The sequence below is a fragment of the Rhinolophus hipposideros genome (assembly GCF_964194185.1).
Source record: "Rhinolophus hipposideros genome assembly, chromosome: 18".
NCBI lineage: Eukaryota > Metazoa > Chordata > Mammalia > Chiroptera > Rhinolophidae > Rhinolophus > Rhinolophus hipposideros.
Window position 1 is genome coordinate 17,799,791 of NC_138064.1, and position 288,358 is coordinate 18,088,148.

Here is a 288,358-nt window from a genome sequence, read left to right on the forward strand (position 1 = left end):
TCCTCACCTGTCATCTCTGAGTCAGCCTGGATTTAATCACACCCTTCCTGGCTGATTGGGTCCCAGATCTCCTCTATCGGAAACATTATTTACATCTCCCAGCTCCTTTCTAGGTTACCCAAGATAAGCAAGGGGAGGAAGTAAAAATAGGGCATACGAGCCAAGAGACATCTGAATGGACTCTAATGGGTCGTCAGTTCTTTCTGGGCCAAAAGTCACATCTCTGATTCATGCTTGATGATGGGTCCCGTTTCCAAGTCAGCAGCCTGCAACCGGGTAAGGTGAAGAGTTGCAGCAGAAATTCTTCACAGTTGCTTCAGTTCTGTAAGGCTGCCTACAGATATTTCCAGCTACTTTTCCCCTCTTGCCTGGGGATCCTAGGAAGTGTGCAGGAAGTTGGAGGTGCTGCACAGAATCTCTCTGTGGCTTTCAGGTGAGAGGAAGAAGCCATTCTCACCACGCTAGATCCATTCTGTACAGCCCAGACAGGGCCTTAGAGGGGATGTCTGGTGTTAGATAGTCCTTTGTCCATTGTTAGACCCAAGAGAGGGAGGCCCAAATTCTAGAAAATGAACATCAGTTCCTTCTGTTGCTACTTCTCTGGGAAAGTGTCTTTATAGTCAGAGGCAGATCAATGAGGTTGAGCCCGAGTGGGCATGCAGGGAGGGGAATCCAGGTCCTCTCAGTGGGAGAACATTCCCCTGGGTCCAGGAACCCCTTGCTTCAAGACTTTGACTGCTGTGGCCATCAATGCCCAGTGGCTATTTGGAGAGTAGACAGCTATGGGGACCCAGATCCCTGTATCAGCTCCTCACAAGTAATCGATGTCCTTTGAAACAAAGAAGAGAAGAAAGCTGTAAGGGGAAGGAAACAGGGGACCTCGTCTAAATGGTGTGTCCTCTGCCTTTTTCTCAAGTTTTCTACCTTGCCAGGACAGTTCCCATACCTCTGCCATACAGACCTCCCACCCCAGCCCGTCTCTACATACACACTTTCTCCAAGTACAAAATAGGATAGGAAGTGGTCCTGAACTTCAGCTGAGGTCTCAGCAGAAACATGTGAGGTTGTCCTTACCTTCAGGTTCTGAGTCAGCAAAAGAGGAGGGAAGGCAGCTCCTTCCCACTCCATGTGAAGCTGTGCCCAGCTGCTGCTTCTCATCATACCCAAGTATAGGTATGGCAGGGCTGACCCATGGCAGCAAGAGGCTGGACTTCCTTGGAGAATCCCACCACCTTTGGGAAGCTCTACACAGTCACCATTTCCCTCGGCGAAGACCCTATCCTCAGGATGGGGAGGGGAAAAGGGATAGGTGGATATGGACAGTGCCTCAGTTCAGTTTAGCGTGTCTATTGTAAAAGCCAGTGTTATCTTACTGTGAACAAAGAACTGGTTAAAAATGAGAAGAAAAGGTAAATAAGGAAATAAATCCTGAATGTTTCTATTGATGTCTGGCTTTCCAGTGTATCTGGAACTGGGATTCTCAACCCTATCTTGTGCTGGATATTGGCCTGTGATTTGGTCTGGTTGACCTGGGTTGAAATTAATTCTTATAATGTCTTGTATAGTAGCGCTAGCAGAGACGTCCACCCATGGACATCATCGTAAGTTCTACATGCCTGCTCTGTCTGGGAAGTCGATAGAAGGAGGGCCAATCTAGGTTTTGCTGTCTTTTAATATTGTTGCCTTTCTGTGTATCATGATCATTTCTAAATATTTGTTGTGGCTCCTGTGACCAGTATAAGAAGCCCCAAATCAGTAGAAATCATAGTTGTATAAATACCTCTTTTTATTGTGGTTTCCCTGAACTGGTTTCAATTGTTGGCCAAGAAGCCTGTTAATTGTCATTTGCTATTTGTTTCCCATAGTGAGTAGTGTTTCTAAAGAATTGGCTTCTCTGTGAATAGTGTTCATCAATCTCACGTGTTTTGATAATACATCTAATAAAGTGGATTAAAATGGATGTTCACCCACTTCAGGTAAATAATATTCCTTCATAGCAAATATAAGTATATAGAAGCCAATTGCAAATGCAGACACCAACTAACCAGTATTTGTAGTATCTTTTCTGAAATGGCCAGCTATACTCCAGGGGGTTCCTTGCATAGCCTGAGAAGGATCCAGGAGAATAAGTCATGTTTTATTTACTTCCCCTTTGATGGATGCGCCATGGCCCGTGGTCCCTCAGACTGCTGTCTGGGAGAAGCAACACTGAAAGATGAATGAAATGCCAGTTAATTTCGTCATGTCATTTACTGACCTCCTGGCTAGGGTCAATCTATCCTCAGGAGACTCCACAGGCAAGCACATTTGATGGGAAATATAGATTTTTGTGATCCTAATAAACCAACCAAAGTAATCCCGGGTCCTGGGGTTGGCAGTGGAGGATGTTAATTGGAGAGCCAACAGAACTGGACAGGTTCTTATTCTTCCTCTACGTGCTGGGCTCTGTGAGCTTGGGAACATTTGCAAAGACTGGGTTAATGCTCTGTAATTGGAGCATTATCCACATACTGAAAATTATACTAGAAAGAGGATCTGAGTTGAGACTCTGTTCTACCAGTTATTAGTTTGTACGAGTATTTTTTGATGTGACATGTTATGTCTGAGGTCACCATTAGCCAAAGGACTTTTGTATGAGTTAGAAAAGAAGCCCTCTCTGTGCCATGCTTGGAGAGGGCACACCCAGCTCCCACTTGTCTCTTCACCTGTGCACCCTCCCAGGTAGTGAAACACCTGCTCAACTATATGGGAGAGTCCACCGAGCTCGGTAAGTGACACAAAGAGCAGACATCTCAGAAAGGCTTGGATAATCATCCATTTTGTTTAAAATTTAGAATGCTGTTGATTATCACTAATAATGGAAAGATTCTTCCTAGTTAAGATTAATCAGGCTCCTTAGCTTTCTAGCTCTTTGATCATAAAATGGTGATAACAAGAGCCACCTCCTGAAAACACTGATAACTTTGAGGTGACATGTAAGCCATCATGATCACCATAATAGTATGCCCCCATTATGCCCCCTTTCTTCTCTACTTTAAATAGTAGAACAGTGTCTTTAATGAGAACTTGTAGTTTTCCTGAGTTGTCTTCATGCTCCCCTTCACATTGCCTGTTAGAGATAGTCTTCTGACAAGCCATGGGAAACCACTCACCTCAGCCCCCAGTTTCAGAGATAAAAAGCCAAGATGGCAACTGATCTTGCTGAGGAGAGTTGAGGGTTTTTCAGTTGTAAGAATCTAGGTTTTGTTTGTTTGTTTTACCTGCCTAAGAACCCCCTCAAGCTGAAACCCAGCAGTGGTAATTAAGGTTAAATCATCAATAACATCCTTCACTGAACTTCCAGAACTATGTGGAATTTTGTGTGATTTTAAAAACATCTTACCCAAGGAGTGCATTAATTAATTAAATAATATTAACTAAATAATAAAATATTATGCTTTTTTGTTATTGCTTACGTTGAACAACTAACCATCCCATTCCAGCCTGAATGTCGGCACACTTCTGAAATCAAATCTTCCTCGCTTCATCCTGTTGGATTTGATAAGTGATAAGGAGTTTCACTGGCCTCTGCCCTAAAATACATAGGTGTTGCTGTAGGAGGTAGCTGATGTGGGTCAACAACCTTCATTTTGCAAGGCTTAGACAATCAGGAGGAAGCACAAGTTGGGTATTGCAGGAAGGTCTCCCAGATCTTGGTTATCACAGATCTTTAGGGCATTGAGATTATATTAAAAACCTGAAGTTCAAGGACTAGTAAGTCTAGACACAGACTCATAGATTTAGAGCTGGAAGGGACTTTAGAGACCATTTAAACTTCTGCTACTCAAGAGTGTGGTCCAAGGACCAGCATCCTCAGCATCACTGGGGAGCTGGTTAAAAATGTAGAACCTCAGGCCTCCCCCAGACCTACTGAATCATAGTCTACGTGTAACGAATTCCTCAGGGGACTGGAAGGCACATTAAAGTTTTAGATGCACCCATATAACCCCTTCCTTGACCTGTTCAAGAGCTAACAACAGGTCGCTGGCAGAGCAGGTGCCATCCCATCTCATAACCTGATTCTTAGACCTGTGAATGTGAATAGTAATGGGTCATGGGCCTGGTCTCAAAATCAAGGTTGGGTTCTCCCAATGAAATGTGCAGTAGTGACATCAAGCAACGCTGATTCAAGAAGTCAGTTCTCATGCTTGGTTAAATGAAAATTTCTGTGTTGTATAAATGGTTAGTTCTCTCCAAAGTAGCACAACTCTCCTGGTGACAGTTTATTCTAATTGCATGTTGAGTAGTTAGATGCTTCGAAAATGGAAACTGTTAACAGGACAGCAAAGAGGAATGTAGTTTCGCACCCATTGCATAAGGTAATGCAGTGCAGTGTTGAGATGGAGTCCACCTCAGGGCCCGTGCCCTTGCAGGCTCCAACTTATCATCCGTGTCTCATCCTTGGAAAAGCTTTTTCTTGGTCCCTTGATCTACAGTCCACTTCCCTCCTCATCCCATTCCCCTCAGTCACTCCCTATTCCATTAGCTTGTTTTATTTTATTCATGGCAACTATTAAATGAAATTATTTAGTTGAAGAATGTATTGTCTGTCTTCCCTCCCAAAGCATGTACATTTGATGAGAGCAGAGATCTGACCTGGCTTATCCACAGCTACATCCCAATTGCCCAACAATAGTTCCTGGCACATAGTAGGTGCTCAGTCATTTGGTAAATGAAAGAATAAGCAATTTAGAACAAAGTTTGCCATGTTTGTGGTGAGGCTAGTCATCAAAAGGAGCTAACAGTTATTGACTTTCACAATCTACTGGGCACCATGTTATGGGCATTACATGCATCGTCTCATTTCATTTGATTTTTAACTATTTAAGTTTCAAAAAGCCAGCACCAGTGCTGACTGCTTAGAGGTTGTGGCATTAAATGTCGCTTCCTAACATTGAGGAAACTGGCGGGAACCTGGAGTTGACTTCAGGACATTTCTCTAAAGGAAAGTACTGAATGGTCTTCTGCACAGTGGTCCACACTGGCTGAGGGTCTCATGGATCCAGGTTTAACTGGTTGAACCAAGGAGATCTGTACACCCAATACTGTATATTGGTCCCCTGGCCAGTCTTCCTTTGAGCATATGAATAGGGACAACCGGACTTCGAGGAATGGCTTGCAATGAAATGTCCTGACACTTTTCAAAGTGACAAAGGAAAAATTTACTGTGGCCCATTCCCCTTTGCATGACCTGCAAAACCATTTGTAGCAGAAAATAACCTATGCAGAGCGGAACATGATACCTACCAGAGGGCAATCCTTGATCTTCTCATTTTTCACCAAAGAAGCAAAGCAAATAGGCCAGGTTTAGCCTCCATCAGCAAGTACATTTCATGGAGCCTACAGAGAGATGAAGGGCAATAAACTTGCCTTCACGATGGCAGCTCAGTGCTCCTGTTCGATTTTTTTTTCCAATTAAAAATTTCTGAAAGTGTTCAGTCCCCATTCCACTCTCCATCTTGGTTCCCACGAGCTCCACGCATCCACACCAAACAGATGTAACCAGCCCCACTAGACCCACCAAGTGATCAGGAAGTTAGTTGGAAAGGCACCTCAGCATTAGAATCAGGAGGATGAGGGGAAAACAACTTCCAAAGAGCCTTGTAAAAAACTCTTTAACATTTAAAGTTCTATTATTATTTTTGGCAGCATATTGAGTCCATGTTTCTTTTTTGGCCACTTTTCTAGTACTTTATGTATCCGGAAGCAAATTTTGCAACCAATTTCAGTAAACTGGGAAAGATTTTGCAGTATAATTATAGGAGGTAAATGCTATCTAAATGCTATTTTGTATACTCACCAAATAAGAGGCACACTTAAAATGTGCATATGAAATGACCTATAATGTAATTTGTGTTTATGTATCATAGACATAGAAAATGCTTTAAGCATTTGTCATTACAAAATTAATTGTATTTAAACAATCCAATAACAATTATCCATAAATTCCAAATTGGTTGCTAGATGTGTATATAAGACTGTGGTTGGTCCCTTCTTTCACAGGGTCAGTGGTGGAGCCTGGCATCTTTATTTTAATAAACTTTTTATCAAGGAAAATTTCAAATATACGCAAAAGTAGACTGTGCCCATCATCCAGCTTCCACATTATCCATGTGTTGACACTGTACGTTGATGGTGAGAGGAGGGGATGAAGATGTGGCCCTTGTGACAACTGGAAAGGCAAAACAAGTGTTTATCATGGCAAGGTTGAGTCTACAACTGGTTATCCATACAAACTATTTGAAGCTGTGGATAAAATAGGGAGTTCACAAGCTTAATCCTAACTTCTGCTTTAAGACATCAGGCAAAAAAAAATGTTCAAGTTTGTAAGCATTTGTTATCTACCATGAGCCCGTCATTGTCCTAGCTATTATGATGGATAGAAAGTAGTCACTAAAATATTGGAATGGTGGGGTGGCTGGATGGCTCAGTTGGTTAGAACGTGAGCTCTCAATAACAAGGTTGCTGGTTCAATTCCCACACGGGATGGTGGGCTGTGCCCCCTGAAACTAAGATTGAAAACAGCAACTGGACTTGGCGCTGAGCTGCGCCCTCCACAACTAGACTGAAGGAGAATGACTTGGAGCTGATGGGCCCTGAAGAAACACACTGTTCTTCAATATTCCTCAATAAAAAAATAAAAAAAATAAAAGTAGTACATTAAAAACAACTTTTAAAAAAATATTGGAATGGTGGATAACTTCCATTTGCCCTTCCCCATCGGGTCTCCCCATTATTCCACCCTGCTCTGCTTCTGGGAGGCTGATCTGTACTGCCTCCAAAGTCCCCCTGCCCTCTGGCTTCTGCTGGGATGAGCCAAGGGGAGGCAGGGAGAGGGACACCAACAGGATGTTGGAGACTGTATGCTAAGGGGAGACGGTACAGACTCATATAGGGTTTGATGCAGTGCTACAGGGCCTTGACTATCCAGCCAAAAAATGTTAGCTGATTCCAAAAGCAATAGTACGCTCAACATCACTAATCCTTAGGGAAATGCAAATTAAGCCACCATGAGATACCATATCACACTCATTAGGGTGGCTATTATTAAAAAAGAGAAAATAACAATCGTTGGTGAAGATGTGGAGAAACTGGAAATTTTGTGCATTGCTGGTGGAAATGTAAAACGGTGCCACTGTGGGAAACTGAATGCCAGTTTCTCAAAAAAGCAGACATAGAATTACGATATGACCCAGCAATTCCACTACTGGGTATGTACTCCAAAGAACTGAGAGCAGAGATTTAAACAGATATTTGTATACCAGTGTTTGTAACAGCATTATTCACAAGCGCCAAAAGGTAGAAAGAACACAAATGTCAATTAATGATGAATAGGTGAACAGATAAACAAAATGTGGTAGATTCATAAAATGGAATATTATCCAGCCTTAAAAAGGAATGAAACTCTGCCATATGCTGCAACATGAGCCTTGAAGATGTTATGCTAAGTGAAATACGTGAGACACAAAAGTGCAAATATATGATTCCACGCGTCTGAGCTACCTGGAGTAGTCAAATTCATGGAGGCAGGAAGTATATTCACCAGGGGCCGGGAGGAGTGGGTAATGGGGAGTTGCTGTTTCATGGGTACAGTTTCAGTTTGAGAAGATGACAAAGTTCTGGATATACGGATGTTGGTGATGGTTGCATAACAATGTGAATGTACTCAATGCTACTGAACTGAATACCTGAAAATGGCTAAAATGGTAAATGTTATGTGTATGTTAAGCACAGTAAAAAAAAGTAATAGGCAGACTTTATATCTTTTACCCCAAGCAAATGTATGAAAATTTGTTTGGAGGAGTAATTTAGTATCAGTATACAGGATTAAAATATGCTCTCCCCCTCCTCCACCCAGGAAGCTAATCTGTTGCGAAAAACAATCTCCTCCTCCTTCTTTTTATTTATTTATTTATTCTTATTTTATTATTATTTTTAAATTAATTTCAGGTGTAAAAAACAACATAATAGACACACCCCTCAAAAAGTGACAAGCCCCCTCCCCCAATCTACTACCCCTCTCCCATCATATATAACTGTTATAATTCCATTGACTCTATTCTCTAAGCTGTGCTCCACATCCTGTGACTATATACATATTAAATTATAGTCGACATTCATTATTATCCAGCTTCAGGTGTACACTGCAGGGGTCAGGCATCTACACCGCCCATGCTTTTTCTTTTTTAATTAGAAGCTTCGTGTATATACACATGTTCTAAGGAGGAAGGTGAGAACCAGGAAGCTGGCAACATGGAGACTTTTTCTACAGACGTTAGGGCAGTCCACCAAGAGAGGCAGAGAAGGAAGTGCAGGTAACAGAAGTGCTGTGATGAGACTGTCGCCAGATCTTTCCAAGGGCATAGTCTAGTCCTTTTCATCATGGAGACCTGTGCATTTAATTAAGAACTACAGCTTCATATGTTACTTTTCGAAACCCGGACATCAGTATTGACCCAACACTGGTTGCTGTAAACAAAATTCGCACTGAGAAGTAGGCTTCATGACCCAAGTGTACAGAGAATTCTGTAAATTGTCTCTTCGGCTACAACTTGTTTCAAGGGTGAGTCTTAAGGATGACATTTTAATGAGGCATATGCCACTTATGCCAGAATATCAGATATTTTCTCCATACACGTGGGATAAACACTGAATTTATCTTAAGAACACGTCTAACTCTGGAATAAAGAAAAGGGGACTATCTCTGAAATTGGAAGACTTGAGTTTGAATCTCAGATCTTCAGAAAACTAATAAGCAAAAATATAATGTAATATACAATGTTATTATTTATTCCTGTTACAAATCACTTGCACATAGTTCTCATTTACTTTATAGCAGCTCTGTTCATTATTCTAATGTTACAGGTAGAGAAATTGAAGCTGAGAGAGATGAACTAACCTGGGGAGTAGTTACCAATCCCCAGGCTAATCAATATTGAACCAAAGGTTCCTTCTCGAACACCAGAGATATTTGGTTTCCATCAGAGCTGCGAAAGGCAAGCGATTATATACATGAATTTTCCAGAAGGCATAATCAGAACTTTCTAGTTCTCTCAGCTGTTTTTAGGGCATGAATGAGAGTAAAGTACTGTGGCAATATATAGAACCGTCCACACTATGCATTTCTGGTTTGTATTCTTTGTTTACCTTATAATTTTTAAAAGGTTTTCATATCATGATTATTTCAATTCATAGGTGGATGATGGATTTCAGCTCATTTTACAAATGATGAAATTGAGATGAGAGACCTTGACTTTTCAAAGATCACAGTTTGCTATTGGCTAAATGTAGGCTATATCACAGACCCCTCATCTCTGGGCTGCCACTGTCATCACAGTGCAGAGGTGGCTCTATAGTGGTTCTTAGATATATTCTGGTCGTGGGACCCGCGTGTCACACTGATGGAGGTTAAGAATTGGAGGTGGGGGGAGGGCAATGCATGCTCATTTCTAACATGCGCAAATTGTGGTTGATAACAATTTTTAAGAAAAAGTTTTTGAAAAAAACCTCAAAGTTGGAAATATAGTATTCACTCACACTATTTTCTGCAAATTGGACAAGGACCATCATTAATTGAACTGTAGAATTAGAAAAGTTTAGACATTCAGGTTAAAGTGTTTCTGCTTTTGCTCCTATAATCTCTGCTTTGCCAGCCAGCATTTCTGTGAGTCAGTTACACTTAAAAGGAAAATCTAACCCTTTTGAAAAGCAAACCCTTTCAAGAGATTGATATCTAGTAGGAGCCAATGGTATCTCTTTTCACAGTTGATTCTAACTGCCTAATTATTTTCACTTCCCAAACACAGACCTCTAATACACCCCACTGAACTTTACCTTCTGATTCGTTCATTAGAAAATGTGTTAAAGTGTAGATATAAATGAATCCAGTAAGCACATTATAAAAAGCAAATGTGAAAAATATTGAGCTTATATATTTATAGCTTTGACCTCATGAACATTCTGACTCGTAAATTAGGACTTTTTTAAATTAAAATTGTTGTTTTGAGATAATTACAGATTTTATAATGTATCTTTTAACTTTTAATTATTCGGCATGCTCTGTGTGTCATTTTTTTCATATAAGAAAATGCTCTGTGGTACTTCCCTTGTGCCCATCATCTAAGTTCCGAAAATTTTACTGTTCATTAGGCTTAGCTGACCTCAGAAGTTAAAATTTTCTTGGTTGTCTAAGAAAAAAAGAAACCAGTTGACATTCTGTGACTTTTGAATGTGGGTGGGAAGATGACAAATAGTGGAACACGTGTCATCAGGTACTAGTGAAGAATGTGTGTTGGGAATGGAGGCAGGAAAGAGGAGGGAGATTTCTTAGCAGAGCAACTGCTGCATAGCAAGGCCCATCTCTGAGTGCTGATGTGCTTAAAATGTGCTTGGATTCTGCAATGTCATGGAGCATTCTCTTATTCAACGTGTTGTGTTTTTTTTAAAGATAGCTAATGAGGATTAGTAAAATATTCTTCTCCTGTGTGAAGATCTTCCGTACTGTAATTATTTATCCTAACAAAATATTTTAAATTGTATTTTGTTATGCTTCATGCTTTCCTCAGGGATGCATTCTAGACTTTTCCTTTCATGGAACTTCTTGCTTTAATCCCATGGGCACTTCAATTTAATTAGTGTACAATCGCCTTAGCAATAAACTAGAAGTATATCTTCCAGTATTACATTTCAGAGAGGTTTTCTTAACCTTCGCTAATTGGAAATTGGAAAGATTGCTCGTCTGTCTGCAATGCTGAGATGTGTGTGGAGAGAAGTCATATTCATAAACAGATAGGCAGAGATTATCTTAATCTGACAAGCTTGATTGTGTGTGTGTGTGTGTGTGTGCCTGCGTGCATGCACGCATGCGTGCGCATGCTTTTTGGTAGAGGAACATTGTTCAGATAAAAAATTAGCCATGAGCTGAACTGCAGGTCCTCTATTTTATCTACAAGTTTAGGAAATTGAGTTGAAGGAGGTCTTCATTGCTTACAAAAGCTGTGAATCATGGACCATCAAGAGCCCTTCTTTAATTAGCAGAATTGGCATTTGTGTGAACCCCACAGGAGCGATTTAGTAGACAATTGTGTCCACACTGAAGCCCTGTGTGCAGTCTCTTGCCACTGTCCTCCACAGAGCAGCAACCCTCTGGGCCAGTAGAAAAGATCATTTCATCACATTCTGCAGCAGCAAATTAGCCCCCGTTTTAACCCCTCACTGCCCCTTCTCAATATACTGTCCTAAATATAAATTAGGATTGCCCCAAAATTTAGGGGAGCAAATAGTGGTAATTTGAATGGTACATTACATACTCCACAAAAGCTTTCTGGATCTCTCTTAGGAGTCTGATAATATCAACATCATTAGAATTCAAACACTGTATAAATATACTTGCAAATCCATAGTTTTTGTCTACAAATTGTTGCCTACTCTCATACTGAAAAAGGATCAAAAGTCAAAAGACATAGTTTTTTTTTTTTCTAACAATATAAAAAGCAACATGAAAAGTATGAATTCTCATGATAGGTGAGATTAAAAGCTTTGGCCAAAAAACTACTTACAATATTTTGTGGGAATAATGATTGGTCAAAGTGGAGTAATTTTCCTTTGAGTCTAACACAAACTCGTTGACCGAACACCATTTACCTGGTAAATGCCTGATATTCCCTGCTCACCCGTCCTCCAACCCCTGAAGGGATGGGGAGCCTAAGGATTGGAAAGACTTAAGAACCAAACATACCCTCCTGACAGAATGCATGATGCGGGAATGGAAGAGGGAAGTGAGGTCCTGTTAGGTTTTTCTTACAATTGGGCTGTAGTGAAGCTGACCCAGCAGCTGTCAGGGGACTGACACCATTCTGGCTCTTTCTTGCCTCTTCAGGGATAGGCCTTACCTGAGTTCCTATCTTCTGAGAATCCCCAAGGCTTGGCTGCTTTACACTCAGAACCCAATATAGACAATGTGTGGTTGGGAACGGCTGGCCACAAATTAGACTGTTAGGATATATTGGGGAGTTGTTAGTAAAGAATATGCTGAAAGCTTATCAGAAATATTGTCTCATAACTAAGTTTGACACTAGGGTTTATAAAGAATTCAGGGACCTCATTGATTGATGGAAACCCTGCCGTGTTTTATGTATGGCAAGATCTTTTTAAAGAATTGTATCTTCTCTGGGGAGCTACTATGTCACAAGTGTGATGAGGAAGTCATACACCAGAGGTTCCCCACTTTTGGAGAAAAGAATCTACTGGCCTTTTGCCCCTAAAAGCTTTGAGGAATAATTAGAAACAATGATGCAGATGGACAGGAGACTCATAGATGAATCTTAAAAACATGGTTGAATGACAATGGTTTCCAGGGGAAAAGAATGAAATGATATTTAGCACAGTATCATTTATGTACATGAAAAACACAAACATACAACCAACGACACTACACATTTTGTAAGGGTACATGCACCTCAGACATTCCAGAGTGATGTCTTTGGGAAGGAGGAACTGGAGATGAAGGGGTTAAGTGAATAAAGTCAAATAAGCAAGCAAGGAACTTGCATGGACAAAGGATGATGGATGTTGTGCTATGGGCTGAAGAGTATAATTCACCTCCGTGGACTTGAAGGTCAAAGATAAAAGAACAAAACTGTGATTCCTGTTGTAGGAGTGAGGAGAGATATAAGAAGGGAAGCCCCTGGAGGGGGAAAGGTCCTGCTTCCTCCTCCGTCCTCCTTCTACCAGGCATTCCAGTGATTTCTGGAGAAGGGGCCAGACCACAGGCCTGGAGTCAGCAACTTTTTCTATTGAGGACCATACAGAAAACATTCTAGGCTATGTAAGCCAGGGGTCTTTGCCACAATTACTCAGCTTTGTTGCTGTAGCTTGAAAGGCTTAAGAACCAAAGCCTTTGGTTCATTCTGACTGAAAGCAGCCATAATGAATCCATAATGAACATGCATGGCTGTGTTCCAGTAAATTTTTATTTAAAAAACAAGGGGCAAGTTGCATGTGGCCCATGGGCTGTAGTTAGCTGACCCCTGGCACAGGGAGCTGGACCTCATCATTTGGTCTGCCTTCCCCTTTTACAGAGGACCCGGAGCAGAGCCTCTAAGATGATTCTGTCATTCAAAAGTACGACTTGTAAGGGCAAATGCAAAGGTATGAGGCTGATTTAAATTCAGAGAGCCCGAGGTCCACAGGGGCTTTCATGATTATAGAATCTCAGACACTGAGCATTTGCTGCTGGGATAAATAAACCATGGGCAGAGTTCACATTGTTTTTCACTCGCTCAAGTCAAGCGCATGTTTCATAAGCAAATGCAAAATTGCTCAAGAGGCTTTCAGAGTTTGTAACAAGTGGAGTGAATTTACCTTCTGCATCTCCCGGAAGAACTGTGTCAAGTGCTCCCTGTCCATCTTTCTCAGACATCCTGGATTATGCCCTAGGAATATTCCCTCCAAGAACAGCCACACTGGGCAGGAGGCTGTCTAAGCAATAGCTGAACCCATGCCTGTAGCTCGTGTTAAGGGAACATAAGACAAAAGTATAAAGTCCTCAAAAATGATCATTTCTCAATGAATCGGCCAATCAAGCACCATATATTGAGGCCTGATGGTCATCAGTGCCCTGATTTTCAGACAGCAGCAGGAAAAGGCAAACCTGATCAAGTGCTCTGGACGCCTTTTACCTCCACCCCGGTCCACTCGCTTCTAGTTGCTAATTACTGTCTCTTGAGGCACCTGCCCTGTCTTGTCTGGCAAGCATCTCAGGCTCTCTCTCATTATGGAGTCCCCAGCTGTTTCCCCGCAGAGGGACAGCTTCCGCTGGCACTGGAAACACAGCCTGTACCCTGAATATGGCTGACATCTTAATTTAGTCCCGTAACAGTGTGCTTATCCACGACGATCCATTTGGTCCAAGTTAGATTTCCCCAGGCGCCCCTCCTTGGAATTTTACTCAAGTCTGTACTTTCTTGCTATAGCTCCTATGCTTTGCTCTCCTGAGAAGAGGCTGAAAGGCAGAAAAGGACCCTTTTAGAGCCTGTATAAATTAGTGTCAGTCATAAAATTCACCCCCAGAATTGCCCAGAAGTCCATGGGTCAAGATAGAGTTGAGCTAAGAGGCTCATCCATTGGGGCCCATCAGGATTTTACTCCAGGGTCTGTACATCCTGCCCATGGCAGGGAGGGAGTTCTCCGAGCAGACTTAGGGGGGAAAGATGAATAGTTCATCTCCATGGACCTATTATTCCCATGTCTGGTTATAAATCCAGAATATTGAAATATTGAAACGTGTTCACGAAGAAAGTACATCTCATTAATGTCTCCCTAAGTCATGGGAAATTGCCCTCAGCCTGGTTAACTGTACCTGATTTGAAAGTTTACTGTTAGGTGAGATGGGGAAATGTTAATCCAATTGCCTACTTTTCTGTAAATGTTATCTCAATAATTCAAAATGATGCTAAAAATGCTCATCTTAGCTCACCCCCATGAAACCTACGATGTCCAATAACGACTGCATTAACATTTTCGGTTTTGTTGGGATGACAGGAACAACTAACTTAAAATGGCTGAGGGTCCTCTGTTGTCCCCTCTCTGCAGTCACAGATCAACTGTGACCGTCATTTCCCCAACTCTGCCGTCTTTTTTTTCTTCCCCTGTATCTGGACCCTCCAGGCCAACTACCTGTGTAACCGCTTCACTTTCACTTTCACCAATATGCATTTCCTTGAAGGAGGTAAAACTAATGTGCCTTCTCCTTTCCAGGCACAAAGGTGACCGTGAACTTGAGAGAGAAACAGAAAGACACAGAATTCCTTCCACTTCTGTGAATATTCTGGGCATTTTGTTTAAAGGAGTGATAGACTGACCTTTAATTAGTGATAATATAAATGGCTAACATTATTGAGTGCTTGTTCTATGGCAGGCACTTGCTAAGCACTTTATGTATAGCCTGTCTTCACAACACCTCTCTTAGATAAGGAAACTGAACTATCGGTAAGTTAAGTGACTTGCTCAGGACGCGTAGCTAACAGCAGGGGTGGAATTTGAAACCAGGAGTCTGGCCTGTGCTTTCAGCATCTATGCTAGAAAGAAATACAGGAGGAGGTGCCATCCTAAGTCCGGCCACTCTATGGTTATACAACTTCTCAAGGGATGTGAATCTCCATCATCCCATGTGGAATTTACTCAGTGCAAAACCAAAATGCCTCGTGGATTAATCTGGCAGCCTGCACCTTATCACCCTCTCCTCTTATCATGGAACCAGTCCTTGTCTATTCAGGGAATGTGAATTCAGGTTATTACTAGCTGAAGAATAATTATGAATATATGTAATTTATGTATGTAAATGTTAGAAGTATTAACAACCTTTTGCTATCCTCAATCTTGTCTAACGTGTTATCATGAAGGGGCATTTTGATGTAGACAACCTGATTTCTTAGAACAGAGTTTTGTTTGGATTTAATGTACATGTGGTATAAATCCTTAGGGCAATAGAGGTTGGATATGAGTTTAGGTTTTTCTCTTCTTTTATTTTTTTAAGAGAAATTCTTGTACCTGGCCTACTAAAGAGATGACCCTTAACCCCTTTGTCAATGAAGCTTTTTTTCTAGATTCTTTTCCTTTTATGAACAATGACACATGTATACAATGGCCAGGCAGAGTCAGGGTTGCAGAACTGCTTTGGAACAATGCAAAAGTAACCTTTCTACCTAAACTCTCCAAACAGATCTTGGCTCTGTTAGCAATTTTCTCTAATGGAGGTAATTATACAAAGACAAACTCACATACTAACAAAAGCCCAGAACCACAAGAACAATAATAAAAGCCGACCTCTATTTAGAGCTTTTTATGTGTCAGGTGCTGTGCTAAGCAAATTACACATATTAAGTGGTTACCATACATCTGAGTACACTTTACCCCAATTTAACCGATGAGGAAACTGAGGTATAGAGAGGCAAATCACACAGCTAGTAGAGCCAAGATTTAAACACAGATCTCATTGAATTTTCCTTTTTTAAAATAATTTCCATTAGTTTTCAATTACAGTTGACATACAATATATTAGTTTCAGTGGTACAACATAGTTATTTAACATTTATATAACTTACGAGGTGATCACCCCAATAAATCTAGTACCCATCTGACACCACACATAGTTACTACAATATTATTGATTATATTCCCTGTTCTATACTTTGTATCCCCATGACTGTTTTTGTAACTACCAACTTGTACTTCTTAATCCTTTCCCCTTTTTTCATTCATTCTCTCACCCCCTTCTATCTGGCAACCCTCAAACTGCTCTCTGTATCTATGAGTTTGTTTCTGTTTTGTGTGTTTGTTTATCTTGTTCTTTAGATTCCACATATAGTGAAATCATATGCCATTTGTCTTTCTCTGTCTGACGTATTCCCCTCAGCGTTAATACCCTCTAGGTCCATCAATGTTGTTGCAGATTGCAAAATTTCACTTTTTTATCACTGAGCTACATTCTATTGTGTATATGTACACAATATCCATTGATGGATACCCAGGACATCTTGGCCATTGTAAACAATGCTGCAGTGACCACTCATATGGATGCCCACGTCCCCTCAAAGGAGCGTTTTGGGTTTCTTTGGATAAATACCCATAACCACGATAATTTTGATGTGGTCATGAGATGAGGCAAGCAGTGTTTACCTACTCTGCCATCTGGACCGGAAATCCCCCAATTCACCTTTTTAGTCCTCAGAATCACCATGATACTCAGCCAAGTGACACGAACCCAGCTGCTCCAGGGGCCTGTGATACTTTGTTAGGGTAGCACTATACACGCTTCTTCCGTTGGACCTTTGCCTCTTTTCAGTCAAGAAACTTCAGAAAATAGGCAACTGCCTGAAGGAAAGGGGAGAAAAATGTACGTTGGGAGAAAGAGCATGTTTGCCTAAAAACTCTGTCTTCTGGCCTAATACGTAGGGGACTTGCTGAGGGGACCGATGTGGCAGATTCTCTTTGTGCCATCTCCATTTCCGCTTGGATCTCATTCCTGGAGCACACACCATCCAGATTTTAAATGGCCAGCATCACATGACTGTGTGTGGAGGTTTTTTCCTGGTGCCTGAAACCTACTCTGTCAGTGCTCAGGGCAGACTGGAAGTGCCAGGTAATTGGTACCCAATGACTGATGGGAGTTGGAGTATAAGTACCTGGCTCTCTCACCCACCAATGGGATAACTGAGGACTTTATATTGGCTTCCAGAGCTCTCCAGAAGGATTACTCTTCCATAATCTTTCTTGATAATGCACCTTTTATTGGCTCCCTTCCTATCCCTGTTGAAGTTCTCCACTCTTGTACTGCCATTTCGGGAGCGACTCTCAAGTAAGCTACGTGTTCTAGAATTCTTATTTCACGATGTGATTCTGAATGAAGACAACCTGCTTTCTGGCTACCTGTGTGTGCATAAGAAACTTCCATGTTTAAAGATGCTTCTGTATTTCTAATTTCATGAGCTGACCCACTGCATCGAGTTCTTTCAGGGGCAAGTAGCCCATCCTCTGGTGAGCTCTTGGAACCTTTCCTTACAGAGAGGGGTGCTTTATAGTCCTGCCTTGTGTAAGTGCCTTTGCCTTGAATCAACCACTCTGCATTAGTTTTCTTCCATAAATATGAAAGCCCAATCGTTTTCCTGCTTATTGGCTTTTCTTAGTTGTGCTCTTACATCATATCTACATGTTGGGTAGATGTGTTTGCATCAGCATTGTGTGATTTTAATAGGCTGGCTTGTGGCTGAGCCCAGTATTTCCTTATGGGGCTGCCACAATAACTGTTGTGAAGTTTGGTTTGTCCGTGGCGTGGGGTGGTTGATTCTGAATAGGAGTCCAAGAGGCTGGAGGAAACAAATGTCTTAGGAACTATGCTAGCTGCCTCGAGGGTGCAGTAAAGCATCCGCCAAGGACCACAGACCCTAAGCCTATTGCCCTTTATTTACAGGTTGATGGGGTAGATGTCAGAAGGTTTAGGTCTCCTCAGGGACTACTCAGAACAATGCTAAGGACGCTTCTCATTAGGTAACTCTCAGCATCCTGGACTCCCTTAACCATCTGAAAATGATTTACACCCAAACTCTGTCCCTCTGGAGTGAGGACAGCTGTGGGATAAGGCTCTAGAGGAATGTATTAGCAAAGCCTCACCTGACTAGGCGTGTAACCTCCACAGGTGTTTTGCTGGCGAGATCACTTATTTTTTTTGGAAAGGTTTTTGTCACAGAAGCTGTTTCTTTGTTGTGTCTTTCGTAATTCTTCTATATGAATGCCTCAATCCTAAGGAGTCTTGTTGGCTTACGGGATTTATATGACGCATTCAGGGGCCCACTATTGTTGTGTTTATCCAGTACTCGGTGCTACCTGGTGTTCAGCACAGGGGTCAAGGCCAGATCCACAGCTTTAAAGGGCTGTGGCTCACTCCCTCCATGCATCTTAGCCAACTATTTACCTTCTCATTTACTGGTCAGAAGAAAATCATAAAAATACATGGCACGCTATTATTTTCCATCTAATTATGAAGAACAAGCCTCCCCTGTGAATTGATTAAAGTATTATATGGAGGGAAATTTTCAACTAGGCTCTGGGTAAATCTACTAACTTGTGTAAATCCACCCATTACCTTTAAATGGACTTCTTCACAGTGGTCCTTCTGTAAAAGAATGGGGGCTTTCATTCTCTCTTTAGTTTAAGCATGTTTTATAAGGTGATTTCTCCTGGCAATGTGTTGGCGTATTAATTTGGCCTAATGCAAATGGCGTTAACAATGAACTGAGAAGGACAAAATCCCTTGTTTGGTTTCCCAGAATTTGTTTCCTAAAATTTAAAAATATTTTTTGTTTTTGTTATGTTTTAATAATGGCAAATGAGTTTATGAGACTGGAGATTTGATGATTATCTTATTGTTCCAGACAAGGGTACTGAGCCCAGAACTGCATTGGGCAGCTCATGGAAAGCAGGTGCCATCTTTGCCTGCATCTTCTCTTTCATCTCCCATCTCCCATATCACCAGCATGTTGGGTTTGGCTTCAATATATCCAATTCTTCCTTTCCTCCCCATTCCCACTTAGACTACTTAGTTGCCTAAGTTGTCATCACCTCACTAGGTCACTGTGATACCTCCAAGCTGACCTACTTGATCTTAATTCTGGATGTTCCAGGCAACTCTGCCCCCTGTTTCTTGGTTAACCATCCCAAACATGTCCCTCTCCAACTCAGAAATATACTATGATCCCTGTGGCTTACCATGTACCTTCCAAGGTCCTCTGGCTGACTTTCAGTGCCCTCCATAATCTAGCCTGCCCCACACATCCCAGCATACTCTCATTTTTCACTACTCAACATGTTTTGCTTTTTCCACTCACTCTGAATAAGTCATGATCATTTCCAGGGCCAATGGGTACGGTTGTGAAGGTTGTGTACTTTCAAATGCCATAAGGCATTGTTCACATAAATTATTATCCAAATATGCAATTATCCAGTTACCCAATGCAAATATCCAATTATTATCCAAATAGTGACAGCCCTTGGCATTGAGACTCATGTAGTGCTGGTTACTTCTACTTCCATGATTTTCTTCCTTCCCATTGCTTATCTGTCTAAATCCTGCTCATCCTTCAAAATGTACCTTAGCTATGATCTCTTCCTTAACTATGGCAACTCTCATTTGTCTCCTACTCCTTTGAAGTTCTGGAAGTCTTATAAGCTCTTACCTCCAAAACAGTTCCTTGTAAGAACTGCCCTGCTACAGAGGCAATGAGCCCTTTCTCATTCATCTTTCCATCTCCACAGCAAAACACAGTGGGGCTTAGTGAATACTGAACAGTGTTCTATTTTTACAGATGTGATTTTTTAACTCTCCCAATTAGATTCTGAGCCCCTTGAGGAAATGGACACTGCCATTCACATATATAGCTAGCATGATGCTGAGCACAGGATTGGTGTCCTTAAATATTGATTGTTGTGATCTATGATTAAAACCAGAAAGAAAAAAACCCATCAAATGTCATTATGGTTCTTAAGGCAAAATCAGCATCATCTCCTTTGATTCCAGTGATATCTAATGTGAACCAAAAATGTGACCTTGAAGCAATAGGCCTTTTCCAGGAAGATGCCAAAACTGTCCAGAGAGAAGAAAGAATTAATAATTTTTTAACCAACAATAATAAAATAGATTTCAATTAAGGCAAATTTGGAATACCGAGTAGCTGTTGAAGGTCATTTATATGCAAACTGAAAGGCAGAAAAGCTAGAAAGGCAACATCTCTTCCCTCTTGTTAGAGATTGAAATTTGATGAGGATTACCTGTTGTCAAGGCAGAAAATTATTCTAAATACACATTCAACGGTAACTATCAGGGGTCATAAATTCTCTAGTAAATGCTCCAGAAAACACAGTCACAAAATTCTGTCATCCCATCTGTCTTTTTCTTCTCATGGAAAATCTGTGCTGCCTTAGAAAGACAAATGCAAAACTAAAACAGAAAATACAGTTTCCTTCCGCAGATGCCTTCTTTTGGCATTTTCTCCCATCGCATTTTACCTCTCATATGATTTACCTCCAGTGATGATTGTCACTTTTTCAGGGCATTTTTAGGATTTGGGCATAAACAGAGGTGTTGGATTTCCATTTGTTTGCCTTTCCCAAACCCTCCAAAAATCCAATCCCTCCAAAAATCTCTTTGCCAGCAGATATTGGTCTACCTCACAAACACCCGTGTGGAGTGTTAACCTTGGTTCATTTTCAGCTTGGTATCTTACGGTAGTGGTAGGGATGGTGGAGAGCCATTTGTACTAGTCAGGTGTCCACCCTTTAAATTAGTGGAATTCATACTTGGCACCTCAGTGTAATGGGGCAACTACCATCCATCTTTGTTTATGCTCTGTCTATCCAGGCTCCCCTTTAGGAAGTTAGGCTGTAACCCAAACACACCTATAGGTTTTAGAAGTCTCCGTTATTAGATTACCTACTTTGAAAATCTGATGAAGACTTTGTCTCTTTCATTAGAAAAGTACACAGACATTTTTCATATAATTTCAGGAGGTTCCCGGCCTTTGTATAGTGTATGGACCCCAGATTGAAAAGGATAATAAAGGTAATCTCTAACACCAGTATTCCTGACTGTGCCAGCGCCATCCTAGATACTTGACACATAATATCTCTTATTTCCCACAATACCCTAATGAGGCAGGTCCTATGATTACCCTCATTTTACAAATAAGGGAACTGAGGCCAAAGATACAGCCTGCTTCACTTCTCATGACTGATAACAAGCAGTGGGAGGATTTAAACCAAGCCAGTCTGGCCCCCGAGACCGCCATACTACCTAGAGTAGTGCTCAATTAGTATTCCTGGATTAGAAACCACAAGGAAAGTTGATAAGAAGTCAGCTATTAAGAGAAAACATACAATGTTTCCAAATCTCTCCTGTGATTTCATGGACTCTTGACTTCATTTCACCTCTTCTGATGTCTGCACCATAAACAAAGATCTAAAAATAACCTCATTCATAGACCTCGAGGAAACTATTAAACTTTATAAACATTAAGGCCTTTTGATCCTCTGAGTCTCCCTTGTAAAGAAATATGAAATTCTGTTGTTACTATTGTGAATGGTGTCTAAGAGAATGTTTCAAATCTACATATTTGAAAAATGAAAAACAATATCAGTTTTGATCTGGAATTATAAAATTACAGTTCCACGTAATGCCCACCATGCAGAGAACACTGTAAGTAGTGGGTAATTTACACTGTATTCAGAAGTCACATCAGCCCTCAGGCAGTTCACAGCCAAAGAGGAGTCAAAGATAAAAAATGTACAGATATCCAACAGACTATGACCAAAACTGGCTTGTTCTGAATCTACTGGAGAACAGAGTCAGATTTTCTCAGCCTTCACAGCACAGGCTGGGACATTTCACTGGGAATAAACAGAAGCATGATGACTAACACCTTTTTCTAAATCAAAAGACATAAACGAGATAGGTAGATAAAAGATTGAGTTAGGAGCTCTGTTAATAGCAGTTAGGAATTATTACCTCCTCAAGCATCTTTTTTTCTAGTCCTCCTTTCCTTTCCAAGGGATCGGATCACAGGGAGAGAATCAGATGAGTGTCATGTTTTAATTTTCTAGAAAAGGTCTTCATTGCTGCTTTTAGCAATATTATCTCTTTTAAGTAGGTTTTTTTTTTCTTAAGAAATAAAGATTGATATGTCTTAGTGTTTCTCTTCATGTGGGCTTGATATAAAGTTTTAGAATAGGAAAACAAATTTGGGGGATGGGCCAGAACACATTCACAAAGTGTGTTTGTAAAGCTATGTGCAGATTTCATGTTAACATCCAATAAATGTGTACTCGTGTGTATGTATACATGTGTGTTTTTGGAGAAAATTTTGATTAAATATTCACTGTGGAATTTTTTTAGGTTAGACCAATTTTGAACATAGAATAGATGAGATTTATTAATGACAGCTGACATATAGTTTTGCAGTTTGCAAGGTGTTCTCGTAAGTATTATTTACTTTAGCTTTTACAACTACTCTACAGATTGGGGTTTTATTATACCTGTTTTATAGATAAAGAAACAGGCTCAGAGAGGTGAAGTGCTTGGCTAAGGTCACAGAGTTAACAAATCAATAAATGTGGGAGTCAACCGGAGTATTTTGACTCCGTGTGCAATGTTTGTTCTACTGCCCCACAACTGTATTCAGGCTGTAAAGGATGAGGAAATTATATTTTGGTGGTTGGCAGCTACAAACATACTTCAGGAATTGCCTGTATACCCTTTATAAAGATTTGGCATTTGCCTGGAGAGGTGAATATGTGGGGAAAGCTGGGGAAAGCTGTATCTAAATCATCATTGGTTCATCAGGTCATGCAGCTTCCTAGAAGCATCTTGGGAATTGACCAATAGAAGCTCCAGCTGATTGGACAGCTACAAGTTAGGAGGTACCTCATTGGGTTAGATTCTTCACATCCATCTGGTCTAATCTCCTCAACAACCTGGTAGCATGAGTGTTACATAGAGCAGAACAGAGGCTCAGAGAGGCCAAGTCATCTAAGGCTACAAAACTAGAAGGTGGAAAAATCTGGACTTGAATTCAGGCCCCCTGATTCCAAAGCATGGGTCCTTCCATTTTACCACTCCAGGTCACCTTTGTGGAAATCACTAGTTCTGTATCAGGATAAACATGATATTAGCTCTATGAAGGTAGTTGGGAAGTAGGTAAGTAAGAAAGCTTTTTTAGCCTATTCATATCTTCCTTCATTCTTATGATTAGAGATACATCTTTTTCTGACCATGCCTTATAACAGCAGTTCTCAAGTTTTTTGGTATTTGGACCTCTTTACACTCTTAAATTTTGAGGAGCCCAAAGGCCTTTGGTTTATGTGGGTTATGTCTGTGGATATTTACTATATTAAAATTTAAAACGGCACAAATTTAAAAATATTTATCAATTTATGATACATTGATTATGTTACTATAAATAATGTTTTATGAAATATAACTGTTTTCAAAAACAAAACACAATTCAGTGAGGAGACTGGCATGGTTTACATTTCTATTAATTTCTTTAATGTCTGTTTTTATCGAGGCAGCTGGAGTCTCATATCTGTTCCTGCATCTGTCTGTGGCAATATCACATGTCTGTAGCCTCTAAAAAACAGCAATGTATACTCACGATAGAAGAGAAAAAAAAAAGGGCAGATAACAGTTTAGCATTATTAAGAAAATATTAATAGTTTTAGCCTTATGGAATTCCTGAAAGGGTCTTGAGGATGCTCAGTTCTCCAGACCATACTTTGGAAATTGCTGCCCTGTAAGCACTTCAGTATGGACTAGGGCCAGTGAAATAACTGAATCTTGTGTTGGAAGAAACATTACAGATCACTGAGTCCAATCATCCATCTGATGAAACAAAATACCATGAAGTCCAGTGTAAGCTCCCCATTTTGCAAGGATAAGGATTCGTCTATGTTCAAAAGGACTTTAAATAGATAAAAAAGCCTTTATTATGTTCAGAAGAAAAATGTTTTTCTCTATGGTTTCCCAATTTGGACGTAAAGCTGTATAGAATAAGTTCAGTCCTCTTCTACATATTCAAAATATTTGAAAACAACGACCTGGTCGTCCCTTGAGTGCCATCATCTTCCCCAAGTGAAAGACCTTCTTTATGTTTAAGAACTTTGGAAACTTTCCTGCTTCGAGTTTTCTCTAGCCTCAGTTCTATATTTTCTTTCCAAGATCTTCGAAAGCCTATTTGAGCTCATATGATATTGCCAGAACCCTCTAAGGCAGATTTTCTTATGGCTTATTCTGTGTTTGGCTTGGGTCAATGCTACAAATTGTTTAATATTCACAAACAGGAGGAAACTTCTTCCTAAAGGTCTCTCTTGGATGGGCATGATCTTTGGCACCCTTCTCCAAGGGGTCATTTCATCTCTCCCTTCCCTTTTACCCTTACAGAAAGACAGTGCTATATGTGCAGCACTTTAACATTTGCAAATCGCTTGAAAAACATCAGCTCATTTAATTAGCACAGAAACTGGGCACAGGCTGCACCAATGCAAATAAGTATAAGGAAAACACAGAAGAAGTTTCCATTAACCCGATTTTGTGGATTACTATTTTAATACTTCCTGCCTGGGATTCTATAAACTGCTTTGCTGGCTGCCCAGCTTTCAGCATCTCCCTATTCTAAACCTCTCTACATATTGAGGCTAAAAGCATCTTCCTTCCCTGATGATCTGAACATGCCACCATCTGGAGTCCATTTATAGCCTCCCATCACCCCTGGGGTAATGTATTTTCCCGCGACCTTTGGGACTCTACATCTGCTGCATCAGACTTCTGTCTCGCTTTCCTCAACAAGGACGGCAGTCTTGAGCTAATCTCGATTTTTGTTCATTTGTTTGTTCCTCCATCCAGCATTCTCTCACGCATGCATTTATTAACTTAGCATCTACTATTTGCTAGGCACTGCATTGGAAGGGCATACAAAGATGAATAATCTCTGCCCTGAAGGGGTTTATATCTTCAACTAGGTCTTACATGCAAATATTTAATTCAAATGTAAGATAGACTGTCATAATAGGGGAGGTAAAAGTAGGTTTGTAGTTGTAGGTAAGCCTGTCGGTTGACCAGAGGAAGAATGAATCACAAAGGGAAGAGCAGGGGTTTCTAGCAGGAGGTATTGTTTGATCTGTGTAAGGATGAGTAGATTTTCAGAGCAGAGCGGGGAGGATGGTACAAGATTTTCTTGGCTTTCTTGCCGTCTGCTTGTGAAGGCAGTTCTCTTATTGCCATCCTTCTCTGTCTGTTTGGGCATTTGACCACAGGGATATTTTTTTCAAAAGTGTCCTAAACACCAAAGGGCCTGGTAAACCTGCACACCTAACTTACAGAAAGAAGTTTCTAGGATAACAGTAAATAGCATGTGAAAAGGCATGAACAGACAGATTTTGTTTCAAGAGAGTAATGAATAGAAGATGAACTTACAAAGAATGGTACCCCTCTTTATCGACCAGTCTCTGGCTGGAGCCACCAATGCAAATAGTGTGAGGAAAATGTGTCATCCCTGAGGAGAATATTTGCATGACACATAGGAGGTAATGTACTACAAAAATAATAGCACAGTATCGCATAGATTTGTCATGAACAGTTTGATGGCAGATAGTTCTATTTATGATTCTCGAAAACTAAAATGAAACGAGTAAGGCTTAACATTTTTAGGTTTGAAACATGTTTCATTATTCTGCTATATTTCTCCCGATTGCATATTCATTCCACAAGAAACTGTAAAAATAATATGAGTCTCCGGTATACAAACAGTTATATCGGGCATTCTCTGTACAGGCAGTGTGAGGACAGAGCCCCAGAAAGCAGTTTCCAGGCTCTCGGCCTCATGTGGAGAGGTGCTGGCTCAGATAGTGGATGGCCGTCAGCTGTGGCTGGTTGGCCATCAGCTGTAGCCATTAAGCCATTGGCCACTGATATAACTGCCCCGGCTACGGAGGGGAGCCGAGGAGAGTGAAGGAGGAGACTGAAGGAGAGTAAGGAGAGTCGAGGACAGTTGGTCGGTTGGCAGCAAAGCGGACAGCAGGTCACACGTCGTGTAAACCCAGCCTCCAGTGAGACCGTAGTGGTATGACTTCCCTACCTATGGCTCCGTGGGTGTTCCTTTTTGGCCTAGCTACATCCTGCGTTCTTATGTGGGGAGCGGGAGCAGAGACCCCGCAGGCCGCCCCGCTGGACACGCCGCACGACAGGCAGCATGGGCAGTGTTAGGTTTCTCGGTAAGATCTGCCTTCTGATCTCCCACTGCTTTACCTAAGTCCTTGAGAAGGTCATGTTCAATGCACTCGATCATTACATACGGAAGTGTTGGCAGGCTTGAATAGGGAGACAAATATGTGTTTACGTTTTCTATTTTTGAGAGCCGGTAAGGCAATCCGAAACATCTTCAGTGGAGGAAAAATTAAAAACAGAAGATGTTGGGAAGCAATGGACTCCAAGGAGTAGGCATCAAAGTTCTAATAACTGTGCTGTTAGGAGACTCATTTGCGTGACATACCTTTTGTACATTTATCGGGAGACAAACAGGGACCCAGAAAATGGAAAAACACCACAGAAAGCCCAGAGAATAGTTGCTTTCCTTGATATTCATGATAATCACGAGACCACAAAAGTTAAAGGAGGAAAATCCACGAGAGTCACTATGCCAAATTCCATATAACTGGGACTGGAAAGTCATCTGCTGTGTGTTCTCCAAGAGTCGACACTAGGAAGGTGTAGACTGTCTCTGCTTCTCCTGTATCCTCTCAGCACCATAGTGGGCTCCAACCTTTATGGCTATATTCTTGGACACTGGTATATCTGTATCTCTAATCCATTCTCTTGAGCTCCAGCTGCTCTTACTGGTCAGATTTTCACTTGGGGGCTTCCTAGTTTGGTCAGTTTAACTGCTATGTAAAACTAAATCCCTCAAAATCAGCTCCCCTGACCTCCATGACTTCTCTAAATCTGGAACCATTTATAAAATATAATTTTTGATAGGTAATACATTCACATTTCAGGAAAAACAAAACAATGTATACATGAAAAATTTTCCCATCTTTCATTTCCCCATGTAGCCAATTCCAACTCCTTGCAACAAATTTCAAGTTTCTTCACCCACGTACAAATATGAATATAAATGTCCTTCCTTTCTATTCACAGGGGATTATATTCTTCACACTTTTCTGAACCATGTGTTCTATCGTTGTGTAACAAATACCTCTCACCTTAGGTGACTTAAAACAATTTATTATTCTCTCATAGTTTGGTGGGTTGATTCGGCTCTGCTGGGTTCTTGCTTTGTCCTCTCCCCCATGGTTGCAATCTGATATTGGTTAGTACAGGAGTCAAAGGAAGGCTCGGCTGGCCTGGGTGTTGGATGGGAGATCAGCTGCCAGAGCATCTCTGCATGAACTCCCCAGGTGTCTTGGGCTTCTCACAGCAAGGAGACTGGGTTCCGAGTAGGAGTATCCAAGAAGCAAGCAACTTCCAAGAGTACAGGAAGTTGAAGTTAGTATGAGGCCAATTAAGGGCTACTTACAGAATTGGCAGTATAACCTCTGCTGTATTATATTGACCAAGGTAGTCACAGGGCCTGTCCAGGTTCAAGGAGATGGAGAAATAAACCCTGTATCTTCATGGGGGTATCGCAAGTGCATATTGGAGAAGATATTGGGTGACAGGAAAATGGTGTTGTTGGTCATCTTTGTAAAATACAATCTGTCACACTGCCTGATGTACTTTTTTTACTCCTCCTAACATGTGTCCAAAGCCTAGGAGCTTTCTTTTATAATGTCTGACATCTAACTCCCCCCGCCCATTGTCACTGACCCCACTGATTCAGACCCTCCTGTCTTTGTAGCTAGTTAATTGTCAGTTACCTTCCCGGTCTCCAATTTCCCTTCACTACAAATAGCCAATAAAACTTATATTTTCTTACCATAGGTATTTCCATAAACTTTAGCTTTGATGATGTCATTCTCCTAAGCAAAAATCAGTTCCAATAGCACCGTCATTTTGTTTGACCTGTGTGATGTTGACATATATAGAACTCACAATTTTTTAAAAATTTTGCAACATTGTAAAATCCAGATTAGGCTCCTTTTGCAAAACTGGGTTCTCATAGGTGGACAAATTTGGTTACTCCGCTAATATGTTGGAAAAGGAAAAAAAAAATTCAGGCCCCTGTGGAGCTTACATTCTAGTGAGGAGAGGCAGACCACACAGACAAATGAATAAGTAAAATATACAGACTATTGCATGTCAGTGAGCTCTGTGGAAGGCCAGGAAGGGGACAGAGAAGAGAGTAGATGGGAAAGGCTACAATTTTAAGTTGTGTTGTCATAGAAGGCCTCACTGAAATGAAATATTTCAGTTAAAAAAATTTGCGGAGTAGAGAAAGGGAACATGGATTTCTAGAACTTTGTTTTCCAATAGAGTACCCTATAGCCACATATAGCTATCTAAATTTATATTAATTCAAATTAGATAAAGTTTAAAATTCAGTCTTTCAGGCACACTAGCGACATTTCAAGTGCTCAATGTGGCTAGAGGGTGAAAAACACATATAGAACATTTCCACCATTGTGAAAAGTCTTATTGGATAGCATTGCAGAGAAAGAGTATTCCAGGCAGTGGGTACAGCAAGTACAAAGGTCGTAGGGTAGGACATTGCTTGATTTGAGCTGAAGAGTGGCATGGCTCTTCTGCTTACACATTCCTACTATTCCCGGTTGTCTGCCTTATTCCATAGCTGAATGGCAATTGTCATTTATCACCTTAAGCTAAGCCAACTTTCCAAAGGTCCTTATTGATATTGAGTTTAGACCCTTGGTGAATGCCATTGAACCGATGAGATAAACTGCCTGGTCTTGCATTGAGAAGCTGTGTGAGAGACAGGAAGACCAAGATTCTGGACTAGGAGACAGAACACATGTATACAGTTTTGGAGCAGGGTAGGTTCATGCTGTGATTCAAAAGGTACCATCAAGAGTGAAATGGCACAAGTACCCACTCATTAATCAGAGTGAATGGTGACCAAAAGTGTCCTGGAGGACCTCTGCTGGACCAGGACTACCGGACCTTCAGTTGGTATTTCAGGAAGGAGTCTGAAGGAGTGTGGGTGGCATTCTGGGGCTCAAGGCAATGACTGATTACCAACGGGAGCTGAAGTATTTCAACATTATACAAACTGGTACAGTCTTAAATGGTATGTACAAGTGGGATTTCAGCCTTGGATTAATAAAGGTGACAGGTATTTGGAAATTGTAATGGACTATAGAGTTTATTGTAGAGTCTTTTCCAGTAAACACACACAGCTTAAGGTGCTAGGTTTTAAGGCTTTCTGCAATGTGGGACACACCTGTGTGCAGTGTGTGTCTGATATTTTTCTTTTGCTTCCCCATTACATTTCCCACCAGTATAATACATTCGGTCCCAGTGGTTTCTGTGTGATACCTCTTTCGCATTGTTCTCATGTTTTGCCTCTTTACTTGAAGGACCCTCACCCTCCTTTCTGCCTAGCTGATTCTTCTCCACTCGACATTAAGGCACATTCTAAACTCCCTTTGTTGACTTCTCTTCACCCACCGCACGCCAGAAGCATTTCTTGCTGCTGTGGTTCAGAATCCTGATGATCCACACTCACTTGGCAATTATCAAGAGTACAAGGTAATTCAGCTTTTCTATGTGTCTATTTTTTTCCAGGGCCAAATCTTAAGTTCTTTGCGGGCAAAGGTCACAGGTATCCTTCCTTTTTTCTTACACGGCCACATTTCCACATATATTTGCCAACCATCTACCCGGTGAGGGGCTGAGGATACAATGGTAAAACAACTCAGGGTCCTGACCTCCTGTAATCCTTATTTGTCCGTTTTGTTTTTTTAATGTGAGTAAGCTTATTCAGTTCTTACAAGTCTTAGGCAAAGATGGAGACCTCAGTGTCCTACTAATAAGGAGTAGAAGCCCTAGCTGGCCCTTTTCAAGGACAGACTGAGCTGGGCTGTGAAGATTCACAGCCACTTGGATTTTAAGCCTGCTGGAATAGTTCCACTCTCCCCCCTTCACTATTCCTGGCTTCTGGAATGGTGTAAACAATGATTCACACCATGGTTGGCCTTTACAGTTTACCGAGCACATTCATCACATGCATTAGGCTTTCAGGGAAGCTCAGGTTCCAACATGTTCACCGAGATACACCTTCAGGTCACCAGACTTGCATCTATTTTGCTAAACACTCGTCATAACCAACACAAGTTTTCTCCCCTTATCCTTTCAGGATGAGTGTGCCAAAGAGGGGACAGTGCGGTGGGGGCGATTGTGTCTCAATGGTGTTTGACTTGTAGCAGAATACAGAGCCTCTTTTGAAGTTCTTTGGCACCAACCATTTCCAGGAATGGGATTACGATTTGGGGCTAGGCTGTGCAAAAAGCAAAAAGGGGTTGAGGGGAGGGAGTGTCCCAGACTTCCCAGTTCATTGGTCAAAGTCCAAGTCAACTCTGGTTGTTAGGAAAAGGGAGTGAAGTGGGGGTTTTCAGCCTAAAGGGAATTGGGGGTGGGTGGTTAAGGGGGGTTGGGCATTAGAGTGGGTTTGGTGGAGGATTCTGGGAACCCCGCACCTATGGATGAGCCGCTGCCCTAGGTGTCCCACCGTCTCCCTCTCAGGTTCCGGGAGTGGCCGAGAGGGGGCCAGGGCGGCAGGCGGAGGTGAGCCACGGGAGGGGGCGGGGCCGGGCGCACCTGGGCGGGGAGGGTGAGGCGCGCGGGGCTGAGCCCGGCGGGGGCCCAGGCGCGCGCCAATGGGCAGCGGCTGGCAGCGCGCCCCGCGCCGGAGCCGCAGTCGCGCCCTCTCGCTGCCTGGTGCGCGGAGGCGAGCGCGGGGGAGAGGAGCCGCGGGCGCCGCAGCCGCCGCCAGGGTATGAGGATGGCCGTGGGCTCCGTCAAGATGCAGCCGCCCTGCGAGAGCCCGGCCCTGGCCGCCGCGGCGGCGGTGGCGGCGGCGGACAGCGCCCTTCGCCGCAGCCCCAGCGCCCGCGAGCCGGAGCTCGAGCAGCCGCCGGCTTCGCTGCGGCCGCGGCTAAGGGACCTGCCGGCGCTGCTGCGGAGCGGGCTCACGCTGCGGAGGAAGCGGAGCGCTGCCGGGGGCCGGGTGAGTGGCCCGGTCCTGTCCGGCCCGGCCCGAGTGGTCGTGGGCCGCGCGCACGTGGAGCTGGCGCCCACCCTCGGGGGCCGCTGAGGCAGGCATCTGGAAGTTGGGGAGGGGGCGGACTGGGCCCCCTTGTACGGGACTGGGCAGAAGAGGGGCCCGCGACGGCGGGGTCATGGGGTGCTCTCCGTGAGCATCGGTTTCCCTTTGCCCCCGATGCACCTGATTTAACCCAAGGGCACCTGGATTTTGGCAGCCGGACGGTGGGCATCGCCGGAAGAAGGGCCGTTTGCCTCTCTCCCCAGAGGGGAAGCTGCAGGTGTCCGGTGCCTAACAGTCAGCCAGCCGTGTCCAAACGGCAGCCACAGAATCCCAGTTTGCAGGAAGCATGAGACGTGTGGGCTTGTTTTGGATGCCCCCTTGCAAGCACTGGGCATCCGGACTATCTCTAGCTGCCGCCACCCCCGAGGGGGTGACCCAGGAGTTGGAAGTTCTTGGGCGAGCTTCTAGCTCCTGGGTTCGAGTCTCCAACACTTAGTACTCGGTGACGCCCCCTTGAGCAGAAGGGTGCTCGGTCTCCAGAATCTTAATACTTCCTGATATAATGTGTTTAGATATGATTTCCTGGTGAAGGAGTGCCCCTCATTGGGTTCTAAGTGCATCTGATGGCGTGAGCAGGTCAGACATGTTTTGTATGTTAGAGAAGCAGGACGGCCTGCTGATTTGACATCTTTCATTAGCCCCTCAGAAGTCCCTGCCCGGGCTCCCCGGCTGACTTACTCAAGAGTCCCTGCTCACCAGGGGGCTTCGGGGCACCTTTTGTGGGTTCTACTCAGGTTTTTTTTTTTTTTTTTTAATTTGCCATTTCTAAGCAGGCTTTACCGAAAAGCTGCGGCAAGGTAGATTTTGGGGGCTATAATTTAAAAGATAAAGTATTGGTTGTCTGCTTTGTAAAGAAGACCTTAAAGAGGAACTTCTGGTTCTTGCAAGGATAGGTTAGTGGAAGCTGGAGAGTTAGGGAAAAATACTTGTTTTGGTGTGGCTTCTTTTGGGCAGGAAAGGGTCTGAATTGATGTCCGTGGGTCTTCAGCCTCTTTAGGCTGCGCTCCTCTTTCTTCGGCATTTTCTTTCCCATGTTGGGATGATTGTATATGAGGTACCTCAGAAGGATGTCCTGAGGATTAGCTGGGCGTGATAGGATGTCTTTAAGTACATGACCACGGGAGTTGAGGAATCTGGATTGCCCACCAGTGACCTTAACGTGTGGCATACAGGATTGCCTGCAAAAAAAAAAAAAATGCGAGGAAATATGTCCCAAAGATGTGATAACTAAAGATATGCAAGAACCAGAGTTATAGACTTTGCAGGAATCTAGGGAAAAGTAGGTCAAATCGTGTTCCTATTATCCTTGACAGTTTTTCATGGCGCAGAATACTGAAGACAGGAGGGCAGTCAGGCAATCTGTGAGGAGAAATGCTGAGGGTCTCTGTGTAAATAGATCTGTAGCGTTCATCTGCACAGGAGGCTTGTGTTTCTCGCCGCCTGGGATGATGTTGTGTGCCTTGCCAATATACACATTTACCCTTATCTTCTTAATTTTTCTGAATGTGGTTACTTCAAATAATGTATACTTTATCAACCCTTCTTCGGTTCTAATACTGTATTGTTAGATTGGTGCAAAAGTCATTGCGGTTGTTGCAATTATTTTTAACCTTTTAAACCGCAATGACTTTTGCACCAACCTAATACTTCTCTCTGGAACATTCCGAACACATTTCATAAGTACATGGCCAGTTTCTTATTGGGGAATAGATTGTCAAATTTTCCAATGTTGGAAACCCATAATTTTCAACTATTTCCCCTTTCTTTGGCTTTGGAACCACATTTGTGATTTTGGAATCTTCCCTAAGAAAGAGGTAGAAACATGAAAGAAAGAAAAACGGTGAACTATGCACCTGTATTAGTCTGCTCAGGCTGCCATAACAAAATACCATAGACTGAGTGGCTTCAACAACAGAAATTTATTTTTTCACAGTACTGGATGCTGGGAAGTCCAAGATCAAGGTGCCAGCTGATTTGCTTTCTGGTGAGAGCTCTCTTCCTTGCAGAGAGCCACCTTCTCCCAGTGTCCTCACACGGCCATTTCTCAGTGCACATAGAAGGAGAGATCTCTCTCTCTCTCTCTCTCTTTTCCTTTTCTTCTGAGACCACTAATTACATCATGGAGGTCCCACCCTCACGACCTGGTCTAACCCTAAATTCTCTCCACATGCCCCATCTCTACATACCATCACACTGGGTCTAGGGCTTTCACTTGAGAGGAAGACACATTCACTCGATCCATAACAGAAGCGCTTTGAAGTGAAAAGAAAAACAGGTGAAATCTGTACCAAACCAGTTGGCAACTTGTGAGCATTTGGGGTCATCTGCTTAGCCCCTGGGTTTGTGATGCTAAATGCAAACAAGGCATGACTTAGATCCTTCCGTGGACCTTTAGTTTTCTATGTCACGGGCCACCCCTCCAGATTACAGCTGAGTGATTTATACAGGCAAGTTAACACAAATGCATTACTACTGTTTGTTTTGTGTTTTTTCTTTTTTTAAAGACCAGCTCTGTGCATTACACAAGTTGGTAAGAAAATTTGCAGTGTCTGTATTGACCAACATCTGGTTTAGGAATGCTTGTGGCTCTTGTCCATATGGCCTTGGGCTTCCAGGAATCTGCACAATCTGGTATCAACTGATATCAACTTGGTGAGTAAGCTCTTTGTGGGTTGTATTGCCCAACCCAGTACCTTGTAGGGGATCTCTTATTGGGAAGAATTAAGCTGATATTTGGTTATTACTGCAGAACTCCAAGGTGCCTTGGTTCAGTCGCTTCTAATCATACTCAACTCCAAATGCACCCTGATTAAGACTCTTGGCACCTCTTCAGGCTAAGTGGGGAATGACTAAATTTTGCTTTGTGGGAGGACCCTACCATGTTTCCCCGAAAAGAAGGACTGACCAGAAAATAAGCCCTCGCATGATTTTTCAGGATGACATCCCCTGAACATAAGCCCTAATACGTCTTTTGGAGCAAACATTAGTATAAAACCCGGTCTTATTTTCAGGGAAACACGGTAGTTATCTCCTAAAAATCAGTGATAAGATGAGGCACAGCTTAAATTTCCACCAAAACCTTTAATCATTTTTTGTTTTTTAGAACTTTGTGTTATGGAGGTTGTGAGAGAATAGTATAATAAGCACCCAAGCTTCAACAGTTATTAATATTTTAGCAGTCTTGTTTCATGTATTTTACCTCCCCTACTTTTTTGTGGGGACTGGTATATTTTAAAGCAAACTCCTAAACAACGTGGCATCTCACTCATAAATGTTTCAGTTTACATCTCTGGTAAGGACTTTATTTTTCTCTGAAAAAGAAACAACTTCTATGCCTTGTTATACCTAAAAATGTTAACAATAATTCCTTAATATAATTCCCATATTCAGATTTTCTCAAAGATGTCCTTTCACTTGTGATTTGGTGGAATCGAGAACTAAACAAGATCTACATATTGCATTTGGTTATTGGGTTTTTAAATCTATTTTATTAGTTCTCCCCACCCCCTGTGCCTCTTTATTTCATGCCATTGATTTGATGGAGCGAGTAGGTCATTTGTCCAGTAGCATGTCCCACTTCCTGGACTGATTTCTTACTTGTGGTGTTGTTTCTTTATTTTTCATGTTTCCTCTAATGTGGCAGTTAGACGTAGAGGCTTGATTAGATTGAAGTTCAAAGGCAAGCATCCTTCATAGGTGGTGCTGTAGAAAGTCTATTGCATCGTATCACAAGACACATGATGTCTGGATGTCTCTCTTTTTGAGATGTTAAGATTGATTAGTGGGTTCAGATAGAGTCAACTTACCTTTCAACTTTTCACCTAATGATTCGAGCTTCACAGATGATTGTAGCCTAGATACATTTCATTAGGGGCTGCAAAAAGGTGATGATCTAAATCTATGATTCCTCTTTTTTAAAAAAAATGTTTATAATTTCTTTCCTTTTCTTAAAATTGCAGTATAATTGACACACTACATTATATTAATTTCAGCTGTAAAACATAATGATTGGATATTTGTATATATTGTGAAATTATCACAGTAAGGCTAGTTAACATTAGTCACCATACATAGTTGCAGGATTTTTTTTTTCTTGTCATAACTTTTACGATTTACTGTCTTAGCAACTTTCAAATATGAGTCCAGTATTATTAATTACTATAGTTGCCATGCTGTACATTATGTCCCCATGACTTATTTAACCTTTAGTTAGAAGGTTTTACTTTTTGACTCTCCACCCATTTTGCCCACCTTGCACCTTCCTCCTTTGGTAAGCACCAATCTGTTTTCTGTATCTATGAGCTCATTTATTTATTTTTTGTTGTTATAAGACACGGTTATTTCCACGTCTGGGCTACTGTGAATAGGCCGCAATGAACAGGGAGGTACATGTGTCTGTTTGAGTTGTTTTTGTTTCCTTCAGATAAATACCCAGAAGTGGGACTGCTGGACCTATTGAAGTTCTAATTTTAATTGTTTGAGGAAATTCCCTACTGTTTTCCATAGTGGCTGCACCGATTTACATTCCCACCAGCAGTACACAAGGGTTCCTTTTTTTCCACATCCAAGCCAGCAGGTGCTACTTCTTGCCTTTTTGTATCATTCTTCTTGCATTTATTAATCGGAATTCTGTCTGTAAAGAATTTACCCTCATGGCTATTTGCAGCTCCTGAAATTTTGATTGTGTAGAAAGACAGGGAAAGCCTTAATTTTTTTCTTTTATCAATTTTCTGAGTAATGATTTTGTGCTCTAACAACCTCCCATGATAATCAATGAGTTTCTCTTTTTAAAGTATCATTAAGAACTGGTGGATCTCAATGTATTTGTTTTAGTCCATTGCAGTCAATATTTGTTTTGATGCTCAATTTGTCCTTATCTCCTCTATACTTTTTACAAGACCCCCGTAGTCTCTGATATTTTTCTTGCTTTCTGGCACAAGATATTCTAAGCTGATGTTGTCCATTCCTGGCTCCAGACCTGAAGTTAGCCATTTTCCCAAGAAGCACTGATACTTTTTACCAAAACGCATTTGTCTCCCCCTATTTTTGCCTTTCTTAGTGGGTGCGTTTTTACTTTGGTCGTAAGCCTTGTTTCTTTTTAAATCCTTCTCATCAGGCTATTTCTAAGGCTGTCATTTTCTCCCTCTAATAAAATAGCTGGTGACTACCATTCCCTCTTTCTATATATACTATCAGAGTGCTGGCACTGATTTATTTTGGGCTTTGGCTGCTGTGATCTTTTCGGCAGTGCTCTGCCCCTTTCTTCAGCTCCTGAAATCTGTCTCATTTCCAGCAGCCAGAATGATTCACCAATGTGCCAGACTGTTCACGAACACCCTCCGTTGATTCTCAGGCCTTGGGTCATCTTCTCTCCCCTGACCTCTTCTCTGTCGCCACCCTCAACTCAGGCAGGGTCCCCGTGGTGTGGCAGGTCCCCGAAAGAATAACTGCTGGCTCTGTGCATGACAGTCTTTCATTTTCATTTACTGTCACTACCCAGGTGATTCACTCTCAAAGGGGAACAAGGTAGCCCACTTCCTTTGTCCAAGCTGGAGTGCTTTAGGTGTGACTTACTACCCTCCTCTGCCGGAATTTAGGCTTTGTTGATTGGGACACATATATATTGCTCCGAGTTATACCAGTAGGCCCCATGTATAGTCGTTTTATACACATGTTGTACAGGCAAAGCATGTAATTTATTCTTTGTATTTAAATTAAAATCAGTGGTTAACACTTCATGACACGTAATTAGGTGCCGTGCATGTTCTGATAGAAATCAACTTTATTGAGCACTCACAATAGTGAGATGCTATTATTTGCATTCTACACACGAGGAAAGTGAAACACAGATGTATGTAACTAGCCCAAGATCACACAGTGGGTGGAGGGAGGAAGGTTTGAATCCAGCCAGTCTGTTTGCAGAGTCCATGCTCTGAATTGACTCTCCAGTTTTCCTCAAATGCACTGAGGGCAAAGGGTCTATTTCCTCTAAACTAGCATAGCCTTATAGTACCTGCTGATAGCACCTTACTACTCTGAGGGGGGTTAGTTCATGCTGTTGATAATGTCAGACATTAACTTTTCTCTCATTTGAGCATTTCAGACACTTGTGATAGACCTACTGGGTGTGAATATAGGGAGGGAGGGGGAGTATTGTGGTTATAGGTGAGGTAACTAATAGGTAACTAATATTTACTAAAATTAAAAGTAGCATTCAGTGTGTCATAAGCAAAAATCACCCAGGACCACTTTAATCAGAGCCAATCAAAAATGTTTGTGAGTTCACAGCTTACTCGTTTTTAATCTGCTATGGTAGCCTATCAGAAGATTAAAGCTGCGTCTTCCGGGGAAAGTGAGTCAGATCAGGTATGAGGGACACCCTGAAGATATTTTTTGATGATATTATTTGGTAAACATTGACTTCCTACCAGCTCAAACCTCAATAGTATTATAAAACTATGTTGACCATGGCTACAAATAAAGTAAAACTCCAAGGATGTCACCTCCAAAAATATTTATTTGGGGAGAAGAAAAAGAAATTATAGATCCATTTATTCTATTTTAATTTCATGTGAATTCTAGCAAAGGAACTCAATAGCAAGTTAATGCTGTGTTTACTTTCTTTTTTTCCCTCCCCTCTGACCCCTCACACAGGCTTTGGTCGCATAATTAGATCAGGAAAAGAGCCTGAGCTATGGCTTCAGAAACTGGGTTTGAATGCCAGTGCCATCAGGCTTCTCTGAGCTCTCTCTAAGCCTCAGTTTTTTCCTCTGTAATGAGATGCACTGAGAGTCAGGTTTTTCCAAGAATAGAGACAAGGTATAGAAAGTTTTGGGCACAGTGGATGCTTTTTCTAGGCAATTGGGCTTTCATAGACATGCTTATGGAAATCTAGGCTCAAAATTTTTTTTGCTTTTGTAATGCAATGTCAGATTCTATGTTTTTAAAATTCATGATATCCTAACAGTTAGTGACTATTTTAAGTGGTGTCTAACTGTTATAGAAGTCTCAGTTCTTCTTGCCAATGCAGTGAAGAATCAAAGGTCAGCAAGCTGATTAGTGTGCAGGCAGGGTTTATTAGTGATACGTTCTCTGAGAACGGGCCTAGCTGCGGTGGGAGAGAGCGAGCCAGAGGCTTCTGGTATCAGTGATGCATTCTCTGAATGGGCCTAGCCTAGGTGGGAGGGAGAGGGAGACAGAGACAGAGAGGCCTAGGTGAGGTGGGAGATGGAGAGAGGGAGAGAGACACAGAGACGACAGAGACCTAGGACCCTTGTCTGAGGACATATAGTTTGCTGGGTGCGGTGAGGGAGTTACATATTAATTTGGCGGGGAAAGGTGGTGCATGCTCGTCCATGGAAGGGCGTGGCCTCCTAAGATGGGTGGAGGTCTGTTGACTCAGGTCCTTATCTTGCTCCAGGCCACCTCTTGTCATCAGTTGTCAAAACAGGTACCTGGCTGGAGGCAGTTAATCAAAGCTAGTTATGAGCTTTTTCTGTAGTCACCATGGACCCCTCCCACCCTTTCTCCTTTTACATTTTCTCACTTCTACCTCACATAACTACTGGTGCCATTACAAAACAGTCTTGAGTTTCACACTTGCACTGTCTCTTAAATTGACTTGGCAGTAACTTGCATAGCTGAAAATAGATGGGAAGGTGGGAGATAAGTCATTGGTGATGACTTGGAGAACTTGTAATTTTTTTTTTTTTTCTTCAATATTGCTTAACAGCCCTCTTTAGGAATATGGTCATTTCAATAATGATATGTGATCAGGAAGTAGTCTGTGAGAAGTTGTACAGTCTTCTGTGACGGCAGAATGGTTAAAATCAATGACCTAACTTTTCGCTGTAAATTACTATTACGATAAATCATTCATAAATGGATATGGAAAAGGAAAAGTCCAGATTGAAACTTCAATAGTCCCCCAAAGGGAGGAGGTATTTTTATCTGTGAGGAAACTCCAGTGCAGAGAGGTTAAGTAACTTTTCCATGGTCACCCAGTCAGGGAGTAGAAGAAGTGGAACGAATCTCAGGACTGTCTGATTCCCAAATCTATGGCCTTTCTATAATACCATGATATCTAAGACTTTGACATCATTATAACACGTGGTGTATTGAAACAATGGATGCATCAGATATTTCAAGTTTGAGTGTAACGCAAGGCTCATTTTCTTTCCGATGTCTCTTCAGTAATGGCTTCCAGGATCAGTCTTTGTTAATTATAACACAAGTTTGGCAATGGCTTGAGCAGCAGTTGTCCATCATCTCCCAGCAATACCAGCCATTTACAAGACATGTGAAAGTTTGGGAGGCCGTTGTTTTCTCAGGAGGTTTGGGAGCTAACTAACTCCATATTACAAATGCACTGGGAGATTTATAAGGCCAACAAGTTCCTTTTCTGGGGTGTATAGGAGACTGGAAAGAAGAAGAGGGAAGCGTTTCTAGGAAGCCAGGATTTCCGTTTCTGATGGCAACTTGTTTGATATTTAAGAAACGTCAGATGAGGAAGTGGGAAGTGCACATACCTATTAAAGTAAATGGATTGTTTGCAATTGAATAAAATTGAAAATACGCAAATATCTTTTAATAAAATTAAACTTGGGTATATATCTCTTCTAATGTGGTGTGATTACCCTACTCAGCAAATGGCTCCTAACATTTTGGATCCCAGGGCTTTTTAAGAATCAGAGGATAGCACCCCAGTAAAATACACGTGCAGACATAATTTTGCATCTCATTTCAGATGGCTTGCGGATATTGTGACTTCCAGGTCACCATAAACCCGACATAGTTGAAAAGCCCTTCCCTACCTTGCTTTCGAGAGAACAGTACCAGGGTTCTATAATTATTTTACTTTTTATCTTTCTTTGCTCTAAAAACCTGGCATAGTATCAAGCACTGATTCAGTTATCAGTAAATATTTCCTTGAATTTAAGTATTTAAATTCAAGGTTTGTTGAATCAGAAATTGTGCCCCTGTAAAGCTGGTGAACAAATCAGTGAGCCTTGGCAGTTGGTGGGGATGGTTATCACTGGTATTATTTAACGAACCCTTATACAACACCAATGGGGTCCAGTTGTTTGAAGTACTTTAAGAATATTAACTCCTTTAATCCTCAGAACAAGCTTAGGTGGCAGATGTTCTCATTGTCTTATTTTTTTCCCAAAGAGGAAAATGAGGTACAGAAAGGCTACGTTGCCTGAGAACACCCATTAAGTGAAGGGCTACCTATTCTGCTGTATCCTGTCTCTAAATAAAATAAGTGATGTATTTTTCTTGATTATAGTCTCTTTCTCTCTTCGTTTTAACACTTTTGAAGTACGGATGTATGTTACCATTGATGTGAACATTTAATGGGATACTTTTTCCCCCTGTAAAGCTATTATTAAAGTGATAGTACGTCTTAAAATGTTGGTGTTTTAGAATGAAGGAACTATAGTTAGTCATGTTTTAGTTTTTAAAACTAGCGTATAATTTATCCATAGAAATACCAAAGTAAATCACCGCTTTAAAACTGTTCATACAAACAAAATCCATATCTACTTATGAAGTGTGAAACTTATGAATTAAGATACATTAACAATTTATATGAATACTCATATTAGGTAACGATTTAAATGTCAGAGGAGAATAAATTTAAATGTTTCTTACAAAAAGTATGAATAATGGCCTCAGAGTAATGTTGAAGATGGAAGAAACCAAAATTCTTCTAAGTGAAAGTATATATACATATAAAATTTATTGTTGGCTTCCTCACAGATTTTTTTTAAATGTAAAATTTAGAAGTTGAACTTTCCATATAAATTTCTTACTTTTTAAAACTAAGAATCATGAATATACCCAAATAACAATGGATTTAGACTGTCTTTGGGTCACTATACTTTGTGTGGTGAGTTGGCAGACCTTACCTCCTACTCAGTTCGTTTTCTTTTATTTTATCTGCTTTGTTCTGCTTCTCGTTTGTAAAATTCTTGTCTTTCATTTTTCACTATTTGTGTGATCTGTAGGAGAAAAAAACAACACTAATTCAGGATTTCTAATAAAGGCAAAACAAACCTTTACTATAGTTAAAGAGTCCGGAAAACCAGGGCTTCTTCAATCTCTCTTCCTGTATTTTTTTTTTCCCCCTAACTGGTCTAGCAGCTTAAACTCCAGCCCCATTGGTGGTTTTGTTGTTCAGTTGAATTTGACCTTGTCAAATAATTTACCTGCAGCTGTTATGAGATATATAGGCAAATACTTGTGATTGCTCCACATTGACGCCTTTGGTGCTGACGGTAAATTTGTTTTACTCTCTCCTGTTACTATTGAGGGAAGTGAACAGCTTATCACTTCTGCTTGGTCTAACACTCTAATGTTGACTGTAATGAACAAACACTACAAATGGTTTACTCCTTCACACTGTGCTATAAATGTATATAGAAGTATGAAATCTTTTGTAGAAAAAAAAAAGGAGGGAAGATGTGTGATAATACCTTTTAGAAATTAGGGTAAGTATAATGCCAATTTCGATCCAGGCAAATAGAATTTCGCTGTGGTATAGTAGAGAGAACATTTTTCTGTGTTTGTCACTTAATGGTTGTGTGACCTGGAGTGAGTCAACTAACCTTTCTGAGTCTCTGTCTCTAAAATGGATACCAGTATTCTATCATGGGAATCAATGGTGGGGGAGTAAGTCAGTTTTCGTTTCATGCTCCTTGTCTGGCCAAGGTCAGAGCAATAGTTTTTCTCCACTGAGATGTCAGCTCAACTCCTAGAACACTTTGGGACATATCTTAGACAAATGGGAAGGTGGATCTTTAATATTTACCAGGTCTCTTGAGTTGGGGAGAGGGAAGATAATGCATTGGTGCAAAGAGCATGTGCAGATGCGGGAAGAATCTGATTAAATCAAGAATCTGTCATATCTAAAGAGTATAAAGAACATATCTATAAATCTGTTTCTTGAAGATTAAATTGTTTATTTGGCCATAAACAGAATTCTGGGGAATGTGTCAGAAGAGAACTTATGATTGCCAACTCTTTGTGTCTGGGGGAGATCTTACCGGGTGGTTTTATCTTTTTTTTTTAAGATGAGAAGTTTGTTGCTATTTCTTGTCATCAATGAAAAGTCGTTTCTTAGCCTCAAATTAGCATCAATATTGGTTTTCCTCTACTATTTTAAATTTAGTGCAAATCTTCAAATAGCTCCCATTGAAGCATTCAAATTTCCCACTCCTGTTGGCACATAACTTCTTAAAAAAAAAAAAAGGCGCCTAGTCATATTCTAATTTACCTTGAATATTTCATGAATTAGAATTTTACATAAACTCAGCAAATTCAGTTCATCAGTAGTTGGCTCTTCACTCTGCTGTCATTTATATAATGCTTTACATTCTCAAAGTGCTTTCACACATATTCTTATTTTACTGTTTTCATACCTCTGGAATAGGTATTCCTTTCTTCCATAGACTCAAGGGCAGTTACTGAGCTTTTCTGCATGCCACAACCTCACCATCTGTGAAGCAAAGATAGTGCCCGCCTCACAGGGTGGGGAGACTAAGTGAATGAATATGTGCAGCACTGTTAAAACAGAGCTAGTTATGTAGAGAAGGCTGCCAAGTGTGAGCCACTGCTGTCGTCCTTTCCGCCATCATCATCATCATCATCATCATCATCATCATCATCATCGCCTGAAACGACGGATCTGAGGGATTCCGAGGTCAATCCCTTTGAAAAGCCGAAAGAGCTCTTGCTGGTGATATTGATAGCAATTCAGTAGAAAAACTGAGGCTCAAGCACTGGAGTCTTGCTGAAGGTCACAGTGAGAAAATGAAAAGAGAGGCTCCTTAGGCTGGACTCCATTTAGTCCAAGGGTCTCTGAAAGATTATCTGGGGACTGTTCTCCCTAAAGCTGTCAAAGACGAGGTCTAAAGGAGGACCTCTCAAACTTGAACTTACGTGAGACTCCCTAGCGGGCTTGTAAAAACACAGGTTCTAGGGCCCCAACCATAGAGACTTCAATTTAATAGTATGTGGACGGGCCCCAAGAATCTGCATTTTTCTCGAGTTCCATGGGATGCTGATACTGCGGGTCCATGGACCGTACTTAGCAGCATTGGTCTAACGGGCCTCAAAAGTCTGGTGGCCTTCATCATCAGAAAAGGACGGAGGCCAGGAGTCTGCCCGGGTTTCTCTTCGCCACCTTTGTGATGGAAGACCAAACCAAGGGGGAGGGCCATGACTCTAAGACCTTTGTTGAATTAATAATCTTGGAAACTCCCTTAGTGGTTCCTACAGAGTGACTGGTAGTTAAAAAAGAAGGGATGAGCATTTGGAACATAATGGGCCTATGATAGCTGTGCTGGTTATCCTCTGTTTGTCCATCCAGGCACTCTCTACCTTTCTCTCTTCTAATCTGTACCTGGGAGACTGCCCTCAGTGGATGTTCATCCCTAGGACTCTCTTGGCCACCTGGCTTTGGTTTGGGTGCAGCCATGGAAGGTGAAGAGAAGGGAGATGGCAGGGGTTTCTGTCCCTCCTGCTTTCTCTTTTCCAGTGTGGCACTGGCTGTGCTGTATACGCAGCTACCATGGGGCAGTTTCCTCAGTCACTTCAGCTCTCCCCAGCCTTTAGTCAAGCTGATCTTCCCCGAGTCCCTCCCACCCATGGACATTGAAGGCTTGTCATTACCCGCCCCTGTGGGCTACAGCATCTCCTGGGGGGCTCTGAACCTTGCCCACAAACCTTTGATAGCTCTTTTCTGAGAGGACCTTTGATGTAGGAGCCCAGGGAAGAGCAGAGCTGGGTTGAGTGACAGGAGACGGTGTAGCCTTGGTGAGAAGAACCTCATGAATGGAGCTGGCCGGCGTTGGCAGCAATTGAGGCAAACAAGCTTGCGTAGCCCCTGAAGTTCAGGTAGAGAGTAGAGGGTGAGGAGTGCAGGGGAGGGGCTCTCCTCTAAAGTGATGCTGGGCTTAATCACAGAAGGACCTGAGTGGTCCCCGGTAGAGGCTACACTGTGCTAGAATGCGACCCAAGTGCCTTTCCTGCATCATTCCTGTGCTTATGCTTGGATGGCTAGGGTTCAGAATCCGAGAAGCTTTTATATGAAGAATTTACATTCCTTCTCTACAATTGCCTGAGTTTTCCCTCCTACCCCTGATTTTTGCCCCAGACACCCTTAGCATTGTTAGTCTATACACAGGAGTTATAAGGCCTTTATGTGGTACTTTGATCTTGCTAAATTTTGTCACAATATATTGAACATGTTCTGAAATGCCTGCCAAACAAAGTAACAAATAGTTGAGGAGAATAATTATACCTTCGGTGCCTTTGCCCATGGGTTCTAGTTGATGGGTGTGTCAATAAGATGAGCAACGTTTCTCATGGTTTTGGTGCTCAGCCAAATCATCTTCTATAGGAATCTCACCATGAAGCACGACCACAATACAGATTCATACCAATTCTGTGTGTTGATCAGTTCTTTTATATTGAAATGTTATGCCCAGGTTGAAACCATTTCACAGCTTTTATAGATAATTTTGGGGTAGCAAAGTTTGAATGCCAATATCCAAATACCTTGTCTTAATAAATGAAATGTTTAAAGACAAAACAGGCCCTCGATCTCAAATTTTCTGGTGTTATGATTCTTTAGGAAGAAGGAAAAGTTCTCTGTGAGGAAAAAATAACTCTGAAATTCTTCTCTTTCTGGGTTTTCATATATGTGTCAATAAACATATATGTTTGAGGGAGTTGGGGAGTGTGACCTCATACATTTGAGGCAAATCATGATGAATCACCTCATGTTATTCACTGTGGCACAGAGTTAAGGCATATGAGCCCTTTTGTTTTTGCTCCATTTTCCTTTCTTTCTGATCATTTATCCAAGGTTTGGTGGCTGGGCACCCAGAGAGGACAAGCCACGGGGAGCACAGAGGAGAGAATCCAAATCTGCCGGGAAGAGGATGGAGGGTGCCCAGAAAGGGGGATGCAGGAGCATCACCTGTTAGTGGAAACTGACCAGAGGAAATAAGAGGGGCTCTAGTGCAGACAACTCTGGTGGGGAGTCCATATCCTGCTCAGGGAACTAAGGGGAACCCAGTGTGGAGCAGTGGGTATGGCTGGGTCCTCATGCAGACGTCTTTTCCAGGCTCAGGTCCTGGGGTGGGGATGGTTCTTGCCGATCCATCTTGTTTACACCTCCAGCCTGGACTGGACGTCCTCCCTATTCCCCTCGCTGGGGAAGGAGCCCTTTCTCACCATCTTCCTCTATGGTTTGATCCCATGAAATCTCAGTTAGCTTTTCTCCTGGTGTTTTGAAGACTCATCCCCTTACTCACTTCTCCTGGAATAAGCTGTCCATCTTCATTTTGGGTTTGATTTCCTTTGGCTTTACTTTTCTTGTTTTCTTCTCCTCCTCCCCCAAGCATCGTTCCCCTAAGGCTTTTCAGGTGGGCTGTTTGCCCAGCGTGTCTTCTCTGAATCAGCTCATCCTATTGTTTGCTCTTCTTGTTTCACTGTGCAGCCCTCCTATTGCTTCACACCTTTATCATGTACCTGGTGCCAGCTGGTGGCCCTATTTCATATGGAAGAGGATGCTAGATGCTCTTTTTAGGAGTTTGGGTGAGTCAAGGCTACTTTTGCATGTTAAAGATAATTATGTGAAGACGCTCAGAGAAGCCCTCATCCAACTTCCCTTTAAGTTTTTTTTTAGACTATTTAAACTCTTGCAGAATTTACATTATCCTTTTTTTCTTCCATCCCTTACCCTGCCCGCACTCCACAAGAGAAGAGGAACTTTTGTGAGTAACCATTCTCTAACTGGTCTGCATTAAGGGGACAGAGACTTTACAAATAAATGTATGGATTGTTGATTAGCATTACATTTTTAAATGTAATGTAATTCAACAGGGACTGTTGCTCTGATGAGAAGTAAGCTTGTGAAATTCAACATCAGTTTCATTTCTTCATGAGTATAATAAATGTAGAAGCTTCTATGTAAGCAATTAGCTTTGGGAGTAAAGGCTAAACAGAAGATGAAGTAAAGTGGATTGATGATTTTATTAATCATTCTTTCACCGCAGGCAGCTTCGTGTAATGTAGCACCTAACGCTCACATTTCAGACTGAACTTTAGTGTGCTCGCCCCCATTTTTGCATTTTTTGGTATCTTTCTTACAAAAATCTGTATTATGCACCTACTATCTGATTTGTCAGTCAGGATAGTCTAGGCTTTGCTGCAGTAACAAAAATACACCAAAATGTCATTTCTTGCTCACAAAACAAAACGTTTTTCATCTGGGTGCTCTCCAGAGTAGCCATCATTCATGTGGTGATTGTGCTTCTGTCTTATCACATTTCCACGTCATCATCTTCCACAATAAACTGCAGCATATGAAGACAGAATGGAGAATTTCACACAGGCGTATAATGCTTCTGCCATCTCATTGGCCAGAGCAAGTCACGTTACCTGATTTCAAGGCCCTTAGCAAGTGTGCTCTTCCCAGGAGCTTTGAAGGAGAAGAGAAGCACAAATATCAGTCGTGTCTACCTCAGGCATGAGAAGCTGAGAATACAGAAATGAATAAAGGCATGACCCCAGTGTCTACGCCCAGCAGGGAAGATAAACAGGTTACTAGTATCACAATACAGTTTTACAAAACTGTACAAATTACAAAATACCTAGCGTGATAACCACTAGGATAGAACAGAATGTATCTTGGGAGCACAAAGGGAGGCATGTATCTCCCTGCGCCGGGCGGTGAGAGGAAGCCTTGAGTGGAGGTCACCTAAGAGCTGGGGTTTGTCTGTTTCCCAGGTTTATATCTACATGACCTTGGTAAGTAAGGGTGGCATCTAATTTTATTTTATGTGCTGTATAACACCGAAACGAATAATTTGGGATACAGCTGAAAGAAATAGGGTTATCTGTTCCTTAAGACTTCAAGAAAGCAATGAAAGGCATCTGTCACAGTAGAACAGATGCACTAGTTCACATGAAGTGCAACGCACAAGGATCCCTTTAATGACGACTTGCAAAAGCTACTTTTAGTGAGTAATTATGCTACTGACAGTTCTTTGATCTCAAAACTTAAATTTGCTGTTACAGTAAGAAGAGAACAAAGCCAAGTGTAAAATAACAATCAAGGTTAGTTATTAGGCAACAAAGCTTGCATATACCGTACTTTGATTTGCCCAGAGATTTCTGACATACGTATTTTGCATTAGATATAAATGTGAGTGGTATGTTAACAGTGCAAAGGATTTTCCTTATAGACAGAAGACAATCTCATTCTCCAATCTACTCAAGCCATAGTCGTGTCCTTTTTCACGGTCGACCCACTGGTGGTCTTGCTGGTCCTCCATCACAATGGGTATGCTCCCGTCTCAGGGCCTTTGCACTTGTTGTTTTTTTCTTTCTGAAACCCTCTTTCTTCAGCCACCCATTCACCTGCGTCAAGTCTTCACTCCAAGGCCATTTTCTCAATGAGACCACGTGGCCTCCCTATTTAAAATTGCAACATCTATCTCCACCTGCCCTATTCCTGTACCACTTTCTAACATGAATAGTTGATAATTAACTTGTTTATTTTCTTTATGATTAGTCTTCTCCCACTAATAGTAAGCTATTCAAGGGTCAAGATTACTGTCTGTTTCATGCGTGCTAGTATCTGTAATCAGTTAGACCAGTGCCTGGAACATAGTGGGTTCTCAATAATATTTGTTGAACACATAGGGGCTATTTTTACCCCCATAAGAGTTCCTCTAAACGGTATACAAAGTCATATACATATATATGTTTCATCCATAAAGCTTCCCTAAGAATTCCGCCAAACTAAACATGCACCTTTTGTTCTCCCACTCAAAAAAAGTATATTGGAAATAGATGTTGCTTTAGAAAACCAATCTGATTTGATTAAACAAAATTATTCATAAACCTCAGTACTTACTACTAATAAAGCTCTCATGGCATATAGCAGCTAAGTGTGTCATGATGGTTCATGTAAGAAGAATTGGCTTGGACAGTGAGTACTGTAAGGAGGAGGAAGGAGCTTGAGCTTGATTAGCAGGATTTACAAGGGATTACTGGGCAGAGGTAGTATTTGAGGATAGGACTTCACTAGGTGGGAAGACTGATAGGTGGAGAAGACGTTACAATAGGTCAGGACATGTGGTAGGGACGTGGAGGGGTGGGCCTGCTAGGGCAGGAGAGAACAGGCTAGAAAGGTTGGATCTGTAAATGGAGAGAAGGTGATCAGTGATCTTGAGTTTGCAATGTGTTAACTTTGTTATTATCAGCAATGGAAAATGTCAGTGGAAAACCTGTATACCGTACTGTAGAGGTTACCAGACTTTATATTTCATTCCCTGGTAAAATTAGTTTTTCAAAAGTATGACTTCACACTTCTTTTATTTTGCCAAATAAGGGTCTAAAAAAAAAAAACCAACGGAAAAAAGCTAATAGCTCTTATATGTCATAAGAGAAAGACAGTTGAGCACAAAGGCAAAAAGAACACAACCCCAAAGAAAGGACTGCGGTTCGTAAATAAATACGTTTAGTTTTATAAAAAGTTTATTGCATTGTCCATATTCCTCCTGTGCCTCACATTGACGTTCGGAACCACTTCATGCAGTACATGTATGGGTTTGGGGACAGACCTAACAGATGTAAGGTGGCACTGACTATCAGCTGACAAAAGCATTTCTTTAGAAGGAATAGTCTGGGGTGGGGGTTGTGCAGATTGGAGGAAGGAGAGGTTGAGGGCAGGGAAGTCACTTAGGGGATTGCAGTCCAGGTGGCAGGGGTTGAGGGCCTGATGTAAAGTAGAGGCGTTGGGAGTGAGAAGTCTGAGAATTGGGGAATAACAGGATGCTAGGATTTAGTGATTTCCTTTCTGTTTTAATGAACAGCTAAAAATCAGCAAGGACTGAAAATAAGTTCCTGGTGTTGAGGGTAATATAACTCTGTTGGAAATATGACCAAAGGTTGTCTCTGTTCTACAGAGAAGGTCTCCTTGATTCCTGAGACTCTTATTTAAGAAATTATGAGAAAGTTGTGTGTGTGTGTGTGTTTAAATGAAAAGTTGTCTCTGTGTGTGTAAGTCAGCTTATGTAAAGGAAAAAGAGGAAAGAGGGATGCTTTTTAGATACTAAATGGTGGTATTTGTCTCTAGGATATTGTTTTGAAGTTTCAGTTCTTTGGTTTAGGGAAGGAGAAAGTCAATGGCAGTCTTGGACGATTCTGGTGTGTCCTGCTGAGCTGGTACTGCCTCATGGTCTCCGGGCAGATGGAAATGGACACCTCCCCTCTCCCGCTCCTTCCCCTCCCTGAAATTCTCCCTCCTCCCCCAGCACCTTGTCCTCAGGCTGCATCTGCTCTGTGCCAGGTCTCCACCTTCAGTGCCGGATAAGCATTGTGCCAGCTGCCCTCAAACCCAACCTTCAGTTAGGCCGAGGACGATAAGGTAGAAGATAGCTCATGTGGGAAGAGAGGCAGCTGACTGGATAGAAAGGAGAGTGTTTATTTCCTTTAATCACTCCTGATTTTTTCCAGTTCTAAAATTTTTCTGTGTGTGAAGTCCAGGGAATTGTGGCCTGAAGATACTCATAGCTGCTTTTCAAAGTAGACTCAGGTAGAAAATTGTGAACTTCTGTCGAAAGCCACCTGCCTTCTGCTTGAAATTGAGAATAAGGAATTCCACTATTTCTTGCTTTCACAAATTTCATGATAGGTGTTGCTTCTCACGCTGTAAGATGAGGATTTGACTCATTTATGTGACAAGTATGCCACCTCCCCCTTCCCAGTGTTTCTCAGGGAATTGTCTTGTTTTGGGGCCAGAGTACAGTGCAGCCTTTTGTGCTCACCTAAGCTTGTCTCTATAATAGGATTTGGGACTGAGTCAATCAGGGGGCTTGATTGCAAACAGAGAAACCACCTCTGAAATTACTAGAAAGATGTTGGAGTGCAGGTTGACCTGCAGAATTACTGGATGACTGGAGAGGTGGGCTTCCAAAGGGGCAGGAACCAAGAGCATTTACAGAGAAGAAGCCACAGGATGGAGGTAATAGGAGCACAAATGCTGAAACCGACCAGCTTGGGTTTCTCTGCCACTTACCACCTGAATGACCTTGGGCCGTTCTAATGTTCTTAGCTGTTCTGTGCCTCCAAGGATAATTATGAGTAATACGTGCATTAATATTTGTAAAAAGTACTTAAAACAGTGTCTGGCAAATAATAAGCAATATATTTCTAATTGAATGTGTGTGTGTGTGTATGTGTGTGTGTGTATAACTGAAATACTGAGTGTGCCAAAAAAATGTATGCACATGACTTGTATTCATCTTTGGTTATTGGTATATATTATTACAATTTTAATGCAGTTTTTTTCCTTTCTTAAAATGTGTATACATTTTTTGGGGACCTTCTGTATATGCCAGGTTGCTCTCTAGGCTACAGACTTTCCTTCCATGTCTGCAACCTCTTTGCTCGTACTGGTTTTTCCCTTTTTACAAACTGCCAACCTCGTTCAAGGGCTTTGCTTCAGTTCTTCATGAGAAACATCGGTTCTGGGATATTAACAACGGAAAGTACATAACGATCCCAGTCTTTACATTTGGGATTTTAGTTTCACTTTGCCACTGTAGAGGTTCAGAACAAGCTACCCTAAGATATGCCTCCATGGTATGTGGATTATTTTGAGCTAAAGGCAACTGAGAGCCTGTGGGTTCAAGAGAAACTTCTGTCCCTGACCCAACAGTCTGGAGGAATTTGAATTAAGGGCTTGGCCCATAAGAAGAGATTATCAAAGATACCCTGCCATGTGGCAGGGTAAACTATTGGTTACTGAACTTGTGCCCTCTCTGCAATTACCTTCTGAAGCCCCAAGGGGCCTCACTGCATCCTTAGCCCAGAATGTCATATGTACCTCCTTTTCCCTTTCTGCCTGGAACCTGTCATATATGTGGGATCTCTGACTCTCTCATATACACAGGGTTCCCATACATATGTACGTAATTAAATTTGGTCATTTATTCTTGCTGATCTTTCTCATGTGTATTTGATTATTAGACCAGCTGAGGAACCTTGGGGGTAGAGGAAAGTTTCTTCATCCTCCACACCACTCTTAATGATAGTATAGTCAATTTTTTTTTCTGCCACTTAGTCTCTTTCTTTTTGACACTATGTTTTTATAAACTTTAACATCTCTTTTACTCTTTCTTCCTATTATTTTGTTAAATGAGAAATGGCCCAAATGAAACACTTGTAGACGATTAAACCATCCTCTCTATGAAGATTTTTAGGAAGCCCCCTCTTTTTAAATGTAGCATGAATATTTAAAAAGAAAAAAGAACAAGAGATGTTTCCAATACATGTTCTTTTTCTTTCTTCAATTTGGTTCAAGGAAAATTATATCTATCCATTCTTTTGTGGAGATACTCTTTTCCTTAAGTAAGATTGTTAAGAGTGTTGGTTATTCTGTCAAACCAGAGCATAGACTATTTATAGAGAAGCTTTACTTTAAAAAGAAAAGAAAAAAGAAAATCAATGACTGAGTAAATTCCATGAGTTGAATAATGCTGTTTTGGGTCCCAAAGTTAGTTGCTATCTCTCCACATAAACACACATATAATATCTAGGTATATAGTCATGCAGTTTAGCCTGATTTTGAATATGTAAATATATAAGTACTTAAATATTAATTTATTGACTATTTTGAAGATTCAAGTAGCTAAAAAAAGTGGAAGTTATTTCATTGACAACATGAGAATGTAGAATCATTATAATGGAATATTAGCATTTAATGTGAATACATATAATAAAGGACTCAAAGTTTATCTTATTTGGCAGTCAGTATAAGGGGATGATTAAAAGTGTTTTATTTCAGTTATAAACATATATATATATACATATATACACATATATATAAGTATATATATATGTGTATATATAAAGGTTATGAGAACTGGGTCACATATAAAATGTGCTCCGTACTGGGGATTGCAGTCAGAAAAGTTTGAAAGGCAATGATTTAAGGGACAGCTACAGCTCCTTCCAGTTGTATCCCTGCTCACCTCCTGGTGGGTTGCTCCCTCAGGCGGAGGAGAGTGTGAGAAAGAGAGAAGATGGATGATGATTAAGTACATCACCTGATGGTTAATAGGACTGTGATTTTGTCGAAGCATTTGTTGTCCAGCTTGAGATACATAGGTGAAAGGAACTGCCTGCCATGAGTCATGGAATTAACTTATAATTGGAAAGTTTTCAAAACCAAGTTTCCCTATGTGTGTCAAATACAGTTGGTAATAAGAAATGGGGGTTGACTGTTGAAAACCTTTTGTTAGCATTGACTCCTGACTAAAGAAATGTGGGTGAGAGTGGAGGGAGAAAGTGCTTTGCCAGGAAAGAACAAAGTTCTGTTCTCTGCAGGTGGAACAGTCCTCATTTTTACCTTCATACATAAGGCTTTTTTATACTGATGACTTTTTTTGTGCTGAATTCAAATACATTTATACGAAGAAAACATGGGCACACAATTGTATTAATTAACTCCTGGAGCTTCATTTGCTCGTGGGTTCATTTCTAACGTTGTCATTTGAAAACCCCCTGAAAGGAAGAAGTAGGTTTGATGAGGCATTAAGCATGGAGCCACAGGCAATTCAGGGGCAGAGTCAGCAAGTACCCTAGAAGAGAACTTTCAACCTGGATAGTCTGGCTTTCATTTTGTGTGTATTTATTTAGTTGTGGAGATTATCCTTTGAAAGCAAATTTGGAATTTCAGAATCTATCAAATATGGTTCAAAATTTAAAAAACATTTAATTGTGGTAAAATACAAATAACACAAAATTTACCTTCTTAACCGTTTTTAAGTGCACAGTTCAATAGTGGTAAGCACACTCACGCTGCTGTGCAAGCAGTCTCTAGAATCATCATACGTGTGTTTAAAGTGAGGAGTGTATAAAAGCTGCATTATAAGTATGCTTTTACCCTAGGATTTTAACAACATTGTAGTATCCTAAGTTTTTCCATTACTTAACAAATGTCATCTAATTCTTTGCTTTGAAATATGTAATAGAAATGGAAGAATCTTTGGTTACGTGCTCTCTGCCCCCTTCTTTCTTGAAAGATCTTGGTCAGCTCAGTATCTCTTGTACCTGTCTTTAAAGGAATCTTGTCTTCTTATTCCAAGGGACACACATTATATCAAAGTAAATCAGTATAAAAATACCAAGCTTCTGTGGGCCTTATACCTCGGAGAGCAGCATATCTCTTAAAAAAAAAAAAGAAAAGGTCTTAATCTTGTGTTCTTTTGCAAAGACTTTGGTCTAATTCAGTTTTATATTCTATCTGTGTGTTTTAAAATAGTTTTCAGTTTAGTTTAGAAACTGCTTTAAAAACCACTACTGTGTTTCCCCGAAAATAAGACTTAGCCAGACAATCAGCTCTAATGCGTCTTTTGGAGCAAACATTAATGTAAGACCTGGTCTTATTTTATTGTACTATAAGACCGTGTATAATATAATATAATATAATATAATATAATATAATATAATATAATACCATGTCTTACGTTAATTTTTGCTCCAAAAGACACATTAGAGCTGATTGTCTGGCTAGGTCTTATTTTCAGGGAAACAGGGTATCTTGGTGATTTAATTTTGACTTCACTGAAAGATCTATGGTGGAAAAGTAGTTGATTGAATATGTACTTAAAGCCTCGTTAAACCCCCTTTCCTCCCATGGGTTGAGAACTATCCCCATCTGCATGTTGAACTCGGAAGACGGACGGACGTTCTCTTGCATGGAACTGGAGAGTTGTACCTTGGGATTCAGGAAGGAATGTGATGGACAATGAAGGCCATGAAGCTGCGATCAAAATGTAATTTCTTGCTATGGCTCTGATGAAGCCAGTGTCCTATATGTGAAGATCATGATCAATAATAAAAAAAGAACTGATGTGCAATTTGCATATCCAATAGTCATGAATGTAGTACCTGTACTCTGGGACAGAGGAGGGCGTTCAGATTTTGCTAGAAAGCATATCGGCCATGAGCCTTCATATTATGTATTAAATGTAGCTGTCATATGATCCATTGTGTATCTCTCATTCTTCACTTGGAACTGATATCTGACCTGGCCGTGTACAATTAAATTCAAACACTGGGAACCCCCAAATGATTGATATTTGACCTTAGGGTATTTAGTTCGTGAATTGTTTTCGTTAGATGTTGTTAGCTCTGAGTATTTAGACGTTGATGACAAGAGAAAGTTATCCTAAACACTTCAGCAAATGGACCACAAAACAGACACTCTGAGCACTGAGGTTACTAGACGAGGAACTTTGGGCAGGGCCCAATTTATGTCCTGTATAGAGGATCTGAAGGCCATTTAGAAATGGAAGGGCTGCCTCCGTCTCTTCTCGCTGTGCTGTTTGACATTCCCCCTCTGGAGTCTCTCATTGTCTTTGCTTTCCCTTTTTCTCTCACCGATGGCTCCTAGTACTTATTCCATTCCTCTCCTGCTTGTTCTTGTCTCTCTAGGGCAGGCAGAGAGACTGGCTAAATGGACTCCATTGAGCAGAAAGGAGGAAGGAGTAAAAACATCCTTCCCAGCAGAATCTTTACCCTGTCCTATCTTTGTGGCTCTTTACCTAGAGGTTTATCTCACTCTCCCCCACTCATAAATATGCTTATGCTAAAGCTAATTAAGTCTAGATTTCTTACTGTAGACATATTCTTAATCCTTTATGTATGGAATTACCACTTTTATCTGCATAACTTTGCCTTTTAGGGTTGGAGGTGGAGGGTAGTGGTGTGAGTGGAGGTTTTATCTTGCTTTTGAGGTAGATTTATTTTTCTGGTTATAAAAGTAGTATATTTAATATAGAAGAATTTAGAGTTTGTAAGGAAACAAAAATCTACCAGTAGCCGATCACACAGAGACCATTACTGTTAGCATTGTATGTATTCCTATTTCAGTTGACCTTATGCTGTCTCTTCAGTTTTACTTACGTCCCCTCACCCCCCACTTTTCACCAAAATACTTACGTGTGTTACAAGTTCTTTGAAATATTTGCAATGGCTTCTTGATATTTCATCATGTACTTGGAATAGGATGTGGGAGGGGAAGAGTGTGGGTGGAACAGGAGTCGGAGTGGGGACAATAGAGATAGGGTAGTGCTTTTAGATAACCAAGGATTGTAAAATCCTTTTAAGCAGTAAAAATACTGTAGCAAAAAGTCTCCTCCTCTATAATTCACACACGTTGTGTCAGCTAATGCCTCAGTCACCTACTTTTGGAATGTAGGGCACTTTATTAACTTTAGATCTTTCGTCTAGAAATTGATTATCAATCAATCAATGTTAATATACTTTGAAAGGGGCATCTTAAAAGATGAGAGTTGTGATTTATCCTAGCCGAGCTGCGTGAAGTTAGGGAAGATACTGTTTGTTACCTCATTACCTACAGAGAGAAAGCAGAATAAAGTTTAAAATGAAGTTTGATTAAAAGTAAAAATTGAGGGAGTTCTAAAAATGGAACGTCTTATGAAATACCTCTTACAGTGATTATGCTTAACGAGGAGGGGTGAATGCAAGAAACTTGGAGCTGCTTTCGGATCTGATACAGCAGAATACATGTACATCGGACTCTGAATCTGACTTTCCTCTTAGACTATGGTAAGAAATAGTAAAGAGAGGAGGCAAAATATGTCCAGAACATGTGGGGCGATCACAGGCTGCTTTCACCAGAGGATTGGTAGCTCTGGTGCTGGCTTCTGTCCCTTCAGCTCATCTTGGCTGCATAAGGTCCTGCCTTTGAGACCAAGGCTGGTGTCTGCTTGACCCCCCCCCCCCCACCGAGAAGGTAGAAGGCAACATCACATCTAAACTTGATTAACGTGTATTAAAAATCATGGGTAAACCGGCCAGAAGGAGAGGTTTGGGGTGAGTGCCATACTTCGTCATTGTCAAATGGAGGTGCTTATGTTCTGGGAAAGGCTTTTTAATTTACATTTCCTGTTAACGCCAATAAATGTGCTTTGAGATGGTAACAGATGTTTATAAAACTAGATAAATAGCTTGTAAAACTTCCTTGGTCACATGTGTTTGAGAAACGTTGGATTAAACGTTGGTTTACTGCAGGAATTCTTCAGCACCTTTGATATGCTTTGGTGCATTTTTCATCTTTAAGGAGGGAGGATAGAATAAGCAACATCCTCAAAACTCATTTATCCTTTTTTAGGAGGATCTCTTTGAGGGCTTTATATGATTTAGAAACGTTTGTGGTAGAAGCAGGATTTCTTATCTAGATAGTCTAGACCAGGGGTGTCCAAACTTTTTTCAACGGTTTTCACCAAGGGCCATATGCAGTAAAATACACAAACAGCCAGGGCCACTCACTCGAGGTGAAGTATGTATTGCCTCACCTGGTTTATTTAAGTAAACTAAATATATTTTTGGAATTTGCTGCGGGCCAATTAAAAATGGATTGCGGGCCACAGTTGGCCCGTGGGCCGCAGGTTGGACACCCCTGGTCTAGAGGAATGCTTTTCAAACTTGACTGGGGCATGATTCAGCTGGGGATCTCCGTAAGCTTCCTCTGGTAAATGTATAGGTCAGAGGTGGAACCTGAAAAGTCTGCATTTTTGGGAAGTGCTCTGGTGATGCCAAGGCTGGAATGCCCACACTTGGAGGAAGGGTGTAAATAACTGATGGTTACTGGCTTCTAAGATTAGCTGGGATGGGGCCCGAGGAAGCCAATGTTTGCCAGGTAGTTTTAGCAGCATTGCAGAAGCCTCTACTGGGAGGCCCCCGATGAGCTGGGAGAACTGATTGCCAATTGGTGATGCCTGCTGTGGTGAAAGGGGAATTTTCAGAGAGAAACCAGAGATTCCCCTTGAATTCCATAACATTGGAATGCTGCTATAGTGACCTGCGAGGTATGTGCTTTGTTCTGGCGGAAGGGGTCACTGGTTATGTCTGTGGGCCTTCGTACCAGAGTAAAAAGTTGGGGGGAAGAGGGAAACAGTTTGAAGAAGGCCTCTCTGTGTTGGCTTATGAGAGAAAAGAAATGCTGTCTCGACAAGTTAGAAGAGGTAATTTGGTGGAAGGATCAGAAAGAAAGGGATTCGGGGGAGGGAGAAGGAACTCTAAGTCATTGGCAGGCGCTGGAAAGTGTAAGCATACAGCACAGGGCATCCCGATACTGGTTAGGCTCTGCCATGCCAGAGAGGGAGTCAGGGAGGAAGTGACCCTGGTTTGAACCCTGCCCTTCGTGGAATCTGATTTCAACAAATTAAGAGAAGTGATAGTTAGGGTGTCGTAGCTGGAAACAGTAAAAGGAAATTTACACAAGATGTGAATGGAATTCTGATTCTGCAGTATTCCTGTTAGCATGTATTAGAAAAGTAGAAGGAAGTGAAAGAAACGAGTGCAGCTATCCAATGAGCTTTCAATGGGCCTCAGATTTTAAAGAGACAAGTACAGAAGAGTAAGGAGGACATGGGACCCAGGATAAAGTTTCACAAGCTTGTAGGACTCAAGTGCTAGCTAACTGAGGGCTTGTGAAATAAGTGAAGGCCAGTCAGTACAGCTGACAATTTTAGGTGTCATCAGAGCAAGAAAACAAGGAAGGCCTACACCGATGAGATGACAGGATTCTTATCTCCATCAAGAGAAGGATTTTTCCAACTGGAATCACGCAAGATAGTCAGCAATAGAGTTCCTGTCTGCTTTAACTGACTTCAGGGGAGCTAGGAAATCGACCTTCCACAAGACCGAAAGTCTGCACGTGGGATCACAGCACCGTGGTTAGGGTTATTTGCAGAATTGTGGAGGATCTCTGTCAGACCCCGAATATTGCAAGTGTCATGAATTTGAACAGTTGTGTATATGATATTGTAGACTGCTGAGGTTCATATTGATCCTCTCCAATCCTAAAATGAATTATTAACTAAAAGCTCTGGGAGCACTAAGGAAGGTAAGCAGTAATAACCAGAAGACACTATAAATTTAGAATGAGTGGCAGGATTTACATTTGGAAGTCTCCAGGTCAAGCTTTTGTTAGGTAAGAATTGACAATACCTAGAATGTTAAACAGCAATGGCGACAGGTGGTTACCATTGACAGAAGCCCACAGAAATTCGAGCCATTTGGGAGTGGACCATGGTCCCAAGAACCTTATAAAAGCTGACAGATTCTGAGTTAGCTCTTCCAGACTCCTGAGTGTAGGAAATGGGACCTAACCCTCATGGGGTCAAGTACACGAAGGAAAGAGTCTATGTCCAAAAGACACTTGGTGTGAAACCCCTGGGAATGTTGCCAGTAGGACAGTTTTCCTTCACAAACATCCTGTTTTCCAACCAGGAGGAACCTTGGGTGAGACAGAGAATTCTGTCTCCCTGGCCTTGCTCCCCTGGCCTCGCTTTGTCACAGGCACTCTGCTATGTCCCAGGGATGTGGGTGAAACAGACACAATGCTGTCCCTTTGAGAAGCTTACAGTGTAGGAAGGGAGACCCACACTCATGTCCGTAGTAACAGTCAAGTTTGCTGAGTGCTGGACAGTAGATAGTGCCCGCCGAGCAGTACGCTGCAGCCCGCGCTGCTCTTAGCTCCATTGTACCATCTTAAGTCAGTGCTTCTCCAAATGTAGCCCCTCAGCCTTCGCATGCTCTGAGAACTTGTAAGTAATGAAGTTTTGCAGGCCGCGCCCCAGGCCTACTGAACCCCAAACCTCTGGGGACGGGGCCCAGGGATCCGTTGTAATCAGCCTCCAGCTGGGGGGGGTGTGAGCTGAAGTTTGAGAACCACTGTTTGAAGTCATTGAATCCTTACAACAACCCCTGTGAGTAGATTTTATTTCTCCCAGTTAAAGAGGGGGAAACAGAGGCACAGAGAAGTTAAGTAACTTGTCTAAGGACACATAACTTCCGGGTGGTATGGTTGGGTACTTTGAATCTAACCGTGCAGATTCCGAGTTCAGCTCTTAATGACCAGAGGGCAGGTCTGTCTCCCCGGAGAAGGTGCAGCGCCCAGAGCGAGGACCGATAAGCTCCAGAGGTGAAAAGAGTTCAGGAAGGCATTGAAAGAGCTGGAATTTAGAATCAAAAAAAAAAAAAAAAAAGAAAAAAGAAAGAGCTGGATTGTTTTCCTTTTCCGAACGTTGAATGTGAATTAACTATGCAATGGACCGTGTTAAATGCTGTGGACATTTATAAATATGAGCAGAATATAGACCCTATCTTTTAAGATTCTTGTAATGAATGAGGGACATCCAAATGAAACAAATATCTGGAATCTAAAGTGCCTTGGTAGTTGTCATGCGGGGCAGCCTGTGGAGTCTCTGGTTCTGCTCCCCTCATAAGAACGCAGGACATGGTGAGGCCAAAAAGGAACACCCACGGAGCCATAGGTAGGGGAGTCATACTACTATATTCTTACTGGCGGCTGGGTTGGAGACACAGGAAGCAGGAACCACACTGTTCGCAACCCTCACTGCACTGCTTGTAGGCTCAGCCACCATCTTCTTGCTATGCCCCATTTTTTACTGCTAGCGTAGCCACAGCAGTTATATTAGTGCCCAGTGGCTCACTGGTTACAGCTGATGGCCAGCCAATCACAGTTGATGGCCATTTACTACCTGAGCCAGCACTTTTCTATGCTAGGCCGACAGCCTGGAAACTGCACTCCTGGCTCTGTCCCCACACTCCACCCCTACAGAGTCTCGCCTCACAATCTACGTGACAAGCGTCTTACACGAGGGTCACGGTGCAAGGAGCCTGGAGGTGTATGCAGTATCCTGGACACAGCCAGGGCTCTCTGGGCACAGCCAGGGTTTCTCAGGGCACCACCAGTCCTTCTGGACACAGCCAGACTTCCTGGGCTTCTTAGGGTACCACCAGTCTCCCCGGACACAGCCAGGGTTTCTCAGGGCACCACCAGTACTTCTGGGCACAGCCAGACTTACTGGGCTTCTCAGGGTACCACCAGTCTCCCCTGGCACAGCCAGGGCTCTCAGGGCACTGCCACTCTCTCTCTGGACACAGCCAGACTTCCTGGACTCAGCCAGGGTCTCAGGGCACTGCCACTCTCTCTGGGCCTCTCGGGGTACCGTGCTGGAACAACAGCGACTCACAGTCAAGGTGCTTACATATTCTTGATGGCAGCCGGTCAAAACACAAAAGCAAACATCCGCCAGTTCCAATACATGGTGGTTTGTTCCCAAGCAAACAGTCAAGCTGTCCATTAAATTAGGGATGGAAGGCAATTCCCCGTAGTCCATAGTCATTCACCAGGGCTGTCCTGGGGGTGAGGGATGACCTTGACCTCACCCTTATCTCCCACCGAGGACTAAGCAAGCATTTCCTCCTGGGACTATAAGTCCTGCATATGGGCTGCCCCAGCAAGCACTTCCCAGCCCACAGGGCAGCAACAACCTTCGCTTTCTCTGGCCTCTGCTGGTTAGGGAACCATTCAGGTCTTCCCACCCCTCCATGGGGGTCCAGCTCTTTGGCAGCTGCTCCTCCTGGTCTTCCTGAGGCTGAGTGTTCATACGCACAAACTGCTCCACCGCCCTTCGGGGAGCTTTGGCCGGCACCGTACCCTGCTCACTGCGCTATTTGTTGTGCGGGCGACCCTGCTCAAAAAAGATATATATTTGTTAAGGGCAGTTTATTAAAGAATGTCATTTCCAGATTACTCTCTTGTGCAGAGTAATAAAAATGATTTTTAAAATTAAACAGAAGCCTTGCAGACAAATATAAGACTTTTCTGTGAAGGCAGACTATCAAGAGCTAGGGTTCACTTTTAGTCAAGGATGTGAGCTAGAGGAAAATAAAAGCTATAGAGGAGTAAGGCACATCAAAGCCTGTCGTGTGGGGCGGCAGGTGGGGTCTCTGGTCCCGCTCCCCACGTAAGAACGCAGGACATTGGGAGGCCAAAAAGGAACACCCACGGAGCCATAGGTAGGGGAGTCATACTACTATATTCTCGCTGGAGGCTGGGTTGGAGAAACAGGAAGCAGGAGCCACACTGTTCGCAACCCTCACTGCACTGCTTGCAGGCTCAGCCACCATCTTCTTGCTAGTCCCCATTTTCTGCTAGCGTAGCCACGACAGTTATATTAGTTGCCAGTGGCTCACTGGTTAAAGCTGACGGCCAGTTAGCCACAGCTGATGGCCATCCAATCACAGTTGATGGCCATTTACTACCCAAGCCAGCACCTTTCTATGTGAGGCCGAGAGCCTGGAAACTGCACTCCTGGCTCTGTTCCGACATAAGAAAATACGAGAGAAATTCTAACGGGAGATTTGAGCATTTGAATGCATTTTAACATGAACTATACGAAAACTTAAACGTTTGAGGAGAAAGTCGTTCTAGGCAGGGAGAATACCATGTAGGATTCAGAAGTCTGACCTAACAACATGTTCTTGGGTTTACCAGTACTTTTGTACATTTGGGCCTTGGCATCTGTTTTCTGTAGTCTAGACTTGTCTACATTATGGCACAGATTGGAAGTTCCGCGTTTAAAAGGAGGAGTTGGTGAAACTCATTGCTCCTTTTCTGTTTGTTTTCATCTTGGGAGCCAACAGTTGTTTTGACCTATTTCTTGCTTTCATGTAACATGTAAATGAAGATGGAAATGTGCCTTAAACAGCTTTGGAGGAAATCATCTTAAATTGTAGCGGGAGATAATTTGGCTCAAAAAGAAAAAGAAAAATTCGTATCAGCAACTGGTTAAGCACTGGAATATATTGCTAGGGAGATTATAAAGCACCCCTTGCTCTGTAAAATTTGAAAATCTATAGTAGGATTGGTAAACTTTTTCTGTAAAGGGAGAGATAGTGAATAATTTTAGCAGGAAAACAGAGACCGTATGTAAACAAATGGGCACAGCTGTGTTCCAACAAAACTTTATGAAAAACAGGTGGCAGCTGGGTTTGGCCTGTGGGCGGTAGTTTTCAAACCCCTGAAGTAGATTCCCATAGGACTCACATATTTAAATGAAGGCTGTGGAATGGGCCAGGTGATCTCAGAATGTCCGTTGTGGTGCTTACATTTCTGAGGTTCTTTGTGTGTTTTAGATGAGTAACTGAGAAATAAAAGTTAGAAATAGTTTTCTACATCTGCCTTCTGCTAGAGAACTGTATATTATCACCTTTATTGTTTTGCAGCTTTCAAAAATTTATGTACAAATTGAAAAGCAACATCTAGGAGGCTAATTTATTTCCAGAGCCAAAGAAAGGAAGAAAGGTGTGTTTCTTTCACTCATCCTGACTTGCCAGTAATGTAGGTAAGGAAAAGTCAACATTTTGCCCTCTTGAAGACCCAACACAAAGTGACGTAATTGAAGTGTTTTTCACTATGTAGACATAATTGGCATTCAAGTAGATCTTTAATTTTTAAAACAAGCACATCAATTAATTCAGTGTATAAAAATATACAGCAGGTCCTCGAATACCGCTGTTTCGTTATAACATTGATGAGAAAAGAAAAAAAAGAAAACACATCAGTTCCTGGCTGGGGACGCCACTGTCTGTGTGCAGTTTGCACGTTCTCCCCTTGTCTGTGTGGGTTTCTCTGGGTCCTCCGGTTTCCTCCCACATCCCAAAGCTGTGCACGTCGGGTGAACTGGTGGGTCTCCACTGTCCCAGTGTGAGTGAGTGTGGGTGTGAGTGACCCTACGACAGATGAGTGTCCTGTCCAGGGTGGGTCCCACCTTGCATCCTGAGCAGCTGGTGGAGGCTCCGACCACCTGGGAGCCGGAACTGGAATAAGCGGGTTGGAAAAGAATTCTCTTATTTGTTTTTATTAATCTTTCTTAAATGTATGTATAGCTCACATGTATTTCAATGTTTAACATTAGAAGTGTTTGGGGCCTTTATTGAAGCGTTTGGTGACGTGTTTGTGACCAGAAATATACCATAAGAACTTAACTCTTGTTTATTACATCAATTAGCTCATGGTAAAATTGGTTTTGTTATTTCACTTACAGTCACAGTTTCTAAGAACCTATCGACCATGTTAAGTGAGGACTTTGTGTACTCTATAGCCGCCACACGTGAACACTTAAGACAGTTGATAGACGAAAGGAAGGGTGGTGGCGAGGCCCTGTCAAGGGTGGCGATGGGTTTCATAGATTTGGAGGTGGTCACATCATGCTTTCCCACTTGGCCTGCGAGCCTGGATCATCAGGCAGCGTGACTGGGAAGGTTAACCCTGCTACACACAGTAGGAGGTCGTGTGTACAGAAGATGTACAGAAGGTATACCTCCCGCCAGGGGTTTACCAGGCTGGCTGAGAGGATGGCATACACATACAAATGGAGCCTGGGGGCATTATATTTTAGTGGCAAATATAGACAAGTAGAGGGCTTGGAGAAGAAAGAAATTATGGCAGGTTCAGGGCTTGGGTGGGCTGCATGCATCTTTTACATGGATTGAAGGAAGGGAAGGAAATGGAAGTGTAGAGAACCACAGGGAGCAGAGGTCATGGCAGGGGCTCAGGAAGAGGTGAGAATGCACTCGGTTTGCATAGAAAAATCGGACAGCCTGCTTGGCCAGAACGGAGAGTTTGTAGGAGAGAAGGGCCGTGGGGATTCTGTGGAAGGGAGGCCACTGACTGCTCCGGTGAAGACTTGGAACATTGTGAGCACTCAGGAAAAGTGAACTGTTTGTTTTTAAGCAGCTCTTTTCTTTCTTAGCACAAGGTGATAGGTAAGGAGATGTTCCAAGAAGATGAATCGGATTTGTGTGGAGGTACTAGAGGCCAGAATGGGCAGGGAGCAAGTAGGGTCACTCGGTTGTGCAGCCAAAGACGATAACGTGCTGGGGAGACAGCAGCTGTCAGCAAGGAAATAGAGGCTGTCTTTTGAAAGAAGATTTGAATGTGTTTTTTTTGAGATTTTGTGGGGAGGAAGGAGGCCATTACTTTTTTGTTTAGCTTTTCATTGGGAAATAATTTCAGACTTAAAAGTTGTACAAATAGTACCGAGGGAGTTCCCTGATAACCATCACCCAGCTTCCCAAATGTTAACATTTTCTGTAACCACAGCACACTGGTGAAAAGCAGCATGAACACTCAATTAACCCAAATACAGACCTCATTCAAATTTTGCCAGTTGTCCTACCATGGCCCCTCTCCTAGTCCAGAAGTACACTGTGCCTTTCCGCGTTCGTTTCCTTTGGTCTCCTCCAATCTGAGGTAGTTTTTCTTGGTCTCTCATACTCTGGACAATTTTTGCAGAGTAAGGCTTGTTACATTGAAGAATGTCCCTGAATTTGAAGTTGTCTGATGTTTTCTCATTAAATTCAGGTATGCATTTTGACAAAAGTGAGACACCTTGCTCAGTGTCTCTTCTCAGCAGGCACATGATATCAACATGCTTTGTGATTGCCTTTTATCACTTTGTTGAGGTGGTATCTGCTAATTTCCACAGACAAGTTACTATTTTTTTTCTCTGTACTCAGTCATATTTTGCGGGGAGACACTTTGACACTATCGAAATATCCTGTATCTCATTACACTTTCATCCATTAATTTTGGTATCCGTTGATGTTTCTTGTCTGCAGCATTCAGTCCTGCCTCATGGTGGTTTTCTGTTTTGCTCTTTTTATTGCATTTAGTCATTAGAATTATTCTTTAAGGAAGAGCTGCCCCAAAGTTTATTTATTATTTATATCTGTATATACTCATGGATCTAGTGTAATACTTGAATTATTTTGCTCAAGTTGTCCCAAGTTTGGCCAGTGGGAGTTGCTTCATATTGGCTGCTGTGGAGTCCTCTTGGAGTCTGAGTGTTACTGGTGGGTTGATGTTAATACAAGTCAGGAATTCATTGACAAGGGGAGACAAGTAAGCTTGTTAATTTGCCTGTTGTTCCGAATCTTCAGCAACTCGATTCCTAAAATGTAAAGGCTTTTCTGTGATTGCATTATCAAAGGAAGCCCACCCTGCTAGGCAAAACTATTTTGTTTGTAAACACAGTGGAAGAAAGATATTTTCTGAAGGATTGAATAAAATCAAGTTGATGATGCTTCGGGGTTTGTTTCTGTTGTTCCTATTGTGTATATATTTCCCAGAAGCTGCTAGTTCTTGCTGAGTTATGTCCCTAGGCAGGCAAGATTGTGAAATATTTATAAGTATTCCTAGAACCCACTTTGATTTTCTACTTGAGCTTTTAAGTGGGGCAAACATGTTTATACCAGAAGAGAGTCCTTTAATAATGAGAAGTAAAAATTAAGTTTAACGCTGTGGATCCCATTAAAAGGGTATGCCCTTTCAGAAGGTATGTAGGTGCTGTGCTGCTCTGCAGACATGAAGGTACGTTGGCTTAGGGCTATGTCTGGGCGGGGGTAAATAGAAAACACATACCACATGAACAGGTGCAAGGTGGGATTTACTGAAACACTGGCTCTTTGTTCTGTACCAGCCAGACTTAGAAGCTCCGCCAGAGCCCAGAGCTATTGGTCAAATGACTTATTCCTCAGCCAGGAGTGTGAGGGAGGTGATGTCTGAGCAGTGCTCCCAGCCTTAGAGCTGAAGTGCATGATGAAATGTTCAAATTGCCAATATCAACCACTGATTTTTACAGTTTTTTTCAAACCTGGGTGCACATGAGAACTCCCTGGCGAGCTTGCCAAAAACCACTGAGACCCTACTTCTACCGGTTCTAATTCTGTGGATCTGGAGTGAGACCGGAACACCTGTTTGTTTTTATCATCAGTTTCCCAGATGGCTCTAATTTACATCCAGGGTTAAGAACCACTGGAACTAGCAGATGTGATTTCTTCATACATTGAGTTATGTGCCTCGTTTTTCATGTGCCTCTTAAGTCACCAAGTTCTATGTTATCAGATACATGTACAGGGCGGTAACTAAAGACAGGTTTAGGTCGTAAACTCGGGTGAATTTCTTAACCTCTTTACGTCTAGTTTTGTCATCTGCAAAAAGGGATTAATAATAGTACCTAATAGGTTTTCAAGGATTAAGTGATATGTTGCATGTAAAATAGTATAATCTCTAACACATACTAGTAACTCAATTATTTATTATTTAGCAGCATGTTACAGTGGAGTGGGGGCTTTGGAATCAGACACTTTTGTTTCAGTCCTCACTCTGTTACTTTCCAGTTCTGGTACCATAAGTGGATTTCTTAATTTCTCTGACCCTCAGGCCTCCTGTCCGTAAAAATACGAATAGGTGGGTGCAGTAGTAGGGAAAGTGCCGAAGACAAAGTAAGTGCTCAGTAAGCATTTCTGCCACCTTCCCTTTCATTCCATTTCCTTAACACCTCATAGAGCCATAGAAAAATGTAATTTCAAGAACATCATGGACTTTGGTGCGGCCGGGCTATGTTGAAAAGTTAATGTTACAAATGGCCTTCGTGGTTGTGACTGACCATTGGGGCCCTGAGGAAGCAGTGTGGGCCTCAACTGTGACCAGCGCTTGCAGAAAGAGAGTCATGGCGACCTGCCCTGCTCTGCTGTTTCAGTCACTGGCTCACTCTCCGGTTTGCATTATGCCTAACTTGTGATGACCATGTAATTCTCAAGCCAACGTACTGGCTGGGATTCTGTACTTTTAATCTTGATGAAGCTTTGATTGAGATGTAAGTGTATCCTGGGGCTTAAAAAGGACCTGCAGTGTTAGAACTCTACTGGACAGCCTACTAGATCACAACCTTTATTGTTTTAGTTGATAATCTCTTAACCCATCTGCTCTCCAGTTGCTTATGAAGCTTCTTGGCTTCTGAAACTGTAAGGAATCTAAATATACTTATTTCACTTTAACATCTTCATCTTCTACTTGATTACCCAGAATGGGAAAAGGACAATGGCTGAAGGTGACAGAAAGTTGTATCATGAACTGAATTCTCAAGTTATCGTTAAATTTGGTGGTTTTTGTTGGTTCCTGTTTGTAATAAAGCAAGTCATACTTCTGTAGTGATTGAAGTAAAACAGCTTTCCTCCTTTCATTTCTCTCTCCCTTGGTAGCCTCGGTACTTGAACACAATTCAAGAGTATTAAGGCATGTCCTTTAAGAGCTGATAAAAATTATGCCTAAGTCTATCATATAGTTTAGTAAGATACTTTCAGTGACTCTGGAATGAGTTCCATGCTGGTTCAGACCCAACCTCATACACTATTATAGTTTAATTTTAGTGGACAGCTAACAACAAAAAAATGAAGATAGTATATGATTGCTAACCAGTTATCCTTTTGAGTTATGCATTATTTTTTCTGGAAGTTCATTTGTGAATATTAAAGGGTTGCAGTTTCCTAAATACATGTTTAAAATATGAGGTTTGCCTGGAATCACTTAGGGGATCATTTTCCTTGGTTTATTAAAATGGAAAGGAAAAATAAATTGGAATTAAAATCTAATTGTGTTTGTGTTGTTACCAGTCTTCTCTCTATGGTGTGTGTGTATATATATATATATATCTTTCATGACAGAGTCACTGTATCTAGTTTAAATAATTCTAGGAAATTGGAAATAAAGGGGAAAAAAGGATCATCATCTCATCTGGGCATTGTATTTATGAGGTATGATAGTGAGAGCCATTTAAAAGAGGACATCCTGTATCAACTGGACCAGTCATCCAAGATTATAGAATGAATTGATAAGAAATCGGGATCAAGAAAGAGAATTCATGGGTTTAAAATGTTCTTTAGATCCTATGTCTTCTGGTGTATTGATTTCTAAATTAGGAATGGTATCTTGTTCATATGTATGTTTCTGGAAGCTCCCACAGTGCTTGGCCAGGAGCTCAGTAGGTGCTTCATAAATGTGAAATGAATGGAAGGTAGTTGCCACAGTTATGATTAAATGAAGCTCTGGAATGCTGAGAGGAGAAATAAAACCGAGGGATTCAAAGACGGGATGAAAACAGCTGAATAGTTGTATATTAGGAAAAGAATATCGAAATGGAGAGGGATGCATTTTCAAGGGTGCTCTTGTGATAGTCCTTCAGGTAAATTCTGGGAGAGCAAGTTGTGAGGTGACTTAGAGCAGTGATTCTCAGATTCCTGTAAGCTGGTCCATGGGATGTATTCTCTTGATAAAATTATGCAACAATCCTTTCCCAACATCTATCAAAAATGAGGTAATGGATGGACTATTCCTCCATGTTCTTTTTTTCTTTCAGTCTTTGACAATTGCTATTTTTGTAACAACTAACATAGAGCGGTCTCCAAAAAAACTACAAAGTTATGGTCGTTATTTTAAGTTGAACAAATCCGTCCTTTACGGAATTCTACAGAAGGCTCTGTGGCTTCCCCAAGCTCAGCTGAGTTTGAGTGCTGCTGTCCTAGAGTGTTAGTGAAACAAAGCTCCCCTGGGTCCAGTTAAGCTAGGGCTTCACAGGAGTTTCTTACAACAGATCTAGGTATTGTATCCTGTACAAGGCAGTTCTTGTTATGTTGCTCTTGTCGATTCCCTGTGGGCTAATAGCTTATCTAACACTGTTATCTAGTCAGCATAGAAGAATCCCATTCTTTATTGACTCACCTTACCAATCTTTTCAAACAAGCCATCCACAGGGGAAGTTTCTGTGAAGTGGAATTGTGTGAGTGTAAGAGCACTGTTGAGACAGCCAGATTTAGGTTGGCAGCAGAGAGAAAGGAAGTAGTTGGCTTTCTTTTGTGAAAGTACCCCTGCCTAGTTCTTTAGAACTTGTTTCTACCCTAAATGCTTTCTTTTAAACTAGATCATGTGAAGTATTTGCTTTTCTGAGCTGATTCGGGCCATTAGATGAGTCATAAAGATTGTCAGTTCTAGCCTGCCATATTGATTTTTAAAAGTCTCTCTGTTTTGGGGGGAAAAAAATCTCTTATCATGATGATTCATCTTGAAATTGTAAATCTGGTGCATATACAAATTTTAAATTGTTTAGTATTTCAAGAAATGAATACATTACCTCAGTTCGGATGACAGAAGGCCTAGGAAGAGCCAATTGGAAGTGTGTATAGACTAGACTAGAAGGGGTAGACAAATGTTTTATTTTAACACATGGGAATTTTAAATGGCCTGTCTACCTTATAAATTCCATTTACTTTGAAGTCATTGCAAATCTTTAGCAGAGTGTACCAACTGGCATTTTTGGATAAAGAGTCTATAGATTTATTTTAGTTTAATTAGGAGACAAGTAGTGTGGGAGGCATGTGTAGTGGGGAAGAAGCAGAACAGGAATTTCGTCTTAGATTACATTTTAGTAGAAGGTTCAGATTCTGGACAGCGATGATTGGCAGGGTATGTTTCATAAATTTAGCAAATTCTGAGTGGTGGCGGCAGACTAAAAACTATGGGATCTATAATGCCAGCAAGTCTTGGAATAGAGGTGTAAAGAGCTTTGGAAACATAGGTTGGAAGCGCAGTAAATGTTAGTTCCTCTGTTCTTTTTCCTATACTACACTGGGAAATGATAATAACGTTCTGGGGTGCACAAGCTTATGTGGGAGACGTGCTGCTGACTGGACTGTTACGTAGGAGAAATTAACTCCTACCTTACTGAGCTGATGTAGAGCTATAGATATCTACAAATAACTACATAGAAAAATAAACATTTGGGGGCGAGGTTGTATGCTAGATCCTATGAAGGCAAAGCTGCATAAGCTGCCAGCACTCCCTGCAGGAACTTATGGATTAGTTGAGGCAAATACACTCACAGCAGGACGGCTGGCCATGCGGAGCACCCAGGAGCTGCCACATGAATAGTCAAAAAAAGGAAGCGCTCCAAAGATGGACGAACCCTAGTGGACTGGGGTGGGTTGGAGAAGCTTCACCCAGGAGATGACTACACACACCTGGACTTCAGAGTGTGGTGGGATTCGGGAAAGTTTCGGGGAAGATGGAGGGCTTTCTGATGTGCAGAATGGTGTGAGCAGAGGCAGGGTATGAGTGGTACGTTCTTCTGATGAGTATACCTTGAGAAATCAAAGAAGCCAGGTAGGGAGGTAGAAAGAATACTAGAAACCTGTTGGTGGCAGACTGTGGTGGGCCCAGAAGGGCAGGCTCGGTAAGGGTTGAATTGAGGCATATAAGCAATAAGAGACCCAGTGTGAATCCAGAGGATGATTTAGAGACATTTGTTAAGCTGAGGTTTGCAGGATGGCTTGAGTGGGCTTGACTAGAGGGCAGGGAAATCCATTGAGAAGCTGAAGCAGCAGTTCAAGTGCGAGATGTTCAAGAGATGAAAACCTGAGTTAGACTGGAAAGTGGAAATGGAAAGCAAAAGAGAAATGGAACCCAAATCACATTAAGAATAAAGTGACAAGTACAAAACCATCCCAGTCTTTCTATCGTACTTTTTGAAGTTGTACTGTCTGGATTGGGGACCATTCAAATAGCGTATCCTGTCCCTGTGGAATGAATATTGACCAGATACACTGAATGAGACTAAATAAGGATGTTAATCCTCTCTGGTCTATGACTTCAGATTTAAGCTCACTTTTTGGCATGGACTCCTACTGGGCCTGCCACTGTTAACAGCATATGTTATGCCCTTATGATACAAAGATTTCTATGTGGTTCTAATTTTTTCCCTTTTCTTTTAAAATAGACTCTATCGAGAAGAATCTCCAATCCATACCTTGAACATACTTCTTCCCAGGTATGATTCTTTTTTCTTTCACTGTATTTTCTGAAACAATGATTCACAAATCCTGATGTAGAATCCTCTAGTTATAGCTGTCCCCTTCGCTCCTAATCATGCCATCTCCTTCACCCGGGATGACACAGCCAAAGGTGTTTGAGATGTCCCCATAATTGTGTCATGGTTCAAGATGTTCACTAAATAGCAAAAAATAAACTTTTCCACCTTCCAAGTCCTTTACATGAATGTGTTACCAATACAGTAGAAGTAATTTATAACAAACATTTTCAATTTGCTATATTGATGGAAACACTATTTTAAAAATCGTGGATATTTTTCACGGAAAACTGAGGTGGGGATTATTTCTAGTTATTCAGTAGTAGAATATCACTGTATGCTAACTGGTAAAAAAAGATGAGAATGCCTTTGTGCTAAAGAATCAGTCAACAAAGAGTTGCATTTTTAAAAATAACAGGAGATGGTGAGCTTTGTGAGGGCAAGGACCTTTTCGGCCTTTTCCATTATTGTATCTTCAGCATCTAGAATGAGGCCTGATAGCTGCTCATTAAATGTTGTTTTGAATGATCGAGTGACTGAACACTGGTACCATATCCGGACTAGTCAAATGTCAGTTGACTTGTACCTCTCTTACGGTAATAGCTTCTATCACCTGATTTGTCCAAGTTATTTTTTTTTTTAGAGTTTTAATGTATCAAAAATGAATCATTTTCTGCCCTTCTCACTTTCTCATCGGGTTGTGTTTAGGAGGTGCGAATAGGAAAATTAAAGAAATAAAAAGATGGAGTTGAATTGTTCCCTGTCAAACCATAGTCAATATGTCATCAGTTTGTTTGCTTCAAGAGAAGACATATATTTTGTAGGGGCAAAAAGGGTTCTCTAAGAAACAAGTAAACAGATGTAAGCACATACCTCCAATATATATTAATTTGCATGAGCCTGTACTTACGAAGATGTTTCATTTTCCTTTAGCTTCCATCGTTTGTGAAGCAGCATGGTACTATGGAGGAAGGTGCCAATTATAGAGAAAGGAGGCAGCATAATAGGAGGGCGTAGACCTCTCTGGATCGAAGGAATACCCTCCTTCATCCTCCAAGAGTCAGAGACTCATATGGGCAAATTAGAAGCATTAAACAAAGAAGTTAAATGAAATTTTTATCTGCTAGATGGAATTGCGAAGTAGATGAAAACAGATTCTTGGAATTAACTATGAATTCTGCAAATTCTGAGTGAAACTTAAAAGCAAAGCAGACAGCAGCCTGCTATCAGGATGTGACATGGTCCAAAATGTTCACTAGATAGGAAGAAATTATTTTCCCATCTTCTAAGACCTTTACGTGAATGCATTATCAGTATGGCAGAGTTAATGTATAATAAAAATATTCTTCAATTTGCTATATTGATGGAAACACTGTATTTTAAAAAACAGTGGATATTTTGTGCTAAAAATTTTGTGTAAAGGGAGGTTCTAATTATAATTAAAGAAGTTTAACATATGGAAAATAGTTTTTATGGCTTTATAGTATAAATGAACCAATAGCAAAAGTACAATGAAATAGGTAGTTTTAGGTTTGTAGTTACATAACTGTCTTAAGCTTAAGAATTTGGTCAAATATTTTACATGTAGTATGCTCACACATCGTCTCATTATTCTAAATTTACAGTGATTGTTTGCTTTTCCACTTAGATTTATGGGGAGAATTCTTCTTGTGCTGGAAGAGCATTAAGGAATATCATTATCGTTCAGGCAGCTGACTTGATAAAGGACAGAGTAAACCTCAAGGGATTTTACAGGTAACATAGTTTTCTAACACCTTGTCCAAAATTCTCCTTTTGAAAAAAAAAGTGTTAAAATCGTAACCTTGATCACTGAGAGATGGGCTGTATCAGCAGTAGGAGGGGTTCGTCAGTTTGTTTGAAGTGTATATTCTGGATACTGGTGGTGACTTACTTGTTCCTTAAACTTAGCTGAGTGTTGGTTAGTAGTTGGACTCCTGGCTCTGAAATTAGGGCCTGAAAACCCCAGCCCCACACGTGGATGGGTTCCTGAGAGTCTCTGCTTTCTCTGCGATGGGATATTTTATGGTAATTTTATTGGGCATGTGCTGCACTGGGACTTTAATAAATATAGATCCCCTCTTCAGAGACGTAATCAAGGCTCTCAGAGGACGCTCTGTAGGTCCCTGGGCTGAAAGAACTCCTGAGCAACTCACTGGGTGAGAGTGAGCGTCCTCAGTGCTGCGAATAGTGGGAGGGGAGGGTTGCCATAGGGATGGCGTTTTCCCCTGCCCTGTCTAGAAATAAGGGCAGAGGTGTTAGAGTATATGGGTGGGTTAATGGCCAGTTTTAAAGGACAACTGGACCAAGAGAGCAGGCATTTAGAAACTTTGGGGCACATGTTTTCATTTTCTGGAGCAGTTTAAAGAAAAAAACAAAAGCAAATGTTCATCTTTTTATTATTTTTATTTTAAGTAAAGCTATTAAACCACATCATACAGTACCAAAAGAAAACTACAAAAATAAAACAAAAATTAAAAACCTACCATTTATTACCACTATTCTTTCTTATAGTAATGAGATTGTAACACCATAAAGAATAGGAGTATTCGGGGCAGCCAGATGGCTCAGTTGGTTAGAGCGTGAGCTCTGAACAACAGGGTTGCCAGTTTGATTCCTCCGTGGGCCAGTGAGCTGTACCCTTCACAGCTAGATTGAAGAAAACGAGCTGCCGCTGAGCTTCTGGAGGGGCAGCCAGATGGTTCAATTCCCACATGGGATGGCGGGCTGCGCCCCCTGCAACTAAAGATTGAAAACAGCAACTGGACTTGGAGCTGAGCTGCGCCCTCCACAACTAGATTGAAGTCCAATGACTTGGAGTTGATGGGTCCTGGAGGAACACACTGTTCCCCAATAAAATTTATAAAATTTTCCCCAATAAAATTTATTAAAAATTATTCCCAATATTCCCCAATAAAATATATATATATATATATATATATTCCCAATATTCCCCAATTATATATATATATATATATATAAATAAAAGAATTAAAAAAAAAGAATAGGTGTATTCAGAATAAGTGACAGCAAAATAAAGTAGGAAAGATTCCCAGGATGTAAAGGACCTTTCTTTAAGTTAACTAAATTTAGACACTCGTTTTTTTCCTTATTTTAAACTGAAACTGTATACGTCTTTGGGTCTAGTTGGGAGCAAGCTGCTTATAGGACTCATTTTAGCTAGCACATAAGGCTACATGTAACATCTGTTGTTGTTCTCAGTTTAGTTTATGTGATCTCTATGGATATAGATTGAAAAAAGATTGGGAGATGTACATTAATCAAGTTCATGGAAAAGACCCATCCGTCCAAGTCAGAACATACTTAGGGTTTAGTGGTAACACAATGAGGAGAGAGCATGTGTTTTGCTATTTCAGGTTTCCAACGGTGGGGCCAGAATCTCCTTTTTTTAAAAAAATCTAAGGCCTGATTAATATTATGGGCTTAAAGACAAAGTGCTAATATGATGGTGTAGGACAGATTATTTTCATATCCCTGGTAGTAAATTGAGGTAGAGTGTTCCCCATGTACCACAGGAGAATTACTTTCAAAAGTACTTTCTGAATACCAACACCCCATTTATTAGGGTTCTGTCTGCACTACCATGAATTAATTGCTAAAAATATAACCAGAGACAGAAGGAAGCCAAGAGATATCAAATGTTCAACTCGAGAGACTGGTAAAATTGATGCTTTGTTCCAGCATTCACATTGGCCATGTACTAATCACCTCCATATCACAATGTTCTACCTAGCCTTCCAGTGGTCTGTAGATCTGCATGTACTCAGAACAGTTTCTGGATTCAGTACAAGACTGAAAATATTCCGGGAGTAAGAACTGCTGTCAGTATTCAGATTGCTCCCTTCTGACCATCTCTGTTTTATTCCTCGCTGCTCTTGCCTAAATCCTGTGGATTTAGGTATTTTAACTGGGTTGTCGTGGGACTGTCAGAAGTCAGGGGAGTGTGAATTAAATGCGGAGGGAGCTCCCCTCATTATTAACTAATTGTTGTCATGGCTGTATTACGTTTTAGCATATTGACTCGGCCTCTACCCCCAAACAGGGTGAGCCCTCCCCAATGACAAGGTATAGCTGGGGGATTGGGGCTTTGTGGACACTAGTATCACCCAGGAACCATTTAGAAATGAGGACTCTCAGGCCCCGCCCCCCCATCCATACTGCCTCAGAATCTGCACATTTACAAGATCTCCCAGGTGACTCCTACACGTGATGTTGAGAAGGCCCAGACTAAGAAATTTCTTCCCTGTCTCCTGTAAACATATCATCTGTCTAGCCACCTTTGGCCATTTGGTAGTGTAGTTTGTTCAGTCAACGTTTTGCTGTGTCCTTTCATATTCCAGGTGATATCAGACATAGATTAGGCTGAGGAGCTGTATTTTTCTGAGAATAAGCTAGTGTTTAATCCATGTGATAAAAGTGCTTCGGGCAATTAGCTTGAAGATGCTGGCTAATTGACAGGTGTGGAGGAATTAATTAACACTTTGAGCCCTTAACATAAAAGGTGTCCTATAGAATTAGAAGGTAATATTGGTCTAATTGCCTGTTTTGTTGCGATCTGTTTTCTCATTTTGTTTCCAAAAACATCAATTTATTTGACAGCTAATCTTTCTAATGTCTCAATGCTAACTGCAATTAAACAAGTCTGGTATTGCCTTAATTGCCTTAGAGTATCTTAAAATAGTAACACTGTCCCCAAAAAAGTGATGATTTATCAAAAACTAGACTATTTGATTAAATATCTCAGCACAAAATCTTTCTATCTTGTATCTTCTTTACTCTAGAAAATATAGGTTATTGTATGATTTCTAGGTATTTGTGCCTATGCCAATCCCAAGAGATAGGCAATAATTTTCCTGTTTTAGGAATACAAATAAAGTTGACACCTTTTGGTCCTTAAATGCCGAAGTTAGAATAAATATAGCCATTTACATGACACATCTTTGTAAGGAAACATTTTGGTGACAGTTTCTCATGAGGGAAAGTGGGATTCAATGATATTTCTGCAAACGAAAAACTGTACTTCAGAAATTTTTCTTCTTTTAGTTTTTCATGAGAGGCTAATAAAGATGGCAGCATAGGCGTGAAGATACTGCTTATAATGCCCAGATCGGGGCAGTCGTTGAATCCAGTTCTGTATTTTACGACAGATTACAGAGAATATTGCGCGTGTGTACAGTTAGTGGGATCCATCACACACATCTGGGTGTATGGGTTTTATGATCTAGATTGCTTAACTCGATTGCTTCGATTATATTAAAAAGATTAATGGTCAAATTTATTGTTCTTTGAGACAACTGACAGTATTTAATCTCTAAAGAGTAGCAAACAAAACTACACTTCTCACTGTGGTCCCAACTTTGTCTAACCTTGGCATGTTTTGCTCTCAAAGAGAATAGATAAAAATCTACAGATGGATAAATGAGGGTTTATCACCACCACCTTAAAGACCTTGTCTTACCAAGACAGAAGCATTATCTTTACTTAAAGGACGGCTAACTTTCTTCCTACATTTATTCAAACATATATTTTGAGAGCTGACTGTGTACCTGGCCTGTCCTAGTTGTTGAAGTTTAATAGTGAGTTATACATAGTCCTTGTTCTCCTGAAAATTATTCTTAGGTGAGGAAAGCAGATATTATTCATTCAGAAGGATGCATAATTAATAAATGTTAGGTGATATATAATTACTGAATGTTAGGTGATGTGAAGAAAAAGTACAAGAGGATATGATTCTAAGTTTCTCGAAAGAAATGATATTTGAGCTGAAATCTGAAGAAGAGTTACATATCCTTTATTCTTGAGTCACTTGTTTAAAAAAGCAAGCACATGAAAGGGTGGTAATAAATATCAATTTTTTGGCAAAGGAGCAACAACAACGTCTTACGTAAATGGCTTTTTTTTTGTTCAGGAGAAGCTGTGTTGGGTCAGAACTGGTAGACTGGCTTCTGGAACACTGTCCTTTTGTCCAGTGCAGATCTATGGCCGTAGGGGTCTGGCAGCTCCTCCTGGATATGGGAATTATGTCATCAGGTTCGTATGATATGTTGTGAAGGCACAGAATCATTATTTTATTAAGCTACCAGACTAAAATATACTTAATTTTCTAGAGGATGTTACAATCTGGGTGGAAATTGGTTTTACATTAAATGTTTGCATTCTCTCTTATTTTATAAATAAAAGTGACAGGTCACCTTTTGATTGTTATTTCTCTCACACCTTTTGTAAAAATAATTAGGTAGCTGCTGATTCATAGACTTCCGCCTATACGAGCCTTTCCCTTATCTCCTCCCTTCTCTACTCAAAATGATGCTCACAACTTTTTTTTTCTTAATCAGTGGCATGTTTAGTTGCCCTAAATGTGTGATTTATTTTGCTGTACTTAGAATAATCATCAGAAATTGATTTTACGAGTGGAATGTGTATGCCATTTTGATTAAGTGATTGTGAACAGTTAGAGATATGACCTATGAAAATTAGCTGTTTAAAAAGAACAGAAAATTGATGTTAATTAGAAACTAAAAGAGATCATGGATAGCTCTTTTCTTAGTTGAGCCAGGGTATTGAAGAATTAGCAGTCAAAGCTCTATCACACAGGTGCTTGTTGGTCACGATGAAACCCCTTTTGTTTTTCTATAGGTAATACACATTCAGGGCCAGAGAACATTGTAAGTTTCAGAAAGGCATACATACCCTAAGTCCCCCTGTGAAAGAATGGTGTAGATGAGGATGTGGGTATAATCTTAGTGAGTTAATAATACCTAACATCTGATATTCTTATTTAGAAAATCAGTTATCTACCTTTGAGGAATGCTATCAGCTTGTTTGTGAGATTAAAACATTTTGTGTTAATGTTTTTGGGAAAAGTCTCCACTTCTTGATTCCTTTAAAACGAGTTTTCCCAACTTTGGTGGTGTTGACATTTTGGGCTACACAATTCTTAGTTGTAGGGGGTTGTCTTGTGCATTGTAGGATGTGAGAACATCTCTTTCTTCTACCCACCAGATACCGGTAGCACCCCCTAGCTGTGACAAACAAAAATGTCTCCAGACATTGCCAAATGTTCCTTGGGGGGCATAGTCACGCTGGCTGAGAACCACTGATTTAAAATTTGCCATCATTTTGTATTTGAGTACCACTTAAATAATTAAATGCATTAATTTGCTTTGGGACACCCAAAAAAATTTGCTCTCTATTCTCTTTGAATTACTATACAATTTACCTGTCCCTGACGCAGAAAAATGATAAAATAACATGTGAATATGCTAGCCAAGCTTTAAGTAATAAAAATCGATTGGTCAGTAAATCCTTTTTACTTCAACGGGATTGTGAACATGAATGGACTTAGAATGTGTAGTTATAGGCCTATCCCTGGCTTCTCCCTAATAATTAGTAGGGCTTTCAATTTAGTATTTGGTTTATGACTCTCTAAATAATTTATTTACAAAAAAACTGATTTACACCTTTTTCATTTCCAACAGTGGACCAGCATTTATACTTTCAAGATACCTATGTTTTCTATCAGTTTTCATCTGATGAATGTAGTTACTTGTACTGTGAATTTGAAAGAGAAGAAGAATGGCAAAATGGTGTCAAACTTCTACTGCAACTTGTGCCTCTCATTCCCACCAGAGCTGGCATCTGTGAACTGTAAGTAGATGCTACTTTGTTCCATTGTTAAACTGTTCTCAATTGGAGAACATTTACAGCGTCTAGGGACTCTGCCGTGCTCTTTAAGAGTACCATCTTCTTTAAAAGTTACTTATTCTATTCCCATTTCTCAGATGCAATTTCAGAAAGGTAAAATAAATTGCTGAAAATTAAATCAGCTAATAAATGACTGAACTGGTTGGTATTCAAATCCCAGAAGTCCATGCCTCACCAGCTGTACCATGCCCCTTCTAATTTAATCATCATGATAGGAGTAGATGCTCTAAATTAGGAATAAACATGATTTGGCTTAAGAAGGGATTAAAATAATAACTCAGATTTTATCCACTATCTAAGTCGTGACTTTCCTAAGAGCTTAACAGAAACTTCTGAAAATAATTTAGAAGCAACATTTGGCAAATTTAAAACACATGAGTCATTATCACATGTACATACTGAATCACTATATGATTAAAGTGAATTAAAATGAACTCATTAGGGAAGGTTTGGGAACAGGACTCGTCATGATATGGCAATTCTGACATGCCTTTGTTTATCCACAGCATTAATGACAAGCTTGCTTCGGTATAGTGAATTGCAGATTGAAAATTTCAGTTAATAACTTTTACATACTCAGTTGATAACTTCTACATATTCAGTTAATAACTTTTACATATTTAGTTAATAACTTTTACATATTCAGTTTTCTGATTACGTTCCCATACTGTTGACTTTTTCAGTTCTGTGAGATTAGCAGGGCAAGAGACATTTTCCTTATCTCATGGGTAAGAAAGTAGGTTCAGGAAGAAACACCTCCAACCATAACAAAGATAAATTACTCTTATTAAAAAAATGATGATTAATACTGAACAGTTAATACAGGCTTTTAGAAAAATAAGTGTTAGAAAACTAATGAGACACGGTGCTAATAGAAAGATTGATTGTAGAGAACATGTTTTGTGTCAGGAATTATACTAAATGCTTGATATTCATTATTTCATATTCAGATGAATTCTATAAGTTCCTACTTGGTATTATCCCTAATTTGTAAGTAACGAAACTGAGGCACAGAAATCAGGTAACCTGTCGAGGGTCACATCAGGGGTGAATGGAGTATTTCGGGTTTGAATGCATGTCTGTCTGGTTCCAATGCCATGCTTTTACCATCTGCTCCCAGGTTCATAGGAGTTATGGGGGTCATTCTAGCTCCCCTTTCTGAGATGTTATAAACAGAAGCTATAAAAATGTTAGACTGACTCTAAAATGGTTATGAATTCACCACCACTGTTGATGGAGGACCTTGCAAAGGTAAAGCAAAATTCAAATATAACTCACCACTCAATTGTCTAAGTATGGAAAATGTATGGGTAATATGCTTTTAGTATAGGTCAGACGTTTCCTGAGAAAAATCAAGGATCATTTCAATGAACTTGAACAAGCTTTTTAAGAGGGCGTGGCAGGCTTTTTAAGCTAGAGGTGTCTGTGACTTGCTTTGACTCTAACATTCTCTAGCAGCTCTTAACCATTTCCTGTCCTGAATGCAGGATGGAACTGTGCATAATCCCCTGGGCAAATGCAGATTAACGGGGACATACAGGCAACTGAAATCAATTTGTAAGCAGTCCTCATGCTTTAGCTCCATCCCTTCTCCCCCACTTAGAAAGCCAATTTGAATGCCAAGGAAACCCTGAGTCTACTCTAAGTTCTGAAAAAGAAAATATTTTAAAAATTTGGGTCTTTGGGTATATATCCAGGAGAGGGTTTGCTGGGTCATATGATAATTCTGTTCTTAATTTTTTGAATGGATCTTGAGATTATTATGCTAAGTGAAAAAAGTCAGACAGAAAAAGTTGAGAACCACATGACTTCACTGATATATGGGATATAAAATTGAAAGCAACAAAAGAACAAGACAAACAAATAAAGAAACAAAAACTCATAGACACAGACAATAGTTTAGTGGTTACCAGAGGGTAAGGGGGTAGGGGGCTGGTAGATAAGGGTAAAGGGGGTCAAATATATGGTGATGGAAGGAGAACTCACTCTGGGTGGTGAACCACAATGTGATATACAGATGACATATTACAGAATTGTACACCTGAAATCTATTACTTTAGTAACCATTGTCACCCAATTAAACTTTAATTTAAAAAATTGATTAGAGTCTTAATATTCATTCCAGATTACTTACTCTTTTGTCACACTGATAATTGAACACAAATGTCATGCCTCTGGATTTGAGAATTACTGTAGCGTGTCTTGTTTATCAGCAAATTTTTTCTGTTTCTGTGAACACGCACATTTGCAGTGGTAATTCCTCTGGGAAGATTATCATTGGGGAGCTGTGGGTCTTTTGTCCTATATTATAAGTACTAAATATAAAAATATAAAATTAATGAACCACTGCAAGCCTCTTCCAGAGAGAGAGAGAGAGAGAGAGAGAGAGAGAGAGAGAGAGAGATTATATTACATACTAGAGTTATAAGCTAACTTATAAGCTATAGTAAAATGTTTTGGGCCAAATTTTGGAAAGCCAAGGTTTAGGTTGTGCAGATTTGGAGTAAACTATAGTTAGAAAAAAACATGGCCAGGAACATTGTCCTCTTTCAGTTGTCACAACCCATCCTGGTTTGATGCATGTGATCCTGTCACAACTTCTACTCTAATCTGGTGATCTCCATTTCTTCTGTCCCAATCCCACATTCATTTATTCTCTCATGCCCATGTGCTGCTCTGCTCTTTCCTCTGCCTCTTTTCTGTCTAGTCAAATTCTACCCACCCCTCAAGGGGGAGCCCAAGTCCTACCTTGACTGCAAAACTTCCAAGATGTCTCCAGCCCATGTGGGTCTTTCTCTCAGTAATTGACTGTTCTTGCTGTTCGTATCAAAAAATTTTTCCATTGGGTAATTCTTAGCCCTGTCCATTTTACTATTGTTATCCATTACTTTTTAGCCATTCTACTGAAATCCCCTCTAAAGTCTGCTTGATTCATTAACTTAGGTTGGCCACTCATGAGCTGAAAACCCAGTCTTGTGGTCTTTTTATTGACCTTTTGATACTTGAAGGTTATCAGGGTCTGCCTATGTGGCTCTCCATTAAGTCCCTCGAATTTTGTGTCTTCTCTCTAAATCTCTTTAAAACTATGTGAGGAAACCACTATTAATGTCTCTATATAAACACAATCCATTCTTTACAAATGCATTTTTAAAAAGAAAGGTGAATTTCTTTCCATTTAAAAAAAAAAGGTTTGAAGCAGGAAGGGGCATAGAGCTGCTGCAGGTTTCTAGGCTAATTTAAGGAAACAAAATTCCTATTGTATACAAAATAACTTTTATATCCAAACTGAACAGGTAATTTGAAAGAAGTGAGTAAATCATTTGTCAAGGGTATTATCTCTTAGGGAAAAAAAATAATAGTTACGGTATCTCTTTCAAAGGGAAAGCCAAATCGAGTCATCCAGAATACACTTTCTTCTAACCCTTTTTTTATGGAGGTGGGGGTGGGGGTGAGTAGGAATGCTGAAATAACAGTATATGGAAAGCAGCTCAATAATTCCTTCAGGACCAGTGGTACGTTTCTCTCTAACCCTGGCTCGATTGAGAATTTAAGCTGAGAGGAAGCTTGGCTATTTCAATTCAGCCACCATTGCCGCAGCTCCCTGCTTGCCAGGGGTGGGCGTGGGGGCTGCTCTGAATAGCCAAATCTATGGACCTCGAATATATAAAACTATATTCTACTGATTACATAACAGTTAACATTTATGCTGTTTTTAAAAGAGTTCAGAGGATTGCCAAACTTAAACTCATGCCACACTCAGACATGTGAAGAAAAAAATAGCTTCATTTTTCTCTAAGCAGTTTCTCCATGGGTCCCCATCCCACTGGATAACCAGAAAGAAGGAAAAGAAGCCCCATCATTTTAGTCTAATCTGGTAAAATCATCCTTTAGTTAGCTAATGTTTAGTATATTTTGGTTAAAAGTCTCGGTCTCTCTAGGCCGTCTCCCTCCTCCTCAGCAAGAGAGCCTGTGGGTATATGGTGAGTGGCGTGGGCCCCTGGACCCTCGTAGAGCCCGCCGCCCTGTCAGGGTGGTTCCTTTCCCATCCTCACTGATGTTGCCTAGTTGATGGGCAGCCAGTTCTCTAGTGCCCCCAGGGGTGAAACGGGGGCGTTCTGTTGCATCTGTTGTCAAGCCCAGGGCTGGTGTAAGTTGGGTCCTTCTCTTGTGGCTCGATCAGTGCATGGTGGTCCTGCCTGGCTGATACGCCCTCCTGAATGCCGCTGGCATTGCCAATGCTACTGAGGTCTGGCTGTGCTTTCCACAGACTTCCCATCCAGCCACCCTACCTCTACTCAAAGAGCTCCCTCTCTTTGTGTCCCAACCTGACTTTTCCTCATTCTAACCCTTTAAAAAAAAAGGAAATCATACCTGTTCATTGTTGTTATGTTATCGAGTGGTGTACTTAATTGACTGATGTGCTAACATTCAGATTCCTCATTAACCAGCTCCAGGGAAAGTTCAGTCCAGTGGTTAAGATGAATTTCTTAGCATTTAATTCTTAGGTGAGGAAAAAGGGCAGAGAGTACAGGTCCTGGGGAAAAACAACAACTTGGCACCAGCACTCTATTAAGGGATTTATTCAACAGGCATTTGCTGATCATCAGATTTGTGTAAAATACTTTACTTCACTCTGTGAAGGATATGACGATATGTAAATAATATAAGGTCTTTTATGAGGCCAGCATTATTAGGATAAAGTTCAGAGAAAGCAAAAAGACCAATATAACTCATGCATATAAACACAAAAATCTTTCTCAACAAATATTAGTAAATGGAATCCAGCAATATGTAAAAATGATAATATATTATGAAAAAGGAGAGTTTAATACCAGGAATATAAGGATGGTTCAACATTTCAAAACTCAATGTAACTCACCATATTCACAGTCTAAAAAAGAAACTATATGATAAACTCTATAGATGCAGAAAAAGCTTTTGAGAAAATTCAGTATTCATTCATGATAAAAGTTCTCAGAGAACTAGAAATAGAAGGGAACTTCCTCAATGTGATAAAAATCTATAGCTAACATCATACTTAATAGTGAAAGACTGAGTTCTTTTGCACTAAGACTGGGAACAAGGCTAATACATCTATTTTTATCACTTCAACACTGGCCAGTGTAATAAATAAGGCAAGAAAAAGAAATAAAAGGTATACAGATGAGAAGAAAAAAAGCCATCTATCTTTGCAGATGACATAATTATATACATAGAAAATCTCAAAGAATCTATAAAAAAAACTTACTAGGACTAATAAGTGGATTTAGCAAGGTTACAGGATACAAGGTCAATATACAAAATTCACGTATATCTATATGTAGTAGGACAAAAAAACACACTGAAATACTTAGGTACAAATCTAAGAAAATGTATGCAAAAGGTGTATGCCAAACACTTCAAAAGTCACATGAAAAATCAGACAAGACTTAAATAAGTGGAAGATCTATCTGCATTCATGGATTGGAAGACTCAATATTGTTAAGATGTTAATTTTCCCCAAACTGACCTATTTTTTCAGTTATCTACTGATCTGTTGGCCTCACCATACCTGCATAATGATAAAACCTAATTTGAAAACATTGATCTCTAAAACAGGGAGTATCTTAGAGCTCAGTCTTTGGACTTGTCTTCTTTTGCTACTCTGACTTTGGATGTGCCCACACAGTCATGTATTTAATTTTAATTCCACAGTGATGACTCCCAAAATTTAGGTCTCTGTCTCCCCTAATTTAGTACCCTATATACAATAGCACAACCACCACCCACTACCCTGTCACCTCTGCTCTCTCTATTCTTCTTATCCTCCCTAACTTTTCCACCTGACATATATAAGCAACATAAGAAATCCATTGGTGTTCTTAATTTCTGAAATGGTGCTGGATTAATATCTTCTTACTAGGAGATGAGCTTCGAGGTAGATTTCCTACAACCCAAACCTACCCTTTGTGTTCTTGCCTTTTCCTAATTAGATTTTCATTTTATGATCTTTGGAGAGAAGGAAGTACTGTATGAGTAAACAAACATTTTTAAAGTATTTCTCAAAAAAATGTTTTCATGATGGAACTTGGCATAAGTTTTGTATTGGGATCATAGGTGAAGAACATTTCTATTTATTACTTAAATTGTTTGTGCAAAAAATTGCTATGAACTCAGCTGGTCTTAGTCTTTGTTATTACTCATCACGCCCTCTCCAAGGAAACACTAAATCCTTCAAAATTTCCATTGTTTACAAATAAGGCTTACTCCACGGGTGAGGGCAGATTGATTATACTTGTCAGAGTAGTACAGGAATTTTTATAAAAATTGAACTTTTAGTCCTGGTTGTGCTAGCATTTGAAATGTAACTGTTTAATTACATATTAAGCATGAATTTTCAAATCCTCAATATAAAATGTGTAAAAGAAATACCAGTAATAATTAAGTTTATTCAATTTTAAATGAATGTATACCTATATATCCCAGACCCTTAATGTCACATTCACAATTTACTACTATTTGGTAAATTTCCTCTATACACATGACTAGTAGCCAGATGGTATGAAATATTATCGTCTCTTGAGAAGGTTTAACTGGTGTTTGTATTCATGATCTCAGAGATCTCAAGAGAAATTCAATTTTCATTCTTTTGCCATGCTATGTTTTCTTTATGTCATAGGAATCTGCTTTGTTAAGCAAAATAGAGTGTAGACGTTATGGGAGGATACAGATAGAACAGTACTTCTGTGTCCTCACAACGTCACCCGCATATTGCCGACCTCTCAGACTTGTAAAGACGTTGGCCCCCAGCACTAGGACTTAGCCCTTTTCCTTGGAGAATTGCTGGTTCAGGCTACGGCTGTTGGGAAGTGTGGGATTTGTAAAGGGGAGTGCCTGTTGGGCCAGGGCTTCCTGCTGGCACGAACCCTCAGGGATGGGTCTTCCTTCCTGGGGTCACTCCTTTTCTCTGTCTTAATGTCAACTTGTTACTGCCATTACCTGCTGATTCCAGCCAAGGTCTCTTTCCCTTCTCTAATCACTGATAAGCCGCCCTGAGAGCTCCTCTATTTCTCTCATTCACTGAGCAGCACAGCCTCTTTTGCTAATAATGGGGAAATATACAGGTATTACAGTTGATTTTCTTTATTTTCCATTGCCCCCATCTGTTTCATTAGCTATTTGATCTAACACATGAGAAATTTGTCTTCACTGGATTGCACGGATGTGCATTTACGTACATAAAACAATCACAATTAATCTACATTTTGTAAAAATACATTGGCTGGGAAAAGAAAGTGTGGTATTTCTGGGCATTTTGGCATCGCACTGAGGACCACAGTGATTAGAAAGGAAGTAGCATGATGATTCCTCTTCTCTCCTCCTTTCCCCTTTTCAAGTTCCTCCACTGTTGGCCCATTACCACCAGCTCTGCTCCCGAGACCCTCCTTTCCACCAGGTGAGATGCAGGTGCCTGTTGGTGCAGTGGGGCATGGGGCATGTTAGTAGGAAAGGAAGATTTTTTCTGAATTCTAGAGCTCTCAGGAGGCAGTGGAATAATCCTTGATGGTTTGGAGTCCGGAGAAGAGCAGGACTCCATCTGGGTTTTAGAATAATAATCCTGGTATCTATAGGTAATTGAGCACAAGACGAGAAGCCAGAGATAAAGAAGGTGGTTAAAATATTAATAATTTGTGCCAGAGAAGGTGAGATCCTCGACTATTAGTGAGGCATGACAGGGAGGGACTGAAAGAAAGCAAAGCTTGAGGAAGAGAAGTGAGAAGATCTGGGGTCTGGCAAAGGTGGGGAGTGCAGGAGGCAGGAAGTGGCCACAGGGTACCACGAAGCTGAGCTGTGACAGGCACCAAGTAGAAACAGTGAGGGCAGGAGGCAAGAGGAGTTCAGTGTAAGTTATTTTGAGTTTGAGGAGCCTGTAACATCTCTAAGTGGGTGAAAATATCCTGGAGTTGCTCCCTAGAGCCACTTTGAAGACAAATGGGAAAACAGGGTGAGCTCAGGGGAGATTCAGGAGCTGGAGAAAGACTTGGGAGTTCGGGCATAAATCGTGGTGATTGAGGTGATAAAAATGGGACATGGGCTGCTGCGGGGCAGCTCTCAGGAGATCATCACTCTGTCTTTCTCACACACATTTCCTTTAGAAACGTTTTTTGCCAAGGCATGTTTTGTGCTAGAAGAATGATGAAAGGTAGTTTTGCTTCTGAATAGGAACTAAATTATTTGTCACTAAACCAGCAATTGCTCAGCCATTACTCATGAAATAACCATTGTCAGTCACATACCCAACAGCTTCCCTTGGAACTTTGAGTTTCTTTCAGCAGCGTGTTGAAAACACACTCTTGACAGAATCTGTGGTCGTGCAAAATACCTCATCCCGTTAACTAATCCTTCAGGTATCTGCTGGGGTCTGAGAAACATGACATGACACGGCCAGCCCACGCTTCTCTACAGACACAGATGGAGCGTGGAGGCCCTTGTCACGTGCTCTTGTGTCCTGGTGCCTTTGGGGCTTAGTCTCCTGTCGGGTCTGTGCAGTCACCTGAGCTCAATCATATAAACCTGGTTTGGTGGCTTCAGTTATAAAAAGGGTTGCAAGTCTCTTAGTACAGCTTCATGTATAGGGAAAACTTGTGAATAGATCGTTTTAATCATAAAGCTCCTTGTTTGAAATATTAATCGTCAAGGTAGCTTGTTTTTTGGGGGGATACAGTAAATGAAAATGCTCAATTCCCACGGTTTTTGTTTGGGCAGATTATTAGCTGACGTTTGAAGCATTTTGCTGCACAGTAATTAAGTTACTCGACGACATCCGCACTGCTTCATACCTGTATCATGCAAGTCTTGTTAAGGCAGTGGTTTGTCATTCATTGCTCTGACTTCGGTGATGGTTTTTTTTTTCTTCCCTATAAAAGAGTTTAGTAACATGTACAGAAACAGGAAGACAATGTCAGAATTGATCCGACTAGCGTTTCCCTTTTAAAGAGCTTCTGAGCTAGCTCTCCTGTGAGTGAGGAGAAGGCCCCCTGACCCACAGGCTGGCGCTCCAGCTGGCCCACCACAGTTACTGAGATTGAAATCAATCACTGGACTGCCATTCTGATAACTCTGCTCTGCAGGCCAATTACCAACAACCCCTCCAGTTCTATAGAAGGTGCTGGAAGGACTAGATGTGGAACTAGATCTGGGAGGCAATTATATATATTCAGTTGGCATTCATTTTTTTGTTTGATGTTTGACCAAATTAGGAAGAAAATGTAGTTTTATAAGATTTGTTTTAAGAAGTGGATAATTTTATATGTTAGCGCATGTATATATTTGTGTGGTGAAAATTTTTTCATGAATGACATGAGAAAGATGATTTTCCCAAACAAACCAACTGATCTTATACTGTGTAATATGTTATTTGTCTCTTTAGTTATTTAACATAGGCGTAATTTTCTGAGCTTATCAGCTGGGCTGTGGTGACTTAAAAAAGAACAAAGGGCTTCTTCTGCTATTGTATTCCACATAATTCCTATCATAGTATTAGGCCTATAAGAGACCATTTCATAATACATCTGTTTTGGCTGAAACTCAAATGTAGTGGAAAATTCACGTTTCATCTGTTCAAAATCTTAATGGATTTCATTAAGGCTAGAGGGAATTTCAGTACTTAACCACCTTGTATTCACATCTGCTTATGCTTTGTGCCTGCTCAGATTTGTAAATCTGGTGTGTCAGGATTATTCTGTGAAATAATTTGGAGAACAATACTCGATCCTCAGGATTTAATTGGTGTTTTGTAAAGAGGTTCCTGCTAACTGATTTGTGAAGGGACAGTTGGGCTACAAGGAAGTTGTGTTCCCATGGTCTTATTGACACCTCGGTATTCGCGTGGGTACTTTCACCAGTGTATTAAACAATAATGCCATTATTTGCCATGTATACCCCATAACTTGGTAGATAAATTTGAGCAACAGAAGCTGAAGGGTAATTCGTTCTTTGTCTTTCAAAGGTCTCATCAGAAAATCGAAGACACAGAAGAAAGCAGTGACGAAATTCTTGCTCGCTTAACATCTGCGGTAAGCCCATGCAATTTCCCTTCCTAGGGGTGCAGAAATAATGAGTCCCGGGATTATGAAGGGCGGCAGTTGGGTAATGATGTCGACACTTGCCCCGTGGCTGCTCACCAGTGTTGGAGTCGCAGATCAAGGCAGAAGGAGACAATGGCATTTACTCTACACTTGATGGAGCCTCTCCTGTGAGATCTTAGATATTCCTGGTGGAAAATTCCTGGAACCTCAGTGAAGGCATAATATCTGATTTTTAAAAATACCGTATGACTTAACCTAGGGAAAGTTGTGACATGCTCTGCAACGGAGAAGACTGTAGGTGATGAAAAGGATTTCTTTCATTAGGAAAAAAAAGGAAAAAAAAAAACAGAAGTACCTCAGCCAACAAAAGGCAAAGGCGTTGGTTTCTAATGTGCTAGATTGCACTATTTTCATTGTGTTTTTTAAAGCTTCTAATCAAAATTGATTAGTGCCTTGTTGGTTGAAGAAACGTTTATTCCTGTCTTTATAGAAAACGCTAGCTACTGTTGCTAATCCTTGAGCTTCAGTTTTTGACGGGCTTTAACAATCCTGTTTCACAAAATTTTTATATATTGGCTAGGCTTTCTGGAAACTTTTCTGGCGTTATCGAAGATTCTTTAGTTCTGCTCTAATTGTATTATTAAAATGAGGATTGCTGAAAATCATACTGGGTTGGGTTATGCATGTGGATGAAACTGATCTTGCCCAGTTTTAGACACCAGGTCTTGGCAGCTGTGCACAGTTTGCAAGTTAAAAGTTGCCTTTCCTACTCTTCTGGAAATAACTTTTCTAAGTAATTTTTGACTAAGTATAATGATTGGTGGTGTAAAACTTCATGTGAAGTGGTCTTGACAGCATGTTAAAAACTGTTTAGCATGATCTTTGCAGCTTATTTTTATTTATCTTATTTATTTTTTTATTGAAGTATAATTGACATACAACACTATGTTAGTTTCAAGTGTACGACATAGTGATTCAATATTTGTATACATTGTGAAATGATCGCTACAATAAGTCTAGTTAACATCCTGTCATCATGCATAGTTACAGAATTTGTTTTCTTGTGATGTGAACTTATAAGATTTACTCTCTTTGTAAATTTCAGGTATGCAATCCAGTGTTATAAAGTTGCCATGCTGTACATTACATCCCCATGACTTACATATTTATTTTATAACTGGAACTTTGTATCTTTGACTCCTTTCACCCATTTTGTCCACCCCTATCTCTCTCTCTGAATAATTTCCTGTGTGTGTGTGCGTGTGTGTATACACACACCACATTTTCTTTATCCATTCATCTGTCAATAGACGCTTAGATTGTTTCCACATCTTGATTATTGTAAATAATGTTGCAGTGAACACAGGGTTGTGGATATCTTTACAAGTTATTGTTTTTGGTTTTTTTTAGGATAAATATCCAGAATTGGAATCACTGGGTCATATGATATGATAGTTTTATTTTTAATTTTTCGAAGAGGCTCCATATTGTTTTCCACAGTGGCTCCACCAACTTACATTCCCACCAATAGTATGCAAAGGTTCCCTTTTCTTTATGTTCTTGCCAGCACATGTTATTTCTTGTCAGTAGGGAGATGAAGGACAGAGAGAGGAAGTGGAAATAACTGACTGGTTTATACCATGAAAGTCAAATTGAAGAGAGCCTCTAAAAAGGAGGGAGGGACCGGAACGTTTGCTATAGATTTGGTTGAGATAATCTTACTGGAAAAATCTCCATGTTGAAACACTGAATAAGTTGAGGTCAGATGCTAGAGCAGAGGTATTTAGGAAAGGGAATAAAGGACAGAGGAGAAAATTTCATCTCTTCAGTTGGCTCACCATAGTGAAAACTATCACTGAACTGATTCTTAATTCTTTCAACAGTGTGACCTTGGTTAAGTTGAGTGGTTGGACTATACAATATCTAAGTTCTAAAATTTATTCATCACATACACATTTATCAAGGGACTGTTGTGCGTCAGTCTCCATAATGTAGTTGTTCCTATTGCTAATAGTGTACAAACTTTGTTATCTAGGTGTTAACACCATGTAGAAAAGCGAATATGTACATATCTCACTCGAGTAACAGTTCTCATCTGCCATGACCCCGAAATGCATTAAAGGAAAGCAAAAGTGACATCTGTACTGCAGAGTTGCTGATGTTCTCCTCAAGGGTTTGTGTGTTTGGGGGACCCTGCGAAGGGGGCAGTGGCTTCCAGCAACACAGTTTACTCTCTTGTATATACAACTCTTTTTATTCAAACTTGGGAGTTATGTAGGTGGCTGTCTTTAAAAAGTTCCTCATGTCTTTAACCCCAATAGTTTATTTCTTAGTCCCAGCATAGGTTCATTGAGGGAAATGTCCTCTCATCTATAAAAAAAATAATACCTGAAATTTTACCTTGGAAGAAAACACAAGTGACTTTTCATATTCAAGGAACATGAGAAGACAGTGCATGTGTAGAAATAAAAGTATCTTTATAATTGAGTCAGATTTACAGTTGTTAAATTTATACCAACTTGAACAATAAAAATGTTCCAGCCATGTTTCTGGTGATTTTCACTAAAGAGCCACCCTGGCAGGTTCCTGATATCTCCAAACCTAAGCAGTCAAACTCTGTAAGAAGTTTTGAGCTTAGGCGGAAAGGACATGGTTATAATAGACTCGTTCATTATAGAAAGTCTGTAGAAAACCTCTGCGCATTATTATCAGGAAATTATTTCCCAGTTGTACATATGGTTTCTGCCTTAGCACCTTAGTTTCCTTTCTAATATCTTCTAACCCTACAGATTTTGTTACCTTGAAACCTTTTTTTAATTTACAGTGAGTCTCCATTGGTCAGGTAAGGCTGGTAGTCTAAGAAAGGCTCTTGAATGACATAGCCTACCAGTTCCCATCCTTGAAGTTCTAAGCATTATTTTATTTTATTTTTAAAAATGAATTCTTCCAGTGTTCGTGACAAAAAGTATTGAGAACTGATGATACGGTTTTTACATATGAGTATGTGTCTTACAATCCAAGGTAAACTAAATATTGGGAAGAGTCTGCAGTGAATTAAGTATTGCTTTCAAAGCCATAGTTCTTAGAATGTCAATTTAGGAAATATGTTAAACTTTGAGGCATTGTAAACAACTTAGAGTATTTGGGAAACATCCAAAGACAGGAAATGTAAACATAGATATCCTTAAATAGGAGATAAAAACTGATACTAGACTTGCATCTCTTGATTACTTAAAATCAACATCCAAAACAAACCCTATTAGGGTATTTTTCTTTCTTTAGGCTAAAGTTTCATGATGGAAATTGTGGAAATAAGAAAATACAAACATCTGGGCTTGAGTGATATTTGTGATTTTTGTTTACACGGTCTAATTGTCAAACCACCAAGGTGATGTGAGGTAGGCTAAGATATGAATTTTATATATTAGTTGCCTGTCTGGTGAGATGGTTACATTAGTGGCACTTATGAAAGGACAGGGGGCAAGTGGTGTGATTCTCTGTGCTGCTGATGGAGTGAAGCGAACCATCACTTTGATGGTGAAAGAAACCAGTGTTGAGTGTCTACAAGAGAACATTAACTTGGTGGTGATAGTGGGGGAGAGTTTGTGACCAAATCCTGAGAGGTGAATTAAAATTACACATCAAGTGTTCAGAATTCAGGGAGAGTTCATTGGGATTGAAAACAAAATCTAGTACTCTGGAATCATTTAACTAGACACTCTTACAGTCTCATATTCCTTCTCAGAGCTGATTTAGTTTATAATTTCCATCAGTTTAAGTTTCTCTGTATGTTTCTGCTCTATCCCCTCACTCATTTTCTTCTGGCCAATCCGACTTTAATGTAGAACCTCTGCTTCAGATGCTTTTAATGATGTTTTCTAAATTCTTTCTCATGGGGTCTTCAGGTACATTATCACTTCTCTGAGAAATACCACTGAGCTGAAAAAAAAAATCTTACTGGACAATTAAACCCAAATTATTAATGAAGGTGTTTGCTATAAGTTCTAGAAGATCTTGAAGCAAATGAAACCTCAGGAAGCAAATGGCTATACTTTTGGTTAAAGTGTTGGATTAAAAGAAACTTACTATGAAATTTGTTTTTGCATCTCTCTAGGGAAAAACGAGATGGGTATTACTGACTGCTGTACATTGACAACTTCTCAAAAACATTTTTCTTTGCTCTATGTCCAGAAATTGGGACGTAACTCCATCAACTTGCACATCAATTGTGAACTTGTTCTCTCATGATTTCTAACATTGTTTCCAGTTAGTCTTGTTCTCACTTTTTCCACATTTGGGACCCTATTTGACAGATCAAATGGATCTGATTATATTCTAATTAACTAAGACCTGCACTTAACTGTGCCTTTGTCTGATACTTCTCCCAAATCCTCATTTCCTTAGTGTTCTCCTGGGAAATACTGATCACAAAGGCACAAGGAACTGGGTCTTAGTGAACAACCAGTTGTCCCGTATCACTGAATATATGACACTATGAAACTCAACAATGCAAACTTTTCAAGATTTTCTGTCTTGTCAACTATCTCATTCCTCTAACAGTACCTGTTCTCATGTTTTGCTTTCATTCATTTTAAACTCCCCTTTACTAATCTTTCACCGGAAGCTTCTGTCATTTTCTTTAAGGATGAGTCTTTCTCAGGACTCTGTTTATTCCATTCCTGGGTCCAGGAAGTACATACACTGGCCAGCACTCTTATAGTTTATCCTTGATGAATCTGCAGTTTGGGTTTGATCCACTGGAGAAATTGCTTTTCGAACAGTAGTAGCTGAAGATAAGAACGACAGCTTTTTCCTTTGGATACTTTCAAATTGGTACTGGTTCAGGAAGCAGAAATAGCATGGGACTTTGGTTTTGCTAAATCTTAAAATGTTAGGATTTTAGAGACTTACTTAAGAGACTGTAGGTCAAGTTAGCAAAGTCTGGAAATAATCTCAGGTTAGTCAGGGTGGAGAAAATCTGTCACATTTAGTACATGATGAGCACAATCCAGTGATGGTTTTTACCACATTTAGAAATAGGTTTTAAAAACACTAAAATATCCGTTTTTACTCACCCTTTTTCCTGGCTATCTGCCTCTTCTTTTCTGAGGAATGGAGAAACGAAGTGTAGTTAATCTCCCTTTTCTTCATCTATCACAGATCTGAGTGGGCATGTTTGTTCAGAGAATAAAAGTAAGTTACCCCCTCAGGGAATGACTAACCTTCTGTCTGGCTGCCACAAGATCACGAACATCTTGTTACCTTATATTTCTTATCTGTGGGGAACATAAAATTCCTACTTGGAATCCTTAGCCTGGCTCCAACACTTCTAGTGGCTTAAGAGCCACTATGTGATTTGGAAAAGGGCCAGGTAGATTGAGTGTTTAGAGAAAGTGTCAAGTGAGACCCTAGAAGACAGATCTGGTTTCAAGGAGCATTTAGAAAGCATCAGAGGAATTGTAGCACATTTCTGGTATAGTATTCCTTGTTCTGGCTTTTGTAAGAAGCCATGGGGCTCGTTAGTACCTTCCTTCATTGTTCTGTAGAGCTACCATCATCAGCTAGAGTGTCCAAGGGGCCTTGAGCGGTGGATTGTAGGTCTCTAGGACCACTTGGAGAGCTGGTTAAAGCTCCTTCGGTTTCCCTCAGATAGGATCTCACAGTAACACTTCACAAACCTTTCAGGACTGCCAATACCCACACAGATAGCTGAATGATATATTTCTGTCTTTTGTCAATAGGAAAATGCATATATGGTCTCTGTCTGTTGCACATCAAGATGCTTTTCTTCATCATGGGAATAGATCCCCAAATACTGAAAGATGCAGATGTACACCCACAACCTTTTAAAATTCATTCCCAAGTTATCATCTTACTTCCAAAGAAACCATCTGCACCTACCCAGATTATGTGGTGATCTAAATTAACTCTAGCCTTGAGAATTTAGTTTTGGTGAGCAGTATAATACATGTTGTTTTGCCTACTGAAACGAGCCCATTGCAGGGTCATTTATTTAAAAGCATCTGATCAGAAAGCTGTGAGTGTGTAGAACCCATTTAAGAATAAAACATGTCTCAATGAATCCCTTGTGAATAGGGGAAGAAGTGTGTTTGTGTGTGTACGTCTACATGCCTATTAGGCATTTGGGTATCTATTAACAAGATGAATAAAATTATTTTGATGTGCAATACATGTAGAAAACATAGACATTTTTAAATGGCAAGAATGGAAAAATACAATTCCTCTGTCAATTTGTGTATTGACAGTCATGGGTTTGTCAAGTGTTACTGTGAAATCCTATCTGAGGAAAGTTGAAGGAACTTTAAAAGGATGATCCATGAACATTGCATACTGGGTTACTTTTTTGTGAATTTGTTTAAAGTAGAACTTCTTATAGATGCTTATAGATGAAATGCGATTTTGCATCCTTAAGCCAATGTTATAGCTTTGTATAGGCTGTCCATATATACAGAAAGACCCAAAGGCATATAAAAAAGTGAAAATTACTTGAATTTTTTTGGTGGTGTTGGAATAAAGTAGATTTCAAGGTTATTTTATGTTGATGTAAAAATTAGAATATAATGAAATTTTATGTGAATACTGGGTAGATATCATGTGAATTCTATTCCTATATTTGTCAAAATGATGATAAATCTGGTAGTGAGTTGTCATTACTGTGGAATATGCTTTGCAATTTTTAAAAATGTATCTGATACTTGGATTGTTTAACTTGAACGTAAACACTTTACAATTTTTAAAAAAATTCTAGAATAGAAAAGTTACCCATAATGACACCACTCAGAATAGCTCATTATTAAGTTTAGTGTTTATTACTTCCTAGGTTTTTCTTCTTGTGTGTATTTTTTTACCCCCCAAAAAAGAAAATTACCCTTTTATTTCGTTGTCTGTGCCTGTCACTTAGTAAGTTTTTGTGCTAAAAGTACCTCCTATGGCATTTATAGTGGTTCCACAGTATTCCAGTACGCTGATTTATCATTACCCCTATTTTTAAATATTGTGCTTACTTACAATCTTTTGCAATTATAAATAACACAGAGATGAACTGCTGCACGGGTAAATTAGTGAAGAAACTTGCTTGCAGATGTTAATTCATTACCCTGTTGTTGATTTCAGAAGACCAAGTGAGAAATGGGTAAAAGACTAAGTCACTAATATTTGTGGAGCATTCTGCTTATGCTTTTCGTGCACTATCACGTTTCAGTCTCACCTAGCAGAGTGTATTATCATTCGCATTGAATAGATGAAGCTTTTGAGACAGTAAGTATTAAGAGTCCACATAAGTTACAGACAATTTAGGGTTCAAAAAGCAATTTTCACATTATCTTCACTTACAACACTTTATAGTTACTGAATAGGTCTCAACTGATTGGATTTGGGATTTGATTGTAGAATGCTTTTCTTATCTGAAGAACTTTAGGAAATGAGAGCTGTGAAGTTATATTAAATAGCATTTTATTTTTTTGACCTGTCAGGAATCATTAAATACTGATAAACATGGCTGCATGGTTTAGCAGTTTAGGAATTCATTCACACTGGTTCTCAGGTCTTCTGGTTCCATTGTGTGAACACGGAAATGTGCGAACTCTGGTAAAAATTGTATAGCAGGTAAATCATATTCCAGTACGAGGCTGTATTAGCAAGTGACTGTAAGTCCCCGTGAAAAGATGTCGAGGGATAGTTTTCCAGGAATGCTCTGAGGACCCGTGTTACTATTCCTTGGTAGGTAGAAGGGTACCCTACTCAGCACCTGTAAATACCACAAAAGGTATATACTTTGCAGATATGTTTAAGGCTATAGACCTGGGTTGTCTGCATGGACCCAGTCTAATACCCTGAGCCCCAAGCAAAGAACTTGCCCTGGTGAGAGTCAAAGAAAAATAGCAGAAGATGTTTAGAAAGAAATTCCAAGCATGAGAAGGATTCAGCATAGCACTGTGGCTCCCAAGAAGAGGAGCCCACATGCAGTGGCCAGAGAGATGCCTCTAAGAGTAGGTTCCAGACAACCAGCAAAGAAAAAGACACTTCAGTCCGACAGACGCCAGAACTAGATTCTGCCAACAACCTGAAAGAACGTGGAAGCATACACTCCCTCCAAGGTCCAGTGAGGAGCACAGCCCTACCCATACCTTGATTTTGGCCTTGAGAGTCTCTAAGCAGAGGATCCAGTTAAAACACATGTGCTGGACTTCTAACCTCCAGAAATGTGAGACGATAAATGAATATCATTTTAAGCTGCTAAATGGGTAGTCATTTGTTATGGCAGAAATACAAAATTAATACACATTCCTTGTGGAATACATACCCACAATCCCTTGATTCATAAAACAGCAGTTATCTCTCGAACGTCAGAAGCTGCCAGGCCACAGCTAGTTGATTGAAACCTCTGAAGTTTCAAAGTGAATTTCTAAAACTAAAGTCTGTCCTTCATGCATTTATAAAGGCTTCAGAAATCTGTGGAAATCTAAAAGTTTATTTTTAAAGTAAACTCTGAAAATACAAACCCTTTAAGGACTGTTCACAACTTTTTGATGAAACAAATCAGTCCCTTTTATGCTATTTGCAATGGAGGGCTCAGGTAGGTAGAATATAATAAGCAGAGTTAATACTGGTGTCAAGGAGATTATGATTTAGGTGGGAAAAGGGGGCTCAACCATGTGAAATATGACAGCAGTTCGGGACTGGATTGTCTTTTCTTCTATTGTATTTTATTTTTGAGCTCAACTATATTAATTATTAAAATAATGCGATGATGATAATGATGATAGCTAATACTCAAAAAGCCCTTTGTGGCCTGCCCGGTGGCTCAGGCAGTTGGAGCTCCATGCTCCTAACTCCGAAGGCTGCCATTTCGATTCCCACATGGGCCAGTAGGCTCTCAACCACAAGGTTGCCTCGAATCCCGCAAAGGATGGTGGGCTGCACCCCCTGCAACTAACAACGTCAACTGGACCTGGAGCTGAACTGCACCCTCCACAACTATGATTGAAAGGACAACAACCTGACTTGGAAAAAATCCTGGAAGTACACACTGTTCCCCAATAAAGTCCTGTTCCCCTTCCCCAATAAAATCTTTTTTTTTTTTTTTTTTAAAAAAGCCCTTTGTGTTGGGCACCATTCCAGTTCCAGATGCTTTAGGTATTAACTCATTTGGTTCTGACAACAATCCTACAAGGTAGAGGGCTGTGATTCTATCCCACCGACTGGAATCCTAGAACTGCTCTCCAGGTTGGCATAAAATACACAGATTTTCTTCACCTCTTTTAGGCGTTTGAATCTTGAGTTCTGAATCTTGATCTCCCAGGCTCCCATGGTAGCAATTTTCATAGTTAGACTTTCTAGTTGGAAAGGGTCTTAGCTGATCTGGGCTCGTCTCAATACAGTGTTTCTAATGTAACCTCCCTACAAGGTTTTTCAGGAATCTACCCCTACAGATAGGAGACCCCTATCATAAGAGATGCCTCGGACACCAGGGGCCTGATTGGAGTTGTGGTTATACTATTGCTCCAGTTCAGAAGCTTACCTCCAAAAAGCCCAATGATTGAGAAAAGACATTTTTACTATAAGGAATGACCTCCAAAAATGATTGAGAAAAGACGTTTTACTATGTAAGGAATGACACGTAATATAGAATAAAAGGTATAGTAAGACATGAGTTTGCAAATTATATCTTTAAAGATACTTTATTAAACTATTATCATGTAAATACACTGAAGAAGCATTTAAATGTAGATTGAAAATATTCTGGGCTTACCAGAAAATGGGAAAAAATAACTTGAGACATAAACATTAAAAATTGAATGATGTAAACATGTTTTATTTCATTATTATAGCAAAAATCAGAATGTCCAAGATATATTTGTTTCCTTAAAATACATTTCATATATACGAAATTTTTATTTGTCAAGAAATTCACACTGACCGGCAGTTAGGGTCTTAGGGAAATCACCGATCAGGAGTAGTAAGAGCAGCTTTGAAGACTGAGGGAATAGATACACCCGCTGTTTTGAAACCATGTCAGCATTACTAGCTTGCTTATTTCGGATTTCTTTCAACGAGTACATCTGTAACTTCTCCTGTTCTTTGTACCATGAAATTTATGAGATTTTCACAACCATTAATGTCCTCCAATGGGTTTTTTCCATCTGTTTGTTAAGATTTGCACCACCTCTGTCTCTGTTGTGTGAATTAAATAGCTAGAACATCACCAACTGTTCAGTTGCAGGTTGACAGACATCACCACCCCCGGAAGGTTCATGCTTGTTCTCTTTTGATAGTGGATGATTTGGAAAGGAGACATTCATAAAACAAATCTTTAGAATGATTCTGTGGTCTGGGTGCTTCTGATATTTACTTTCTCATATGAAGCATCTTCTCCTGAACCTCACATAGTAGACCATTTCCACTGTGAATAGCTCTGGTTATTGGGAATTTCTTAGAGCTAAAACGTTTCTTTTTGCTACTTCTCTCCATTGGTCTGAATTTTACTTTCAACCTTTTAAATATTTGAAACTAATGATCGTGTTCCCCCTGTATCTTCTCTTCCCAGCAGCAAGTACAAACACGTACTTCACTTGTGTTCTTGAGCACTAACATATGTACCAAGATGGTACCAGGAGCCAGGGTCAGAATGACGCACAAAGGAGTCCATTTCAATGGACTTTTAATCTGCTGTTGGAGAGTCCCAGCTAAAGAGGAGATTGCACGAGCCTGTGATGGTGCTGTAATGGAGAGAAGTGTAGAATGCTACTGGAGTATAAAGAGGGAGGAGGGAGATGGAAGATGGCTGACACTCGAGAAGATGGTAACTAAGTTGGGACCTGAAGGACAAGTAAATGACAGACACACAAAGTGGGGAGGTAGAGAGGCATGCCACACAGAGAGAAGAGCATATGGAAAGGCCCAGAGCAAAGAAAGAGCCTGGCTTCTTCAGAGAATTGGAAGTGTTCTATTTTACTAAGACTGGAGCATTGATTTCTTGTTTTTAAACATGGATTTTGAGAGGAGGAATGGAAATGGAGATGATACTGAAGACCAGATCAGAAGAATACAATATGTCCAACATTAGACATTCGACTCAGTCATGGTGTCACGAGGGAATCTTTGAAAGCTTTTTAGCAAGTGATATAATATCAAATTTATAATTTAGGATGATTAGTCTTGCTGTAGTGTAAAGAATGATGTGGTATGAAGAGAGATAAATTAGAGACAACAGTCTGAGTGGGAGAAGATGGTGGGCTGAGGTAAATTAGGGATACCTCACTCCTTGGCTTGAGACCCTGAGTGCATGGTGGTACCGTTACTGACTGGGTAGATTATGGGGTGGTGGGAAGTGGTAAGAAAGTTGGGAAATGTTGAGTTTGAGAAACTAGTGGGACATTTAGATCCAGGAGATGGGGGCTCTGAGGCTCTGGAGATGGAGACATAAGTGAAGCCTGTGACTAAATGAAATTGTCTAGGGAGAATGAACAGACGAGAAGGAGGTTGAGAGGGCCAAGGCTAGATCGCTAAGGAACATCCAAATGTAAAGATAGAGGAATAGGAGAGCCTTGGGAGAAGAGAAGTAGCACCCAGAGAGGAAAGAGAAAAACCTGGAGCATGTGGTGTCGTGGAATCCCAGCGGTTGAGAAGAGAGTGGGTAACACTGTCAAATCCAGCAGGGAGAACAAGCTAAAGGAAGATTAAATATCTATTGCATTTAGCTACAAGGAGGTGGCTGCGTCCTAGTTGGCCTCATGTGGATACTGTCTACTCCTCATGAACCTAAATAAGTGATACTCCAACACAAATACAATCCAGATATTGATCTTTCTGGAGTCTACCATTTGTGTGTGTGTGTGTGTGTGTGTGTGTGTGTGTGTGTCCTGAATGACGTCATTCTTCTAGTTATACTCCTAAAAACATTGTTATCCATTCTAAATAATCTCTTTTCCATTGTAAACTCATACCATGCTTGTGATCAACTAAAAAGTATCATATCTTTTTCATGTGAACCTCTGTCTAAATAGAGGTATGTACATGTAGCCAACTTAAATGACAGACTTAAAAGCCTAAGTATAGGACTTTAGTCCCTTTCATTTTGTTACTTTTAGGTGACTTCTACATATATATTAGTCTTTGAATGTTCAGGGGTTGTCTAAGTTATAATAAAATTAGTAGCCATATTTGTACGTATTCAACAAAAAGTCTATATAAGAGATTTTAAAAATATCCCTAATAGCCTTGAAATAGATGAGTAAGCATAAGCATATTTTATCCCAGCATGCTAAACAAACACATCTTTGATGTGGTGACAGCAATTATTGGGAAAACAACTGTTAGTTAAATAACCTATTAGGTGGAGAGCAGTAGTATCTGCACAGATATAACTTTCTTAATTTTCTAATTATTGGTTGACATTAACAGGTAATGACAAGATTATCCATGTGTCAGACTGTGGCAATATTAGATTTTCAGCACAAAATAATGAACTTGGAAATAGGAAAAGGGGCTTCTGAGGAACAAAGAAAATTGTTACTTAGCTTTAGTATTCCTTCACAGGACTAGAGTCTAGCCACCATTACTGCCCAGTTTGTGTCTTATCTAAAATGACTTTAAAAAGCATATTTGTTTGTTCTTTCCTAGAATTTTTAAAGTCCTTATTAGCTCAAGATTTTACAGATGTTTAAAAGTCAATATATTTTGGAATAAAACAGGAAAATATTGGATTATGTTTCTTGTCACATTTAATTTGGGGAATGGAGGGAGTGAGTTCTATGTTTTAAAAACATTTCTATCGTGGTATCAAAATTTAAATTTTTCTAAAATTAATAGATTTACTAAAGACCTTTCGGAAATGTATGAATTGGTGATTCTGTTCACCAATAGTTCTTAGAGAACTTTTTGTTCTCTAAGACGTTTGCCACTATTGGTCTGTTCTCCCCAAATGACCTTTATTCTATCCAGCTTCTCCCTTGGATTTCAAGGGCCTCTTGCTGCACAAAACCTGCTCCTGCCTCCTCAGTTAACCTCTTCCACAAAGATGCTTACTGACACTCACTCAGTTGGCATTTGACGCTTTCTGTTTCTCTTGATTCTTGGCATTGATGCAAAACAGCTTTGCTAGCATTTGGATTTGGGGGCTGAAGGCACTAGGAAAGTGCCACAGAGGAAAGAAGACAAAATGCTGGAAATACGACTGACCCTTGTTCCTGTTAAATTTCAGGGCTGTTTTGTGAACAGCCCTGCTGATTATTGAAGCTAGAAAACCAAAACATTTCAACATGTTTCTGGCGGGTAACCAGGGGAGAGGGAAATTTTTGAGATGCGTCTTATCGGTCCCTTAATTACCCTCTATTTAGATATTTACAAGATCAAATATACCCTAAACTACGGTGTGTTTTGAATGATGTAGTTCTTTTTATATTGAGTAAACTATTTTTTAAATTAAAACTTAAGTTTCTTAAAAAGCATCTTTGCAATTTTCCTTGTGCTTGAGTAGATTGTGTCTGTCAAACTGCTGATGTAGTAACTGAATCTTACCATTTGATTGGATTAGAGCATCATTTTATACCTAAAACACAAAATGAAGGCCATGTTCTTTTCATGAATTCGATTAGAGAACAAAATAAAATGTAAAGATTGATTGTCAGTTGATATGATTATAAGATTAAAAGGTTGAGTCTTGGGAAAACTAAAATATCTTATTGAATAGAGCAGTTATTCTCAAACCTGGATACAACCTAGATTCACTTAGGGACCTTTGAAAAAAACGGCAGCAGCAAATACTGATGCCTGGACCTCTCCCCCAGAAATTCCCATTTAGTTGGGGCCCAAGTATTAGGTTGGTGCAAAAGTAATTGCGGTTTTTGCAATTATTTTTAACCTTTAAACCACAATTACTTTTGCACCAACCTAATATCAGTGCTTAATCTAAAGTTCCCCTAAAGTGACTCTACTGTGCAGTCAGGTTTGAGAACTGCTGAAATAGATAGATGAAAGCTATCTAAGCTATTCATAGGAAGCATTTCTTTGTACTCTTAAGTAGTGACTACATAGCTATTTGACAAGCAGAAACATGAGAAAAAGAGGAGGAAGAGAAACTTAGTGTAAAATTAGTAGACATTTACAATCTATTATTTAGCTCTAAAATATAAAAGCTCTGAAAAAACCAAAAGTTTTCCATAACTTAATTGATGATAATATCTAACCTACACTGAACATATTAAGTGGAAAATCCTGAGGCTTCTTTTTGTCTTCCTTTAGTCCATGGAGTATGAATAATCATACATTTCATTGCAAAAATATTAAGGTCTGAATTCTGATTACAAGTTGCTGCCCTAGACCTCACTGTGGGTGTGATGGAAATAGGGTTCCTTTCTGAAACCTATAAAATTTTGAATTTTGAAATCTGTCTGGCCCTAGGGGGTTCAGATCAAAGTAGGGAAGGATTGTTTATAGGGAAGGCCAAGGTAATGATGTACTTCCTGTCAGAGTAAGAAGAATGCATTTCTTCTAACTACCTAGATTGTGGCTTAGCACCCACATTATATAAAAACAATGGCCAACATCAGAACATGGCTCTTGGCTCTTGATAAAGATGAATGGGACTTTAAGGAAACTAATCCGGCTGGGAGGTCTGTGGGCGAAGCTGGGCTCCTTGAACTCGATGGTCTTAACTTCCTTTTTCGTAAAACTCTATGGTTCTGTTTTCCTGCCCTAAATATATGTATCCGCCATCTTGGCACACGGCAGAATGTGCACATGCTCCTCTGATCTGTACTGTTCTCAGGCTGCTGCAGTTCTTTTTCCTTTTCCTGAATAAACCCTTTTGGTGACAGACTATCTAGTCAATGTTCTTGTTCAGTCAACACTACATGTGTACATTTCTCCAGCCTGATCTGAGAAGAGTGTTCCATTTCAGTCGTGGTGAGAGAAACTAAGGTTCACCGACAACACTGATAGTTAAAATACAAGAATAATCATCGTCCTATAAAAGACTTTTCAGCATAACAAACTACCCCCACATAATGGTTTAAAACAACACACATTATCTCAAACGGTTGCTGAATGTCAGGAATTCAGGAGCATCTTACAGCTGGATGGTTTTTGCTCAGAGTCTCTCAGGAAGTTGCCAGAATGTGGGCCTGGATGTCAGTCAAACAAAAACTTTCGTTTTTTATCAGAGCTTTTATATTTTAGAACCGAATAATGGATTGTAAACGTATCCTAATGTTACACCCATCTTAAAGGCTGGACGGATTCTGGAGTATGGTATTTCTTTTTTGATGCCAACAGGCCCCTTATTGGTACTTAAAGAAAATTCTAGTCTCTCTGCAGTAGCTCAAAGGTTTATTTTTCACTATAAACCTAACAATTATTTGCAAAGAAGGCCTTCAGTCCTGATATGTTCTGAAGATTCTTGCTGGGAGTAGTTTATTAGTAGGGAATGCCTTTTTTTTTTGAGTTTTCATTGCCCTCCGTCAGACAGCTTTTTCTCTCTCCTAAATCCTTTCTATGTTCTTTTAAGGTTGCCTATGTACCTATCTCCTGTGGGTCAATGAATGAGTGTTGATTGCCCTAGGTAATACCATAAAAAGACAAGCAGGTTCCTGCCTCAGTGGAGCTTCCATCCAGAAGACAGGCATTAGTCAGACAATGGAAAATGATTAAATGATTGCCAGTATGTTTTTTTTTTTTAAAAAAAGTGCTGTGAAGATGCTATAGGAGCATATAATGGGATCTTAGCTAATTTGTGTTTTTGCTTGATTAGCACTTTGTGGTTTGTGTTTTGTAGGAAGAAACACCAACAACCTTTAGGGTTTTGTAATAAACCGTTTCCATCCTGGGGCAGTGAAAGCCATTCTATACCCCACCATGCACAAAACACTCTGACATTCTCCCTGAGTGCAGGCATTCAGGGGATTTAGTGTGTACAGTAGAGTAATCTCATTTGCTTTATGTTAACTAAAAAAGTTTAGGTTTCTTCTCAATTAAAGGGTGCAGTTCTTTCACATTACCATCTATCATCTCCTTCCCAGCTTCCCTCAAATGCTCTGTTGATTGCTTGCTCATCCCATTCCTCCCTTTCTTTCCTCACCAAATCTTTGCAAGATGTACTGTTATTCAATGGTAGGAATATAGTACTTTCCTTTTCTGAGCTATATTTTGAGCCTTATTTCTAATTAGAGAAAGAAAAGCTGAAGATCTCATGAAGAGAATTTCAGGCATGGAAAACTGGAAAAGAAAGGTAGAGAGAAGATTGTTTTTGATACTCTGTCAGGAAATTAAGTGGCCCACCTCATGTATCACTTTCCATCTCTCTTTCTTTCTGTCTCTGAGCCATGGTGGGATCTTCCGGGTGAGGTCATAAAATCAGGCGGCTTTTGACAAGCTCTCAGTGACTATTTATAGTCTGTATCTTGGCCCCACTCCCAAATATCTGTGACACTGTGAAGGAAGACGACGCTGAAAAGGGATGGTAATACTATTAATAAACCTTACTATTATACTGTAATAAATAATTTCAAATACAAGAACTATGCAATAATTGATGTTATATTTTGTTCTTTTAACTTGACTAACCAGAGCAATATTTGTAAAGGTTTTCCTGTGGTCATTCATCACTTCTATCTCCCCCAGCCCTCTTTTTGCCCCATATGTCCTTTAACTGCACATTTTCCTGCCATGAGCATTCTCAGAGCTCAGACTTCCAAGGTTGGAGAGGGACTGTCTTCTCATCACTGTGTAGTTTTCTGGAGGTATCAAAGAATCAACTGACTCAAGAGGGTGGTCCTTTTGAATGGCATTCAAACTAGCCAGCCAGGGAAAGCATGGCAGTAATGCAGTGCCAGGAAAGCTGACTTCTTCCGGGAGATGATGCCCTGGCTGCTTTGAAAGCGATCCAAAGTAGGGTCCCATGTAGTGCTCCTTTCACTTTCAAGTAAATGAATATAAATTACATTAATTTCAATAGCAAATCTTCTTTAACCTCGAACTTCCATATTCTCCCTTTAAAATCTCATTAGTGGGACCCCTCCAAATTCACCACCACCACCTCCAAGCACCGCAACACACACACACACACACACACACACACACACACACACACACACACACTTCTAAGCTTAAAAGATTGTTCCTGAAGAGGAATGAACTTGCTCGTTATGGAATGTTTATTGCTATCAAAAAGAGATTTCCCAAAGATTATCTTCATTATCTTTTCTTTTTTTAATGTTAACTTTGGAAGTCCCTGAGGTTATCTTTTTTGTCTCTGTTTTATGTTCCTCTTTGGGAAGGCTTTTAGGAAAGGATGTATGCATTCAAAGTGTGTGCGGGGTTGAGCGAGAGTGACCAAGGAAAAATCTGGACCAACATGTGGGGGTTTACGGCACTTAGGGTTTTAAAGGCTGTCTTGTGTATTCCCATTCCACCTACCCTATGAGTTGATAGCATTTGCTTTCATGTGGTGTATTTCCCAAACTGCTTTCAGACTTAAAAGTGAGCATTCATTGTGTCTGAACAAAGGTCCAGTGAAACCATGGTTACCTATCTTAATTGTTCTAGATTTTCTGTATAAACAATCTTTGAGTGATAAATAACATTTAATATCTTCGCCAAGTTATCATGCTCATTTTAATAATTTATTTACATTGTTTCTGAATGTTTTATAATCATATTTTTGAGGTTCTTCCCATCACCATGGCAAAAATACCAATGTTTTATAATACATACATTTTGGCAACTGTGATTTCTTTTTAAAGTCAGTCAACATAATTCTTCCAAATTTTTAGCCTAAAATTCCTATGCAGAGGGTTTTCCACATTATTAAAAACAAACAAAAACCCAAAATGTAGGAGCAAACTTAGCTTTAACTGCAATAGCTCTTAATTTGGGTCACATATGTAAAAATGAAGTACCACTTTTTTTTTTTTATTCATTAGTTTCAGGTGTACAAGACAAGGTAATACTTAGACGTTCATCATTTATATCCCTCACACTGTGAACCCCCCTCCCCCCATCCACTATCCCTCCGACCTCACACTGAACCATCACATTATATATATAAAATTATAGTTGGCATTCATTAATGTTTAGCTTCTGGTGTACAATGCCATGATCAGGTATCCACAGTATCCCTGAGGTGGTCTCCCAAACAGGACGCATGTCCATCGGATACCCAACAAAATCTTTACAACATTATTGAATACCTTCCCCAAATTAATTTTCAAAAAAACCCTGAGGCCATCTTGTGGTTACCAGCTCCTTCCAAATCCCTTCACCTTTCCCCTTATCCCCAACCTCCCCCACCAACACCCATCTAACAACTCTCAGTTTTTTCTTTGTGTCCCCAAAACTGTTTCTGATTAGTTCACTCACATAGTCTTTTCTTTAGATTCCATATATAAGTGAGATCATATGGTACTTGTCTTTCTCTTTCTGACTTATTTCACTTAACATAATGTTCTCTAGATCCATCCATGTTGCTGCAAATGATAAGATTTCTTTCTTCTTTATGGCTGCGTAATACTCCATTGTATAAATAAATGAAGTACCACTTTTGATAGCTACATTTTACTTATTCTAATTTTATTTATTTATTTATTTATTTATTTATTTATTTATTTATTTATTTATTATTTTATCAGGTTCAGAGAGAGCTCGCAGCTGTTATTGCTTTGAAGGCAAAGAAGTCTGGTGAGTAGTCTTTCCTGGGGCCTGAGAATCAAAATAGCACAGGATGTTATATATGATTCTTTACATTTTCACTGCTTTGTTTTAATTTATTTCATATTTCAAGGGAAAAAATGAAATTTAAAATGTTTCTAGTTAATTGCAACCATGAAAAAGTTTTAAGTATACAATAAAAGAAAGCAAACACATTGCATTACCTATATAACAACAGAGGAAAATAAATAACATAAAGGTGGTTTTATTTTTAAGGATATGATTTTTAATCTCAAAATAGTTTCTTCTAAAAATAATTGAATTGCGTAATAATACGTAAAAGCAAGCATTTTACATAGCACTGATTGCGTGGATCTGATTCCTAATATCTGTAGGAGATAGATAATCTGTGGAAGTGATCTGTGGAAAGGAAAGGGGAGCTTTCAAGCACATTTTGACGGAGAGGCTGAAATTTAATATGAAATAGAGACTCACTGAGGTAGAAAAACACTTGCTTAGAGAGGAGAAGTGTCAGAAGAAGGCATCCTTTGCTGTTCAGAGGGAGGAGATCAGTGCTGAATGGAATGACAAATACAGGAAGATGGTTCTTGGATAAGGTCAAACTAGAATAAGACTTTTCAGGCGGAAAGACTATGACAGACTCAAAGAGATGAGAAAATTTGAAGAAATAAATGGAATGCAAGTGTCTCAGGAACACAAACCATACATTTTACATCTTTTTTTTTTCTCCCCAGTTAGAAACTCTTAGAATTTGATTTTCTCTCAGTTGCTTTTTGAATCACACACACTGTAGCATGTGTTAGCTGATTATAGTACGTATATCTTTGTTGAGTTGGCTGCTGTAGAGGACACAGAGACTGGATGCTATAGAGAGGAAGATGTAAAGAACAGCAGTCTTGACCCACAGGGTATTGTACAGAGAGGGCAGCGTGAATAGGGCTCCTCAGTGACCAGCATTAGATTGTGGATATTTGCATAGATGGAGGCCATTATGGAGAAAAGATCAATATAAAGGTTGTAAGAGGGAGGGCTTAGAAATCAATTGTGCTAGAGCTGATCTTGGTTCCTGTAATCCTCAGGAGACAAAACTTACAGTCTGTACAAGTTGGGATGTCAGTGGCTTGGAGGATAGGATATTTTTTTTTTTTAAGTTTCAGAAAAAGTTGGGGAAATAATCAAAAACTTATAGTGTGACATTGCTGGAGAAAAACAAGACGAGTAACTACAAATAGGAAGGCTGGAGAAGGGGGTTGCTAATTTCACAGAGTAGGGTGGGAAAGCCTCTGACAGGGGACTTTTGAGCAGAGACCTGAAGTGGGTGCGGTAGTGAGCCCTGTGGATATCCAGACAAGGGCATTTGGGCAGAGGTCGGTATGTGTTTGAGGAACTGCAAGGAGGTGAGATTATGGATATGATGAGGTTATGGATTATGAGAGTGGCTGCAGCCTGGTGAACAAGGTGAAAAGAGGTAGGCTTTGGATATCAGGCTAAGAAGTTTGAACTTTCTGGAAGTAAAGGGACATGAAGAAGAGTAAGTAAGCAAGACCCATACACATCAGATTGTGCAAAGCCCAAGATTGGTACGAAGTCAACTTTACTGTGCCTTGATGTGGCTGTATGCAGTTAGTATGATGTTTTCCTTACTTGTTTGATCTGTGAAGCTTAGAATGCGAACACGGCTTTGACAACTTCTCAGAGACAGTGAAATGGTCTTGCACACGTACACTAATGATGGGACATAAATGTACAGTTTCTCAGAAAAGCAATTTTTCAGTATATCCCCTTACTGTATGATCCAATACCTCCACGGCTAGAGTTCCAGGTATAGGGCATAATCAGAAATGTATGTGAAGATTCAGGTAGAAGGAATCTATTGCATTGTTGTGTTTTTTTTTAACGATAAGAAATTAGAAACAATCCATAAATTTCCACAGTAGAGAAATGGTAAAATTGATAAATCAGTGTAGTAGAATGTTGAACAGCTTTTAAAATGATATTTTGAAGAATTAATGTAATAAAATGTTCAATGGGAAAAAAAGTATACAATGAGCATGTATTACTTCTCTTTTTTCATAATAAAAATAGCTTTACTCATTTTTTCTTATTTTATAGTATAACATGCTCATTGAAAAAACTTTGGTAATGCATGAACATGTGAAGACATTGAAAAATCACCCATCATCTCACCAACAGAGATGACCACTATTACTCTTGTCTTGTATATGTTTCCAGACATTTCTCTATTCATATATAGATACTATTGTATAGTAATGTGCAGATTTTATAAAAGTGGGATCATCTTATATGTGCTCTCTTGTTTTGAGATAATATGCAGTTAAGAACTAATGTAGAGATCCCCAGTTCCCTTCACCTGGTTTCTCTAATGGTAGCATCTTATAAAACTCGTCACAGTATCACAACCAGGATGCTGACACCGATAGAGAGTATTTCCATCACCACAAGGCTCCCTCATGTCGCTCTTTTACAGCTACACCAATTTTCTTCCTACCCCACTCCCTCCTTAACCCCTACAGTTACTAATCTGTTCTCTATTTCTATAATTTTGTCATTTCAAAACTTTTACATAAATGCAGTCATACAGTGTGGAACCTTTTGGGAGTGGCTATTTCACTGCTATAATTCTCTGAAGAGTCATTCTGGAAGTTGCTGTGTACATCAATGAATAGTTCATTATTTTTTGTTGCTGAATAGTAGTCCATCATATGAATGTACCCCAGTACATTTAACCATTCACCATGGGAGGACATCTGGTTGTTTCTGGTTTGGTACTATGAATAAAATTACATGCACAAACATCCACGTACGAGTTTTTGTGCGAATGTAAGTCTTCATTTATGCCCAGGAGTACAATTGCTGGGTTGTTTGGAAGTTGTGTGTTTAGTTTTTTTAAGAAACTGCCAAACTGTTTTCCAGAATGTCTGTGCCATTTTACATTCTCCGTAGCAATGCAGAAGTGATCCAGGTTCTCTGCATGTTTGCCGGCTTTTGGTATTTTTACTATTTTTTATTATAGCCATCCTAATGGGCATGTAGTGATGTCTCATTGTAGTTTGTATTTGCATTTCCCTAATGACTAATGATATTGAATATCTTTTCATGTGCTTATTTGCCATCTGAATGTTGTCTTTGGTGAAATGTCTGTTCATGTCTTTTGCCCTTTTGTACTTGAATTGTTTTTTTACTGTTGATTTTTGAGAGTTCTTTATATAGTCTAGATACCAGTCCTTTGTCAGATATGTGGTTGGCAAATATTTTCTCCCACTCTGTAACTTTGTCATTTCGTTTTCTTACCAAATCTTATGTTTTCCTTATGCCAGTTACCCTGGAGTGTGTATTGGATACGATGCTAACTTCATCATATATGAAGTTTTATATATGCTTGGATTTATTTCTAGTTTTTGTGTTCCTTTGATCTATTTATTCCCTGTGCCAGTAGTATCTTGTTTCAATTACCAAAGCTTTAAAAATAAGATTTTTGGAGGGATGGGGGTAAGGCAAGTCTCTTAATTAGTTTTCTTGTTTTCTTTAAAGTTTTATTATGTTCCATGAAAGCCCTATATTCTTTTAACATATATCGAATTTACAGATCATTAGATAAATTTGACACTTTGGAGATAAGTGTTTTCTATCCACAAACCTAGGATATCTTTCTATTTTTTCAAATCTTCAATACTATTTTAAAAATTTCTCTATAAAAATCTTGCACATTTTTTGTTTGATGTATTTTTAGATACGTTGTGGTTTGGGTTACTCTTATGAAGAAATTAATTTTTTCTATTCTCTTCTTTTATATAGCTGTCCTCATCTCATCCTGTGACGGTTTCTCAAGTCTTTGTCTTTCATGACTTTTTTTTTAAATAGACTTTACTTTTTAGAAAAGTTTTAGGTTCACAGGAACATTAATCAGAAAGCATACAGAGTTCTCATATATCCTCTGATCCCACACATGCCCAGCCTCACTCAGAATGGTACATTTGTTGTAGTCAGTAAACACTGACACATCCTTATTACCCAAAGTCCACAGTTTATATTAGGGTTCACTGTTGGTGGTGTACATTCTATGGGTCTGGACAAATGTATAATGACACGTATCCCCCATTACAGTATCATACAGAATAGTTCCACTGCCTAAAAACCCCTTGTGCTCTACATATTCATTCCTCCTTCCCTCCAACCCCTGGCAACCACTTATCTTTTTATTACTATCTCCATAGTTTTGCCTTTTCTAGAATGTCATTCGATTACAATCATACAGTTTGTAGCCTTTTCAGACTGGCATCTTTCACTTAGTAGTATATAGTTAAGGTTCCACCATGACTTTTCATGGCTCAATAGCTTATCTTTTTAGCACTGAATAATGTTCCATTGTCTGCATGTTCCACAGTTTATCGATTTACCTACTTAAGGACATCTTGGTTGCTTCTAAGTTTTGGCAATTATGAATAAAACCTATATGAATATCGCTGTGCAGGGTTTTGTATGGATGTAAGTTTTCAACTCTTTTAGGTAAATACCAAGGAGTATGATTGCTGGATGGTATGGTAAAAGAAGCCACCAAACCGTGTGCCAAAGGGGCTGTACCATTTTGTATTCCCACCAACAAGGAATGAGAGTTCCTGTTGCTCCATATCTTTGCCAGCATTTGGTGTTGTCATATTCTAGATTTTGGCCATTCTTATAGGTGTGTAGGTATCTCATTGTTGTTTTAATTTGCATTTCCCTGGTGAAATATGATGTGGAGTGTTCTTTCCATTTATTTATTTGCCATCTGTGTATTTTCTTTGGTGAAGTCTCTGTTAAGGTCTTTGCTCCATTTTTTTTGTTTGTTTTGTTTTGTTTAGGTCGGTGGTTTTATTGTTGAGTTTTAAGAGTTCTTTATATATTTTGGATAACAATCCTTTTTTAGATATGCCTTTTACAAATATTTTCTCCCAGTCTGTGATTTGTCTTGTCATGCACTTCACATTGTTGAAGAGCAGAAGTTTTTGATTTTAATGAAGTTGAACTTATCTTTTTTTCACGGAATTAGACTTTTGGTGTTGTATTGAAAAAAGCCATGCCATTCCCAAGGTCATTTAGCTTTTCTCCTAGGTTATATTTTAGGAATTTTGTAATTTTGCATTTTACATACTGAGTTAATTTTTGTGAAAGGTGTGAGGTCTGTGTCTAGGTTTGTCTGTCTTTCTGGCAATTTAGTTAATTTATTTATTTGCATGTGGATGTCCAGTTGTTCCAGCATCATTTGTTGAAAAGATTGTCTTTCTTCCATTGTATTGCCATTGCTTCTTTGTCAAGGATCCATTGACTATATTTGTACAAGTCTTTTGTAGGCTCTCTGTTGCATTGATCTATATGTCTATTCTTTCACCAATGCCACACTGTCTTGATTACTGTAACTATATACTAAGTGTTGACATTGGGTTGTGTCAGTCCTCCAACTTTGTTGTTCTCCTTCAATATTGTTTTGGCTATTCTAGACTTTTTTCCCCTCACCATTTGAACTTTAGAATTAGTTTGTTGATATTCACGGCTATTATCTTTTCTATTTGTTTATTTTTTGCTGTATGAGAACTCTTGATTTAGTGTCTAGCAAAAAAGCTGAACTCAAATTAATTCTAATAGCTTGTTTTAAAATGATCTTGGATTTTCTGTTTGGGAAAACACATGTGTATGTGTCATACACATACTATTTTATCTTTATCTAACCAATCCAAACCACTCCTTCTTTTCTCATATGATTGTATTAATCATGGCTCTGCAATACAAGGTTGACTGATATCATTGAATTAATAGTTGGCCCTGTTATTTTGTCCCTGACTTTAAATAAATATAGTATTTTCTGAGTAATATGAGTAAAAGTAATATGAGAAAATAAGATTGTTTTAGAGAAAAATGAAGACATTTGTCTCCCACACCCCAAACAAATTTATGAAGCAATCTAGGGACAAAAATAACCAACAAGTGGTATATGATGGTATTCAAAAAAGGCATATGTGGAAGTAGTAGAGATACCTACCTGTTTCACCCTGTACTCTCATTGCTTGAATGGGCATTGAGATAGATGAAAAATAACAATGGGAAGGTACAAGAGATGCTGAGTTGTAGGTATTGCATTCATTCATTCCTTTATCAGATTCTAACCTGGCACCCATTGTATGCCAGGTACGGTGTAAAGCGTGAGGATACAATGAAAAACAAGGACAAATATGGCCCCTGCTGTTTTTAAATCACAACATGTTTTTAAATAAAAAATATGAGTAGTCAATGGTTGTCTGAAAAAGGAAAACTTATTACTGGTACTATACAGTTAGGAGATAATAAAACACAAAACTTTTAATCATCACCTTAATTAAAGCAGCAGAGTGGCAGTTTCTGTGTGTCCTTGTTGTTGTTTTTAAACCCATTTTGAGGGTTTTTTTTTTTAAGAAGGAGAAAAAGAAGCCGGTATACATCTAATAAAAAAAAAGTATTAAAATAATAGCTGGCACATCTGTGTCTTGACAGAAGGAACTGATTACCCTAATATCTTATATCTTGCAGTAAAACTGTTAATTAGGGTTCAGGTGGTCATATCAGATTTATGTCTTACTGCGAAGGGTTATTAAAACAAGAATTAGTATAAAGAAACAGTTATTATTATTTTTTTTTTGGTTTCAGCTGACCATACAAACAGAAATGAAAGTAACAGCCAATCGATAAATTATATAAATGATTCAAGGCTCTAGCTTAATAAAAAAATCCATTTTATTGTAATCTTCTAAGAGGCCATTAGGTTGTGCCTTTAAACAGTTTTCTCCTCTAACTGCTAACCTTGAATGTGAATAGCTTTTTATTTAAGGCATCATAAGATTTTTAGAAATCAGCCCAGATATCCTTGCACATCTTTCTTTTTGTTGGGTTGCTTATTCTAGTGCTGATTAGAACCTTGGGAGATATGTTTCTTCCCCTTTCCAGGGAATCCACAGCCAAAGCACTTTTAAACTCTCATTATCTTTAGATTATATGAACCTTGAGTCACGATGGCTTCTATAAATGGAAAGCCAGAAATCTCATATTGGTAAATCTCTTTGTCAGTTTTCATATGTCACTGTCTCTGCCTAGCCCATGGCTGGTTAAGTGTTTTGAAACTAAGTATCTAGGATATTAATGTTTGGAAAAGAAGGAAAGGGTTCTAAGCTCTGTTTTTGCCATTAAATGTCTCTCTGGCCTCAGCAAAGTGATTCTAGTTTGTATCATAAGGGAAATTGGTGTAGAATCTGGTAACCTTCCTTCCAGCTCTAACATTTAATTATAACAATGACTACTTTCACTCATTACCTTCATTATCCTTAATGGAGTCACAATCCTGGGGATATTTTATTTGGGACTCTTTTAGGTGCAAGTGATAGAAAAATAAACTGGAACCCGGAAAGGGAATTTATTGGCTCAGAGACCCTATGGAGAAAAGCAATCTCAGCAGAAAGAGAGCAGCTCTTTCCTCGCAGACCCAGCAGAAGTCTTGGTGGAGACCTCGTTGGAAGGATGTAATGCCCATTTCTGGAACAGTAGAAACGTGGTGGGGGCATCATGTCAGTCCCACACAAGACACATGGACGAGACTAGAACAAGCAGGCATTGGCTCCTCAAAGAAAACCAGCAGAAGGGGAATGGCTGCTGGGACATGAACACCATGTATTCACCACTAGAGGAGTTTGTATTGACTCAATCTCAAAATTTAGAGAGGAAGTGTTATGCTTGATATCACTCAGGCTGGAAAGCCTGCAAAAGAATGCAAACCCAGGTTTTCCAACTACACTATGCCCTCTCCCTTGTTAGTAATTTTCTGGACTATGAGAGTTAAAGATACGATTTGTGAACACACTCCGTTTTCCACTTTTGTTCCTGAAAATGGAAAAAAACAGAGTGAAAACTGAAAAACTTTTCAAATAGTGGACAGCAGCATTTTTTTTCTCTCTAAGATAAATTAACCAGGGATTCAGGTTAAAGTGTTATTTGTGTACCAAAATATTTTATTATTTCTTTGAGATATTAAAATCTAAAACAATGGTATAAAATGGTCTGCCTGTTGTGTTTCATATTGGCTTTTTATAAATGTTATTTTTTAATAGGCTAGAAAGGACAAGGGGGAAGTCAATGCTTCACGTTAGAGGTAAATTGTTTCCCCTGGCCTCAGAGATGCTCTTGTTTGTGTTATCATCTTTGAAACCTATGTTCAAGCTTAAGTATGCATTTGAATGGTTGTGGGATTTAAACAACCTGGTTACTACTGTTCTCCATACATCAAACTCTGTAACACCTTCATTCAAGTAGGCAACCCCTGGGTGTGGTAATCATGGTGGACCCACCAGGCGAGTGAGGGTCTTTTGTCACCCTGTACTCTGTTTAAATTCCCAGCTTTTAAGGTCTGCTGTTAGTAACAAGTACTGATCACTAATAACACTTCTTAGAAAATTTTAATCCCTCTTCTTAAGTGTATGTGTGTAAGATTGGGGGAAGTCAAATGTTGACAAGCAGTTCTGTCTGAGTTTTGAGGTCTGACACAATTGAAGACATCTTCTCCTTCAGGGCAGGAGCATTTCAAAGAAAAGATACTTATGTCACTTTGTGATGGGAAGTGAAATAGATTGATTATTTCTAACGAGAATAAGGCTTTTTCTTTTGCACATTTAGAAGAAAAAAATAACCATTAAACCTATGGAATTGCTCTGACTTTTATGGTCCTGTAAAATGTTTAGTTTTTATTTTTAGTTGACAGATTCTTCTTTTAATGTAGCACCATGTTTCACTTGACCCTTATCCTTTTGTAAACACATTGCTCATATATAGAGGAATCTATAATATGATGGGATTTTAGTAGATGTTAATAATAAAATTAAGGGCCAGCAAAGATGGACTCACATGCTAGTGCAATTATTGCTATCTCAAATTCCTTCTACCTTTTAGTTTTCTGTAATAATTCTTATGGAAATAATTTAATTGCTCTTAAAACTGAAAGCTATAGGTACCTTCTCTTGAATGCTTTTTCCCCCCATCTAATCTTTGAGAGTTCTTATGATGAATGTTTGAGCTAAAAAGGACTAGTTTATAATGGCCGAAGTCTGTTAGCTATATTTTACGTAATTAAGATATTGTGCTTAATTTTTAGTGATACTTTCAACCACTTAAATTTTCCCAAGTCTTTCACAGCCTATCATCCAAAGATGGGTCGCTGGTTCTCTCACAACTGCTATTTCCACATAGTTTGTTTTTCGTCCTTTTCTTCTCTTTGCCACCTCCTGGATGTCCTGAGAGCCAGCGGCTATCACTCCCTTTTATGGTCTACACAGACTTACACTGACTGTCTTATTACCCCACTGAATGTGGTTATTTAGCATTTGTTAACCAAGAGGAAAGAAGTAGCATGTGTTTGGGCCTAAAATAATCGACCACATTCTCGGTCTTCCCTGATTGATTGATGACCTAGGATGTTTTCCCTAGAAGAGAGCTTTGTCTAACACCATGCCGATTGTTGAAATTTGTAAAGTCTCTCTCCTCTGCTGATATAATAACTCCTTGTTCTGACATTTCCAGAGACTGTTCTTCTGTCCCTGCTTGCTAACAGATTTCGTACATTCACATCCCTTCTCCACTAGTGTCTGTTCTTACTGAACAGCAGTCAGTTTAGTGGTTGACAGGTTGCATCTCCCTTTTTTTTTAATAGCATAAAACTTTTAATAAGAGTCTTGAAACTGTGAGTCTCAGTGCAGTGTAAAGGCAGAGGATATTTGAAAAGGTAAAATTCTTGTAAGCAAGAAAAGAATACCATTGGTAAAACCCAGGAACAATTGAAAATGCATGCATCAGATGCTTTGTAAATTTTTCCTAACTCTCCCACTGGGATACAAAGAAAATTGCCTTTAAAAAAAAAAAGTCCCGCGACACTGTCTTTTGTAATTAGAGCTATTAAGTTGAAATGATAAATAACCATTCGATGACATACTATAAAATAAAATAGCCTTTTGCCCTGATTTCTCCTGAAGAGCAAGAGATCTGAGAGTAGCAAGTATGGGTAGTTGGACTCATTTAACCCTGAGGATTGTTTGGAATTAAAAACATTAGAAAGCAAGACAAGATGATTTCCTTTTTCATCCTTCAATGTGGTGCTATCCATCAGGATAGTAAATGAAACAGATTTGCCAAGGAGGTGAATAATCATAACCACAAGAGAGGGTGCTTGAGAATGCAAGATTTTTAAGGCCTTTGTTTTCAAAAACTCGCTGCAGGGCACTTCTGTGATGGTATGTAATGCTTATAAGGCTCTATAGACAAAGGTCATTATTGCTGTTGATGAGATCTTGTTCCTGTTTTAGAAAAGCGGATACTGGGAAAAAGACCCCAGCGCTGAAGTTCCCTGTCCCCAGAAAGGTGAGGGCTCACGGACCAGGCCCTTTCTGGTCCTGTGCGATCCAGGGCAACGATTTACATCATTCAGATTCCTACTTGTTATTGCCTGTGTTTCATTAATGTTGCCAAGCTGAGAGAAACAGTTTCCTGAGGTTTGGAGCAGAGCAGTGGGTGTGAGATGCGAGAGAGGAATTAAAGGGAGGATTGAGTTTTCTACTTGAGGGCTGAAAAAACAGCTTCTAGCATTGCAGCTCCTGGGAACATATTTTCTGTGAGGAAACTAAATGAGTATAATGAGTGTACCCTGTGCATAAATTCAATATTCGTTTTACACCCAAGGTCAAATGAAAGTTAATGACCATTTGCACACCAGAGATCTGAAACCCACATTTTACTTTTTTCTCATAATGACAGGAAAGGGGAGCAATTTATATTTAAATTGATTTAAATTTCAAAGCATAAACATAAAGGTCTCCCTGGTACCCCTTTTTCCTCAGTGAAACTTCCTGGCAGGGCTTGACTTTCATAACAAATTAAGTCCCATCCCATTCCAGCTCCCCAGTGTAGACAGTTTTTGTTTTCTGTGGAACTACCCTGTTCCCACCCTGCTGGGTTAGTGACACGAAATCAGAAACTAGCAATGCAATCAGGGCCACTTTCTTAATGATTTAGGTTTTGCATTTGTTGAGCTAATTAACTGATTGAGGCAACTAATGGGTGTCTTTAATACACTATTGGCGGGGCAGCGTTTCCCAAAGGCTGCCAGCTTCTTTGTTCTTGGGCTTCTGGGAAGTGGGAGCTGCTTCCCAAGATCAACCTATCATATATACCCCCCAGCGTCCATACTTCGGCCTGAGAGGCTAATATGCTAATTACTAAGTGCCCCCAAAGGATGAGCATCCGCTTAAAACCCCCCTGTATCTGACTAATTCTGTGTGTTTGAACACAGGTTTACATTTGAGGGTTGCATGGGTGAAGGTGGGAGGAAGATGGAGCTATAATCCACTCTCAGAATTTGTAATTCTATGATTGCTTCTCTGTACATCCCTGAGGTACAAAATAAAAGCAATCTGCAGATATTTAAAAATATTAAATAGAATATTTAAGGGAATAGTAAAAGAAGAAGATGATTAGATAATTAAATGGAAAGCTAGATTAATGGCTAACATCATCTCTTTTATGAACTAAAATACTCCTTAAGAACAAGAATCCTTACCATACGCTGTTTTTATAAAGTTATAACATCCTACAGTCTTGTAAACACAATCTCCTACCAAAATCCAGCAGGCAGTCCTAGGCATGGAGTCAGGAAATTTGACTCCCACACTGGCCTGTGTTCACTCTGGTAATTCACTGGCTTCCCTCAGCCTGTTTCCATTTTTTATAAAAGGAAGTCAGGCTTAGTTGGTCCCATACTAGGCCTGCAGGTACTAAGGCCTAAGTACTAAGTACCAGGCAGCTTTACTTTTCTTAATCATACATTGCTGTTTATTCAATAATTATATAGGAATAACTGCTGATGATTTCATTTGTTTTCCAAACTTTTTTTCATCGCAATGACTTTTTCCTCAGTGAAAATCTACAGAAAGCCCCCTTCTGTCCCTGTCCTGCTGGGGACATTTTCTGCTGTTATTTGTATTGACAAGAAAGAGCTATCAAGGGAAATCTTTGTCTCAGCCATATGACCCAGCTATTGTCCATCATTCGTCACATTAAAAGTCTAATTGTATAAACAGCCATGAAAATGGAACTGTTCTCTGTAAAACTGAAAATGACATGAACACAATGTGAGTGAATATAAGTAAATAATGCTGCGTAGCACGCAGTGAGAAGCAATTTGATTCAGCTGACTTTTGCCAGCGTAAGTGATGCTATTACGGGAAAAGTGAAATTTACTTCATGTATTATTCCTTCCACTGATATAACACATAAATGCTTACCATCTGAGAATTTCTAAATCAGACATTTTCCTTGTAAGTTGCCAAACTGTGGTTCTAGCTATTTGCATTTTTCACATAGGTTATAAAAATACTTCATTTTCATACTGCATACACTGATTGTGATCTGGTTTTGGAATGAGATTGGTGATAGAAACTTTGACCCTGGAGCCAATGAAGACTTGTATTGTACAACTTCCGGTTCAACAGTATTTTTTGACATTAAGTGTTTTTGTTTGGAGATTAGGACACGGAGATGGATACTATAAAAAAAGTAATCGTAGGTTTCTTTCTCAAAAGGTACATCAGAATTCCTCCTTGCCCAAATAAAATTTTGTTGTTTTTTTTTAAAAAAAAGATTTTATTGGGGAAGGGGAACAGGACTTTATTGGGGAACAGTGTGTACTTCCACGACTTCTTTCCAAGTCAAGTTGTTTTCCTTTCAGTCTTAGTTGTGGAGGGCGCAGCTCAGCTCCAGGTCCAGTTGCCCTTCCTAGTTGCAGAGGGCACAGCCCACCATCCCTTGCAGGACTCGGACTCGAGGAGTTGAACCGGCAACCTTTTGGTTGAGAGCCCACTGGCCCATGTGGGAATTGAACCAGCAGCCTTCAGAGTTAGGAGCATGGAGCTCCAACCACCTGAGTCACCAGACCGGCCTGAAAATTTTGTTTTTCTAAAGCAGTGGTCTTTAGATTGAATTTTCATAGCAGTTACTTGAAGAACTTGTTAACAGTGCTAATCCCTGCCCTGCCTTCCCCTTTCCACTAAGTGTGGATGGAGCCCCAGCATCTGAATTTTTTACCATAGTTCACCCTGGGGTGATTTAGATGCCATGATTTGACAGATATATTCCAAAGTCTGTGTTGGTCTAATGAACCAAGCATGGTAGAGGGAATCAAAATGTTATTTATATGTTTGCTACCAACTCACTTATTGGACAACTGCCTAATTTTTCTCTACCTGAATGGAGATTTTCTCATGGGAATAATAACAGAACTATTATAAAGCTCTCATGTTATTGGCAGTAAAAGGTTTATAAATGGAGAGAATTATTACCAAGTTTTATTTGTTGGGCAGACTCAGGAGCAAGCAAACATTCTTACTGAAGTTTCTATGCTAAACTTACCAGGAAGACGTTTTTGGTGGGAGTGGATTGCACTGTTTTAAAAGGAAGTGAATTTAACCCTGGCTTCAAATCAGTGCACCTGAACAAAAGCCATATCCTTGTAAATTGTGGGCAGATCCCAAGTCAACAGAACTAAGGGACTTGTCTGGTTCTCTTTTTGCCAAAAAGTAGCTAACTTCTATCTATTGAAACTTCAAATATTTAATACAAATGAAGCGTTCACTTTAAGATTTATTAAGATCAATTGAGGAGGTTTCCACCTTATCATGTTAGTATTTTCTGGTAGAAAAATGACTGAGAAATTTGAGATTGCGGTTATGCTTATATCCTTAGGAACAGATGATAATTTTTAGAAACGTTGTCCATTTCCCCCCACTCTATGATAGAGAACTAAACACGACAGATAGAATTGCCATCTTAGTTATATATGTTCTTATTTTCTTCATTTTGATTCTTAGTTTTGTTTCCCTATGTTTAAAAGGTCCATTTCTATATCCTAAGCTCTGAAGGTGGAGATAAGTACAGGTCTGTGGGGACAGAGCCACGAGTGCCTTTTCCAGGCTCTCGCCCTCATGTGTAAAGGTGCTCACACGAGTAGTAAATGGCCATCAACTGTGATTGCACGGCCATCAGCTGTGGCTAGTTGGCTGTCAGCTGTAACCAGTGAGCCACTGGGCACTAATATAACTGTGGCTGCGCTAGCAGAAAGATGGGGGCTAGCAAGAAGGTGGTGACTGAGCTAGCAAGAGCGGATTGCAATTAGCACAGCGGATTGCAGCTAGCAAGTGGGGTTGGCTGGCAGAGAGAAGTGGACGGCAGGTTGCAGATTCTGTGGCTCCTGCTTCCTGTGTCTCCTACCCAGCTGCCAGCGAGAATATAGTGGTGACTCCCCTACCTATGGCTCCGTGGGTGTTCCTTTTTGTCCTCACCATATCCTGCATTCTTATGTGGGGAGCAGGACCAGCAACCCCGCGTTACACCTTGCTTGACAAGGTCCTTCTACTCTGTCCGAGGGGGGTGTCTTATACAGAAAATGCAAATTTATCACCGATTAGTAAGAAAGCAAATTTCCCCATCCTTCATGTGGGAGGCATTAAGGGAGATTGGAGATTGTTGGTAAGCCCTGACCAAGAATGCCTCCTGCTGGCAGTGGATGGAGTGGGGCATTTTTCCAGCAGCTTGTGGTCCCCAGGGAGTGGTATGTGTACCTATTCTGGTCAGGGAAAAGGCAGATTCCATCATCAGGCTTCTTGGTGTGGGAGCAGCACACCTAGACCGTGGGCTTGTATATTGGACACCTGCCACCTTCCAGAGGTTTCAGAGTCATCACTGCATAGAATTCAGGCTTAGCATTTGTACGTAAATCCAAGTGAGTGAGTGATGGATTGATTAGTTAGTCAGATCAATACTTCACTTGTATTTGCAAACACAAGATCTCTTAGGGAATTCTTGGTGGTTCCTCTGTATGTTTTAGAATTCCACTGTCATGTCAATGGGAAGAGTTAGCTGCAGAATTACTGACAATTCAGGAGCCAAAAAACCTTATCAGCCTCATATGAGTGGCAGAAACCGGCAATGTTGTTTTTTAAATGTAGATGCTTGCCTACCATAAAACCTTACTTAACAAGGCTGTCAGTGTAGATCTGACCTGTTGTGTTTTCTGGTTTATAATCCCAGAGACAGATTTGTGTAGCTGTGAAAAGAAAATGAACAGACTCAGGTTCAGTTCTGCCTTAGCCATGTGCTATGACTCAATGGTTTCCAGAGGCCCATTTTCTTATTCTGTGAAATGGACCTAAGGCACATGCCTCTGGGGCTTGGGGGGTTGGGGGTGGGTGAAGAGGGGGGGATTGATGGGGAGAGGGGGTGAATAAGATGGCGTAAAGCATGTAGCTTCCTGTTGGCACATAATTAGGCTCAGAAATCACTTTTCTTTTACCCCCTGATGTAAAATTCTTTAATTTTTTTTTTAATTCCTGAGAGAAATTATATAAAAGAGAGGAGTAGCAGAGTACACTAGGATCTTTTTAAAGGAACATCTCGCAGCGTCTGAGTATCACTGCTGCTTCTACTTTTCACTGTGATTATAGCAGATTGAACCTGTCTTGGCACCAGAACACATCCTAAAAATGTACTTAAAAAACTGAAGTTTTTCTATTTATCATTTAAAATGTTGAAGAAAAATTACGCCTAAGGTTAACTTGATTTATTTAATTGAAGTTTTATTTTAGTCACATCATATATAAGCCGTCTTTGCATTAAAAGGAAACATGTCTTTTGTTTTTGTTTTTGTTTTTCTGCTACGTTTCCTCATAATAAGGAACACTGAATAGGCTCCTGGGATCAAGTGCTAATTAGCTCTTTATAAGTCTGGCCTACAGAGCAAATATTTATGGCCTAATGAAAGGAACTGATACAGGATATAGTTCGCTCTGGTGACATTATCATTTTTCTCTGTTGAATAACTTTTCCAATGACTGGACATGTATTAAGTGTTACTCAAAAGAAAACATGGCAAAAACCTATCAAGAAGTGGGAGGAAAGGAAGTTTGGAGGGTCTCTGCTATAAGACAAAGACGGGGGACTGAAATGGGATCCTTTGTGCCTTAGGGCCGGGATAAGTCAGGCAGCCAGCCAGGAGGCAGAGAAGCAGGCCAGAGCCCTCTCTCAGTGGCTTGAGCTGCCTCCAGCCAAGTCTCTGAGTATTTGATGGGGGAGATGGCAGTTTTCCAACTACTTCTGATTTTAGCCTCCTCACTGTAGATTTTTTTTTTAATGTTGTCCATGTGCTGTGAAATTTCAGACCATCAGGCCACCTATAGTCAAATGTTAATAAAAGTAGTACATTTCTTTTGTGCTGCAAACATTTATTGTTTGCTCTATATAAACCCATGGGTCATGAGGCATGGCGAGAGAGGGGAAAGGAGTGTGTAGGAGCACTTAAAAATGAGTAAGTCATTAAGGCCCTAATTTTCAAAGACTCTGAATTCCTAGTAGGAAATTCAAGTCAGTTCTTATTTAGACTGTTTGCAATAAACCTCCTGTTTTCTGTGTTTTCAGTCTCACTCCTGTTCAATTCATTTTAGACAATTTCAATTTTCATACCATGCTGGAGCAGATAAAGACTAAGACCTGGGTACTTACTATCTCCTCCACAATTTCCTGTGCAATTCTGGGTAAGCTATTTAGCATCTCTTGGCCTCAGTTTTCTCATCTGTAAAATGAAGACAATCATAACAGCACTAGGAATCTGATTCAGGAGTAGGCCAACCAGACACCTGTCCTAAAACATTAATTGGGATTAAACATCCATTGTGGGATAACAGATACATGATCTCATTGAACTCAGATTTCCACGTGAAGTGAATCAAGGAAAGTATACCTGGCGAGAGAATCTGAGACCCTATGGCCCAGGCCAGGTGGAGGCTTCAGCCTGGATGTTGGCCAGTGTTGCTTAATAAAGTTGGGATCACAGGTGTGAAGGTGCTCAACTTGCACAGCCCTGGGCTAAGCCCTACTGTATCAGGATCGCGGGGGGTGGGGCCTGGAGCCTGACTTGGTATTGAACTTCCTGTGTACTTCTCACATTCTGTACGTGGGGAGAGGCAGGATTCTAGAGCAATGGAGGGATAGCATGATCAGACAGACTTGCCTTTGGAAGGGGAACTCGGGCGGCTGTGTGGAAAATGGATTGAGGACGAGGCTGGCTTGGAGGCTGTGGCCGTGGCCCAGGTGCGAGGTGGTGAGGTCCTGAGCTATGACAGTGGCAGGGAGGAAGAAGGATGGAAACATTTCAGAGGTAGAAGTGACAGGATTTAGTGAAAGGCTGATGTGAGGACTACGGAAAAAGAACGTGGTGATCTAAGCTAAAACACAGACGCCAAGAGGAGGAAGTAGCTTATGGAGTCTAGGGAAGGTGAAAGGTGCACTTGCAGACCTTCGTTGTCCTCACACCCTATTCAATAGGTGACTCTTTCTTGAGCCCACAGGTTGTGCCACTGCACTTATCATAGCAGCTCGTACACAGAAGATATGTGATGGTCTGCAAAATGAAAATATTCAGTACGTAACTGGAGATGTGGTCCTAGAACTCAGGGAAGAGGGAAGAGATGGAGACACCGATTTGGGAATAACCTGCATAATGGTGAAAGTCGAAACCACAGGAACAGATAAGATCACCCAGAAAAGAGGCAAAGAGAAAAGAGAGCCTGCGGGGAAACTTGCATTTTTAGAGGGTTCAAAGGATGATAAGGAGCAAGAAAAGAGTTTTAAAACAACAGTCTCAAGTTCAGCTGACAAGCTGAACAGATTGGGGCTGAGAAAAGATTGTTGGGACAGCGATAAAGTGGTCGTGGGTCAGCTTTCAAAGAGAAGTTCAAATGGCACTGGATGGGCCCGATTATACTACTATATGACACGTCTTACTGGTGAAGACTGACCACTATTTTTCAAATTTTAACATTTAAAAAAAAAAAAACAGGGATGCAATAGAAGTTACAACTGATTGTTTTCCCTTTTTTTAAAGAATAGGAAAGATTTAAGCATTTTGAAGCATTTGTGATTATATTACTGGTAAACAAAATTAAATAGACGCTACCAGTATTTCTTGCCGCAAGCATGTTTCCATGCCACCCCCCCAGGGAAGGTACTGCTTGCTGGATGTGGAGGGAGTATCACTGAGGGACCTCCTAAAATAAATATTATGGCCCCTCTCCAGGGGTGGTACAAAAAAACAGCTGGTTATTTAGATAATGAGGAACTGGGTTCTGCCTCCTGTGGGGCCTAGAAATGTTTTCCTAACATTTTTATGTCCACAACCCACAGAACACACAGAAGAGCCTGACCTGGTACACAGCTCATCCACTTTGTGAAAAATACTTCCCTTTACTAGTTGGGATGCATTTTGATCTTTACATTTCTTTCCTGTTCTTTCTATCCTAGTCTGTTCTATTTCATTAAAGAAAAGAAATGAAAAGAAGCACTGGTCCACATGAAGGGATTTACACCGTGCTGTTCACCCGCTCTGTGTGCTCCATTCTTGACCAAGGCAGACTTGAGATGCCACAGACACATAGATTTTATATAGGGACAGGGACATGTTACTTAATCTCGTCTATAAAATGGGGTTTGTTTTACCTGCCCAGCTCTTCAGGGTGTGTGAATATCAGATGAGACCCTTTATGAAAGAGCTTTCTCTCTGTAAAATGCCTCACAGGTGAAAGAGTATATTGTTGTCAAAAACTTTAATTCTTGGCAAAGTACCGAACAAATTCTTTTCCTTAACTATAACTGCCAATACTTGCCCACATTGAGACTCAAAGTGCTAACTTTCTGTCTGTAGTTAAATTTTTTGTTGGTTTGTGAATTTAAAAAATACATATATTTCTGTTGTTTTTTAAAGAACACTTTCAACTATAGTTACCTAATGCCTTGTGATCATTGTGTGTTTAATATTGTGTTAGCGTGGCTCTTACCTTTACAATATTGATTAGCAAAAATTAAATGAGCATCATTTTGAAAGGACATCAATCCCCTTTGTGTTTTAACAATAGTATTAGTAAAGTTATTAGGAGAATTTTCTTAGCCACCATCCTAGTAAGTGGGAGGGGAGGGAATACCTGTGGTCCCCAACGCAGAAAGAAGGTGATATCAGGCAAGCCCTACAACCCTTGGAGGCTGTCAGCAGGAACTCCTCTGGAATTGCTCGTGGCTAACTTACAAATAGAGACATTTTAAACTAAGTGCTTGTATGTGAGTTAGTGCTAATTAATCCATGTGTATTCTTAGTTCTTATGTGGGCTGTTTAGAATACATGCTTTTGATCTTGTGCTTGTGACTTTTGTTGTGGTAAGTTATTTTCAAAGGCCTTTTCTTGCTTTTAGACTCTGTGTGTTGAGAGATAAGGGGATGGTTTGTGTTGGCAGTGAGTGAGGCTCTGTGCCTCCCTGGTCCCAGGAGCTGTCATTCCTGTGTACGTGTTGCGTGTTGCGCTGGAGGGAACTGTCCCAGAATCAATATTTGCATAGGAAATTTCCCGAACCTACTCTTATTCTGATCAGATAAAAGAAAAACTAAGCTCAGAAATCTAAATAATTGCTTCCTCCTCCTTTCACCAGATGAGCCCCACCTCTAGGAGGCATGAAGAGAGAAATTACCTCCCTATTTGTTCCTTGACATCAATCTTTGTATTAAAGGGTCATAGAGTACTCCCTTTTAGGTGACTGACTATTTATTTACATGAGACTTCTTGGGGGTGATCATAAATCCTTGAAAGTCCAGTATAAGTTTTTGTTCCCAACTGGTATATATGAACAGCTGGCTAAAATGCACTTTTGGAATCATAATTTTTCAGAATTTCCAAGAAAATCGCGTTATCTTTGCTTTGGAAGAGGCCATGCTCTTTTCTTCATCATCAGGGGCCTGAGGTTAAGAGTCCACCGGAACTTTGAGAGGCTCTCCATTATCCTGGTTGAGATGGATTGCTGAGTTCCCTTGCCACGTCCCTTAATTTCCTTGTGTTTCTAATTTTTTGTTATGTTAACCAAAATGTAACATAGGGCATCAAATATTGGGGTCTTCAAAGATGTGGCAAAAAATGTAACACTGTTGTTGGGGAGAAGCTAGAAATATAGGACTGAATTTTTATCCTTAGTATGCTTTTGTGCTAATCTCTTCCTCCTTTGATTCTATTTAGATGTCTTAAGAATTTTGCCTAAATCTCAAAAACATAGTGCTAATTCTCAATCCTGAAATTGTTATACATTATCTTGCATGTCCTATTTCATACTATCTTGAGATAAGAAAAGGAAATACCGCTATCCCCAGAACATTGTTGTTTTAGAAACAAACGCATGAATTTAGTAGGCAAAAATATTCCAAAATTTAATTTTTTCATTTTCATCAAAACTAAAAATTTGAAGAGCAAACATTCAAATAAAGCATAAATTAAGTGTCAAGGTATTGTTGGTACTTCATGTGGGTGTACCGTGTTTCCCTGAAAATAAGACCTAGCCAGACCATCAGCTGTAATGTGTCTTTTGGAGCAAAAATTAATATAAGACCTGGTCTTATTTTAATGTAATATAAGAGCGTGTCATAATATAATTAATATAATATAATATAATATATGATGCCAGGTCTTATATTAATTTTTGCTCCAACAGACACATTGGAGCTGATGGTCCAGCTAGGTCGTATTTTCGGGGAAACGCAGTAGTTGTCCCACATTGGTATAGTATCAAATTGCTCCCCCCCAAAAAAAAATTACTCCCCAATACACGGTGAGGAAAGACTTCCTGTATTATTTCAATTAATTAAGTGGAGTTCCTTCTCTAGCCCATTGCATGTTTAAGTGAAATTTAGGGTGTTATTCTGTATTTTATTTTTTCCTTTGCATTCACCTCTTGTTTTTCAGAAAAAACACTTGTGTTTTTCTTTATTCTTAAGTTTCCTTCTAGCAGTAGCAACAGGGGACCCCCTTTGAATAGCACTGAATGGAACTTTTTGCTGAAAATAGAAGAAAAGCTTCTGCCCACTTCCGCTGTTCCTGTCTTGCCTTTAGATGCTCAGCTGGTAGGAGTTATCCTAGTTACCCCTGGAGTTTAACAGAATTTCCCTCCCCTCTTTTTTTTTTTTTTTTTTACAAATAATTATGAAAGGCATAGCTATATGAGTAGGTGTCTTCAAGTCGTGCCATTTGGGTCACTTGGGGAGGAATTGTTATCCTGTTAGTTGTTACAGAGCTCATATTATATGCACGGCCTTTAGGTGGGCTCCTCAATTAGTATCACACAGCAGGCATAAAAGGCATACAAAAGCAAAAGGTACATGGAATGATATTTTTAAAAATGCAAAGCAGAAAGCATAGTATTTAAAAGTACATAAAATGCAAACTGAATCCAAAAGTGCAGTGGGTGACCTCATTGTCAGTGAGGTTGGTATGCTTTTGGTCTGTTTTTGATGGAGACGGCAAAAAGAATAAATGATGTGAGGACGAGCATTCACTCATTCTACTTAGGGGTCATCCTTGAGTGCTGCTTCTCCCTCCTCACCCCACCCTCCAGCCCTGTATTCAATTCACTGGCACATTGTATCCATTTTGTCTAAAAACACAGCTCAAATCCTCCATGTTTCGTCGGCTCATTGCCACTTCCCTGGTCTGAGCCAATGTCATCTCTAGGCAAGACGAGAGCAACAGTCACTGGGTCTCCCTGAACCCTCTCTTGAGTCTCTTAAGTCTGTTATCCACAAAAAAGGCAAAAGAACTTTTGAAAATATACATCAAATCATGCAATTTCCGATTTTAAATTCCTTAGTGCTTCCCTATGGTCTTAGGCCAAAATCTGAATTTACCATCGTCCATACTCACCAGGCTTGTTTCATATCACTCTCACCTGCCATGGGTGGCTCCATCTCAACCTACAGGTCGCAGCCCAAATACCACTTCTTCAGAGAAGCACCCTCCCTGGCCTCCTCTCCAAAATGCCCCCCCACTTGGTTTTCTGTTATTTCCCCATTTATCATGATCTTTAATTCCATTTTATTTTTAAAATTATTTTTGTTGTTGTTGTTATTAGTTGTAGTAGTAGTAGTTATTGTTCATTGGTTAACTCCCCAGCTACCGTGTTTCCCCCAAAATAAGACCTAGCCGGATCATCAGCTCTAATGCGTCTTTTGGAGCAAAAGTTAATATAAGACCTGGTCTTATTTTACTTATTTCTTATAGTAAAAGAAGACCGGTCTTATCTAACATAATATAAGACCGGGTCTTATATTAATTTTTGCTCCAAAAGACGCATTAGAGCTGGTGGTCCGGCTAGGTCTTATTTTCGGGGAAACACGGTAGTATGTAGAGTTCATGAGGTCAGGGGTTTATCTGACTTGTTCACAAGAATAACTCCAGTGCCAGGCACATGGTAGCTACTCACTAAATATTTATTAAGATGAAAGAGCCAGCTACATAAAGAGAAAAATAATGAAATCACTGTGTGGGTCAGAGTTGGGTGCACTGTGTCGTGGTAGTGAATGTCAGTGAGAAGGTGGAGATTAGGAGGAAGCTAGAGAGTGCAAGGTAAACCTTCATGGATGAACAGAGAGTTTGAACTTGATAAGATAAGCAATAAGTAGGCCAACGCATGGCACTTGTTGTTGTTATATTTTTGGAGATTGATTAGTTCAACAGTTGTGCCCAAGCTGTATTGTATTAGGGAGAGGCTGGAACCAGGGGCTTTGTGTCACGAGGTTATGGCACCAGCTTAGAAAGGGAGAGAAGGACTTGGAAAGGGAGAGGCTGAGGGAATATGGGAGAAGAGGTGAATTCAAGACTCCACAACTCAGAATTTTATGGTAACAATGCACTGAGCAATCCACACATAAAATATGCTTCTTATATAACACTAAACTATTAGCCCTGCAAAAAAAGAAAATCACATTAAAAAAATGACATTCTCACATGAACTTGATAGAAGCCTTCATCTATACCCCAACTCCCCTTTGGGTAAAGCACAAAACAGACATGATGTCTTGATAGGTTTTGGTGAAAAGGAGAATGAGGTCAGCTTTCCATTGCCATTGATTTTAATGAACAAGATAATGTACATGAAAGTGCCCAATGTTATTAGTTAATTTTTTCATCCTAGTAATAAAAAGATAGTACAAATATTTACATTTTGTGAATCTGCATAATATTATTTTTTCCTGTCAAATTGCTGTCTGAAAAAAAATGATCTGAAAGTTTTATTATGATGCTACATTTGTTTGATTAATTAATTTGCCTTTTTTTTTAATTTAAGCAATTGAACAAGATGAAGAAAACAGTGACAAACACATAACTGTGACAGACGCTGAAGGGGTTCCAGATTCTCAGGTATGATAATTTCTGTGACAGTCCCTGAAAGGACCCTTCTTTTCTGTTGGGAAAGGTGACATAGTGCAGGTGTGATATAGGTTTTACCTTTTACGTTCTGTAAAATAGTCATATTATGGGAATAAAGTGCTTGTTTTTGATAAAGAGACCTTTCACAAGAAAGGTTCTAAATTGATAATCGCATTCATAATTTGATTCATGCAGGGGAAACACATAGGGAGACATACTCCACTTCTCAGAAAAAAGCAAGGAAAGTTAGTGAAGAACCAGGAGAGACCCCGCTTAGGGAAGACCATCCCCTGGAGACCGCAGAGGAGACTCAGCTAGCTGACAGCGTGAGAGCTGGGGCTGGTGCCGCACCTGCCAAAGGTTCTGTGCCAGCCCCCAGTATCTACTTCATGGCATGGATATGATTTTGGTAGCACCTTACCTCCAAACACTTTTGCAGCATAAAAACTTCGATACCCTACTGCTATCCACTGGTAACTTTATGTCAAAGCAGAGCATTTAAAGATTCTTAGCGGGAACAGCAGGGAGAGAAGCAGAATGGGTGACATTCTTTTGCAAGTTCCCAATAATTCTTTTGTAAGCCCTCAATATTTCAGCTCCTCAGAATTCCATCCCCCTTGACACCCAGCTGTAGCATTAAGTGACATAGCTAAATATCGAGTTACCTTAAGCCGATTTCTCAACCCTTTTGATTTTTAGATTACTCATCTATAAATCTACCTGATAGGACAGTTGTGAGGATTAAAAAGAAAAGTATGTAGAATAAATAAGCCATTGGGTTTTATTATGCATGACAACAAGAAAAGAGTGGGTCCAGGTGAGTCTACTCCTGGGAAATGGATTGTAGTGTGTACAGAGCAATGGGCTGGTCTACCCAAGAAGAAGAATCTGACAGACTCTACCCCCAGGCAGAAAGGGGTGCAGAAATTCTGGAAGCACACGAGCTTGGTGAGCCCTCATTGCATGCCCGGTGTTGATCTGTTCTACTACACCTTGCAGAGGAAATTGCATTGAAGGATTGTGGTGACGTGATCACGGTATCACATATGTCCAAACTCATCAAGATGTACACATTAAATATGTGCAGTCTTTTGTATATGAAAGTATACTTTAATAAAGCTGAAAAAAAGATTCTTAGTTTGGCTGGCCCATTGCACTGCACCTTTAATGTTCTAAAACTGTTCAGAAGAATCCCATTCGCTTTTCGGTCAAGATTGCACAGGTTGTAGTTTTATTAAGTTCATATAAGGAATTGTTTGGAATTGTCTTGCTATAATAATATTCAAAATGCTGCAATCCACAAGTTCATACTGAAATTACACTTCCGGCTTCCAAGCAAACCCGGGAAGGGATTCCTTTCTGGAATTTTTCTTAAATCATTAAAGTGGGACAGATGTTTTTAAATTTAAATTGTTATTTTTTTATCTGTTTTGAACTTATTCTATGGGCAAAAGTCTGTTTTAACACTTTATTTCTTTGTGTATCTCAAAAGGATACCCAGACCTTGCTCTTCAAGAAGTTTGATTTTTTTTTTCAGTAGTAGTAACATAATTGCACAGGATGTACAGAGGAATGAAATCATGAAGCCAGTTGAAGGCAGTGAATTGATAATTAGATCAGGAACAGACTGTGTTTAGGTTTGGAAGTCATGAGTTGAGTTTACTGGGGTGCATACTTGAGCAAGCGTTATTGGCTTAGGCTGCATAGGAAGGAAGGCAGCTGTAACCTCTCTAATGTGTCTGAGAAAGCTTGGTCTGCCCCCACAGGAGAAGTGCCCATTTTATTGGTTTGACTCTGCAGGTCTGTCTATACAAAAGCTCTGGGCAGAATCATCAGTAGTTCAAGTCATGTAAGGTGAGCTTAAAGAAAACTTTCAGAGTTTCACCATCAGATATCTAGGCAGAATTAGCAATAGATGTATGTGTGTGCTCACGAGTGTATACATATGTGTACTTTTATTTATTTGATGTTTGAGGTATATACATATAATTGATGGAGCCCCTCTCTGCCAGACTCTATGGCGAGTATTTCACATTATTGCAGTCTTCACTCCAGAGTGTGTTTTAAACAAGTTAAGTGGAAATTGGCTTTCATTCCTTCCCCATTAGTGATGACATACTCGTATGTCACTATGGAAAAAATATGCCCCTAGGCTGTTGAAAACTTTGCCTCTATGGAGGGTTAAGACAGTCACTAACCCCAGAGAGACTGGACCTTGTATACAGGTTTTCCACCTCCCAGAAAACTCCAGTTCTGCCCTCATATATTGGTTCCTGTCTTCCTTTTCTCACTAAAAACTCTTTCCTGTCTATGAAACTCCCTGTTTTAATGCAGTGACGTGTGGGCAGAGTGAAGAGCTCATGTAGAGTTGATTTGCATTCCAGTTCCTTCCTCGTAGCTGGTGCCTGTGGGCGAATGGGGCAAGTTCTGTAGTGTCTCTAAATCTGTAAGTTGTGTCGGGTCGTACCTGTGTGTTAGTCACCAAAGTATCCCCACCATGCTAGGCAGTGATAAGCATGCTTGGTTTTCTTCTCCGCAAAGTGGAGATACTATAAAGTTGACATGAGTGTGAAATGAAGCAACATTAAAAATGCCTGCCATCCTGGCACATAAGAGGGTCCATAAATGTCAGGCAGCATACATGAAGTTTAAGGGCACTGTCCCCAGGGTCAAACTGCCTGGGTTCCTTCTGGCTGTCGCAGCAACCTTGGGCAAGACACTCTACTCTCCTGTGCCCCACATTCCTTTGCTGGAATACAGTGTTTTCCCGAAAATAAGACCTAATCGGAGAATAAGCCGTAGCATGACTTTTCAGGATGACATCCCCTGGACATAAGGCCTAATGCATCTTTTGGAGCAAAAATGAATATAAAACCTAGTCTTATTTTCGGGGAAACAGGGTAGTATTGAGAGTTAACACTTATTCATATGCACCTGGCACTCTTCTAAGCTTTGCATTTTTATTAATGTATTTAAAACCTCACAACAAACCTTATGAGACAGATAATAGAAACACCACCACTTTACAGATGAGCTGGTAAGTGGAGAGGCCAGGAATCAAGCCAATGCAATCTGGCTCCGACATCCTTGCTTTTTTCACCACTGTACTAAACTGCCTTTCTAAGTAACTCTCTACAAAACGGGAGTAATTCTGGCTTGTTGTGAAGATTAAATGAGGATATGTGAAGCAATTAGATCACTGCCTGGCACATGGTACTCAAAAAACGTTAGCCTCTGTGGGTTATCATTATCATTATGAGCATCTATCACATGGCTTTTTGGCTTGAATATTTCAGGTATGTAACCTTGCAGTAGTGCTCTGTCGACCATCATGGTATCTTCACGTACCTTCAGCATTCTCTACCCATCACTCGTTATAAATCTTTATATAGGACTAAGGATTAAAGACTCTATCAAAATATACAGACTTTTTCCAGGTTCTAGTTTAAGGGTTCCATGACATCTTCAATGAGTAATTTATAACGTGTTGAAGTTTGGAAATTCTCACCCATATTCAGGTGGCCATTGGCCACTGGATTCAGTGATTATTTTCATTGTCTCCTATCCCCCACTGAAATCAATCACTTTAACATTAAATGACAATACTGTTAATTATACAAATTAATTGACACATGTTTGATGATTATCAGTAGCCAAAGTGTGACTTTTTTTGTAATAGACTGAAGAAAGCTCTAATTTAAGCCTGTGATAGCTGTCATAGAAAACACATAATCCTTTTAAATCCTTTGTTAGAATGTATTAGAATTTTCTTATCCTCTTTTTTTTTTACTTTATTATTTGTTAACTTTGCTGTATGATCAATAATATATACAGATCTGAGCTGTAATTTCTCTCAGGTCAAAACAAGATGAAATATTGGTAACCTCCCTAATGTAGTCTGAAAGTTCAAGGAATTAAATATATGATAGAATGAATGAACCCCTTACATTGTCAATTATGTAAATATATAATGTATTTAGTTTCATCAGAAGAGAAAAATTATGTAAGTATAGTAGATTAAGAAAGTATTTGAGGGGCGGCGGATGGCTCAGTTGGTTAGAGTGCGAGCTCTGAATCACAGGGTTGCTGGTTGGATTCCCATGTGGGCCAGTGAGCTGTGCCCTCCACAACTAGACTGAAGACAACAAGCTGCCGCTGAGCTTCCGGAGGGGCGGCCGGATGGCTCAGTTGGTTAGAGCGAGAGCTCTCAACAAGGTTGCTGGTTCAATTCCCGCATGGGATGGTAGGCTGTGCCCCCTGCGACTGAAAATTGAAAATGGCGACTGAACTTGGAGCTAAGCTGCGCCCTCCACAACTAGATTGAAGGACAATGACTTGGAACTCATGGGCCCTGGAGGAACACTCTGTTCCCCAATAAAAATTTAAAAAAAAAGTGTTTGAGGGAAATCACAGTAATAAAATCCATGTAACTATGGTTTCTGCCTCCCTCTGTGCCCCCAACAATCTCTAGCATGCTCTAAGAGGGTGCAGTATCACACACAGTGTTTGTGTAGGACAGCTGTATCCAATCAACATGGTATGTTAACACCAGTAACTCTACAAAGGAGGAACAGAGGAATGAACCTCCCTGAACTTGCATTACCTCCCCTGCACGGTGAGGGAGTAGGAGTCATTGAATGATTGCTAAGGCTCTATGATGCTCCAGCTTGCTTTGAGGTCTGTACTAGTAATGCCCTGGCCATTAATTAGGAAACCTGCACTTACCATCACAATTTCCATCATATGCAATTTTACTATGAATGCTTCTTGGTCCTTCCCCAAGTATCAAAGGGTATGTGTTTTCCCGAAAATAAGATCTAGCTGGACAATCAGCTCTAATGTGTCTTTTGGAGAAAAAATTAATGTAAGACCCGGTCTCATTTTACCATAAGACCCGGTCTTATTTTACTATTTTACTATAAAACCGGGTCATAATAATAATATAATATGATATAATACAATATAATAAATACTGGGTCTTGTATTAACTTTTGCTCCAAAAGACATATTAGAGCTGATGGTCCAGCTAAGTCTTATTTTCAGGGAAACAGTATATTTTTCTATCCCAACCAGGAAGAATATTTTCTTAGTTTTTTTTCCTTTCTCTGAAGAAATTTGAGAAAATGAATGCTTGCTGCCCTAAAATAATGATGAAAATAATTATTATCCCAACCCCTCAGTGTTTTATTCTGTTATTTGGAATTCCTGTTTTAGGTAGCAAAAAAAAATTATTGTATAAATTTCTATTCAAGATTTAATTTTTAAAGAAATGTGTCTATTATGTAGCAATCAGTAAGAATTTATTCGAATACCCTGAATTTGTATTGAATAGTGTTCTGTAATTGCAAAAGTGCTTTCATGACAGGTAGACTCTTTCATCCTGGTTTTCCTTCCCTTGATAGCGGGTTTTGCATGGTGTTTTTTTCTAAGTGTTGTAGAAAGAGGGATTTTTAAAGTCATAATAATGCAGAAAATGTTTCATTCATAGAACTGTGCTCTTTCACCTTTTGTCATAAAGGTTGTTCATTTATTATCCCTGTAGCGTTTCCGAAGGGAATGCTGTCCATGTTTCATTTAACCACTGATAAATGAACCCAACGTTTTTATGACTCTATTTTATATATAAAGGAAACAGACTTTTTCATTTACAGTTGTAACATTTCTCAAATACTGAAGATCATATGAATAGCTTTAATTATACATTACAGAGATTTTTTTTCAAAGTAGACCTTGAAATAAGGCTCTCAAATAACGTCTGATTCTTACACATTACACTTTTTTTCTTTCTGGAGTAGCAAGGTAAACTGTTTATAATTAATTTCACATCAGTCAATTAAGTAGCCCAGGAATGTGAAAGTCTAGATTGAGAGCTGTTAGTTATCTTGCTTCTCTTGCTATAACAAAGCTTCTAAAATAAATCCATGTTTTTTTAATCAAATTACTGAATTACAGAGCTTTGAAAGGGACCCCTTTCAAAGAAAACATCGGGTTTAGTGAGGTACTTCCAAGGAGGAGTGCCTTATAACTATCCAGGATGTATGGATATTTCTCTGGGCTTAAAGTTCTCCAGGGAATGAAGAACCATTCATAACTTTCCTTGAAAGCTTTTTTTGATAGTTATCATTAAGGATTGCTTAGAATTGATTAACTTGTGAAAATGCATCTAGGAATTATGGGGAAACCAGATAATCAAGAGAGTAGTATTCCTTTTTTAATTATAAGTTGATTTAATTATAAATATGAAATGATTAAGTCAATCTGAAACCCATTTTTAAAAGTAATAGCATTTTGTGTTTAAAATACAGAATGTGTGTGCAAAAGTACCTGGTTCTAATAAAAATATATTTCTTCAAGAAAGAAAAGTCTGTATTTAGAATCCTAAGCATATGATATGAAGAATGTTTTGAGTTCCTTAAAAGCTCATATTTACACAGAAACCAAAGAAACAAGTCAAGGTCTCCTTAATTTCCTCTACTCAGTCCTATCCTTTTATTGCTGATGATATTATCGGTTGTTTAAAAAAAAAAAAAAAATGTGTGGGACCCACAGACAAAAGGAAAGACTCTCCAGATCGGTGTCTAGAGGAGGTTAGCTTTGGAGCCTGTGCTGGTTGGAAGAGGTAACAGGCTCATTCCTACCTGCCTAATTAGTTAGCTCCATGGTGCCATCCTCCTGTGGACCACCCCTATCTGGCCCCAGGCCCACACGTGCCCTCTAGTAGGCAGGGTGCCACACTGGGGAGCAGAAGGATAGGTCTAATCCATCACACTACTGAATAAACAACCATGGAGCAGGTCCTGAGGTCGCAGGGTCATTCACTGGCAGGACTGTATATTAAACACAGTGAGGATGACATGGATGGAAAGAGAAGAAATCCTAGATGGTCAACATAAATGAATTTTCTGCATAACGAAAACATGCCTTTAAATGTCAGAATGTTTAAAGAATGTTAACCACCTTTGGGTAGAACTTTTCCCTGAATAGTTTCCTTGCCTTCTTAGTTTAAAGCAGTATCTTAATAGCATTGATCTTTTACTCTCTGGTGTTGATTCTCACCATCTCCACCATTACCACCAGTTCTAAGCCATTTCTTTTCTGAAGACTAGTCTCCTAATTAGGCTTCTAACTTCAACTCCTTCTCCCCACCCAACAGTGTTATCTCAACCCAAAAGACAGAATGATCCTGTTAAAATGTAAGTTAGATTACGCCAGTCCTATGTTCAAGACCTTCACGGAAGGATTTCCATCTTTTCAGAAAAAGAATCTAAACAATTTACATTGTCTGTATGGAAACTACATGATCTGGTTTTGGCATCACCTTTCTGACCAATCCCACTAATCCCTCCCCCTTACTCTGCTCCAGTCATGCTGCTCTCTTTGCTCATCCTAGAGCATGCCAAACACGCCCTAGCCTCAGGGACCACGCACTCCTGTTCCTCTGCCTGGAGCACCCTCCCTCGCTTCCTTTAGATCTCCACTCAGAGGTCATCTTAGTAAAGAATCCGTCCCTGACATTCCTTTCTGAATAACACCTCCAATCATTTCTCTGCCCCTTTACCCTGCTTTCTTTTCCTTCCTATCATATATTACCATCTGATATTTCATATCTGTACATGATATAATCCAAATCCCCTCTTAAATGTAAGCTCAATGATATGTGGGACTCTGTTGTTGTTCACTACCATATCCCTAAAACCTACAGTAGATCTTGGCACATGATTGTTGTTCAAATAAAATCTGTTGAGTGAGTGCGTGAATGAATGAACAAATGAATAAATAAAATAGAGAACTAGGGAGATATATACAGGACTGCATATACATAATGATCAAAGGAGGATATCATAGCTATTGGTATTTAAATACGTATTTGGAAGATTCTTATATTGAATAAGAAATAGACATAATTTTAGTTGCTTTAAAAGGGAAAACTAATACTTATGGGTTGAAGTTCAGTGGTTTCAGAGTTTTGTCTAGTATGATGAGGGACTTTCCAACAATTCTGGCTTTCCAACAGTACACAGGCTGTCTTGAGATAAACTGAGATTTCTGTCCAAGGAAACCTTGGAAATGAACTGGAAGACCTCTTGTGAGGGATGTAAAAATAAATTTCTGACTTTGGTGGAGGAATTCCACTTGCTGCTCTCTGGAAATCAGTGATTTGGGCCACTTCACAGATTTTTTTGTTTCCTTCCCACTCGTTGGAAAAACTACTAGATAAAGAGATATCTTTGCCCCTGGGAATAAAGATTTAGTCATTGCTTTGCACCTGTGGTCCCATTTCTCTGATGCCCACTCAACAAAATGGGTATCTTCAGCAACAAGCATTAAGACCATGAAGCTGTGATCACTTCTGGCCCCTTCTCCGTATTTGGTCATGTTGCTGAGTACATTTAAATCCTGTAGGTTGTATTGGTTAAAACAAAAATTCCATAGTTTTGACTATTCCTGCCAAGAGTAACTTTAGATTTCTTTATTAGTTCATGTCCTAATATGTCAGTATGAACCATTTTTGAAAGAATTTGAGCAAAAACAGTTCATAACTTGTGTGTTATAACGAACATATTTTTTTTTCTTGTCAAAGTCCCTGATTCTCCTCCTTCATATTATTATGACTTGGGTACTTTGGCATAATAAAAAAAAATATGTTTCTTGGATCATTTCCAAACCCTGATGAAATTTTCAGCTTTTATTTTTCCAGCTTATTTTTAATAAACTTTTCCACTGTATTTCATTGTAACATTGAAGATATTTTACTAATAATGCCCCATAGTAACTTTCCAGTAGTGGGGGTGGGGGAGAAATCTCATGATCTTGTTAACTGTGTATTTGTACATGGAATGATCTGGTGGAGCGAAAGAATTAGGAGGTTGTGTATTGTTATTTTTAGTACTCTGTATCACTTCACCCTTTTTGCCGGAGTGGTTCCTGGCTAACTTTCCCATGAGTTTTTAACCTCTTGTTAGGCTTTGCTTATGTAACAGGAAACAGGCTGTCAGGAACAAATAGTGGCATATCAGGAGTACACGTTAGTAGCAAATGATACAGTTCGCTCTGCCCTTCACTCTGTTAAAGTAGACTGATAAATGAGCTCAACTTAAAGGCTTTTGGTGTGGCAGGTCTAGCTTAAAATAATACAATTTCCATTTTGGAAAGGCCAAACGTTTTACCAAGACCATGATTTAATCCAGGCAACAGAGAAGATGAGCTTATTCTAAGGGGAACTTTGCAGCGGTGTCATGTCCTGGGACTGTGGATTTAAGTATATCTTCGCTTTTTCTCCAACTCTTAAGGCGGGGGTGATGTGCAAGCTTCAGGAGAGAGATGACATCGGACGAATTGAACTGGTCCAGAAGTTGGCGAGAGAAAACTATCAGTTTTTGCAGACAGACAAAAAGGAACTGGAGAAGTCTGAACACGTAAGCCCTTTTCTTCTTGGGGATGCACATTCGAAGGGGTGGAAAAGGTTTCTGCCGGTTGTATGTTTGAAGGAAAGAATATTTTATTTTAAATTCTTGGTGTTTGGGTTTTTTTCTCCAAAAAGCATCCTCCTTAGTAAAAATGACAGCTCATAGCCAGTGGTTTCTGACCCTGAATTTATAAGAGAACTCTTCTCAAAAGTAAGTCATGTAGAAATATAATAAGAATACATGTAAGGAAATATGAATGCATGTGTATTTATGATCCTAATTTGATGGCTTTCAAATTTGGCCTTGGGAATTTCAACCCATCAGATAGTTTGTGGAATATGAATCCTGAAAGAACATGTACTTTTATGTTTAGTACAAGGGTAGTTCTAGTTACCAAACAAATATATCTGAAGTCACTAGAAATAGACAAGAACAGAACCGATTATAGATAGTCTCACCAAGCAGGAGAGTCCAAAAGGGAGTTTTCCCAGTAGCTTATGAATGTTTGTGTTCCAACAAGTGTATTCCAACACACTTGTGTTCCAACAAGTGTTATATTGTTTAGATGTAGTTTGACTGGAGGAAAGGGACGCTCTGCTCGGTTCTCCTGAAAGCGGTTATTCAGATTGAGCCTTAGAACCGAGACAGCTCCCGTCATGCTGGGAAGACAATGGGACCACTTTCTTCGGCTACACATTGTTGTCTGTTGACTTTTTGTTGTTGTTTGTAAGACTTCACTCTCAGTGCTGAACTAGCCAGGATTGCTCATAAAGGAAAATTCCTCAGTGCTTATAAACATGTCTTTCTCTGACTTTAATTCTTCCTTGGAATTTTATTTTCAACCCTTTTGAAAGGGGAAAAATTGCTTCATGCTTTTTCTGCTCCAAGGCCCTCAAATACAAATGCCAGGGTTTTACTGAGCAGGAGAGGAGGTGAGATAGTCAAGGAAGGCAGGCTGTTTATCACGCATCTCTAACAACACCAACCCATAGCAATTGGCGTTTCAAGCGGGGAGAACAATTCGGCAATTTCCAAGCCTCATACCTGAACTGTTTCGGGGGTGACTGTTGCCTTTAAGTAAAAATAGAGACCTCTGGAGCCTTCTCTTTACTAGGTACTATTGAAAAGTTTAGGGACTTAGTTGTTAAAAGCAGCCTGAAAGTTGACTGTATCAAAGACTGATTTCTAACCTCTGTTGTGTCCTTAGTATATTTCAATATCCAAGCACCTATTAATATTAACTTTCTCAAAACAATTCCCTTTTAATTCATTTTAATTAGAAGAGCAACAGGTTTCTTATGCTATATTTTATTGATTTCAAGACACACATTTCTCCCACCTTTTAGTATCTTTGAGATCAGGATGAGTCTTAACGACAGGTGATATGAAAATGTCATAGTTTAGTTGTGGGCATTTTTCTTTCCTAGTGGTCCTTAAAATGAATGATATATTTTACAGTGTATCACATATTCGATTCAATGAGCCAGAAACAACTTGAGCGTAGGGCAAGATCTTTTAAAATCAAACAAACAGTAGATTACCACTTCACCAAGGTTAGAAATCATCAGCTTTAGGCCACAAACGTTATGCTTATTAAAAAGGTACCTGTGTTGCCTTTGCCTTATATTTAGTTCAATTCAGAATGCTATAGTTACAGCTAATGAGACTATAATACCCTCTGAATATATAATAATAGAAATCTGAATTTGGTGCTGATAATTGTAAAGACTTTTAACATGAGACAGAAATTTAATGGGGGCCAGCCTGGTGGCTCAGGTGGTTGGAGCGTGGTGCTTCTAATACCGAAGTTGCCGGTTCGGGCTGCCATGAGAAGCCAAAGGTCGGCGTGAGCTGCTGGGGGCCGCTGTGTGCTGCCGTGGGGCTACCGTGTGCTGCCATGAATGGCTGGCAACTATCGTGAGCGGCCGGCAGCTGGCAAGAGCTGCTGTGAGCTGCTGACCGACGACCAACGACTGACTGCATCAGCAGGGGGAAGCGCAAGGCTCATAATACCAGCATGGACCAGGGGGCTGTGTCCTACACAACTAGACTGAGAAACAACAGCTTGAACTGGAGTGAGGGAGGCAGAAGAAGGGGGGAAAAATTAGTGGTAGAAGATTTGCAGCTTTTCTTATGGTTATCTACTCTATTACCTTCAAACCTTCATTTTAAGATTGTAAAATGGAACAGTAAGATTTTTTACTTCTTGCCCGAGTGTCGTACCATGGATGTATTAACACTCAGAAGTGTCTGTGCTTCTGAGAGGAAAGAGGCTGTACAAATAAACATTGGAATTATGGCCCTTTCTACACAGACTTTTCCTAATGAAGCTGAAAGTAAGGAAAGATGAATATTAAGGATCTGTCTTCCTTAGTGGTAAATATAAACTTAGCTATCTCCCTCCTGCAGGGTGACACCAGTTGAACTAATCAACTCTCAAGGCTGATATTTATTTTTTCTTTTTTAAAATTTAATTTAATTATTTGTTCAGTTATAGTGGACATTCAATACCATTTTATATTAGTTTCATGTGTGCAGCATTGTGGTTAGACATTTATATAACTTACAAAGTGTCCCCCCCCTTATAGATCTAGTACCCATCATCTGACACCATACATATTTATTACAATATTTTTGACTATATTCCCTGTGCTATACTTTACATCCCTGTAAGTATTTTGTAACAACCAATTTGTACTTCTTAGTCCCTTTACCTTTTCACCCAGCCCCCTAACCTCCCTCCCATCTGGCAAACATCAGTTTGTTCTCTGTATCTATGAGTCTGTTTCTGTTTTGTTTGTTAGTTTATTTTGTTCTTTAGATTCCACATATAAGTGAAATTATATGGTATTTGTCTTTCTCTGACTTATTTCACTTAGCATAATACCCTCTAGGTCCATCCATGTTGTTGCAAATGATAAAATTTCATTCCTTTTTATGGCTGAGAAATATTCCAGTGTATATATGTACCACAATTTCTTTATCCAGTCATTTATTGATGGGCACTTAGGTTGCTTCCATATTCAAGGCTGATATTTATATGGTGCTCTACTAAATGGATTACTTGATACTAGATGCTTACACTTTTTACAATAATTTATTAAGAGTGAAAAAAAACATCTGATAGATTATATTGCTTTTACGTCTTAAGCATTCACTGTATCTATACCTTTGCTTGCACGCTGAGTTCACAGTGTTGGTGAGGTGGGCAAAGCAGTTTCATGTTTCCTGCCCTTGCTTTCTTTTCAATAGCCGTCATCTGCTCTTACTCATGAAAACTCTTATAACACACAGCATGTACAGAGGAAACTACAGTTTACTTAATGCAAACCTAAGTCTGCAGTTTCCTCTTCTTGTTATAACAGTAACAATAATGACCAAACCCTAGAGTGACATACAGATTTCCTTTTTTTTTATGTTTTTAAAATGCTTCATCTACCTCACCCACCATTCCTGGGCCAAAGCTAGCTAAGAAGACAGTGGTAGAATTCAAGTTAGCCTAGTGAGTCATTCTTGTTACTAAACTACATTGTTTCTGCAGTTCTAGAATGCCTTTTCATACATATGTACCAAAATGAGAAAGCTACTTTGAAGTAGTACTGCATGGAGAAAGGCATGAATTTGGTAGAATAAAGCTTTTGTTGCTGGTATGTCTTGTTACAAATTGAAGGGATTTAGAGTTTTCTGAGTAGGCATTTCTAATATTTGCTTAAACTGGTAAATGCCATAATTATAAATGCATGCAATTAGAGAAACACTTCATTCTTTGCTTTTGCCAAGGTGTTTCTGAAATTTAAAAAGTTGAATGTATAATTATCACAAGTTTCCCAGGGAGCACTTGGTTTTCCTATTTTCTGTGAACTAGCTGTAGACAAAATTAGCCAGCATTCATTCCTAAGTGTTGAAAATTATTATGTGAGAACTTAAAGAAGGGGACAGAAATTGGCTATTTCTTCTAACTGTTATGATAGTGAGATTAACGTTTGGTCATTAATTCTTTAAAGAAATTAACCTCTTTTATAGGCATCCTATTTCCTAGTTTTAATTCAATGATTATATCAATGGCATGAAGGGTGATGGGGGGGCATGTGTTACTAAGTGGGAACTTTTGAGCTTGACTTTGAAAGATAATTGATGGTCGTAGAAGGGCAGGTTGGGGAAGAGCGTTTAAGGCAGAGGAACCAGCAGGAAGGTGCATGACTTGAGCACTGCATGATTCATGGGGAGTGAAGGCGGTGGGCTATAGGAAGTCTAGAATTCAATTGAAAGATTTTGTAAGCCACCCTAAGGAATTTAGACCTGCTTTTCTGGTAAAAGAAAGCCATCGAAGATGGGAAGTGGCGTAATCAGATGTGGTCTTCATGAGATCTCCTAGCATTGCTTTAGAGGAAAAATTGAATGGAGAAGAGGAAGTGTGGAGGGAAGCCTTAGAAAGCTGTTGTAGTGAGTCAGGTGAAAGCTGTAAGCCTGAACCAGGATGGTAACTATGGGAAATCAGAAGGTTGTCAATGTTGAGAGTCACTTAGATGGTAAAATTGACAGCATTTGAGGACTGGTAATGGGAGGATGTGTGTGCTCTTTTATATTATGCAATTTTTGAATTTTTGTTAAGGTTTCTTTGGTGTAGTGGTAGACGTCAGAATGTTCTGTTTATTATTAGAATGGTTGGTCACCTTTGCCAAAAAGATGCATAAGATATTGACCTTGTTTTGTTTTCCTGCAGTATGTTTCTGCAGTATGACTGAGATATATGCTAGGGCACATAGTGTTCATCTCAAAAACAAATTGTTAGATGGGGGTTCTGGCTCACAGTATGGGGACTACATAAATCTTCTTAGACCAGACACTTTGACAATAGTTTAAGCAGGGAGAATCTTGGGTAGGCCCAGAATAAACTGGATTATTTGGCCAAAGCTTTGGTATTTGCTGCAATGATGCATATGTCTTCTTCAGAATTAACTATGATTTTAGGGATACTCTGCTCACCCATAGAGTCTGAGTTGGTATTGCAAAACTGTTATTCTAGAATACTCTTGGTCACATTCATTCAATACACCTCTATTAAAGCTGATATTGTAGAGTATCCTGAGTAACTGTGGTGGCTTCAACCTTGAAGTAGTATAGATAGGCTCCAACCCTGAAGGACTGCTGTCAATTTGTGTAGAAAAGACATTGACACAAATAACAGCTACAAGGAAGCAGTAATGATAGTTTCAAGTGAGAGACAGAGGAGTTAGAAGAAGAATTTACACCTGGAGAAACAGGATTCTCTCTTACAGCAGAGGTAGAATTTGATGTGGACCTTGAAGTAAGTTTTAGATTGGATTTAAATAATTCAAATAAAAGAAAATCAATTCCCAGTGGGAAGAATAGCATTAGGAAATGCACAGAAATGTCAAATTATAAGATATTTTTTGGAAATTCCAAACCATTCGATGTCACCCGAGTACCAAGGGTTGGGGGTGAGGGAGGAGATGGTGACAAAAAGGCAGGAGAAGGAAGAAACTTAGTGAGAAATGAGATTGGGACCAGCCTGTGGAGGATTTTCAGGGCTAAGGAATTTCACTTCATTCTGGAAATAACAAGGAGCCATTGACTAGTTTTATTAGTTTTCATAAAAAGGAGGATTGGTGTGGGAGGGCTTATGTGAGGTAAATGATATTTCAGTTTGACAGATTAGAAAGCTGAGGCTGCAGAGTGATTAAACAGAGCTGGGCTAAGACTGAACTCAAGTCTGATGGCCTCTGGAGTACATCTTTTCTCAGCAATCATGGGAGGGAGGACCAAGACAAGCATAAGAAGCCAGGAGGCTAAGAATCATGCTAGTCCGGAGAAAGAAGGCCAACTAGGAGAACTGTTCTGCAGGAAAGAGACAGACAATCACTTATTGAGATGATCATGGTAGGTGTGGAAAGCATACAAGAAAAAGGAATGATAAGGTGCTTGCATAATTTGAGGCCTAACTTAGATTTGAAAACCTATAAACTGTTTACATTTTATCAGTGAAATAGCTGTATTAAAACATATATTTAGACATGGATCCTCGTTTCTGGAATACAATTACTCTATTTATCAGAAAACCAAAACTTATTTTCCTGAAATGTAATTTATGCTGTGTAGTGTATTAACTGGTAGAATGAAAATACCAACAGCAGCTCGTGAACCAAGTTCCCACTTTCCACGTGCAGAGATGTGGGGCTATAAAATGTACATGGAAGGCGTGCTGAGCAACACTTTCCCAAAGGACTCGGTCTGCATCCTTCCCTCTCCCCACCCGGTTTTCTTCGGTCCCTTTGTTAGGTCTGGGACCCACCCTACTTCCTTCCCCTTTTCAAATTCACTTATGAAACATGGGTGGGAAGGGGATTTTGCACATTCTGAAACTGAATCTTGGCATAGTCTACTGCCAGGGTAGGGTCCCTCTCACTCAACCCCTACTGGAATTTCCTTTTCCCTGTTTCCTGCAGCCTCATCCTGGAATTCTGCCTACGTCAAAGGGTTCCTTGTTCAAGGATTACTAGGGGAGAAGTGATTTGGTGTATTCTGGCTGCTGTCACCCTTATTTCCCTTATTAAAAGTTGGCCTTGACCTTTTCCAAACTTTCATTTCATCTATTACTTTGCTAAGGAAAAAAGAAAAGACAGCCTAAGTATAAGGTGAAAGCCTTCTTTTTATTCTCTATGAAATACTAAAAGCAAAATGGTTTTATCGTTCTGTATTCAAACTTGTATTATCTATCTAGTTAAGAGCAATCATGGCATTATTTGAAGTTTACCAATAATTTAGTTTAACCAAGAAACTACTTAAAGACAAACAGAATTTTATAACATTAGCGCTTATTGTTGAAAGCCAGAATTCAGGCATATTAGGCAATACCTAATATATTAAGTTGCCCACCTATAAACTGAGAAATTGCTATGTAGAAACCAGGTATTTTTCTTAATAGCAAAATCCTGAGTTTGTGTTGGTTTGCTACTAAAGTACCAAGTATTTTAGAGGAAATAGGCTTCCTGGAGGGAGTGATTTTTAGTTTGTTTTTAACCAGAATTAATATGGCCACCAGAGTAACACAAAAGTGGTAGAAGATAGTTCTTGTCTCCAGGGAGTTTACAATCTAGCTGGGGAAAAAACTCACACATGGGAAACAAGTCACCATTCAAGACAGCACTTAATGTGTTTAAGTAATTCCGCAGGCATTCAGAGAGAAGGAAATACCTCCGATAAACTTTTTTCATGGTTGCAGTAATCATGCTCTACTTGTTTATTCACAAGCAAGGTTTGCAAGTATATCCTGCTTTGTGTACTCTTTAAATTCTGATTTTGTTTGTTGTTGTTGTTTCTTCCAGAAAAATAGCAGCTAGGCAGCCAGTGAAAGTCAGTGATATGCTCATGCTGTGTGATGGAGCCATCTGCTCATTACCTGTATTTTTAGGTTCTCACAAGAAGTCCACCGCAAGTCCCGACAATTTAAAAAATTTAGTTTCAGCCGTTTTAAAGATAGAGGAATTTGTCATTATGCTATTTGTTTATTTCTCTGAAAATATTCAAGTTTATTTTTAAAAGACCTAACTAAGAAAATTGATACTGGCTCAGTGGATGGATTTATCCAACTCACGTTCTCCAAGGATCTCATATTGTCTATGATACAAATGCTGCTCTGTAGGTTTATTAAGTCTTATACTTGTTAAATTAAAATAGGTCTATCTTCTCTACCGTGTTTCCCTGAAAATAAGACCTAGACGAACAATCAGCTCTAAAGCGTCATTTGGAGCAAAAATTAAAATAAGACCCGGCATTATATTACATTATACCCGATCTTATAGTAAAATAAGACTGGGTCTTATATTAACTTTTGCTCCAAAAGACGCATTAGAGCTCATTGTCCGGCTAGGTCTTCTTTTCGGGGAAAACACAGTAGTAGTATGTTTGAGAAATCACTAAAGTGAAATATTGAAAAATAGATGATTTTTCTTTGGCTTTTGTCCTCCTCAGTGGTATATCTCAGTGGCAACTATATATTCTTTTCTTCTCTACCCCTGTCAAGTCCTGATCTGCATGAATATAACAATTTTATCTCCTTACAGGTTGTCTGATCAGGTAATACGAGAAAGCTTCGGGAGTTCGGTTTCATTTGGGTTTATACGTAATAGGCGCTTGAAGACAAAAAGGTAGAGAAAAGATGCCCAGACAGATGGACAGTCCTTCCTGACACGTGTGTACTACAGAGGCTGGGAGAACTGAAAGCATGATGCGATTTCAAGGAGTAGGGAGACACAGGAACCACCTGCAATGTGCCTTGGTCCCCTGGGACTGCCCTGATACATCCCTGTCTTTGGGGGAGCTAGCTCTCTGCAAGAAATTCGGAGGCTGAATTCAGTTACCTGTATGGTGTTATACAGGCTGCTATGGAAGCTTGTCATGGGCGACTCAGCTGGTCTAGGGAGACATGCACGGGTCCTTGATGAAGAGACAGAATCTGCGGGGTCAGAAGAGTTGCTTGGAGAAGTGAAGAAGGATGAGCTTTCCAGGTAGACGAAAGCACACGTGTGATGATGTGAAGGGTCTGATGGAAGAAAGAATCCTGCAGCTCTAGAGGCAGAGCCAAGTGGCTGGGGCCTGGGGAGGAGGAGGGGTGAGGGAAGGGCAGGCCAGGTGAGAGAGACACAGGGCTACAGACTTAGCCAAACATTGTGTGCCGAGAGCAAGATTGAGCTCTTGTGAGGAATTTCATGAGCAAGAGAGAGAAAATGATGATTAGATTCGAATTTTTGAGGTTCCTCTGTTGCCATGCAGGACCGGATTTGCAGGAGAACAGGTCCCACTCACTCCTCTTAAAGCTTTCTGATCCTCCTTTCTTCACAGTTCTTTCTGTTGGTCTTGCTTCAAGCGGTAACCAGCATAAACATTAAGACTTTGCTGTGAGGACCAAGTCCAGAGACTTGAGCTGAAGTCCCGGTGAAGACAGAATGTCCAATTATAGCTCAATTCTAGTGCTTTAGCTTTATCCGAAAGTATGCTGCTACATCATCATTTTCTTGACACAATTGACTGTGATTCCTGTTTTTGTAGAAATGAGGTTTGAGCTTGCGTGTAATGTGAATATTTTCTGTTAATAAACACCATGCAGGCATATATGTTCACCTTAAATATACTTACTCCTCATATTGATTCAGCCAAACTTTGGTGATTTCTGAGTGATTCAAATTTCTTAGTTGATAAAGACGAGGAAAAGGAATTTATAAAAGATTTCCATGTAAGACGCAAAGAACCTTTTGCAATGGGAAGTGGGTGGAAAGGAAAAAATCCATCTGGCATACAGAAGTCCTTCATGTTGTTTTAAGATAGCAAAAATAGAAGATTGCTGAAAATATCATAACAGAACATAACAGACTGTGGACAAATGTGCAGTACATATTTCTCTAATAAATCATATTAAATACCCATATTTTACTTAAAACATGGCCATGCTCTTATTTGTCATTACATAAAAATTTGTCTTTAATTTTTAAAAAAGAGTCCACTCCATTACTGAAGCAAAAAGAACTTGTTTTAGTCTATGGAAGTCAATGCTATAGCACTTAGGTTTGCCTGGAATAACTTTTTTTCAATTTTGTTTTTGTGGGTTTTTTTTTCCCCTTTTCCAATGTTTCGCTCCTATAATAATAAAAAAAATAGAGAAATAAGGTATGGCATGTATGTTCCTTTATTGTACATTTGCACATAATTAAGTGAACAAGGCTCAACAATTTTAACAAACCCTTATAAACGTTCTCTTTGTTCAGGTTCCAGGAATAGCTGGGCATGATTGAGGCAAGCTGAGTCAGAATAAAGGATTAGGGGTTCCTCAAGATCCAAGAAACACAGAGGGAGAGAATAATGGTGATAATAAGACAATTAAGATGGCAGGAAGTGGCTTGGGGGTTGGGATTTGTAAGGAGGCTCATGAAAACTTAATGAGTCATATAGGAGCATATCTTGGTGACTTCAAAGGGGGGTGGGGCAGAATGTGTCAAGGTAAAATTTTGGCCTTTGCAGTCAGAGGGGAGAGAGTGTGTACTTCGTACAGATGATTCTTTAAGCCCACATGATCTTGACATGACTAGGATTTATAGAGGTAAAACAAGCATCTATATTTAGATAGTTTTATGGATAAAGAATTCTAATGATCCCCAAATGGTAGAATGCATAAGAAAATCCCAAACTGAATTTTATGGTTGATGGTTGCTATCTATCACTTTCTCCCTGCTCTGTGAACTTATTGTTATTACAAATTGGGGGATTATGAAGATGCGTTATTTTTCACAAGCAATCTGAGTATCCTGGAGTTTTCCTCTGAGACTCATAGGCATTGGAAGGAACTTTAGATATCACGTGTCTTGATTGTTTGGGTAAGAAAAAATCTCATTCAAAAACTGGCACCTGCCCTATAGGATTGTAAAGAGTTTCCCCTAAAATGGAAAATGGGCAATAAATACTATTCAATCCATTAATTCTGTTCAAAGTTCATTAAACTCAAGAAAATATTTAAAATATTTGCATTGATAATATTCTTTTAGTAGAATAAATACATTTTAGCCTCTGTAATGAGAAGCAAAAAATAATTAATAGAAACAGTAATTACCAGAGATCCTTCCGGTTAGTTAGAGAATGTTGTAATTCAATCTTTGTGTTTTTATGTCTTTGTGTTCTGAAGTTTTATTTTGTGGGGCCCTAATGTGAGGCCAACCCGACTGAAATGACCCTTGCCTTAATAAAGCGTTTCCCTTGAACTGCTTGTTCCCTACTTAGTAGCAGTTACCCCTTCAGAAAATTAACACAGCGACTCCTGAAATCAGGCACAAACAATTTTGTCAGCAAAAAATAAGTGAGGGGCAGCCAGCTCAGTTGGTTAGAGTGCAATGCTCATAACACCAGGGTTGCCGGTTTGATCCCCACATGGGCCAGTGTGAGCTGCACCCTCCACAAGTAGATTGAAACAACTACTTGACTTGGAGCTGATTGGTCCTGGAAAAACACACTTACAATAAATAAAACTTAAAAAAAAATAAGAGAGATCATTCAATGCTTCTTACTAAATATCCACAGGGAAGCACAGATCTAAAAATTATCTCAGCATTAAAACCATACTCAGATATCACTCTAAAAACGTGGGAACCGAGAGGGTAATTGAAGCCATGGAGACAATACTGTCTCCTCTAGTAATTTATATGGCTGGAATTTTAAAAGGTGTGAGTAAAACTGCAGAACATAAAGTGGCAGAGACAGAAGCACACATGATCCAAGTTGGTGCTGATTTATACCTACAGGTTGGAGATTAAGGGATAAACCAACAAGGTCATCAAGGGAACATTTTGAGCTTGGATAAGGCAGAATTCTTACTAGCCCTTAAAATCCAAGAGAAGAAACATTGGAACAAAGAGCCAATTTTATTCTGATTGTCTTTAAGGAATATACTTGAATGCCAGATGCTTGTGGTCAGAAACCTCTCATGACTTGTTGAACTATTAAATGCCATTTCCATTGTAATTTGGCAATCAAATCTGACCTTCATCTCAATTTTTAGTAGACCTGTTTCCGTCCCAAGTCAGTAAATCTCAAATTCCTGTCCTTCGGTATTACTCATAATCTTGGCATATGGAAGAGATCTGCACAGACCTGAGAAAAGTTCACCACACCCTGGAACAATCCTTATTAATAAAGATCAGAGTGGCCCTAGGTATAGTCAACATGTGCAGCTGCTTATTCCCCCATGTCACACCCTCTGCGGTTTGCCAGTTTTGCATCTGAGCTCTGACTTCTACTTTTTTGTTCCATATCTGGCTACTCCAGAACCTGTAGGGAAGCATGTAGCGGAAGAGTGTTTTGATCCCCTTTTGGCCCAAACCTACGTTTTGAAACTGCTTCAGCCCAGCATGGAAAAGCCAGGAATGGTGTCTTTTTCTTCTGACTGATAGAGGATGGCTGGCAGCAGACATCTCAGTCTGGGGGGCCCTTGAGAAAAAACAGAAAGAAGAAGATTTGCACAGTTAGCACAGTCCTATGGGAAACCCAGAGTGAACTGAATGTGTGTTCCTTCAGTTCACTCCTAGCTGAGTGTGCTGGGCTGCCGACACTGGGAAGCGGTCGTTTACCAAACTGCACTGAGTTCTTCAGAAAGAGGCCAGCATCCCTTACAATCACTTGGTTTCTCTACCATTCAGCTTATCTCAGATTCCCGTGCTTGAGCTCATAGAGGTGACTAGAAAGAATCACACTGGGTGAAGGTGGGAGGCAACCAAATAGCTAGTTAGCTTGCTGTCACCATTAATGGCCATTCAGCCACAAGACACAAAGTTGACTTGGTTGAGGGCCTAAATCATTTTTGATCTCAAGAGATCTTTCTCCTTTTCTCATAGAGAGTAAAATTTTTTTAAAGATCTGGCTGAGATGAATTATTCTTGCCTCCATTCATTGAGAAATGCATTTGTTGAGCACCTATGATCCAGGCATCACAGAAAATAGGACGGAGGGAGAAGTGAGCAAGATTAGACTGGAGCCCAAAGGCACCCGCCACCGAGTGAGGGAGATGGATGAGAAAACAAAGACAGGCGAATGAAGAAGGAAAATCAGCAGACAGAAGAGAGGGCCTGGGAGGACTTCCAGAAGACATAAAGGGGGGCCCTTTGAAGAAGGTATTTGTTTCCAGAAAATTGTTTCCCTCACATCCCTGTGAGGCATTTGCTAAATTAAACATCATCTTTTTTAACTTCCTGGGGTATGACCAGGTAAGGACAGAAGTCATAAATGGCAAGGATGATAAAGCTTAGATCGAAAGGAAGTACATATTGTTGGCATCTATCATTCTCCCTTCCCCGCATTTTCTAGCTACAAAATATATTTTTCAAAACAAAAAAACACAACAGTATATTGTGTTTAGTTCTTGACCTGTTTTACTAATTGAATTTGTTTTTGAAAACAGGCTTTATTCCTGAAGAGTTTTATTTGTGTTTAACAGTTGAAGAACAAGGTATTAGGTCACTTGTGGAATTTGTAGTACATTTCTGTTAAAGATTTTTTGTTATTGAAAATTGTCCTACTAATTGTAAAAGCAATGCATGCCTTTTATAGAGAATTTTAAAAATAATAGAAAGCTTCAAGGAAGAAAATTTTAATGTTAACCACAACTCCCCACCTTCCCAGTGTGTCAGTCTGAGTCTTTCCTTACGTTTTCATAACATACGTTACTTTACCACTTCCATTTAGGGTCCAGTATGTTTTAAAAATTTTGCTGTTATCAATGATCTGACATGCACATCTCTACAACAATCTTTACCTACATTTATTTTTCTTAAGGGTAAATACCTAGCTGAGTAATTACTACTTACAGGTATGAACTGTGTTAATTTCTTTTATGTTTTTGCACAACTACTTTCCATGAAGCTTGTGCCAGTTTTCACTTACAATAGTAGTATCTGAAAATACGTGTTTTGTAATGCCCTCGTCCTCACCTTCACTTTCGTTGAAGGTTATGATTCTTCGGAGGAGAAACTACATTTTCGTTGGTTGATGGTCGGGAGTATTATCTTGTTCAAATTTACATTTTCTTTCTAATGAGGTTGAATATTTGCAATTTATATCATTCCATTTATCTGTCTTCTATAAATAATCTATTTACCTCCTTTGCCTATTTTTCCATTGGGATTTTTGTCATTGATTTGAATAATCTCTTTATATGTTAAGGATATAAATCTTTGTCATGTTTGTGGTATGTAATTTTCCCCAGTTTGTTTCTTATTTACTTATTTTTATATGTATATGAGTAAAACTGTTGATTCATTTTTTTCAATTGCCTTTAAAATTAGAAAGTCCTTCCCCATTCTGTGGTCAGTTACTCAAATTTTATTTTCTCTTTCTTCTAGAGTTGCACTTTTCACTTAGGTCTTTAATATAGCTGGGATTTATTTTTGTAATATAAAAGTAAGATTTCTTGATTAGTTATCATGTGCAAAATTTTTCTTCAGTTAATTTACTATTTTGTTACCAGCATTTAAAAATCCACTTCATTCTAGAGGAATTGAATTCTATTAACAAACCTCCTCCAAATTAAATATATTGAGTACAAATTTAGTGAATCACATGACCTTTCTGAGCTTCATTTTTCTCATCTATAAAATTAGGAGATTAGAGATCTAAGATTTCTTCTAGCTCTAAAATTGAAGACCTCCCCCCACCCAATTCAGCAGCATCCATACTTTAGAGTGTTGAACACTTTTTGGGAAAACATCACCATGTTAAGTGGATACCAGTTGATTACTCAGGTTTTGAGTAGCCAGTTTTTACTCTGGTTTAACCTGCCTATCAATGCCAAGAATCATTCTGTTCTTTTATGTTCTAAAAATTTTCCTGTGGATAGAACATCTAAAATTTTACTCTTTGTGAAATGATATTTATTTAGGACAGATGGCTGAGCTAGCATATCTAGCTAGAAGTTTCTCTGTTATCAGGGTATTAAAGCCGTATTTCACGTCAACTCATTAAATATTTGGAATTGTTTTTCTGAGTTCATAATGTCCTAAGGAGGATTGAGATATGGAATTCCCAAATAATGACACACAAACAAGCAAACAAAGCTACATCATACGGTCTGAACACTGAGAAATATCAAGAAAATGCCCTAGTTATTTATACTGGCTAAGTTCATGAACTAACCACTATCCACATCCTAGCTCTAAAACACTGTTTTTAAAAAATGCAAGATTATATCTTTCCCATATCTATCTCTCTCCTAAAGAATTTGCTCTTTGAGGGAAATCCCCATGTTTTATTTGAACTTTTATCCCCAGTGTTTAGCACTATGCTTTCAGTCAATATTTGTGGACCTGAATCTCGTAGAGAAGGCAACTGTGGGTAATTTGAAATGTTTCCCAAGTTCAAGCACTCAAACCAAATCTGTACAACTCCCAAGTTGCACCAACTCCAAGATCCCAGTTCATTGGAGATTTAAAGTTTTGAATTAAAGATTTTGTACCATGGAATGTTAACCTGAAAATGACAAGCAGAAAAGACAGTGAGGTTTGACCAATGGTCAACTTGTAACTGTAGACAAGCCTTTGGGAAAACTCATACTTGGTAAAGAGTAGGTACAAACTTTTAAACTTCCACGAGTCCCAGTTTATGAAGCAAGGATCTTACCTGGGCAGGTTTGGACATGAGGATTTCGATCGTCTTTGGCATCCCAAGTACACGTTAATATTCAGGAAAAGAAAACATTTTTTTGTCTGTATTATCTCTTAAATACTTCCATTTCTTTTCAGTCCATTCTACTCTTTCCCCCATATCTATCCTCCAACCCAGAAAAAGAGGGAGAATGACTTACTACTACTTCACACAACCAAATTTATTTTTGTCTTATTTTAATCTTCTGTCTTCCTTCATCCTGATTTTGTTTGCCTCTCAAATAGTTTTAGCAATATTTCATAGCATTTTAAATTCTCTTAACCTATTTTAATACCAACTTTCTATGGCTGTGCCATGAACCAAGAGTGACATGGTCTTACCTTTTTCCCAATCCATTGCAAACTGTGAAATGAGGTTTCTGAGATGGTTGCTGCAGAGACCAAAGGGATACCTCACTAAAAACACCACGGAATGTACAAAACATGAAAAAACAGAGTGTTTATTTAAGATGCTTTGTATCTTCTTGTTCCCATGTCTTTTGATCTAGCAGTTGCTACGGTAACTGGGAATTTTTCATTCCATAACTTGCATAAGTACTGAGGCTGCCCTTTTGATTACTGCTTTGCCCTCTCTGAAGTTGCACATGCATGCACATGTGTACACACACATGCAAGCGTATCTGCCTACACACAGAGACACGAAGTGCACATTTACATACACACAAAAGAGGTTTAGAGTTATAGAGTTCCTTGGCTTGAATGAAGCCTTACCATTTTCTAAGCATATTACTTTATACTATCTTTATATTTTATTTTAAAATGTTTTCCAGCTTTGTTGAAGTATGATTGACAGATAAGTTATACGTATCTATGGTTTGTGATGTGATATGGTATAACATTGTAAAATGATCACCACAATCAAACTAATTACTATATTCGTATCTCTCATAGTTAGAGAGAAAGAGAGAGAGAGAGAGAGAGAGAGAGAGAGAGAGAGAGAGAGAGAGAGGACACTTAAGATCCACTCTTTTAGCAAATTTCAAGTGTTCAGTACTTTTTAAATTTGAAGAATACTTCTGCTGGGTCTATTCAGAGTTAAGAGGTAGCTTTTTGAAGTAATTTCAGTTTATGAATTAGGTCTTTACTTAATCAAGAGGCATTTCCAAACACAACTGAGTTTCCTTCCTGTAAGAGGAATTTGGGAGGAGAAGCCAAATCTCCAGAAACCAGTCAGGGCTAGCTCTCAAGTGCTGCTCTGGAAATCCATGCTGTCCTCTTGTTATTCAGATTTTAAAGGCTGCTATAAAACTGCTACCAAGAGTTACTCAAACCCTCGGTGACAAGTATATCTGCTGCTAGTATATGGGAACTTTGTGTGACTTATAATGTAGCATAGATTTTTATCCCATCTTCGGGCTGCTTGGGAAAGTGTCAATATTGACATTTTCCATTTAGAATAATTTTGTGTGTATGTTACACACACATAGACACACTCTTGAAATGATCTGAGAATTCTTGGAATTCCGTTGTGAACATATCGTACAGAGAGTGTGGGGACAAAGCCCCATAAAGCAGTTTCCAGGCTCTCGGCCTCACATAGAAAGGTGCTGGCTCGGGTAGTAAATGGCCATCAACTGTGATCAGATGGCTATCAGCTGTGGCTAGTTGGCTGTCAGCTGTAACCCTTTAGCCATTGGCCACTAATATAACTGCTGTGGCTACGCTAGCAGAAATAAATGGGGGCTAGCAAGAGCGGGTTGCAGAGAGCTGGATACCGCCGGCGAGAATATAGTGGTATGACTCCCCTCTTATGGCTCCGTGGGTGTTCCTTTTTGGCTTCACCATGTCCTGCGTTCTTATGTGGGGAGCGTGACCAGAGACCCGCCGGACGCCCCGCATGACAAATGGCGCAGCGAGCAGGGTCTCCCGCGTGACAGAGAGTCTGTATGAATGCCGAGGATGGACGGAATTCACATGTTCCAAGTACATGTTGGCAGACAAAGTTTTCTCCAGTGACCCTTCATTGACATTTTCCCCCCTTTTTTTCTTCCACATGTTAGAAAATGCTTAAGGATCTTAAGGATTTTTATTTTATTTTATCTAAAAGTCTCCTAAGGAATATAATATTTCAAATGACACTTTGGGATTTCAGGAGTACATTGTCCACCTGGAACACAGCTATTACATGGTTGTGAGGATTTCCCTCTACATAAGGCAAACCCTGTAACCGTGTCTCCTCAATTTGGTCGTCACAGCTGTGAAGCAGCCTTGCTCTGAGGACATGGCTCTTCCTGGATGAGAAGTGGCTCAAAAGCCCCCAGAGTCAGCATCAGGCTCCACTTCCGCTGCGGGTGCACTGTACCCGTTGTTCAGCATCTGCCTCCCTCTGATTTTGGAGCTTTGGTTCCTGGCCACAGGTGGGCTAGATCTTGGCCTTTGCTCTGCAGATTTCCAGCTTGAATTTCTCCTTTCTGCCATAGCCTGCTCTCTGGACTGTGTCCCTCTGTGGCTGAACCCCTGCCTCCTTGTGTTTGCCAACCTCTCTGTTCTTGACCTTGGACCATTCGGATGTATAATATCTGTCTGCTCACCTGTTATTCACCAGACCATTTATTTGTTCACCAGGCACTGTTGTTCTGGATGGTGGGACGACCCAGAGAACAGAAGCGACCCAGTCCCTGTTCTCATGCAGCTAGTATCATAGTGGACCTCGTCCTGCAATTTCCCCTCTCTCTCCTCCCCTGCAGCCCCACCCCCAATCTGGTCATCCACTGAGAACTTTTATCATGGAACTGGAGGACTTGCTGGGAAAGATTTAATAAAATTTAAGCTTTTCTGATAAAAACAGTAACACCTGTGTGATTTAATAACTCTCAAGACTCACATGGGGAGTATTGAGTAGGAAGCAAATTACAGAATGTGAATTGCAGTAAACTGATGAAGGTATTAGACAGGAAAGAGTGTTCAGACAGTAAAGCATGCAACCACTAGATTAAGTCAGATAGGGAGAATGCTAACGTACCCTATTTTAAAGTGCTGGAGTTTGGGTTGTTTCCTAACAGCAAGATGATGGACTCCATGACCTCTATAGGGTCATCTAAATTCATGGTAAGTTGACACACGTTCCTCTGGAAACTGAAAGGTCAAGTGCGCTGGATTATATCCATTTGCATCCCCTCCTCCATTCTCGCCTCTGCTCTGTGCTTGTGGAGATTGAGTCCTGACCCCTATGGACTGTATCACCCATGATCTCACGCCTTCCACCTCCAAGTGGGACTTGGCCATTGGGAGATGTCTCAGGAGATCAGAGTGTAGGAGAGAGGTCAGGGTGTTTCTTCTTGCCTCTGTCCTGCTTCTTACTGTAGTTCTGGCCATGCCTACACCCTTCTGTCTGCAGCTCCTCCCTGGGAGCCTCTCATTTATGACTCTCGCTCCCAATGGGATCCAGTACTCACTCTTATCTCCTCTTCTCCTTCAAGCCCAGGAGTGGTTAACATCTCCTTCGTGGCTGATTTAGGGTTGTCTCACCGTGTGTGTGTGTGTGTGTGTGTGTGTGTGTGTGTGATTTCCTCAAACCTACCTTCTGCAAATGGTCCCTTCATTAAACACTTTCAGAACCCTAGCTGAGTGTGCCTGTCTTTTTTTGCCAGAATGATCCATGAGGCTAATAAAGCGTACTGAAATATACTTGGGATGCGAAGATATTGACTTTATATTTTAGGATATTACCGTCCATCCCCATCTCTTCTGTTCTATTGTACAATAGGTTTACTGGCTACAGTAGGCCTCGGATCAAATTCATAGGCTTGATTGAATTGTAAGGTACTTAGCCAACTTGTCCTACGTGATGATAATCATTAGTGGCAATAAGATTTGATACAGCTCTTCTCTAGCAGCCGGAGGTTTCTATCCAGTCACGTTTGGTGGTTTTCTGTGGGAGTTTGGTCATGTTCCATAACAATTTTGTGTTTGTTTTCACACATATGCAAGTCAGACTTTACCTAGATTTTGTAAATTTGGGGATGATGAATCCTATTAGTCCTGTTTAGGTTTTAATTTGATTTATTAATCTTAATATGGGTGGGCCAAAAAAGGAACCAATTGTCCTTATTTAAATACTCTCTTTCTGCCAGAGTCACCTGTACACAGATGTATTTGTCAGGCCAGCACTTCACAGTCCAGTAAATCTAAACCACCACTCACGTTGACGCACATCTGTTTACTTCATCTTCCTCTTAGTACACTCTCTTAATCAGGTCTATCTTGCCAGCAGTATTCTTGTGACTATATATATATATATATATATATATATATATATATATATATATATATATTTACTTTTTTTCCATGAGAAAAAGGAATCATGAGATACATTGTCAGCGAATTTTGTGAAAGTTGTTCTCAGACAAAATTGTTTTTGGCCAGAAGAGATTTTTTTGTGCAGATAAGTGTTTCAATTCTGCTGTACCCACATTTATAGAACAAGAATAGATGCGGGCAGTGGGAGTTTGGTTTACTAAGCTGTGTGTGAATTTCCGTAATGCAAGATTAGAAGAGATACCTTGCTGCTAAATCATGTGCATCTTTCCTATTTAGGAGAGCCAACAATTTGGGCTTTTGTGAGAAAAGTAGAGTCAAGAAGGCTGGATTTTTGTCAAATCTTACTGTTGGAAAAGATGCCAAGGTCATCTTGTCCAGCCCCTCCCCCACTGAAGAGCTGTCTTCACTTGTTCTGTAACATTGTTGACAGGCTCTGCTCCAGCTTGAGAGAGAGAGAGAGCACATTCTTCCTCTGTTGTCAATACTGCCTTAAATTGAGCCACAATCGCGTCCTTTATCTAGCCACCATTAATGGAAGGTCACCTTTCTAGAACATCACCAGTAATCCTATGGCTCCCTGTCCCACAAGGCAGGGTAGCTCAGAGAGTGGAGATTATCTACTATGGTATATTTCTCCTGATCTTTTCTTTTTTAGACATTCCAGCAATCTGAACTGTACCTCACAGAGCATGTGTTTCAGGCCTCCTTGTAGCTCCTTAGTGCGGGGTCCTGGGTACTCCATCAGCAAACCCTGTGCCCACAAACTCATCACAGCCCAGGTGTTTTTTTGTTTTTGTGGGGTTTTTTTAAGTAAAATTTACATAGCATAAAATTAACCATTCTTCAAGTGTACAGTTTAGTCTGCCCAGTGCTTGAGCCCATCAGGCCCAAGGCAGCTTCTGCACTGGAAGCCCCACTAGCCTTAAGCTGCCTGTCTCTGTATGGCCAAGTTGTGTGGGCACGGGTAATCCCTCCACGTATAGCTCCGTTCCTGCCAGCACTGCATTTCTCCTTGCTGGGTCTTGATTTCTGCCTTGGTCTGAGCTGGTTTCGCTTGGTCCCGATACCATACTCATCCCTTGTCAACCCTCTGCTTCTCTGGGGATTCAGTCCCTTGAAGCTTTCACAAGCCAAACTGGCCATCTAGAACTAAAATCTAGCCACCCTAGTGGTTTGGAACCTCAGCATGACTTAGACACATCTGTTGCCTGGCCCACCAAGCAGGTTAGCCTGTTTCGGCTGTCAGCACCAGGGTCAACCAAGTCCCCTTCGCTAGTGAATGGTCTCTAATGTGTACTGTTGACCATCTTTAGGGGACGTCTGTGGTTCTGATCTAGAGCTCTGTTGTTGAGTTTGTCTGGGTTCAATCTCAGCTTCACTGTACCCTCGTCCTGTGATCTTTCTTGGCACAGTTACTTTATCAAAGTGGAGGTTTTAACCTCATAGGATTGTCATAATGATTGGGTAAGGTAATGGTTGTTTGGCTCCTAGCTTTGTCTGTTACCTGGTAAAAACATCAATAAATGTTTGCTGTTGTTACAGATTTATCTGTCGGGTCATGGCTTGATTCCTCCTTTGTTGCCTGTTCCTAAGTGGGTCTGTTGGTTGCAGATGGCAGTGCTATCTCCGTAGCTCTTGAGTTGTGGTTACTTCTGTCGCTATGAGATAAAGATACGTTAGCTTTTAACAGCCCAGTAACTAATAATTGCATGATATTTTATATGTCACAAAATACTTATCGTATATTCTCTTAGATATTGGCCAAGTCATCAATGCCCCTCAGGCCAAGATCCTGAATCAGAGCAGGTTGTTTTGGTTTCATATGTAACCCCTTGCCTATCTTTATCATTGTTCATTTTGACAAGCATGCCAGCTCTTCTTTTGAGTTTATCCATAGCTGTTCGAGTGCCTCATCTAAATTGATGGTCAAGATGCAGAACAGGGCAAGCCAGTGTCATCCATTATCAGAGTAGTTTGATGACCTTTCTTTAGAAAGATCACCTCTCAGAAAAATGGCCTCTTTATCAGCACCATCAGAACTCACCACTTGAAATGTATTCGTGAGGTTTAAAGTATTGTTCTTTCAGCCTCCCTCTGAAATGCACATTTATCCACTCATCTTTTTGTCCATTTATTTATGCATTCAGTTAATATTCTTTGAGAACCTATGAAGTCTCAAGACCTGGCTACGTGCTGAAAATTCAACAAAGAAGAAGATATGGTACCTGCCCACAAATGAGATAAAGAAGTGTATTAATATATGTTCCTCAGAATGCTGAGTCCGAAGGACTCACGTGCTGCTGAGGGGTGACAGAAGGGCTAACCAAATCAGACTGGAGGTGGAGGAGGGCGGGTTCCTGGAGGAGGCGATTCTTGAAGTGAACTTTGTGAGATGAATAAAAGTCAGACCAAGGTTATGAGATGAAAGGAGTAATAATAAGCTATTGACTATAAGTGCTGTTTTAGTCTGTTTGAGCTGCTATAACAAAACACTACACACTAGGTGGCTTCTAAACAGCAAAAATTTATTGCTCACAGTCCTGGAGGCTGGGAAATCAAGACCAAGGTGTCGGCAGATTCAGTGTCTGATGAGAACCCACTTTCTGGTTTATAGATGGCCATCATGTCACGGTGTCCTCAGATGGCAGAAGAGATGGGGGATCTTTCAGGGGCCTCTTTTAGAAAGGCACTAATCCCATTCATGAGGGCTCCACCCTCATAACCTAATTACCTCCCAAAGGCCTCACCACCAGACACCATCACGCTGGGGATTAGATTTCAACACATGAATTTTTAGAGTGGGGACACAAACATTCAATCCACAGTAAATGCCTTCCTATAAATAAGTTAGCATCTTCAGACACCTTGTTCACAAACTTGAGGGAAAACAGCACTGTGACTTGTGCTACTTGTGTGACTTCTTGAATGCCATGGCATCAAGCTAGGTGATTCTTTGTGGGCTTCTCTGAAAGGGTGTCTGGTGCTTCACTTTGATTATGAAGCCCTGGGCCACGTGGGGATCGTTGAGGTTCCTGGTTGGGGCCAAATGGAGCAGGAAGGGGAGATTAGAGGGCACAAAATACACATCATGCACAGTTTACAATTGGGCCACAGTTTGACCTGTTCATTGCCATCCCCTTTTTCTCATGTGCCCGAGAATTGAGGGACATAACATTTAATGAATGACTTCCTAGTTGGTTCCATGGCCTCTTATATGTTAGTTGCATGGGAATTTAATTTGGTAGAATTCTGACAGATGGAATAGATAATTATAATATTCAAGTTCAAACATAGCTATCTCATCTGATGAGCTTTGTAATAGCAAAGTGACTAAGTGGAGAGGGTAAAGGAAGTCTCGTAGTAACAATGACCTTTGAACCATGTGAGATAGAATTCTGCTTTTTAAAGGTAATTTACTCTCTTGTTTGCTCATTAATTTTCATGTTCAACAAACATTTATCAAGTGACTATCACATGCCAGGCCATGAGCTGTGTGTTAGGAAGAGAAATAGAAGTCACAGTCCCTGCCTTTAAGATGTCATGGTTTAGTGGAAAACACAGAGGGAGCAGATAATTAGAGGTCAGTGTGATGGGTGTCATGACAGGGTTCTTTGGGCATCTCTGGAAGAGGGTGTTAGTGGCAAGAAACTTGTCAAAGAAGATGACGTAATAAATATGAGTTCCATCAGATGGAATGGTTTGCACCTTTTGGGCTTCATAGATTTCAGTGAGATAAGAGTCTGGACTCTGCCTAAAAAACAAATGTGCCTACACATAAAAATGTTATATACTTTCTTGGGGCCAGCCCAGTGGCTCGGGCGGTTAGAGCTCCATGATCCTAACTCCGAAGGCTGCTGGTTCGATTCCCACATGGGCCAGTGGGCTCTCAACCACAAGGTTGCCGGTTCAACTCCCCGAGTCCCGCAAGGGATGGTGGGCTGTGCCCCCTGCAACTAGCAATGGCAACTGACCTGGAGCTGAGCTGTGCCCTCCACAACTAAGACTGAAAGGTCAACAACTTGAAGCTGAATGGCACCCTCCACAACTAAGATTGAAAGGACAACAACTTTCCTTGGAAAAAAGGCCTGGAAGTACACCCTGTTCCCCAATAAAAGTCCTGTTCCCCTTCCCCGGTAAAATCTTAACAACAAAAAATTATATAAAGTATAAACATAAAATTTAATTTAAAAAAGGAAGCAAATATATCCAAAAAAAAACAAAACATGTTACATACTCTCAGAGGGCTCTCTGGGTCCCTAAAGCCCATCCTTGAACCCCTAGTTAAGCACTCTGGTAAGAGTTTATGCTCCCAGAGCAGCAGAGACAATGCCATGGAAAATGCCAGTGACTGCTTTAATGTGAGTACTTGGGAGAGGAATATTTTCCATTATCAGAGATAATGGAAAATCAAGCAAGTCGTGTGGCAATTCCAGTGGGCCTGAGAAATCCCTTAGTAATCATTTTTCCTTGCTTGTACGGTGATAAGTGAAAATATAAATACCATCAGAAACGAGGTTCGGGACAGTATGAGTGAAGACCTGCTAACCTGGGAACGTTAATTCTTCACCTCCCTGTTTTGAACAAAATTCAATACTTTTATTACTTACTCTATAGGTACTTTTAAAATAAAGTTGTCTTTTAGGTGAATAAATGATAGAAAAAAGTTTGATTTAGAAGTACAAAAGATGGTGATGATCATGGAAGTTAATCTGAAGTAAGTCAGAGGTACTGGGTCCATTATTGATTGAGAATTCACAGGCAGGATAGCCGTATAGCCCTCCTGTTTTCATACCCCTGATGAGCTCTGTTCAAAGGTCCTGTGATCCAGTGAGCAACCACTTTTCTTCTTATCACTCATCCTCCCCCATTTTCAGCTGAGAACATCTAGGTATTGTAGGAGTGCCTTGTTCTCCCCACCATCCCTTTAAGAGAGTAGGGAAAAGAACTCGGTCTGAGAGATCTGGGGGCTAAAGCACGTTTGGAGAGAGGGGAGATTTGTCACTGAGCATGTCCCAACCAGGGCTGAGCAGAATGGGAAAGGCCTGAAGGGGCATCGTGCCATTCCCTTCCTCATCCTCCATGTCAACTGTTGTACCTGCGAAGGTCCCTTCTCTCCTGAGGTCTGTGCCATTGGCTCAGGTCATCTTTCTTCTTCTCCAGGAGGGTCTTCCACTCTCCTCAGTGGCTTTATATCTGTCTCCTACCTCCCCATCTTCTGAGCCCCGTTCCTTGCAATCACTTTCAGGAACATTCCTGTGTATGACTCTCATCACCCTGACAAGGAAATGCTTCTTTCCTTGACTCCAGTGACCACCATTTCTCCATCACTCCGTACCGGTGACGCGACAGCATCTTGTACCTCCTGTCAATGTCCTCTAGCCAGAGACCACCAGGGACACCCCTGTAGTTGAACAAGTTGTGTCTGTTGCTCTGCAGTGACAGAGACCTCACGTTGGGGACCCGTGGGGCAGCTCAGTGTAAGAGGGCGTTAGGAAAAGGACTTACCGGACTTGGGCTTGTGTTAGGTGATTTGGGGGAGGGTTTAAAGAAGCAGGGCTTTGCTCTGGATTAGATGCTGCCAGGAAATGGGGTAACTCTGTGACTAGATATCTTACATCTCACCTACAGGGAAGGTACACAAGAGCAAAGCTAAAGCTGTAATTGGAGAAGAAGCAGCAGTCACCCTTTATCTGGGCTTTTGGGTATTTTGGGGCTTGGCCACTGTTCATGCTTTGCCTGTGTTCAGATACGATTACTGAGTGGCCGTGTTTCTGTTTTGTTCCATCTCAGTCACAGAGTGGCCTTGTCTGTGCTGATTTTCCATGAAATCATTGATGTTTCACAAGAGGAGAGCAAGGCCCGGCTCTGAATGTGAGGCCAGCTCCCGGATGTCAGGGGCGGCTTTTCTCTCTCTGGCTTCACACTTTGAACCGCTGTTCTTCAGAGGCATGTTTGCCTCCTTGAGCAGAGACTCCACCAGCTGCTTGCTCCCTGAGTTCCTGTGGGGACTTGTCCTCAGCCCTTCCATGTTTCTGCAGTTTATCAACTCCTTTCTTGGCTCACTGCTCTCCCTAATCAGACAGACACCATATGGTGATGAGCTGTTTCCATGGTGTCTGATGGCTTCCCAGAGTCCCTCCCCTGGTTACCTTACTTCCTGTTGTTGTCCCCTTTGCCAGTCCCTTCTCCTGGGTAAGCCCTATGGTTCAGTATTCCCCTCGAGGTTTCTGAGCACTTTAGCATTTCAGTGTTTGCTGCCCTCAGCAGTCCACAAAGCTGCCTGGCAATCCTTTTCTTCATAACTTATATATCCCCTGTTGTACCCCCTGAATCCATTTTTCCAATAATATTCTCTTTGGGCCACCAACTGTACCCTGAAGTTCCAGAAGAGGGTCTCTGTTCCCACTCTACTAAGAAGATAGAAGCCATCTCATATGATCTACCTCAGCTTCCTTATTTTCTCTATTTTTTTTCTAAATCTTCACTCATGTTATTTCCTGTGATCCTCTCTGAATGGACAAGATCTCAGCCCTCCCATAGCCTAACCCCTCCATTTGCGTTCCTGATCTTGTCACCTCTTCTCAGTATCCCCTCACCTCACAGCCTTCCCCAGCCACACAGCCTCCTCAGCCTGCCTCCTTCCCTTCATGATGACATTCTTAGCACGTGATCTTCCGTATCTGTGCACTTCCTCGTTCACTCACACCTTAACACTTCTCTTCCCACCACTGGACCTAAAGTGATCTTGTCATCACTTTTTCTTAGATTTACCATCTTTGACTTATCATCAAAATTCACAGTGTCAGACAAGCCTTTTCTTGCAATCTCTTGAGACAGTGCCTTCCAGGTTCTCCTGGCTCATCTTGGTTTTACTGTTTCATGATTTCCGTAAGTAGATTTCCTCCATGACCCTGATTTCTTCCTCCTTCCCCCTTACTTTCTGTGTTTTTTTCTTCCTTCATTCCCATCTTCATGGTTCCTTTCTCTCCTGTTCCCCCTTAACAATCTCATCTACTCTCTACACTTGAATAATTCACAAATTTGTCTCTGTCCTTGACCTTTGTCCAGGGGCCTAGTTCTTTCTTTCTAACTGCCTGCTAAACATCAACAGCATGATGTATTATCAGTACCGAAACATCAATTGTCTGAAACTATTCATCAGTCTCACCAGAACCAGTTTCTCTGGGCACTTTTGTCCCATTTAAGGGCATCACTGTTCTCTGTCACCCACAATCATCTTTGACCATGAAATCCCATGGGTTACAGCTTTGTATCGGAAGCTCTTGCATTGGGGCCTCATCTTAGTTAGACTTATGTTGCTACGGAACCTATTAACTTGTCATTTAAGGGCAGGCTACTTGTCTTAGTAGTCTCTGCTTGCCACTTGGGGTCCAGGACAGTGCCTTCCCAAAGGACATACTCACTGTCTTTTGAATGAATGACTGTAAACTGAGGGTTTTAATGCTTTACTTGCATTCAAGCGCTATTGGTCATTGAACATATTTTCCATCATTAGTTCTCTAAATACTTTTATTCTTAACCGATCAAGCACTAGAATAAAATTTCATACCATGGTACTTTCTGCTCTTTTTCAGGAAGAGCAGTTAGGTAAGGGTGCATGGGTTGGGAGGCGTTCATTTAACCTTCCTTCTTCAGAGCCAGATATAATACATAGGGTTATTATGTTTCCATGGCAATTTTAGATAACTTTATACATTGATTTTTTTCCTCTTTGTTTTTAACAAGTTTTCAAAATGGAAACTACCACTATGACATAAGGTGCTATTGATAGTACATCAATATGATTCAGCTCTTCCCCTGCCCAGCAGACTGTGGCTGCTCTGTGCAGTCCTGTAATACATATTAGTTACACAGACATTAGAGGAGCCCTTCCCATCCATATGTATGTGCATGGCCCGTGGAAGTTAATAATGCCATATATCACGTGCACGTAAAATGTAAAATGTACTTCAGGATGACAGCGAGCTCAGCTAAAATGAGTATTGGCTTACTACTAGGAGAGGAAACCCAGGGAAAGATTTTTGTCCTTTCAAATCTGTTTTACTGAATTATTTCTTTCTGTGTGTCTTGGTATCCCAGCTACACATTCTGCATTTTATTTTATCTCATTTTATTTTTTTGATCAATATATGCCCCTCTCTCCAGCCACCTTATTTCACTTGGATAACAAAAGAACCCCTTTGGAAAAATGAAAGATAGCAATTACACATTGGTATTCATGTTACAGGAGTCACGCTGCTGTCCTTGGGGAATTTAACAATGAATATCCAACATTAATTGCCACAGTAACCGCATGTCTGACCTTGCTGAAATGTAATACATCAGCTTTACATAGTAAAATTATTTGCCACTAAAAGATTTAAAAAGAATCATCATAGAATTGTATTGCTGTTTCGAATGACCAATATTTTTTGGTGTTATTTTTAAGAAAATCCTGGAGAACTCAAATGACTAGGTCACTACATTTTCTTAGGAATCAGGACCCTGGGAGTTGAAATCATAATTTTATCACTGATTTGGTTGTCCGTTGTAACAAGATGAATGCCTTCCTATTCTTATGAAAGATGCATAAAATACATTGACATCTCTGATTGATCTATGGAACTGATAATAAGGCACAAGGACATAGTACTTTTTATCCATCGGAGGATAAATATATATTTTTTTAATGTTTATGCCTCATTATAGGTAGGATTTTCTGCCAGTAGCAGAAACATGCTAGGAACCCTAGGACATGTTTCCCCTTTTAAAGTGGTGATAGCATTTTAAAGGTGAAGCTTACTTACTATCAACTTTTCTTTCCTTAATCTTTTACTCAAATCTTCAGAAATACTGAAGCTACATTTTCTTACATGCATTTTAAAGTTCTTCCCCCCCCCAATGCATTTTAAAGTTCTCCCCCCCCCCATCTTACACATAGGGGGTGCCGCCCCTGGGGCGAATTTCGCACCACACACGCTGGGAGTATACATCACGCAGAGTTGGGTTGCACACTGCTGGGTCAGCAGCGAGCACATCTGACAGAGCCAAGTCAGCGGGCCACGCGGGCTCTGGGCTGCGGAAGCTGTGTGTGCAGAAATGAATGATTGTTCAGCTTTCTCTCCTTTTAAAAAGAGACTGAGGTGAAGAAAGTCAGGGCACTCACCCATGACATCCAAATTTCGGGCTAGATGAGATTCTAGCTGGAGATACATTTTTGCTTGCATTCTGGCAAAAGAAGTCCATGATAAATTTGAAGGCCATCTCAAATCTGGGAGGAGGGGGCGGGAAATGAACTGGATGATAGAATGGGTAGTTTGGGCCCACCTTTTAAAGACAGGCTGTGATGGAAATGAATATGATATGTATCTCCTACAGCTAGTTAATATGGCTTGCTCACTGTTTTCGTGTTTAAATGATGTTTTATTTGACTTTCCCATTTCAATGCAGTGATTGTTTAGCAAGCACTAAACCAGGTAAAAGAGAATACATGTGCAGTTAGTACGTTGTGTTTTTTGAAACGTTGAAGTTTGGATGCCTCGATTCAAATCATGAAGGTAGTTTTAAAAACGAACTCTCTGAATCCTATCCCCACGTAATGTTTTTTTCTCTATTCTCTTTAAAGTGTTTCTGTCTCCCTAATGTTTTATGTGTCCTTAGAAGTTGAGCTTGGGCACTGGACAAGAGGGAGATTCTTGACCAGACTCCTAATTTATAAAATGCAGCTTTCGTTCGTTCCTTGTTTTCCGCCCTTCCTTGTTAATGTTCTCTCCCTTTTCCCTTCTTCCATCCATCCCTCCCCGCCCCAATGAAAGCAGGATGATGAAGTGACGACTGTCAGAGAGCAAGAGCAGAACGTCCTGGTGCTGAAGAAAGTGCTGTGCTGTGGCCCGGCCCCCCCAGGCGGGAGCGCGGACAGCGATTGGAGGTGAGTTGCCACCGAGGCGCGCTGGCGTCCCTCTCCCCTCCTGCCGTCCGTCCCTTCCCTCGCTCCATCTCACTCGCTCTCCCTGCCTCTTCCCTCCCTCCCTCCCTTCTTTCTCCGCCTCTCGGGCGAGCGTTCTAGCTGACTGCAGAGCTCTTCGCAGCCAGATGGACTCAGTTCCCGGTGAAAGGACGGACATGGCCAGGAGCTTTTAGCATGTAGGGGGAATGCCTTTGTTAGTCACCCCTCACAATGGGCAGCTCCCGGCTGAGGGTCTCTGACCCTCACTTAGAGCGGAAGGATTCCGCAGCGCTCTCCGACCGAGAGCTGCCCCTGCCTACCTTCGATGTGCCTTATTTCAAATACATTGACGAGGAGGACGAAGACGATGAATGGAGCAGCCGCTCACAGTCTTCCACAGAGGATGACTCAGTGGACTCTCTGCTCTCTGACAGATACGTGGTGGTGTCCGGGACCCCGGAGAAGATTTTGGAGCACATTTTGAATGACTTGCACCTGGAACAAGTCCAGGACAAAGAAACAGGTAAGACTGGGGGTGTCTCCTGTTTCCAGACCCTGAGCGGGAGGGCCCTTGTCAGCATCCTTAGGGGCAGGACCCCCACCCACTGTTGCTCACACCACGGTGGGCTGACAGAGCATATGCTTTGCGCCCCTCCCCCTGGCCCCGTGCTGTTTTGTTTAAATCCAGTAAATGGACACATGTAGATCCAAGCAGCTGCCTGGGAAGTAGCTGTACAAAGAAAATGACACGGAGGCAGATGTTCTTCTCTCTTTGGCCGTTTTTTTACCAAATTTTACCTAAAGGCAGTTGGCAACAGGCCAACATTCAATAACCAGTGTTCGATGGGAAGAAATAAAATGCATGAGGGTTAGCAAGCATTCACCTGGCCTATGGGAAGCGCTGAGCTGGGGGGCGTAGCCTCCCCGCCAAAAATGTCAACAATTAGTACAACTACTCAGCAACTATAAGCTTAGCAGCAACTTCGGCCGTTTTCCAAGTGGTTTACAAACTGCTCAGAGCCTGCCCTGCTGTGCAGAATGTGATACTCACAGCTTCTCGGACCAGAAATTATAATTCACTGAAGTCTTAACCGATCCCACCTCTTGTCCTTTCTATGTAATCTGGGAGCCAAATGCCCGTTTAGCTTTTTCACTCTTGCACTTTCAGAAACACTACCAGTGCAGTTACAGAATGACCTACTCGTACTTCCTTTTTTACAGAAGGGAGAGGACTTGCTTCTCTTAACCAGAATTTGTAATTTGTTCCAGCCTGCAGCAATTATTCCAGTGAATGGGCCTCTGGCTGTAGGTTGAATTCTGTAACTTGATCCCCTGACTAAAATGCACTTTTTGCTGCCACCATAGCACCTGTGATGATCTGGTTTGCAATATAGTGACTGCATCAGTAAAAGGCATTTGGGGTTATATTAATACAGAGTGACTCGTAAGGGTTTTCCCATGCAGGAAAGATTGTGAACTGACAGCTTAGGTGGGATCAAGAATTTCCTTGGATGCCAGTAGTTTGTCTGAAACTAATTGATGTCTGGTTCTATATTGCATTATAAAGTGCATTAAGACAAACAAAAGTGTGTGATATATATAAGTGGGTAAGAAAAGAAAGCAAAATGACCCAATCACGTATCCAATGTTATTGTTTGATCTCAAAATTCAAATAAATACCTTATTGTGCATATGTATGTTTGGAGGGGAAAATCAAGAATTGTCATTTATACACAAACAAGCTAAAAGAAAAATGGATTCTTGTGGCATTTGCTGGGTTGTTTTTGTATATCTATCGATTAATATTCTATGCATTTGAGCACTATTCCTGTGTTCTGCTGCATCAGAGATAATCATCATGGAACTAGCCATAATTTTCTGTGTACAGATTGCCAGCTGACTGCTTTACACAGGTGGTTTGGACTAGATTACAGGCACGTTACCTGCCATGAGGAGGGTACCTTTAAACATGGATAGAGGTTTTGGGGAACTGAATGCTTTCTTCTTAATAGCACCACAGTTCCATTCTATAATATAAGACGTTGTGTCTAGGTCATTCATATTGATGAGTAGAAATTAATAAAGCCAATATTAGGCCTAAGTTGATTTCTTTTTTTCTTTCTTTCTCATAGACAGAGTTTCTTGTGAAAGACGGCCTAGGTGCCCACTAACAAGTTCCCACTATTTAACACTGAGAATGAGAAATCACTGATTACTGTTACTAATGCTAGGAGTTGGCGCCTGGTGGGAAATGGTGTTGTGTATGGTATCTAGTGACTGGGATTCCAGTTTGTTTTTCTCAATGATACAAACAGTGGGATTGAATATGTCACTTTAGCCACATGTTCAGCAAAGCTGAAAAGACCAGGACTCAGTAGCTTACCCTAAGCAGGACAGGAAGACACCGATTGGAGTCAACCCCTCCTCATTCCTACTCACTGTCTTAGAGTTTGTGATGGACACACGCAGAGGACAAACTTCAGATTGTTGCAGAGACCCTTTAGGGGGTGAAAAATGGGAACAACTTTCCCTCCAATCAAAGGAAAAATTTATGAAAATGAAAAAAATCAACTTTAGAGACTGGTTGATGGGTATATAATAGGGATGCCTGAGTGGAAATCACATGCAGTTCTTCAAAACTTCACACACAGCTCTTTGGAGAAAATACAACAGAAAAGCCACCATGAGGTTTTTGTTTAACATTAAAAGAAATATCGTAAATATGAGATCAAATACATTTTATGTTCAAATTGAAGAAAAGTGGTTATGAATTTGTTCTAGTTTGAATACTAAGAATCACATATTTAAAGTAATTGAAGTCCCTTGTCACTGACAGAGGTGAATTCCAGTTTCTTTATCTTGGGCAGGCTGGCAACCCTCATTATAAAAGGCCTATCGTGTACGAGAGCCTAATAGAGTCACATAAACATATGGAAGACAGATGGAGGAAAATGAGAAGGGGCCGCAATAAAAGTATACAGCAACATTTTTATGTTCTTGAGCACCCCTTTTAGGGAGATGGAGCCATATGGGGCCGGTGGGGAGCCATATGGTGGTTGTCCACATGGCCCCCTTGGCAATGACGAGGAAAGGGTACCTGGGAGGAAATCAGTGGTCCTGGTGGCCGACCCTGTTCTGAATTCTCACATGTGTACCCTCCAGAGGCTGGGGAAGATAATCAAGCAAGAGATGTAAGTTACTTCCCATCTCTTTTCCACAAAAGTCACTTCGTTGTGAAAATGTAAGTGTAAGGCCCAATAGGAGAACCCTTCTATAGCACAAAGGACAAGTTGAACTGATTACTAACTGATGTAAACACGCAAGTGGAAAAAAATCTGCTTAATTAAGTGGAATAGGAAGGTAAATGTCAGGGCTATTGAAACAATGTCTTCCTGTTGCTACCTGAATCTAGAATAGAATAGAATACAATTCATCTAGTATCCTATCACCAAGCCACACTGCGTTTTAGGATCAAAATAATATTAGAGATGCTTAAAAGGAACCTAATGATTTTCCTAAGTGATTGGATCCACACAGCACTTACCACACTGATTTTCATAATCCCCTATGTGCATACCTTTCCTCCTTGGTAGTACCAGGCACAAGGAATCATCCAGTGAATGTCTGTGGAATGAATGAAGGAGTAATTCTTTATTGTTTAAAATGGAACAAGTATTTGAGTCTGGTAACTGGATATCTATTTATGAACATGGAAAGGGATTGAAGCTGTTTTCCAAGATTTCGTGTTGTGTGTTTTTTTCTTTTCTTTTTTTCAAGGTTCAGGTTCTGACTTGAACCATTTGGAATGTTAGAGAAAAAATCAAGCAGCTCTATCTTTCAGCTTCCCAGAAATAGGGCAGACATCACTAGGCATTCCCAGCCCAGGAGAATTACAAGAAAGGCAAGAAGGAAGAAAGAGCAGGAGTTGTGAAGAGCAAGTTGGAAGCAGCCAACCCTGGACTGTAGAGATTCCTGCCCCTATGTAACCCTTTCCCTGCCCTGGAAATGACAAATTGTGTCTAATTAGAGGTGCTTCTGGGAATAACGATTCCTGTTTCAAAGCAGGGGGTACCTATGTATTGGATGGATTATATAGAGAAAAACCTTGTTACTGATTTTTCTTTCTAAATCTGCCTTATGGTGGGTCTACCTTAGGGAAAACACAAGAGGAAATACATTATTTGCTCCCCCTCCTTTTCTTCATTTCCTTATTCTCCATTCATCTTTTTGATGCAAGTGTATTCATGATTACAAGTTTCCAAGAAAAACAAGCAGAGAATAGGATAAAGGGACTAGGTAAAGCCTACCTTGCTGATTCTTACTAGGCTTGGCATGATTTCTTCAATGTACGGCTGATTTTTTTACTTTATGAGGTTTTCATTCAGCATAACCTAATAATGTGTACTCGGTGTGGAAATGTCTCCTCAGCCTGCTTTGATTGTGTCATGGAGACCTCGGTGTTGGTGGTGAGCTTTCAGGGGTACCTCCTACCTGGTGGTGCTTGTCACTGAGGAAGTGAGTCCCTTACCTTTGTAACAAGGCAACAACCTCTATGAAAATACCTGGTTTATATTGTAGGAGTGTCTCCCTCCCTCCACAGAGTCCAAAAGTTACTCTCCCTTTCCAGCTTCATGGCTTTTTTCAAGCATTATTGCACTGACGGAAACTGGAGTAAAGCTAGGACTGGCATTTCATTTTCTGTTAACATTAAAAAAAAAAAATCTTTCCTGCCAACAACAAGCCTGGCATAAGCACTTGATACATATTTCTTACGAAGAAAACATTAAGAATGTTTGTCTCCTGATCATTGGAAAGACAGAAGACACGTTAGGTGAACTTCTTTGATTTCCTTACTTTTTAGGATTTCTGGAAGGATGTTTGGAGCCTCTGACCCAGGCTTTCCCTTGAAAGTGGCAAGACCTTAATAACACTGTAGCAGCAGTGTGGCTTTTGCAAGACTAAAATTTTTTGAGGGTAGGCACAGAAATTTTTAGATGGTGGTAAGTCTCTCAATGATTTGGTGCAATTTATGTACACATAAAATCATCTTGTATTTATCTTCTTTTTTTAGTTTCGTAATGTCATGTAACACATAGACCAGTGGATTTTATCTGTGGAAGCACATTAGCTACACAGAGGACACTTTAAAAAAATACCAGTGCCTGGGTCCCACCCCAGAGTTTCTGATCCAGTGGACCTGAGTTGGGGCTTAAGCCTTATCGGCTTTAAAATTTCCACCGGTGATGCGGATATTCAATGTTGACTTTGTCTCACTTCCCCCTTTTTTTTTTAAAGATGTATTTCAAGTTTCTAATAGTTGTATATATATAGCTCCCTCTAAGAGTTAGGAACCCATTCCTCCTTTCCTTTACTCCCCATTCCCTCTCCAGGGCTTTATGTCCAGCCTCATGTCCACTGGCTTCTGCCCTGGAGCCTCTGCAGCCTGAAACATTCAGAATTCACAAACTTGCACTACTGGTCCATCCACTGAAATGGTTTCAAGAAAAGGAAACAATCAGAGGAGACAGAAATATTGGACACACAGCTGTTTGATTTCTCAACTCTTAGAATGAGAAGGTGATGGTATGGTAAACAAAACCCATTTGGATTTGTGCCCAAATTCTGTCACACTGTAGAAATCTCTGGGTGGTCCTTAGGTCTCACAGCCCAGAATATACTTCTGTAAGAAATAATGTTTTAAGGAAGGAGAAAATGCACACAGCAGAGTAGAAAGGTACTAAAATGAGATTCTGAAGCCTCACTTCGCAGATCTGGGCTCCACTCTTAAAACAGTCCGAGACCTAGAGCAAGTCATACACTAGATGGTCTCTGAAGTATCTTTCATCACTAAACCCCTTGACTCAGAGGATCTATACCAACCTCTTCTCTTTCTCCATATTTTACAGAACCATAGAATTTTAGATTTGGAGGAGACACTAGAATTCACATAGACGGCCTCCAGAAACTTGCGCTCATTTGAAGCTGAAATCACCATCAGTGAGCCATTACACAAGGATTTAGGCTATTCAGTCTAACTTCATGTTACTTTATATAATGGCTACGTTTCTTTCACCTCAGAGAGCAGTTAAAATGTTGATGGGGTAGGAAGCTTGGCATTCAAGGCTCAGTGGCTGTGCCTGGTGATGATTTAAGTATGTTTGTATATAACCTTGTCCGACGGGAAACTTTTTAAGTTCCTCTGAGAAATGATGCTGTAACATTTCCAAAGATTAGCTTTGATTTATCACCTACTAGTAAAACCCATTTGCAGAGTTTTATTACCGAGCTGTTTTGGGATTTTCAGAAGCAGTCTGTTGCTGGACAAAAGCAGTTCTCCCCTAGTGATGAAATTATTACACCCTATCTCTTACGCTAGCCACATCCTCCTGTCATTCCTTTCCTTATATCTTCATATATTACTTTTGTGCATTTTTAATTCCTCAATTTCTATGTGAACAGGACTGAATACCTTAGGGAAATTTAATTCCTTCATTCCACAGACATCTTCGACCTGCATAATAGAAGGCATTCTTCCAGATGTGGGGAAACAGCTGTCAACAAAATACACAAACTCCTTACTTTCACGGGGCTTGCATTCTAGTGGAGGGAGTCAGACCCAAAACAAGTAGGGAAATAGTGCCCATTAAATGATGGATGCTAAATAATCAATATCATTACAGGTTTAAGATGAGTATGTCCACATGTCTTTAAAAATAAAGAAGCTAGAGGATATGTGTATTTAACGTCTTTTAGAAAATTAGCATGACACTTCTGGTCCTATTCAACGAAGTTCAGAACCAAAAGAAATAGACGTAATTGAGGAAAAACAAAAAGGAAAGAAGTAAAAGAAATGTGACGTGGGTATAGGTATTCCAGATGGTAGTTACAGCTGGAAGCCATAGAATCTGCTTCCGTGGAAATGTTTGGTATCAGCCGTTAACCATCTTGACCTGGGAAAATAGCTTTCTCAAAGACAAATCACTGGGCTACCATGCCACTTGAGGGCTTTTTCAGCTTTATGAAATTGCCAATTTTAAGTATTAGGTTAGTTCTGTTTGCATAGACACTAACAAAAAAAAAAAATCAACGACAGGCTAACTAAATTCATTAGCAGCGCCTCCAGCTGCCCTGGATGTGCCTCTTAAGCAGAGGTAGGGAACCGCTGTTCTGTGAAGGCTGGCTTCTCCAGGTAAAGAAAAGGCTTCAAACAGCTATTCACATGGCAATAAAAATCCCCAAAGTGTGTCCAGAAAGAGCTAGGAGGAAGGTGCTCACATTAGAGTATGGTTTCTGCTCTGCTCTATCATCTTTGTACTCTAGGTTTTGTTTCTTCGGTGTGGTTTGGTTTTTTGGTGGCTCCCTTAGCCTCTCTCCTAATTACTGATATGGAGAACGTAAAGTATTTGTTGTAATTGAAGCATTGGGAGACTATACATTAGTATTGATAAAGTGATGAAATCATTAGAATTGTGTAGAAATTGTTTTCTCAGTTGCCTCATTTATGAAAGCAGAGGACTTAGGCCATGTGACATTGGAGGCCCCTTCCAGATTTGAAAGCCAGGATTTGGAGATTGCTCAAGACACCACTCCATTTACCCAAACTTCCTCTCCGTTAGATTGATCCTAGTACAGGATAATTATCCTCATCTTATGGCCAGAGAAGCCAAGGAAGAAGTTAACTAAACTACTTCGGAAATAGAGTGATCGTTTGAATATGGGGATGAACCCGGGTGTATTACTAGCTTTATTCCAGAGATCATTTTTGTCTCGTGACTAGAATCATGGATGGAAGGCCTAAATGAAGTAAAAACCTACCATTCAACTCTAGCTATAAACCCCAAATCAGGTGCTTTAGTAGCCCCTTCAGAGCTATCTAATCTCCAGCACAAAGACCTGCTTCTTGGTTTCCAGCTGTGAGCAGGACGGCCCCTGGGTGAGCTGAGTGCTTCAGGATGGTTATGAAAGAAATGGGGTGTGAGGGTCCTAGTTCCAGCGGATGCTCTATCAGGCCCGTCGCGTGAGAAGTGATAAAAATCAGATTTTGACTGTGGATTTCATCTGAGTGTTCATCTTCTGGACTAATCTATTCACACCACCTTTGAACATGCAATATTATGCGTAGTAACAAGGGAACTGATGCTTTTGCACTGCCAGGAGATGGTGGGTTAATGAATACTCTTGCTGGTAATGAAGCAAGGTGAAATGAAGTGAGGCAGAGCTGAAGCATAAGTCATTAACATACACTGATTAATAATGGAAACGTGGAAGTTTTCATTACAGCATAACCAATGGGCAAAGGAAGATGTTTAATGCACAAGGATATAAGTAGGGGTACTGCATGCTTTTCAGGGAAACAGTCCTATTTAGAATTCGAATGGATCATTGGAATGCACTTTTTAAAATTGCATCATTTTCATATTGACACCACATGATCTCTAAAGATACTTAGAGATCAAATATAAGTCTAGAGCACCAGAAACAAGCTAAAATATTGTCAGGTTATGGGAAGTTAATTTCAAGAGTATCTAAAGATAAGAAATAGAAAATGAAATATGCAGGGGACAAAACTTACCTTACAAATTAAAAATCGTAAGCCTCCTGGCTATAAAAATCTTGAAAAACATGAGCATCTTAGCAAGAGGTTTTAGACTTTCTTCTTTGAATACTTCTAAGGAAAATCTCAACCCCTTTCTGATGGGTTAGAGCGAAGGCCTTATCCTAGAGACGATGTGAGATAGACCGTCTTTGAGATTTTCCTTCACACTGTGTTCTAAATGAAATACACATGTGCCTGCTTGTTTCTGTAAAGTCAGTCCTGGTTGTGATTTTGTTACCCAAACCTAGTTCATATGCCCAGCGCTTCAAAAGGCCAAAACTGAAAACGTCAGAGTTTGGAATAAGGAAAATTTTGTTGATTGATCAAGAACGTGCCAACCGAGAAGATAGGAGACCTAATAGTGTCTCAAATCCCTCTTGCTCGCTGGACTAGGTTAAAGGTTTTTAAGGGGGTAGGGGGAACAGGTATGCAGAAGTGCTGGTGGGGCAAGTTTTCATTGGAGGACCTTGGAATTTGGCCATTTATGGTAAAGGGGCTTCAACACCGGATCTTCGTGGACAACGGATGCTTTGCTTCTGATAGGGCTCCAGTGTTCAAGGTCTGGTTATGTCCTGGTTTTTCGGTGGGGCAAGCAGGACTTTGGTTCTGGGTGCAGCTGGAGGTCAAAGTTCTCTCCTCCGCACATGCTTAGGCTGTGTGACTTGTGGTTTTGGTCTGTCCTCTCTGAAAAGCAACTCCGTATCTCATTAAACCCCCTAAGCATGAGCAGTTTCCCTATGTAAACTGCAGCCAGAAAGGAGGGCGTAGAAATGAATGGACTTTCTCCTTTATTCACATTTGCACATTTTATTTGCTTTATTTCTCTTATTTACACTGTATTTGCTTCTCCTGAATTACTTTCCCTCCACCTCAAATGCCTAATTTGATACTTATCTTTTTAGATAGATGACTATGGAAACCTTAGGTATTTCTTTCTTTGTAGTTCAGTGCATCCCTAATTTCCTCGAATGGCCGGAGGATAAGTTATTACCAATAATAAAATACTGTGGTACACTGAGAGTTGCCATAAGTATATTCATGAATTATCAATTTTCAAAGAATCGGAATATATGAAATTGCAATCTATTTTTAAATATAAAATATAAAGGCCCTATCTAGTAAGTCACAAAGTTCATGTAGAATTATGAAGTCCTAATAGTTTTCAGTTTTATTATATGAATAAAATATTGGCTTAAATTTATATAGTCTCTTTGACATAGGATGAAGGTTGTTTCGAAACACAAATCTTCAATATATCTTGCACTTTTTCTCATAAAAATAAATTTGAGAACGAAAACAGCTTTGTTTAGTTTTCCTTTTATATTCTTTTCCTTATATAGACTCTTTAAGAATGAAGGCTGTACTTTTTTATTTCTTTTCTACCTGTGGTTCCATAATCCCTATAGCACAGTTTCTCAGTTAGTTTGGTCCTGATTTTTGTTCTTGGAAATTTTTTTTCTTTTTTTTTGTTCTTCTGAAAGAGAAATGGATTTTTGTTCCTGTAAAAAGAAAATGCTGTTCTCACATCGTAAAGTCTTTAAATTTACCATGTTTTCTCAGTGAGCTTTGCGTCTATTGCCATATTTAATATTGAACTTTAGTAGAAACATTTGTGATTGTCTCAGTGTCCAACTGTATTTCCAGACATAAATGTGTGATGTGAGTCAGGCATTTGGGGAGCAGCAAATGGAACGGAGCAACAGATTCTGAAATTCATGGAGACAAGATATTGTGTCAATAGTGATTTTGACAATCTAGTAATCTTAGCAAAACCACAGTTTTACTGTAACATCAGCAACTGAAATTACTTGAGACTGTTTAAGATAATGTCAAAGGATGAAAAAAATCTCTTTTCTCTCTCTCCTTTTGTCCCTCAGAGATCTCTGTGTGTCATCTCCACACAGCTGACGGATCTAAAGTGAGCTCATCAGATGTTCTTGCTTGTATTTTTAAATGCTGTGACATTTTCCTCAAGCAAAATTGAGCATCCTATTAGAAAATGAAGAAAAAAAAGTGATTTTTCTATGTAAGAGTAGATAGTTTTATAAGCATGAAGAGGGAATGTTAGTGAATGACAATTTGTTGATTATAATTACTGCATGTTAATCTCTCACAGCATGTTTCAGTCAAATTATTGTTTCATTTAAAAGGTGCAATGCCACAGAATTGCTGTACTTGACAAGCACATGTCTAAAGGGATAGATATCTTCAAGTGGGAGAATTTTTGCCTTTAACTTACCTATAATTAAGCTTTTCCTCATTTCATTTTGCAGTCTTTCTCTTTATAACCTTCTCTCTCATTTCCCATTATCCTCATTTTCTGCCCTTGGGGCTTTCTTGCTCTACAATTGAAACCATTCTTTTCATTCTGTTTGCAGCTTTTTGCCTTCTACTTAAGGCTGCTACTTGGCTGGCAGTCCTTCCCCCAAATCTCAGAAATAAATATGAAATTAGACAGAATTGTTAAATGTGGGTGAGCAGACAGTGTGGAAAACTAAAATATCTTGTCGTAATCCCCCAAATATCCTGTTGTAATCAACATAGTGACAGAAAATTATTTTCAGAGCAATTCTGTATCTATTTGTGTTTCCAAATTACCACTCTTGTTTGTGCTCAGCATGCAGGATATTTGGTGAATCTTTTAATTTTTAAATTGTTTAATTCTGGATTAGCTTGATTTAGTGTGAAGATGAAAAGTACAAATTAAAATTGCCCATTGCGTACCTGGCTGGATATTTCTACTTAAATTCTCAGTCTAAAAATGGTCGTAGTTTTAGGTGAATGGGTGTATGTAGCAGGGTTCATGATAGATAGTAGTTCTAATATTAAAGCATCTGGTATTTTCCTTTGTATTATATCCCTTTCAATGTGCCTTAAATATACTTATTTTGAAGAGCATTTACATAGTACTCAGTGAGTTAGAATTTTTTTCCCCCTTAAATTTTCTTCCTGTCTAGCTTGATACCACATGTTTTGTTTTTGGGTAGTAGGCTTACAGATATTGTAAATCTATGTCATGTGTTTTGTTAAGAAAAAAAAAAGAATAGAGTGAAGATATTTTCATCCTAATTTCGGATCTTTTCCCCAGAGTTGGTCACATAAAATGTGGCCTCTTGTGTCTTGGTTCAGTTTGGTCTAAATTGGAAGGTATCACAAGCCATTTTCATTTACCACTGCTGACTTTTCTGAAATATTTTCGCAAGCTCAGGTTCTACCAGTGCGGATTGGCATAACGCAAATGCACATCTCAGAATTATTATGACAATTTACACTATTTAACAATCACCCCAGGGAGGAGATTGAGGGTGTTTGTTCTTTTAAAAAATAACCAAAAACATGCAAAGCAAATGTGTCTTCATCAGCACATTCTAGAATCCACAGTAGTGAGAGCAGGATAAGTTCACAATCCTTTTCTCTCCTTAAATAAACTTTTCCTTCTTTTGCTAACTGAGAAACTTGAGAACCAGATCACATTGACTGATCACGTGTTGAGTTCCTAAAAATGTTCTGTGTGTGTATATCATTTGTATTGAGGTATGGCTGCGTATAACAGAAAAACTCTTGCCAGTGACTTAAACAAGGTTATAAATATCCTTCTCTCTCAAGTGAAAATAAAAATAGAGAAATGTAGTTCAGAGCTGGCAAAGCCACTCTGAAATCAGCCAGGACTGAGAATCCTTCTAGCTCTTTGCTAAGTGTCCCTAGAATCTGATGAACCAAGATGGCTCGTCTCACGAACCCAGATGAATGCTAGTTAGAGTATAGTCCAGGTAGTCCAATGGAGTTAAGTCAAGATGAACACACCTATTCACCACACGTGGTTTCTGCTGTTATCTCAGGGACCAAAACTTAGGTGTGGCCACATCTAGCTGCAAGTGAGCTGGGAAATATATTGTTTGGTTTGGTGTTAAAATACGTGGGGAACACTATAGCCAAGAAAAATCACAGTTTGATTCCTAAAGAAAAGGAAAATGCCATGTAATTTTATAAATGGACACTTATGTTGGTTTGTTTTGATACTTTACACCTTAAGCCGTAATTATATATTTCTGTCTCTTCAAAAAATATATAAATATATTGTGATTTAAAGCATTATATAACAATTTATGAAGACTCTAAAGTGATTTGGATTAGCTCTTATATTTTTCTCAACACATGAATATTGACAATAATTTCATGTATTCTTGGCATACAAGATTTACTTAACTGTAAGTACCTTTCTTGTGTCCAATTTGAGCCAGTGAATTCATGTTTGAGAATTCTATGTCTTTCACTCCAAAATTTTCCCTATGAGTTGTTAGAAATATTTTTTATAAAATAAGTTAAACATATACTAAGGAATATTTCACATATGATGGTTTCAAAGAAGTTTTAACAACACAAATTAAATTTGTTCTTCTAAAAGTAGCTTATAGTATATAATTGTATGTAATTATTATAACCTTGGCGATATTTCAGAACTCACATGTGCCTATTACATAACTTCTCTGTGGATCAACATACCATGAATCATGTGATTTCAATACTAAGAGAAAAGCCTAAGGGTATTCTTAGGTATGTGAGTAGCAAACCTATTTTAAAACAAAACAACACTGGTACATTAGAGCCATTTGAGACAAGGAGTTGGTTTGAGCACCTTTAGCCAAAAGGCAAAAATATCTTGGCCAATGGTAGCTGACACATGTTTAATGGACTTTTTACACAAATGTTGGGCTTAAAGTCATAGATGATAACTGAATTGAAGGACAGCCAAGACTTTGACATGTAAGTTTAATTCTTTTGATTTAGGAACCTATGAACAAAATATAATGTGACTGATGATTTTCCATGCCCATAGTATTTAATAGGGAGACATTTATCTAGAAGGAAAGAAAGAAATTTATAGTTAGTCCTTTTAAAAAAAATATTTAAGTATCTACCTATACAATTCAGTTTTTAAAAATATAAATATGTATACTTGACCATTAACACATCTTGAAACTTCATCTTGAAACACATCTTGAAACATTATGAATGCTTCTATTGAAATCCTTCCATGGGCCTGTCTGTTCTACCTTTAGAAGAGAAATTGACCCATCTCTTATAGCTATTTGCTATTGCCAGGTTTTCGATAGAAAATAAAAACAAAATAAAATTTGAGGAGGAATAAAGGAACTTCAGCACGTGGGCACCTCGGTGGAAAATGACTTCAAAGGGGCGTCTTTGGCAACTCAAGGCCAATAAACAGGCCAAGTTCCCATATCTATGGCACTTCTCTCTGTCCAAACCCAGGATTCTGTGGCTTTCCTGCACTCCCTCCTCCCCACCCCCACCCCAGGATGGACTGAGGGTCCACACCCTCAGGGGAGCACAGTACAGTGAAAGAGCCAGAGCTGGGGCTCAGCCCACCTTGGGACCTAGGCCCCTTTTGACATTAAATTGCGATAATTAGGTGGTTATTCTCCTTGTCTCAGTCTCAGTGTCATCATCCTGCAAAAGAGAAAATGAGACTGACCTCCTAGGGCGCATGTGAGGAGAACAGATGATGGGGGTAAAGCTCACGGTACAGAACATAGTGTATGTTCAATAAAGGGCCACTGGGTGGTTATTTTCAAATAGAGTAGCTACTGTCTTCCCTACTTTTCTCATTGCCACCAAAACCACCACCAAAACTTCCTGGTACACAGTAAGAAATAGGGGTGGTACAAAGCAAATTTGGGGCTCTCTAAGGGTAAAACGTGTGTTGGGTTGTGGCAGTAGGCAGGGCTTGGCCTGTGGAGGTTTGCTCAGATATTCACATGAATGGGAAATTTATCAGCCTGGGTTTGTAGGCTGCTTTCTATGGTCATTTTGTGATCTCCCCAATCAAATTCCAAACCCCTACAGAAGTTGAGGCCTTGTGTTAAAACTTTGTTTTCTTCATGGCAGAGAGCATAGAGCTCAATCGTTAAGTTATAGGTGTTCTGTCATTGGTTGCTACCAAACCTTTCTTTGTGACCCTAAACCACAAGTCTCCCTTTCACCCGTGTGAGAAAGAAAGCAGCTATGTGTTATTGAAAAGAACTCTAATTACCGTGCTGGAAACCAGAACACAAAGGCATGACTGCTGTCAGTCATTAGTTGAAATATTTGTACTAGAAATATTTTTAAACATAAGCAGTAGATTAAATTTTCCTGTATTGGAAGTTTTCAGTTTGTGTAAGATCTTGCACCAAATTGTTTACAAAGAGCCCTAGTTGCATTTACTTTAAATTAGTAAGTTTGTAGAATATCTTTTTATCTTTAATATATCGAGCTATCATACTGATTCTTGGCTTTAAAATAGGCAATTGACTCTCCTTTGCTAAACTTTAAGGAAAATAACTCCTCTTTAGTATCCCTAGAGTTTCTGTTAACCAGAGACAAAAATAAATACATAAAATTTTACTGGTCTGAAATTTAGTGCTAATGATTCACAATGATCAGGAGAAAATGAGCATTCAGAATCATGATATATTTCTAGTTTTAGAAGAAAGCTGATCGTAGACATTCTTCTTGGTGCTTGGGAGGTTGATTCAAGTATTAGAGTTACTGCTTAAAATAACCATGCCACAGACTTATTTAAGGTTTAATGTTTAAATTATTTTTTCTTTGTTTCATGAAATTTTAGAATGTTTAATTGACAAGCACTTAGGAACACAGTTTGTATTCTAGGAATGCATTATGTGATGTTAATTATACGAGATGGAGGAACTGAGTGAATCTCATAACCACATATTAATTTTTGTTGGTAGATGCTGGAAGATTGGTATTGAAACATTCATACCCATGAGAATTTCCATGTTCTAATCTATACTGTTAAATAACATGATACTTTCATTGATTATGAAGACATTTTTCCTCCTGGCTCATTTGGGAGAGCAACTGCTATTACTAATCAATGAGCTATACAACTGCAAGAAGAGTCTTGGGGAAAAACACTATGATAGATAGTGTGAGAACTGATTATCAGAATATCCTTAGTTCCTTTTAGTGTAACTAGACTATGGCTCTACCAGTTACCAAGGGGCATCACTCTGAAGCCATCAGACCAGGGACCCATCCACACACCAAATCCAATGGCCTTTGAATACCTAGGCTCATGAATATCCTTCCAACAACTTTTGACACTTACAATCTGCTCTCTTTTTCTAGTTCTTCTTTTTTGTTCGTGTCTCCCAATTCTCATTTTTCTCTTTCTTTTCTCTCCTCTTCCTTAACTCACCTTTCTCCTACCATTGCCCAGATGTGAGCACCCACCCCAGCTCAACCCTCAGAACACTGCTCCCATCTTTCCGGGATTGTATCTGAGAATTTATGTTTCCAGCCATCCTCTTTATACAGTAGCTCCTGGAATCATGCAGCCTCTTTAACAAACTCTGGTCTTTGAAATTTTTGCCCACTAGCATTACTTAAACCCAGGGAACCCAGGCTCAAGGTGCTTAAAAGGAAACACATCCTCCCTCTCATTCTTCCTTTATCCAGTCTGACTTCCTTGACGCAGCAAGCATAATCTGTATCTCTTCTCACTTCTCACCTTGGAAATCTCCATTCACTTCCCTTTTCCTATAGAAGGAGCCCCACCCAGGCTCCTTAGCGTGGTGCTCAGAGTCCCTCTAGGAATTGGTACCAGCCTACTTTCTAGCTTGGCTTTTCAGTTATACCATGTGATCTCTTCCATTACTGTTTCACAACTGTGCCATAGACCAAGACTTAAAATTCGCATGTCCACAGACAGTTAATATGAATAAGTGAAGCCAACCAGGTCAGAACTGTGATAAACTGGAACATGCACCTTGCATAAAAAGATCAATTCAGCGCTAAGCTGTGGCTAACCACTGAAATGGAGGCCTGGTGTTGCCAGATCTTCTGATTTAAATATTATCATCGAACAAAAAATATCTTTCAAGGACTCAACAAGGCCCCAAGGCCACGTGTTTGTGACTCAGCCACAGACACATGCACCTGCACTCCTTTACTCACATTTACTTCTCCTCTTTCTCCACCAAATCTTCTTAGAAGTTCAGGGGTCCTCTCACGTGCCACCTGTCTGGTAAATCCCTCCCTGGAAGCCTGCCCTTCCTCCCCTGACGTTATGGTGGGTGCCGCTCAGTCGAAATGTTGCCCTACTTAGTGCATTTCATGGGGATGTATGTCTTCGCTCTCTGATTAATAGCTTGAAGCCATGGATCACTCTAGTGCTTTTCTGTATCTCAACCCCCAACCTCTTGCCAAATGCCTTATATCAGTCAGTTCTTAATACTCAGTGTTTGTTGGTTGATAGGTGGCACTTTAAGAATTGGGACAGGATTTAAATTTTCTTTTAGGAAAATAAAGAACAGGCAGTATTTATCGAGTGCCTGACATATGCCAGGTTCTCTGGCAGATGCTTTAGATAGACTGTTTAATCCTGACTACAATTCTGCTCTGTGTGGCTATGATATTCGTTTTACAGGTGATTTAACTAAGGCCCACAGAGGTGACATACATGTCTGAGGCTACCCAGGTAGAATGCCAGCTCTCTGAGTTCCTTTGCATTCTACACGGTTTTCAGAGCTGCCCAGCAGGCGTGGCAGACCCACGCATGAGCCACAAAAGTGTTATAATTGTGCCGAGCCGCTGAGAGCAGCTAATGGGGCTGGGACAACAGGAGCTCATGGGGCTGTCACCTCTCTTAATGCCAGCAGGACCTGCAAACATGACTGTGTGTGTGGAGAAGGTAGGCAAGCACTGCGTTTATTACTCCACGCTCCTTCTCGTGACATTTTAAAAAGGCAGAGGTGGAATGGAATGTAGCTAAGAACCTAATACCTGCTCTATTCAAATAATTCTTTCCTAAAGAAAGAATGATGGGATTCCAAAACCAAATTTTACAAGTTGAAATGAAAACAAATTTTATTATTTGAAGAGTGCCACGCAAGCCCTGTCTGTCACAAGTTCCTATCATTAAAGGGGTGACTGTTAAGGTTTGCTATGGAAACAGCATTAGATGAATAAGCATTTCTTGGGAAACCAATACCGAAAAGTAAAATAGTTTTACAATGGCTAAGCAATCCTCTGGTGAAATTGTAATACTATGCAGGAATTGAGCGAATTTAAACGCTGTGGTAAACAGCTGCACTGGAGGTCACTAACACTGCTTTCAGAAATATAAAGTGCACTGAAAAAGCATAGCTTTTAACGGCATAGCACTTTAACCTGTGATTCAAACATGAACATTACATTTTTTTATGTGTGTGCTTAATCAAATTACATGGTACATTTTGGCACTGCATCTCAAAAAATAATGGTTAAGTTGTAACATTCCAGGGCCAGAAATGGGCCCTTTCAAGTACAAAGCTTTTCTCGGCTCCTTGAAATCAAGGTTAAGTAGTACATATTTTAGAGTGCCGTAAATTCCATTGCCTCTGAGGTAGAAATGCAGGTGAAACAAAACTGCTGACAGTACTTTAGGGAATATGAGTTAGTACAGAAATGTTGACTATTCACATCACCATACTTAGATGAAATAGCTACTATAGGCAGTTGTCTGTCCAATTCTTTTCATTTGCTTTCTTGGTGATTTCTTCACTTTAACAGATGAGTGGTTTCATTATTGCACTGCATTTTGTTTATGAGTGTTGAAAAATAACTCAAGTAGATTTCTCTAATGGCTCCTAAATACTCCTTATGATTGCTAGACTTCAGGGTTTGTTTTTATGTTTTTGTTTTTTTCTTTTTTGAAAAAAGAAAAAGCGTTAAGCTTAGACTGTTTGGATACATTTAGATCAGTCCCTCTAATCTGATTACATTTATGTAACAGAACCCTATAAAAAGGATCTGTACTATTCCACCTTGACACAACTCTAGGATGCTCTAGAAACACTTGTGTTTTGCAAATATAAAAATGGAAACTTTTAGTGCTCGATGCACTTAAAATAAGACTTAAAAAATATTTTAATTTATACAAAAGAAAATATATTCAAGTAAAATCAAATAAAAATAGACAATTCTTTTCGTATGAGTTAAAATGAAAACAGTAACAGATGATAGGGAAGAGTCCTGTATTAACATCGTTATGGCTAGTTATAGACACAATTTTAGAGCCATTTCTATCAAGGCTCCTGGTTTTGACTGCACATTGAAATATTTTATTTCAAGTTACATAGTACTTAAAACTGTAATAGTATTTGCCTTCCTGTTTTGATTGTCATCCACATGTTACTTTTACACTGCAAGAATACTTCCTATATTTTAAAAAGCAACTACCACTAAATTATGTTTTTGGGGTGGGGAGGAGGAGGGCATATTCCCAAAAGGATGGCTGAATAGTTTTGTCAGTGATGAGCCAAGAACTTGAGATTAGATTTAGTGATTGATTTAATGAATAGAATTTCAAAGAAAAGATTTTTGTATATTAATGCCTAGGTAATCACAGAGTTAGAAATCAAAATGAATCCATCTTTTTATTCAGAATGTTAGTGTATATGGCAACTATGAATGTATTTAAATGAACGATGCTTTTATACACAAAAGTGCCTTTCTGCCTGGCTTTAAATTACTATTAATTAAGCACTATATAATATAATAGATAATTATAGTGTTTTAATGTGGATGCCAGTGGATTTGCTAGTCTCCCTAAATGGCTATTGTTGGTTAATAGTCTTCAGGGGATCATTGGTATAGCCATCGTGGTTCTAAAAATATCTTTAAATACCAGTGGGACAGCCTTTTTTGAAGCATGGCTATTATAAAATGCTCTTTTGTTTGAAGTGTGTCATTTTGATGATATCACACAATTGCTTTCATGTGCATCAAAAAAAAAAAATGCCAGTGCTGAAAAAGAATAAAGGAAAGCTCTTGAAAGAGAGAAAAATTTCAGAATAATGTGGTAGTTAAATAGTGAAAATTTGAGTGAGGAGTGTTGGGAATCTATTCGATTCGTAACAACTTTTAGCTATTCTGGTCATTAGGATTTTAGCTGGAGATGTTTTCATGTAGCCTTATTGTTCTTCTCTAATTAATATTTCTATGGCAGAGAGATAATTAGGTAAATGCATTGAATATTAAATATGGTAGTAGCTGTGGGGAAAATAAGCATTTCTGGGTCAAAGCCCTTAACAAAATATTGTCATATGTGAGCTGATTAATTTAATTGAATGCCAAATTGTTTTGCCACTATCCAACCAGACTCTCACAGTCACTCAGTTCATTATCTAAGGCTGTTCCAGAATGGAATGACTGGTTATGTCAAAGTTAATGGTGTTCTTTTTAATCTCAGCTACTAATGGAGTAACTGTTGATTAGAGAATCATCCCAACCTCATTAAATTAGCTAAGTGTTAGAACATCCCGAAGAGTCTGAAACTGAATGTCACAGCAAGCATTTTAAATGCTGAACATGTAGGGTTCTCAGCACTGTCACCCAGTGGTTTCTGTACATCGTTGGCTTCAAGCCATAAGGGGCTATTGAAAACCCTAAAATAGATTCTGTGCTACTCTGTGCTCCTTGCTGCGTGTATCTAACACTGAATGTACAAAACAACAAAAACAAAAAAATCAGTTTCTAATCAGACCAGAGAAGTTGCGGATTTTCATCAGTTATATTTAGTACAGAGAAGTGTTACAATTTGTGAACGTTGCTGTTCAGTAGCATCCCGGCGGGATCGGTCTCAAATCGTGTTCCAAAACTTAGGGATTCAGACATTTTACCATTGTTTGACTTTAATTTCAACTGTGTAAAAACCGGGAATGAAAAACATGCACAGTTTCAAATGTATATCCCAAAGTTTTTGTTAGGATGACCAGTGATAAATTTGTGCTGCCTGGTTAACTAGTTTTGGGGCAGATCTTAGAATAAAGCTTCTCCTGCCTTTTTGTGCCTAGCTTGGAAACTTTTGTAAGAGACTAGTAGAAAGCGCCTAGCTCTTCTATGAATGGAGGCCGTGCATGTCCCCTCACATTAAATTGTCCGACCAGCCACATTCCCACAATTTTCTTGTTCTGGACTTCATTTGTGCCCAGCAAGGGCCAGGCCCATCTGTTTGAGAACTTGCTTTTGCCAAAGAGTAATAGTGAGTGAGACCAGTGACTGTTCACATATTGCAGTGTGATGTAACATTATACGTTTAGGCTTATTTTACATTTTAGGTGCCATTTGTCAAATTTATTTTTTAAGAAGGAGTATTACTTATCTAAAAATAAATATCTTTGAAAAACAATTCCCTTAATACCCTTCTTTTTTTTTTTTTTTTTTAGTTGTTGTTAAATATTACCATTTACAACCACTTACCTGCGTAGATCAGGATTAGCTTGACTTCTGCGACATAAACAAGCCATAGAAATAAGTGAACCCCTGAAGCTGACAGAGGACTGTAGAGTCACCCACAACCGCTTTTATCGGAGTTCTGTGTCCATAAACATAGCCTTATTGTTTCGCATTGATCAACTTTTAAAGTAAATGTTACAGGTTATTTCTAAAACTTCTGGAGTTTTTCCCATCTTCAGCATGGAGCTGTAGCAATTCTCTCGGCCTACACATTTATAGTGTACAGATTTTGGAGAGTATAAATGCTACTGAGTATACAGGCTCACTCACTATTCTTATCATTTATTACTATTTAAAAAAACTAACAATTGGATGTCCAGAATGAAAAAGATATGAAAATTAAATCATGTGATAAAATGAATGCCAAGTTAAGGAGGCTAGAGAAAGACCATTATGGCAAAAGCTTGACTTTGTATTCGGCATAACATCTTTTCTGTCGATTTGAAAATTACACTGGAGGTCAGTGTTTGCCAGTTTAAAGTTCCATATTGTGTATAAGCTGGACTATTCAAGGAACACTCAAGACAAAGAGGCAATAAAAATGGAACCTATTCTTGTTGGTTGAAGAGGTAGAAGAGGAATTAGGAGGAAGCAAGGTGTGATATGTTATACCTGCTCTCCATTTTTCACTGGATTTAACTCTGTCTCTCTTCACACACCAGATTCCCAACTTTTTACAGATACAGTTGAGAGATAAATGTGAATGGCCTTGGAACCTGGGTTTTATTATCCATTGTTCCTGCCATAGACTTAGGTAAATGGCTTTAGAAAGCCTTAATTTATTAGAACATGCAGGCTTCATTCCCTGTAGGACTGGAGTGTATCCCTCAGAAACATTACAAAATTTATTTCTAAAAGCACATGATTTATGCATTGGGTTTTCATAACATCTTTACCAACAAATATAAATGATGTGTTGGGGGCGGGGAGAATGATGAGAGTTGTATGTTTAGAGTCTTGCAGTAAATATACATATCTCATTGCTTGAGGCATTTTATGTAAGCACTTTTAAAAATCTTTAATAAATAATGTATTTTGTGGCTAAAATTCTCCTACCTAACCCCTCCCACTCCCACCACCATTTATCATATTTCTACTGTGCACACTGTTCTGGGGCCTGGATAAGCACTTGCCCTTCTTATCACTGCCTTGCTTACCTAGTGTTTGTTTTCCTTTCTTTGCAGAGACCCTCCTTGATGACTTCCTTCTCACGTACACTGTCTTCATGACAACTGACGACTTGTGCCAGGCGCTGCTGAGGCAATATCCTTCATTAACTTCAGGATGCTGTGTCGCCTTCCCGGCAGGCGGATGTCTCACATTAGGAATTAACTGCCTTTCCTAATTTACTCAACCCGCTGATCGAGTGTGGATATGTTCAATATTAATGTAGTGATATCCAAGGTAAAATATGAAATGAGACGGAATAGACAGGGGGGCCTCGAAATGCAGCTCTGCTGTTTTCACATTCTAAATTGTACTGTTTATTATGGTTTTCTTCATACCTATTAGAAATTTGGGGGCAAATTTGGCCTACTGGGTAAACCCCAGAGTCAAGAGGTTGAGTGAATTGGTAATAAGTGAACTTATAAGATAATCAATCAGTGAGTGCCAGACCACTTGGGCAGGGAAGTATACATATGTGATATCATGTTTCTGGGCAAGTGTCCCAGGGGAGACGAGCCATTCCCCCACATGGGAGATCTAAATTACCCCTGGCATCAGCTGTTGTCTTTTCAGGGCTTTGTCAGGCATGCTGTTTAGAATAATGGATGTGATTAGAAGGTTAATAACCAGTTAAGGAAGCTTTATGATTTATACACTGAGTAGAAGAGATGCAACAGATGAAAGGTCAAAAAGCCAAGGCAAGTCAACTTACTCAGTCTCCAGTGTTTCTTTAACTGTCAGGTTTTTATTAAACCAAACTGAAGATTCTATTGAGCCCATGTGAAAATTTTTAGGAAGTTGAATTTCTTTTGTCATTTACCTAAGTTTTATTGAGCCCTGATAATGGTCTTGGTAATGTCCCTTTCCTGTTAAATAATTGTTACATTTCTCCCCCACCTTAGAGCATTTTTGGCTTAAAATAATACTTTAAAACTCCATACATGGCATACTCTCTCTTAATATATAAACTAGAAATGGTGATCACTTTTTAGTGCTGTATTATATTGTGTGGCCACGCAAAGCTAAAGATATCTTGAAACTTTCTAGAACCCGTTCATAAAACTGATCTTGAAACATTATTAGTTAGTTTTGAATTTGGAAAATTTCAAAAACAGATTTATTCCACTGCTTCCAAGTGGGGTGTTACTAGGAAATTTAGCAATAATTACAAGGTTTTCAATTTCTCCTTCTTTAAAAATGCTTTGGAAAAATATCTAAGAGCTAATTTCTTCTACATTTTAATGCTAACATATTTCCAAAAAATTTACCATCCATTAAATTATACAGTTTGATTTATAACATATTAGATGCCTTTGAACTATAAATATGATCATAATATTATTTGTGATTATCATTGAGCAATTTAATGCCTCAAAGAATTTCCCTGAAGACTCTCTAAATCTTTACTTGGCTATAAACATGTTTTAAGTCTTTTACTAAGACATTTTATACGAAAATTTAGTTCAAATTCTTAGAGGCCTTTTTACTAATTGTCAAACATTTTAAGCCACGAGTCTCTCTACATGACTATTTTGATATATTTGCAGATTCTGCCTCTTATGAAATAATACAAACCACTTACAAAAATTTGGCATCCATATTTAATCTGTGATATTTTGATGTACATCTTAGTGAGGATATATCCTACTACTATCACCTTCTAAGAAATAGCCCAAATTATTTTTTATTTTTTGAACATTATTTGTAGATTAGAGTGATTCATACTGTGTTTGGATATCTTAGATGGATATTTTTATTGTGGTAGAATTTAATACCTTTCAGCTTTTATCATCATAAAGAGTACTGTTTAAACTCACAGCCCTAGGTGAGCTGATGTTCACTGCATTACATTGAAGGTGTAACTCTCACCCAATACCTTCTCACTATTTCTCCTCCCAAACGCCCAGCTAAATTTATAAATCAATATAATGTAGCATGGGAAAAATGTATAAGAATGAATATACCCTGATATAGAACACCAGACTAACACAAATGTAAATTTAATAAGCAAATACTTTTTTTAAAATTCATCTTGTAAGGAGGAGAACAAAATTAAGCAAATAAATGTTTAGTAACTATGAATGAAGAAGAGTAGTTGAAGTTTCCCTACCCCAAATCGCTTTCTCTTGCAGGTCCACAATTGTAGAATGTATACACAACTGTAGTAAAAAGCTCATCTCTTCACTTACATATACTGACCTAAAAAAAAGAAGTTGTTAGTATTTCTTTATTTTCCAGATTTTTTTTTCTTTATAGTAGTCAAGCTATGATAGCTACATGAAGCAAAGGACATTTGCATAGTGGAAATAATGTCATAAATCTATATTTTTGCCTTTCAAGAGAAAAACTAGAAGAAACAGATATTTTAACAGAGTCTTTGTGTGTTTACCTGAGTTTATTTCACAGGTAGAAATCAAAGAAATCAGGTGACATTAATGTATTTTCACAGGTTGTGGAGTCAGAGACTGAATTATGCTTTAAATTGCTTACAAAACCTGACACAGAATTTATTCCTATTTTGCAGGAAAAAAATACAGAATCCTATCCATCAACCCCAAAGCCTACCTGTGTTTAGTATCAGAGAATTTCCTATTCCTAGTTAACGTTTCAATGTGTCCAAGATGCTCAGAAATAATCATTTGGGGGACAAAACACTAGGTCGGTTTGGAAAACACCGAGCTTCTGTCTCATTCCTCAGGCTTTAAGCACATTGCCTTTGAGGTTGTTATTTTTATATAATTTTAACAGCATAGTTAACACGTGGTCATTGTATATAAATTAGGAAATGCTTATAAATATAGTAAAAATAATTCATGTACTCTGAAATCTCATTACCTTGAGAAGCCACTGTTAACTTTCAGTATATCTTTCCAGATAATGGAATTATTTGTATAAATAAGCAGTTAATAGAAATGGGTCATCCTAGCATATTCTTTTCTTGCTTTCCTACTCAACAATATATTGTGAATGTTCTCTGTCAGTAAATGTACTGCTGGACCATCAGTTTTATGGCTGCAGAATGGCTTCTTAAATGGATATGTAATAATTTAGTTAACTATCCTCAATAGTTGAAGCATTTAGGTTATCTGTATTTTGTTTTTCATTCCAGTGAACATGAAAATTAGCAGCCGTTTCTACTTACGTTTGTACATTTAGCCCGTCCCTTTTTTCAAGTAAATTCCTAGAGACAAGCATTTGAAAAATATCACAAATTATGCTCCAGAAATCTCTGCTCATCAGGAGCTACTGTAGAAGTAACTGGTTTTACACTATTGTGAATTTCTGAGGATCAAAGAATATCTAGACTAGTTCTCTTCTAACTTTTGTGGAAACAGTGCCTGCCTATATCATAATGTGGCCAGATCTCTTAGAGCCACCCTTGAAATTAATGGGCCACCTAGTATCTCTTTGAGGTGGCATTAAAAACCTATGCTGTCTATGGACCTATGTCAGCAGCTGTCAGTGCCATCATCTAACCCTTATCTTCACAGCCCGTCACCGAGTGTATATATATCATTTCCCGGGGTTTACTTCTGCTCTTCAGTGCACACCTTTTGCTCTCCCTACACTACACATGTTCTTTTCTTCCTGCATTCTTAGAACTTGTAGATTCTTTAGAAAATGTGCTTTAGCAAGAACAAATGAATTTCTTCATATTGTATTTTCAACAATGAGTATGCTTTCTTAACCATTTGCACCTATTCTGCTAAGAAGTATCAAGGCAAAGAAGAAACATCAGATGTTCCTTGTCGAAAACGTAAGGTCTTACATCTCGTTTCCCAGTGGATTGCTCTGTACAAAGACTGGTTACATGAAGATGAGCATTCAAAAATGTTTTTAAAGGTACTGTACAACTTCCGGATGTTCTGATGCCAAATGACTGATTTTATTTTCAGTTATGCATTTCAAAAATCTCATTTGCAGGTTGCAGTCATTCACTTTTTTGTAGTATTCAAGTTGTGATTCAAACGAAGTATTAATTTGTTTTGGCTTCTGAGGCCTGATAGTCCTTAGATAGATAGAATTTGTTTTTTTAATTTTAGACAATTTATTGTGAACAAACGGGGAGGGCAAATTTTACATTCACTAATTTATGGTTATTTTATATAAGTCATGGGAAGTTTGATTGCAAATGAAATAATTATGGAAAGTAAAATAAAACACATACCAAAACTTGATACTATTTAATGTGTTGAGATGTATTATAAATATGAACTAACCATTATCATACATACAAGATTTGGATAAAACATTATTTATCATTTAAAAACTATATTGACAATATATACATTATGAAACTTTTTAGGACATAGTATATTTTGAAAATTTTAAGCAATAATGACTTGTAATACTAACCTAGATTGACATTTGGACTTAGATAAACAGATATATTTTTCTAATCAATAATAGGCTGCAGTATGTTTTCAACAAAAATTAATCTCTGCAGATGATTTGTAGACAGTTGGATTTCTTTGGCCACCAAAACCATATTAGCCATGCCGGTTAACACAGAGAAGGGGTAGAATAGAATTTGAGCAAGGAAGAGTTCTATTTCAGAATAGTCAAGTGTCTAAACTGATTTTGCCTTTCATGAAGGAAATTACTTTGAATTCAAACTTCAGATATCATTTCGACATCCAGTTAAAAAATATTTAAACAACGCTTTGACTGAACTAATGTTATTTCAAAACAACTCGGTAATTTAATTCTTTTGATCTTTTTCCCTTCCAAATGATTATGTGGATATCATTTGTTTTAAATATAGAATAGGCATGGAAATCTGGAGTAGCTGGTCAAGGATCTTTAGATTTCCAGAATTCATTACCTGTAGCCCCTAAAAACTGTGAGGAAGCCATGTGAGTTGAGTGAGGGGCTAGGATGTGTAATCCTACTCAGGATCTCATTGGTACCTGAGTTAACCCCCTGCATTGGTCTGGGTTCCACCTATTTCACTGGGCAAGTTAACCATTATATGAGTCTTAATACTTAATAAGCGGGTATTAAATCTATTCAACTGCCATTTTTCTTTTTTTCCCAAGACCATATACAGGAACATACTGGATGATGTATATGAATATCCAATACTTGAAAAAGAATTGAAAGAATTTCAAAAGATACTTGGAATGCACCGTCGTCAGTAAGTATTTAATTTTCCGTATTATAGTTAATGAAAGAAAGTAGCAAATATGATAGAATTTGGGATGTCTTATGAAGTTCATTTTGAACATTTTGAATCGGAGATTCATCTTGATTCTTTTGTTTTTCTATTAGTAAATTGTGTATTTTGTCTTTATGGCTCAAAATGAGTGAACATTAAATCAAGCTTATTCACTATTTTTTTAACCATATTTGACACAAGAGAAACAAACTGAGCCATGACAAGCTAGGTACTAAAAATAATCATTTAACAAATTATCATTTCATTTTCAAAATGTAAATATTTCACTTGTAATTTGTGGGGCTCATAGCTATCTCTAATGGAATAGTAAAAAATATTTTATAAATAGGTCCCAGCAAGTCATGGGCATTTTAAAAGCTCAATTTTATGGGCTCTCTGAGGTTTCTTATCAATGTAAAAAGATTAAAGGAAACCATTTACTCAATGACTTTTGGCTTATTCGATATCCCTCAGGTATCTGTCATTTTCAAATTGTCAATACTGGACTTTATCTGATTATACTAACTCTCCTTATTAATTTTGGCAAATGAAAACATCAAGTCTTTACTCAGTTTTCAGGTATAGTTGCAAAGTTAATATGAAGGGGAAAATTGTTCTGTGATTTACAATGTAGTTTCTATTTAGCAAATATGAAACATATCTATTGTCAAGTTGTAAAAAACTTCTGTTAAGATTTCATTAGTCACAAATGCACGTCTCATACGTAGAAAACGTTGATTCAGGCCTTCCAGATTACAGATTTTAGATTTAAAGCCTGACTTATTTTTGGAAAGGGAGATCCTATTGCAAATTAAATGTCTATATAATTTTAGGGAGCAAATAACTCATATGTAGGCCTTACTCCTCAATCAAGAAAATCACACGTTTAGAAAATCAGAAATGAAGTACAAGTTAGGACAGTATATTAAAATGAATGTTGTGAATTTTGCTGCCCTTTCGATAGCCTAAGACTAATATGAAAATATGAACAAATAGATGAAACAAAAAAAGAAAGACAGGATTTCCATCAAAATAATCCACCACTTGGAAGTTGGTCTATGCTGTAAGGCAGGCCTTATTACTGTTGGAAACCTTTAATTCATGCATTAAATGTATTAATGGAATGTAATACATCCCATTAAAAAGTTACATAAAAATGGGAAATAATAGATTCAAATAAAATGATATAAGACATATTCTTGCCTCTTTGATACAAGATTGTGAAATATCTTTAGATTCTGGACTAATAATTGAGCTGGGAACTTGCAGACTGTCCTCCGGTTCCACCACGCATACAAACATCCTGGAGAAGATGCACTTTGGCTGACATATGTAGCTACCTGAATAACACTAATTTCACCTAAAATCTATCCCTAACTGAGAAAACTTAGAATTTTTGTGCTTTAAATCCAATCTTCCCTCAATGCTCACTTTCTGTGTGTAGAAAACAAAATATACTGTTAAAGAGATAGCTTCTTTTATTCCTTGTTCACGTCAAATCCAGAGCCCCAGGTCAAGTGTGTTCTACGTAGTAAACTAATGAATACTGTGTTTGCTCTTTTGGAAAAGCGAAAGCCTCTACCCAGTGCCTGAAAGTTAGTCTTCTGTGCCTAAAACTGCATTATTCTGAGTTCGGAACAAGGACTGACTTCTCGTTCTTATCCTTTCAGCACTGTAGATGAATATTCACCACAAAGGAAGGTAAGGCAGAGCATTCTCTATCTGAAATGGGGTGATCCCTTTTGGAGTCCTTGCCTTGCCTGGCTCCACATTTCTTCCTCGTTAAAATGAATACAGCCTCAGGCAGGACAGGGCGCAGCCCGCTGGGAAGTCTGGGGCTACAGCCTGCCTACACTTTCCTGCTTCACTTCAGTTTCCCTGTGCTGGTACAGATTCCATTCAGCCCCGTGTCCTTGGCTTCCCCACATTCTGCATAGTTTTGTGGTGCCTTTTGGCATCTCAGACTTTCCCCAGTGTCCCCAGAGTGATACAAAATTGAATTTTAAACGTCGATGAATAAAAGAAAAAACATCCAGGCAAGAAACTTGACTACAAGAGTAAAAAAGTCATATAAGAAAAAGATTTGCACTTTTTAGCCCAACAGAAAGAGATACGGTAGCAAGAATGAGTGTGTTTCCTATTCGACTTGAGGGAGGGAATGAAAAATGAGGTGTCAGGCCCAAGTTTTGTAGAAGCTGACGTAGCAGGTGGATAATCATAATGAATAACTTGCCTATGTCCCTTAAGAAAGTCATTGTACTACAGCAGAAGTATGAAACCATCTCTACATTGCGGTATCCAAAAGCAAGGCTGATATTGGGATGGGGAAATGATGGTTTATTTTTAGAAGAAGAATCTGTGGATGTTTGTACTAACCAGATATTCTCCAGCATGTTGCAAGGAATCAGGTTTTTTGCCTGATGCTAGCCTTGGCCAGGGTCTGTCATGTTGCTCAGAATCTCTAACTCCACAGGCATTAATTGAGGCAACTCCCAGTTTATTCCTCTAAGATTGGATGGGTGGACTCCATATTTTTTTTAAAAAAAGGGAATTGGCTAGCTCTTTTGGAACATGTTGTAAACAGCTGTGGTTTTCCAAAGGGCAGGAATACATTCATTCATTGTTCTCTTTCTCCCTTCTCACAGAATAAAGCCCTTTTCCACCAATTCAGTCTTAAGGAGAACTGGCTCCAGCATAGAGGAACTGTGACTGAGACAGAGGAGAGTGAGTATGATTTTAAGGAGGGTTTGGCGTAGGTGGAGTAGCAGTTAATCGCCATCTTTCTTCAACGTTCACACATCACCCTGCCTTTAGCCATTTCCAACTGTCACACCCCTTTAACAAGCACGTTAGCATCAAAAATGACGGTTTTTCTTGTCTTGCTTTGGGCGTTACAGTTTTCTTAGTCAGTTATATAACAGTGTCCCCGGGACCAAGGACATTTTTAATTTGGGAAATTTTGAAAGGAGACTACAGAGAGCGAGCCTCTTGCATTCTTGGGGAGAGGTTGCTGGGCCAAGTTGCTGGAAACACAGCCTTTCCTTCTGTGTCCTCGTCTTCCCTGCTTTGTCAGCCCATTGCCTCTGACTAACTGGAAAGTCCACTAAAGCACATTTAGAGAAGAAATCTTGGAGAGAATAATGAAAGGAAGGAAATGCGATAGAAATTCCTTCAAGGCAAGGCTCTGCCGGGCAGTGCTACACAGCCAGTGAGCCCTCAGTCATTGCCCGGCAGTGCCCAAAGGGGTCACGACCCACCGGGAAGAAGGGGGGACATTTGTTTAGTCCCCTGAAGGTGCTGGCGTGCTTTCCTACAGTAATATTTTGTAACAGAACAGATAATGGTTTTCTCCTGTTTGGATAAAGATTGAGTCAAGGGCCAGGAAATACTTAGGGCAATTAAAATATTCACACTATTGTCACTCAGAGACTCCCTCTTTTAACTCTCCTTTCAGTAAGTGCTGAAATTCTAAGTGTGAACATTTAATATTTGCTCAACTTCTCGAACACTTACACAGTGAACTGTCAGCAGGATGCGTCTTGTTACGTTGTTTGTATATAATGCTGCCCTCGGTCCACGGTGGTACTGCTGTGTCATACGTGACATCCGGACCCAGGAGAAGAGCAATGATCATACCTCCTGATTCCTTCCTTGCTGACCTTCCTTGCCCATTTGTCTTACAATTTAATTGTGTGATTTTCCAAGCTGAGTTTCGAAGAGTGAGTATTTCCAGGCCCTGGCCTCTTTTTGTTCATCAGTTTGTTAAGCAAGCTATAAACTTACATCACATTTAGTGGTTTGTAGATCAGATCTTTGCCTTGCTCAAAAATTCCATTTTTTTATGGAAGGAAAAAAAGCCTTTTTGTCCCTCACAAATCTGTTGAACACATATAAAACAACCATTTGTTAGTTGCTATTGGTTTAGGGACACACCCAACCAAACCAAAAAAACCCAAAATACTGTTTGTATCCCCTGGTGGTGTGTTTATTTTGAGGTTTGTACTTATAAACTCATAGTTTGGCTTTTGCTCTATTTGCATTTCGGTGAAAACATTCCTGGGTTTATTTTTGTGGTGCCATTTAAATTGTATATGAAATGTCTCTAGCAGCTGCACTCGTGGGTTTTTTTTTGTTGTTGTAATGTAGAAGAGTATATCTAAGTATATTATTGTCCTGCCTTTTCTAAAGAAGCTAGTGTTTTATTGTTCAGAATAGCTGATATAAGAAGCAAATAATGTGTCAGTTATCTCCATTGCTATTAAAACAGTTTCTGGCTATCAAATAATAAAGGATAATTTTTCCAGGACCCATTCACCCTGCTAGTAAGTCTTAGTAATAATTAGTAGCACCACAGACAATAAAAAGGAAATGAAAATGGCCAGAAATATGACCTCTATTTGGAAACTAAATTTGAGACCACCTTGATGGGGGTGATGGAGGAGCAGGAAGTCATTCTTAAATGATCGTGAAGGCTGAACGCAAAAACCATGGCAAATGACAGATTTTTAGCTAAGATTATGAGAATTCTGGTAATGAAATGTAGTGTTCTTGACTGGGTCACTGTGACTTTCCAGAAACAGAAGTGTAAATAAAAATGTATGAGTTAGACGTTTTAATACACCGCTTTGGGAGATCTCAGTAACCCTCCAAGAGGGGCTCAAAAGTACAGTACATGTTCCACAGACTCCACTGAGTTGTGGTCAGGCTGTCTCAACCATCAGCATGCACTTGTGTGAGTGGGTCTCATTACCGTGTGGGAAGCCTAAGTACCACTCAGGGAAGCTCACCAGCTTCTGATGTGTAGCCAATGTGTACCAATACACATTTGTATGCATATAGCCGCAGGCGCCCATGCGCATACATAAATATGTAAATCTCGTTGTGGATGTTTTATACTAATGAGAACAGGAAGGTGGGTGGGTGCCTGGATTTGGAAAAGTCTGTACTTCAGAGCCACAGTTCTCTGTTTACTAACAAGTCTTCTGTCTCCTGTAGTTTTTTGCCACGTGTATATAACGGGGCACTCCTACGTCAGTGTGAAAGCGAAAGTTTCCAGTACAGCCCAAGAGATCCTGAAAGTTGTGGCAGAAAAGATCCAGCATGCAGAAGAGGATCTGGCTCTGGTGGCCGTCACATTCTCCGGGGGTAAATTATTTTCTGTCCTTGAATATTCATCTTTCACTGGCACTCTTCCAAAAGGAGTGAGTTGACATTTTTATAGACTAAACGTGCAGCGCGTCCCTTCTGGGTCTGCAGCTGGATGACCATAATAATAATGGGAAGCTGCCTACCAGAGGTGTTTCCATGACAACAGTTGGGGACTATTGGATACCGAATTTCCTCCCCAAGAGCTGAATAGAGAGGCATGGCAGTGTTTTGAAATATATTATAAAGCTTTTCATATTTTTGTACTCTAGATAAGCCTTTTATTTTCATATTTAAATTAACTTGGGAAATTGCTAAAGGATGCAATTACTCTAGGAAGAAAAAAGAAAGACAGCCTTGTACTAGTCATATTGGTGGCTGACAATTTAATACTTAAAGATTCCCTACTGAAGGAAATAAAAACTGCACAATAAGCCAGAAGCTCACAGGCAGTGTTCTTTCAGGTGGACATGGGGAGTAAGGCCTGGTTATAGCTTTTTCTTCTGTTGGGCCTTATTTATCCTCAGAGAATGGGTTATGTCTGTTTTGAATAAGATCACACAGATTACAAGCTGACACTATTGATCTCTGCGACCTGAGCAGACCTGAACAGACCTCTTCGTTTCACCAGAGCCTGCCAGATCTCAGTGTCACTGGCCTCCCTTTTGGTTCATAATCTTTATTTAATATCTCATTAACCCTGAGAAAAATACAAAGAAAGTGACTTAGCATCAGTTGTTGAAAAACAGGAGGGCCGTGTGAACTAATCAACCAGAGAGGGAGTTGGTGGGGTAGGAGGAGCTGATAACAGGCCATCTTGTTTGCCCTTTGTTACCGTTCTGGAGTAAGAAGAAGAATATCAGAATTTACTTTGACATCAGAAAGTTCTGTGACAGAATACTGCTTTTAGTGCTTTGTTACTCAGGGCCAAGTAAAATGGTCCTACAAGCGAGTCAATTACATATGCAAAGAGATATAGCCTTTCTTTCTAGGCCTAACAAATGTCTCTCCTCCCTTTCCCAGGGCCCTCATTGTGCCACCCATGAAAACATGATCTAGCAAAACAGAGCACAGATTTGAGAAACATGTGGATTACTTGAATTTTAGCCAGAGAGTAGTTGAATATTGAATAAAATATTTCAGACATTCGAGATAGGATAAAAGTATCTTACATTTGATTTTAAGTGACCCAAAATATTAAATGATTCTAAACAATATGAAGCTTCATCAAAACCAACATTTGCCTCTCAAGACAGTACCTCTCCAGAAAGTAATCACTGGGTCCTTATTCAGACCAAAAGTGCTGAAGAAGAAAGGACCCAGAGTAAACTTGGTAGCACAATGGAGACCCATCTCCTTTGAAGGCTGGCCCAGGGCCACAGGTGAATCTGGAAATTAATGAGTGCTTCTTTTACTACCCAATATCTATTTGATTGCCATGAAATACCATTTTTACACTCTATTAAATTGGATTCATCAGGGTGGGCAGTGGCGTTTTAATGTGTATAGACTCATTGCTAATCATCACTAGAATTATCAGCTTATCTCTTAAATTATCCCACAGATTTGGAAATGTGCCTTCATTTTCTATCAGCTAGTAGTTTTGTCTGCTAAAGACTCTTTCTGCCTACAGCTTAATATCCCCCAAATAATAATGTGTTTCTGAAGGAAAAAAACAGAGCTTAATGTATTCCTTGGTCCAGTTACATAGTTTTCAGTAAATAATGTTTTAAATGCTACTTCAAAATGAAATAACAATGAGATCTACTGTTATTTTCTTTTTATCAAAAAAGTTTAAAGATATTGGCAATTTGTAGGTTTTGTGGATTTTTCTAAAAGGTCTGGTACTGTTACCCTTAAAGCTTTCAGTAGGTTTCTAGCTGTTTTGTACCCAGGGTAGGTATATGTATATAGTAACAGCAACCTACTCAATTATTCAGAGCTTAAAATTCTATCAGCTTTAATCTTTTATAGTGTAGTGACAAACCCGAAAATAAGAAAGAAAAATCTTCTTAGCAAATGGAAAAACGACTATCAGAAAGCCATAGCATTTTATTCCACAGCAAGTGTTAATAGCTCTCATAAATTCAGCTTTAAGGTATACAGGGGCACACAGAGGGTTGTAAGAAATTGTAGTTAAACAAAGAAGGAGGAGATGGAAGAACGTCAGAGCCCAGCCGTGTGGGACCATTTACTCCAATGTCAACAGCCTGACATGACGGCACTATTGATCTTTATAATGCTGGGCCATAAAGAATATATTAGATTATCATTTGTGTGCTCTGTATTAAGCAGAAATGTTCAAAATAAAATTTGGCGTTTGAACTGATTAAGTTATCTAGAAAAAGATATGTGGAATATCACATTTCCCAACCATGCTGGATAACTGAAGGGCTGCTTTAGGAGAAGCTGATTATATTACAGTGGAATAAACTTGAGTATTACTTTAGTTGATTCCCATCTGTGTTTTGTAGTTAGGAGGAGGACATTTTTCTATGAGGAAGGCTATTGTGTTATAAGAGAGCTCCAACAATGGCAGAAAAATGGTCAAAGGATTGGAACAATTTGCAATAAGGGTAATAAAATGGAAAAAGAATATATGAAAAATTTCAGCTTCACTGCTCATCAAGAAACACCAGATAAACTGCAAATCTGTTTTTGGTTTCAGCAAAATAGCAAACTTAGCAGAAGTAATGATCAGTGAGTGTTGGTCAGTGTAAAAATTGGAAAACAATTTGCAGTTTGCATCAAAAACTTTAAAAATATTCATTCCCTTTGATCCAATAATTCCAGTCCTGGGAATCTATCTTAAGAAACTCATCTAGAAGCCGCCAAAGATTTATGCAGAAGGATGTTGCCTTCAGCAATATATGTTATGGCTGCTATAATAATAAATCCCATTTATCAAGCCCTGTGTGTGCCAGGGCCTGTGCAAGTGTTTAGCAATTATCTTGCCATCTAATTTATATGACAGAAAAAAATTGGAAAACATTAAATGTTCAGCAATAGCAGGAAGATTACTGATGGTATAATGGACTCTTATGGAACCAATTAAACATGACATAGATAAATTATTTTGGCAAGTGGGTAAGTGCTTATAATCAAACCAGAATGTGAAACTACATATGGGATAATTGCAAATATATATGTGTTTGTCATAAGTATGTATTTGTATGTATAAATAATTGCAACTCTATGTATATGTACACACACACACACACACACCCTGACATAAAGATCAGAACCAAAGTATACCAAAATGTTAACCAATATCTTAGAGTGATAGGATTATGAGTGAATTTTATTTCTTCCCTAAACTGTTCTATGTTCTAAAGAATGACTAAATATTATAAGAAAGAATCACAAATGGATTCCACTTTATGGATAATGAGTAGTGATGTCCTTGGTCCCACTGATGTCATTTTGCCTAACTGAATTAAATCTACTTTACATCCTATTTACTTTTAAATATTTTTCTTTGGCAAGTTTCACTCTTTAGATGTATCTTGTATGCCTACTGCTATTCTTGTGTTTCTAATTACTCTTTTTTTTTTTTTAATAAAGAAAAGCATGAACTTCAGCCTAATGACTTGGCCATTTCCAAATCCCTGGAAGCATCTGGTCGGGTATATGTCTACCGGAAGGACCTGGCTGATACTTTGGTGAGGACCTTCAGCCTTGTACTTGAAACACAAAACAAATGTTAGAAAAATACATGGAACTATTTTCTCCTCTAGCCAACAATACACTTGTCAAATTAACACTTCTTTGGCCAATCAAAGACTCACAACTTGAGGACTATAAACCCTTCCTAAGTCAAACCCTGTTTTCTCTGAGCCCCTGAAACAAGGGATTTAAGAGAAGTGACTCCCTGTCTGGTGGTATCTTAAATCCAGGGATTATCTGGAGGTCAGGCTGAGAAATGCACCCTGTGCAAGTTTAAGGGGAAAGAGACTCTGTCCTTTGTTTCCGCCCATTTGATGCACTCGGAGTGTCCCCTCCCCTTGAAGAAAGGGTGGCGCGTCAGCCTTCCCTGTGTGGGGATGGGCTCATAACAATGTGACATCAGATGTCACTCAAGAGTGAGAGTTTGAAGAAATGTAGAGCCCAAACTGTAAGTTATTTTCAGTTCCAATTTAAGAACATTTACAGCGAAGTAAGTGACTTGTTTCTAAAGACCTCGGTCTTCAAGTTGCTTTCCGAATGGTAGGATCAGGCCTCAGATCCACCACCCATAAAAAGCAGACTTTCTCCCATTGTGATTGCATCATCTAGACTTATGGTCCTGGTCTGTTTCATGGAGTTGTCACTGGGCTGGGTCTCTCCAGCTGACTGCTGTTGTAGATAGAATTGAGGAATGTATATACCATGTGGGTAAACCAAAGCTGCTCATAATAAAAATATTTTATGCCTATAATAAAAAAAAATTATCTACAGGATATCCAGTGATCATTCTATTAGTCACTGTCAGTTTTTATACTTATTACCAAACACGTATGTGCTGAGTGATTTACATACAGTATCTCATTTAACATGCCCAGTCACCCTGTGAAGTTTGGAGAGGCTGGGCCACTTTCTCTAGCTTCCTACAGCCAAGTAGGGGACAGTGCTAGAATTTCAGTCCAAGTATATTTGACTCTGGAGCTCCTTCATATCCCTTTCTTTGGGACATGATGAGGAAGAAAAGGAAAGGGAAACCTTTCGTCTTACTTGGGTCTTTCGGTTCTGAGTTCTCTTCAGCAGATGTGTCCGTACGTGATGCAGTTCTATCAGTGAAACATGACAAACTGGATGTTGCATAGCATCTCTGAGTAAATAATGAGATTGATTTGACTTTGCCTTTCCCCATGAAGGAGGACAATGTAGTATGTAGCAGCTGTGGGCTCCTGGTGATGAAGGGAACCCCGCACCCTGATTTTCTCCAACCTCCGCATCCCCCGTGCCACACAGGCTTCTCACACAGAACCCTGTGTGCATTCCTGGTGCTCTCTCCTCTGCTGTCTGGGGCCAGCGTCAGCCGAGTAGAAGGCAGGCATGAGGCATTGTCTTCTGGAATAAGTGGGTGCTATGCAGTGTGTTCCAAGATGAGCCAGACGCCAGCCCTCCTGCCCTCAAATACTTCTCCCACCAACGTTGCACACCACGTAAAATTTCCCCATGGGAATCCTAGCTGTAGGTATTTCATCTCCAAAATAATTTAGTTGAAATGGAACACTCTCAGGGAAGGATAGCACCTGAAACCACTAGTATCCACTCTACTTACATATAGATTAGTTAATCTTGGAAAGAAGGAATTAGAGCCCTGAATGAATAGGATGGGGACATATAAAGTGTTTCTTGGAGAGGACGATGCCAGGGTAGAGAGAAAGTAGAAGAGGTAAAAAGCTGAGTGAAAATGTCCCTCCACCACCAAATTAGTCAGCTGAGATGTGTACTACTTCCCAAGCCATGGCTCTCCCTTTGAAAGTCCGCAGTGCAGCTAGGAGCCCATCTGGTCCTGGCCCAGCCAGACTGATCCCTGAGGAAAGGGTGGCTTGTCCCCCACCTCTACACCTGGGAATCTGCACATGCATTCATTCCGTCTGCCCTTACTAAGCTCTGGGGACACAGGGACAATGTATACCTTGACCTGTTCTGAACAGAATCAAGTCCGTGGAAAAGCTCTTTTGTCATTCTTTTTTTTAATTAGGAAAACTTTTCATAAATGTAAAAATTCTAACAAGCAAGTAATTTATATTACAATTTAGAAATAGAGATGACTATTTGGAATCTGAACTACTCCCTTGATCCTGCTATGTCATTGATTTTTGCAAAGTCCCATTCTTTCATTTCCTATTAGCTATTCTAACATTATTAACTCTGTAAGTCCAACCCCTCAAATGGGAGAATTTATATTTTAATTAGAAAATAGCACATATTTTGAAAAAAATGCCAAATAATTTTTAATATATTTAAAAGTGACAGTAGAATTAAAGTTATAGTGGCATTTAATGATTTCATGCCAAATTTCAAAGAAATACCGTCACCAAACTGGTGCCTATTTGTGAAGGGGAAGCAATAGATATTTAAAATCATACACAAAGGGGATCATTTATACTGTGGGGTATAAAAGAAGTAACTTTTAGTTTTTATTTCATTTCATGTTTAATTTTTTTTTTTTTTCCTTTCCAAGAGCATTTTACTAAAATTTGTAAATGTGTGTCTGGGATGAGACTTGTTAAACATATTTCCTGTGAAAGCCATGTCTGTCTTTATTGAAGTGCACCATGACATTTCTTTTGTTTGTTTTTATACTTACCCTGCTGGCACATTAATTCTTACCAGAAGCCAAAGTGGTTCAGGGCTTTCGCTTTCATTATGCTGTCTTCCCCGGGCAGTGTTTTATAATGAGATTTGTACATGCATGTATGGGGAGGGGTGGGAGGGACAGGCTAACTCATTGATCACATTCTACTGTTTCCAAGGCCGTATCCTAAATTGGCTGTAACTCACTGAAGGAGAACAGACCAGGGGAAATATTAAGTACCCTCAGACAAGATCGCTTTGCTAATCAGGACTTCTAGTGCCTTCCTATGCCAGCCAATTTGGTGCCAAACATTCAGGAATTACTGAGGATCTTTTCACTTCTGTTGGTTTAGAACCCATTTGCAGAAAATGAGGAATCACAGCAAAGGTCGATGAGGATTTTGGGAATGAATACTTGGGATCTTGCTCTGGAATTAATGAATTTTGACTGGAGTCTCTTCAATTCAATTCACGAGGTAAGGAAGGAGTGAAAAGATCGAATAAATGCGAATGGTATTTTAACTGAGAATATTTCTTTTTTTAAAAAAAAAAAAAACAACTTGTTTTTTTTTGGATGGGGGGAATATTAGAGAACAATGTGTTTCTCCAGGGCCCATCAGCTCCAAGTCATTGTCCTTCAATCTAGTTGTGGAGGGCACAGCTCAGCTCCAAGTCCAGTTGCTGTTTTTCAATTCCCAGCAACCTTGTTGTTGAGAGCTCACGCGCTAACCAACTGAGCCATCCAGCCGCCCCTCTGGAAGCTCAGGGTAAGTTCGTCTTCAGTCTAGTTGTGGAGGGCACAGCTCACTGGCCCATGTGGGAATCGAACCAGCAACCCTGCTGTTCAGATCTCATGCTCTAACCAACTGAGCCATCCGGCCGCCCCAGAATATTTCTTTTTGAAGAATGTATGTGACTAGGTTTTTTAAAAGATGATGATATAGTTATGCTAAGATACCATTGTCTAAATAGATATTTGGGGACTTTAAACCTGTTGAAAGACTGACCCAATCCTAGGAAAATCAGAATACCTGATCGTGCTTTATTTGCTCCTGGTACAATATGTTTGTGTAAGGTAGTATAAGTATGCCATATTTTGATGTGTATAATATATATGTGTGTGTGTGTGTGTGTATATATATATTATGCATATATATAGGTATATGGAGCTATAATGGGGTTGAAGAACCACTTTGCACTTGATACCTTTCATATTGATATTTTAATTTTTCCCATGAAGTTTACAATAGTTATACAAGAATCATTTATATTTATGTATATATATTTGTGTGTATACACACACAAATACACACACACACAACCACAACACACCCATCCTTTTATTGAAGAACCATCTATAAATTTAGACTGTGCTGTAAGACTTAAGTACTTTCTTGAAAATTTTGAGATACATTTCCAATTTTTATGTCCATCAACTTCTCCCGTGAGGACAGCTTATAGCAGTTCTAAAACAATAGATTATGGGCAAAATGCTACTGACAATGAATAAATTAAGCCAATGGAAAGGCTCACAAGCATCAGAAAATGAAAAATGTGACAGCTCTGTGCAACCATATGTTGCATTTGCTTCGCGATGGTAGTAAAATTTTTCATTATGAAACGGCCTTTCCTTCTGAAGAAGGAACTCATGACCAGCTTGGAAATCCTTGAGCTTCACTTTCATTTTGGAATGTTTTTTAAATTGACTCATATTTTCTCGTTAAATTTCCAGTGTTGTAATCTAAGTTTTAGCAAGTAGTGAACTCATTCTAGCTAAATGACTTATGGCTTTGGAAATGTTAATGGAATGGGATGAATCCCTGCTTACTCAGTGGGAGAATGTTGTTGACTTACTTCTGCAAAACACACACACACACACACACACACACACACACACACCCTCCATTTAGAAACAAATCTATTGCTTTTCATATGACCAACACACACACACACACACACACATACACATACACACACACACACACACACACACATATAGTAAATAGTTACTGGTCTTATTTGCTTTTGTAAATTTTGGATCTTGACCTAGTCTCACTCTTTTCTGTTTATGATTTGATACTATTGGGTTGGTGCAAAAGTAATTGCGGTTTTTGCAATTATTTTTAACCTTTTAAGCCACAGTTACTTTTACACCAATCTAATATTTTGTACCAGTGGTTGTCAAAGGGTAGGTATCCAGACCAACATCAATGGCGCCACCTGGAAACTTATTAGAAATGTACATTTGTGTCCCTACCACAGACCAACTAAATGAGAAACTCAGATGGAGGGACAAGGGGGGACAGAAGTCTGTTATAACAGGCCTCCAGGTGATCCTGATTCACACTCACATTTCAGAATCCTTTTCTAGAAAATCTACCCGTGAGGGTCTAATGTGCGTCTTAACAAATACTAGTAATAAATTTTCATTTACCCTGGAATTTGCCAATATAACAAGTTCCGCTGGATTGATTTGGATTTGATTCAGCTGTGATTTAAACTTTAGACTTAGATTTACATGGGAAGGCATCATCCTTACATTCTGAAATATTACATTTATATAAGGAGCCTAAATGAACATTATTTAATGAGGCAACTCTAAAACTAAAGATAATTTGTTTTGAATTTAACATATTTGTTATATTCTTGTAACGTATTATGATATGAGAGTGGTTACCTGACATAGCTCTTAAAAATGGACTGAATTTTGTGTCAACTTGACTTTGTGCTAAAAAATGAAAACCGGCATGAATACATTTTCTTTCAGCAAGAGCTGATCTACTTCACGTTCAGCAGACAAGGAAGTGGGGAGCATACGGCGAACCTCAGCCTTCTGCTCCAGAGATGCAACGAAGTTCAACTCTGGGTGGCCACGGAGATCCTGCTCTGCAGCCAGCTGGGCAAGCGAGTGCAGCTGGTGAAAAAATTCATCAAAATTGCCGCTCAGTGAGTTTCTAATGGTGAAAAGTACAGTTCCTCTGGTCTCCTTGTGAGAGCACATTTTTCCCCCTTGCGATGATAAGAAGGGTTGGGATGTAAAAGTGTAATAGAGTGAAGTGACCAAATGATTGGAAAGGTCTGTTCTTGAATATTTATGTCTTTGCATTTGAAGTACTTATGTTTTAAAGTCAATGTCAAAACACCAGACTGAAGCAGTCTGCTCTGCGCTATAGCACTGATAAGCAGGCAGTGCACACATCCCCCCCTGCAGCTAAATTACAGTGTGGCCGGTGGGCTACATACAGTAGGTGAGGAAAATGGGGGAAGATGATGTGAGGGCGTAAGAATCATTGACACTCAGGTGTGTTCTAGGATTCTGCTCTTGTTATCTTGACGCCCACCGAATGAACTTTGCAAACTCCTTTGCAGGCCCTGCCCTGGCTGGGTCTAGCTGGCCTCTGAGCCTTACCCACTGCTACACCCTATGCTGCAGCCACTTTGAACGGTTGTCTCTTTCCCATGAACACCGTCCTCTAAGCCTGGACACATGTTGTTGTGTCTGCCAAGAATGGCCCCTTCCGCCCAGCAGATTGCTGTCATTCTTTAAGCCCTCGGTCAAATGTTGCTTCCTTCTTGAAGCCATCCCTGATTTTTCAAAGGCAGGGTCACTCCACACACACACACACACACACACACACACACACACACACACACACTTTCCTTTTTCCTTTTTTAAACTTCATTATTGTATTTTTTTAAAACTTATTTTTTTATATAGGATTCCTTCACTGGGCTGTGTTAGCCTCCAGAGAACAGGAACCAATTCTAATCCATTATTGTATCTGGCTGCCTGATACACAACTTAGTAAATATTGTTGGTTGAATGGCGTTTTAGTAACTTGCTGGGAGCATCTCTTAAAATACCAGCTTAGTATCCTGAGACTGCTTTTCCCAACAGAAGCACGCAACAGGAATAAAAATTTTTCCCAGTTCCCAGGTCTTCCCATTTTATTGCTCCTTTGTCTTCCCAAATAGTTTGTGTATCAAACAGTTTTTGAGTACATGACAGTGTAATGTATTCAGTCAGGATATGTGTGGCTCACTCATTGTATGTACAGATCCATGCAAGGTGCTGTGGGGAAATCAGATTGAGCCTAGGCAGATCCAGCCCTTGCCTTCCAGGAGTTTGCAACCGGCCAGTGGAGGGGGGGGGGGGGGCGGTACTTCTATAACGCAAATGGCAAATGTGCAAAATAGAGGAGGGGGAGGTGCCCTATTATGAGGTCAGATTCTATGGGGGCTTTAGAGGAGAGGAAGCTCATATGCCAACAGGGAAAGAAGCATTCAAAAAACATTTGTGGAAGAAGTACCCTCTGAGGCTATATTTGAATTCTGGGTAGAATTTGACAGGTAGGAATTCAAAAGAGCATACTCTCCACGGAGGTCAAACTCACTGAACAAGAGAGGCAGAGAAGCTCATGGGAGGCACAGGAAGTACAGAACTGAGGTCAGAGCTGTCCCTTAGGAAGTACAGAGCTGTGTTCTGGGAAAGTAATCTCATCCAGTTTGGCCCGAGTGGAGGGTATTTGTAAGGAAGTTGTGGGACGTTGAGCTGCAAAGGAAGATGGGACCAAATTGTAAAGGATGTTGAATTTCCGATTAAGAATTTGGACTGCACGGAGAAGGCAAGAGGGATTCACTGCACGTTTTTGTGCAGGAGACCGGTGATCAGAGTTGTCCCTCAGGAAGTTTGAGCTGACTCAACTGTAGTAGAGGGGACCCCAGAAGCACGATATCTCGTGTACTTAGATAACGGAAGTACCTGACTTCTGGTTTGGTGTGACTGGAATGGAAGGAGAAATAGGTAACAGATAAGCCTGAATCTTGGACTTCTCTTGTGGTAAATGCTCTTTTTATTGATTTGGCTAGTACATTCCATAATAGACTGTGACATACCTGGAGATAAGGCTCTTTTGGATCAAAAACATTCTTATAAATGCTAGTTACTTGGAGAAGTGGGACATTAATGTCCCAAGGAGTAAAATGACACCACACAGCTCTGTTCCCAGTATAAGATTATATCTATTCCTCCTGGAAATGAAGTCTATTCACATCTTCCCCATCTGACCCCGTGACCTTCAGTTATTTACAGTGCTGGTCTCTAGCCCTAGCCCTAGCCCGTAGACTAGAATGCCAGCAGAAATATAAAGTGAAATTCCTCATAGTCACACTAGGAGGAATAACCGAGGGAAAACAGTAATTTCCATGATCACGAAGTGTTTTCCCCTGCCTAAGGCATCCTATTTGCATATTCATGTTTCCTTCCTTCTCCCCAGCCCCATCCCCCACCTTGGTGGTTGAGTGGATTTTACTTTCTCAACACAGACAAAGGCATGTTTGCTAAACTGGAATGTTTAGTGTCAGACAGTCTGTTCTTATCATAGAATGAATGAACCTTGGTAACAGGATTCCAGACTGGAGTGGCATCCGATATTTGTCTTCTAGAGAAATCGTGTCTATATTAATGCCTTTTTCCTTTTTACAGATTCAGATGTTAGTTATATGTGCTTTCTTCTTTTAAGTACGACTGAAAAAGAGACCTGGACCAGGAAAATTGTGTGTGGGTGGCTAAAAGATTTAAAAAAAAAAAAAAAAAGATGAGGATTACATGTAAGATTCCATATAGATAAATGATGCTGAATAAAAAGAAAAAGAATGCTTTTTATAATAAATAATAATAAAACCATTTCCCTAAAAAGTCTTGGTTTCAACTCGGCAAATGTCGTCGGAAAGGCTTGCTGTATCCTAAGCATTTGGGTTATGGGCAGAATAGAAAATGAAATAGACACGTACTCTAACCTTAAGGAACCTAATTCTAGTGGGGAATGGCCGAACCAGTAGACCTCCATCATGTAGTAAGGTGGGAGGGCCTGGGAGTAAGGGAGAGCCTCCATCTCAGGTGCTTCTGGCGTAGGCATGGGACAGTTCTTACTGGTCACAGGGGCCTCAGCAGCAGAGCCTGGTGCTTCAAATCATCATGTCAAGAGATGGAGCTGACTCCAGCCTGTTCTGGGGTTGTGAACTTTGCAGGGGTGTGATGTGAGTGTCAGGCAAGAAGGAGGGCACAGTGTTGATGCCTCTGGGCACCGGTGATTCTCAAACTTTCTAAATCAGAGACCAGGTAGCATTAAGCATGTTGGTATATTGCATGAATAAACAAACAAGGTGCTTGTTGTCAGACAGTTGGCAGAAACCGGATGAAGAGGCCAATTAGACTGAGTTTCAGGTCCTCTTGCCTACCAGGAAACTATAGGCAAGGGCAAAAGCTGGGCAGGAAGAGGGACAGACCATGCCCTGGAGACTCAGCGGTGAGGGGCCTGCAGGACTGCATTCATCCCAGATATTTGGGACGCTAGGTGTGGAGGCAGCAGTGCCGCTCCAGGTCCCACTATGAATGGGAATAAAACTTCTAAAACGTTCCCAGGTGGGACTCTCAGCTGTACATGGCCGGAATCTAGTCCGTGAGGCTGGCTCTAGGAGCAAGCCAATTCAGCAGGACCTGCCAGGGCACAGCCAGCTGTGTATACCACTACACTCCCAACCCAACCCATTTTCCTGGTTCACACCTAGATGCTCTTATATGCAACCTGTGCAACTAGAAATCCGTTCTGGGAGACAGAAGTTTTCAATGTGTCGAGAACCTTTAAAGTCATTGTAGCTTTTGACCAATCATGGAATGACTGGAAGTCTACTGTAATAAAAAAAAAAAAAAATCGTAAATACAGTAAAAAGTCTTATACACAAAGATATTCGTTGGAACATTTCATATTGAATTGAATTGATTGAAAATAATTTAAATGTCAACACTACAGCAATGAGTAAACAAATTATGAAATATGTTTCTGGTAGCGTTACATAGCCATCAATGATGATAGTGAAGAATCCAAACTGTATAACTTAATGCAGTATATGACTAAAAAGGCAAGATACAAAGTGATGTATGTACACTGTCCCCAGATTCCATTTGAGACGTTGATGGAGATGTCTCCAATGGAATCTCGGGACAGTGTATATACAACAGGGAAGACATGCATCTGAGGGAAGCTAAATTAACATACATGAAGTATTTTATCTGCACCCAATTTAGTACTAAGCACTTTCATATTTTTTCATATTTCATTATCAAGTTAGGGTAATTTCTTGATTTTAAAGACTTATCTCAGAGAAGTTGTTTTCTAATGTGCTCCCAGATCAAGCGATGTCTAGACTTCACAGGGTGTTCTGCCTAACCCGGAAACTATACCAGCCCCTTCAGCTGGCTTTGAAATTTCGCGGAATTTTGACCAATTGAGTCCAGGGCATGACTGACAAAACAGACAACCTTACAGAGAGAATGGCGCTCAACATGATCTTATTTTGCATTTTATTTTTTTTTCATTTAAATGAGGAATGTGGGGCAGTATCCCCATAATATGTGCCATATTTTAAATGTATATGTAATATAATAACAATTTTGTTGACAGCAAAGAAAATACATGTAAATGTAATGAGAGAAGGAGCTTATACCTGGGAGGTGAGAAGGGCTTGTCTGTCAAAAAACATAGGCAGCATACTGATGAAAGAGACGGGACTGGTGTGCTGTTATAATGAGAGTATGATATATATATATATATATATATATATATATATATATATATATATATATATAAGAAACATGAATTTAAGAGTTTTCAGTTGAAATTGTAAATGAATTTTAAAAAGGAGGAATCTTTTGAAGTGTCCGGAGGGTATCAAGAGCTCAGATCTCCTAGAGGCAAGGATGAGCTGAAGCATTTGGAATCGTTTCCTTGTGTAGAAACAGTTGAGAGAACACCACCCCTCTGACAGGGGCCGTCGAGGGTGCGGGGGCTATGGAGCAGAGTTCAGCCATGCCCTTGAGGTTGAACTCTGTGGCCTAGGGGATTATTGTCAGCTGTATCTTTTCTGGTCATCTGGAGAGACGATGTTGCCTCAAAGTGCCTTCTGCTTTCTTTTATTCCATAGCTGCAAAGCCCAGAGAAACCTGAATTCTTTCTTTGCAATTGTGATGGGCCTCAACACTGCTTCTGTCAGCCGGCTGTCACAGACCTGGGAGGTGAGACTTGGATGTCCATGCTGAGAGGAGAGTAGGAGGGACAAATGAAACTGAATGGGAAACATGCTAGCAAAAAGTCTTTATTTAAAATGCTTGTATGTATGGGGTCAAATGGGTACTAGATTTGCTGGGATGACAAATGGGAGGGGTTGGGGGGCAGAACATAAAAAGTGACAGGATTAAGAAGTACAAATTGGTAGTTACAAAATAGTCAGGGATGTAAAGTACAGCATAGGGAATATAGTCAATAATATTAATAACTATGTATAGTGCTAGGTGGGTACTAAACTAGTCAGGGGGATCACTTCATAAATTATACAAATATCTAACCACTATGTTGAAATTAATATAAAACAATACTGAATGTCAAATAAATATATAAAAATAAAATGCATATATGAATTTAAATGGTTTAAATAAGATAAGTACTACCAGAAAAATGTTAAAAAGTAGTGTGTCATGTTGGTAGGGACTGTTTTGATCAATGACCTTCAAAATGGTCTGTAATATATGTGAAAGAGGTAAGAACTATAAAACGCTCCCTAACTAGAATCAGTCTTCCTCTGCTCTTCTCTGGTGATAGCATGGTTACAGTTCCATGGCGATCCTTACAAAAGCTCACCTGCATGATGTGTGTCCAGAAGCCGATTGGCTGAGATGCTAATGAATTAAGCTTCTGGACCTCTCACATGCAGCACCCCTGGCAGTGTGTACACCTGAATGATGGACGTCTTTGTAAAGTTTTTGAAGTCAAATAATTTTGTATTCTTTATCTTAAAGAGGGTCCACAAAAGAAGTTTTATGACTCTGAAATCTTGGCTCTGCCTCTGTCAGTGTTGTATGATGAAGGCTGTTTAGGTTCTAAGATGAAGAGACCCACTCAAGTTAGCACGAGTTTTCAAACATGGACTTGAAGGGTCTTTATGGGAAGAACTGACCCTGGGGCATCCCTCAGTTTTGCCAGAAACAGATGTCCGGCTCTCTACCCCTCCCATAGCCCCATCACTGTTTTTCCTTGGACTTTTGTTTTCTCCTCTCTCCCTTCCCTACTGACTGGCTTCTTTGCTCCATGTACCATTTCCCTCCCTTGTCTCTTCTCTTTAACCATCAAGTCTTCTCCCTTTTGGCTCTAGTCTACATGTGGTTCACTATGTCTCCTTAGCTTCTCTCCAGTTTTCCCAGATTCAGCTCCTCTCACCTGGTGCTTCATCGTTCCCAGTTCAAACTCCTGCAAGAGAGAAGCTGATAAGCCTGCTTTTTTTTCCCTTTAGACATCGCATCTCGGCATAGATCTTTGGGCAATTTAATTTCTGTGAGTTGGGGTCATACGCTGCTAGAAATGCACAGTAGTAACCTGAAGGTCAGGTCAGTGCTCCTTAAAGGGGTTCAAAAGAAAACAAATGAAAGGCCTGCCTCCTCTGGTTAAGCAAACAAGACCGTGCATACATATTGGAAGATTAAAGGAGATGGGCAACAAATGCCCCAGTTGATCAGAAGAGGTGGAGAACAAATGGCTAGCAAGAGCCAAGGGAGAGTGGAATTTGCATTAAGCCTGGAAAGAAGCTTTGATTTGCAAAAATTGCGAGGATAGATAATTCAGTTAAATTCAAACAGCATGCATATGGCCTACTGTGTGTAAAGCATTGCATCATCACCACGGCAGATAGGAAATGGGTCAGACGAATGAGAACAGAGTGTGCTCTGAGGAAAGAGGCCAAGTCCAATCGGACCACAGAGGGGCAAGTGGAGGGACTCATTCTGCCTCAGGGGACCTGAGAAGACTCGCGAGGAAAGCCCTGAGCATCCAAGTCTTAGAGGTTGAGTTGAGAGTTTCATCCCAAGCAGACGTGACCACAGAATCTCTAGGCCTGGTGACAAGTGATCACAGTATTTTAAGTAGACAATAAAGGAAAAAAAGTAGATTTGAGGAACTAGAACAAATTTGGGGGCTGAAAGGCCAGATAATAAATATTTTTTTGGCTGTGCAGACCATGTGGTCTCTATTGCAATGACTCAACTCTGCACTGTAGTGTAAGAGCAGCCACAATAAGTATGTAAATGAATGGGCATGGCAGTGTTTCAATAAAACTTGATTGACAAAAGCATGTAGTGAGCCAGATTTGGCTCATGGCTGACCCCTGGAGTAGATCAGTTTGGCTTTAGATATGTTGAGTTTGAGGTGCCACTGGGATATTCGTGTGGAATGTCCAACTGACTAAGATACGCAGCTCAGAAGATTGGTTGGAATCAGTTACAGATGTCTACAATTTTACCTTTCGTCGTTTGATTTGTCCTCCACTCATTAATAAATGTGTGTCGGTGTGTATGGCATTAGTTTCCAAACAGATTAAACTACCTGTTTGCTGTGATAAACTGAGTGCAGATTCAAAACTATCGAATTGAAAAGTCTATTTCTAAATAATTATAAAGTCCAATTATTGTCAGGCTTGCCTCAATATTTTGATTAGTTTTGGAAACAGAAAGTCCCGCAAATAGCTTCCAGAACGTTGTGATTAGTGTTAATAACTGGAATTTGTTAAGCACCAGCCATGGACTATTATAGACCTGTTACGAGTTTTCTCCATATCAGGCAGTGAGCTTAGACACGGTACCAAACCACACAACTAGAAAGGGGCAGAGTCAGAATTTAAAGTCAGACTGTCTTCTTACTACTGTGTCAGTATGAAAGGCATCCAGTTTTTCACTTATTCATGTTAAAGGCAGGCTGGGAAATTCCAGGCTCTTCTTTCTTAGGCCTGAATTTTTATTTGGATGGATGGCATGTGTTTCCTTCTTCTGTCATTTTACGTGCCAGCTGTTGGTGTGGTTGGTTTTCATAATTCAGTGATTCTACCCATTAAAGTACAGGCTTCATCATTTAGAGTTTTCAGGGCCTTTCACTATTTAGCCCTCTGCTGTAAAACATAATTATATCATTTATAAAAAAAAATGTCAGCCAAATGAAAGGTAGGACATGGAAACGAAATCCAAGTGTTTATTAAAAAATCACCAGTGTGTGGAATGTCTAACTAGCCAGATTCCTGAGTCATGTGGCTGTTATTTACTTTAAACTGTTTTTCGTCACATTCCCAAGGAATGTCACATTACAGGATGATGAAAATTTCATCGTGAGAAGCAATCAGGATAGAACCAGATGATACATGTATTTATGTTTAGAAATGTAACGTATGTACTATAAGCACAGCATAATGAAAACCCCTATTTTTGCCTCTCAAAATAGCTGACTTCTTTGACCATTTACTTTTTGTTTGTTTATAGAAAATTCCTGGGAAGTTTAAGAAACTTTTCTCTGAACTTGAAAGTTTAACGGTAAGTAGTTGACCTAGACAGGACTTGTTATTCAAATTAATTGCTACTGTCTTAATTTCCTTCTAGATTCCAGTAATCAGTATCTGTACTCCATCTTGTCACGTAGTTTAGACGAGTTCACTTGTATATGAAAAATATAGCTTTGCTTCTTATGGACTGAAGCAAGTATACAGTTAACGCTTTTTCCTCTCCATGGGAAAAGGTAGTAAGAATGGTCCTGTTGGTATGATTTTCAGAAGGCAGATTTTAAGTATAGTCCGTTTCAAAGCTTGTGACATTAATTGGTGTAAATTTAGTGTGCAATCAGTGTCTTATGCATTATTCTTTTCTCCTTTTTCTCCTTTTTACCATTTCTTAGGTTTAGATATAAAATGTATAGTTTCTTTTCAGAATGCAATGAGACAGTGTTCCCTTGTTTTCTCTGCATTGTTTGTGCATTATGAAGACATTTTTTTCTTTGCATTGTACCTAACAAAAGGTGTTAGTGTTACCTCATGATAGAAATTATGTAGAGGAAACTGTACTTAAAGAAACTATTTGAGGAAAATAATGGGGCAGTCAAAAGGTCTCTCTCTTTTACAGTCATTTCCCATTATTGTAAACCAATAACTTGGCTTTCACTCATTGCCTACATTTCCTGCCCAAATTTAGTGAGTTTATTCTCCTAGGAAACCTTTATCTACTTCATCCTTAGTAAGAACCTCTCAATATCTAAATCATGTTCAAATTGTATAGCCAAAGTGGAGTTAGAATTGTTTCTATAGCACATTGATTTTTCTTTCTCTTTGTAATCTGCTTGGTTCGGCAGGATCCTTCTCTGAATCACAAAGCCTACAGAGATGCATTCAAAAAGATGAAGCCACCCAAAATCCCTTTCATGCCCTTATTGCTCAAAGGTAATGATTTTTTATCTTTTATACTATATAATGCCATCTTCCAGAAATTTCTCACTTGAACTATAAAGGACCAAAACTGCAACAACAACAATAACAACAACAAAAAGACTCTCAGTTTATTTCTTTACTTTCGAAATTCAGACCTTACTGTGTTGTGTTTGCTTGTAATTGTTTTTCAAATGCTCAATTATTTCTGAGATACCTCGAATACTTCATTGTACTTGAGCAGACATCAAAGCATTTTCTCTTGACTCAGAGAATTTGGCACTGGAAACTTTTGTGGTTTTATTTTACTCTGCTTCTAAGCACTGTTTTATTGTCTTTGAGTTTACAATCCACTTAATTCAACCAAGGACAGGCTGGCATAAAGAACCCAAGTGGTGATCAATCATGTGCTACATTTGCAACCTAAATTTCAGAAATACAGCCCACAGCCTGCTGCTGTGTGAGAAATCCCCTTGATCAACACAGGCAATATAGTGTATGCAAATTACTGGTCAAGAATGTATTCTCTTCTTTCTGGGAGTGGAATCCATTTGGGAAAGTATGTGACAGCTCCACATTATCCGCTGACTTCTCTTCTGTAGAGCAGCAAATAATTCAGCATGAAACATGTTAGTTAAATTTACTAATGAGATCTCAGGGGTCTCTCTCAAACCAAGAGAATTCATGAAGGGGAAGTTTATTTTAATCTGGCCTACGTTTCTGACATTGAGTATATATATCCTACCTGTGTGCTTTCCAGGGAAAGGGGGCGTGGTTTTTTTCTTGGCCATATTTTGATTCTTTCCAAGGGATCTTATAGAAATACTCTTTTGTATAGCCTCTGTACTTCAGAGGCTTGTAACGTCTGCTGGGTCAGGCTCCAATGCCTGGACCCATAAAATGTGATTCTGGAAATGAGTTCCCTAGGAACTGGATTGCTGGTTGCCCTGGCCATCTTCTTCCCCCACCTTACTCCATTGTCAGCCCCCTGGCAATCAAGCTGATATTCCCCCTTCAGCTTCTCTCAAGAACAACTAGCGCTTGACGAATTACTGAGTTACTATGCATTCCTGCAGCTACTCATTTAATCTTCACCTAGTATAAATATAAAGCAAGAATCTCTGTGAAACAATAATATATTAGGACAATTGAGAGGCTCACAGATGCTTCATTCAGGCTGGAAAAAATTCTGCTAAGTGTAAGTGGATGAAATAAGGAGAGATTATAATACCAAAATAACAATTTAAAATTTCATTTGATTCTTCATATTTATTTCCTTTTAAGATAAGTTTATTCACGCTTATAATTTTTATTTGCAAAATAAAACACCTTCATCTGGAGAGTGGGGATGGGAGGTGGGAAGTAACGCTTAGAATCATTTAGACACAAATAGGAAAAATAGGAAATGAAGACAGATCTTGGAAAGGAATTGATTTTAGGAATTAAAGTTTTTTAAACAGTAAATATTTTTAAGGCAATGAGAAATTAGCTGACAATATCCCTTTAACTTAATTAGATATGAGCAAAGCTTTCTGGTATATATTAGTGGTTTTTCAAGAAAAAAATATTTAATGCAGTGAATTGTCTCACACATCTTAGATGCAATTTTCTGCTCTACTGAGTTTATCTAGATCTCTTTGTTGGCAGCAAAACAAATTTCCCATTTTTTTTCTACTGAAAATACATTCACTCATTTGTTCCAGTAAACAGTTTTTTCTTTTCTTCATTAGAAGCTTTGTTAAGTTTAAATAAGCACTTATTTTTCCTTTACCTTAATTTTTTATCATTATAAAAATAAACATCATTAGCACTCAGTTGTATTTAAAGTTACCATTTCTGTCTGAAATAATTTCCAAAGGAAAATAGGATGAAAACTTGAAATATGTATGTATTGTGCCTGACATAAGACATTTTGGAAAAACTAAGCATTAATTCTTAGTTTTTTTCAAGTGTAAAATTATTTTAAAAGTTGCAATAAACTGCTTTAGAGGAACCACCTTTTTAAAGAAAACTCTTCCCCCCACTCTTGTGCTTCCTACCTTGAGCTGCTTTTAACAAGAAAAAAAGGACCAAATAGAACTTGTTGGGTATTGAGAAGGGTTAGGCCTCCATGTGTCATCTTTTGAGGTGGGGCGGGGGTGCCCCAGGAAGCCTGCAGATTATCAAGTAAGCAGGTAACCTGAGGATCCTTTCAGCCATCAGATTTCCAGTTTCTAGCCAAATTTCTTGCCTTTTGATTTACTTTCGCCTCTATTGTGATGTGGAATCCATTCAGAAAGCTGGGGAACCCTAAGTAAATGTTGGGGAAAGGCCCCGGTTAGCAGCCTGTGTCGTCTGTATCTCGTGGTTTTTTGGAGACAGCAGTCCCTTCCAACAGCACGAACAATCAACAGATGTTTGAGGATGAACTGAGGTCCCGTGGTGGGTTATCTGTGGATCTTAAAGTGGAAATGATTCTTGCACTTTTGGTGAGGCATTTAAATTAAAAGAGTGTTGGGGTGCTTGTATGTTTCTTCTTCCTCTTTGACTCGCCATCTCCTCAAATGGAGTCACTTCATCTGGCAGTTCTATTCTATGAGGTGTTTGGAGTGTGTTCAGGTGTGTCCAGATGAAAGGAGCCTGGCCAGCCAGGTGCTCATTTCCCACACCCTAAACTGCTTCGCAGCCCATGACTGAAGTTCTAAGATCCCAGTTTTTGAGCTCTGCCACCTATTGGTTTATCTCTCACACACCTGCCATTCAACTGTGTCAAAACCTTCAACCACTTGAAGCCTCTTTTCCTAGGCAGCGGCCCCTAGGAAAAGCTCTTGCCCCCACACAACTTGGCCAGATGCACTGTCTCTGCTTTATTCTCATGCCAGCCCCGGCCCTCAGAAGCGCAGCCATTCTTATCTGCTGACCTGAAGTCCCTGAGAGTTGAGGTTAAGTGAGACCACCCAGAAGGAGGAGAGATTTAGAGCTAGATGGAATAGAGGGAGTGACAAAGGAAACACTTTAAAAGTTGCAGAGACACCCAACTATGCCATGAATTCAGCAAGTTGACTATAACAGGTTGTAAGAAATGTCCAAGTCCTTTCAACTGGGAAGCTACCGGCGAGCCCCAGGAGGGAGGAAACGGGCGCCCTGGGTTTGAAACCTGGCTGTGATGGTTAGAGCTGTGGTCATGGATCTGGGGTGCATGTTCTTTGGACCAGAGTTTCTTCACATTTTTTTCCTGCTAGAGCTTTATCTTACAGTCTTTTGTGAGGATTAAATGAGTTAATGTCATGTCTGATGATGTTAATAAATACGTAATCTGTCATTATTGTCATCATCCGTCATCTTCAGCCTTGGGAACACAGGAAAGGGGATACTAACCTTGTAACATTGGGGGAATGGGCTCTGAGGCAGCAATTGTAATTCAGATTCTCAGGGGGTTTTGGAGAGGCTAGGTTTTTAAATGGTGGTTAATGTAGACAGTTTATTTGCTATGCAAAAAGGTAAAAGTTAACTGTGTTGACTACTCTTTTCTAAATGTTGTGTCACAGAATGAAAACTTGCATTTCTTTTCTGCAAGCAAAATCATGAAAGGCAAGAAAATAACCAGATAGTTTGTCAGACGACTGTGTAATTGTGAAATATTTTCCCACTAGGACATGAGTTTTTTAAAAAAGAGAGAGACATAAGGAAAAAAGCATAGGAAAACGTTGCAGTCCTTGCTGGAAGCTGTGTAAGGCATGCCTTGAGGAAAGTGCTGTGTCGCTGTATCCAATAATCGTGTAATTCGTGTTGCCCTCTGGCGGGCAAAGTTAGGTGGCCGAGTGTATGGGAGGCAGGTTTCCAGAACGCCTCACTCATAATTGTCCCCTAGGAACCAGCAGAATCAGTCTTGATTAAATGCAAATGCTTCCCCTTTCTATTTATAGGAATATTAAGCTGTTATTTTCCCTCTTGTACATCAGGTGACTTTAATAGGTTTTTGGAAATTATTTTGATTTGGTTTGGCCTCCGTGTCTGTGATATGACATGATTATTTTCATGCTCTTCAAATTGTAGTGTATTTCTCACTTTAATTCTTGTTTGTGATGATTCCCTAGGGCCCAGTCACTGACCCTCTGATCTGAGTTTTTGTGTCATCCATTCTCATAGCTTCTGTCTTTATTGTAACTAATTTCCAAATCCCTATCTCTTGAGGGGGCATTCCTATGTTTATTGGGACCAAAGATTTATATTTGAATATCTTCTGTCAGTGAGGCTCAAACCAAATGTAACTTTATTTTCTTCTGACCATGTACCTGCATCCTGCCTTCCTCAAGGTTATTTTCATCAGTGATGCTTTCTTCTGGCTCAGTAAGACCTGAAACCTTGACATTTTCAAACCTGTCTCTTCACTACTTCTGATACACATTTGGGCACTGGCTATGTTAACCGAAAATCTAAATTTGAACACCTGAATCTAAACATTTTAAATAAAGCAGGTCCCCTCCACTTTGCCAGGGATTGTTAAACACACACACACACACACACACACACACACACACACACACACATTAAAATCCTATTGTTTTCGGGTATTCAGTTCTTTTCTGTTCAATGTTCTGGCCTAAAAACATAATGGACCGGTTAAGTTATAGAATAGTTTTAACTTATTTTAAGCAGGTTGATGTCAAACAGTTCATTGTAAGTGCAAAATATATGCTTGCTTTAATGTTATAATGTTTACACGCACACATACATAAATTATGCCCTTTCTCATTGAATAGTACACAGATTCAATTTCAAGTTGCCTTGTCAAATGCATGGAATAATCCATAATGTCTAAGAAAAACTAATAAGTTGCACTGCATCTAGACCTCCATCCCTGACACATGATCCATTCCTAATAGTATGTATATCTTTTTGTTTTTAATTTTCAGATGTAACTTTTATTCATGAAGGAAATAAAACATTTTTGGATAATCTTGTCAATTTTGAAAAGCTGGTAAGTAAATTGTATTATTTCTCCTTTTTCCACTGTAAAGGAAATACTCGCTTTCCTTTATTGCTCCAAGAAACAAATGTATTAAGCCCTTTTCTCTATTGAGTGCATGGTGATTTCCAGCTTCTTTGCTGCATGTTGCATATTGTCAATAAAATGTATTGCAATTAAAAGCAAGTATGCTAGGAAGGCTTTGAGAACCAAATATAAAAATCTGCTTTGTATTTTTGAAAATGGAACTTTATTAGATTAGCATCAGCAATTGAGTGTATGTTATTGAATCAGAAATAAAACCGGAAGGAGGAATTCACGCTCTCAATCGAGGTTAAGCTTTACTGTTTTAAAGGCATTGCTCTATGTCCCACTATGCACCGCTTCCCAGGCACAGTAGAAAGCTGTCCTTCTGGGGAGATGTGACCATTTCCCAGTACCGCCAGTTTGAATATGAAGGTGGAATTTGTAGGGTTTGCGTGTGAGGGAAAGGACCACCCTTTTATCAGCCTGTGGACAAATGGTGCCATTGTGGAGAGAGCAGCTCTGACAGAGTGTCCTCCCTGCTCACTAGAAAGGAGCGCCTTTCTTCCCAGTTACTGGAATGCCGCTTCCTGAATTATTTCCAGGACGTTCCCAGGGGCTTTGTCATGCAGGGGGCTCCTCCTAGCCCTTCTGACCAGCCTTCTTCTCTTAGGGCAGAGGAGGAGTTGCCTATAAGAATTGAGCAAGTACAAAACAGGAGTGCTCCAAAGAGACCCGGCTGACAATGAGAAGAATGGATTTCTGACAGCTGAACTTTAGTCGTAGATGAGATTGTCCTTCGTGATTAAAAATGATACCAGTGACCCCTGTCCATAGATCTTGACCTTTGAGTGACCTTTTCAGTAACCATAACGGATTTCTGTGAACTCTTTCAGGAACTGACCCCTGGTTCTCTGTGAGAGTGGGTCAGGCATTTGAGAGAAGGTTGAGTGAGGCGGGGGCTGCAGACCATGGCCAAAGAACAGTATAAACTGATGAGTCCAAATGAGGTTTGGCATCTGACCTTTGCCTCATGAGTGCCCTGCTCTAATCATCAGGATAACTTGCCACACACAGGAGGCCGCCGCACAGAGCCACTGTACAACGTGAAAATCCAGGCACCTAGAATCTGGAAGACAGACATCTTGGAATATCTTGCCATAGGTCCATTTTAATCACTCAAGGACAATCACTTTATGGCTAGTTATTTTTAAAGTGAATATGTCTCTCTCTGTGCTAAGTACTTGGGAATCAGAGCTCAGTTATTTCAGATACTACAGTCAAACCAACACAGCCGGAAATGGATATGTAAAGTGTTGGGGTTTTTGTACTTATTCTTTAGACATTTGTTCTGGGTCGCTGTGTAATGTTCTAAAGATCACAGGGTGCTGATTTGTAACCAAAGGCTGTAGGCACTAACATTATAGTCTCTAGGCAGGTTAACCTCCAGTGTTTGGTATAAATTAAATGATTGCATGAATATGAAACCTTTGGTCAATAATTACTTCAAATCCTGGCCAATACATCCAGTTAAGAACACTAAATAAGCTTTGGAGAATATGTGTGAAGACGTGGGATGAAGTGCGTCACACCAAGCAGAGGAAAGGCCTAGCAACTTTCCCACTGACTAACCAGAGGGAACACGGGAGAACAATTGTACTCTTTACAAGCTGACCCTTGTCCATTGTTAAGGGAAGACTGATGGTTGGCCTTTTCTCCAAAGTGAACCAGTTGTTTGGTTAAGTTCATTGTGTTGTTTCCCTTCGGATAGTGCTACTAGAGTGAGAAAACAATTCGATAAAGGCACAAATGGGAAAGAGCAATGGAAAGATCCCTACACCCTTCTCTTTCTCATTCTGACCGGCAACTCTGGTCTTCCCCTGCTTTCTCTAACAATCCAGTGAAAGTCTTTTTCTGCCAGCTAATGTAGTCTAGGGTCTTGCTTTCATATGTGCCAAAACTTCAAACTAACCATTGGAGCTGAAACAAAGAAAGTCTAACTTTTGAGTACTTCTATTAGGGTCGATAATTAGCTGTACCCTTAATTTTTTAAGAAAGTTTAAGGAAATAGCATGGCATTAATAGGTAATATTCTATTTTAAATTTTAAATTCCTGAAGAAAACTTTTTTAAAGAGACACCTAGAAGATTGGTACCGTTCGTTATACACAGACGCAGCGTGCCCCTAGCACATATGTGCACCCATCAGGCACTTGCATTTCTAAAGAGCACAGATTTTGTATTATCAGTGTGTTCCTGTCCTCACAGCAGATGGCACTTAGGATACAGCACACCTCATGCTGACCCTCCTCCTTGCACAGAGAAGACAGGGTGAAGTTAGAATTATCTAGAAGGACAAAAACCTCTTTTACATTGTACATAACCCTATATTATACTTCGATGAGGAGAATGAAACTGAATTTCCTAGTAGAGTCAGTATTTTCAAGTAATGTTTCTTAGCAAAGGATAGGGTTTCACTTAAGCTAAAACAGGATCATTTTTCTCGATAATGAACCAATAGAATGTAACTGAATTAACTTGTAAGGAGCCAATTTCTCACGATGGATATTAGCTTAAGCCAGCCAGCAGATAATTCAGTGTATTATCTTTATCCGGCTGATACAGGCCAACACATTAAGTCAGAGGACATGAAGACCCAGAAGCCTTCATTGGGTCTAGTAAGATTTCCATCGTTCCTTACGCTGCCTCAGCAATTCTCCATGTTTCAGTCTCAAACTATAAAATAATAAAGAAACAAATGCTTCCTTTTTCTTTATCCCTCAATGTTAAGAGCATCATCTTGTACCGTATATTCCTCTCTCCCCTTTTGGAAAACCTGAAGATGAGGATCAGGACTCAGGTTTCAGTGCTGTATTCAGCACTGAGCCTTGCGTCAGCTCGAGCCTGGCATGAGCTACGCAAATGGCACATGATAGAAATCAATGTGACGCCATAGCTTAAAACAATGAGGGAACTGTCGTGGGAATAGTGGTAAATTTGGGGAAGGAAATTTAACAATACATTCACAGACATGAGTCAGGTCTCATTTCCTTTACAAATGTAGCTTGATCTACTGTTGTAATCACTGTCCAATTTAATTTCCCACTATTGAGTAGCAATACAGTAGAAATACAGCTGTGAGAACAATTTAATAAGTAGGTCATATTCAAATACAGTTTCTGTAGTTCTGCCAGTTTTAAGTAGAAAATAAACTATTTTAGTATTAACATTCTTTTAGCAATACCATGTTTCCCCGAAAATAAGACCTAGCCAGACAATCAGCTCTAACGCGTCTTTTGGACCAAAAATTAATTTACGTGCAACTGATAAAATTGAGTCCTTATATATTTCAGGGAGGGAGTAGGGTAGGATGTGGAAGAGAACATGACATCTCAAAGAGGACCTTTTAATATCTTTTGAGCACTAAGTCATATGAATGTATTACCTATTGACAAAAATATAATTACATTTTAAAAATGAGTGTTCCATGGTCTCAAAGGTCCATGTTCACCTCAGGGAAGAGGAGGCTTGGGTACTGATAGATGTAACAGGAGGCCAATGTGATGAAATTGCGTGACAGCTGAGCTCACTGCTGGCCTGGATTGAAGAGCACTGGAGGACAAAGATGGTTGTTAGGTGTCAGGATGGGGAAGACCTCAGCAGGTCGGATGAAGCCTGTACTTATTCCAAAGGCTGTCTGATGCCATTGAAGGGTTTTGAATAAATAATTGAACCTATCAAAAAAAAAATTAATTTACGACCCGGTCTTATTTTCCTATAAGACCAGGTATAATGTAATACAATATAATACAATATACAAAAGACCAGGTATAATGTAATACAATATATTGTAATACAATATAATACAATACAATATAATAAGACCGGGTCTTCTATTAATTTTGGCTTCAAAAGACACATTAGAGCTGATGGTCTGGCTAGGTCTTATTTTGGGGGAAACACAGTAATTTATTGAGAGTTTGCTGTGTATGGACAGGTCTCTGTTTGGTGTGTATGCACAGGACATGAAGGGTACTGACTCACTTGGGGAAGTTTGAAGCACCAGATAATGAACAATGTTGATTCTTGAACAATAATAGGATGATATTTGGATTTGGATATGAAACAAATTGGGGAGTCACTGCAGATTTTCCAGAGGACTAGAACATGATGACAACTGTGTTTGGAGATTATTCTAGCAACTGTGTAGGAAGAACTGAAGTGGAGAATGGTCTTTCCCTAAATGCTATCTTTCCTTCAACATGTAAACTTGAAAATGGTAGCACTTAGAAGACAGTAGCAGGTACCTAAGTATGAGGTTATAGTATCTTGTCAAAAGCAGCTGCGAGTTTAAGAAGGCTTTTGCCTGGAGACCAGTGAGAACTTTAAAGAAAGAAATTAAAGTAGAATACTGAAGACTGCAGGAGGGAATGTAAATTACAAACAGAAAACCATCTATGTGAAAATATTGAAGTTTTAGAAAATGTTTGTCATTCATGACTAGCTCACTTCCTGTCACCATTTGAGATACTTGAGTCTTTGATTCCACAAAAACTTAACTCCATTCAGCAAGTGTGTGTAAGTCAACGTGTATGACACATGCACAGCCCTCTGGTGGTACCGCGTTTCCCCGAAAATAAGAGCTAGAGCCATCAGCTCTAATGCGTCTTTTGGAGCAAAAATTCATATAAGACCCGGTCTTATTTTATATTATAATACATTATGTTATATCATATCATATCATATCATATCATATCATATCATACCCAGTCTTATATTAAAATAATATTAAAATAAGACTGGGTCTTATATGAATTTTTGCTCCAAAAGATGTATTAGAACTGATTGTCTGGCTAGGTCTTATTTTCGGGGAAACACGATACCTGGTCTAGAGGAAGTGAAAAGTTGTACAGCAGTTACAGTACAAAGCCCGTATATACTGTACAAAGGTCAGCGAGAACGTTGAGAATGCAGCCTCCCAAGTTCAGAAGAGAGATCTCACAAAGGCTTTATGGAGTGAAGGTGAAAAATCCCCTGAATTGAAAAGCCTAAGCAAATTCAGACAGGTAGACTCGGGGTTGGAGGGCTGCATTTCTTTACAGTATGTTTCCCGCAGCTCCGTTAGAATCTGTGCACCTGGGCTTGGGAGCCACTGTTTCTACAGACAAGGACTAATTACTCTTTTGTAATCCAAGGTCAATATTAATTAAAGTTAGGTCCAGCTCCGAATTACACCCAAGGGTGTAACTATCCTTCAATCCAAGCAGACACGCTATTTCACCAGCGCCCTACATGACCCTTCCCCTGATATGTTTCCTGCTCTGCCTTCTAGCATATGATTGCAGACACTGTCCGAACCCTGAGACACTGCAGGACCAACCAGTTTGGTGAGTAATTGAAGTCGGCGTGGAATGTAAATTTACCATATGCTGGTACAGACTGTGACCGTGTCACAAGTATTTGGTGGCAATAAATTTAAATAGATTGTAACATGTAATATGCATTTTAGATGTATAGACTATATTCTTTGTTTCATCATTGTGTGTTTGGAATGCAGAAGAGGACAAACTAGGATAGACTTTTATCGTCTCACGGCAGCAAGTGTACACTGTACAGTGTGACTGTGGACAATCAGAAGCTGCCCCCTCCCACCGACCAGAAAGTCTTCTTTGCTTACCCATTGACACAGAATTACCAGTGGGTTTATCAGGGGTGACCTGGTCCCTAACCCCCTTGCCTAGAGCCTTCCTGGAATAGGAATAGAGTTTGTAAAAGTGCCTAACACAGCCTTCCAGAATCTTTCTTCCTCTCCAACAAAAACTTCCTGCCTGGAGCTACCTTTCACTGAAAAAGTATTTTTCGGAGCACTTTTGCAGACTCCCCACTGAGACAAGTGCATGTAAGAATATTTGTTCCTTTTAAAATCTCAGGCATAATTTACATTATGTTTAAATCATGTTGAAACATTGCAGGAAGGAAGGAAATTAACTTGATTGAATTCAAGGAGCTTTCACATGGGCAGTGGCATTCTAACACCAGTATTGCTGATTGATGAACAGAGATTATTAATCCTGGGTATACAGAGCAGAGGAGACTCAGAGAGGTTAACTCATTCAGCCATTGTTCAGATAGAGTCGGCCTGACTTCCTGGTCCATATCTTTCTTTTGCCTTCTGCAAATTCTGTAGATATAAAGCGCAATTTATAAAAAAATAGAAAGTTGAGGTCAATAATTATAATTCAATCAAAGGTGACCACTGAGTAAAACTTAATTTGTTGAATAATGCATCCTCATTGTAAAGCAATTTTTTTAACAATACAGAATATATATAAAGTAGAAAAATCAAAACCCCGCTTCCTAAGGACAGGTACATAGTCTTAAAAATCGTTTTACTCCTTGAGCTGGTCTTGGCTGATCATATTGTCCCCCAACAAAGCAACTGAACTTGCGCATGAATTACAAAGTTTCTCTTTGAAAGGGAGAATTATAAACTTAGGACCTAATTTTCTAAATATTCCATTTGATGGGGGCTTATATAATTCTCCATTAAGTACCCCAGTACAGTGCTGTTGTAATAGAACCCAGTGATAACATTGTTATGGAGATTCATTCAAATGTGCAAGCATAATGTTGCTGATAAGTTCTCCCATCTTGCTTTGCTTCCCAAGCATGTATGCATACTCAGCTAATTCTAAGGCGTCAGTCTCACTTGACCAAGGGACTCCGGTTTGTATGTGCTGCAAGTGGGGACAGGAAGTTATACCGGCTTGGCTGGCCTTGACCCTGTCTTGAACCTCCCATCACCAGAGAGTAAATCTGCATAAAGCAAAGGAGAAATCTAATAAGCATTGGGCCTGTTTGTGTTCTGTATGTCTATTATCTTTAAAAATTGAGTTTGGGACTAATTATCTTAATTAAGTTTATAGGGCATAGTAAACCAATGTGAGCATTTGGGCTAAAATAATGTTAAGCCACTTATAAAGTCCACGCAAGTGTCAGTTGTCATGGTTGGAACCATTCATTCTATCACCCTTTTAAGGCCAATAATTTAACAACTAAATTATCTTTGTAGCATTATGTGTTCTAAACCAGTATTTACTAAACCAAGAGCAGTCTCTCAGTGTCTTTCAGAAAAGGTGTTCTAGAATGACACCATTTTTTGGTCACTTTCAAACAAGTAAAAACTTTTAACTCCTGGTGCTTTTATTTTTTTAAACCAGGAAGCCTTGTTTCTATTAAGAATCATAAGCCAACCACGACATACAAGCCTGATGTCGGTGTGGAATTATAAAATGTATTGTCATAGAGGAGGGACAAACGGCTTTTTACCACGAGAAAAACTTGCTGCATTAAAATGCTCAGCCTCCTGCAGTCCCCTTCCTTCTGCTCAAGCAGAACTCCTCTCAATCCCTGCTTCTCCCATCTGAAATTCCAGGAAGCAAGAGGATGTGAAGTCACCATCACATTTACATTGTCTCTCTATAGTGCAGTTTAGACAATCTCCTGGTGCCTTGAGGTTTTGTGGTTTTGTGGGGGGGGGGGGATTTTGTTTGTTTTTGACTCTGGGAAGTGGGCTCGCCTCATTGTCCAGGCTACCTTAACAGCTTTCTGGTTCCTTATCAAAGCTGTTACCAGCATGGCACTTTTGTGTTCACAGTACACTAACACCTCTTGTGGTCCTTCAGTTTTATAACCACCCTGGATCTGGGAGTGGAAAGCCCCCTTGCCTTGTCCTTAACCGGGCAGACATTAGCCCATCCGATCCAAGACTTTCAGAACCTGCTTTGCCTGTTAACCATACCTTCAGTTCAGTTCTGTGATATCTGTTTATTCAATTGGTCCTTTCATTTTTTAAATTTTTTTTTTCCAAAAAATAAGGACATCAAAGGATGATACGAAGTCTATGGAAAATAAAAAAAGAAGTATTGTATCCGTGTACTGACCAGATTAGCAGTGGGTTCTGACAGCTCCAGATTGAGCTATAAAAGCCAGTGAAAGCCATCTAAAAGGGCAATTGCTGTGACATGGGACCTCAGACCACGGACTTGGGAGCCAGATGGCCTGGGGTCCAGTCTTGTTTTCTGCCACTTACTTGCTGTGTGTCTGTGCTGTTTCCCATTCTGTAGAGGGGGATAATTACATAATTGCTAAATGCTATGGAATATTAGGCAATAAATGCTATATAAGTGTTGGTTAAACAATATTTTGCCAATCTAAGGACCTGACCTGAGAAACCTAGTCTGAGCTGAAAAAGCAACTCTGTTGTGGGGAGAAAGATTATCTCTTCTGTGATTCTAACTGATGAGAAGTCTGCCTGGTAGATTTACTCCAAGCCTTAATGTTGGGTTTTACCGGTGTTTAGAAATAGCATTACTGCTCTCATAAAACTGCCTGTTTTTCTTTGCCTCCAAAAATTAGGATGTGACATATCTCCAAAAGAGCACCAAGAGTTGAAAGCCTACGTTCATCATCTGTATGTCATCGATAGCCAGCAGGCCCTGTTTGAGCTCTCACACAGGATCGAGCCTCGGGTGTGAGCCCCGCCACCACCGCCTCCTGTCCCCTGTAACTGCCGCACTTTGAGCTACGGGAATGTCAATGCCAAGCGCATCACTTTCCTATGAGAAAAGAAGTTGCTGAGTTTTATCAGTAAATCACAAGACATACACAGGAAGGCCAACCAAAGCGTGCTCAGGAAGTGACGTGAGGCACCCGAGACTGGGGGAGGCCGCTCCTCGCTGCTCGCAGAAGCAGGAGGCAGAAGAGTCAGAAGGCTTCTTGAAATGGAGAGGTCTGGTTTCTTGTGTTGACATTGTTGATCCCATCCAGTTTTCAATTTGAGCTGTGCCGGCGTCAAGACAAGAGAACATGTGTTGTTACATAGTGATCAGACACGTCAGGAAGAGTGTGCACGAAACAGGGAGATTTACTCTGCCTGGGTAGATTATGGGTGGTAGGCTGTCAAGTAGCTTGTTTGAACACCTGAAGACAGTGATGGCATCTCCAGATTTCCAGGGAGAAGGAGTGGTCTCTGTTTATACAAACTGTGACAGTACCAAAAGCCCCGTATGTCTAGGGAGTTAGTGGGGACCAGCAGCTGACATCCATGCTCTGATTTCCAAAAGGGAAATGTCAAGGCATGCATTTCATTGCATCTGCAGTCACGCAAGGATGTCCGCTTGCAGGTGAAATGCTTTTCTGCACAACTGATTTTCAACTATAGGCAAGTTAGATTAAGTTGCTTTGCCAATAAGGAAAAGTAGGAATCTTTAGGAAATTGACTCATTCTTTCATTTCCAGGGTGTCACCTCCTACTGGGAACAATATGATTTTTGGAAGAACACAGTGCCTGACATATAGGCATTTTGTAGCTGTTTATTGAGGTGGCAGAGTCACAAAGGTCTGCTTTCTTGTGCCTGATGATGCCCTAGTGTTTTGCATGGCTCCGGCAGGCTCCTTGCCCACAGCAGCCAATCCAGGGAGGGTAAGTGGGATTGGACATGCAAAGCACTTGGCACTCCCTGGGGAAGAGTACGGTGTTAAGATCATGGTGATGCCCATCTTACAGCAAATGAGAAGAACCCCAAAATATCCACATGTCTGATTTATGTTAGACACTTACAAGTCCTATAGTTTACCTCCCAACCAAGACAGAGACTCTTTCTGTAATTTCTCTTTTTTTTTCCAGAGTCTTTTAAGTCTTTCTTTAATGCCCATTTTTATAGGTTAGGGCTCCTCCAGTAAATAAGACTCTTGCTAGTCCCAAGAATTGGTTAGAGTTCCTTCAACCTTCAAATGAACAAAAAAAAAGCTTGTGGGATACAACAAGGAAACCCATCCCTGCCAGCTAGATACCTGTCACGTTGCTAAAATACAAGGGCCCAACTTCAGGTGTCAGGTTCATTCTTCTTTCCACACATGTAAAAACCCTGGTGCCCTTCTCATCATTCCCGCCTGCTCATCTCTCAGGTGCGCTCTCAGAACTGCTCCCTTTGGTCTCATCAGCACCCCATTCCTGAGCTGTGTCCAATGCTTTCTGACACCCTGATAGCAGTGCTGTTTCCTGGGCTCAGGAGCCACACTGAGCTTGAGAAATCACTGGTGGAAGGAACCACTGGGAGAAAATTTTGGTAGGACTTTCAGAGAGATTCAGTCTGTCCCACCTTGTAAAAAAACCTCAGTCCTGAAAACTAACAGGATCTTAGAGAAAGGCACCCTCCAGGGCTGGTCCACTCACAGAAATGCCCCAGGCTGCTGGGAATGGAACGAGACCCACTGGAGGAGACCAGCGCCATCGGACCCGGGGCGACAGATGTCTCCACGTCTGCTCAAACACTGGAGAAGCTCTCCCCTTGGCGATTACTGAGGCCAGAGTGGGCTTACAGCACACGCATACTTTTCCCTTAGGCTGGGCCAGTCTAATCATGTCAGGCCACTTTGGACAGTCTTCATGTTTTACAACTTACGTTTTTATTCACGTCAGATCTACAGTGTTCCATCTACAGCTATTTCAGTTGTTCCAGTGAAGAACTATGTCAGCATAGCACCTGCTGCTTAGTCCTCAATTCAGATATGTACACAGCCAAACAAATCCACACATGCATCAGGTTTAAACACGTTTTGATGGTGTAGGAGAGTACTCGCATGGCCTGGGTGGAAACAGGCTGGGGGGGAAATGGTACTTGCCCACGGTTTCCTCCAGTTGTGGTCAGGTGGCTCTCATGGCGGCAAAAGGAAGGGAGGATCCTGTTTAGTTTAGATTTGCTTTTCCATTCCCGTCTTCTGAATGTCAAAATCTCCAAATCTTTCTGAAATTTAAAAACTGTCTCCAGACGTTTCCCAGGCGGCAGCTCCCTGAAATTTCAGAAACTCTGAGAAGACGTGAATCCAGATTAAAGAATTCAAGGCAAAATTCTGGAAGCGATTTAGCTCAACATGAAGCTCTTTCTAACAAATCTGCACTGTCCACGAGTGAGCAGGCCACTGCGGGACTTAGTTCCTGTAACATGGAGGAGCCGATTCCTTCTGCAAATATTTGCCACGGTCTCTTCGGAATAGGTTTTGTTCTGGTTAGAAGGGTGGACTGGAAGATACCTAAGCTCCTTTCCAGCTTTCTTAGATTTTTATGATCGCATAAAATCTGCATTCACACTGAAAATCTGTAATCTGCCACCTTCACTGGCAAGTGGTACACAGGTACTTCTAAGTGGGTCCTTTTTGCTACAGCAAAACTGTCAAGACAGCCCTGTAGGTCTGTGGATTCATCAGCATCCCAGCAAAACAGCCCTGCTGAGAAGGTAGCACAGCACAAGCTCCTGTAGGCAAAATCGCAACCTTCCGAATGTGTGTTTTCCATACACATTTGCAAATGCTCCAAAGACTACCATGTGTGAAATTCACTCTTCGTTATCATCTGTACAATTGCCAAATGGTTGTAGTCATAAATATTATGGCCTGCATCCACTTTATCCTAGTATCATTAATTATGTTTAGAATAAATTCATTTTCCTGGATCCCTATCCACAGATAAGCCAGGTAGAGTGTACATTGACCTGAGAAGCATGAGGATAAAGTAAAAACCCACCCCTCCCAGTTGGAAGGGAGAAGATGTCGCACTAAGGCATACCTGCCTCCGAGTGGGAGAAACAACTGTGTGAAAGAGAGGGTGCCAGTGACTTCAGGTCCCCAGGGCTGGGCTTTCCCTGCTGTCCCTGTCCCAGCCATCACGTACCCCACAAATCCCAAACTTCATGTTTCTAAATGGCATGACGACTCCAAGCTTCTCAGAAACTAGGCAAAAACATGAAAATGAGGGGCCGATCAGGTGCACTGCAGTTATCTAACATGGAGTTTCTTTTAATGCTTCAAACGTCCTTAAAATTTCAGCCTGCTTATTAGTGAGTGGGCCGTTGTGCTTCAAACTAGTAGGGGAACACCGGTTTTAAAAATTGCCAAAAAGTTAGATGAAAATGTACTGCTGTATAAAGCAAAGCTGTATATAGTAAACATTTTCTAGCAGAGTACTATTTATTTGCATAGCCTATTTATTGTATTCGTATTACACTGTTATTAAATACTGGGATGAGATCGATGACCTAAAGCAAGGACTCTTGCCTTTTAATGTATCATTAATTAGGACTGCTGTGACATTGCCAGCTTGCATTAGCAATTAGAAGATAGAAAACCCGCAATCAGGGTGTCTACCTAACTTCTCAGGGACTACACTTTGTAGTTTTCCACCATTATAAGAGCTGGTAAATATGAAACATTGGTTGAATTACCAGAATTGCCATTAACAGTGTTTTCTTTCTCTGATTTCATGCTTTCTGCTTCTGTACATATGACTGTGCTGTGTATTTATCGAAGCTAGTGAGCAATAATTTATATGTAAAAATGGCCAAGCAATATAAGGTGAAAACTGATATAAGTCACTGTCACCTTATGTTGTATTTTCAAGTGTTTTTTTAAAACTGATTTTCCAAATATAAGATTATGTTAAACATACTACTCATGCCTCGTAGCGTCTTGCTTTGCCTGTGACGGGTGTGGGCTGCAAGCCTGTGTGCTGGCAGCACGTTCTGCTCGGTTGTTTGGAACTCAGAAATCACTTGTTCACAGAGACAGCGACTGTACAGGCCGATGAAGAGATTCTCACACAGCCTGTAGGCACCTAAATCGCGCTGCCATTGAGTTATTAGAAATCACAGCAGTGTTCTCACATCCTAGGACTTGGAGAATCCATCGACGGTCGTCATCACCTCACTCCGCTGGAATAGGACCAGGGGTGCTCCCTTCTTATACACCCACATCCTGGGGGAGACTCCACACCCTGGTGGTAATGTCCTGGGCCTAGAATGGAGGCCCCGACAGCACGGGAGCCACAGGGATTATAAAGCAGAGGGGTAGCTCCGGGGAAATGGGGGGACAAGGTATATACACACCATGGTAGACTACCATTCACAGTCCTGCCCATCCCTCCCTAAGGATTACGCATCCTGCCCATTGATGTCAAACATGGCCTCTAGCCTGTGGTCATCTCTCCCTGCAAGAGGATTAGGCATCTTACCACGTTGAACTCAGGAGTGGCCAAATGTCTTGCTCTGTCCAATTGAAAAAAGGGGAGAAGTGACCTATGAGGCTTGTAAACCGAAGCTTTACGAGGGGACCTGTGCCTCCCGTATCTCCTGCTATGACCTGCAGTGTTCCAGGTAAACGCGTCTCCATCCCCCTGGGTTCCTAGCTGGTGAAAGATGTATAACTTGAGTAAGAAATTAAACGTCGTCCTTAGAAGCCTCTGAGATGGGGGGATGGGGAGGTTACCTCAGCAGAATTTAGCCTAAGCTGACTAGTAAATAGTCTTGCAGGAGGTTTTTTTCTTGATAAACTGCCCTTTCAAAGCCTAGCCCACATGTGGGCAATAGGATTAGCTTTACCTAGTACCTAATGGATGAAGCTACCCATTGTCCTGCATCCAAAGGGCTTGTCTCTATATGGGATAAGGTAAAGAAGGCCAGAACATGATTTTCTTGGGCTTTTCATCACCAGGAAGTGGCAGTGCTGTGAACCAAGGAAAAATGAGAAGAGGGAATGTAGGGGTCATTACCTCTAAGACATGGGGAGGAGCGCAAGGAGGACTACTGAGCTCTACCACCTTGCCCTGGTCCCATAGTCACTACACCTGTGGGGACAGGCCTGGAAGCTGGAGCAATGCAGGAGAGGAAGGGAGAACGGAAGACCCAGGCTCCATCTTCAGAAAGGAATAGGAGAAGAAAGAGAAATTCCCATGGCTCATGACACGAGGATTTTTTTCATGGGGATCGCCTATGCTAGAAAGATGAGGGCTCCCGCTGACTCAGAAGCCGGTTCTTGTTCAAATTTGCAAACCCCAAACGTACTTGCTTGTCCTGGCCCTGGTGCACTAACCACAAAATTGTATTTCAGGGACTGAGAGCTCCCCATTACATCCAGTTCATCTTCCAGGTCTTCTGGATTTCCAGCGAGCTGCTTGTGTATTTGTTTTTCCATTCACTACTTAATACAAGTAAGGTTCCTAAAGCTTTGGACGAGCTAATCTTTAGTAAAGTGTTCCTGGTCCTGAAGGCAGCACAAATCTCTCTCACCTGACAGAGAAGCAGCCCATTCCGTGGTGCACCCAATGCGCAGGGCAGACATACCATCAGCATCACTGGGTCCCAGGGCTGTGTGGGTGCAGGGCTCCTGCGCTCACTGGGCTCCTGGATACACGAGCTGAGATCCCTGCCCTGCCACACTCAGAGCTGAGTCAGGCCACAACTCTCTGTTTGGTTTCCCTCATGATGACATGGCGTTTGCTCAGGAAGACCTAGGCCTGCTCCTTGGTCCTACTGTGGCTCCTCATTGGGCATCCCTCCCCTTGAGCTAGTGGAGATCTTTCAGAGGCTGGGTTAGGATTCCCTACGGTCAGCTCTCAGGGCATTTCCGCCACAAGTTCACCTCAGGCCTCACCAGGGCACGCCCATGAAGCTCTGCAGCCACCTTCAAAATCCATTGCTTCAGCAATGGAGGTGAAGGAGCTGCCTGATTCTCCTTGTGTGGCCCTTGCACTCCAGGGTGAAGCCAGGGCAGGGGGATGCTGGGAACTGTTCCAAGCCCTTCCCAGCTGCCTAACCACTCACCATTTATTTTCTGCTAAAACAACACCACAGTGCGGATCTTCTCAGCAGGAAGAGAAGAACAAGACTCATTTGTGTGGACCCCCCACCAATGTCTTGGGCTATTTCTAACATCTCCAGGCTTTCGACAGGGAAGAGGGAGGGTGGGAAAGCAGGAACTCTTGACTGGATGTTTCTTCTCCCAGGAAGACTCTCAGGCAGTCCCAGCGTGGAGCCTCGTATGCCTGAGATGCTACCGTGGGAAGTGGTATTGAGCCCTCCTCTTCTTACCACCCCGTTCCTACTCACAAATATTTGGAGGTTCCCAAGTTGCCTGTGTGGTTAGAGGCTGTAATTTCTCATTAGAACAAGTCTCAACAGCAATTAGCCCACATGGCACACTTAAGGCAGTGGCAAGATCTTTCCCAAATTCTGTGGCATGGTGGCTCTCAGGTGTCTCCTAACTCAGAAGCCTCCTCTCTGCAGGAGAGTCTCCTACTGGGAGTGACACCACCAACCCAGCCACGTCCAAACCAGGGGAACTATATCGACTCCCCACCCAACACCACTAGCTCATCAAGTCTCTACCAGCTGTACCATGCCCCCACTCCTGCCTGAGTCCAGACCCTTTCTGTCCATTACTTCAATAATTACAGTAACCTGCCATTTAGTCTCTACCTCTCGTCTAAATTTTCCCCCATATAATCTCCAAACTGCTCTCAAAAACATTTTTTTCCCTAAAACACAAATCTGATTGTATTTTTCCCAGCTCAAAAATCAGCTCATTGCCTGAAGTATAATGAGCTCTTCTCCCACAGAAATGTGCACACAGACCTAAAACCAACTAGTAATTTGGTCATCCGAGGAGAGCTGTGCTAGGAGACCTTTGAGATCCTTCCAGCCCCTGGCTGTTAGGAAAGCTGGTGCAGATCTGTGATTGCTAGAGCTAATTACTTTTGGTTTTTGTTTTTTTTTTTTTAAGGAAGTGACTTGGCTGCTGTGGGAAATAAGAACTGTTCATGCTCCTTTGTATTCAATTGACCTGGGTTGGGCCTCAAGCTGGAAGGGAAAAGGCAGTGGGAGGAAGCCGGAAAGGAGCGCCTGGCCCCTTCCCTGTCCTGTGCCCAGTGCTGACTCCACAGTTCTACCAGGAATGAATGCCTGCAATAAACAACCAAATAAAGGCCCTGAAATCAATGCAGCACAGCCTGCCTCTGAGTACCAAGCTACTGCCTCCCGAAGGTAAGGCAGGTGCAGAGAAAGAGTAAACTGTATCCTGCTGTCACTGTATTCCCGGCCCCCCAGCCCTCTGGCCCTCCTATGCCTTCTCTCCCAGGCTCTCTGCCTGGACCCAGCACTCAGATCTGGCCAGTCTTTTCTCTCCCCTCCCGCACCCCTGGAGATATTGTGCATAAGACCCCTTTCCTACCTCCCAAGCCAGCTCATCCACTCCCAAGCCCTCCTGGGTGACCGCACACTGAACCCCTTATTCCTATCTGAATTCCCATAGCAGGTCCCACCCATGACTATTTGGGGAACCACCCTGCATTGTCTTGCCTCCCATCCAGCAGTGGCTGCCTGGAGAGTGAGAAGCAGGGTTAACGGTAGTCTCTGCAGCCAGGCTGCCAGGTTCAAAACAGACTCAGACGTTTAAGAGTTGGAAGAATTGGCAAACTTTTCCACCTTGATGTTAGTTGTTGTTTCTGCATCTCATAAAATGAGGGTGAAAATGCCCCCTATCTCACAAGGTTGTATGAGAAATAACATGAGAAAATGCATGTAAAGTGCTTAGTACAATGTCTAGTACATAGTTGGTACTCAAATAATAACTATTAATGATGATGATAATGGCGGTGAGGATGATTAATGCTGGATGCATGCTAGAAGATTCGTACCCACATTTCTGTTCTACTGAAGGCAAGTTATCTCTGTCTCTCTCTCTGTCTCTCCCTCTCTCTCTTTCTCTTCCTTGTAAGCTAACATTAATCTACAACAGAATTTATCAACTCCATCTAACGTATATTTCTTGAGTACCTACTATGTGCCAGGTACTATTCTAAGTGATAGGAAAACAGACACGAACATGACAAAGATCCCTTCCTTCATGGAGTTTCGATCCAGTTGGACAGTTGGAGAGAGAGAAAATAAACAAGACAGATAAGTAAAATACGTCGTAGTACCCGAGATGATAAGAAGTTTCTAAAAAGAAAAAAGCTAAAACAGAAAAGGGGATTGGAGAGTGTCGGGAAGGTAAGTGAAATGGTACATAGGGTATCCAGGGCAGGTCTTTGTTACGGGTTGAATTGTGTCCTCTCAATGCTCACATGTTGAGGTCCTAACCCCCAGGATCTCAGAACGTGACCTGACTTAGAGATAAGGTCTTTACAGAGGTTATCAAGTTAAAATGAAGTCATTACGTTGGGCCCTGCTTTGGTATAACTGGCTTCCTTACAAGCATGGTAAATTTGGAGACCCATACAAGGAGAGCATCATGTAGGTATGAAGACAGCCATCTACAAGCCCAGGAGAGACGCCTAGAACAGATCCTTCCCTCATAGCCCTCAGAAGGAACCAACACCGCCAACACCTTCATTTCAGATCTCAGCCTCCAGAAGCATAAGACAATCAATTTCTGTTGTTTTAGCCACCCAGTTTGTGGTACTTTAATATGGCGGTCCTAGAAAATCAATTTAGCCTTGCTGAGAGGAATGGAAGGAAGGAGGAGGGCAGCAGCAAACCATGCAAATATCTGAGGGAAAAGCACCCCAGGCAGAGAAAAGAGAAAGTGCAAAGATCCTGACGGTGCATCTGGAGTCTAAGGACCAACAAAGAGCCTGGTGTGTCTGGAGGCCAGAGATAACACGGCCGGACCACGCAGACCCTGGATGTTAAATCTAACTCCGAGGAGAAACCACTAGAAGGTTTCAAGCAGAGAGATATGTTCTGGTTTGTGTTTCAACAAGATACCCTGGCTGCTAAGTTTTCAACTGACCAAAGAGGGGCAAGGATAGAAGCAGAGCGATCAGTTAGGAAGCTATTGGTGTAATCCAAGCACAATACCGTGGTGATTTCACCGGTTGGTGGCGGTGGGTGGTCATGTAGAATAATTATAGATTTTTCTGGAAGGAAGGTCTGACAGCATTATGCTGACGGTCTGAATGTGGGAAAAGAGAAGAGTTAAGGTTAACCCTAGGATTTGGGCTTGAGAAACCGGAATGATGGAATTGCAACTAAATGTTTCGAGAAAGATCGTGGAGGTTTGAAGGGGAATGTCAAAGACTCAGTTTGGGGTGTATTCAGTTTGAAATGACCATTAGACGTGGTCTGGAACCCTCAGGAGTTTCTTTACACCAGACCTAGCTTGTATGCTAGATATGCTGGACCTTCAACCCCACCCACATCTTGGATTTTCACCAGGGTCCAAAGGTGAAAGTTAGGCATTGTGGAGAATGAATATGTGCTCTTGGTTGACTTAAATTAACTAATGATCCTTCATACTTCTAAGTCAATGTTCCAAGCATTCCCAGAACAGAACCCTTCTAAGTTCTACCAAATGTACATCACCCCATTGGGCAGCAAGTCATCACGTGGGGTCACCAGCTGAGGCTCTTGACACTCACAGATTCATCCAGTGGCTGCCTTCTCATTCAGGTTTTTCTTCTCAGAGAAAATCAGAACTGTGAGTTACAGATTTGTCATCCCAGATTCTGGAGGCTGCAATTAGCCAAGATGAAATGCAGTATGCCTAAGACACATGTAGTAATAAGCCCTCAAAATGAGCTTTTTAAAGTGATTCCAGACTTGCAATTCAAATTGTCCATTGCACAGCCAGAGACAAACTTTATCCTTTATGGGAAATGACCTTCATTTATCCTCAGAATAATCCTGTGTAAACGGAATTTTTACCTACAAAGTGCTCAGCCCAGCACATGGTGCACATTTGATGCTCAATGAATAATTCATTGACAGAAAGAGGCCTCTGCCTCTGCAGTGACCAAACTGTGAGATATTAGCGACATCTGGTGGGCATGTGGTGATCATGTGCAGAATTTAAGTCTTAAAATGCATGTTGAGGGCCCCGGTTAAACCACAGGACACAATGGGGCACTGTTAGACGCTGATGGCAGAGTGAGAGCAATGGCTTGGCTGCTCTGCCTTACTGGGTCACCGTCCAGTGGTTCTTGTTCTTTGTTTTTACAATACAATGCAGAGGGGGTTTTGTTTGGTTGGTTGGTTTGTTGGTTGGTTTTAATACAGAAATCAAGGGAATGAGAAAGGAGCTGAGCTAGAGAATGTTAACGCTTGAAAGGGTCAGGCAGGCACTGTCATCCGTTGTCTCCTAAGTGGGTGAGGAGGGGGAGAGCCAGGATACTAGGCTTCATCAGACAAGTCCTCAACTCCCCCCTGCTCCCTCACCATGACTCTTAGGGGAGAATGAAAATCCCCAGACAGGCTTCCCAGGCGCCCTGATCTGACCCCTGCTTCCTTTCCCAGCCTCTCCTCAGGGAACTACTCCCCACCCTCACCCCACTCCCCAAGAGATACACATTGGCTTCACTCCAGCTGAGCTTTCAGGTGCCCTCACTCCCAGACCTTTGGACTATTCATTCCACAACCAATTATTGAGCGGGCCCTCCGTGCACTAGAGGGTGCTGTGACAAACATGGGAATACATGGGTGAACTAGTCTCATTCCCCTCTTTATGGAGCTCACTGTACTGTAGATGTGGGCTCACCCTGCTCCCACCTCCTCTCCTCTTTTCAGTAAGCCACTCTCCCTCATGCCCCAGATCTCTGAACCTCCAGGGACGCTGCCCCAGCCCCTCTGGCCAGCTTGGATGACCCTTTGAGGGGTGCCTATGGTGCAGTTTATAAATGCACAAAAGCTTAAGAGCTTAGAGCACTTACGGGGTGTCCTGTGTGGCTAGAACTGGTTTACCTCTCTCCAGTTAAATCACAGCCTGTGTTCTGCTCGCCTTGCCCTCACCTCCCCACCAGATTCGATGGCTCCTGAGGGAACAGGCTGTCTTTTTGTTTAACCATTGATTTGTCAGTGTTCATCACAAAACCAGGGACATGGCAATTACTCGTATGGTTGTTGGAAGAACTAAGGTAACTGTCACAGACCCAAGAAAACGACACAAAACTACACAGAGAGGTAACAGCAGCAGGACTCCGCCACATTCTCACCATCACAGAGCAAGTCCCCTTGAGGGTGGAGATAACTAGTGACCCTGCCAGATAGGTGAGGCTCTCCAGGAGCTGGGGGCGGGTGAGGGAAGTGCCCCCTGGTCCCTCCCGGTGTTCTGGTGTCTGCCTGTCCAAGGAGCTGGTAGCAATTTCAGCACATTCCTGAGCGCTGATTGCTAAGGTGAATCTAAGTTCACTTTCCCAGAGCAGGTTCCAGGTAAGCCACTCCCAAGGTCTGTGCCAGTAGCAGTCAGTCCAGGGGTCCCTGCACCACCATTGTCAGATTCTTCCTGAAAGCCTCAGAGCACCATCTCCAGTTCAGAGGAGATCGTGGGTGACATTGGCTAAGTGGTGCTCAGAAACAACACTCTTGCTGATTGGGGGGTGCTGAGAATCCAGGTCTTCTGCTCAGCTCTCAACTCCTCACTGTCACCCCGGCAGTCCTGCCAGAGCTAATCACGCGGGCCACTCACAGATCCCCTGAGGGCTAAGAATTTCCCTGACTCTTACAGTGGCTTCCCCAGCCATTTGCAAGCATCTGGAACATTCCCAGGTGTGGCCTCATTGGGAAGCCTGTAGCCTGCCAGATTGTGGGGTGGGGGTGGGAGGGATACAAAGACAAAGCTTCATTTCCTTCCCTCCTCCCATCTTTCCTGTGAAAGATCCTTGACTGCAGATCCAGAAGGAAAAGTCGTTAGCTTTTCGTCCCTCAGTCACTGGTATTTGCCCCAATGGTTGCCTCTGGGTTTATTTTGTTCTTTGGCAGGGGCGAGGTTGAGGCCATACTTCTCTGGAAAGGCCAGAGTCAAGATGCTGGGACCAGCCAGTGGCCCTAGAAGAACCCATGTTTTCTGTAGTGCATTGAAATTCCCATTTGCTGGGGGCTGAGCTTCCCCTCAGAATCAGACGTCAATGAAGGCCGGGAACAAAGCACAAATGTAGCCTGGAAGCCAAGAGACGCCCATAAAATTGGAGATAAACGGGCATTTCAGAGCAGCTCAGGCAGTGGGCGTGGGGTATTGCCCCTTCTCTGGCTGGCAGTGCCTGGCCACTTTATCTCCAAACAATCCTTCCATTTTGGAAATGCCAGGTTGGTTTGGACCCAAGGCTTGATTGTCTCAGGTGGGAATGGGGAGGATTGAAAAGACAAAAGCTTCCCTCTGGATGACAAATGTGGCACTTCCTGCAATCAGGCTCCTGTACTAAACCCTCCAGACATGGAGGGCACTCCTTTTTGAGAGAGTTTTTATTTATATTTTAAGAAAAGTTCCCAGTCTTAGGATTTTTTTAAATGGTGCAAATTCTGGCAATTCAAAGCTGCCTAGATGTTTAAACAATAGCCAAATTTTCTCCCACTGTTTCCTCTGCCTTTTGGTTTATTTCAGTCAATGCTCTGGTAGAGAGATCCCTGGAGTTGGAGTCAGGAAACCTGAGTTCTGGTCCCTGTTCCATGTTCTTCCCAGAAGGGTGACCTTGGGCAAGTCATTTATCCTTTCTGAGCCCATTTTCTAACATTCTGTGACTATGCAGAATCACAGGGAGGGAAGAGACACAGCTTGGTTAGTTCACTATGTCACCATATGATAATTGTTTTGATTCATTCATTCACTCAGCCATCAAATATTTAATATGTGCAGGAATTGTGACAGCCATGAAGATACAAAGGTGATTAACACACTGTCCCTGCCTGTGAACAGGTAGCCTGCTATGGTAGAATGAGTACTGATTTTCTGAGGGACACAGCCAGGTCCCAGCACTAATTAGCTTGTGAGTTTTGCTAAGTTTTTATTACTTCTCTGAGTATATATATATATATATATATATATATATATATATCCTCGTCTGTATATGGGGTTATTATACAAGGTGACCAACCATCCTGATTTGTCTGAGACTGAGAGAGTTTCCTGGAACACAGGACTTTCCAAGCTAAAACCTAGAAAATTCCAGGCAAAGCAGGATGAGCTGGTCACCTAAATGACAGATGAGTTGCAGTGACACCTAGAAAAGGCCTACCTAGCACAGTGTCCTGCATCTCTGTACATGCCGTCCTCCTGTGCGTCCATGTGCGCATGCAGACACATATATGCACATGCAGACACACACACACACACACACACACTTCATAACACAGTAAAGGGAAAAAAATGTGAACAAATAAACATGGCACAGCTAAGGCTACACATGGAGATCAGGACCGCTGAGAGGAGCCAGAGAGCAGGGATCTGAGAGTTGGGTACTGATGGGGAAGGAGGATTTTATCAGGTGAGGGGTGATGACTAGAGAGGTGCAGTTTGTAAATGCACAAAAGCTTAAGAGCTTAGAGCACTTACTGGGTGCCCTGTGTGGCTAGAACTAAGCAGGTAAGATGATTCTAAAGGTAGTTTTGATTTGTCTGGGGAAGTCCTTATGTGCAATTCTAAAAGGCTTGGATATCACTTTCAAAGATGCATCCTCCTAGTGAAAAAATGTTGAAAACCCACACCATTCCCAGTATCTGTACTTGTATATAAATAGTACACACTGTGTAAATAAAAGCATACAAAAAACAGAAATGTTTAAAGGATCAGCGAGAAGGTGAATATAAATAGAAGTTCTGTTTTCTTTCTACGCTTCAGTGAATTATCTTGAGTACACGCCCCACTTGAGAGAGCACAGTGGAGAGTCCTAGAAGGGTTTGGATTAAAACAAAAAACTGACATGATCAGATCTGATTTTTGGAAAATGCCTCTGGCTGCTATAGAAGGGGCTGAAAGCAAAAAGGTTGGTAGGAGGCTGTTGTAAAAGTCCAAGAGAAAGGTACCAGTGGACTGGACTAAGGTGGCAGCACGGGTATATGGCCAAAGTGACATTTTGGAGAGATATTTAGGAGGTGAAATCAATAGGACATGTGACTAAGAATGGAGCTATGGAGTTAAATAAATACATGAATGTGTGCATCTTGAAAGATGTCCACAGGGAGAGATGTTCCCTGGGAACTGCATTAAATTTCACTGATATTTTTGATCCACACGCCAAATGTAATGCAGAGAAACAATCAGGGCCGTATTGTGACTTTCATGGGTCATAGACACTTTTTCTTCACAAACCCCACCCTTCATTAAAAAACTATTTATATATATACACACACACACACACACACACACACACACACACACACACAGAGGGTGCCAAAAAATGTATACACATTTTAAGAAAGGAAAAAACTGTATTAAAATTGTAATAGTATATACTGATAACAAAAGATGAATACAAGTCATATGTATACAGTTTTTTGGCCCGGTATGTATGTGTGTGTGTGTGTGTATGTGTGTGTATAATAGATGTATAAAATAATATATTAACATAAATACATGTGAATATTTTATACATATATGAACACATATTTCCCAACTGCATTGGTATAAAGATAAATATAATTAATCCAGGAGTATTATATTCCTTTTTTTCTCCAAATTTTAAAAGAAATTAAAATACTTTCCTGGGTCTCTAAAAGTACCGTGGGCCTTAGGCACTGCAAGAATAAGCCAGCCAGATTCTGGTTGTGCTGAAATTCCACAGGATCAATAGGAGCGTGGAGCGCCATCTAGTGGCTGCTGAGCCACTTCTGCCCTGCAGAAAAAAATGAATCTGCAAAACCTTCTCTCAGGTGCCAGACCAGCCCCAATCCTTGTTGTTAGTACTTGACCCAGGGCCAGAATTCCCTGGACCCTGGGTTTTGAGATTGTCTGATTGGCAGGCAGCCCAAGTGAGACCTCAAGAGTACCATGAGAGCCCAACAGTACCCCAAAATCAGCTGAGAAGAACCAACAGTTTAATCTTTTCATCAAACTGTTTGTTTAATATAGTAGTTATCAACAATTTTGTGCTTGAGACCATACATTGAAGGAAGTATAAGTGGACACCCAGTTGTAAAAATCAAGTTTTAAAATACTGAAAAATATCGTCTTTGCAATAGTCGCTCAGTGCTTCCTGCTTTCGTCTCCACTGAGATTCCTTCTGTATCAACAAAGCAAAATTATCCCACATTTGGTAAGTGGCCAGTCTTTCCTTGTAGCCAGCTTGAGATGACCTCGTACTGGCTGCACGCTGGAGCCTGATCTGTTCTGCAACTTGAGACTCGCTCAGCAGAGCATTCCATCTGACAGATGTCACCAGAATGGCTACATCTTCAGAGAAAGGCTTCAGACAAGGCTCAGCTGTGCATCTCTGGGTACAGAATACAGTGGCACACTGGCAAACGACCGCCGATGGAATGTCATCGGCTTCCCAAAGCTAGGATTCAGGAGGTTTCCTTTTCAAAGACATGTATTTATAGAATGTGTTTAATAATAATTGCTACCATACACAATTTGGGGCCTTGAATGGTGTCCTCGCCCCCCAAATTCATATGTTGAAGTCCTAACCTGCAGTACCTCAGAACATGATCTTATTTGGAAACAGGGTCATTGAAGATGTAATTAGCTGAGATGAGGCTGGATCTCAGTCAGCATTTAATACCATCCTGTTACTATAGCAACATGTACAATTTAACATTGAATTCAAGACATCCCTGTATTTTTTTTAAAAAAATCCCTTGGCCATTTTTTTTCTATCAGGCAACCTTTAGCTTCCCGCTCATTTCTTCTACTGCGTCCCTCTTGGAAGCAAACCAAATTCTTCTCATTTCAGCTCTTCTGTCCCCACTACCAGAGGTTAGCTCTAGACCAAACTCTGCGTACCCCAGTCCATTTAGGAACTTGGCAGAATAAAAAAGTCTTTCATTTGTTTAGGAGCCGCCTTCAAAAAGACACTTGTGATTATAGATAGCAATTTATTTTCCTGTGTTACAATTACGTTGCCTTCGTAGTCATCCACCATGCATGATTCCCCTTTTCAACTACTCCTCTGCTGCTGCCATCCAACGTGCTCCTAAACTATGTGGGTGCCCAGGTTCGGATGCCTGGCAGACACACCCAGTGGGACCAGGGCTTTGTTGCGTTCTGACTGAATTATCTTTTGTTCTCTTTGGCGGGAGCCTCTATCAGTGATGTTGAGGAAAGTCCTTTTCGCGCTGTGATAATGTTGCCTGTGTTTTTTTGTTTGTCTTACTGAATAGCTTTGATTTGCTTTAAATAAGTATCTTATGAGAGGGTCACTCAACTGGATTGCTTCTGCAGATGACATGCAGCGTTTCCTACATCCTGTTTCCTCCTAGAAACAGCTGAGCACATCGAGTAGACATCCCTGCCTTGTGTGTTGGAGCATGGCAGGCGCACTCACAGAAATGGGGTTCTGTCTTCTGCAGGCAGGGCAATGACTTTGCCCTCTAGGCCAGGGCAGTTGCCCAGCAACAAAGCGCATGGGCTACCATGAGCCAACTGCACTTGAGGTGGTTCCAGGACCATCATTATGACTTAAAGGGAGACGGAGTTGATAGAGTACGACCGACTGCTCAGAACTCTGTCCTTACCAGCAATTAGTTCTTGGGCAGGATCTGAAGCAGACAGAGTTCAGCTATGAGCAACCACGAAGGTATGTGTCTAACAAGATTTCAGGGTGGCTGCACGAACATGTGCTCAGAAGGGCCCCTGCTTGCAGTGTCATGCTCTGTGGCTTCCATCTTGAAATTCTTAACATTTTAGTTTTGCATTTGTGTGTTGTAAGTGATGTCCAATGGAACCATTGGATATGTGCCAGGGGCTCGGAGGCTCTTCCAATCGTGGGTTTTGTCTTTTTAGCATGCCTCATAAATTTTTCTTGCAAGCTGGACCTGCTGTATTGGGTAAATGGAACTGAGGGAAATAGACCATTAGTGTGGGGATTTATGTTTATCTGGCCAGGGGTTGGGCTTTGTTTACTGTTTGCTGTAGCTGTAGGTGTTGGAGGCTGAACTGTCCTCTGTGTCCTTGTTTTTTGCTTCCCCTGTTCTTTTTGGATTTTGCCAGAGACTTCAATGTCTTCTGGGATGCACAGTTGTGTCAGTTCTTATAGGAGCCCTAGTGATGTGGAAGGTGATGGTGGAGGGGAGGCGGGCTGTAGTCCTGTGATTAAGTCACAGACTGTTAGTGTGGGGACAGAGCCCCAGAAAGCAGTTTCCAGGCTCTCGGCCTCATGTGGAGAGGTGCTGGCTCAGATAGTGGATGGCCATCAGCTGTGGCTGTTTGGCCATCAGCTGTAGCCATTGAGCCATTGATATAACTGCCCCGGCTACGGAGGGGAGCTGAGGAGAGTGAAGGAGGAGACTGAAGGAGAGTAAGGAGAGTCGAGGAGAGTTGGTCGGTTGGCAGCAAAGCGGACAGCAGGTCACACGTCGTGTAAACCCAGCCTCCAGTGAGACCATAGTGGTATGACTTCCCTATCTATGGCTCCGTGGGTGTTCCTTTTTGGCCTCACCATGTCCTGCGTTCTTACGTGGGGAGCAGGAGCAGAGACCCCGCAGGCCGCCCCGCACGCAGGACAGTTAGTCTGTGAGCCTGTGCCCCTGGGCTGTGACCTTCACAAGAGCTTCTCAGTTTTATTTCATCTTTTTTCCCCCTTAGGGGAGACAGGTAGGTTAGAGGGCGCTGAGTTGGGTATCTCCCTTCCCCCAGGTGAATTAGACTCTGGTAAAACCCCGACAGGTGAGGCTCTGTGAAACACTTGCTCTGGAGGGCAGGCCTTGTTAAGAAGACCAGAATGCTCTGGGTATAGTCGATGGTGGCTGTTTTTCCCCCTCCCCCTTTCTGAAGCTGGAGGGGATTTTTCTTCGGACCTTCGCTGTGAGAACCTGGCAGGGCACCTGGAGGTAACTCATTAAAACGTGGGAGCCTCCCTGGAGTTTTAACTCTCAAGCTTATCTGCACTGAGCCTCCAGCCACTCGGCCATCACTCCATCACTCCCACTGTCATTGACTTCCACAGAGGAGGTTTCTACTCCTGTGCATCTTTTCTGGTAAGTTGTGATTCTTTGTGTCCACCTGTTGTCTCTCCAGTTTGCGGGGCGGTGGCCTGTCCTGTACCCTCAGTTCCATGATGGATCTAAGAAGAGTTGTTGATTTTTGGTTTATTCAGCATTTTTGTTGTTGTTGTTATTGTGTGGATGGGACAGACAGCTTCCAAGCTTCCTGACATGCCGCACCGGAAACCGAAGTCCACTAACACAATGTGTTACATTTCCCGCCCGTTGTAATTATATGGGAAGCAGTATGGTTGTGGGAAAGGGCATGGGCTTTGGAGACCTAGACTGTTATGTAGGCTAGCCGCCGCTCTTCTCCTGACTGCTGCACATAAAACCTCATACTCCTGGTGTGGTCCCTGAAGCAGCCACACCCTGCAAACTCAGGAGCTTGTTAGAAAAGCAGCACCTCAGGCCCCCACCCCAGACCTACTGAATCAGAACCCATGTCATAACAAGGTCCCCGGGTGATTCCTGTGCATGTTAAAAATTTGAAAAGCTCTGACTTGAAGTTACCTCATATCTTTGAGTATTAGTTTATCGCCTCAGTTCCCAAACTGTGCGCTGAGGCAACCCGGGCCACCACAGTGAAGTTACAGGGGCTCTCTGGGTTATTTTTAAATTTCAAGGGAAACACAGAGACATCTGTTCAGCTTGAGAGAGTTCTGTTTCATCGTTAAATCGCTACATTTCAGTTTGAGGTCCTATCAATGAGAAGCTAGGATTTCAGCTGTGATAAAATACTGGTAGGATGGGACAGGCAACATGGATTGAGAAATGAGCTGGCAGTCCTGACTTCCAAATCTGAGAAGCTGTGCGGGGCCCGACAGGTATTCCATTGTTAGGATACGAATCCGTGTTAAGTTGTTTGAACCTGACGACGTAATCAATAGAGCTGTTAGCTATTTTCCTACAGATGCTGACTCACTAGAAGCACCATGAACGGAGGAAGTTTGGAACCTCTGGTTTAATATTTGGGTAATTCTCTCTCACTTGATTTTTGAGTGGATTAAATGAGAGGAGGTATAATACATCCCTGTCCATTGAATGATAGTTTACACCACTTTGACCTTTTTCAACCTGCTACTTCTGTTGACCTTCATCTGTGTTCTGTAAAGAGATGTTCAAAGTCATCACACCAAGGTCAACGAACCCCACCCTACAAGCAGGAGATGTTTCCAACACTGTAATCAATTTCCCTCCCGTACAGGGCTGACATGTGTCACTCTTAGTTGTTTACAAACCACTTCGCATACACAGTCTCTTTGAATTTCCCAACCTCATGAGAAAAGCCAAGGAGGTATTAAATCCATTTTAAAGAAAAAACAAAGCCCCGAAATTCAGAGAGATTGCATAAGAGCATGGGCTCACAGAGCAGAGTCTTTTGCTACCCCAAGACTAGTGCCCCTTTTGCCCCTTACTGCCTGGAGGGAAAGGGGGATATTGGAGAACTGGGTGGGATATGGGCAGGGAGTTTTAATTCACACTCATCAGCTGGTTGGAATGCTAGCTTCCTGCAGAAGCAGGAGGCCACTCCCTCTAAGTACTGAAGTCAGCTAACAGCTGGCCTGAGGGTCACACTCATGATGCCCTGGTATGATTAGAGCCCTCTTTCTGCCCCCAACTTGCCATGAGATCACACAGATCTTAGGGCAGCAGTGGAAGTCAGCCCAGCCTGCTGGATGATTCTGTTTGGCACTGAGTGGCAGTTGTGGATGGTGGGGGACACAACGGTTCCTGATGTCTCTACTTCCTCAGTGACTTGAAAGAAGTGCTGTCATCTTTGAAACAGCAAAGGGCCTTGGAGATTGCATAATACCCCCCTCCCTCAATAAACCTGGCTTTTACAAAATAGGCTTCAAACTCCCAGTGCCAGGCAGGGTTTATGATGGGGCTGGCAAGAAAGAAGTGGGTGCTTGATTGCTTAGGTACCATGCACAGAAGGAAGGTTGAAAGAGTCTGGCTCCTTCCCTTTCTCTGGCGGACAAATAGAGGTGAAAGAAGTTACTTGCTTACAGAGGTGGGGCTTCTGTTCCAAGGTGGCTCTGTCTAACCAGCAGCCAGATAACTATGCAGTGAGAGTTGGGGAAGGGGAATTTTCTATTCTGCTTCATTTATTTCCATCTCAGGTGATTTAATGAAGCTTACACACACACACACACACACACACACACACACACACACACACACACACACACAGTTTCCAAGAGTCTAAGTAGGTCAGGGTATTGGTAATGGACTCTGGTCCCTGTGACAGAGATGTTATGGATGGGAAGGGCTGGGACAATTCATGGAAGGCAACGGAGGCCTCCACGGGGGGCTTCAGAGATGAGGACAGTTACGTCACAGCTGAACATACCATTGCCTCTGGATCCCTCATTTGGTTCTTGTCCAGATCAGGAGTGACCAGAAGCGGTGACCATCTGTCCACTGTTTCTCAGCCTCCAGCCAGGGGCCTGGCACACACCACCTCTCCCACCTACCTTCCCAGGCTCTGTCTACTGGGTGGAATGTCCTGCTTTTTTCCTTTTCCTATTTTTCAGATTTAATCCCTATTTAAGGAGGCAGTGTACAAAATCACTTTATTTTCCTTTGTAAATAATAAGAAAATGTAACAATTATTGAGAAGCCACTAGTAGCAGACACTGTACTATGTGGGTCCTCCCAAATGACCCCCTGTATTCATTTCCTAGGGCTGCTGTAACAAAGTACCACAGACCGAGGGGCTTAAACAATAGACATTTATTCGTACAATTCTGGAGACCGAAGCTCCCAAATCAAGGTGTGGGCAGAGCCCTGCCCGCTCTGAAGTCACCAGCGACAGTTGTGGTCCAGGTCTGTCTTAGTTTCTGGGAGTTCTACTCCCAGCATAACTCCAGTCTCTACATGACGTCCCTGGCTCCTCATTTGTCTCCAACTTTCCCCTTTTTATAAGGACCCCAGTCATAATGTGCAGACAGAGTTAAGAACCACTGCCACAGCCCTAAACTTGGTAAAAAGGCCTTCCTGTGGGTGAAGTTCCGTGGGTGAGTCCGCAGAGCCGGGGGACCCCAGGAGCTCCAGTGCTTCCCCAGCACTAAGTCAGAGGGTTCTCTTTAATAAGACCTCTTGCATCCCCAAAGCCTGTATCTTTTTCCAGAGAACCAAGATTTTCATTCATTCACTAGGAAGAGGCAGCGTGAGGCCCCAGGTAGCTGTGAGGACTCTGGAATCAGGTGGCCTGGGTCTGACCCCAGCTTCCACACCTGCTGGGAGTGTGACCCCATGCACGGTATTTGTGGGGCACCTGGCGTTTCTCATCTGATAACCTTATCCCCTAAAGTTGTGAGGAATAACTGCAGGTAAAAATCATATAACAGGGCCTGGCACACAGCAAACTCCAAATTAGTGTGTTGTATAACTATTCATTGAACAAATATGTATTAAGTAGCTACTATGGGCCAGGCAGTGGGGCACAAAAGGAAATAAAACACAAGGCCCCTTATCTCATAGAGCTGACAATGGAGGGAGCGGAAGGTGAGAATATATAATGCGAGGGTACTAGATTTATATCTCAGAATCCCCAAGGTGACCTGAGACACCCTTTTCTGGGCTTCATGTTTGTGTCCCTCCCATCCCCCAAATTCAGATGTTGAAGCCCTAATCCCCAATGCAATGTTATTTGGAGGTATGGCCTCCGGGAGGTCATTCGGTCATGAAGGGGAGGCCCTCATAAATGGGATTAGTGCCCTTATAAGAAGAAACAGAGAGAGCTTCCGTCTCTCCCCTGTCATGTGATCACCCAGCAGGACGACCTCAGTCTGCAAACCAGGAAGAGGGACCTCACCAGAACCAGACCATGCAGACTGAGCAATATGTCTGTTATTTAAGTCATGCAGCGGCTGTGGTATTTGTTACAGCAGCTGGAGCTAAGACCAAGTGAGGGAGACCTCCAGGCAGTGCCCCGTGGTCAAGGACAGAAAGATGGAGTGGGTGTGGGCAGATGGGGAGGAAAGTGTGGTGGGCTAGGATTCCTGCTGATCAGATACCGTCTCCCCTCCGGTCACTCTCCTCCTGGAGGATTAAATCTTTCCAGGAAAGTTCTCTTGATCTCTTTATTTTCTTTATCCATTCATCCATTGAAGAAGGACACTTAGGTTGTTTCCATGTCTTGGCTAATGTAAGCAATGCTGTAAGGAACACAGGAGTGCAGATATCTTTTTGAGATAGTGTTTTCATTTCCTTCAGATAAATACCCAGAAGTGGAATTGATGGATCATATGGTAGTTCTATTTTAAATTTTTTGAGGAATCTCCATGCTGTTTTCCATAGTGGCTGCACCAGTTTATATTCCCACCAACAGTGCGCTAGGGTTCCCTTTTCTCCACAGCCTCTCCAACACGTTGTTTCTTGTCTTTTTGATGATAGCCATCCTCACAGGGTGAGATGATATCTCATTGTGGTTTTTATTTCTCTGATGATTAGTGATGCTGAGCACCTTTCACGTACCTGTTGGCCATCAGTATGTCTTCTTTGGAAAAAGTATCTATTCGGATCCTCTGCCCATTTTTCAATTCGATTGTTTGGGTTTTGGCTGTTGAATTGTATGAGCTCTTAAAATATTTTGGACATTACCCCTTATCAGCTATATGATTTGCAAATGTTTTCTCCAATTCCATAGGTTGCCTTTTCATTTTGTTGATGGTTTCCTTTGCTGTACAGAAGCTTTTTAGTTTGCTGTAGTCCCATGTGTTTATTTTGCTTTTGTTGTCTTTGCCTTTGGTGTCTGTTGGCTTTCTAAAATTTGTAATCAGTTGTGATTTCATTTCTCATTCTAAATAATCACTTTTGTACCTCCCCTACCTACTTATTGAGATTCTGCTGCCCAGGATGGATAAAAGCAGGTAAACAACCCACCTACAGGACCCTTCCTTAATAAGCCTGTGGGGATGTGCTGAATACTAGCTCATCAGAAAGGAAAGGAAGAAATAGGGCAAGAGAGGGAGAAACTGGAGAGAGAAGCAAGAAGGACAGCAATTCAAGCTGAACAGGTGAAAGTGGGCAAAGAGAAAGATGAAAACCCAGGAATACGTGCTAACTAGAAAGAGACACATGAAGCAAATATTAGGAAAATATAATGTAAAACAGACAAAACATTTTAGAGGGATTTTTCTAACTCTCTACCAGACCTTTTCCAGATGGTAACTAAATCATTTGTTTAAATTAAGTCTTGCTTAAATTATAAGGAGCTGAGCTAATTTTCAATGTCAAGAATTCTTGGATCAGAGCCGCGGGACATGGGAGAACGTCCAATGCTGTAGGGTGGAGAAGGGGCTAAACATTTGCGAGCTGAGGACTTTGGGGAAACTTCTGGCATTCAATTCACTCATGTTTAAAACAGTAGTCACCGTCCAAAGCCAGCCACTTCCTCATGATTATAGTGCTGAAGCCCAGGCCCATGAAATATTCAGCATCTTTCATGGAAAACTTCTTTTTAAAAAGTCCCCAAAATGAAAAATGTACTGGAGGAAAAGTAAAAACTAGGGTGGTAGCACGGTGGGTGGGTTTCTCACCCCAACTTCCTTTTTTCTTTTGATTATAATTCTTACAAAGTTCTTCAAATCAGAAATCATTTTTAAAAGAAATAAGCAACCTACAGGATTAATAATTAAGACAAAGTTGACCTTCTTTCAGTTAGTGTCCTAAGCAGTCGCATGGAGAAATAAGAATTTCCTGACATTACAAGAGAGTCCTAAATGTTTACATTAAAGGCATGGGGTTTAAGACGTACTATCAAAGGAGGGTAAAGAAAATATGCTTGAAAAGGGCAGAGATCACAGAGTCTTGTCTGAACATCATGAAAGAGAAGCACCTTCTGGATAAGGACAAATTGTCCACCTCCGCCTCTTAAAATCTTAGCTCCTTTGCCCCCTGAAACCAGCTCCTGGGGTGTCTCCTAGTCCTCCCCCAGCATCTCCAGCTAATCGAAGTTCTCGCTCTGATGGTTTCCTTCACACCCACCTACCCCAGCTGCATTTTTCAAAAACACTTAGAGGCTACAGCCAAGCTAGTTTCTCTTTAACTTTCAATTTTTATTGAGAGGTAAATTAGGAATTGGGAACAATCCCAGCTTGACTTTCCTAACACTGTCACAAAGTGGCCACGGGTAATTGCTCGGAAGCTGCATCTGCCAGATGACAGCCTGACCAGAACAACCCATGGTGGCCGGCAACCCTCAGAAGGGTCAGCCAGTCACACTCTTCAACAGCCAGCCATTTGTATGCTTTACTGAACCTTAGATGGAAAAACCAACCCTCCTGGATCTGTGAAATTTGGATCACAACTACCTGAACAGCTTCTCCATCGGCCTTTTCCGGGCTGAAGGGACGAACAATTTAATTGCTGAAAGCGAATGATGATGATGTTTCACAGAAAATTACTTGCCCATGTACACATCACGTTGGATCTGTTACTGGGACTGTTCACCTAATGACTTTTAGAGAATCTCAGTGCCATAAGTGGCATTTTCAAGTCCAGCAGGGCACATAAAGGCAGTGTGGCATATTGAAAGGAAATTGAACCCCAGTCCGGGCCTGCCTCAGTGGCCTCCCAGCAAACAGTGCAAAGGGAGGTAGGTCACTCCATCCCTGGATCCTCATTTGCCCATTGGTAAATGGGGGAGGGTGCAAGCTGACATGTTTACCTGAAAAGGTAGTTACAGAGATCAAAGTGATTAAGGCTGTGAAAGGATTTTGAACCAGTGTAAATAGAGCATATGATACAAATGAAGGCTTCTGTGCCCCTAGAACCTCTCATAATGGTCTCCATGTCCAGACCCCGCTGAGGCTGCCATACATGCTCTTTCCAAGGGCATTTCGGGTGACGAGGCCCTCTGCTGTTGAATGCCTGAGGTTTTGTGACTGATGAGATTCTTGCACTTAGAGTACAAGTCAGTAGTACTATTTGCAGTCTTTTAAGACTGGAAGAACTTCAGGAGTCTTTTATTTGCCACAAATTTGACCTGAACTTCAACCAGCCTCCTACAAATCACCGTGATGGATGAGCGGGAAGGGATAACGCACGAGTGATGAAATGAATGAATGCGAATTAATGCACAGAACAGTTAGCCCACCTGCAGAATTTTCATCAGCCCTCCCAGTTTTTACTCTGTAATGATAATGAAATAAATGGCAGGGAGCATCACTAACCTAATGAAGTATTGTCATCTTCTACTCTCTAGACAGATTTTCCTGGTGTACTTATTTGCACCTATTAGTTTTCAGTTAAGTGCTATCTTAACTTGCTTTGTTGACCATAAGCTTTCCAAGTGAAAGAGCATCTTTTTTCCTTACAATTCAATATGTAGTATTGAAAACATTGATATTTCAATATTGGAAAAAATATCCCTTCGTGGGGTAAAATATAAAAGTAATTGCCAGCAATAGGCAAACAGACCTCAAAATTTTCGGATGGGGAAAACCGAGGAATTAGAAAACAAGAACTTTGTTTATTTTAGTATTTATTAATTTATTCAAATTATAAAAGAAATATGTGCTTATTGCAGAAAATCCGTACAAAGAGTACAAAAAAGTTAAAAGGGACAGGAAAATGCTGTAACACATAGGAACTTTCCTTCTAGTATTTTTTTTCCTGATGCATTCTCCACAGCTCAAATAATTTGTTTATTCATTTAGTGAATACTTTTTATAGCAGCTATGTTCCAGGCCCCATGGTGGGCAGGCACTTTCTTGGGAAACACTGGATAGTTTTACCCAATTTTGTATCTGCTTTCTTCATTTATCACAAGCCTTCTCTACGAGAGGTTGTTTTCTTTACTCATTTTTGAGTATAGCACGGATCATATCTGCAAAATTGTGTTCAATTTTCTTCCAGTGTGAACTGTTAACTAATAATTGTGTCATTCTCTAGGTCACACAAAAGTCTCTGTCCATATGTTACTTATAGTAAATAAGTAATGTAATACTTATAGTACATAAGTATTACTTATAGTACTTATTACTTATAGTAAATTATAAGTAATTTATAAGTAATTATAAGTAAGTAAATTACTTACAGTAAATAAGTAATGTAGCCAGTGAGCGATGGAAGAAAACCATGAATTCTGACCTTTATCATTGCCTTCGTGGATCAAATTTTTAAAAGAAGCAAGTATCCCATGATTCTACCCTAATCTTAGATGGAATTGTTTCCTATCGCATTCCTTTAGCCCCCCGAGTTTCTGAAGTTTTGAGGGATAGGCCTTCCTGTCAGAACATCCCCTGTATATGATGAATCAAAGGAGAGAATGCAAGAAATGTTTTTTTCCTCTCAATTATTCAAATTTAAGAATACAGGTACAGATCAGAGTGCACCATCAGTAAAAATGTCTCTCCCTAGGTTGTAGCAAGTACCTCCACCCTCAGTCAAAGTCAATTAACTTCCCACTGACGTAAGTGGCTTCCCCAGTCACAGGGGATCTCCCTTGTTTTCCTTTGTACAGAGGCCTTCCCTCCTGCCTTTCAGTGAAATGGTCTAAACATTTGTATAGTCAAGCTGAGTACGGTGTTTGCACCAGGGAAGGCTGAACAGAAGGGAGGCATGAGGCACATGATGACTTCATCATCCATCCTGGGAGATTACAGAAACTTTCCTACTTTTTCAATAATATTTCCCAAGTCTCTCTCTTGTTTTCAGCACAAAGGCTAGGTTTCAGATCAATTTTTCAAAACTAGGTTACATCTGGTATTTTTCCTACTACAGAAGTCAATGCATGTGTGTAAATATTGAGATTAAAATTTTCAGTGTCTAGATGATTCCCTGCTAAGTCTTCTGAGAGGTTCATTGGCTTGTCGCTCATTTCAGTTCAGAATAATAATTTTAAAACGCTTAAAGGACAAAAGTCTTTCTCTCTGAGAGGCCATCATTAGACATTGAAAGTGTGGCTGCACACACACACACACACACAGTCAAAAAAAAAAACCAGAGCTGGATAGTAGTTGTAGTTAGAGAGGTAAAAACAGATTCTATCGAGGACTGTTGCAATAGGGAAGAGAGACCTCAGCGTAGAACCTGGCTCAATTCTGAATCCAGCAGAGGCCAGTGGGAATTTATAGCCAAGAAGCAGGGTGAGGGTCAGTGGATAGAAAATGACTAAGAGGAAGCATCAGGAGTAAGGGGAGGTTTGGCTAATCTGGCCTAACAGGATTCTTGCCAGACACAGGCTAGGGTGAGCCGACAGACATCACTTGGGGGAAGGCGGAGGATGAAGACCCTGATAGATACGGTGATCAGATATGGAAGACAGGGCACTCTTGCTAAGGTGACCTACCAGGGTTCTTGCTAAAACTGGATTTTACAAGGAAGTGCGCCGATGGGCCTAGGAGAAAGTTCAGGAGCCTGACTAAAGTTTGATCGCACAAAGGATCTTCATCAATATATATACACACACATATATACGTATCTGTACACACATATTTTATGTCTATATATAGGTACAGATATAAGTACACACAAACTATACAGAAAGAAAATATTAATCTTATATAATTACATATTTTTTTCTTTTCTATAAAATATTATGGATTCTTAAAATTTCAAGGCCTTAATGAAAAATGTCCTAAGGCAGTGGTTCCTTTGTGTCAGTCCATAGTCCATTTGCATCTGAACAACCTGGGGAGATTTTTTTTAAAATGAGAATTTGGGGCAGGGTGTTAGATCCCCAGAGTTAATGGGGCCTGGGAATCTGTATTTCAAACACACTCATCAGATGATTTCCAGGCCGTTATGTTTGAGAACCACTGTCTAATGCAGTGTATTTGCCCAGTTCTGAAAAAAGCAAAGCCATACTCTATGCTTTAGTTTTCTAAAATAGTGACAGTGGCTACCACTCAGTTACTATGATATCCCAAGCTCTGTGTTAGGTATTTCCCTGATATTATCATGGATCCAACACACATTTATTGAGAACTTATTATGAACTTTGAGGTCATCTAACCCAAATCAAGAGGATTTCTTTAGCTTTAGGAGAATGTTTTTAAACTAGACTATAGAAATCTTTATTCAAGTTTGCCTCACTTCCTTTACATTGGTTCTCCTCCTGTTGGTGAGCTGCACAAAGTAAAAGTGTGGTAGACTAAAAAACTCTAAAGTACATAGCCAAGGAATAACTTTGAAAATGATAGAACGTGCATTATAAAACCCAGAAGACTAGAGTGAAGCACAGTTTTTATAGCTATTTGTCTTTTTTGGTGCCGTATTATAGATTCCTTTTGTGACGCTGATATGTATGTACAGTAAATGCCTCAATATATACAAGGTGTGATCAAAAGATGTGAATGTTTAAATTTTACAAAAATATTGCAGTAAAAGACACATTGCCGTTAACCCCCCTCAAAATACTCCCCCTCTCTTTGGACACACTTATTCCATCATTCTTGCCACTTTCTGAAGCAGTTCTGGAAGTCCTCTTTGGTGAGTGTCTTTTCGTTGCACTGTCGTGGCTGCCTTGATATCCTGAATTGATCCAAAACGCTTACCTTTCATGGTTATTTTGACTTTGGGGAAGAGCCAGAAGTCGCACGGTGCCAGATCTGGTGAATAAGGTGCATGAGGACACACCATCATGGTTTTTTTTTTATTAGTTTCAGGTGCACAAGACAAAGTAATACTTAGACGTTTATCATTTATATCCCTCACACTGTGTGAACCCCCTTTCCCCCATCCACTATCCTTCTGACATAATGTTTTTATTTGACAGAAATTGCCAAACCTGAAGCAATGTGTGACATGGAGTGTTGTCGTAATGGAGGATGATGTACGGCACACTTTAAAACACACCTTCTCTCAACTGTAGCTCACACCTGACTGACTGCACCAACCAAGTTGGAACTTGTCACACTCTTACTAAGGTTAAACGTGCTGCTTCCCATATTGAAAATCCCTGCCTTTCTGTTGGATGGCACTCGGCAGCAGCCTTCACTGTAATTTTCAATCACACCTCGTACATATATTTTTTCTTGTTCATTTCATTAATGTGACTATGCAACTGTGCTGATTTCTGTTAGAAGTCTTAGTATTTTTATATCTAAGGTAAATAATTTGAAAATTAATTTGCTCTTAAAAATACACTATGTTTCAGAGACCAATTTCAGGTTTCAGAGACCAATTATCTTTTTTGAAGATTAAACCAGTTTGCTCAAGGTCGCATTAGTAGAAGTAGAACTAGATTCCCTAAGCCCATCCATTCACTCTCTCAGTCACATGATAGAAACAACGTGATTTTTAGGCCTAGGACATAGCTTCTGCCCTCTGTCCTTACTGTGATGTTAAAGCATTTGAGATTAGATGGAAGGAATTACTATATTCCAGGTTGCCCTAATAATCTCAATTTAGACATTATTTTTTAAAAGTTCAGTAACCTTTGGTTTTAAGAATGTTTGATCTCAGCTTCTTTTGGGTTGTCAGAAAGGCTGGACTTTTAGTCTGTGGTTTTAAAGGCTCTTTATATCTCCTTGCATGGCCTGGTTTATTTTGAGTACATCTGCTATGAATGCAGCTTAAAGGGAGACTGTCAAAATCCGCAGGTCCTGTGTAATTTCTCCCCAATGAAATAGAGAACTGAGATCTGTTTAATAATTAAAGCTACAAAAGGTTCTCAACCAAACACAGCGGTAGCTAAATTTTGAGCATGAGGAAAACTGAACAGTCTTCCTTTTGTCTATCCAGACAGTTAATCCCAAGGTCACCAAGTACTTTCTGATGATGAGTATGTAATGTCTCTTGAATATTGGTTAGTCATTCATTCAACAAACAATTTTGTGGCTATCATGTGCCATCATCTGGTCTAAACACTTGGAATGCGTCAGGGAACAAACAGACAAAGCTCCCTCACCTCATAGAGATTTTATTCATTCTAGGCTATTAGGATATATCAATAGACTATAGATATTCCACTGGTCTACAAGTTGCAAATTGGTAACCAGAGGCTCAATTCAGCTCACAGATTACTTCTTTGGTGAGCCGAGTAGGTTTTCAAAGGCAGTTTGAATGCTTTAGAAGAGCTACACACTGTGCAGAAAGCACAACCCTCCCCAATTCTTACTGTGTTACACCTTGCAAGTTTCACTCACACACTTACTTGTCTTGCCCTTAAAGGCATCTGCGTTTGTGGCCCCTGATATTTAGTGTGTCCACGCTCAACATTCATCTTCATCTCGAATTGGCAGCATAAACTCTCTTCCCTCACCTCAAATAATTCAGATGTTCCGAATGTGTTCAAAGCTATATCTATAATGGCAGGCTGTTTGTGGGGTGTCAACTCACACAAGTACTCACATATAAAGACTCTGAGGTCAAAAAGGCCAGTGGCTCACATGGCTGGTAGTAGCTGTTTCTAAAACTCACGTTACTCCTTTCCTTTATGCTGGAAAATCAAGTGGATCAAGTGGATTTTTTTTTGTATATGTTAGCAAAACTGTGCATGGTGGTTACAGTGGACATGAGTTCCTGCATCTATTTTTTAGGAAGCTAGTGGAAGTCTTGTCTCTCACTCCTCTCAAGTGTCAGCCTATTGCACTCTCTGTACTATGCTCATGCTGTTTTGAAATGGATGCTTCTCCCAACCTCCACCCCCACAAATCCCCCATCTGTTCAATTCAACTGAGCCTTCCATGAGTGTTTCCATCTCATCCATCCATTAAAACAATTCCTTCTACTTTGACTCCTGTCTATTTCCCTTTTCTCTGAACTCGTAGCACACTTAGGGTAGTTAATATCATCCATTCATGTATTTATTTAACATTTACTGATTGGCTTAGCCCTTAGTTATATATTGTCTTGTAGGGTTTAGTGGTAGGTGTAATGTGTTCATCTTGTCTTCTCAACAAAATGTGTATTTTCTGATGTGAGGGGCTATGTCCGAGGTCACCATTAGCCACAAGAGCTTTTGTATGAGTTAGAAAAGAAGCCTCCTCTTTTTTCCAATACTTAGAGAGGGCACACCCAGCTCCCGCTTGCCTCTTCACCTGTGCACCCTCCCCAGGTACTGAAACACCTGCTCAACTATATGGGAGAGTCCACTGAGCTCGATGAGTGACAGCAAAGAGCAGTTGCCTCAGAAAGGCTTGAAAAATAATCCATTTTGTTTAAAACATAGAATGCTGTTGATTAGCACTAATAATGGAAAGATTCTTCCTAGTTCAGATTAACCAGGATAACAAAGATAACTGTCAGTTTCAAATCCTACATGATAAGCATGAAATTCTTGTCAAGTTCTTAGTTTTCACTAGGGTGACAATGTAACTCACTTTCATACCTGGTCCCTTGTGACAGTGAGAGGAGATTGTATTAGGAATTACACCAGAATAATAGCGGTTGACTTGGACTGTCCCAGGCAAATGGGGCTATATGCACCCTCGCGTCTACGTTACTAAAATAAGCAGCACCTTTTACCCCCAACCACTTAAGTCGGAGTCCATTCAGGCTGCTCTAATAAAAATGCCATTAACTGGGTGGCTTATAAGCAACAGAAATTTATTTCTTACATTTCTGGAGGCTAGGGAGTACAAGATCAAAGCACCAGCAGATTTGGGGTCTGGTGAGAACTCATTTCCTGGACCACAGACAGGGTCTTCTTGCTGTGTCCTCATATGGTAGAAGGGATAAGCAAGCTCTCTGGAGACTTTTAGAAGGGCACTAATCCCAATTATGAGAGCTCCACCCTCATGACCTAATCACCCCAAAAGCCTCCACCTCCTAATACCATTACCTTTAGACTTAGGATTTCAAGATACAAATTGTTGGGGCAGAGGGGACACAAACATTGAGACCATAGCAGAAGGATCAGCTCTAGGGTCTGACAGGCATAGGGCAGGGGGTGACAACCTGCCTCCCAGATTCGGGTCATCAGTAAGGAGTAGAGCAGAGTGTGCATATCATTACCTTTTAGAGTTGAGTGGGTTTCGGTAGGTCTAACTAGCCACCATGTTCTCAAGTACGCTGGCCCTAGCACTCATCCCTTTAGTATTAGTACTGGGACTTCCAGGTACTAATGTCACCACCTCAGTGAAAGGCTGTCCCCTGGCAAATCCTCCTCTGTGGCACCGTTTTCAGTGTTGATTACTACCTTCCACCATCATCACCTTTCAACATGTCAGCACCCATGGTGGGGTGCTGTTATAGTTCTCTGGAAAAAAAAAACCTCAGTAAGATCTAAAGTGCCTTTTGTTCAATGAGGCAGCATGCTCAGCCCTTGGTAGTCACTCGATAAATCCTCATTGGATGTCTGACCATGAAAACAAAAAAAATCTTTCCATTCCACGCTGGAGGTGGAAGGGGACTGGTACTGCAGGGACATTGTGATTTCTATGTCCAAGACAAAGGAAGAAGTTCCACCTAATGATGTCATTAAAGACACTGGAAGAAGGGAGGGTTACCTATTTGGGAACTTCTCTAATCTCAAGATCAAGGAAGTTCCACTCAGCTCCAGCTTCCTTCTTAGAAAGTTTCACTATCTTCTCCCTTAGCCTTTCCAAGGAGGGAGGACAAATGTCTAGTCTTTCAGGAGTTTCCAGTCCTATTTGAGGACGCAGCAAAATACTTCTGATCCTGAATCCTGAACCTTGTTAAATAGACATAGCAACTCACATGAAATAGATGGTCATAAAGTCCCCTGTGTTTATGCACATATGTATAGCTCATCTCTATACAAATAGACACACACAAACACCTTTCATCTTATAAAGACAGCACGTTCTATTCATAGGAAAATAGTTGGGTCAGGCTTTCTTGGCTTTTTGTTTGTGCACCACAGGGTGCCTAATTGCACTGCAGGGGCAGGCATCGGATGTCACACCAGCCACCTACAGCTTGCACAGTGCCAGAGGCAGAGATGGGAGCTAATTAGAGGGTGTCAGGAGCCAAGGAGAGAAGGAAAAAAAAAAAAAAAGCATGAAACTTTCCATGAAGATGGAAAGCAAAGGAGGGTGGGTTTTTTCTTTTTATTTTGGATGGGATTTCTCTGCTTTTGGACTGTATGTACTTCAAAACAGGACTGTCTCTCCTGTTCTGTAATTTACAGCCAAGAACTGGATTCATGGAAATAGCTGGATTACCTTTGGAATGTTGCCGACATGCTGATAATAGACACTTCTCAGTCTGCTTCTATTCACACATCATAATGAGCCCCTCTGCCCTACACTAGCCATTGCTGTCAAGAGTTCTTATTCAAGAGTCTTCACGAAGGTTCCCTAGTTTTGTGAAAATGACCTGTAGGAATCCAGCACTCTTTATCTTCCTAGGGGCCATTTGTAGCTTTGTGTTTTTCATGGACATACCTTTTTATGTAGGTGGGCCACGCCCCCTCATCCTGGATGGTTATGTTTGTGGCCAAAGTAGGAATGGCCTTATAAGGACACTATTAAAATGTTACTAGTAAATGACAATGACTTCTAGTAACTAAGTATTTGGATGGTTCCAGCCATACATTTGACATCTTTCTGGATCTGGTGTTGCCCTGTTTTCCCTGCCTATAGTTGTCGTTTCTTCTAGGTAAACCTTTCAAAACCCTCTCTGAATATTCGTCTGGGAATGTTGAAAAATACCTGGTGTCTGAGTCTCATTCTAAGCCAGTGAAATCAGCACCTGTGAAGGGGACATCCAGGCATTGGTTTCTTTAAAAGTTCTCCAGATTCCAATATTCAGGCAGGTTGAGAACCACTAGCTCTGTCCTCATCATGTGACACCTGGGCTTCAAGAATACCTGTGAGTAGATCTGTTTGACCCCGTTCTCTTCTCCCATGGACTATATGCCACCTACTGCCTCTATATGATTCTTCATCACATCACCAGGGCCAGCACTACAGAAATATGAGTGAGGCATCTAGGGAACAAAAGTGTCAGGAGACCCTCACTCCCAGAGTCCAAGGCACCTTTCTTGCTTCTCCCTCATCCTGGGCCTGCAAATCAGTTGATCTTCACAGAACCTTGTACTTGATTGTCCTTGAAATGCAACCGTTTACTTATCCCTCTCACCTCCATTTAAGCCTACCTATTCTCTACCATATTTAGCAATCCTGATAGCAAATCTCATTCTAAGGAAATAAGAGACATCTTTATAAATTACCTTTAGAACCAGCACCAAGCCATAATTAAAAGCATTGTTTTCTGTCTTTTAGATATACATTTGTGTGTGTGTGTTTTACCAAAATATTTTATCCTGAGTAATTTGCTTCACTTTTTCCAAATGCCAATTCCTTCTCAAAAGAGCAAATTCCACAATTCTTGTTTTGTTTCCAAGAGAATGCCATCATGGAATTCCAAGGGCTTTTGTAACATATAGTATATGTTAACACCTGAAACCACTTTCTAGGTGTGGAATTCTTTAGCTTTCATGACAATTAAATGATATTATATATTACAGATGGCTATTACAGACCCTGCACATCACAACAGATGTCAGCTTTCTTGCCTTTGGACCCTTCCTTCTAACTGCCTACTGCATACACCTCCACCGTGAGGTCCCACACCTATCTCAGATGAATGTGTCTGAAAGTCCCCTCATTAGCCTTCTCTTCTAAACCTTCGTGTGTCCCATTTCTTATCCTGGTGAGTCACCCTATTTTCTACCCCACTGCATCAGACCAGAATCCTGCCACTATCCCATTCACTTACCCCTCCAACCAATTCAATTCTAAGACCTTCTCATTCTACCCTTTCAGCTGTTTCTTGTCTCCATAACCAGTCCCCGCCATTTTCTCTCATGCCTCTTCATCTTTTCTGCAAATGTTGCCTTTCTTGCCCAATGGGTTCTTTCGATTTTTGACAGACCAGTACACAGTCTTCCTGACCTAGTTAGTTGTCAGCTTCTTTGAACCCCCCCAAAGAGTGAACTCCCCATTCTGAGTCCCTGTAGCTGTGGTGGATGCCCTCACCATAGCTTTTAGCATAATTACTATAATTGTCTGAGACTATGACTCTTCCCCCTGAAACCCTGGATTCCTTGAAGACAAGAGCCACTTTTCATCTATCTCTGTAGCTCCAGTTTTTAACCTAGTTAAGGACAGCTAACAGGTTTACAAGGGATGCTTGTTAAGTGGGAGAATAGCATAGCACGGGTAAAAAGTAAAACTACTTCAGTGTTAAACTACTGAAATCAAAGATGTTGGTAGTGCTACTTCTTGCTAGTTGTGTGAATCCAGGCAAGTTACTTGAACTTCCTCTATTACAGTTTCCGTGTCTATGAGTTGATGTAATAATAGGACCTACCTCATGGGATTGTTGTGAAGAGTACGTGAGTTAATAACTTTAGAGCACCTTCTACCTCTGATATTTTAAAATTCTATAAAAAGATTCCCTCTCTCCTCTCCCCCTAGCAAGTGTACAAGTATATGTGAATTTAGTCCCTGTGTATAATCTTGAAATCACCTGGAGACCTAACCCAATATAGTGGTCAATATCAACTATTTTGTGGTATGTTTGTGAGGATGAATGAATTAACACATGTAAACAATGATTTGTAGTAAGTACCTAATTCACAGTAAGTGCTCAATAAACATTAACCAGTCTTATTTTTATTATTATTTCCATTCCCCTCCCCAATTCCTTCAACAGCTCTCCAATGTTAAGTCAAACATCTGTAGCCTAAGAATATGACTAATGAATTGGCACCTCATTTATAACCAATACTTACTACCTTCGCAAATGCTGTTCCCTTGAACCAGTACGCTTTTGCCAATTCCACTCTCTTATTCGCTTGTTAGAATCCACTCATCCCTTCAGGCCTATCTCAAATGTTAATTTCTTAATAAAACATTTTCTGGATGTTCTATGAACTTCCTTTGTACTTATTGGTATTATATATATTTTTATTACTACTACTAGCATTTTCCAAATATTTACGAAGTACCAGAATGCTGATAAGCACAAGACATATGTTTTATGATATTAAACTGAAAGAAGAAGGAGGTTTATGTGGGAAAGGATTCAGACAGAGCCAGCGACGGGCTGCAGTGGGCCGGGTGTCTCTGCCTGTGTGAGCTTGGATTTGACCGTTTTTACAGAAAGTAACCTAGATATTACTTTCCTAGTTAGCAGAATAGGACCATTTGTTTTTGTGTTGGGGACAGGAATTGTGCCTTTACTCATCTTACTAACATCTGGTATAGAAATATATTTTGCAGCTGACCATTGTTTCAAATTTACTAATGTATCATAGTGAATAGATGTTTTACTAATAAAGAGAACATAGTACATAATACACTTTTCCTTTGATGATTCAGACCTCTCTTCTGTGAGTAGGAAGATCACTATCAGTGCTCACAGAAGTACACAAAGGTCTCTTCTTGATGTCAGAAATCAGCTATTATTGCACCTAATTGCATTTGTTCTTAATTTATTATATTCCTGGTCAGTGCAAAACATGTTGCCTCTTCCTACAATGCATCATCTTTAGTTATACACTCAGAGCATACTATTGAGTGGGTTGATTGTTAAGCCCCACTAGTGGAATAGTTTGGGAATCAGAGCATCTCCAAATGATACGTAAGTTGCATAAAGAGTTTGACTACTGCAACTACCCAAATGGAGACTACCTTATCCTTGAAACAATTTCTAATGCACATTAGTGTATGTGGAATGTTAAGCGTGTAGACACCTAAGTGCATTTATAGACCTTTTCTGGGCTGGCTGGTATGCTGGATATCCAGTCTCCCTAATAGCCCTACCCTGTGCCCTGAAAGCTTGACCTGACATCAGCGAGTGTCTATACCGTGTGGTTCCTTGAGTTTGGCCAATGGGGAGCACCAATAAGGGAATGGAGGGATGGCGGAAGGAAAGTGACTCGGGGTATTTGTTTCCTGGCCTCCTCCTGCAGTGACTTTGTCATAGCTCCCATCGGCTCCCTTTTCCACATACCTCTCTCTTCCTATAGATAACTCCTCCCCTTCCCTTGCCTGTTGAAGCCAAGGGGTGATAACAGCCCCAGGTTCACTAGTTTTGTGGTGTCATTTACACTGATGACATCTTTGTAAACAGTTCCTATATTGACCTTTCTTCAAATCCCCAAATTTAGGTATGCCACCTGTTTTTCTAGATACTGACTGATAACCCATTGTTGCTGCATAGACTGCTCTTAAAATAATTCAGACTTGAAGGCCAGGTAGGCAACAAAAAGACATCCAGATGCAGCTAGGAGATCTTTCCAAGTCTGCAAAATGCTCTAATTTGAGATCCTACAAAAGCCCTCAAGGAAAGGCCCTGAATGAAGGAGGAATTTTTTCACATGGTCCCCACTGTTTCTTCCTAGAATTAAGTATGGAGCAAAAATGCCAGGGAATTCTAGAGATGATTTGTCAACTTAAATCCATGTTTACTTGAGAGGCTGCAACTTCATTACAACAGGTTTTGAGCAGAAAATATTTGTCTAAAATGAAAACCTGAAAGACAACAATGTATGATTAGAAAACAAAAAATGTCATTTTTTTTTAAATTGGGGAAAATGATGTAAAGGGGAGGATTCTGTTCTGTCCTTAATTATGTGGCTAGGTCTTCCTGGACTCTTAGTCTAATTTACACGGATACAAAATTACACAGCAATCTGGAAGTCTTAAAAAAAAAAAAAAAAAAAAAAAAAAGAAGGAAAAGAAAAGAAAAGAAAAAATGGCAGTAATTAAACGACAAAAAAAACTATATTCAAATAAAATTAAAGGTTTGACTTAAAGCCATGGGGGGCACCTTTTGTTTCTTCCTATGTAGCATTTAAAGGAGAATGAAACAAAAAGAGCTTTCTGTAAGTGTCTGAGCAATGACTTGTGGCCTCAGTCTGGTCCAAAGTATTCTGTGTGTCCAGCATGTCCATTTTACAACTTTTGATTCCATCTTTAAGCTTCGATGTGAAAGCCCTGGAGAAGAGGCCCAAGAACCAGAAAGAAAGAAGAAACTCAGTACAGTTGTTGGGTGTATCCATCTTATCAAGAGGTTAAAAGATTTATTTGTGACTAAAATGGAAGTTATTATAATGATGAAAAAAAGAGATATTTCAAATACACAGAAAAGCACCCATACCCATGTCCACCCATATTTCATACCAGCGGTGCCAAAAAAATGTATATACAGGACTTGTATTCATCTTTTGTTATCGGTATATATTGAGTATTACAATTTTAATACAGTGTTTTTCTTCCTTAAAATATGTATACATTTTATTGGCACCCTCTGTATACATAAACATTTTACCATTTTGCTTTATTATTTAAAATATTAAAATCTTTTGGATACATTTGGAGCTAACCACAGTTTTAATGTTGATGTTTAGCTCTTCTATGTTTTATTACTTTGACCACATGGGCACATATTTAGAAATAGTATACATACCGTGTTTCCCTGAAAATAAGACCTAGCCGGACCATCAGCTCTAATGTGTCCTTTGGAGCAAAAATTAATATAAGACCCGATATTATATTATATTATATTACTATATTATATTAGACTCAGTATTGTATTATATTAGACCCGGTCTTATATCATATCATACATATCATACCACACCACACCACACCACACCATACCATACCATACCATACCATACCATACCATACCATACCATATCATATCATATTAGACCCGATCTTATATTATATTAAAATAAGACCGGATCTTATAGGTAGTAGTAGCTCTTGGTGAGCTTTTAAACTCTAGGTAAATTGTATTACTTCATTATGTTTTCAAGAATTATCCATATTGTCACACGTACCTCTAGGTTGATTTTAAATGCTGTGTACTATTCCATTATATGAGTGTAGACCATGGTTTATTTCTGTATTTCCTATTCATAAATATTGAGAATGTTTCTATCTCTTTTGACCACTACAAACAATGTTTTGATGAACATCCCAGTAAACAATGTGTTGTGTGCATTTGCAAGAGTTTCTCTAGGATAATACTTTGGGAAAAAATGTTAAGGCTGTATGTCAAGTACACCATCAACTTCTCCGCCCATTGCCACAGCCTTTCCGGGTGGCTGAACAATTTACATGGTTACATGCAGGACTTCAGAATATTCATTTCCCCCCTAGTAAATGTTTTAATGAATATTTTATATGAACTAAGGTTTAAATTTTAGCTAATTTAATGGTGGTTTGATTTGCATTTCCTTGATTACTACCGTGTTTCCCCGAAAATAAGACCTAGCGGTCAATCAGCTCTAATGCATCTTTTGGGGCAAAAATTAATATAAGACCCAGTATTATATTATATTATATTATATTATATTATATATTATATTATATTATATTACATTATATTACATTACATTATATTATATTATACCTGGTCTTATAGTAAAATATAACCCGGTGTTATATTATATAAGACCCAGTCTTATATTATAGTAAACTAAGACCAGGCCTTATATTAATTTTTGCTCCAAAAGATGCATTAGAGCTGATTGTCCAGCTAGATCTTAATTTTGGAGAAACATGGTAGTGAGATTCAGTTTCCTCTCAAATGTTTCTTGGTACTTCAAGATTTCTCTTTTTTAATGATCCGTTCATCTCCTCTTGCCCCTTTTTCTTTTGGATTGTTTGTCTTTTCCTAATTGATTTGTACAGCTTCTATATGTTAGCTTCTCATCCTTTGGCAGTTAAATGTATCAAATAATTGTCTTAGTGGGAAGTCCCAGATTCTGTACACTAAGCAGCAAGCATCACATAGGCCTGTCGCAAATGACATTATTCCAGGGTTGACTCTGGGCTTTGTCAAATGGTTATGCAAACCTGTTATGCTACCTGTCAAGTGGAACCTGATAGTAAAGCAAGCCACGGTCCTTTGTGGACTTAGGGCCTGAGTTATTGGGGGAAATCTCCTGGGAACAAACCCGAAGCAGGGAAGTAGGAATCTGTTGAAAAAAAGGCTCAGAGCTCCTACAGCCCAGGGCAGCCTGGGAATTCAGAGAAGGAGAGAAACAGAGGGCTTTCTAAGAGAATGTAAATGGTGGGAAGTGGTGTGAGCTCTGTGATGGGTAGAATGACTCCTCAGTGGGATGGTGTCTAATAGATTTTGGGACCCAGGGGAGGGGGGCACCCTAATTCCTGACTCCCTGCTCAGTGTCACAGCATGCCACGGTGGGTGGGCAGCAAGGAGAGAAAAAAAGAAGGGATTTGAGACAGAAAACCTCAGTCAACTGCTATTCTCCACTCAGAGACACTAACGACCTTTCAGTAATTAGCCAGTGAGGGTGGCAGAAAGCTTCCAGCAGGGCCACTTTCCACAGCGGAGTGTGATTACTAAAGAGCAGGTAGGGAACTAGAGCTCTGATCTCTCAGCAAATTGTAATTTGATTCCAGGCAGTCAAGCTTCATTTCATGCAGCCTCCAACCTACAACTAGCAAATATGTAGCAAAACTGAATAGCTTGCATTTTAAAACCTTCTTTGCTTTCCCTTCTTATCCAAGTGGTAGAGGTCGGATGAATGGCAAAATGATCCTCAGATAGATGGAGGCAGGTAGAAGGAAATCCTATGCATAGATGGCTGGCCCTGAATGAAGGGTTGATAATAACGTATAGGCAATACTTACCCTATCTTCTTCTCTGGAATGCAGGGATCTGTGTGTTATTATCCAAGAAGGTAGGTAAAGGCTGAGAAGTAGTTAAATGCTAAATTTCCCCCAAATCAAACAACTCTTAGGTTTCTAGCTATTTCAGGTTCAAATAAATAAACCTATTTGGTAAGACAGTGGTGAAACACTGTCTCATAAATCAGCCAAATGAGGGAACTGAACCAATCCCAGCATCTTGGGCACAATTAGCTACATTAGAGAAGGAATTAAGAAGTCTTTGTTACTTAAGCTAAATGCAGCCTTTCCTTGTAAAGCCGGATGTCAGTCTTTGTTGTCATTTGGTCTTCTTGCTAATACCTGGAAAAGCTGGTGTTCTCACCTGAATGTAGATTGTATAGCAGTGAAATAAATGCATAGCAGACTTAGGGAGGCTTGCTGTAAGCATATAAAGAATTATGCCAACAGAGGTAAACGAACTAGCAGTATTAATTCTGAAGACTTACTTCCTTTTGTTCCGTTTCATTCAGCAAAGTCCGTGTTCCCTAACTTCTGCCTTCACGATCCATCAGAACCAATTACACATCTCCTCATAACAGGTTTGGAAAACAAAGACAGATCAGAAAATCCCCAAATTTCTTTCTTTCTTTCTTTCTTTTTTTAATTGGGGAGTATTGGGTAACAGAGTGTTTTTTCCGGGACCCATGAGCTCCAAGTCCAGTCGCCATTTTTCAATGTAGTTGCAGGGGGCACAGCCCACCATCCCATGTGGGAATTGAAACGGCAACCTGTTAAGAGCACGCAGTCTAACGAACTGAGCCATCACTCTAACCGACTGAGCCATCGGGCTGCCCACTGGCATCTCAGTGGCAGCCCAGCTCAAGTCTTTGTCTTCAATTGAGTTGTGAAGGGCGCAGCTCACTGGCCCACGTGGGAATCGAACCTGGCAATCTTGTCGCTAAGAGCAAGGTGCTCTAACCAACTGAGCTAACCCGCGGCCCCCAGCTTTCTTTATGGCAGTAGCAAGTGGCTCTTATCCCAAAGCCAAACAATGTTGCCAAAAAGTCTTTAAAAGAAAAAATCAATAAATAAGTAGAAAAGAATCAAATCAGTCTAGTGTTACAGACTACCAGGAAGTGAATTAGCATGTTAGAGGATGTCTCCTGCCTCTTCCAATATTTAGGAACAACAGACAAACAAAATCTTGGGTGAATGAGAAATTTCAAACACAGCATTCATCTTGACATTCATCTCTATAATTCTTTTAAAGGTTTTTTCATAAGAATAAATTATTGGATTTCCAGAAATGAACTGACAATCATCGCTCTGTAGGTTTCTTTTGTAAGAGTATCATTTAGTTGCACAATCTCTGGAATTTCTACTTCATTGTGATTTTTAAGCAAAATTTACTTTCACACACAGGAAAGCTCCGAATTGTAATGGGCTCTTAAACAATACCCATTGTAAATTCTCTATATCCACTTTATAAGGAACCCAACTTTCTCTTATGTTTTCAATTTACTTACGCATCTAAGGGGGGAAAAGTATGTGTTTTAAATTACAGTTTACCTAAAACTCCCAATTTTGTTTCCAATCATATTCTGATCACCTAGTTATCCATGTACTTGAAAAATGTTCCTCCTCAAAATAAGCAATGTCACCATTTTCTTCAGAGCCCTGTCAGGAACTGTATTCCCTTAGACCAAAAGTACTGAAGACATGAGGGAGACTGAGGCTATCTTGTTACTGTGTGGGAAAAGACCGGGGGCCATGTTGGTCAGGTATCCATAGGACAACACTCCTTGTCTGGCCCAGTGGTTCCCCAGCCTGGCTGCCCCTTTGAATCATCTGGTAAAATGAATAACACATTCAATGTCCTTGAATGATGTCATTTCATTCAACGTCGTTTCTTTATAATGTTGATGAGACACTGAAAGAACTGAATTCTCGCGTATATCATTAGCTTATGGTCAAACTGATGTCTGTATATGTCGTTTTGCCACAGTTCCGAGAACTGTGTTCGGTGAGGATTCCAGTCTTACCTCATACTAACTAAATCAAGATCTCAGAGTGAAGTCCCTAGGCTAGCAGCAGCAGCAGCACTCAAGAACTTGTCAGAAATGCACATTCTCAGGCCCCATTACAGACCTGCTGAATCAGAAACTCGAAGGGTGGAGCCCAGCAATCTATGTTTAACAAGCTTCCCAGGTGATGCTGAACGTGTTCAGGATTGAAGGGAAGTGCCCCTGCGATTATATTTTTTAAATGATGACTCTAGGTGACTCGAATGTGCAACAAGGATTGAGAACCTTTAGGTCTTTCCTCCAAGCCACAGTCAAAAAGAATTGTACATGTCTTTGAAACATGAAACGATTCTCAACCTCATGTTTCGTTGTAAGTAAGACTGAATGTGGAAAACAATCAACTGTCAGATTGGCAAGGATTATACCATTTGGTACCTCTGTTTTTAGGAATTTACCCTACAATTACACTCATACAAATGCATGAAGATATAAGGATTTTCACTGCCCTGTGATTTTCAACAGATGAAGAATGGAAGCAACCCAATGTCCTTCAGTAGAAGATAGGTTAAATAAATTAAAATGCACCCACAGGGCAAAGTATTCTGTAGATGTTAAAACAAACGAGGTAAATCTACAGGGGCTGACATGGAAAGGTGCCCACTGTGTCTGGATCAGTTGCAGAATAGGGTGGGGTTACAAATATGTGCATGTTGGGATAAGCATAGAAAGTCTCTAGGATAATGTACAACAAACTTCACAATAGTGGTTACCCCTGGTGAAGGAGAACACAGGAGGGAGTGTTTTATACAATTTTCTATACTATGTGCACCCTTTTTGCAAATCAAAGACAGCGCTGCCTCAGTCTTACTTTGGTAGAGGCATAGCTGCACCTAGATGGAGGTGGGGTTGAAGGGATAGTAGTGTATCATTCTTTTGCAAGGAGGCCTTAATGCATTCCCTTTTTACAATCATTTTAGTTAGTGAGTTCAAGCCCATCCACAAAGGGGTCCCAGACTGGGCTCACCCAAAAGGAACTTCATGGTGTTCAAATGTTCTTGACTGAGGAATGTTCTTCCTTTCAGTCCTATAACACGTTCTGCGTTATACTGCATGTCAGAGAACTGAAGGAGCCTGTGAACACTAAATTTTGCCTGTGAGTGTCCAGGAAAGCCGAAGGCAAACCCAATCCTGGGGGATGCTAGAGCCTGTGCCCCTGTGGCCTCCTTTACTGCCTGGCATGGCTTCTCGGTATGCACATAGCATGTGGTTCCAGTCAAGCCAGATTGCCCAGGCCCTCTTCTAGGAGCTTTCAGCAGCTGCCTAAGAGACCATGATGAGTAAGTTTGAAGCCAAAATCGGGATTACCGGTGAGAGGAAGATTAGATGCCAGCTCTGAGACACTGTTCTGTTGTGTTCCTAATGGTATGGGGATAAATGAGCTGCTGATGTGGCACGCAGACTTCTAGGGTGTCCTCCCACAACCTGACATTGTTGCCACAACAACTCACAACACACTTTAAACCAAAATGCTGTCGGTTCCCTTATCGGCCAGGGCCACCATCCAGTGAAAGCCAGTGGGGTTGACTCTGTGAGTGAGACGCAGTTCCATGAAGAAAGCAGCCTCCTTTCTCTGTCCCACCTGCCATGGTGAGGGATCGAGTGGCTAGAGGCCCGAAGGTACCAAAGTTTGAGACTGCGAAGATTTTCCTGTCATTCTAATTTTACATCTCTTCGCCCCCCACCTCCAGCCCTTCCCCACCGCTACTTGAAGCTTTAGCATGCATGTCAGGTTTCTATTAGTAGCCAGTTGCACTGTTCACAAAATAATTAATGAATCAAAAGGGGCTCTACTGTGAAAATAAAAGCCATGAACTTGTGGGGTTTTTTTAATCACTGTGATTTGCATCACTGGCTTCCTAGCAATCCATCTGATTTACAATGACGTCCTCGTGACTCCAAATTTAGAATATTTATTTGGGAACTTTGCTTCAGCCTCTTAGCAGCTACCTCCTGTCAAAGCACAGAGAGGTATATGCTGTATGTTTTGGGTTTGCTAATCTAACAGTCACTTCTGAGATCCATACAAATGAAAAACATACCCGTAAGGCACAAAACCCTTAATTATTCTAATGTATGTACCGAGGCTCAACTCGCGGCACCTCCCTCCCTGGCTCCTTCCACCCCAACCTTTTTTAATTCCTCTGGGCCCCATCCAGCCCATGGCAGCTCACTTAAACGGCTGCAGGAAATTTGTTTTACAAGGCTGGTTTTAACCGAACTACCTGCTGTGCAGCACATTGCTACTGTTTGTGAAATGAATGATGGGAAAGGCAAGTGTGTGATTTCATTTGTTCAGACCGATTACTCACACGTTGCACACGGTATCATTTGCTTGTCACTTAATGACTGACCAGCCTGCCTGAATCATTAGTGCGGCAGCTCCGTGAAAGGAAGACCTCGGCATAATGAGGAGCTGAAGGAAGTGGAGTGCTGTTTTACCTAAAAGAAATGGTGCGCAGAAATCCAGCACAGCTGCAGGTGTTCCGATGACAATGTGGGAAGCAGTTAGCTTCCAATTTAGCAGAAAATTAAGAGCGAAAAAACTGTTATTTGTGAGAGAAGATCCTCATGGCAGGCAATCATCCTCGCTCTGCATCCACAAGAGGAGCATTCAGCTGTCTTTGTCGTGACTTAAAACAATTGGTGTCTTGGGCTGCATTCAACACCAGATTGGTGCTTATTATCTGCAGTTTATTCTTTCTTGGGATATTTTGTTTTTTTTCCCCCCCCTCTATTTTATGGTTAATTTGCTTGCTTGAATGTAAAGCCATTTAAGCTGAAAAATCTGGATTGTGGCTCATGATTGTGCCAGGGCTCTGAGCTGTATGATACAAGATAATTGGCAATTTTCAAATTCATAATCCATTTTGTTTCACTCATCTCCCCTGCTCCCCCTTGTCCCTTCTGCTAGCTTCTGTGCCCCATTCTTTGGCATCAACTTTGAAACTGGTGACGGAGCAAAGGTGTGGGGATATAGATTCCTCCAGCCATGACCTCAGACTCCTGGACTCATCTTTGTGGAAATTAAAGAGTAAAACACCATGACACAAACCTATACACCTCTGGGAAAGCAGCTTCAAAGAACAGGTACTTTCCCATGGAAAGATTTCATTCCATTTGGAACCAAAGCTCCAAGTCCTGTTGGTAGGATCATAGAAAGTTTATTGTTTCACTTGAGGGGTTGCCGTTGGAGGCAGGCAAGGGAACCCTGCATCCTATACACCCACTGCCAGTTTCCCGTTTCCCGTTTGATGGCGATCCAGTGCATAGATTTAACATAGCTTGTTATATATTCCCATCACCTCTTGTCATGTCAATCAAGGTGATGATAAAAGTTGCCTAAATCTATGTCCACTGGTTAGATAGATCTAACATAGCATACCCTGTTGCCCCAAAATAAGACTTAGCGGGACAATCAGCTCTAATGCATCTTTTGGAGCAAAAATTAATATAAGACCCGGGATTATATTATATCATACCCAGTTTTATATTATAGTAAAATTAGACGGGGTATTATATTATGTTATGTTATGATGTTATGTTATGTTATGTTATGTTATATTACATTGAAGACCCAGTCTTATATTATAGTAAAATAAGACCGGGTCTTATATTAATTTTTGCTCCAAAAGACGCATTAGAGCAGATTGTCGGGCTAGGTCTTATTTTCAGGGAAACATGGTATTACTGTATTCCTATTACCTCTTGCTATGTCGATTGAGTGATAAGAGGTAAAGATGCCTAAATCTAGGTCCAGAGATGTCCTTCTCATATTTTAAACATTCTAGCCTAGTGGATTTACTTGTAATGGTGTTAACCCTTGCTTTATTCTTCCCCATTTTCCTGCCATCAGAGTTCTCATCTCAGTCCAGGTATTGGTGAGCAGCAAAGTTTCTCTCGGGAGATTTCTTCAGAAGAGCGGTATCCTGCTCCCATGATTCTATGCTAACCTAAACTCAGGTTAATAATGGCAGGACTCCATGTACAACTTCGGAATGGGATCTATGAGTGATGACAGCAATATGTCAAACAGATCAGGGAGCCGTAAGCAACGTCCCGCTGCCTCAGATGAACCAAACTTGGCTAAGATTCTCTCTCATTAAGAGGATGTACTTTTCAATGGTATTTTTTATTCTTTCAAATGGCCAGACCTGTTTTTTCCTTGAAAGCAGAAGAGTAGCAATAGCCTTGCCACTTTTCTTCTACTTATCGATTACAAGGCATTTATTTTCCCATTCTGTCACTCTACTATTTCTATGGACATACCTGCTAATAACACCAGTCAAAACTGTAAAACATTATGCTTCCCCATTTTGCAATAATTTTCCACTTGAATTATAATGTTATTTTTCATGTTATTTTCCACAGGAGGAAACTGCAAAAGAAAACTAATAGAAAGCACAAATATGGTGCCCAATCATAGACCAAACAAGCAACAAATTAGTAGATGGAAAAGAAAAACAACCAGATAAAGGGGATAAAAGGTTTTCCACCCTCAGATTCTAGTTGTTGGTTATCTTTCATGACCCTGTCTTTCGGCTTTCACCTTCCTCTCCAACTCAGATATTCAAATTCCCTTTCACCATAGCTGTGTTTATTTTCCAAAATGCTGGCAGGCTTGAATTTCCAATTTAGGCCCAGCTTTCTGTGGTGTAACTTGGATTTCCAAGCATTCCCCATCTCATGTGCTGATTTTCGTTTTGCTACTTCCTCCAGCACAAATATTGTCACCAGCTGGCCTGAGAAAACACTCAGCCATGCTTTATTTGTGTGTCCACTAAGAGTCACTCAGTCTCCTGTTCTGCCAATTTGGTGCATAATATTTTCATTTTCTCTCTATTCATTTCCAATACACCTGTCAGCTTTCAGCATCTACTTCATTAAGCATCTCCTCTGGTTTAACAGCCATCCTCCACGAAGGATCCTTTGTGAGGCTGAGGGGGAATTGATCTGGTTTTCTCACCACACTTGCCGACCTGTCAAAGCAGGAGGATTTATTACGTGTCCCACAGATTGCCTAGAGGACACTCTGTGTCCCCATTCGTCGCACAGCTTCCATTGCTCACTAGGCACATGGGCTTGTAAACTTATTTCTGAAAATGTGAAAGGATTAGCCTGGCTCAGAAAATGCAAAATTTGCCTGCCTTAGAAGATTTAAGGCTGCTCCACTTGTTTTTCTTTTTCTTTTTTTTATTGGGGAACATTGGGGAACAGTGTGTTTCTCCAGGGCCCATCACCTCCAAGTTGTTGTCCTTCAATCTAGCTGTGGAGGGAGCAGCTCAGCTCCAAGTCCAGTCACTGTTTTCAGTCTTTACTTGCAGGGGGCACAGCCCACCATCCCAGGCAGGAATTGAACTGGTAACCTTGTTGTTGAGAGCTCCCACTCTAACCAACTGAGCCATCTGGCCACCCCTCCACTTGTTTTTCAAGAGAAGCTTATTTGAATTACGAAGTGAGAATATTGTGGTGAAGGGAGAGAGGGAGGTGATGGCTGAGGACCCGTTCATCCTCTCCGTAGGGAAAGCCAGACAAGAAGGCTTGTAAATGGCGCATAAAGGAAGCCATAATGTTGCCTTATGTGGGATTCTACAATGTGAAACAAAGTAGTAGATAAAGGCATCTATTTTTTTTTTAATTTAAGGATTCTTGGTTCAATCTGCCTAATTTTCCTAAATGGCAAAGAAACTTCAGTACAAAAGAGCATTTGAAAAGAATTAAACTCCAGTTGCCGTTTCACTTCTATTAATCTCCTAAGGAACTACAGATTCTAAATAGAAGACACAAAGACCCAGACCAAGGATAGCATCTCCATGTGCATTGAAGCCCCAGCAACAACTTCCTAAATATACACGTGAAAGCTTTCCTGTCTTTTACCATTTACTGAACCCCACAGTTAGCCTGTTTTTATACCCAACCCAGACATAAACCAATTCCTACAAACTAAGTTGGATATGACTTTTGTGATAGACTCCAGATATGACTATACTCTTATAAAACTATCAACCAACCCTCCCAAAAAACCTGGTTCCCTGATTAAATCTAGATTTTTCAAAGCACACACCCTTTTGGACTAACAATAAAACAACCCTTGTGAGAGGGGGCAGCTTTATGTCCTAATGATCCTTTCTCCAGGGCCCACCTAGAGAGGCTGACTCCATCTCTCCCTGAAGATTCCTTGGCTATAGTGACTATGTCTTAATTGGCATTTGTATCCCAAGCACGTATATTGGTGATTGGTACATAGTAGGTGCTCAATAAATGGGTGTCTGAATACATGGATGACGTGGGTGATTTTCTGGCCATTTATTTCTTCTTCATTCTCAGTGGATAATTTCAACTCTGATCAGCTCATTCAAAGCAATCCATAAAATCATAAATTTATTAAAGGATAGGATAGCTATTTCTGGTGGGGGGGGGTAAACTTTTCTTGAGTGACTATGAAAATGTGGAGTAAAGCCAATTCAAAAATCAGTATGCACTCCTATGTTTATTGCAGCACTATACACAATAGCTAAGACATGGAAACAACTGAAATGCCCATCGGTAGATGACTGGATTAAGAAGCTGTGGTACATTTATACAATGGAGTATTACGCAGCCAAAAAGAAGAAAGAAATCTTATCATTTGCAACAACATGGATGGATCTAGAGAACATTATGTTAAGTGAAATAAGTCAGAAAGAGAAAGACAAGTACCATATGATCTCACTTATATGCGGAATCTAAAGAAAAGAATAGGTGAATGAACTAATCAGAGACAGTTTTGAGGACACAAATTAAAAACCGAGAGTTGTTAGATGGGCGGGGGCGGGGTGGGGGGGATAAGGGGAAAGGTGAAGGGATTGGGAGGCGGCTGGTGGCCGCAAGATGGCCTCAGGGTTTTCTGGAAATTAATTTGGGGAACTTATTCAATAATGTTGTAGGGGTTTTGTTGGGTATCCGATGGGCATGCGTCCTATTTGGGAGACCACCTCAGGGATGGTGTGGATGCCTGATCGTGGCGTTGTGCACCAGAGGCTAAACATTAATGAATGCCAACTATAATTTTATGTGTGTGATGTGATGGCTGGGTGTGAGGTCGGAGGGATGGTGGGTGGGGGGAGGGGGGTTCACAGTGTGAGGGATGTAGATGGTGGGCGTCTAAGTATTACCTTGTCTTGTACACCTGAAACTAATAAAAAATAAAATAAAATAAAATAAATAAGTACTTAATTTAAAAAAAAAAAAAGAAAATGTGGAGTAAAGGATATTTATAAAAGAGGATGTTACAGAGAATTTTCAGGTGTAGTCTTGTGTTGTAGGTGCAATAAATGATAGATATAGAGATGGAAGAAAGAAACAAGGAATGTTACAGGACCAGCTGAGCCAAATGCCCATCCTCTTGGGAGACGAGAGGAAGTAAGCTGATTTTAGCATCTGAATAGGGGACATTTCAAGACTTGCCTTCCCAATCTTGTGAATCAGGGGAAGCATTTTTTTTCTGTTTCTCTTTCAGTTTCTTGTCTTCACTCACTAGGTGAACAGGGCCCTTAGGCTGCTACATTCATTCCTCTGTCACAGAGCTTACTGCAGTGTGATTGACTTACTAAAGCAGTACTACAGAAAGAAGTTCTGTCATATCACTGTAGAAATGAAACAGCGTCGATCAGGAAAAGGAGCTGGGGGTATGGAAACACAGGGAGAACTGTTCTATGTAACATCATCAAGAACCTCTTCTAAGTCTCATATTGACTATATTTGACAACTGAATCTTCTTTTTCTTTAGCTTCCATATTACAGTACTCATTTTTTGTTCCATCTCCTTTGCTGGTTTTATTGTTTCTCTTCAATCTCCTTTGAGTGGCTCTCTCCTGACTGTCAAATCAGCCCTGACCCCTCATTGGGAGACCTGGTGTTCTACATCCAGTTCTCTCTGGGCCTGCTCTCTTTGAACATCCTCTTCATGTGCTAAGTGGCCGCCCAATATGCTTTCCCACTTCTGTCAATGGTACCACCCTCACCCCCGTCCCCCACACGTGACAATTACAAAGGTATCTTGACTCCTCTCGTTCTATTTTCCCTGTTGTCTAATCAGTCTGGCCAGGTGATGTAGACAGTTCGTTGTCAAAGTCTTTTCCATTTTTCTCAGTTTTCACTGCCACTACCCCAATCTAGACCTTTATAGCTTTAAACCTAAATTGCAGTTTTAGCCTAGACTCTGTTCTTCCCATCACCGACACTTCCCCACAAGTACGTACATGCCTTCATCTTCTCAGACATCCAACACGCAGTTGCCAGGTTGATACCGCAAAAACACCATTTCTGTGAAGCGTATCTTCTTCTTAAGAGCTAAAAGTAGCTTCCAACTTGGGAGAACAGCATAGATTTCCTGTCATTTTATTAAATATCATCTCTCTATGTGAATGTAAAGGGATTTAATTTTTTGTACTTTAATATCAGAAGTATTAGTCTGTATAGTTTGGAGTGCAACTAAAATGCCCCAAGATAACTACCCATAGGTTAAAAAAAAAAATCACTCCTCTCTTTAGAATTTAAGGGCCTTCAAACTCCCACTCCATTTACCTGAAAGATGCTTTTGTCCACATTGAACTCTTTATGCATCCCCTGAAAGACAAAACTTTTATTCATATAGATGAATTTATTCATGTAGATGGGTTTAAATGGAAAGAAGAGGAACATAGATACACTCAGAGGATATAGAAATTACATAAAAATTGGTATGTGTTCCTTTTCATTTAGGACAAGCTTACCTTGATACCCAACTAACACCCAAATGATTCTTTCTAAATTCTGCCAAGTTCTGGAGAGCCACGTGCTTTATAGAAACTTCATTTATTGAAAATTTGTTCTTCATAAACTACTTAAGATTATATTTAAGGTTATATTTTAACTATCCTCACTAATAGGTTGAAGTATTCAAGGTCATTGAGTTGCTTCTTATAAAAGGACTATGGATATTTCTCTTTCTGATTATTTTAAAGCACTTTTGAACAGAGCAAGTTTTAAATTATGATTTATTTATTTATTTACTTATTTATTTTAGTTTTGCATGGGATGGGAGGTGCTGGGAAAGAACTAGAGTGTCATTGTTCAGCTGAGGTTTTGGATGGTTTGTAACTACCATGTTTCCCCAAAAATAAGACCTTGTCAGACAGTCAGCTCTAATGCGTCTTTTGGAGCGAAAATTAATATAAGACCAGGTATTATATTATAGACCTGGTATTATGTTATATTATATTATACCTGGTCTTATATTATATTAATATAAGACCAGGTCTTATATTAATTTTTGCTCCAAAAGACGCATTAGAGCTGGTGGTCCAGCTAGGTCTTATTTTGGTGGAAACACAGTATGTTTCACAAAATCTTATAAACCCGTTAAACTCCTAACCAAAATGTTGACATCTATGGAATTACCAAAAAAACAAAAAAGGAAAGAAAGAACAAAAAGCTTTTGGATATACATTCAAACCAAAGATTAAGCATGAATAGGCTCTTGGAAAATAATGAAAGAAACTTAATGCACTACCATTAGTTTTTACAAATTTTTGATAGGTTATTAATTGTTCCTAGCTTCCAATAATGGAAGCTAGGAAAAATGAATCAATTGCTTATGGGAACAATTATATTTAAAATTTGTGATTTCAGGAAAATTTCTTCCTAATAACTAACTCTTTGTAATGGGACCTACAGCACACAAAATAATAGTCACATGACTTTGGAATTTCCATCCAGGGGCAAGGAGACATGTGACCCTTTCACCATTCTTCCTGCTCTTCTATGGAACTACTAACAGTTGTGTAACTGTTATTGCATTAGAGGTTCCATATAAGTCATCATGTTTGGTCATCCATGCAGGTATTAGTCTATTTGCAGGTGGTGTTAGATTACCAGTTCTCCAGAGTAATAAACAATGCTTTGTTCTGTGTAAGATTCTGAAACTATCAGAAGCTCTTATATTTGTTACCATTGCAGAGAAAAGACAAAAAAAAAAAAAAAGGCCTGTGGTTTCCATTATAAGAAATCATAATGTATTGGAGAACATGTGTCTTAGCTTGAGGCAGGAAAATATAAAAGTTCATTTGTAGTTCAGTTACGTCTGAACTGATTAACAGTAAGCATAATTTGTGAACTATTATTTCCTACCCAAGGCAGGTTTTATGATTTTCCACAATTTTCTGAAATGTATTTTACAAACTTTTGACGGCAATAAAAATATAAAGGTCTACAATTAGGTGAGTGAAGACAAGCTCTGCAGTAAAACAATTTGACAAGTTTCCTTGCCTACACAGAGATGGGATTTACAACACAGTAACTCGGAAAAAACAAAGTGGTTTTAGATCCATAGAGATTGTTTCATAGTTACCCTTTAATTAGAAGTTAAATCCCTTCATAAATGGAGATTTATATTTCCGATATCTTTTCTAAAAGAGAAGATTTATATTATTTTTAACACACTGTCAAATTTACTATAAAAATATAGACAAAATTTTTCTATCTATTGCAAATCTCAGATTATAAAATCAATGATAATTTGGAATTTATGGCAATGCATTTAGTTAATGGCCGTCTTTGCTCTTGTTAGTTATGAAAATATGTGATTTTGGGAAACCACAAGAGTAAATGTGTCCTCTTTAATCTCCAATTTGGTCCCAGGGTTTCATTTCTAATTGAATCAAATTATTTTGTTGAATCAAAAATCCTTATTAAATTGGAAAATTCTGTAAATATCATTAGTTATAAAGAGAGTTATATTGCCTTAAATTTTATTTATCTTTTAAGCCATCCTATCATGTACGTATTGCTAATAGCCAACCCCAAAACTTCACTTATGACAGTGGTTTATTAATTTCCACGATTCCATAGGATGGCTGGGAAATTATTCCACCGGGCTCATCTGAGCTCTCTCGTTCAGCAGTATTCAGCAGGTGGGCCAGCTTGAGGCTGAGTTGAGCTGTAACAGGACAGCCATTCTCTCCCTGTCTGACAGTCACCTGTAGCTATCAGTGGGGATACCTCAATTTTTTCTTTGCATGGCCTCTCATCCTCCAGTAGGTTGGACTAAACTTCTTTATAGAATGGCAGAAGTGTTCCTAAAGGGCAAAGGATAGAAGCTGCAAGGCCTCTTGAAAAATATATGAGGTCTTACAATTAAGTTCGCGAACTTGTTGCGACGATATTGCTAACCTTTTCATGATATCAGAAGGATTATTTATTATGAAATTGTACCAACGGGACAAACAGTTAACCAAGTTTACTATTTAGAAGTGCTGAAAAGGCTGCACGAAAATGTTAGTTGAAAACGACCTGAACTTTTCGCCAACAAATCATGGCTCTTGCATCACGACAATGCACCAGCTCACACGGCACTGTCTGAAGGGAGTTTTTAGCCAGTAAACATAACTGGATTGGAACATCCTCCCTACTCACCTGATGTGGCACCCATTGAC

General features: G+C 40.3%; 1 protein-coding gene across 4 annotated transcripts; it reads left to right on the plus strand.

The window, feature by feature from the left end:
* Positions 1 to 30,888: 30,888 nt before the first annotated feature.
* On the plus strand, positions 30,889 to 238,070 carry RAPGEF5 (Rap guanine nucleotide exchange factor 5). 4 transcript variants are annotated; one of them, XM_081080277.1, is made up of 26 exons: positions 30,889 to 31,259; positions 70,901 to 70,951; positions 72,639 to 72,745; positions 76,938 to 77,059; positions 78,508 to 78,676; positions 88,722 to 88,788; positions 107,445 to 107,493; positions 130,743 to 130,816; positions 140,116 to 140,241; positions 169,523 to 169,635; positions 170,088 to 170,176; positions 191,737 to 191,815; positions 195,418 to 195,562; positions 196,759 to 196,856; positions 198,548 to 198,578; positions 199,523 to 199,601; positions 201,873 to 202,022; positions 205,587 to 205,684; positions 208,661 to 208,783; positions 211,075 to 211,253; positions 216,291 to 216,381; positions 219,661 to 219,711; positions 220,520 to 220,607; positions 225,488 to 225,552; positions 230,896 to 230,950; positions 233,982 to 238,070. In XM_081080277.1, exons 1-26 carry the CDS (start codon positions 31,029 to 31,031, stop codon positions 234,098 to 234,100), a joined length of 2,649 nt encoding a protein of 882 aa, XP_080936403.1. In that variant the 5' UTR covers positions 30,889 to 31,028; the 3' UTR covers positions 234,101 to 238,070. The 4 variants fall into 4 exon arrangements, with proteins under 4 accessions (XP_080936403.1, XP_080936404.1, XP_080936405.1 ...); XM_081080278.1 differs by having other exon boundaries at positions 169,526 to 169,635; XM_081080279.1 differs by lacking the exon at positions 30,889 to 31,259 and adding an exon at positions 65,566 to 65,661 and having other exon boundaries at positions 169,526 to 169,635.
* Positions 238,071 to 288,358: the final 50,288 nt, after the last annotated feature.

Coding starts and splice junctions, on each gene's coding strand:
- RAPGEF5 (XM_081080277.1), top strand. CDS start 31,029: ATGAGGATGGCCGTGGGCTCCGTCAAGATGCAGCCGCCCTGCGAGAGC. Junction 199,602..201,872: donor TGTGACTGAGACAGAGGAGA/GTGAGTATGATT, acceptor TGTCTCCTGTAG/TTTTTTGCCACGTGTATATA. Junction 211,254..216,290: donor TTCATCAAAATTGCCGCTCA/GTGAGTTTCTAA, acceptor TTTATTCCATAG/CTGCAAAGCCCAGAGAAACC.